The sequence below is a fragment of the Atractosteus spatula genome, chromosome 19, assembly GCF_055471065.1.
Source record: "Atractosteus spatula isolate fAtrSpa1 chromosome 19, fAtrSpa1.hap1, whole genome shotgun sequence".
NCBI classification, from domain to species: Eukaryota; Metazoa; Chordata; class Actinopteri; order Semionotiformes; family Lepisosteidae; genus Atractosteus; species Atractosteus spatula.
This window is the reverse complement of record NC_142724.1, coordinates 8,790,361-9,034,153: the sequence shown is the minus strand read 5'-3', so window position 1 is coordinate 9,034,153 and position 243,793 is coordinate 8,790,361. Positions and strand designations below refer to the sequence as shown.

At 39.1% G+C, this 243,793-nt stretch overlaps 9 protein-coding genes across 11 annotated transcripts; 4 read left to right on the top strand and 5 right to left on the bottom strand.

Moving 5' to 3' along the window:
* Positions 1–223: 223 nt before the first annotated feature.
* Positions 224–3,238, top strand: wfdc2 (WAP four-disulfide core domain 2). Its single transcript, XM_088937636.1, has 4 exons — positions 224–334; positions 2,056–2,193; positions 2,362–2,499; positions 2,949–3,238. Exons 1-4 carry the CDS (start codon positions 241–243, stop codon positions 3,080–3,082), a joined length of 504 nt encoding a protein of 167 aa, XP_088793762.1. The 5' UTR covers positions 224–240; the 3' UTR covers positions 3,083–3,238.
* A 1,490-nt stretch (positions 3,239–4,728) lies between these two features.
* Positions 4,729–14,945, bottom strand: pigt (phosphatidylinositol glycan anchor biosynthesis, class T). Its single transcript, XM_088937632.1, has 12 exons — positions 14,465–14,945; positions 13,509–13,686; positions 12,801–12,928; positions 12,368–12,468; positions 11,687–11,773; positions 10,847–10,934; positions 10,522–10,619; positions 10,188–10,347; positions 9,222–9,422; positions 7,498–7,663; positions 7,106–7,189; positions 4,729–6,267 (listed from the first exon to the last, which is right to left on the bottom strand). Exons 1-12 carry the CDS (start codon positions 14,925–14,927, stop codon positions 6,018–6,020), a joined length of 2,004 nt encoding a protein of 667 aa, XP_088793758.1. The 5' UTR covers positions 14,928–14,945; the 3' UTR covers positions 4,729–6,017.
* Positions 14,946–18,065: 3,120 nt separating this feature from the next.
* On the top strand, positions 18,066–70,733 carry LOC148818025 (phosphatase and actin regulator 3-like). The gene is made up of 13 exons (XM_088937550.1): positions 18,066–18,681; positions 45,016–45,177; positions 45,576–45,653; positions 46,166–46,321; positions 48,227–48,451; positions 49,506–49,737; positions 49,984–50,195; positions 51,803–51,956; positions 62,848–62,903; positions 65,809–65,870; positions 67,251–67,391; positions 68,684–68,760; positions 70,203–70,733. Exons 1-13 carry the CDS (start codon positions 18,576–18,578, stop codon positions 70,216–70,218), a joined length of 1,677 nt encoding a protein of 558 aa, XP_088793676.1. The 5' UTR covers positions 18,066–18,575; the 3' UTR covers positions 70,219–70,733.
* Positions 70,734–72,128: 1,395 nt separating this feature from the next.
* On the bottom strand, positions 72,129–103,208 carry sycp2 (synaptonemal complex protein 2). The gene is made up of 44 exons (XM_088937750.1): positions 103,185–103,208; positions 102,149–102,289; positions 101,434–101,580; positions 100,812–100,916; positions 100,145–100,169; positions 99,906–99,991; positions 99,707–99,795; positions 98,869–98,903; positions 97,918–98,060; positions 97,775–97,827; positions 97,257–97,302; positions 96,927–97,028; positions 96,596–96,656; positions 95,550–95,698; positions 94,553–94,621; positions 93,775–93,933; positions 93,537–93,639; positions 92,880–93,040; positions 92,726–92,797; positions 92,564–92,642; positions 92,420–92,477; positions 92,110–92,258; positions 91,386–91,810; positions 90,724–90,836; positions 90,555–90,591; positions 89,336–89,418; positions 89,071–89,116; positions 88,919–88,962; positions 88,422–88,479; positions 88,002–88,176; positions 87,303–87,361; positions 86,938–87,093; positions 86,321–86,474; positions 85,527–85,792; positions 84,587–84,772; positions 82,669–82,726; positions 82,230–82,397; positions 77,394–77,521; positions 76,719–76,813; positions 76,133–76,232; positions 75,820–75,878; positions 73,992–74,070; positions 72,540–72,596; positions 72,129–72,264 (listed from the first exon to the last, which is right to left on the bottom strand). The coding sequence occupies exons 1-44, from the start codon at positions 103,206–103,208 to the stop codon at positions 72,193–72,195; spliced, it is 4,674 nt and encodes a 1,557-aa protein (XP_088793876.1). The 3' UTR covers positions 72,129–72,192.
* Positions 103,209–105,801: 2,593 nt separating this feature from the next.
* ppp1r3da (protein phosphatase 1, regulatory subunit 3Da) lies at positions 105,802–110,339 on the bottom strand. Of its 2 annotated transcripts, none has more exons than XM_088937660.1 (2): positions 109,990–110,339; positions 105,802–109,267 (listed from the first exon to the last, which is right to left on the bottom strand). In XM_088937660.1, the coding sequence occupies exon 2, from the start codon at positions 109,239–109,241 to the stop codon at positions 108,303–108,305; it is 939 nt and encodes a 312-aa protein (XP_088793786.1). In that variant the 5' UTR covers positions 109,242–109,267; positions 109,990–110,339; the 3' UTR covers positions 105,802–108,302. The 2 variants fall into 2 exon arrangements, with proteins under 2 accessions (XP_088793786.1, XP_088793784.1); XM_088937658.1 differs by having other exon boundaries at positions 109,966–110,053.
* fam217ba (family with sequence similarity 217 member Ba) lies at positions 110,274–115,736 on the top strand. Of its 2 annotated transcripts, none has more exons than XM_088937657.1 (5): positions 110,274–110,331; positions 111,091–111,307; positions 111,493–111,604; positions 112,103–112,191; positions 112,909–115,736. In XM_088937657.1, exons 2-5 carry the CDS (start codon positions 111,201–111,203, stop codon positions 114,236–114,238), a joined length of 1,638 nt encoding a protein of 545 aa, XP_088793783.1. In that variant the 5' UTR covers positions 110,274–110,331; positions 111,091–111,200; the 3' UTR covers positions 114,239–115,736. The 2 variants fall into 2 exon arrangements, with proteins under 2 accessions (XP_088793783.1, XP_088793782.1); XM_088937656.1 differs by lacking the exon at positions 110,274–110,331 and adding an exon at positions 110,577–110,645 and having other exon boundaries at positions 111,086–111,307.
* Positions 115,737–116,873: 1,137 nt separating this feature from the next.
* On the top strand, positions 116,874–118,907 carry pdrg1 (p53 and DNA-damage regulated 1). The gene is made up of 5 exons (XM_088937422.1): positions 116,874–116,974; positions 117,329–117,404; positions 117,488–117,562; positions 117,722–117,802; positions 118,486–118,907. Exons 1-5 carry the CDS (start codon positions 116,894–116,896, stop codon positions 118,566–118,568), a joined length of 396 nt encoding a protein of 131 aa, XP_088793548.1. The 5' UTR covers positions 116,874–116,893; the 3' UTR covers positions 118,569–118,907.
* ttll9 (tubulin tyrosine ligase-like family, member 9) lies at positions 118,890–129,994 on the bottom strand. The gene is made up of 13 exons (XM_088937245.1): positions 129,897–129,994; positions 126,837–126,929; positions 126,260–126,404; positions 123,734–123,919; positions 123,210–123,278; positions 122,730–122,820; positions 122,359–122,399; positions 121,928–122,015; positions 121,630–121,688; positions 120,886–121,082; positions 120,299–120,412; positions 119,584–119,708; positions 118,890–119,295 (listed from the first exon to the last, which is right to left on the bottom strand). Exons 1-13 carry the CDS (start codon positions 129,992–129,994, stop codon positions 119,225–119,227), a joined length of 1,377 nt encoding a protein of 458 aa, XP_088793371.1. The 3' UTR covers positions 118,890–119,224.
* Positions 129,995–195,955: 65,961 nt separating this feature from the next.
* Positions 195,956–218,812, bottom strand: edn3b (endothelin 3b). The gene is made up of 4 exons (XM_088937353.1): positions 218,415–218,812; positions 216,347–216,635; positions 202,179–202,337; positions 195,956–200,531 (listed from the first exon to the last, which is right to left on the bottom strand). Exons 1-4 carry the CDS (start codon positions 218,482–218,484, stop codon positions 200,516–200,518), a joined length of 534 nt encoding a protein of 177 aa, XP_088793479.1. The 5' UTR covers positions 218,485–218,812; the 3' UTR covers positions 195,956–200,515.
* Between the last annotated feature and the right edge of the window lie 24,981 nt (positions 218,813–243,793).

The window sequence follows — 243,793 nt, the reverse complement described above, 5'->3', positions numbered from 1 at the left end:
ATAAATCGTGAATACACTGCATGCTCTCTGTCCCTTCACTTTACAAATTTGCAGGAACCCTTCAAATCCCATCGAAGCTCTCCAATCTGTGTTGTAAAGCAAGCTGCGCACAAAGAAGAGGATAGGCACCGGGACCCTGAAGGCAGACTCTCTCTATCCCTCCTTCTCGCTCTCCCTCTCCCGCTTAAGTCCTCTCTCAACTGGAGAAATCCCAGGGATTGAAGCGAAGTGGAGGAAGAAATGAAGGCTTCGGAGATGTACGTCTTCGTCATAGTTCTGCTCGCTTTTTGCGAATGGACGACGGCGACTCCCGCTGCAGGAGGGAATTCTACAGGTGAGCGTTTTTTGGTGTATTCGTTTCGTTTGGGAGATATAACATCCCAGTGAACTGGGCAAACACTTTATAACATGGTGTTCTTCACTGCTTTATGATATTGCTTTTATTTACTCGGTATTCTTAACATATTAGAACTTTTGTGTGATAGAAAGAAAGGGAAAAAAACACCGAAGTAAATATTAACATTGAAACTATGTTGTAAGTAGCGACAATATTCAATGCAAGTGTATGTCCTCTGACTTTTTCGCCGTTTCTGTTGTTGGTCTTAGTGCTTAGTTTTTGGCAACAAAGCGACTGCAGAGGGAAGCACGAAATCTGGCCCGCTGACCAAACCTCAGAAATTTGAAAGTTTAATTGAATCGCCATGTCTGAGAAATAAACAGAACTCGCTCTTCACCGAGTGCCCACAACTCGAACATGCAGTGATTAGGAACAAGTTTATGCCGTGCTGAAAAGAGAAGAAAGGAAACACAACGTTTCGGCTGTGGAGCCTTCTTCTTCACCCGATTACTTCCTCACCCGAAGAAGGCACCACAGCCGAAACGTTGTGTTTCCTTTCTTCTCTTTTCAGCATGGAATAAACCGATTACTTGTTCCTTTGCAGCCTACGCATGCCTACGCAGCTACTTACCTGAACTATGTGCAGTGATTAGATGGTCAGAACATAGGAATGATTAGAAACGAGACGAAGCCGTTCTGATCACCTACAGTAGTTCATGTGGTCGTCACTATCTTATTGGTCCGAGCATCTTAACCTGTCGTTTCTTGTGCCAGAGGCATCTGATTCAGTTGTTGGCTAAGTAGCTTGTACTGGACTCCAACAACCCTTTGCGTAAAAACTATCGGCCGGTTTTTAAATGCACGTTTCCACTTGTCCCCTCCAGTTCCCGTTTCACTACTAAATCTGAATCGTATTTGAAGTTAAGGCTAAATGTTTTAGAGAATATAACTTGATCTGTGTCCCTTGGATTTTACCTTTGACAAAAATAAGCTGTTCGGTTATTTTAGTCTGTCAGAATAGTACATTTCTTTAAGCATTGGTATGTATTTTGGTTGCTGTTCTCTAGACAGATCGCTGAGCAACAATAGATTTGTATAAAGCAGCGACCAAACCTTTACACCGTATTCTACATGAAATCTTACTGCATTGTAATATTTTAACATAAAATCAATTGATTTAAATTCTACGCCTTTAACTATACCCATATCAGAACTGCTATCGCTGTTATTGCTTGGCCACGTTATAAATAATGTCAACATAAGCTAAGTCTGTCTCTTCATAAAACGAAATCTGAAATGAGAAAGCATTAATACTGTAATAAGCATCACATGTACTCCTGTTATTAATAAAGCGTACTTTTCTGTACAGGACGCTAGTCAACACTCCTTCGTAAACATCACAGCCACTTGTGTGCTTCACAGGAATATCCTCAGAGTTGGTAAAATGACCGGTTACAAACAGCATCGGAAGTCAAATATCTTACTGCACTGATATAGATGGGTTTACAGATAACAGATGTTTAACGTGTAATTGGCTGTTGTGTAGCCTTCGTCGCAAAGTCGCAAAATCTGTTCCGTACACTATGGCAGTTTATTTGATTGTAGCTCTCCTCAGTTGCAATACTGATTTATTGTGCAGCAGAGTGAAGCCTGCGAACCGGCTGCTTTATTGTCCTGTGCGGGAGGGGCTGCTGACAGCTTTGCCTTCCTCCCTACAGTGGTCAAGCCGGGGCACTGCCCTCGCCGGCTGCAGGTCTTGCCCTCGAAGCGGGCGTGCGAGTGTGACGAGGACTGTCCCGGAGACCACAAGTGCTGCGTCTTCGACTGCGGGGCGGTGTGTGTCCCGCCCGCTTTCAGTAAGGGCTTTTCCTTCGCGCACACACGCCGGGGACACCAGGGGGACGAGTTTAATTCTTCGCGCGTGTTTTTTGTTTTCGTGTCGCTTTCCCAGCTCCGTGTCCTACCTCCAAAATACAGTGCCACCCACAAGCCCTGGCCTGATTCTTCCTTTGTTCTTTTTGAAGCCAAGCCGGGAATCTGCCCTCGGAGGAGGCGAGGCTCTGGGATGTGTGCGGAGTTCTGCGTTAACGACAGCGACTGCCCCGGCGACGAGAAATGCTGCAGTAACGGCTGTGGGCACGAATGCACAGCCCCCTACACAGGTAGCGACTTCGGGCGATGGGGATATTTCTGCTTTGTTGGTTTTATTTAGAATCCAACCACTGGGATGTTGTGGGTTACAACGAAATCTACTTTGCCCATTGCTTTACAAAGACGGCGACAGTCATTTTGCAAAAAAAACCCAACAACAAATCCTCACACCGACCCCTGTAGTAAAATGAATTGAAGCTCACCGCAGGCTGCCCGTAAGGGATGAACGCCGCCGGAGGGAGGTCACATTTTAAAGGCATGTTTTAGTATTTGCCGTTAAAACGTGTACTTCCCATCTCGGTCCAGACGCTTGCTTGACGTTCAACTAAAGCAAATATTTCTATACCGAATGACTTCAATCTGCGCGAACAGATGTTGGAAAGCGCTGGTTTCGCGATGTCGCCGCCTGGTGCCTTGCTGGCGCTGTAACTCTCCTCCCCTCCTCCCGTTGTCTCTGCAGTGAAGCCGGGCCGGTGCACACGCCCCAAGGGGACCCCCATGTGCGCCGAGTTCTGTTACCATGACGGCCAGTGTCCCGCGGAACAGAAGTGTTGCCGGACCACCTGCGGCCATGCCTGCAGTGAGCCCTGCTGACGAGGGACGGAGACAGCCTGGACACAGGCTGCTTGTTATACTTGAACCCTCGGGGTTTTTTTTTTCCCAGTACGACACAATATTCCTTCCATGTGTGCAATCTCTTTTTGTTCTTTTTGGTGCCAGAGTATGTTTTTGTTTTTGTATCAGCTCCAATAAAACGGCCTGGTTAGCCTTAAGTACCGTTCTGCTTCTGATTTTGCGTGCGTGAACACACACGCTGCCCATCGATCCCCTTTTTTAACCTCTTCATCCAATTCAGGCACACTCACACCTAAAATCCAATTAAAAGGGGAGCACCCAGAGGAAACCCAGACGAATGCAGGAAGAACATGCAAACTCCACACAGCAGGTCTGCATCCCAGGTGAACCCAGGGCCCCAGTTCTGTGAGGGAGCAATGCTCACCACTGCTCCACCATGTTGCCCACATGCTGTCTGATCACTTTCATACTCAAAATGTCACCCTTGCACACTCTGACTGGTAGGGCTTCAGGGGTATCAAATGAAGTAGATCCCCAGTTTTCTCCACCCACACAAAGCCCAAGTGTTTTCTTAAGTGTCTAGACCCCAGCTCGGCGCCCTTTTTGCAAGCATTCCCAGCCGTGAGTGGCGAAGTTGGCAGAGCTTTGCAAGTTGGAGTCTTGGAATGCAAAATGTTTTTTTTTCCCCCACACTGGGACTCCAAACGCACGTTGTAAACTCAAAACTCAAGATGAATAAAGCCTCTGTCTGCAAGAATCCCTTAGTACCTGGCAGCAGGAAAGCTCAGCTGGTTTTGGTCAAAAAGAGCTCCTTTCTACATAGAGGGTTGGCATGGAGAGAGTAAAGGCAAACAAGAACTACTGCAAACAGTATTAAAATAAATTGTGTTTAGGACATGAAGCACATGGTCTGGGACACAGAAACAGGCCCCCAGTGTGTCTAGTATTGACTGATAAAGTGCCTATAGATAGCCTGTGAATTCTTGGTCAGAATCAGAATGAATGTGCAATGAATTTAATACGTGAAAATAAAAATCACGGTTCACCATCAGCATCAGCCTTTTATTCTAGCAGGAGTCGAGCGGCACACTGCAGCCAGGAACTGAGCAGGTTGTGGTAGGGAGGGAGGAGGGGGAAGGGTTCCCTCCCAGTGTGGCTGTACTCAGTTAGGGTCACGGCATTGTCAGACAGTGCCGTCACACCGGAGGGCTCAGCCAAATACTTTCTTTCCTACGTTACACGCACCGCATTCTTCATCTCTCAGGGGTTCTAAAGCAGGCTAAATTGCTCGTTTCAGCTGCTGCACACAAGGCACACACTCTCTCTTCAGCTGGAGAGCGTCGTTCACACAGCGCACCAACTTTAAAGTGACACCTGCTAATGAGAACAGCCATCTTTCTTTTCCCCCATCTGTTCAACAAAAAAACATGCGCATCTGTCGTGCCAAAGTCCTGCTTCTAATTCCGATATGCAGAAATACGTCAGCAGCAACCAGTTCTCAATTAACAGGATCATTTAAATAAAAAAATACCTTGGCAATACATCAGCGGAGGCACTCATGCTAAAAAATGTCAACATAAAAACCACATCAGTGATACGACTAGGAAAAATGTAAGATGCCCCATATCTTTGCTTATTAAAAACAGATCATTTTCACTCAAGAATAAATAATCCAGCAGCCCTTCCCCTTTATTGTTAATTCCAGATACCTCACATGACAGTAAACAAACTATAAGCCAACAAAGTCGCAAAACAATCACAAGCAAGGAACATAGTTGGGTGGAAAAGTCCTTTTGTCCACAGTTTTAACGGACAGGGAGGCAAATGCTCTTTTAGAACTAACTGGACGAAATCACAACAGCTGTCCTTCCTAGTCCTCCTTGTTTACTAGCCTTAGTGCTATTACAGGTGCAGTTTGTGACAGCTCAGGGACAGTCAATCAGTGACTGTTCTTCTCCCATCTCACGCTCCAAGTCACGAACCAGATCATCATATCCATTATATCTGAAGAACTCCTGGGTTCTCTTCGGCATTAGTCAGCACTTCAAAATGACCTTGAAACCGATTTACAGAATGACAAGAATTACTGACGACTGCACAATATTGCCTTGTCTGTCAAATACACTCCCCGTCTCGCATTCCTCTTTCAAATGAAAATGCACAACAGCTTAGTAAATGGACGTTTTTTTTCCCCAAAGTTTCTAAAATTACAGGCTCTGTTTTCAGCCTGGTTTAAATTAGTGCCTTCTTTTCTGTTCGCTTTTCTTTCACAGCGAAAGAATGACAGCAGCTGTCGGCTCGGAGGGTTCGGCACTAATTACACAGCAGTGCTCGCAGACGTACAGGAATTTCCTTCAGCGACTATTTTTGTTTTCACAGTGCAGCAACAAAAAGGCTGCTTTCCCCCCCTCTCTGTCTCCTGTAGTTAAAATCCAGAGTAACGAGCCCAGATTTCTGGAAGAGGAGAGGAAAAAAGTCCACTTCCTCAGGGCCAAAACAGTAAACCATAAAGCTGAGCCAATTCCCAGTGACTAACACCAGTACTTTTGAAGATATTATACAGGAATTTCGACCTTTTCTTTCTCTAAAGATGTAATAAAAAAGATAAATTGGTGGGAAGGATTTCTGGCGTGTTCTTTATGCTAGTAAAAACAGCGTCTTTCAGACATCTGCTGAAATATTCTGTCATAAAAGAGGTAAATTTGTGAAACAGTCTCACTCATCCAATTTACATAGTTTTTCATAACACAAGACTTTTAGATTCAGTGCATAACATCCCGAAACCAAGTCATGTAACATTCCTCTTCTTCCAACATTCCTGACAGGGCAGTTTTTGTTTCTGAGGAATTGCTCTCCACCGGGACCGTGATTAGTTCTTCAAACCCTCACTCAGATCTCCAGAGTGGCACGCCGTCCGGACTGAATGGAACTGGCGCCCCTAGGCCACCCCCTCTTACAGCAGGGGTACCCCTCTCAGTCTGCGGATGGCGTTGGCCAGTCGCTTGGCCAGCCCCCCGCTGGGCTCCTCCACTTGGAAGCTGCGGGTCAGCAGGTTGTACAGGGAGCCGTAGCCCACGGCGACCACAGTGCAGGTCAGGCAGATGACATTGTAGGGCATGCTGAAGTCTGGGGTGGGCAGGTTCACCAGCAGGGGCTCGGTGTACACCCGTACGAAGTAGCTCGATTCCTCCATGCACGGGAAGCTGGAGAAGGGGCGAAGACAAGTGTCAGCCAGCTTGGCACGGCCCAGTGCCAAGGCAGTTGTTGCCTGGCTGCGCTCAATACGATACGCCATACTGCTAACAAAACCTCTCCCGTTTGAAACCCATTTCTGTGGGCTCAGCCAGTCAGGAGGGTGTCGATAGCAAATTACAACAAACCCTAAACTCCTCCATCATCACTCACTTCCTTTTTTACACTAAAGCAGCAGAACCGAAGTTTGGAAACTCTCCCTGCTGGGCAGAACTTATAATCCAGTTTGCAATGAAAAAATGACAGTGAGAAAGGACCCGAGTAGTTTCTTGATCAGGTCTGGTCATTTGGGTTTTGCAGAAAATAGAGAATACTACCTTTCTTGCAAAGCATAGATGTTTAAAATGTCAGCAGCCATCAGCATAAAGAATCAGTTATCCATGACTTTTACCATACCTTGTGAACTTCTTAACGTAAGAGGTTAAAATACTTTTGAATCCCCTCGGGATTTAAACCTCTAAGTACAAGATGCATACATTTTCAGTCACAAGTGTGTCAGATTGAATCTCATAACTGTATAGATCTTTAGAGAGGTCATCACATTACTGTTCATCGCAGATACCACTTTGTTATGAGGGAATGTCACTCGCTGAATGTCAGGATCTCAATATAGGTCACCCTACTGGCCATTCTGGGTGACAGGTAGAAAGCATGCCTGTTACAATCTCACAGTGTTGCTACAATGCCACTGTGAACATATCTAAAATCCGTGTTAATCGCTATGACGACGTCGCTGTAACCTCCACCGGGAGCGCACAAGCGCTGTTAGGCTTCAGCCTCTATACTCACAAGCTGGTGAAAAGGGGGCGGTCCTTCGTCCCGTTGGTGTCCATGGCAACGACACTTGGCACAAGCGCACTAAGAACAGATGAACTAGAACACAAGAGAAAGGATCTGTCAGTACAATTACTGTCCCGAGAAAGAAAATGGCGCCGACTCTGCGCAGACTTGCTTTATGACCGCCCGATGGATAAGGATTAATCCAGCTGCAGTGTAACAGCTTTAACAACCTCCTTGTGCCGCAACAGCTTTCCGCGTCCTCTCGCTACGCTGATGCAACCCCAGCGAAAACGAAGCACAAATTCGTGGGCGAAATGAAGAGCCCAGTCTCACTGCCTCTGCCTCTTCACCTGTCCAGTCCAGCTCGCCTCACGGCACCAAAACACCGCTGCAAGTCTCACCCAACATAGAAGCCGTGGTTGGGGTCGGGGGTGTACTCCGTCCACTTCAGCAGGGCCCTCTCAAACTGCACGGTAACCTTGGTGACGGAGTTGGGAGGAAGCTGCACTAACATTTCCAGCAGATGGGGGCGCTGACGATCCTTCGAGGGCTGGTAGTGGATATAGCCTGATCAAAAAGATACTCTGTTACAAACTGTTTTCCATTTTCATCTCTGATCTTTATCACCTTGCACACCTCTGCCTGTAATGTTTAGAATTTGGCACTTTTAAGACAAACGCATGGTTACGGAAAGAATAAAAAATTATAAAGGAACAAGTAATAGGTTTAATAGGTTTATTTCATGCTGAAAAGAGAAGAGAGAAAACACAACGTTTCGGCTGTGAAGTCTTCTTCAGGCGCGTGAAGTAGCTTCTTCACGCACCTGAAGAAAACTTCACAGCCGAAACATTGTGTCTCTTTTGAGCATGGAATAAACCAATTACTTGTTCCTTTGCAGACTACGCATTCTGACACAGCTACCCATCTAAAAAATTATAAAGTTTGATAAAAAAAAACAATGAAAGGACATGCGAAAAGTGAAATCAACTCCACCTAGTGGTAAATGAGTGCATGCCAATGGAAAACAAAACAATTGGATCTTGTTTAATTACTTTGAATAAGTGCACGTTATTATCGGAGAGCGATGCTTAGTTAAGGGTGGTATTTACTATAGCTGAAGGCTGCAGCCCATATTTAAAGCTTAGCCAATATTCGTTACAAAAAAAGCGCTGTTTCAATGCTACTGGTAACTCGTCTTCTATAAATATAAGAGTTAATAATATATTTTAATAGTTGATGAGAATAATCAAACTATAACAGCATCGTGTTGGCCAGTCTGTCCACCAGAAATGAAACGTAAAAAAACAGCTTTTAAGTAGCCTGTTTGCTGTTTTATGTTTTGTATAAAAGATGTGAAACACGTCATATGATATTGATAAGACTTATATAACATATCAATATAATTACTAATAACAATAAATGGGTGCAGCAGATAGCCTTGTCGTTTCACAGTGCTGGAGCCCTGGGTTTAATTCCAGACCCTGGTGGTGTCCGTGAGGAGTTCATATGTTCCACATGTGTTTGTGTGGACGTCCTCCCAGAAAGACACTGAAAATACTGCTGGGAGGTTAACGGGCTTGGGAAAATTGGCGCTGGTGTGAGTGTGTGTCTGTGTGTATGGCCTGGCGTTCGGTTCAGGGTATACCCCCGCCCTGAGCACATTGCTTGATGGGGTAGGGTCACCCGCGACCCTGTACTGGATGAAGCAGTGAGAAAACGGATGGCTGGATATTTAGAAATACTCCCAGCGGAGCCGGAGGCCCGAGACTCTTCCCTGCAGTGAGACAGCCTGTGAGCTGCGAGTCTCTGTGACACAAAGCCCTGCGTGTGTTGCTTCCTCAGTGTCTCATTGCTCTTCCAGCTAACGAGTGCCCTGCCGTTACTAAACTAACACACCCAAATGGGAATGATTATCTTGGCCACACCTTTTCCATTTATAAAAGGGTGACCCATCATTTCAAGAAGGAACGACAGCATTCAGTCAAGGGTCAACTCAAAGCAACATAGAGATTGAAAGACCCTGTTGTAATAAGGAAACGTTAAAGCCCCATTTCGGGAGCTCGATCCGGTTTCTCCTGCGTGTGGGGGGGGGTCGGGACGGTGGCGGGGGACGGGCGAGACTCACTGGGCGTGTTCTCCCGGCCCTTGCTGGTGACGGACAGGGTGTGGATGTAGAGGCGCAGGTACCAGGGCACCGTCTCCAGCAGCAGCGCGGGGAAGGCGCGGAACGGGTGGCTGTTGTAGACGAGGGTGTGAATCTCGCCCGTCTGCAGCCCGTAGCCGCCCACGTAGCGCTCCGCGTGGAGCAGGGGCCGCAGGAAGTGCCCTGGAAGAAATACCGCCCGGTGAGAAAGGCTGCATCTCTTCATCGGTAGCTTTTTTGTGTGTTGAGATCTTACCAGTGCATTGAAAAACTTTTAACATGGCATCCTCTGATTTCAGCTCTACAGCTTTGCCTGTACATCCCAATACTGTCTGCACTTTTTGATGCTTCTCTAAGTACTAACAGATTAAAACTGTATCAACATCAAAATCCTTTCCACAGCCAGATTCCGCATCTTTTAATGATAGAGTACGTTTCTGCTACCTACAAGTAACACTCTGCTAGTCTGCATTAAATCCGTCATGTTTTCTCAGTCTTGTACTCTGTCCAATTCCTTTTGAACATCCACTTTAGTTTTTTACTAATCCTCCTGCTTGGGTATCATTTGTGAATGTGTAACTTAATTGACTGACTACACCAAAATGCAGTTCACCGATTTAAATGAAGATGAATGGTGTTGTAATACTCAACCCTGTGGCATTTAACTCATGATGCCACCCTGGATAATACGAAGGGGACATTCAGAAAGCTCTTTAAAAAGGGCAGAAGCTCCACTCCGTGTGCCACCACAGCCTGAAGGACTCCCGTTTCGAAACTAATTCATCAGTCTTAACCTTAGACAAGGAAGTTTGGTCTGCCCAGAAAATCCAGTTACGAACACATTACAAAAACATTTTTCCTCACACCCACTGCGTACACAGCGATGCCAAGAACAGCTTGTCAGCATCAGGTGTTTGGCCACCCTGCTCTCTGACAGGAGGATCTCACCACTGTCCTGGGACTTCCACTTGAGGAGGATGTTGAGAGAGCGGTGGGTGCCAAAGGATTCGGGGTTCAGGAGGTCGTAGACGGTGTAGTTCCTGCGGTCCCCCAACACCGCAGCCTGCGTCAGCGAGGGGGAGGCCGGGTTGAGCTCAAAGAGCTCCCCCTGCAGGACAGGATGAAAAGAGCTCTTGAACTGAACCGTTGCGCACAGATCCCTCTGACTGACTGACTGACTGACTGACTGACTGACTGACTGACTGACTGACTGACTGACTGACTGACTGACTGACTGACGGGCCGAGGGGCCGAGGGGCCGAGGGGCCGAGGGGCCTCTCACCTGGGTGTTGTCCGTGACGTCAACATACACTTTGCTGGAGGAAGCCAGTGGACAGGGCTCGGTCAGGGTGCGAGAGAACATCTTGAACAGGGACCACTCTGCAGGGAAGAAGGAGAACGTCAACCAGCAGTGGCAACCCCCAAAGCGATCTCCCCTAACCCCTTCCAGCATGAACAAGAATAGCTCTGGTCACACTGGTGTGTACAAGAAACTAATATAAGTCCACACATATATAAACAGTTGCTTTTTTAAATTGCAAAGCGTGACACACATTTCTATGCGACTCTTCTCGAAGCCCCCCTGCCAGCTGCGCCCCGTTCCTCACCTCTCTTGCCCTGCCCAGAGGCGTGCAAGTCGAACACCACGCTCAGGGTCTGCCGCAGCTCCCACGCCGTGCTCCGGCACGCTCCGTCCTGAAACAGGCAGAGCTGAGGCCGGGGCGCAGACGCAGCACCCGCTCGGCACTCCGAGACGGAGCACGGTTACAGCCCGCTGGCACGAGGGCGGTCCCCAAGAAACAATGCTCATCGACAAGCCACCGTTTGCGAAGAGATTCAGAACTTCAAATGGCTTTCACCACAACACTCCACTCAAACGTAAAATGCATCACTGTGATTTTTTTTATTTGATCTTTTATGGCTAAGGTAACGATACTAACTGTTCCAGATTATTTGGCACTGAACTCTAACTCTCACCATAACTGCCCAAATGTAATCTTTGACACCAAGGGCGAATATTCCACCACTTGTTCTCTCTGTAACATCAGCCGGATACACACTGCCTGCCACATCTGCATAAAGCTTTATACACAGCTGGTAATCTACAGCGGTTGTGTCTGTGAAGTGTATTCTGTTCCCCTACCTATGTTTTGAATCTGAAATAATTGTAAATATATATTGGTCTATTTTGCTCTTTTGTGATAAATCATATTTTAGTTCCATTATATTGTTGTCAAACCATCTATTAAGCAGAATCCTCACACTGTGCATCAAAGGTGGATGAAATTGCCTTCCAGACTAGACGGTGATGGCATTGTATGAAGGACTGCCGAGGATGCAGAGCTGCCTGACCTTTGACCTTCTCTTCTGCGGACTGCAGCAGCGACGGGTGTCAGACGCTCGTACAATACGTGCCCCAAAATAAAATGGCTTAGATCCGACTTTACCTGGCACACTGGGCGGATGTGGAGGGCCTGCGAGTGGAAGCTGCTGTGGAAAAGCTTCTCGGACTTCAGCAGCATGGCAATGCCAGTCTGGGGGCAGAGGCAGGGGAAATCACGCTTGTGTGCAAGATCTGAGCTTTCTACAGGGCAGGGCAGGGCAGGGCATCACCCCCGTTTATAGCATCCTTATAAAACAGTAATTGAGGAAACATTTGAGACAATGCCAATTTATATGTCATCCCAGGGACGTTGTGCGCTGCTCTTCAAGGTATTATTCTTAGTCCTTAAATAAGTCTAGGACAGGGGGAGTCGATGCACATCAAATCAAGTCCCTGCACAAACAAGCCTTAACTAGCACGGTTTCCAAATGTTCATGACTTACAAAAAGAAGCTGATTTTGGAAGCTGGAGTGAATTACCATTGTGGGCATAGCTGATTAAGACTTTATTAACTGATGAGAGTAACTTACTGCGTGACTCCATATTCACACCAATATTTAAACTGGTTTATATACTAACATTTACAGAAAATCGATAGGATAAACATGCTTTTTTTTTTGCATTGATGACAAAGATGAAGAGATTTTCAACTAATTTCATTCACTTCAGAAAACAAATAAAAAAAGTCCTGCTCTGCTGTATTCATATTTCATATTTAAAGGATATTTTTTCAGTGCCTCCTTACCTTAGAACCACAAGGCAGAAGCTTTTTCCATGGGGTGAGGTTCTCCGTGCACACAATCTCCCGCGGCAACACGGCGTAGCGCAGGAACCGGTGGTCAGTCACTGAACACACAGAGCAGACCATCAGCACGAACAGCAGATACTCTACAACTTCTGTCTCTGCTGATCAGGCACTGCACACACAGAGTTGACACTCTAAAACTTCTACTCCTGCTGAAAATCTGAGGCAGATAATTTCACAAGCCTCTATTTCAGTCAAGGTATGTGCTTAATGGTAAGATGTGGAAGGCATGAGAAGCTCACTCAGTTAGGATGATGTGTCTTACCATTTTACGAGGCAAAAATATACATATAATGGTCCTCTTCTACAACAAGGGCATCTATCAAACCCAGGTGCAAAACAAATTGTGAAAACTACCCTATATATGACTCACCGTTGCCGATTCCCAGAGGTTTGAAGGAGGCGCTTGGCTGGACTGTGTTGGTGGAGTCAATGAAATTGAGGGAAGCGCAGAAGATCCCTGACAGGACATTCGTCAGCTCCTTCCAGGCCCTGTCCACACTGTAACACAGCAATCCCAAGCTCAGTTATTGAACAGCCCTGTCCAGGCAGCACATGTGCATGAATGCCTTTGTTGTTACCGATTGGACTGACCCTTTCATTCTTTTAAGGCCATCGACTCTTGACGGCAGGCGGTGTTCAATTTCTCCTATTGTACCACACCGACACCAAATCAAAAACAGTTTGATTTAGAACAGGACCTTCCCCCCAACTTAACATGCGGTTGAAAATGATCAAAATAGTTTGAAATGTATCCTGGAGCCCTTTGCAGATTTGGTCAAACTGTCCTGCGTCCAACCTGCCTGTACACCACTTTAATACTTCAGATTGTTTTTTATGTGGCACTGACGTAGACTGCCCAGTCATTATTATTTAGGTTTTGGTATTTTGGCACATTGTTCCAAGCATTAACACTTAATGAAAATGTCTATATTGTGTGTTGCCCTGGATGAGGCAGATCTATAGGCAAATGAATAACAAAACGGAATGAAGGAGTTTGTGATCGTTGTACATCCCATTCTCAGGACAGCGGGGTGTGAGGCCTGATCAAACCAAGAACACCGAGAGAGGAGGTGCTCACTCCGAAACGCTGTCCTGGAACCAGACCCAAAGCTCGGCACCAGGGGGCGCTGGCAGGAACGGCTGTCCCCACTGCAGGGTCCTCCAGTAGCCCTGGGTGAAGGAGATGTGCAGCTCGCGCACGGAGAACTTGGAGATGACCTGGCCCAGGGACTTAGGGAACAGCCTGTAGTGAGACACTGAAGTCAGAAGGAAGAGCAAATGTCAGGCTTAACTATCGACTGAAAAACAATGACTCTAGTGTAGTGCTTTTACGAGCCTAAACTGCATTATCCATTCATCCCCTTTCTTACTTCTTCATTAAGTACAAGGATGCCAGCAAGCAACAGGCACAAAGTGGGATACACCCTGGATGGGACGCCAGTCCATCACTGAGCTGACACAAACACAGACACGCACACACCCACACCAGGACAGTTTTCCCAGAAGTCAATTAACCTACCAGCTTGTCTTTGGACTATGGAAGTAAACTGGAGCCTCCAGAGAAAACCCAGGTGAACACGAGGTGAACATCCAAACTCCACACAGACAGAAACTCAGGAATTGAACCCAGGGCCCCCGCAGTGCGAGGCAGCAATGCTAATCATTGTGCCACCTTACACTGCATTTTCTAAACTGAACTCGGGGACCCGAAGGCTCAATCGTAAAATAAGTCTGACTCCCTTTAGAATGCAGAACGGGAGTCATGTTTAAAATAAGAGATGCTGATCTTTGGAACAGCACCGCTAAGCCACGTTGTGAATGCTATGTCCCCGGAAGTACTGGGATTTTTAAATTAATGTGAGGACAAGCTTTTTCTCGGCAGCAACCGTTTTATGTGCTGCAAACACTACTAAGGAATTCATGGAGTGATCTGCAATTACGAAGTGTGATATGAATAACCTATGTTTTGTTTTTAGTTAATTATAAGGAGTTAATAAATATCAGTGGCGCACTATATTGATTTGTTCCACTTACCCTTTTTCCCCTGATGGAAGAAGTCTGTATCCCACCGGGTGCGAAACTGGAAGCTGGAGTAAATATCTCCGGTTGGTAAAGGTCTGATCACCAGCTCCTCCTGAAACTCATCTCGTGTCCGTTCAGGTTCGGTCTTCGGCGGCACCGAACTGTCTGCCGTGTCAGGGGGCCCATCTTCGTTCTCTGGGGGTTCGGTTCTGTCTAATCTAACTTCAGAGGGCTCCCACTGACTCTCGGGGTCCGTCCGAACCGGCTTCTCCGATTCGGTGCGGGGGGACGTCTCCGGCTGCCTTTCTTCAACATGATCAGGCTTGTCCAGTTGCGATGCAATGGTATCAGCGGAATCCTTAAGCAACTCGGAGCTTTTTCTTGTTTGTGCACGATCCGGTTCTGCTGTAGAGACCACATAACCACCTACGATCACCACTGCCAACAATAAAGCACTACACCTGCAAGCTGCCATTTTCCCCTTCCAGACAACTTCCGTGCTTCTGACGAAGCCAGAATTAGCCAATCAGATTTCAAGTGAGTTATTCTGGTACCATAGATATAAAATGGCGAGAGAATCTCTCTTGAAGGTTCTAAAGCAGACGCCATCTTTCTGCAGTCACAGAGTGCCTATATAACATCAAGTTTCTCTGCTTAGGTATCTCATGCATAAGCAGAGCTGGCTATAGAGAGGTCAGTAGCCATGAAGTCTTGTTAAAGACATATTTCAAAATCTGAATACATGATATACATAAACTGTAGAAACCACATACTGAAATCACCCCTCACTGTAGAGGGGAATAAATAATAATAAATAATTAGAAGAAAATAAATCATGCCGCTATAATCCACAGTGTGGCATATCTTCTAATATACAGTAATAATATAATAAGGAACAAGTAAAGGTTTATTCCATGTTAAAAAGAGAAGAAAAGAAACACAACATTTCAGCTGTGGAGCCCACAACCACAGAAGGCTCCACAGCCGAAACATTGTATTTGCTCTGTTTTCGCATGGAATAAACCTTTACTTGTTCCTTTGCAGTCTACACATTTTGACGCAGCTCCCTACATGAACTATTGTAATAGTATAATAGCTAGATTCCAGGGTGGCATGTTAGTTCAATTCCTGGGGTGCTATCCGTGTGGATGTTTGTATTTTCTCCCCATATTTGCACAGGCTTTCTCTGGTTGCACCGACTTTCTCCCACAGTTCCAGACATACTATGTTCCACAGTTCCAGGTGGGGGCTGCACATTGGTGGTGGTGGAGGGGAGTCCCCATTACCTGTAAAGCACTTTGAGTGGAGTGTCCAGAAAAGCACTATATAAGTGTAAGCAATTATTATTATTACTACCAGACATACTGGTAGATTAATTGGCTTCTGGGAAAACAGGCCCTGGTGTGAGTGTGTGCACGTCTGAGTGCTGTCTGTCCAGTCCAGGGCGTACCCTGCCTTGTGCCTGTTGCTTGCTGGGATAGGCTCCAGCTCCCCTGCCACCCTGTATTTGAAAAAGTGGTTAGAAAATGAATGGATGTGCAGAATCCTGTCATAGACTTTTTGTTTCATTTTCACAGACATTTGGACAACTAATATTAAGGCAGACTCTCAGTGATGCACAATAGTGAATCTGGCCCTAAACATCCTTATTTCTACCATTTACAAGAGGCACTAATCAACAGATGAACTAGTTGTGCTACATGAAGAATTATGTTATCAAAAGTCCTAAAGAACAATTGAGGCAACAAACATGGATGGACAGCATTTTTTTTCTGTCTTTAATTTCCATGCCAATTTCAGTGCTGTTTGTCTAATGATCTTTATTCAACAAACATATGTTACCAGTCTTAATTTTTTAAAGTTTTTCTAAACTGCTGCTTTCAAATCAGTGTGACCCAGTGTGTGTGTGTGAATAGTTTTCATCCACATTCCTCTTTTATTGTTTCACTACAGAGCTCCGTGTGTGGCTGCCCACACAGTCTGAAGGGTGCCACAGGGTCAGTGATTCAGCATGGATTATTTACAGTATGTCCTGTTTGAGCGTGTACTTCAATATCCCTGGAACTTCTTTCAGAAAAAAAGGGCGGCTTCATTTTGTGGCTGCGTTAAAATACTCCCTGCTGTCCGTAGAAAGTACAGTCTAACAAATGCAATAAAAGATTCCATTACGAGATGAAGCTCTTAGGAGTTTAGCCAGAAAATCAATTTCACTGACCTGTTAGTACAATATTTAATAGGAAGCTTTTCAATGAAGTGTGTTATGCCACTGGAGAATGGTTTAAATGTCATAGGAGATGCATGTGCAAGATCTGTCTTTAATCACATTCCACAGTTCTGGCTGGAACACTGGACTATGAGAAACAGACTTCAAAGAGGTCAAACACCTTAAAGATGCATTAAGATATTGAAACTCAGAAACATAAAAGATTCAAGTAAAAATTAAGAGTGTAGTTTGTACACTAGACACAGAGATAATGAACAGCTATAGTATAGTGGATGGGGTAACCCTAAACTATGAGAATCATTAGGAAGAGCCTCTGTCTCCTTACAATTTAAACTGAGGAGGGCTGAGACAATATTTGATGGTGACTGAAAATGAGAGGATCAAGGAATTTCTAGAGCTAGAAGCAAGCACGTTAAAACTAGGGCATGGGAAATACATCCAACATGATCAACGGAACAGAGCCTTTTTTTACATATCAGTGAAAATAGCAAATCACTACTGCTGTGGAGTCCGAACCACTTGGACAGCAGACCTCCAGCCTGGAACTCTGCTCCAGCACCCTGAGTGATCCGATAAATTGATGGGATTCTGGCTGCACTCAGTGGTCCACCAGGTCCTGTGATTGAGCACAGCCAGTGTTCTCAGAACCTTTTAGAACTGCATGTTTCTGTTACAGTATGTAGACTACTAATCACATCACATCATAGAGGTTCACAGACTACTAGTCATTGGGAGGGATGTCCATTTATTTTGCTAGTTAACAGACATCTTTATAGAGGAGAACATATCCCACTCCCTGTGACATTCTCTGGTTATCGTGCTTAATATTGTGCTTCACTAACCTTACCACACAGCTGATATCTCTGAATTTTGTCATGTTAGGTATCTGACTTTTATTTCTCCTACGGAGATTCAGCACAGTTCATATAGGTTTTATTGTACCGACGTCTTCATTTTTTATTATTATTATTATTAATTGTACACGTGGGCATTAGAAGAAATGCTGAGGGGGCATCACGGGCATTCAGTTTTTTCTGCCGATCTCGTCAGTTTGCGTTGTACACGGACGGGGAAGGAGACTTCCTCCTGAACCATCCCCCGCGCCCCTTCCCAATATTTCTATCAGTCTCCGCTCGACAGTAACTCTGCACCTCCCCCGCCCCCGTTAAATGTACTTATTTTTATGTGCTTCTTTTTCATGCCCTTTGAATCCTTCAGTCGATCGATCCGTCTCCCGCTCCACGCTCTGCTTGGTACCCCCATCCCCTTCCCCTTCCCCCTGCCAAATGTCTTCATCTTCCAAGCCTCCTCTTTCCGCCGCTCGACCCCGCCCCCTCGCCCCTCGCCTCTCTCTGTTGGCTCGGCGCAGAGGATGATGGTAGAATCTTCGGGCAGATGCTGTATGATCGGCAGCACACTGAACCAATTTTAGAATTAGACGCTACACTGGAATTAAGGATCCTCACATATCAGAGACTCTATTTTCGGATCTCGGTGGTGGTGGGTTCTTTTTTTTCCCCCTTTTTTTTGTCCCCTCCTTTGCAACGTCATAATGGAACACACCTGGAGTTCCAGAAACGGATTTAGGCGTGATCTAACAGTTCATATGGGGGGCACGCACATATAGATAGTATTATACGTTTCCTTTTTTTTTTTGCACAAGGAAAAAAAAATATACAAAGGAAATAGTGTACATACTCGCAGTAATTTACAGCCATCACCCCCCTTTTTTCATCACACACACACACTCCAAGGATCTCTCTTCACCCGTGGCTTCATAGATGCTCGAAGCTGCTATTGTCACACCAAATTAAATCCGCGCTAGCGCTGCTTGGTGGTGACCTTGGCTTCCTCTGTGAGGGTTTTCAATATTTTATTCTCTATTCTTCTGCTATCTCCATGGCTACGTCCGATGGAATAGACAGTTGTGTGCTGCAGCGGGGAAGATCTCAAAGTGACCCAAACATCCTCACCGAATCCAGCATCGATCACGCGCACGGCACAGGTAAGCGGAGCTCACTGGCATGCCTTTCTGACGGAGAGAATAGCTCCGGTTAGGGGGTTGTAGGTGTCGTTTCTCGGCTGAAATCTAACGCGGTTTCCTCTTTCACTTTCTGTTTGCTTATTTTCGGGGGACATAACGTTCCTCAGTATCAGTCGTGCTCTATCCCCACCGATTACGCTGGGCTGTGGACTAACGCGAGCGACCGCATTGGCAGATTAATGCCCTTTATGGTTTATTCTTCCCATTGATCAGCTGCAGAGTGAATAGAGTGAGAGCTTGAATCCTCTTGACCATGCACAAGCCCTGTTTGTTCTTTAAATTAAATTAATTTTATATGTTAATAAAAAAAACGGAATCATTTCTTTCTTTGCAATATTTTAATGACTTCTGGCGTTGAAGGTATTCCTTAATTGACTACCCTGTAGTAAGGCGCCCTAGCTGTAAAGATACTCTACAAAGCGGTTCTTATCTGCATTAATATGCTCCATGTAGCGTGTTGATTGAAAGGCTTTTCTAACGTTCATAACCAGCGGAGCTTTCAGAAGAGTGGAATACATTTTCACGAGGGTCCGTTCAATCACAACACGATTGCCTAGAATGATCTAATTGCAAAGCTCAGCAAAATGACTCAAAACCGGCCTGCCGTTTCTCCCCTCTCCCCACGGTTTTGCAACGTTACCCTATCTAAGCAATTCGTGCGGTATACTGTATTATTAGAAAAGATTCAGTGAAATTGCACTGGAAAATCAGACAGGAAAAAATGAATATAGCGATCGCCAGCGGGCCTAACCATGACCGCCTTGTGACTTTTCCGGTGACAGGAAAGGAATTTTTCAGGTCCCTTTCATTTCTCATGCAAATCTTTAAGAAGCTTTTCTTAGCCTGTGTGTGTCTGTGCGAGAGTGTGAGAGACCGCTGTATCCCCGCACAGTATGACGGGTAGGTGACAGTTCTGTATGTGAAGAGGCAGGCCTACAATATAAAATAAACGAGCACTTTCTTTCTTATGCCTTTATTTTCCATTCCTCTGTGTGTGGGGAAAGGGCCCTTGAATTTCCATCATAACAAATCACGAATAGCTTAGTCTGGGGCAGGCAAGGTAGCAATTCCAAACTTTCTCTAGGCATTTGGAGAAGATGCCTTTTTAGCAGCTTTGACGAGGCACAATGAGATCACCAGTTTTGAGTCACATATGACCAATTTATTTATCACCCTGTGAAGGATGGGGCTTGTTGGGAACACATTCTTATCTTAATAATTTTGCTCTCAATCATCTGAATTATAAAGCGAAGCTCAATTAATTAGAATATGATTAACAAAACTGTGAACGTGGACGAATCTTTTGAATGTTTTGGAAAGGCAGGCAGGTGGCAGGGTGGCGCTGTGGTGAGCATTGCTGCTCTAGGGCTCTGACTTCGTTTCTGGGCCTGGGTTGCTGTCTGTGTGGAGCCTGTATGTTCCTCCCACAGTCCAAAGACGTACCAGTAGACTAACTATCTTCTGGGATCATTGGACCTAGGTGTGAGTGGGTGCAAGTTTGTGTTTTTTCGTCTGTGTGTCTGTCTAGCAGTGGTGTCCCATCCAGGGTGTGTTCTGCCTTGTTCCAGTTGCTTCCCGGGATAGGCTCCATCTCCCCCCCACAAGCCAGGATTGGAGAAGTGGTTAGAAAATGGAGGAATGGAAACACTGGATACGAATTTCCAAAATATTCAAGTCAAAAGATTTTAGGCTCATTAGAAAGTTCCTGCATCTCGGTGGTTGAAGTTGTGTCAGATCTGTAGATTGTACAAACGACTTGTTTTTGGAAAGCCTGCAGAGGTATCAGTAGTTAAGCAACGCATACGCATCATACCAAAGAGATCGGATTATTTACGTATCATGAGGAACCTGTCAAAGCTTTTTTCTTTCAGTCAGCACATTGTTTTGGTAACAGCCAGTGATAACGGGGGAAACGTTTTTCAAATCTGGAGCAGAACAAATTTTATGAGGGGCATTTCTGTGCAGATTGTTCACGTGGACTGTAGTATAAATAAACACATGCTTTGATGGCATAACCTATGCAGTGTACAGCTTAAAGATTGAATTCAAACGATGGTACCATAACATGCACAAAGTCACACCTTATTTTGTGTAATTCATTTGATTGACATAATAGCTTCAAGCATATGAACGCCCTCTTCACATTAATAATGACTGGATCTTGAACCAATGTGCATTGCAAGTAAAGAAGAAAAAGAATCACATCAAAGTATTTAACAGGTTTTTCACTCTTTGAAGTGACCTCTTAAACGAGTTAAAATATTGAAGAGGGTAATATTCAGGAATCTATAGCTTAAATAAAGACGATTCTATTTCCAGGTTTACTACAACAAATCCCCCTTTGTTTGATATTACCTCTATGATCAGCTGTTCTCACAGCGGATATATCCGTGCGTCTGTCAGTCTTTTGTATTACCAGTTCAAGGAAACATGTTCTGTTTAGAGTGTGTATGCAGGTGTGTTTTTAGTTTCTGTGCAAGAGCAGTACAGACGTATAGTACAAATGGGGGTAGGACTGCTGCTAAATTGTTAGATTACACGACCTGTTTGCTACAAAGCAGAACAAACTGGATCAAAAATATCTGAAACTTCATGTATTTAATGTTTAATGTACTAGTTTATACCAATTACGTAATATTATGAGCTCACGTGTAATCATTTCATACAGGAAATAACAATGAACGTTAAGCGCTTTCTCGCATTGTGCACAAAATTCCGTGTTGCGTGTACAGTATATGCATTGCTGATCTACCAAAGACTAGCAACTGCAATGGTGAGATTCTAACTTTATTTTATTGTTAAATGCAGGAACTTTAATTGATAAGACAACTGAGACGTGCGAAATGAAATGAGACATTACATCACCAATAATTTTCATGCGTGTGTATTTTACAGTGAGGAGATGAAAACAAAGCAAAGATTTCATGAGCTCCCTAAAGGTTAAATTCGTGAAATCCCTGTTTAAGTATTTTAGAAATTTTGTAAAATCCGTAGTTTCACGCTCTTATTGTAACGTATATACAGACATTTATAATCGATATCGAGTTTTACTTTCAAAGCGATAACTAATTGTAATTTAATTTGCTTTTCTGCGCAACACCGAATGTAAAATTTGCGGAAAATGTTCCTCTTGCAGCTTTAAATCCATTTTCGGAAATAAAAAAAACTGTTTTAAACGTTTTCCCTAGCAACCTGCAGCGTCAGTAGATTTGGAGATCCATCATCAGTGCTGTCTCAGGAGCAGCGCGGATACTGTTTATTTGGCACATTGACAGCTTGTCTTTATTCCAGGTGTTGTCAAACAGAAAGAAATAATCGAGAGGTTGGATAGTGTATAGTTTTATTTCAATTTAGTCGCTAGGTGGCTTTTAAAGTGCTGTGGTTACAAGCCATTAAATGAACAAGGTTTCTGTAATAATCAAATAAGGTCTAAATGTGGCTTCTGACTGTCAGATAAGTGATGCCATGTTGTTCAGTTTAAAATAGCCTCTCTTGGTTCTGCAGTGCTATGTCCCCCAATCTTTTCCAGTTTGCAGTGTGTATTGTCACAACAAGGCAACAAGACGATAACGCATAAAAGAGCCCAAGTCAACTGAGTTCCACCCAGGCCTATAGTCTCAAGCTTTGCTTTACTGTTAAAATGTTTATTTAGTGTGGTCTTATGCAGCTAGCATAATGCTTCAGAGAGGACACACATGACAGCATAATAATATAATATATAATCATTTTCTTTTTTATAACCGTTAAGTCGAGATGGACAAATGAGTGACTGAACCCTTTCATTATGGTGAGAAATTAGTTATCAAGGGAGAAGCTGATGATAGTGTTCTTCATATATTTAGTGGTTTCCATGGTGACCCACAGTTCTATGGGAATATCTCTGCACCCCCATAGTGCAGGAGAAGCTACTTCATCCTTCCCTTCTGGTAAGAGAGGACGTAAAGTATAATTACATTTTTACAATTTGGAATTGGTAATTATTTCCTTATTTTTGTCTCTCCTTCCTTCAAACACAACATACAATTTGGACCGAACAGTTGTTGCTTAATTTAGCTTTACTGCTATGACACACCTTCTTCTAAATTCTGCATTGACATAGTCTTCCATGGCACTGGCAGGAAATTTGAGCATCTATGAGGAATGCTGCTGATATAACAGGGCTCGGTGCAGGGAACATGTTACCGAACAGACGTCACCCCAGCGCATGGCCACCTCTACCCTATCACTGCTTGCACTACAGGCTCACAAACGCACAAGCACGTGACAAGAGTTGTCGTGGTGTGCAAGACTTGTTCACTCCAGCTCCTGTCAGCCAGGGCGCTGTGGGATCTGCACATTTTGTTACTGTTTACTCGAGTATGAATAAACAAAGCAACAATAAAGCACACTGCACCTGGTGGCACAGTGGTGCAGAGGTTAGCCTTGCTGTCTTGCAAGCGCTGGGTTCAATTCCAGACCCAGGGCTCTGTCTGTGTGAAGTTTGCATATTCTACACCTGTTTGTGTGGGTTTCCTCCCAGAGCTCCAGTCTAAATGTCTTTCCTCTCAGAGTCCAAAGACATACTGGTAGGATAATTGGCTTCTGTTAAAACTGGCCCTGGCTTGAGTTTGTGTTTGTTTGTGTCTGTGTGTGGCCAGCGATGAACTGGCATTCCATCCTGGGTGTATCCAGCCCTGGGTTTTTTGCTTGCCAGGTTTGGCTCCGGCTCCCCCTGTACTAGATTAAGAGGTAGAAATAATGGATGGGACAGATATACTATCCCAAAAAAGAATCTGCATGGGATGGAAAAGTGATGCGTTGCACAAGTATAAAATCTACAGTAAAACTGCAAAGTCAACATTCCAAGTGTTAACCAGCTTCCTGCACAGATCCAAAGGAACTGTGGTGGGTTTACATGGTAGACAAGATTGCCATAGCTCACACATCGGCTTATGACAAATCTGGACAATTCAGTGACCATGCAGAGTGTTTAATCTATTGCTGTTCCAAAAATGTCTGAACAGTTTGCACAGTGTGGGGTTTGGGCGTTGTTCTGATGCAGTACAAGACCTGTAGACCATGAATGTGCATGAGTGGGTTGGGTATACTCAGCTGGGTGGAGTACGTTGTTCCTGTATGTGCCAATGGTAGATTGCTATCAGTTACCAGTTGTGCTCTTTTAGTGGATATTATCTTAGCTTTAGAGAACCAACAGCAAGCCATCTTCAAGCATGACCTCATGAACATGTTCTATCATCAATGCCACAATTGGCATTGTAATGTCTCTAAAAGACATTACTTCTTCTATTATAATATACAGAACTACTGGGACTAACTGGTCTCTAAAAACAAAATGGCTAAAATTTCTGTGGCAGAACACCATTGAATTGTCTGAGCGAAAACCAAGGAATGGAGCAGAAGCAAAGTAAAAGATCTTTGACCTTTGACAGGAGTATAAATTAATTATCCCTTTATTGATCTGTTTCCTGCAATGGAATAATTGGAAGGTTGAGTTTTTGGCTACACCTCCCCCCGCAGGCTTAGACAAAATGCAACTCCTGGCAAAGCACAACCGTATTACTAAAGATAAAGATGCTACAGATGTAAGGGAAGACAGAAGAATTTTTACCTAGGTGGAAGGTACACACAATATACTACAATGAAACATCGTCCACTCTCCCAGGGTCAGTCATTTGGAAAGCGATTCTTTTCTGTCCTCTGTTCCCCAGGTTTTACGGGTTTTTCTGATACAAATTGCATAAGACTGGAAATGCATTGTTTTCGGAATTGACCTAATGGGAAAGAATTCATTTAAGCAGCAGGGAAAACAGAACAAAAAACAAAAGACAGTGTATAATTGAAGAGCTGGTGCAGTCTACCCCTGATTTGAACCACATGACAGAAGAGACAAAATGATCTATTCAATCGCCTGGGCATTTGTCTGACAGTACTGGATAAATCCCAGTGCAACACTGTGAGCATGTAAATCATATCCCAGTGACTGGAAGGAGGGTACAAGTCTATGTGTCCCTGAAACCCTACAAAGGTGAATAAGCCCTCCTTACTCCTGCAAATGTTTGGTACACCTGTGGAATTACAGAACTGATACTACAAACATGTGGGGGTAGTCTTCATGAACTGAAATACTTTTCTGACTGTTTTTGTACTCTGGAGGATAATGAAATAGCTACAGTAGAATTGTCTTTCCTAACCTTTACGGCATATAACTAATTCTGAGGAATCTATTACCAAGTCATTATTAAGTATAAAGAATTGCATTTATTGTACAGCTTACTAAAGCCTAATGAAACCCTTGTTGCCATTATGTGTTTACTGTAGATTAATTAACAGGCTGTTAAAGCTTCTTCTCCATCAATTAGTTCCCCTTAGGATTATGAGGAAATACCTAACCTATAGCTCTGTTCCCTTGCAACAGTTTAGACTTGACTGTTTTTGCGAAACAACCACGATATTAGCAAAAATTTCCTGAAAGGTAATATTGAAGAGACGGAGTATTGTGATCCAGTCATAAAATACTTCTCCATAGTCACTGTTGGTTTGTGTTCCTGTGTCTCCTGTTCCAAAGCTGTAAGCAAAACTTAATAAATATGTGATTGTATCAAACCTCAATAGTTTTTTTTATAGAATCTGGAAAGGCACAATTTGATCAGTCCCTGCAACCCATAGCTATTGCTGGTGCAACCTGGTTTAAACACTTCTATCCTGATAAATACAAAGGAGGCTTTAAATTCACAAACTTGACGTTACTTAACAATGCAGGGCTGTAGTATGGATTACGTTTCCTCTGATTAGTTAATTGAAAATTTGATTGAATAGAACTCACAGGTTCTATAATATTTCAATATTTCTGTTTTTTCAATTACCAATAAATGTCCTTATTTTTTTATTAAAAATTGAACTGGTTCAGCTATAGAGCTACATTTAGTTTAATTACCTTTCTTCCATTCGGCTTAATCTTTTTAACGCTCTGTCCCTGTTCAGTTCCATGGTGTGATAACCATGTAAATTATTGTTTGAAATATGTTGACACCATATTTGTGTAATCTGTATGACTTGCAGCTCTTTCAAGGCAATTCTGTCCTACTTTAACAAGTCTCATTATAAATTGCTTGAAGATTGTGCTTACCGTGAGTTAGCATCCTATAAAATTTAAGAGACGTGATCTGAAACAGAATGCATCCTTGCAGTTTCTTGGAAAAGAAATGAAAAGGCATGGGATGAATGGGATAAATGATAAAGTAAACATTCTCATTCCATAATAACAAGGTGATGATGCCAGAAGCTCAATGCATTCAGCAGTAGTCATCTTTAATCATGGCAAAAAGAAAGTTTCTCTTATACATAGTTTTGATGAAGCATCTTCTTAGCACACTGTCACAAAGTTTTGGAAGTAAAGTGATTTAGATATGGGTGTGTTGAGTTAATGAATGTGTACTCAATGAAGTTTTGATGTCAATGACGTTTTGATGTCGGAAAAAGACTACTTTAGTTGGCAGGCCACCTTGCCCATTGTCATTGACAATGTCATTGACATGTACAGTATCAATGTTTGTTTTCATGCACACTTTGGTTTAAGAAATGATCATCCCAAAAACTATTTGTTAAAATGTTTGAAAGGTGCAATGTGTGCTGTAGAGCATGTGTAAACAGACAGTGCTGTCATGGCAGTTAACTGCAGCTCGTCTCCAATCAATCAGTCCTCCATCACTGAGACATGTGCTCCTGATCTGGTGCTATGAACCACAACACTTCCCAGCTACAAGCCCCAGAATGATCATCATCATTTTATTTTTGTGCACAATTCAACAGAGAATGGTAAATTGAGTTTAAATTGATAAATTAAGTTTAAATCTAATTAGTAGATAATACACTGAGCATGGTAAGAAAATCAAATATTAAAAACAAAGTCATTAGAACATAAGAAAAGTTACAAATGAGAGAAGTCCATCTATCCTGTTTGGTAGTTAGCATTTAATTCATCCAGTTGAGTACAGTTCCTGTCAGTGTAGGGTTTAGTTCCTTCAGTCTGTCAGTGTAGGATTCAGTTCCTTCAGCCTGTTAGTGTAGACCATATTGAAAGTGATACTTTGTTTTTATAAGCAAATGCAAATATCTAATTCTGAACTGATGTTTTCTTTTACAGCATCCAGTGATGTTGTGTGTTCTGTAGAGACACTGTGATTTAGCTGTTAGATCCCACCAAATATCTGTTGATGAGTCACAATTGTTGCATTAACTGAGAGGGAGATGACCTCAGAGCAGGTAATCTTATTAATCTCTGTGTCCAGCACAAGACCTTATCTGGAGAAGCAGTAATAAATCAGTGAGGAAAATGATGATGCCCAACCTTTTAAATAAATTAGTGTGTGGTTGCAGATAGAATTACCACAAGGAAAACAAAATAAGTAAGATAAAATGCTCCCTAGTGTTATGACAACATCCAGTGCCGGCGAGCTTGGTATGTTCTTTACACATCAGCTATGACTTGAAGAAGACTGGCTGTAAAACTGCAGGCCTTGAGTTTTTTGTGTCAACTGTCCTGTCGCTTGTGAATTAAGGAACAGGATCAGAGGTGTCAAATGCTCTGCAATCATACCTTGCAGAAGTCAGAGAGTTTTGTTGCCCCATCCTGATTAGTTAGTAGAAGTAAGGATACATGCGACTTTTACTAGCAGATATTTTTCTTGCGTCCAAATATTCCTTTTCTGCAATTATCTCTTTTTCTGCTCTGTGCAGCTGAGGAAAAATTAGACATAACAAGTAAATGTTGAAGAGGAGACAGCAATTGTGTCAAGACTTCATAGGTCATGTCCGAAGTCACACCCCTGCTGATTGTGTTTTGTTTTTTTGTGTCTGCCTGGCTTTATGTCAACCAGATGAGCAGACGACGTGTGGCACGGGAGATGAGTGTTGCCTTTATATTATCAGCACGGCTCGGTAGTTCATCCGCACTACAAGTTGCTGTACTTGAGCCCTCCTAAGGGTTCCCCTGGAAACTCTGCCATTGCATTTGTATTTTGTTAAAGAAATAAACCCATTACATATAGGATCCCACCTGGGTTAATTCTCAGCTCAGAGCTTTTACACCAAAAGAGCAAGAGCCACAACTGACAGGTGGCATAGAGGCTCATGACTTAGAAACACTAAAGGAAGTGGCCCAGAGGGGTTATGGGGGTTGTAATTTGAGCAGGTCGTGCAATATCTCTGAGCCACCTAGACCTAGACTAGCCAGTTTTCCGAAACCCAAAACTGTGGAGCAAAATCTGTGTGGACAGGCTGGCACTGTGCTGTATGGTAAAAGCTATTGCCTGGCGTATTGTAGAGAATCTGGTGTAGACATGCCGCTATTTGGATGATTTTTCATGACATCCTTGCTTTTGCCCACATGGCTTTGACTTCATTCCCGGGGCTCCAGCTGTGTCTGCTCCTGGCCGTGGCCCTGAGCTGGTTCCCCTTCACTCGGCAGTCTTCCCTCCCCAGCAGCATGTTGCTTTTCCATCAGCATGCATTTACAACAGGAATCCACGCCATCTTATTAAGGTGGTTATCATACCGACAAAAATGGCTGGGTAAAGTAAATATTGTTTCACCCATGACAGACTGTGCAGGAGCTGTGGCTGAAACAGGGAATGCCTGGCCCTGCTTAACAATAATTTGTGCTAATCAGATGAGCGCTGAATAGCTGCATGTTCACAGTCGTACATTAAAAGTTAGAAAAGGCTAATGATTTTCTCACACTGTGCATGTGATGATTCATAAAGTCAATGAGCGAACTTGCAGGTGCACCGTACCCCTCCTTCTGCATTTGGGGGATCCTCTGCACCTGCCCCACCATTGGAAGTTCAACTTATATAACCGGGCTCAGTGTAACAGGATGTGAATCATCACTGCAAGCTATTTCTATTTTCAGAAAGAGCATGTTAAGTCATGGGCACTCTTGTGTACCAGCCACATGTTTTACAGCTCCTCTTTGTTAGCTGATATTTTCTGGGGGCTGAACAAGTCTCCTCTTTATAAGCTCAGCAACACAAACAGGGGAACGGTAGTTTATATTGTGCATGCCCGCACACCATGCTGAACCGGACACAGTCATAGCAGGACAGAAATGTCTGTTTCTGGATCTTAAAGACACATTTCAGACATATTTTCAACTAGAAAAAGGTTGGCTTTGCTGGTGTTAATAGCTGCTGCCTGTAAAGAGGTACAAGCCTGTTCTCTCAGGTGACATTTCTTTGCTGTAGCATCTTGATTTACTTCCATCAGCTACACATATGAAAATGGTTCAATCTTTTTCAGTAAGTGCCAGGCAGCCTGATATTTAAAATTAGCATGCTATATTTAAAGTGACAAATCTTATGCTGTATTAATCATTTGCTAAATATAGCTGGTTTGTCTTCTTGTGTGGTGAGTATTCATGGCTGTGATAAATTCTGTGCAATCAGAGACAACATGGCAAAAGCGAGCTTCTTTCAGAGCCTGGCAGCTCAACACCCATGGACTTTTATAGCTACAGATGAAAACTGGCACATAATTGGGTGTTTACTGTATCACTCAAGATTCACTGCAGGGTCTTCATCAGCTACAACTAATGTTTCCCAATAAACATTCACTTTCTCACAGTAATGCATAAGTAATATACTGTATGCATGTTCTTGCGTTACATACTGTACATACAAAGACCAAAGTAAAAATCCTTTTATTCATTGTTTTTACTTCTTTATGCAGAAACACAACTCCAAAAATCACCATTGAATTGTAGGAAAATCATTAAAAATCCAATTTTAACCGATTACGTAGTCACTGTTAATCATCATAGGTCTGTATTTTATAATACAAAATAACCATTTTAATGGATATGTTGAGTAGAACAAATGATGTTGATAGGGAACACCTGACAACGATCAATCAATTTGATTGGATAACTAAATGTGATGGATTAGACTTGCCACATATTGGCAGCGCATTTATAGTTTAACCTTCCTTCTGATTGCTTTGATTTCATTGAAACATTGATAAATGATGAGCTTGGTTTCTTCTCCCCCAATATGCGCTGTGCTGACCCTTAAAGTGGTAACAGTTGAAGAAAACACGAATATTGTGTGAACCTTTAGCACAGCAGTGTACAGAAAGTATGATCCATATTTATATATTAAACATTTCAGAAATAGAAGGAAAAGTTTTAAGACACAAATTGAATAAAATATATGGAACCACAGCACTTTTTATGTAGAATATATAAATGAGTGGTATTACACGGTCAGCCTAAAAAAAAACATTTCCAAAGTCTACAGATAAATTAAAACACGGTTGCTTATTTGATGAGGATGAAGTCCTGTAGGCAGATACGTTCAAGATGTCCATCAGTGACAAAAGACTACAGATCTAGCAAAAGAGTGACATACAATACCACACAGTACGTTTCCATCCAATAGTGAAACATGGTGAAGGGTCTATATATGTTTGGTGTTGCATATAATCCAATTGAGATCACAAATTACTACAGTACAAATGGAAGGTGTTCTCATCATGGAAAAATACGTGGATTTATATAACATCTGGAAAGACTGACCTTCCCTTTTCATTACAACTGTCACCCACAGCACAATGAAGAAATCGGTGATTTAAAATTATTGATCTGGTTGTGATAAGAAAAGATCTAGCTAAGCAGGAATGTTTTTCACACCAGTTTCAATAATAAGCAGTATTGAATTATTTAGAAAAATAGAAGAGCACCATTACGTACAGATTGGCACTGTCAAAAATTCAGGTGGGCATAAAAATATTAACTAAATCTCACTTCAGACTTAATAGATTGTATCTTTCTTGAACATTTTGAAACCAAAAAGAGTTTTGTATACAGGTATGTCCCTGATTGTTTTACACATTTCAGATATATAGAGATCTACAAAAAAATACATTGGATTTTGATCACCGTGATACTTAAAAAGATTTTATGGTAGAAGATCAGAATTTAACACATTAACGCATTTCAACATGTTAACACATTTTCTGTTATGTCCCTCAATATCAAAAGAAAAAAAAATCCCTGTCTTAAGTCCTTGGGGTTTGAGTGGCAGGCTTGAACAGGTCTTTAACTATGCGGTGTGAAGCCGATCTTCTGAAACATGTGTTAGCGCTGTGTTATTTCGTATCGTAACCTTTTATCTGAATTTCTATTCTTTCTGTTGGTGTCTGAAATGGAGATGTGGATTTTGGAGGTTATAAGCATAAATAAGGGTGTGAGAAGCCCTGATTGCCCAGAAACCTTGCCAGGAAAGTGTAAAGAATATTATTTAGTTTGTAAAGTCACGAGGAGGATGTCAGACCAGTTGTTCTTGAATTTATGTAATGTCCCTGTAAGTGTAAACACCGGCATGCACTATAAAATGAGAGACACAGATCTGCTTCTGTGTTTTCAGTCTGAGCTGCTGGAGATAGTGCCACTGCAGAGCAGTTCTCCTTTACATCTGAACGCCCCCCAGCCATTTCGTCTGAATGACATCACCGTGCTGCCTCACCCTGCCGGAGACGGCAGCCCCAGTGTGTGGAGCAGCTCCGGCAGCTCAGGCGAGGCACAACGAAGGACGAGCAGCAGGGGGAAAGAAGGGGGAACAGCCCGGAAATGTTGACCTGTCTTCTGAAACCCTTCCCAGCCTCTCGCTCCCCTTCCCTGCCTACCTGCTCCCAGGAACAATGAGAAGTGCCAGTCTGCGGTCTGTTCGGGAGCGCCGTGTCAGTGATGTATTGGCTGTGATTAGATGAAGTGCCTCTGAGGCTGGCTTGTGGCAGAGATGTAACAAGGAAGATGGATCGATCTCTTTTAAGACTGGCCATTCATTAATAATTAAATAAAAAGGGCCTAAGGGCTGTAAACTACTCTGGAGCTCTTCTTCTTATTATTACTATTTGGATCTGTATTGAAGCCCATTTTTTTAATACAGCATAGAATAAGGACAGTAAATACTAAAAATGAAGAAAAAAGACACAATAATCAGTGGGATGAAAGCACTATATACAAATGCAAGACATTATTAACTATCATTAATAAAGTCATGATATGATATTACATGAAAAAGATGTCTGATCAAGAAGCCATGTGCCCAGTTTGGTATAGATGACTGGAATAATATTTTAAAAGGTTATTTAATGAATATGAAAGACTACTTTGAAGCTGGCCTACTGATAGATTTAAAAGAGTCCTCCCCTCATAATATGACCTAAGGCTCTCTGCCATATACAGTCCTATTACAGTACAGAACAGCTTCCTTGATCTGCAAAGTGTGTGAGCAATGTGGAGAGAGTGAGACATGCAGGCTGAGAGAGGAGACGGGGTACTGTACCAGATGGAGAGAAGGAAAGATGGGAACTGGAAAAGAAATACAAGATCAGAGTAAAACAAGGTGAAATAAGAGCCTCCTGTATCAATGGATGACTGGCTTGTTTCTGTGCTGTACAATATTTACCAAGACTCCTAGTTGGGGACAGAATACCTTGCAGCAAATGATCAAGGTCACCTGTGCACTCATTAGTTACAAAATGAAAGATCTTGGTGCTTTGGGATGCTTTGATTTTGCTTTTGTTTCGCAATGGCTCTAAACCTGCGTCTGATACACGCATGAACAGAGAAGTGGGGCCCAGGATATACAGTAGTAAGACAGTGTAACTAGCAAGCTGAATGCTACACAAAAGCTTTGTGTAAGTGCTGGTCAATCCCAGCAGGACGAGAGAGACAGAAAAGGGTGGTGGTCTAGGATGTGGAGAGGAGGGAGGGGGAGGAGACTGGGGGAGAACAAAGGAGAGCAGGGAAGGAGAGAAGAGTTCTGGAGGACAGAAGGCACAGCTCACGTTTACTGTCTGAGAGGAAGGAAAGTGAGAAATCCTCAGCTTGTCAACAAATCAGAATGCAATATTTTTGGAATAATATTTTTGGTTTTGAATGTGAGCATTGCCGACCAGTTTTTATAGTTACCAAAAGCCACACGTGGTGAGAAGTATGCAAAAACAGTTCAGTTACTGTAGCTTCAGACCAAACATGTTAAGATGAAAATGTGTTCAGTGTTCCACAGGACAAAAATAACTTGCTTGTCTTCTTTCATGAGGCTTCTAAATGACTGGACAGATGAACAACAGATTTGCCTTGCAAGAAAGAAACTTGTCACTACTGCAGAAATATCCCCAGAAATAACGGCAATGGTTTCAGAAATATGGAGAATTTGTTTGATCAGTGGTATACAGCTGAAAATGAGGGACCCGATCTACAGTTTTAATTTTGCACAGCAAAATACTCTTCATTTCTACAAACACAAAATACAGCACCACTGAATTTTATGCGTACTGTAAATTAATTCTCTTCCAAAGCTTCTTGTCTAATTAGTGTTTCTGTTAGGAAATGTGACGTATATATGGCACCACAAAGTCAAGTGCGTTGACATGGTCTTGTAAATACACTGCAGGATTGAAAGTACACAGTGAAAAACCATGCAGAATCCCAACTCAGCAGAGCAGACTTAATATGCATATTGAATTTGTTGTGGTGAAAGTCTGGGCTAGAGTATTTTGTCAGGGCTAAATCGAATAGTGTCCTCCCAAGTATGGTACATGAGGTGATGTCTGAATTGTAGGCAGCTCATGATGTCACTTTTCCTGCAATCTGATTCCCTTGTTCAGCTTCTGGGAAGAAGGAAACGCTGTAGCATTTGTCAGTGGGATTCTAAGCCAGGGACAGAGAAGCAACAGACTGCTTCAGGGTAAAGAACAGGAGGACTACCATCTTGTCAGGATAGGCTTGAAAGAACAGTGATTTGAGAATTATACTAAGAAACAGAGAATACATTACAAGTTAGTAAATTAGGAATCGGGCACAGAACTATACAGATTTATGACACTATGGTATTGAACAACAATGCATCACTAATGGGTGACATTTGCAGTGACAAAATTTATTATTGCTATTGTATTTGCTAAAGTGATCCTGATGTGATGTGAATAATCCAGTCTCGTTCAGCACCAAGGACAGCTCCTCAGAGAACTGTATTAGCTCTGACCTGGGACATGGATTACTTTAAACTAGTCCTGCCATGCATAACAGAATGCAACATATACATTATTGCAGAGAAAAATAACATTTCAGTTTGCATTAATTAAAGAGCATTAACTTCTTCAGAAGAATGGGCAGTTTCTTGATAAGAGTCAGGATTCCCTAAGGCGACCTTCATCTCTTATTCACTTTAATGGCCATTGCTTACTACATTCAGTTGAGTTCACTGTCACCCAGTCCAGCTGCTTTTATTTTCTTAACCGTTTGTGTGTATCATCGGGTGGTTTATTAGCTGTGTCAGCCTGTGTTTGTTTCTGCTTGAGAGAAACCCTCTGTCCTTCTTATTTTGTGAGCTCAATTTGTAGTAGCCAACAGTGTGTGTACGTGCATGGTACTGTACATAGTGAGTGTTTTAATGTGTGAGAGAGTGAAATAAAGAGAAATCTGTCTGCTATCTGGCTAAACTGCCTGGCAGAGACACAAAGCTTCTCTACCTAAATGCTCAATGGGTTTTTTATGTATGTATGTCAGTACATTTGTTTTGTCTGTATTGGTTAATTTATATGTGTTAGCATGTGTCGGCCTATGTGTTGAATTAATACGGATATATGTATCAGAGTCTGAGTATGTCAGCATGTGTGTGTGGCTGTGTCAATGAGCATGTTTATGGGGCTGTGCCAGTGTGTTTGTAAGACAGTGCTAGTGTCAGTGTGGTTATGGGGTTGTGCCAGTGTGTGTGTTTGTGAGGCTGCGCCAGTGCGTGTGTGTGTTTGTGAGGCAGTGCCATTGTGTGTGTGTTTGGGTAGCAGTGCCAGTGTGTGTGTCTGTGGGCCTGTGTTAGCACTGATTTGTGGGTCTGTGTCTGTGTTAGTGTCTGTGGCTCCGTGTACTGTAAGTGTTTCTGTAGCTCTGTCAGCTCTGTGTGTGTTTGTGGGTCTGTGTCTGTGTTCAGGTCATTGCATGAGTCTTTGCTGGAGGCAGAGGAAGACTCTTGCCCTGTAACTCTGCAGTGAACTCATCTTATCCTCCAGGCCCTGGTGGGAGTGAGCCATGATAATGTATGTTTTATAAATCTTTCATGCATTGACCTAAATAAATTTAGAGTGGAATAACAGAAATTTCACATGAGAACGCACCCACCTGATCCCACTAGGTCCTATAACCGCATGCTAATAGAAGTATGATAAAAAAGCTTTTCACTAGAATCATAAAAAATATTCCTATTATTATATTAAGGCACTTAAAACATTATTCTCCCATTTTTTAAAAGTACTGCTGTGTTGGTAATAGTACATATCTAGACAGGGTATTCAACCTCTGTTTTTGTGAAACTGGATTAAATAAATTCATCCACTTGAAACTCAAGAGTATTTTTTTTCAGTGTGCTGACACAGGAAAAAAAGTAATTACAACATTTGCTTGAGTAGTATTCTACCTCTAGTTTATGCTGACCCCACCTCCACTTCTACTGTGAGGGTAATATTAGGGAACAACTGTTTTTCAAGGGATTATGAGCCTATTAATTTATGAAGTGATCATGGTAGCTGGGTTCTGAATGCTGATCAGGCTGTGATCATGGGTGCCTCGGTGACTAACCAAGGCTTGATGACTCACTAGCTTTTGATATAGAGATCATAATAAATAATCATGCTGCTGTCTGTGGCCTTGCTAAAGTGAAGGAAAGCCTCTAAAGCACAATGACCCTGTAAAACAAAATATTGCCATGTCCCATCCAGGCAGCACTGATCATTTCCCCAGCAGCTCCACTCCTGTCTCCTTGGCTCACTGTTGGCGCTGCTCAGTGGTCTCCTTGCCTCACCTCCCGACGCTAGTAGGAACTTCTGCAAGGAGCACCTGACAACCCAAGCCCGCAAATGTCTTTTTTCCCCTCTGAGCATCAACAGTGCCAGGGAGCCCTGAGGACAGATGTCCGCCTTCTGCTCATGGAAGGCGACAGGCTGCGGTGGGAGTCTTGAGGGATCACCTCCACCCTGCTGTACTGCCACCCTGCAGCGGGGAGTGAAAGCTCCACTTGCCGGCAGGGCAATCCGTTCGCACGGCAGGTCTACCCATCTTGTCAGATGGAGAGGGATCATCGAGGATCAGAGCTGCTCATTGCACCACACTGGCTGAGACAGAGCTGCTTCTCAATCTTGATATCCCTCCCGCAGGGCCCCCCTGACATTTGTCCTTATGGAGTAACCTTTTAAACCAGCAGGGGGCAGACATGGGCTCTTCAGCTATGGGCTTAGCACCAGCATGGTGGAGGCCGCATGATACAGTATTCTTTGAGGCGGTGATGTCCAGTCTTCGCGGCCTGGTGCACTGTCAGTGGTTTGCATCCAGTCTTGTGTTCTTGTGCAGGGTCAGTTTGGGGTTTTCTTACCTGGAGGAAGGGAGGACAAGATTTATTCTTAACGTGTGTCTGAGAGCTCGTTCAACCTGCTGCGACAGAATGAACAGGAAGCCCTAGAGGTCACCCTCTTTCAGTGGTGCCATGTGAACGGTCAGCTTCAAAGCACTGAAGACACTTTTTTTACATTTTACTCTGAAAACAGATCTTAAAAAAGAGTCTACAGCAACTTCATCTGGTAAGGCTGTGTGAGACATGAGTTTTGAAAGACAAACAAAAGAAAGGTTTTCCCTTGCTCTCTCTCGTTGCTATTTTATACAGTTTTATAGATCAAAATACCCTCCCTGCCGAGCCCTGATAATAGTTTTTTTCTCAAAGGCATTTATTAGAAGCTAAAAACTGCAAAGCAATCATGCCCCTTGTCTCTTGCCTCGGGTAGCAGTTACTAATCCAGGCGATTTCTTTCTCCACGGTCATGTTAGGGGCTAACACTGATAGCTCAGAACAGTGTGAGAGAAAGCAGGCTGGAAGCTGTATCTCTTAATGCTGTTACAAGGGAATCCTTAAGCTTTCCAACGCCACAGACTTTCACTAGTTATCATTCTCACACATAATCCTTCACAGATTATTCCTCAGGAGCCATCGGCCCCAGAAGCTATTTTTCTGGCACATTAATGGTTATTAGTGACTAACAGCAGCAGCAAGCAAGCTCCACACACACAAGGAATGACAGTGGTCCTTGTTCTGGATAAAAACAGACCAGCAGTTTTACTCTGAGTCATTGAAAGGGTCGATTGTCATGGGGTGAGTTGGGGGGGTGAGGTGCCATGTTGAAGATATTATTTGTGCTGTATTTGAATAGAATCTCCCTGAATGAATAACTGGTGCAAACCCATTATTATCATGGTTAATGGGGGTTGTATACTGAGGGTAGAGAATGAAGATGGTACGCCAGAGAGTTTAATGTACAGTAGCTTTCCAACATATAAAATATTTAATCAAATTCAGACAGATTCAATGTTATTGAATTGAAGTTCAATAACATGATAAAAAAGACTGAAGTGTATGCCTTCTTTTAAATAGCCCCAAGAGGCAGAGGTAATTTATTTATTTATGTATAAAAGTGACTAATGACAGATAACTAATAGCAGTACTGTATAGGTTATGTACCATTTTAATGGCCTTTTATTGCATGCAGCAAAAACAAATAATTACAATTCTACTGAGAGGTTTTTGACCCAGGTGTGTACTGAATTTTCTCTGGGCTTCAAACTGTAGATTTTAATAGTTAAACATCTGGTGTTATATGAGTCTGAGTGTGCTTTATTGCATTGAGGAGCTGATCAGGGACATGTTTATTCAGAAGTTACTGTGGTACCGTACAGTATGCAGTATATCAAAGATGAACAACTGCAACATGGTCATGTCGGCTTTGCAAGCAGAGCAACAGCATTGCAACCAAGAGCTGCTTGGTGCTTGCTTCTCACTTAGTGAGATTCAACTGAGGCAATATCAGTAACCCTGCACTGCCAAACAATAAATTTAGCCACAGTGTGTACACTCACAGTGGATATGAATACCATTACAGATCACACTGCAGATACCGCACCAGTGTCATCCTCCTAATATTCATTGATTCATTTCAAATGTTTTTGAACAGGCGAAGCTTCTAAAAGAAGGGCAATCTAATCATTTCATCACAGTTAAGCTTTCTATTATTTTTGCTTCCTGTGACACGGTGGTATTGAGATTAGTATAGACGTATAGTATTAAAAGGAACGTCAGACTTTGATAACCCTGGGTGATTAGACTTTTACTGTATGTCGCGTTCTCCCAGCCTTTACAAAGGGATCAGTACTCGCTTCCTGAATGCCACTGTGAAAACCTCATTGCATCTCTGTTGGCGCACGCATTTTCACGGCTTTTTAGTTCCGAGAAACTCACGAGAGATTGGACTGAAACTGCAAGGGAGCGGAGGAGTTACAGCAGTACTGTCTGTTGAGGTAAGAATGTACGGATCTGCTTGGGTGAGCTATTGTGGTCCTCGATCTGCTGACTGTGCTTTAAGCGGCGGTGATGGTGGGGGGGTCAGTGTCTGGGATGCAGAAAGCAATTTCATTTTCATTCAGGCTTCTCCACTGTTGTCGTCCGTAAGATTTCTCCATCTCCACGTCTCATATTGGAAACAGGAGCTTTTCATCTTTTATCGGCGTTGCACCCTGAAGGGCGTCATCTTGTTTTACTTCTGTCGGGGAGTCCGACTGACTGCGGGGCAAGGGAGTCATTAACTACAGGTTTCTGGAAGAAAAAAAGATATACTTGAGGAGGCGCCGCAAAAAGGGCAAAAAAAAAACCCAAATAAAAAGTGAGTGATTTATTGCTAGTTCTGCAGTTGAAATTCGGGATTTGTGAAAAACGGAAGACGTGTCTTTTTCATTGCTTGTGACGAGAAAGCTGTTTGTGATCTGTGGCCGGGGAGGAGAGTGACGTACTGTATTTGTTTCACCTGCCGGAATATGTGAAGGAGCCTGTTATCTGATGTCTCTCAGTGAATGCTTTCTAACCTGCCTTTTCGTTGCAGGTGCTACTCAAGCAGTATTTTCTTGTTTTTGTGTGTGTGTGTGTGGTTTACCTACAGAGACAATAACCGGGCTAGTATCTGTACCAATTGTAATGTATTAAAAATATACAGTATATGCATTACAGTGTGCTGCCCTATTCAGTGTACTAGTCTACAGTCAAGACTGTTAAGTGCGCCGCGAATAAGAAGCTAGTGGAATCACGCTGCAGAGCAGATCGCTGGTGCACTGGTGGGTTATGCTAAGACTTTAGCAAACGATTTACGTTATTAAATATTGTTGTATAGACTTGTAATTGTGAGGTGTTTGCCTTGGATTTACTGCTGCTCTTCGGGCACAAGTAATATATCTGGCAAATACGGGAGAGAGAGAGAGAGCTGAAAAAGCTTTATCACTTTGTAAATGAAGGATATCCGTCTTAGATTGCATATTATCAGCGTGAATGCAGTACTGACTGAATTTCTGCTTAAACGGTGCTGCAGCAAAGTTAAATTTCGAAGATAAAGGAAATCTAGATTATAATTGGAATGGGACATTTCTCGTTAGTCTTTTTCTTAGTCTTGTTGGCTTTGTAAAAAACAATATTAACTATATTTTTTATCAAATCAGGTAGGAAATCAGCTATTTAAAGCCATTGTAGGGTTTCAGAGGACAAAAGTGAGAGTTGAAATAATGAACACCACCTTCTTGTTAGGTACGTGAGCAAAGGTAGCAGACAGCAAAACCTCCAGAATCCATGGGCATTAGCAGCATTTCCTTTAAGAACTGCAAAATCACCCAGCAAGGAAAGAAATGACTATTGTTTTTTTGTACCTCTTTCATAAAGTTCTATTAAGCATAACCTGTTTCATATATTACTGTTCTTAATTTTTCAAGCTTTTGTTCATGCTACATTGTACACTGATGTAACAAGAGGTCTGCTTTTCCTGCTCGAACCTCTCTGTGTGGTTCCACCCTGCCCCCACCCTCATACAAACACCTTACACTCCCCTCGGTTATCCTCCAAGCCCTGTAGCAGGACCCCGTGTGACCCTTAGCATTCCGATCTTAGTTTTCAAGAGCATCCAAATAGGCAGTGAGAGCCACCACTATTCACACTTGTTGTGTGAGCTTTGCTAAGCATGGCCTGGATATCTCCTGACATTTAACAGGGCGGACAAAGCTGAGGCAGATGACCTGCTTCCATCTGTACGTCATGAAATCCAATCTCACGCTGAGAGAGAGTGAATCACTGGGGACCATCACTAGGGGTTCTGTGAGCTTTGCTCCCCACGCGTCTTTTCATAGTTATGAACCATGGGCGCAGTCAATTACATTCAGCCTACAGACTAAATTGTCAATAATCCCTCTTTAGTTAAATATTTAAAAAGCTAGTCTGACTGCTCATTGAAGCTGAGACTAGGACTCTAGCTACAGTATTATGCCTATGAATATTAATTAGGTCTTCATGAAATCACAGTGCTATAGACGATTTACATTAGTCACTTGTCAGAGTTAGCTACGTCATGCTGATGAGCCCTAATTAACTGTGAAATTGCTGTCCGGAGCTGCTAGCTTTGACTCTATAAACACAGGACGGTAGGATGAGAAGTTACAGGACTGCTATCCTATCTATCTGAGTAGAATTTAGACTGGACAAAAGCTGCGGTCCATGTGGGTCCTAATACCACAGTATAGTGATGAGGACACTATACTGTAAACATTCGGATGAGACGTAAAACTGAGGTCCTGACCCTCTGTGGTCATTAAAAATCCCAGGGCGTTTCTCTAAAAGAATAGGGGTGTAACCCTGGTGTCCTGGCCAAATTTCCCATTGGCCTTTACCAGTCATGGCCTCCTAATAATCCCCATCTATGAATTGGCTTCATTACTCTGCTCTCCTCCCCACTGATAGCTGATGTGTGGTGAGCGTTCTGGCGCACTATGGCTGCCGTCGCATCATTCAGGTGGATGCTGCACATTGGTGGTGGTGGAGGGGAGTCCCCATTACCTGTAAAGCGCTTTGAGTGGAGTGTCCAGAAAAGCACTATATAAGTGTAAGCAATTATTATTATTATTATTATTATTATTATTATTATTATATGTGTTAACTGATTGTATACTTTCTCCACTGTCTTCTCACAGAACAGGTTGAATTAGTAGAGGGGATCTCATGGTTGGCCCTGTTTGTCGATGGTGGTATGGTCATCCCCTAGACTTGAGACAATATGTGAATACTGGGATCTGGTCACTGCAGTCGTCCTGCCCATGTGTTTGGAGAGAGTTCAGTGAAATGACTCTGCAATGCTGTCAGTGCACAGTGAGGGAATATTGTGGCACGACTTCTCTGTCTGACTTTTCCTGGCACATGTAGGACTTTGCAGCAGTGTGATCCTTTGCAGTGTGGACCAAAGGTAAAGGTCAAGATAACAGCAGCTTGACCACGACTTTAGGCTTCTAGGCCTGCTTATGGCCGAAGAGGTCACTCTTATATCCACCTCTTTGTTTTTCTTCAGACATGTCTGATTTTTTCCGCTTCACCTTTGAGCTAAATGAGGTGTGCTTTTCTCATCTTCCTCTGTTTCCAGTGCTTGTTTCTCTTTCATTTGTGAATAACATTTAAAAAAATCCATCTACAGCACATTATCAACCCACGGCTCAGCTGTACTCTTCCCAGAGAGCTCAGCGCAGCCTGTCAGAGCCAGACAGTGTGGGCGCGCTGTTCCTTGTTGCGAAACACAAATCTTATTTTGGTTCTTATTTTGGTTCTTCCTCACAAGGGAGTCTGCACCTCTTTCCTGGCTTACCGTTTCCATGAAGAGTGAGAATGTCTTCAGAATTCTTACAAAAATAGTACTATTATTATTATTTTGGTAACACCTTTCTCCATTGAGATGGATTTTCAGAACAATTCTTAACTGTTAAAGTAGGCATCGTGCGCAGAATTCAGGATAAACATTTTATATTATACACACAATAACTTGTGACATGAAATGTAACGTGAAACAAGATACAGCTTCACAGGAAAGGATTACAGGATCTGAAGGTTCGAGCTTCGAGCACAGGTGGTGTGAAGGAACTGGTGAGCGAAGAGGAGGGACAACTGAGCGATCGGAACATGAGCAGAGAGCGAAAGAGGGGATCTGAGACGAGGGGTGATGTATAAGTGGGGCCAAAGTGAAAAAGAAAGCTCTACGGACAAAAAGCTGAACGTGTGGGTAGCGGGAAATGGCCTTTGAATTAAAGTAGCAATGGAGACCCGAAGAAGAGCAAAACACTGAGATAGCTGCTCAGCTTTAGATGAACTGGAGAGTGGAGGCTGCTGATATAGGGAAGACATCCAGGGACGTGGAGCTGTTGTCCAGCCCAGAGAGAACAAGAACTTGAGCCAGAGGCCTGCTGGCTGTTATACAGACAGATCTTGTTGAGGAAAGGGCGACGGGTTTGTGCTGGAGGAAAGAGAGAAGCTGACTGGAGGAAAGGAAGAGATCAAAGTTACAAACTGTTTGCAGACACAAAGAGAGCCATAGAGCCGAGAGAAACAGAGAGCCTGGGATGGGGGAGAGGGAGGAGGGGGGCGTCCAGCAGGAATAAGACTGCCCGAGGTGAGGAGTGTATCCAGGAAGAGACAGTTTGTAGCAGTTAGTTCTGCATGATCAGAATGTCATCTGCCTAGAAGCAGTAAGGGAAGCCATGTGAGGAAAAGAAAACCCAGCGAGCAGGTATAGAGAGAGGGAAAAAGAGCTCATACTACTGAGTCTTAGAGGGCAAGGAGATGAGAGAGCTGTCAGAGAGGCAGCAAGAGAACCAGTCCTGATCTGTGCCTGAAATTCCAACTACAGGGAGAGGAAGGGTGATCTGTTGTGCCAGAAGCATTTGAGATGCCAATGAGAATTATAACATAGGAGAGAAAAGCCATACAGGTAGCAAGTGCACTGCAGATGTAGAGGTTACCCTTTTTCTCAATATCATTGGTCCAAACACTGTTCTCTTTCAGTGTAGTATTTAACATCCTTCTTTCCTTATTCATAAACAATGCTCAGCTTCTCTGTTTCTGAAATGTATAAAAAATCACACCCAGGGCAATCTTCCCTCTAAGCTGTGCAGTGGTGCAGTGGTTAGCTTTGCTGTCTCGCAGCACTGGGTCCCTGGGTTCAATTCCATGGGTTCAACTGGGGTGTTGTCTGTGTGGAGTCTGCATGTTCTCTCTGTGTTTCTTCCAGGTGCTCTGGTGTCCTTCCACAGTCCAAAACAATACCGATAGGTTGAGTGGCTTCTGTAAATACCTGGTCCTGGTTTGAGTGTGTGTCTACCCTGTGATGGACTGGCGTCCCATCCAGGCTGTGTACTGCCATGCGCCCCTTGTGCTGGGATAGGCTTTGGCTCCTTCGCATCCTGCGCGCGCACACAGGTTATGAAATTAGCACACATAGGAAATTGAACTGCGCACAAAAAATGTAATTCCCCCCAAAAATATGATAATAAAACAAACATGGTCGTCAATTAAAAATTCTAAATTGACCATGAGACTGGCTGCAAGAGGCCCAGCTTGGCTGTGTGCATTATTATTGCTACTCGATAATCGACATCTCTGCTCTTGTAGTCTCGTATCTCACTGCTCATGCTCACTGGACACTCAGTCTCCATGACTGGGCTCATTAAATTGTTTTTTGTGGATCTCTATGCTTCTATGGGAAGGACTATATTAACAAAAAATAATCTCAGGTTTCCAATTTTACCTACACTCAATTTAGTGCGCTCAAGATTTTGTCACTGGGGAAAAAATTTGCAGAACTCTAAATGTTTGCGCACACAGGCCATTAAAAATTAGCGGGAACATTGAGCCAGGGTCACAGTTTTTGGATGACTCACATGTAGAGGTTCTGCAGCGACTTCAAAGAGCACTGTTTGTTCAACATTCCGCACCATTTGTGGCTTAGAAACAGTGGGAGGAGGATTGGCACGATAATAGCTTTTCCAAAACGTCTCCTCAGGGGAGTGAGGCATCATACTGAAGAGTATGTCTTCAGAATGGGTTTGTGCCATTGTATCACAGAGGGATCTGTGACATCTTTAAAAACAGGCTATGTGCTTTCTGGTACTCAGAAGAAATAAAAAGAAGGCACCTTGGTTTAGTTTGACAATTGGTGCTATCTGCAAATAAAAGTAATTCTTTTTCATCGCTGCAGAGTTGCTAGAGTCATGTGGCACAATGCAATGCAGGGTTCTGTCACCATTCAATGCTACTGGAAGTATCTAAGAAAACAGTGTCTATTTAAAGGGCTTGGTGGGTGGATGTTACGAAGCACTGTAACAGTTCACCCCTGTTGGCTTCATCTACTGTATCTGATAGAGTGTGGCTGTCATGCCAGACAGACCAACAGAGGTGAACGTATATACTTGTCAGCAAGGGATTAATTTAACACATCTTCTGGTTGTTGTGCTGAGGCTGTCAAAACTGCTGTCAGATGATATATGACTGCTGTTGGCTGTTGTGATGACAGTGCAGCTTGTGTACTTGTTCACTCCGATGAAGTTCAGCCCGAGGAAAAGAGAACGTTTGTCATGTGGGTTTGTTTTATACCCTTACATGGGTGGATGCAATATTTTTTTTCCCGCCAGAGGGAACCAAAGTCTTCAAATAAAGCCAGCAAAAAGGGATCACCAGTGCTCCATTCGTTCTACAAATGTCACAAACAGCTCTGCTTTACATTGCTGTATTCACTTAGTTATTTGCATGGATAATTGTCAAGAAATATTACAATCAAAAGAAGCTGGTTCATTTTCTGTGTAAAGAGTTAGACTCCATTTTTCTTGGAACAGCTAAAAGTTCATCCCATGCCTTCCCTGGCCAAATTTCCCATTGGCTCTTACCAATCATGGCCTCCTAATAATCCCCATCTATGAATTGGCTTCATTACTCTGCTCTTCTTCCCACTGATAGCTGATGTGTGGTGAGCGTTCTGGCGCACTATGGCTGCCGTCGCATCATCCTGGTGGGGCTGCACATTGGTGGTGGTGGAGGGGAGTCCTCATTACCTGTAAAGCTCTTTGAGTGGAGTGTCCAGAAAAGTGCTATATAAGTGTAAGCAATTATTATAATAATAATAATAATTATTATTCTTTAGGTGTAGGTTGCCAAAACATAGCGTTTCTTTTCTTTACCTTTCAGCATAGAATTTACATTTACATTTACAGCATGGAAGACAACCTGACTTGTTCTCATGGTTCTTATGCTGACAAAGTTCTCTACTCCAACGTCTTCACTCAGTTTTCTTGCTCTCCTTGACCCTCACTTTCCGTTATTAAGTGTGCTGTATTTTTCTCCCCTCCCCCGTCTGCTGAAGATGTAATGGACCAGCAGAGGGCGCTACATTCCGGCTGCCTGGTGTCGGGGGTGCGGACTCCCCCAATCCGCAGAAACAGCAAGCTGGCCACTCTGGGCCGCATCTTCAAACCCTGGAAATGGAGGAAAAAGAAAAATGAAAAACTGAAGCAGAGCTCGACAGGTAACGAAGGCTGGTGGGGATCCTAAAAAAAGACAACATGGATTCAGGACACAAGAGCTAGGAAACAAATGACAGTTATACTGCAGCAGAATAATATGACATTGTTCTGTTGCAAGAATCCAGGGCAGAGCGTTTGTCCATTGGATGGGAGAGTTTGGCTATGGGGCTGTTTATGCACGTTTGTTTAAGTGTTTAAAATACCATATAGATTTAATTTCTTATCCCAGTCAGTCCCCGCTGGCCTTTCGGAGGGCTGGCTGTTAGTTAGGCAAGTCAGAGTGCAGCACGTGTTTCCAGATGGTTTTCAGTGACCTGTGTGTAGAGGAAGCTTGCAAATGTGGTGTAAATTAATGGGGGGGGGTTTGATTTAACGGAGGCTGTTTTTGTCCTCTGCGCAGCGCTGGAGAGGAAGGCAGCTGCACGACAGAGCCGAGATGACCTGGTGAGGAAAGGGCTGGCAGACATGATGGAGACAGGTGAGCAAGAGAGGACAGCACAGCACTTTGCCTGAGAATGTTGTTCAAGCAGACCAGCAAGCACTATCTGTAAATCCATCTTTTTAAGGGACAATACAATTATTTAAGATTTTGTCCTTTTTTTAAGCTTCTGAACTGAATTAGCATAACAAAACATTTTAAAACAAGAAAATACTTCTAGGGCCACATAGATCAATTAAGCAATTTGGCTATGGTTAGATAAACAACCCTAAAAAAGTCTTTGCATGCCTTATTCCATTGCTAAACCCCGATATCTTAAGATAGCCGTTGTATAAAATAACCTGCACAGCTGACATTTGCTAAGAGACCTTACACAGAAATCTGAGGATTTTTAGATTATGTTGGGAGTATGTTTACAGGAAGAGGATCAATAGCAATATGCACCAATGACTATACTGAATGCACATGCCTGTCAAGATGTAGGAGGCTAAAAGTGATGCTGATAGATTTCACAGCGTGTCTGGACTCACAGGGAATTTCATCCTTCGCAGAGGCTGCGCTGGCCTGTGGGGGGAGCTCTGATGAGCCTGGCACCCCGACACAGGGCTCCTCAGATGGGGAGGAGAGGGAGGAGGAGTCTCTGACCCAGCTGCTCAACCTCAGCACATTGGAAGGCCTGGGCTGTGATGAGGACACCCCCTCCACAGGTAATAAACAGGCTGTTATCGGGGTAGCAATCCAGAGGGGCACTGCTGTTATCCCGTGGAATTCCAGTTCAGCCATTCTGTGCCTCATCATGATCAGCCGAAATGTTTGGCAGGTCTACGCAATGTAAAATTGTAACACTGTCCACTTGCCATGTAACTGGCCGGTTGTCTCACTGCATTGAAGCAACAAATCAACTCTACATCACAACTTGTAAGAAATACTAAAGGAAGTCTGACCATATTCTGGACAATCTTTATGCTGATAGATAATAATGTGGATGCTGCCTGTGGCCATCAAAGTTGAGTTCTCTCGGGCACCATGGAGAAGTGTTAGAATTATGTGCGTGTGGTCGCCACTAGATGGAGACAAAGTAAGATTAACGTGTTCTTGTCGGCTCGAACTACGCTGGTAAACTCAGAGAAAAGGATAAAAGGTCAAAGGTACAAAAATACTAGTGATAAACCAATAACGTACTAAATAGGGTTTTATTCATTTTTTATTTCTGCATTTCATGTTTATAAATTTGATGTCAATCAATACATATAAGGGTATTTTAACAGAAGATCCGTATACACATACACAGCAGTAAAAAAAAAGATCCCGCTTGTTTGTATATATATAACAATAGTGTATATATATCTTGGATATTGATGATGTGTTATGTGCAGTCAGGAATGTCGCATTTATGACTACAATAAACTTGAGCTTGAGGGAACTTGGCAGTTGCATAAGCACTGGTTAATTGGACACCCATCGTGAGGTGATTGAAAATGCTGAATGTCGAGTCTGAAATACAGTAAATAAGTAGAAATGAACTAATATGCCCCCCATATCAAGAGAAGAATCCTGTGTGTCATCAGCATGTTGGAGGCTGGACTAAGTCACCGTAGTCCTCTTCAGCAATGAATCAAGGTTGTGTGAAGGCCACGCTGATAGACTGGGGGTGTGGTGCAGACACACAGGACAATATGCTAACCAAGTGTGAAGGTCTGGGCAGGAGTGTCTAGTCGCTACAGAACTCCACTTGTATTGATTGATGGCAGGCTGATTGCATGGTGCTACATTGATCAAGACCCACAACCTCACTTGCTGCCATTCCTGCTGTGATGCCATTCCAGCGGGTCATCCCATGTCCATGGTGCTCATATAACAGGGGCTTTCTGTGAAGACAAGAATGTGACACTTATGTCTTGGATGCCCTGCTCGCCAAACTCAAACGCTATTGGGTTGAGCTGGGACAATGTGTGACATCTAGGGCTCAGTGAACAGGCTCATGTGTGTCCAGGCTCTTTGAAGGGAATGGGTCAGAATGCCACATGACAGCACCTGTAAACTGGTGCAACTCATATGGTTGCAAGCAGTCGCCATACGTTACTAACCTGTGAGTTTAACAGTACACTCCCTTTGATCAATGCTGCTGATGACAAATGTTAAAAAGCTGAATCTACAGCATCCACAGTACAGCTTGTCACATACTGTATGTAAAATAAGAAGCCAGCACACCTGCTACAAAAAACGATTTGGCCATTTTTCAGCTGTCTTTGTAAATTTGTTGAAGCAATAAGCAATTTCTTTCTTCTGATGCTCAGTATAGATGGGAATACGATCTATGCCGGGCTCAATTTGAGACCCTTCCAATTTGCTTCAGTATTGTGCATTAGTGCAACAAGTGCCAACAAGTGCAAATTTTTATATTGATCCTGACAAATGAGGGGTTGACTGTAACAGGTTGAGCAGGCCTGCTTCACAATATACAGTCCTTAAAATCGGAGTGGTGTGATGACTACATGGACACCACTTCTTGAATGTTTAATGGTGGACTAGAATACAGGGGCAGGCAGAGCTGGTTGCACTTGCGTAGTGGGCTCTGTTGTTCAGCTGACCTTGTCTCGTCCCTGTGTCAGTGAGGGACTCGGTGGGGGAAAGTGAAACGGCGGGGGACATCAGCCCAAATTCAGAGGAGGAGGAATACCTCCAGACAGCGCCTGCTGCCGAGACTCCTGGGGGAGAGGCAGACAGACAGGAAGGGCAAGAGGAGAGAGGGGAAAGTTCCTCCGACGGAGACACTGTTTCTCCCCGGGCTCCAGGCCTGCCTGCTAAACTCCTGTCCAAGCTGGGCAGCCTGGAAGGTGAGTGTGCAGGGACCAGGATGGGTCTAGCAGGGTCTACCTTCTAATCATATAGCCCTTGTAGCACCTAAGCTATAACTTTAAATCAAAAGGGGGAAAAAATTAGTTAAACTACACCATGTAGTACTGTAGAAGACAAATGGTTCCCAAAAGCACAGGACACTTCAAGCAGCATGGTGTTCATGACAGGAAGGAACACAGCCTTAAAACAATCAAAATCTGTTTGAAACACTGGGAACTGCTTGTAGAGGCCTCACATGCAGTGAAAACATTATCTACTCATTAAAATATGCGCTGTAGTACCAGGGGACTTAGAGGAGCACAGTTTACTAGATTTAAATAGAAGTAGTGCCAAGAATAACCACACACTGACAAAGTAGATGCAGACAGAGTAACCCAAATCTTAAAAGAAGACAGACTTACTCCTAGGGCATAAAATTGCTTTGCAGAGCGGAGAGTGTGAACAAAACAACTGTAACAGAGCAATCTAGATACACCCCACACAGCCAACCTAGGGAGCAAAAAGCGTTTTTTTTTTTCTTGGTCTCCCAGCACTACTCAACCAACATCAATTTAGTAAAAGCAGCTTGTCACAGAGGAAAATACCCTAGGTGAACAAGACGTCCTCGCTCTCCGATCGGCATAGTCTTATACAAAGAAGATCTCCCTCCCCTGTGTCTGTGTCTCTCCTCTAATGAAATTGTTATGACTGTTGGCAATCCTCAATGAGTGACTGAGTGAGCCATGACTGTGACTCTAAGTACAATTACTGTATACCCCTTACAGACCCCTTTGACAGAGGCAGTTAAAAACACATGTCTTTCTACCTTTAATGGGATACAGATAGTACAAAATACAAATTGCTATGGGTTCCTATCACAACTTACCATACAATTATTCTTTTCATACATGTATGGACAGAGGTTGGCGTATTCCAGGACACTGTCATCGGGGATTCAGAGAGTTGTTCTGGATGTTAAAGTTTGCACTGTGCAGAGAGCTCTGTCCTGGCCTGACGCACTTTACCGTGCCTTTCCTGCTGTAATGTCTCCAGGATCTCTGCCAGACCCCAGTGGAAAGGTCCCCTCCTCCCCTCTCCAGAGGAACTCCATCCTGCCCAAGGATGCTGTGAAGGCTCTGGAGACGCAGACCGCCGCGCCCCTGCGGGGCCAGCTGTCCACCCCAACTGGGTCGCCTCACCTGGGGGTCATTCACCCCCCCCTGCCCCCCAGCCGGGTCATCGAGGAGCTGCACCGCGCGTTGGCCACCAAGCACCGGCAGGACAGGTGAGCCCCCTCTCAGACTGCAGCCCAAAGACAGGTGAACCTTCTGCACTCCTTAAAAGATGCTGGCATCACGGCTTTCAATGGCTGGTGCTTTTTAGCGAAGCATGTTTCTGTTTCCTTGGGGAAGGTGACTGTTGCTGGCAGGGAGCAGCGTGTCGCTGCAGGACTCTGTGCTGACTGTCTACAGATTCACAGGGGGCTTGACATGGCTGGAGCTCAGCCTCTTCTCCCTCACTCCTCCCCCAGCTTCCACAGCAAGGAGATCCGCTCCTCCCCCAAGAGAAGGTCCGAGGGCCGGCTGTCTCGCACCTCCAGCCAGGAAAAGGAGCCAGCCGGCGAGACAGAGAGCAAAAAGGACTCGGACGAGAACAAAGAAAACGTCCGCCTGGAGGACTGCAGGACGGACGCCTCCGGGCTGCCGCACGACCAGGACAGCTGGAACGAGTCTGTGATCTCAGGTGGGTGCCAGGGCTGAGCATGAGTCCGTTTTCACGTTCCAGAAAAGCTTCACACATTTTATATGAAAAGAAGACTGTAAGAGACTAGACCACAAGCATGGACACACTCCATTGATCCTGACATCCAGCCAGTCCTTCATTTGTTTAATTCAGCGTTGGGAACTCCAATCGTAGTGGGTAAGTCCCTGGTCCCATAACTGGTGGGTTGTGGGTTCGAGTCCTCACTGCAAACATGCTGCGATACCTTGATCGAGCGATGCTGGGGTGGGTCATCCCTGTGATGAACTGGCATCCCATCGAAGAGGCTTATCGCCTCAGAAACCAGGAGGAGCTCTAGTTTTCAACCTGTTCTTGCATCCCATCCTTGATTTTAAAAATACTCTGTCCCAGGGGTGTTTTTGAAAAGGGTTTTCATAAGCAGAAATACGTTCATTCTCTCCTCCAATGCCACATTTCTGCCTTACAGCAGCTCATGATAGGTGACCAGTTCATGATAGCCGTACAGCTTAAAGAGAGTCTCAGTATTCAGCTAGAGGTCAGTTAACCTCAGAAACTGAAAGCTCAGCCAGAATGAAAATCGGAAGACACAAAGGCACACCAGGACCAGAGTTACAAACCACTTGTCTGAGAACTGTACAGTATGTACAGCTGAACTCCCAACATCTGCACAAATCTGGACCAGCACCATTGTGGTTGTAACAATATGTGTTCAACCTCCAGATCCTAACTGTATATACATGCTCCAGAAATAAAGCAAGTCCTGGAAAATTTAACACAGATGGACATGTCTGTGTCACGATCCCCCCTGCAGCCATGCTTCGTGATGAAAACTGGTTTGACTTTTGCATAAACACCAGGAGATGCTAGAAAATGTGATTTCACAGAACGAAGGCATTTGCATTTGTGTTCACGTGCCGGTTTCGCTGCTTGCTCATTCTGATCACATATTGTGCTGAGCCCTTCTATCATTAGAAATGAAATATCTCTTGCATTTCTTAAACTGCTTCTTCGTGTAGTGATTCTCCAAGAACAGTGAAAACTGTGCAGAGAGCAGTTGTCATAAACCATAGCAACCCCAGGACTGGATGGTTCCACTTGGGTATGCTGTAAACTCTACTGTATGTACAGTATATATGGTGACCGACTGGACATACTCGTTATCCTAAGAGATCTTCCATCTTCCTAGTATTTGCTGACCCCTGCTTGTACAGAAAAGGGAATCTGGTCTCTTTAGTCAGGATTTCATGACACACGTGGCTCCCAAGTGTGCAACAGAAATCGAGGTGGACGTTGGATAAATTGGGTGAGCAAAGGAAAGGGGAAGAAACCACACGGTTATGATATAAATACTGAGTAGTCAAAGAAAGCAGGGAAGACCAAGGCAGGTAGTCTGTGAGAGGCAGCGAACATGCTAACTGCGTCTCAGACAGGGGAAATCAAACGGAGGGAGGCAAGGTTTTGCATCTCCGTCTTTGCTCTTTTCTTTCAATTGTAAAATGACGTTTGAATGATGGTGCCCACTGAAAACATTGCGTCCCTGCCTGCCGGGGGGCAAGCAGGGAGGCTCCGAGAGACGTGCAAGCAGGCCTGTGTGCGCTGTGTTTCAGGCACGCTGCCGCGCAGGATGAGGAAGGAGCTGCTGGCCGTGAAGTTGCGGAACCGGCCCAGTAAACAGGAGCTGGAGGAGCGCAACATCTTCCCCGTGCGCAGCGAGGAGGAGCGGCAGGAGATCCGCCAGCAGATCGAGATGAAGCTGTCCAAGTGAGTCCCTCCTCTGCTTTCTGCGAGTGTACACGGGGACAATCCGTGCCCCTCCGTAAACCAGGACCATCCAGCCATCCGGTTTCTGACCGCTGTATCCAACTCAGGGTTGTGAGGGACGCTGGAGCCTGTCCCAGCAAGCAATGGGCACAAGGCGGTGTACAAGCTAGTCCATCGCAGAGCAGACTCACACGCATTCACACCAGGGCCAGTCTTCCCCAGAAGCCGGTGAACCCACCAGCCTGTCTTTGGAGTGTGGAAGAAAACTGGAGTACCCTGGGGAAAAGGTTCAAGGTCCAAAAAAGAGTAGAGCTATTGGAAATATGTCCACCAAATGAAACATATTGCTGAATGTTCCAGCACAAGATAGCAATTGCATAACCAGTATTCTTCCACACATGCATGGTCGTATCAATGGTACATGAATTGAAATAAAGACAATAGATTGAGTAATGACTGTAGACCTACTGTATATTGCATAGGAAAAAGAAATGCTGACCGATGAACATGACAGTGGTGGTGTATTAAAGATGCAGAATTTGCAGATAAAATATAAAGCAAAAAGGGAAAAATATACAGGTTAGTGCAAGTGCTGAACAATCCATGACTTACTTATGTGCAAGACCCTGAATAAATGCTTTGTTTTGGTTAAATGAAGGGTAGATGTTGGAAAGTTTGTAAGTTTAAACATGAAAAAGTTTAACCGCTTCAAATTTCAAAGAGTGGAGGCTCTGTGGCAAACCCAGAGGAGCTGTGATTTTGAGGAGCAGGGTTTTGAGGCTACTGAACTAACAACTCCTTCAGGCTAGAAAAAGGAGTCTGCTGATCCTAATTTTGTGACTCGCCAGCCTAACATTCAACATAAAACATACAGCAACTTCAACTAACATTTGCAAATGATTTTTGTTATAATCAGTGAGTTTTTGATTTTCACAATGACAATATTCAAACACAGCAGTGTTCAAAAGAGGTATGAAATAGCAGACCTAAGCAAATAGAGGGGTCAAAACCAGTGCTACTGTACATAATGCACAATAGTAAAACAATTGTCATGAGATAATGAAAGATTTATGTTTGTGTTTCCTAACTACATAATCTACAAAATAATCATAATTTGTTAATTTAGTTGATGTCCTTTGTCAAAATAATTTGCAGACTAGTAGCACAATTAAAACAAGTCATTTTAGCCTGTAGTAGTTTCTACAGTAGTAAAGTAGAAGACGGATAGTTTCATATTTAGTCAAATCGAATATGAAGTATTCTGAAGGAAAAAAAAGCAATGTTTCTGTGCTCCTTTCCCTTTTCTAGACAAGTCTTTCTGATCAATGTTCCAGTTGTATGTGACCGCAAATCAGGAAGTACTCAGAGTTAGTCAGAAGCATTCATTTGTCTCCCTACTATGGACAACATTTTCATCAAGCAAAGCCAATTTTCTAATCTCTATATTCGATGTGCAGCCTAATTTGGAATTTTTACATGACTAGCTCACAAGCAATTTATTTATTTTGCCGTAAATAACTCATTTTTCTCTACACATACAAACTGTAATTGACAATCTATTAGGCCAAGACTTACAGATTTGATTTCACTTGAGTTTTGCGATTCCAATGTCACCCTGTAATGGACTAGTGTCCTGTACAACGGTGTATCCTGCTTTGAGCCCATTGCTTGCTGGGATAGATTCCAGTTCCCCACAATCCTCTGCTGGATAAAGTGGTTGGGAAATGGATGGATGGATTCTGATGTCAAAAGAAAGAGAATCATGGTAGCAAAATGCCAGAAAGTCTTGTTAAAGGCAGTTCATATGTCATTCTTCATTTTTATTAGGCTATGATGCCCTAGCCCTAGGGTTTGGTTTGAAAAAATCTAGAAAATGTGTGTGAGGCTAGGCGAACACCCTCCTCTTCTTTGTCTGTGTGTGTTTGGGTTTGGCGGTACGTGTATCAGACACGATGTTGTCAGAGAAATGGGGAACCTCACTCATCTAATTTTAGCTCAGTCCACAGTGAGTAAACCTGTCTCATGGCACGAGCCACTTCTCCAACCCCCAGCCCTGACCTGCCGCAGCCCGACAGCTCTGGAAAATGTATTTTTGCAATCCGGACTAATACCGCTGAACAGATTGCTTCATTGGTGTGGCCCAGGCATCGGCTCTCTGCAGCTATTTACTTCCTCTCTTAAGAGTGACAGTTTGGCCCTTTCCCGGTCTCTGCGGTCTGACCTTGCTATCTATAGCTGCTCAGAAAAATCTATTCCTGACGCCCACACAGCAGGAGAATGCGAGCTGCTATATTTAGAATCAAGACTGGTGAATAATGCATAGATAGCACAGATGACCCCCTCCCCCCCAACTCCCCAGGTCTCTCGTGAGCGCGGAGTAACTAAGCTGTACAGCCAACCGCGCAGCGTGAGGAATCACGAAGGCTGACAGAGTCGTGGGTGTGCAGTAATTGCTTTCTAAAGCAGTAGCTGCAATACCGATTGTTCTTTAGTGCCTGTATGAGAAGAGCTGAGATAATGTAACAACGCCCACTCACGGATATTTCGTTTTTATTTGCTTGAGGCTGAGGGTCGAACTTTTTTAGGAATGAGCATAACATTGTGAGTGTATTTTTAAAACCCTTAATCAGAGATTCCAAGGTCTGCACAGTGCAGAAGAGGCGGGTGTATAATAATAGGCTTTTACCTGTCTCAGCGATGTTATTTCTTGTTATAAGACATCTGCATATATGGGCCATTGTATTCTATTCCTTCTTGTCATTATCTTTATATCCTATATCAGCTGTAAGAAAGGGGGACACGCATCAACAAAAATCGATAGTCAGCAGATTATCAGCAGGAAGTCAATATTGTATTCCTTGTATTCAACTCATATGTATAATTAAGAGAAGATAATGTATTTTCCTTCAGGTTTAGTGTAAAAATAAGCTGAACCTAACCCTCTGCATCTTCTTCAGTATGAAACTGCAAACTGTTATTTCAAGAGCTTTGCTGGAGATGTGTCTTGGACACATGCTTCTCCACAGTATGTAAAGACAACCATTAATGACGACTTTAGAAAGAAAAGGCTGCCTTTGTGTTTGCAAAAATCTATTCATATGATTGAATTTTTAACCTGAAAGTACAAAAGTCCCAATGATTTTAACTCACATTTAACTCCAGCACATCTGATCATGGGTTTATGGAGTGGAATGGATAGGTGTTACATTTTCCACCAAAAAGATACAGTACTGTACATTGCATCATCCAGAGCAATTTCAGAGGCGGGATTTCAACAGAGCAAAAGAGGCTCTTTGGATAGAACGCGATCCGCAGAATTTCATTCTCCCTAAGATTTTCAGCAGCAACAATGGTTGCTAAGCAACAAAGATAAGGTCAATAATATCCTTGGTGATTTTCCATGCCCCTATAGGAGAGCTTCTCGATTTCATCTCTTAAAATATTAATCATGGCAGCACTGCTGGGATTTCCCTTCTGTCTCCGAATGCGGTGGGAAGCACCATAAATATCACACATACAGTACGAAAATATGCAAAACACCCTCATTGGTTCAGTGAGCAGTTTTTATTCACAGTCCCCAAAACCCCCACGCTGTGTGAGGCTTGGAAAAACAGCAAAACACTGCTGCTTCTACTTGTCTGTTCCCGGAAATAACACTCCCCTCCACACTATACTGTATTATTAACATATTCTGTTGTGCAGGAGAGTACGTTAATGCTAACTGAACAGTCAGATTTAATGATCAGATGATGTGGTATGGGCTATAGTTTGTATAGTTTATCGCAAATTGGATTTGTTTGGACTCTGCGGCACTAGACCAGTTGGATCTATAGGTGGATTTGTTCGCCATTTTTCCCAAGAACAGCTGAAAAATGAACACTCCTATTGCTTTGAGGTTTTGACCATGTTTAGGAACTACAAGCTCTTGTATTGTGGCTTTAAATAATCTTAATGTCGCCTGGACAGATGTGTCACAGGAGCTACAGTAGGTGCTCTCAGGATTAGTCAATTGGCTCATGGATAGAGTTAATAGATTTTTTTCTATAATATTATGAATATTAATAACATTTTCAAACATTATACCAATGCATGACAAAAACAAAAATCAATCCAGGCAGGGATAGACCCATCTGGTGTGTTATAAATTAGAAGACAGCAATATTTGGAGCATAAGCTTTAGAAGCAGTAAAGACATTACAAAAAATGGACATTATCCAAGACTGGGCAGACACCTGCTAAATGATTTTTAATGTGCACAAGAGGAGAGTGCTATGTGCAGGTAGAGGAAATGTACAGTAAACACATAATGAATAGAGCTAAAAAATATGAGGTGTTTTTATTGACTCCTCAATAATATCTTTTAATCCTGAAAATAAGGTGAAGCAATGAATACAGCTAACCTAATGTTAAGTTTCTACTTTATAAAAATTGCAGAATTAAAGAAATGTAAAGTTAAGGAAAGCTATGTTAGAAATTACACAATGCATTGACTAGATCACTTTAAGAATGCAGTGAAAGTACTGGTCACCATGTTGCATAGGAGACATCACTGCTCTGAATTCATTCCAATGAAGTGTGACAAGGCTACTTTTTGTCCACTTTTTGGCACAGTCTTCAGTCTTAAAAAGAGGAGACATGAGGTGGAGATAAAGTATTTAATATAGTTTATTTAAATCCAGAAATGTACCAACAAAGCCAGGCCCTAGGGGACAACCTCAGGGCCAACAGCAAAACAGGGACCTGAGGACACAAGTGACAATTAAGAGGGAGAGCATTAAACCCGTCTTTAAGAAAAGGTTTGGGGTGGTGAAGACCTGCAGCAAACTGTCCAGACATGTATTTAAACCTATAAAAACTTCTAGGAAACCTATGAAACACACCAAAAATTCCATAACAGTATGTTTTGTTTCCTTTTTTGTAGTTACTGGAAGTCAGCGATCTATTACCTTCGCTGTTTGCTGTAATATACATTATATTTCAAGTTATTTCAGTTCAGCTGTTAAACGTACTATGTTCTGAACTGAGTGTGATGTTAAAAATATGTGGTCAAAGTTGTTTTCAGCTTACAATGACCAACATTAATTACTGCTAATTACTGTTAATTACTAGAGTCAATTATGTTTTATCCAAGCAAATGCAGGTAACAAGAGAAAAAAATCAGAAATATACAACCCACAAATTACATCCAATTATAAAACACTGGACTCTGTGTCGTTACCAACAATGTATGCAGCTTAAAGAGGCACGTGAGTCCAACACACGGTCTGTTTTGAAGTTCTTATCTCTGGGTGGGTGAGAGGGTTGGAGGCACAGGGTGTCCCCAGGGTGCTGGACCCACAAGTCTAGACGTGATCTCCACAAGCCATAGTCAATTGATCCTGCACAGGGCAGGCCAACATTAAATACCTGAGACTGGGAGGGATGGGGTCAAGCAGGTTTTGATGAATCATTGATGTCAAACACTTGAAAGAGAGGTTTTATTTTTGCCCTTAACTTGGAAAGAGCAGACTTTAGTGATGTATCCCAGAACACTCAGGGGACCAAAACAGAGACCTTTTGATCCTTTGATGTTGAGAGAAACATAAATATGTGTGTGCATATTGAGCATCAAAACCCCCTTATCTATTTATAGATTAATGTTTATATTTATGTGGATTTTGACTACAGATAAAATATTTTTGATTATTATTTTGATAATTATTAATATTATCATTTTGATTAATTGACCAGCCATAATTTACTCTAATAAGTTTGACTGTAGCAAAAGCACTTCTTCACCTCATTATTGAGAGAGCTGATGGGCACAGGTAATGACTTGACCTGCCATTACCTAAATCAAGAAAAAAAAAGAAACAGAAATGAGCAAATATGTGCCACAAGAAAACAACACCTTAATTCATCATTAAATTGGAGTAACACCTCAGGTATAGTCTGCAACAGTGGAGTTATGTCCTCTTCAGCAATGACTCATAGATTTGTGTAGAACACGTTGATGGAAGTCAGTGAGTGTGGCTCATACTTGCAGAAAGATATCCTAATTATAGGAGCTGGTGTTATCTTTGTGTAGGTTGTGTGTTCTCCCTATGTTTGCATGGGTTTCCCCTGGGTGTTCCGGTTTCCTCCCACAGTCCAAAGACACAGTTGTCTGTGTGTTTCCTTGTGTGCCTGGCGATGGACTGGTGTTCCTTCCAGGGTATATCCTGCCTCGCAGGCTCAGGCCCTGGCTCCCCCCTGACCCTGTACTGGACGAAGCGGTTTTAAAATGGATGGGTGTGTACAACAGACCAATCAATGTGGACGTCCACGGATAAAGACTTTTGCAGGAGTTTCTAGTTGCTGTGGAGCTCCACTGTGATTGATGGTTACCTCACTGCACAGCGCCACATCGAACAAACCCTGGTGTCTCACTTGCTGCCTCTCCTGCAGTGTCATCCTGATGTGACACTATCTGAGCAGAACAACACGCATTCTCATGCTGCCACATTTAACAGCATCTTTCTTGTTAGACCAGAACACTTCTGCCGTTGGATTCCCTACACGGCAGACTTGAGACCCACTGCATATCTGTGGGATAATATGGGGTAGCGTGTGATCAGAGACACTCAACAAGCCTGTTTGTCTAGGCTGAGAAAGAAGAATAGGGTAGAATTCATCCATCATCTAATGACACAGTAGTAGCCCTGATGCAAAACGTGTATCACAGATGCAATTGATTCCAACATTGACTACACTTCTAGTCTGTGATTTTCCTAGTAGAGTCCCCTTTGATCAAGTCTGCTGATGACAAATGTTAATCAACATAACGAATTTAACTTTGTCATGCCAGTGGAAAACAAATGCCAGTACACCTTCTATACAAAAGATCATTTTCTCGATAACTTTGTGAATTTGTTGGACTTGTAATTGATGAGTTTATTTGATGCTGAATGTATGTACAGTATATCAGGATGGTTACTAATTAGATGAGCTTGTTCAGTACCTTATTAACCCAATTATATGTGTGTAAATATATCAAAGCAAGATTATGAAAAGGGTACATCATTTGCAATTAAGTAAAGGGTCAAAATGCTTAAATAGTTTTTACATGGTGAAGTCTCAAGAACACTTCACATTATTTTGTTTTTTAAATATGTCACTTTGTAAATGGCTGTACTTTCTTATGCTATGTGACATGGGAATGTAAAGTCACAAATGAGAGGAAATCTTTCAGCTAATCTAGCACCTTTGGTTCAAAATAACTGATTGATCCAAAGGTCTCATCCTGTAGTTTCTTGAAAGAACTCAGGGTACCAGCTTAGACAACAGGCAGTGGGAAGTCTAAACTGTTATGAAGGGTTCTTGGATGAATTAATGCAAATTTGACCAGATTATTAACAACTTGGATTTTTTACCGATTATGCCAGAATCAGCCTTCTTATGCCAGAATCAACCCCACTGATAGCAGGAAATGGGAGAGAGATCTGTGGTAGAAGAAGGATGTAAAGTACAGTTGTAGGAAAAGACAAGGCTTTTGCCAAAGTCCTTATACGACAAGTCACTGCAGAAGACACAGTTGTTTTGAATGTCATCTTTATAAGCTGTTACATAAATTGTACTTCTATCATTCTAGATGAGATGTTGGCTTTTTCAATAAACTGTGACAAGTGGTTACTGAGGGTGAGCAGCGTTGCCTTCGATTCTAAGACAGCAGCACTTAGCCATCACTGAGGTGAATTCAGGTTGCATATTGCTTTGCCACACTGTGTGCATCTGTAACTTCTGGCCCCATTTCAGGTCTGACCAGGCATTACAGCACACCTCGCTGGGCACTCACACACTCTACAGCCCTGGGGCCACCTGACTCAGTCCTGTCCTCTCCACTTCACAGTCCTGTCAGCACTGCAGAATCAGGCAGCCAATTTCTCTGACGTGCTGTAGACTTGCCTCAAAAAATGGGTCCTCGCGTGTTATGTATCTAAACTGAATACATGCTCGGAATGAATCAACTTTTTAGTCTTGGGTGGCTGGAAGTATAATCCATCCTTCCATTTTCTAACCAATACAGGTCGGGGGGAGAGCTGGAACCTGTCTCGGCAGGCAACAAGCACAAGGCCGGACACACCCTGGACGGGACGCCAGTCCATCACAGGGCACACACGGACACAAACACACTCACACCAGGACTAATTCTTCCTGAAGCCAGCTAACCTACCAGCATGTCCTTGGACTGTGGGAGGATAAAAGTATAATGTTCATTTTGAATAATTTGTATGCAAAGCACAACAATGAATCCTGTCTTACGATTCAAACCTAACAGTTTTAGAGTTACTGACCGCAAACAGATGAGGTAATTTGAGAACCTGTCTTCCTTTTGGTTCTGGGTTACAGATTTATATCTGCATTCCCAAAGAAGATGGCCAGACAATCGCAGACAAAAACGCTTTGTTTTTATTTTTACCTCTGCTTTAATAAAACAGGCTTGAACAAATCGAGATCTCCTTATGAAGTCGTGCACTTGAAAAACGTGCATGCCTGCTGCTATGATTAAGCATTACCATGGCATTCTCTTCACTCATTCAGTGTCCTTCCATTAAAGTCTGCTTTAGTACAGTACATGGTGTTCTTGTGGTCGTGTGGCCTTTCAATTAGTATTTATCACGCCTGGCAGTAGAAGTGATCATGGCTTCCAGTAATCAAAAAACAACTTCTGTCCTCACTGTACACAGAATCATGTGCTCCCTGTGGCTCTGCTTTTGTTTATTCGTCAACCATGTCTGTCTCAAAACCTCTCGAGAGGCGATTTTTCATTTAATTATACAGTAGCTGAGTGTTTGTAAATTCAGTGGCAGTGTCCTCCAAAATGACAGGTTCCCAGCTTTAAATGGACTTTCTGGTTGACAAAAATAGCCTCATGAAGACATGCTTTATAGAAATCGGCGCATCTAGCTTGAATGTTCTGTTAGATAAGGAACACTGATAGAGGGACCGTGATTAGAAAAATGGGGCTCTATGAAACAGCAACACTATAAGCAGCTCAAGTGGGTTGTCTGCACAACTCAAAACTATCATAGAGACAAAACAACAATGTTATTCCCTGTTAGTTTATTGGTGGAATGAAGCACAGCTGTTCTTGGTTTCCGCCCAGTCTGCTGTGTGGCAGGCCCTCGTTCTGCCCTCTCTGTGAATGCATGACGGTCACAGCTGTGTCTCCGCCATCTGCCCCTCTCCTGAGGCGGATCCGTGAGCTGCCTGCAGCACAGCGAGAGGGGTCCCAGTGCCCCCTGTTGTGCTACCGAAGCCCTACCAGCAGCCATAAAGGTGCAGGGCGGGAGCACACGCGCCACAGCCCTGACACGCCACACGTGCTGCCCAGCTCTTTGAGCAGAGCGGCCGGTGAGGAGTGTGGCTGAGGGAGCCGTCAGCCTGGCTTGTACAGTCCTGCACGGAATCCTACAGTCCACGATCCAGGAATTCCACTCGCACCCTGGAATGTTCAAGGAATTCTACGTAGTTACGGAATCTTACAGTGTGACATTCAAAGTCTATTTCTGCCTCAAACTGAGAACTATAAGGCGGGCCTTTTTGTGTTATGAAGCACATACTCTTTTCAATTTATCCCTTATTTATCTTTTTGTTAAAATCATATTGATCCTTTTCTGTGTGTTGGTTTAAAAATTGTGTTTAAAATTGCACCATTTAGATAAAATCTCTTGGCCTTCACACTGGGAAACATCAGCTACCTCGGGAATGGGAATTTCATTTATTTTCTTGAAATGAACGGACATGTTAAGTGGCACGAAGGCGGAAAGATCAAGGCCTTCGCATTTAGTGTCCGGGAAAGAAATGTGAACGCCAGTTTGGGGGGTTTGGAAGCGTCTCTAGAACCCTGAAAAGGGGGCTTTGCCGTTTATTAATGAATTGTGAAATAAAATGAAGCCAAGATGTGAAGCAGGGCGTGCGGTAGATATGCACTCCTAACCCCTCCAAACAGCACCCGAGCGGCGGCTGTTTTATTGGGCAGGGAGAGGGAATGGAAATCGTCCAGATCACCCGATCTGACGCTGGAGATCATGCAGCAAAGCAGTATACAGTATGAACTACTGAAAGCATCCACTGTGGATTGAGGTGATTAAAAAAAACGAAACCTTTACATGTGCCGCTTCTACTGTACAGTGTATTCACCTGCCACTCGACGGTGGCTGTTCGTGGGTTTGAATGATAGAGCGAACCGAGTAGAAAATCCAACGGCAACAGTAAAAAAAAAAAAGCCTTTTGAGTAGATGCGATTGTTGTGTGGGCAGACAACGCAGTAAAAAAAAAAATGGGGGAAACCTTTGTGGTCCTTACTGCAGCACTATTTTCATCCGCCTTCTGAGTGTGCGTCGGAATTTCTCACGCAACGCCTCTATAATAAAATTATGCATGGGGAAAAAAAAGTGGGAGGGAGGCTGGGAGTATCACTCAGAACAGCCAGAGCAGGTTCAGAGGCAGATTGCAGAATCCCCAGCAACTGCCACTGCTAAGTAATTCACAGCGTCAGGGAAGCGTTGTATAGGGGATTGCTCCGTTAGCGGATGATCCATTTAATTCGTTTCTTCCATGAATACCTGAGCGCCGCGCAAAGACGAGGCGTGTTGGATTATTACAAACCTTTACAGAAGAGCCGAGGCACAGAGCGCGTTCTTTCTTATTTCTTATTTCCCCCGATGTGGTTTTCGTCCCGATCTAGACGTCGTAGTCAGTATTCAGAGTCGAGATGGGAAGAGCGGGGTTCGGTCACTAGAAGCTGCAGTTTGGGGGATTCTCCAGTCTTTCCCAGGGACTTGAGCGAGGTGTTGAGCGAGGACTCCGAAGGACGCATCTAGCCAGCCGTCAAAATGGTACAAAACGTGATCTTGGTGTTTTTCCGCAGGAGATTAAGTCAAAGACCGGCAGTGGAAGAACTGGAAAGCCGGAATATCCTAAAACGTAAGTCATCCTCCGTGTCTCCTCTTTATTGTCTTTTTCTACATTTTTCTACCTATCTACACGAATGCGTTATTAACTACGAGTAGAAAGTGATATTCCGTCTTGGGGGGAAAAAAAAGATCCCTTTCCTTCTCTGACAAAACTCATTGCATTTATAAATTGCATATCGCAGATAACGAGTTACAGATGCTATTAATTGGCATGGGTTAATCTGGGAATATTGCCAAATGAAAACGGATAATTATATTTTAATCCCTATGTAATTTGGGGATGACATATTGTATAATATTGTTATGCATATCAGTAATTAAGGTTAAACACACATATATATTTCTATTGATTTAATTACCTATATCAGCTACACTGGCTTAATTGGACCAAGTGGCCAAGCCTCTGCACAGTACTTCAGGTGCTTAGGAAATCTGTAGATTTACAGTAGCAGCCTTCCTGGACTTGAATTAAGACACCCTCAGTTACCTAACACCCTGCCAAGTAAATACATTTATCTAGTAGTAATATTTCTATGTAAAAAGTACCTCTAGGTATGGATTTAGATATGCTAAAAGCAAGGTTTGACTGATGTTCAAGTAAGTCACAGAACACCGAGGGCTGTGAATATTATTAGGGAAAGAGTAAACACTAAGTATGTTGCTTTTCCGATATGTTTGTGCTCTGTCAATTCTTATTGTTCTCTGCAAAGACGTCAAATCAGCCACAGACCTCAGTACATACTGTATCTTATCACTGAATGCTGAAAATGTACAGGTGAACTGAACACACGACAGTTTATGTAATGGCTACTGAATTTCTTACTCTACAATTTTCTCGGAAGACTTTGTTGGTTTGGTTTCAACTCCTTGGGACAAAAACAAGTTTCAAGTGTAATCTGAGGGAAAACGCAGAAGTGAACACTTTCGTTATATTGCTACTCCTGTGACAGCTCTCTGACCTGTCTCGGTGGGTTAGTAATCTTAAATACACTTAACGTACACGTTCACTACCTTCAACTTTCCTAGCTTTTGCTACAGAAACGCTATAATGCAATGATTTGTAATCTACTGCATACGGTGTTACTGAAAATGAAAGCCAGTTAGACTTGTATACAAGAGATGGGCCATCCCCTATTTGGATGGATCAGTCAGTACGGGCGTTAGTTCCTCAGCGGCATTCAGTATTCAAGGCGGGAAGTACAGAGGTCTGCAGCGAGGAGTAAGCACTTCAGTCTTCGGAGTCTGCAGTCCTGCCCGTGTTCAATCCACAATTTAAATGAAAAGCTAAATTGAACTAATTATTTTAGTAAGTAGTCAAATCACCCGTGTTTCTAAACGTAGATCAGTAGCAGGACTGGCGTTCCCTACACCTGATTTAAGACAATCTGGAATGAAGAGAAGTCGTTCTTGGGAGGAGCCGTTTTTTGAACCAGCGGGCAGGAGAACTCTTAACAATCAAAGTGCTTGGCTCGCCAACTTTCACAGTACCCGCAGATTCACTTGGGAGAAAGGGCATCCTTGCAAGAGCTGAATATGGAATTTATGTGCTATGCAAGCACATTTTGGAAAAAAAAAATCTATAAATAAAAAAATAAGCATTGGTACGATATTATCTTCAGTGGTGCTTTATGTTTTTTTAGAAATGCTAGATATTGCAAAACAAAATCAGAATTTCAGTAGGAAAAACGGGGTCTTTTAAATTTACCATGCCAGGAGATAATTTTATCAGTAGCATTTCCTTAAAGAAAAAAACTGGGCATGGGTATTGCATAAATATCTTTATGCATACACAACTACTTAATATACATTCACCTTTAAGATACTGCCGATATTCAAGATAAAGGAGAAAGCATCAAAAGAGATTGGTAAATGCTTGCTGGTGAGCAATGTTAAATGATTTGATAAACCTAATTAATAGAAATACCGTTACCTTAAATCAACATTGTTTGATGGTGTTCCTGAGTGCAGTTAGATGCAGAAGACCGTGATTCACCCTGAATTTTGGGACAGGAGCTGATTCCTGCACTGTTCTAGACACTCTGCAAGTCAGCTCATTAGAGTCTGATCCGTTAACTGGTTCAGTCAGTAACTGCTGCAAGAATATACAGTAATTTGGATGTGTAAGCAGTTATAAACTGAGAACTCAGTGCCACTGTTTTACTCTCATTCAAAACCACAATTTCCAGGCAGTAATGGATGGAAATTCATACAAAGACAGGGTGTAAACAGTACTCAATGTTCGCTTTGCACTTCTTGTTGGGTCACAGCTTGTCATAGCAGAGACACATCACGGCAATCCTGGTGAAAAGAGCAGGGTTCAATCCTTGCTGTTCAGGAAACTCCGGGAAAATATTTTTTATGAGTGTCTTTATAATGATTCGTAAATGGAATGGGTTGAGCTATAATAATTGAGTCTTATTTAGATGATATCAACTTCCCCTGGCTATTTCTGTGGTTAAACTGTAGGTTATTTAGCATTAAAGGGACTAAAAGTACAATTGGGCAAGGTGATTTAAGACACTTTTACACTATCCAATCTGATATGCAGAATTTAATAATGTGCCAAATGAACCCTTACTCCTGTGTTTATTTTTATGACCAGAATTCTAAACACAAAAATCACCAACCACTGATATTTTTTAAATGAGTTTCAATGCTCACTCCAGCTGTACATGATAATATAGTGATATCAAGGCTTGTGGCGGTGATGTAAAATATTTGTTCTTTGTTTCCTATTTAAATCTACTTCTCCTGCACACGTTTCTCCTTTGTAAAGTCATTTTGCATGAACCCTGCTCATGCAGACACTGTATTTACACCGTTCAGCTGTTAACTGCAGGTCTTCCTGCCCTTTTTCACTGTTTATTGCAAGTGTCCTTGCTAACGTCTTACTTTGTGGTTCTGTCTGCTTGCAGAGAGAAACGATCAGACGGAGCAGGAAGAGAGAAGGGAAATCAAACAGCGGCTGAACAGAAAGGTATTGTGAAGCTTCAAATTCTTGAAATCCTTAATCGTCCTCAAACAAAAGATTCTCCAAACACACAGACAGCTCTGTCTGCAACACTCCCCTGGTCTAATACTCTGCTGTTCTGTAGAATTAAAGGTCAGCTGGCGGGTTGTAGGTTTGTGTGAGAAAAGAACGTGTGATCTAAATGAACAGGTTGTCAGTATGGTAATTGATGGGGATTTAAGTACTTTCAGTATAGGCTCTGAAGACCTATTACCCCAAAGAGAGTGTCTATTTCCCTCATCAGCAACAAATTTAATGGTGCTTTTCTCATGACTTACCAAAAGAAGCTGTGGTATCCAGTGGTATCATCAATAAGCTTATTGATGTTATTTATGACAGAGACTGCTGTATTTGAGGTCTGATTTCAGGGAGTGTATTTAACATTCTAGTGTTTCATGTATCCTGCACAAATTAAATGCATTGCAATTGTCAAATCGTTAGTTAAAATACGTAAACATACAGTACGTGCATAACATAGAAGACAACAACCCTGGTAATAAAGAGACACGCTGCTTGTCGAGGTTTTCCAAGAGAACTGTTTAGATTGAAAATAAGAATTTCTTGGCTCTGACTTTCTGAAACCTTGTGCCTTCCTGTGAGTGCAGGGATTCTGATCCTGTTGTTATTGAAACATTTCACATTCTGACTTCTGGATCCATACATGAACAGTGTGGCAAAGGAATCGGAGGGCACTTACTGTATGCCACTTTCTTCAGTGTCCACATTATCTCTGGAGGAAGTGGCCGGGCTTATTTCTGAGCCCTGTTTTACTACAACCTATTAAAAATGTGCTATTAAAGTCAATGACAGGTATGAGTAGTAAGATGTCTTTGTTCTGTTTTCTGATTTTTAAATAGATATTTTTTTAATACAGTTACTATGAAAAAGGTTTCGGATGATGTGTCTTGTTTTTATTATAAGGCGCTCAAGTTCAACTCAGGCTACAGTAGGTCGGCATGCTGCAGGGAAAACACCAATTGCTTTAAGAAGGTCCAGTACTTTGGCAGATACCTTAATCAACCACAGTACATTTAATAAACCGGAGCAGTCCTCCTCAAACAGCTGCTCTTTCTGTGCACAAGCATGATCGAGTGCTGTCTCGGGTAGATATTAGACTGTTTCCATCAGACTAGCATTGATTACAAGGGCATCTGCAGGCACCTGACTGCACGAACCCAGTAGCATCACTTCCAGTTGAGTGGTTCAGTGCAGAAATGGAAAATGAAACCTGGGTGTAACAAACTGCCATCTAAGAACCAGAACTAATGTGTCATGGCACTGGCATGACACTCCTTCGGAAGAAGCTTATTGTTATGTGAACTGAGGTCCGTCTCTTCTTTTTGTCAGCTCAACCAGCGACCCACTGTCGACGAGCTGCGGGACCGGAAGATCCTCATCCGCTTTAGCGATTACGTTGAGGTGGCCAAAGCTCAGGATTATGACCGACGGGCAGACAAGCCATGGACGAGGCTCTCGGCGGCCGATAAGGTATCACAGGCCAGTCCTGTTCTCCTGTCCAGCTCTCTCATGCTCTCTCGGTTTCCACGTCGTCTCTGATGGCCACCCTTCGTGCTCTGGGTTCCTCCAGTTCGGAGCGGCCTGTTCGGAAAATGAGTGGCGTTGGTCTGCTCTGAGATAGGACCGAGCACAGGCAGAAGGCTCGGGTTACACAGAGTGGTAATCAGTGTATTGAGCTTGCTCCCCTGTTTATAGCAGACACAACCTAGGGAGCTTTGTATTCATTTGCACAAACACTTAAGAACATATTCAGGTAGAGACCCTCAAATTGTTTTGAGGCAGGTTTATTATAACCTGGGTCCACTGTGTTTTTTTTTAATTGATTTCAGTGAATACCAAAACATTTTAAATAAAAATAGCTTAATAGCTGTATAGTCAACAAATATAACACAATACAATACACCTTCATACTGTACATTTAGAAGGCCAGCAAATTCAACACAGTGTGTTATGGGGACTAATTTTCTAAGATAACAGTTAAGACTCCTATCTCTCAGCATAGATTTAGATAATTTAGTTTACTTTGTTCTCTGGATTTTTGTTTATACAGATAACCAGAAATTGGTACGTCTGTATTCTCTCACGTCTGGAATACTATAATCAGACTATTGTTTGGTCACTTTCCATTTTTATTCCATACCCACTCCTATTGTGCCTTGAGACCATAACATGCAAGAAATGTTTTCAGCTTTTTAAGATTCCAGTCTAGTGTTTTTTTGTGTCTCCCCACTAGGGCCTACAAGATTTAAAACTTTTCCTTCTCTCTAATATCCCTTTTCCTACATATTCGTCAACATTTTGACTATGTTGTCCTGGTTGTTTGTTGAAGCTAAAAATCAACAGCACTGCCCGTGCTTTCTGGGCGTTTTCACAGAGCGTTCCGCAATCCTGTAAACACCAGAAAAAACACAGGTTTCAAAATCACCTCTTCTCACTGGAAGCTGATACCAGCTTCTGGTTATTGAAACATGTTACTTTCCAGCTCCCTTCTGTAAAATGTGCTTCGTGTGCACGGGTATTGGCACTTGCTCATTGGCTGTGTGTTAACTATGTATAAGTTTCTTAGTGAATAAACGAGAAACCATCTAATTCTTGAACAGCACTGTCTACTAATGAGTGAGGCCAAAAGTTATTCTCTCCTCTACACTACTCCTTTCTTCACCTCCATTTTTCCCTTATAAGCATTTTATTCACACACACCCAGTGCTTATGGGCACCTGCATTGTGGCCTTTTGATTATCGATGCTATTTTCATTTTGCAGGCGGCGATCCGGAAAGAGCTGAACGAGTACAAAAGCAATGAGATGGAAGTCCATGCCTCGAGCAAACATTTGACAAGGTCAGTGTGCATTTTTGTGGCTCAGCTGGTAGTTGCTATTTTTAGAGGTCCAGGCACCCTATGAGATAAAGATAGAGTGCAGAGCCAAACTTAGCTAGGATCCTGCCCTCCCGGGGACTTAAAATTGCACACAGTTGCAAAGCTTGACAAAAATAACAAATGCTGTCCCCGATTTAGCCTCCTTTCTGCTTACGCTGCTTCTGGGTTGTATCTGCTCACATGACCAACTGCAAGCAAGATGCAGCATCTGCATTGATACATCTGTGTGATATGCAGTTTTACAAATGTCCTAGTGACAAAAGACATAGCCAACAACTCTAGCAGGCCAAAACGCTTTAAACCAGTTTTGGCATGAGAGACTGTAGTGTACATCTAAGAGTTCGAATAATATGCTAAATACAAGGTGCAGTGTGACATGTCTTACTGTACGTGGGTGTGGTAACCATGCAGGATCACAAAAAAACAGTGCATGGTTCACACATGTTCACTGTGTCTCCAAGCAAAATGAATGAAAGTAGTGGCTTTATGTAGTCACTCTGAGGGTCATAACACTTAGCAATCAACTTTCTTTATTTAATTGGAAACAGAGTAGTTTCCATTACATTTCATATCTTTAGTTTCTTATCCGCTATGTCTTCCTGAAACGAAGTGGTACTCAGATTTATCTTGAGATAACTGATGGTCTTATCTACTTTTCATATTTTAGTTTGTAAGAAGTTTGTGATTTCACAGTCCACCCATTTTACACTTTATCAGTTGAAAGTTGTAAAAATGTAATGACCACAATGACTCAGTTGCCAAAAACTGCATTATGTACTATTGTGAGGTGTATACAATTCTTTTTGGTTTTAAATCATCCTAGTAACTGATTCAGCCTGTTCTGCTAATAGTTCTGCACAGGCAGGTCTGGTAAGGGCCAACAGTCTCAAGAAGGATTGGATTGTGAGCATTCATTGGGCTGAATAGAGATACGTAATTATGATTCAGTGCTGCTTTTGTTCTTGTGCTCTTACTGTATATTTTCCCTGCTAAAATAAGAACATACAGCTAAATAGGACTTTCCAAATCAATATATTTCAGGCAGTTTTGAATTGATTTATGACTAAGGGAGCTGCATGTATTTTTTTATAAAAAAGGTTTTTTACTGTAGAAATGAAAAAAATTGAAAATGAGTAGCAAGTATGCTAAAGATACATACATATCTAAAGATGCTAAACTGTTTTTAAAGGTGTATAAGGTGGTAGTCGTGCAGAATCGCTTTTTAAATAATTTGCACTATAAAAAATACCTTAACATAAAATCTAGAGGCATGTTCTTTAGCAGCAGAGTAGTTTTCCTAGAGAAATAGCAGGTCAAGATGAAATTGACTATTAAAATAATATCCCATGAAATTCTCAATGCAGGATATAATTGGTTATTGTCTTACCTTCCTTATATTCCAGGTTCCACAGACCATAGCAGGGTTTCTTCTATGAAGAATTGCTGAAACCGGTTCTGTCAATGAAGACCTTGAGAGGATTCTTCAAATGCCTTTGCCCAGCACCTAGGTGTCCTGATATTTGGGCTCTGAACCCTGGAGGCCATGTCTCTACAGTGGGCACTACTGGTGGGCATGGAGTGGTGAAGCCCACGCTGGGTACTCTGAACTCTGGCCACACATCTCTGATGTTGTTGAAGAGGAGAGGAGAGAATGGAGGGCCCTTTTTCTTGTTCGTTTCTAAGACATTTTTTAAATGCTTTTGAAAGGCAGACTATCAATACCAGTGGGGAGTTGTGCATGTGACCAGCTTCATTTTTCCTACAGCATAATGCCAGTCACAACTCATGGATTGTGGGAGCTCACAAATCTACAAGTTTCATATCTCAACTGTATAAATGTCCTTCTGAGCAGGAATCCATGTCTTATCACAAAAATCCCTTTGTAAGCACTATTTATTGTCTGCACAATACAAGTTTCAAATTTTTTTTAAAAAGAAATTGCTCTTTCGTCATTTTCTTTACTTTGTGTTTTCGAACGCAAGTGTTACTCAGTCCAACTCCAAGCAGAGTGTGGTGAATTCATGTAATGCAGTGTAGCTGTTGTATTAGGGAAAAGCAAGTGTACAGTATGAACAGAGCAGCAGGGTGCACAGGGGTTAACATTGCTGCCTCGCACTGCTAGGGCTGTGGGTTTAATTCCTGGGGTGCTCTCTTTTTGGAGTTAGTATGTTCTCTACATGTTCGTGTGAGTTTCCTATGGGTGCTCTGAATTTTTCTGCACTCTAAAGACATGACATAACCAAGTAGGCTTTGTCTTCTTTGTATGTGTGTCTGTGTGTGCCCTGCGATGGATCAGCACTTGTCCAGGGTGTATGCTGCCTTGCGCGCTTTGTTTGCTGGGATAGGCTCTGGCTCTCCTAAGACACTGTACTGGACAAAGCTGTTAGAAAATAGGTGGATGGATGTGTGTGAAGTACACAGACTGGGGACTGCCTGGAGATGGAATTTTGTGTTTCTTTGCGTGTTAAGCAACCTTTGTCTCCTTTGCACAGAAAACTTTCAGTTACGGTAATCAAAACAAATTTAAGACGGATGCCAGAAGACAATACAAAAAGCAGAAGCTGGGGTGAAGGACTTAGGAACTCTTGTACTAGAACTGAAACTGTGTAGAAATGTGGCCAAGTAAATCCTTTCTGTGCAGTGCGGTATACTGTTTCATACATGGCCTTGTGGGAGGGTGATCCTGACTCGCCTCATTTGTAATGCCAGCAGCGTTACATAAGCTGTCACTGTGGCAGTGTCATTGTCCCCTCAGGACAATAAAATTAGAAAATGCAAAACCAAGTTCCTTGCACCTCAAACACAGCGTAGGTGGTAAATTGGAAGAGAACGTTTCTGTGGACCTTGAAGGCCTAAATAAAAAGGGCATTTTACCGTCAAACATTAGTTGCATCTTTCAGTCCCTTGACAGTGTGGGAGTGTAACATTTCTAGGGTAACTGTACATCCTTGCAGTGCTATCTATAGGATCAGATGCACATCTGTTTGATGTTAAGGAATTTAGAAAAAAAGAAATGTACTAGCAATTTCAAGTTTCTGTCTTTTCTAGAAAAAAATACTGTTATTATGGAAACATATTTATTAAAGGAGAAAAAACGGAAAAAACTGTAGTCAAAATTAGCTAAAAGTATAAGAACATTTGAACAAACATTTTTCATAAATGCTACAAAAATCGAATTGTTTGATTTCTGGTTCAAATAGTTAAACCTGAATTAATCAATCACCAAGGATATATTAAAAATTATGTGAAGCTGAACACTGGAATCCACATAAAATTCACCACTTAAATAATCAAAAATTGCTGTTAGCCAACAGAACATATATGTCTACTGAAGTTAAAAAATAACATGAAAACAAATAATTAAAGAGGGCTCAGAAGTATCTGACTCTGGTCTTAGAATTTACTTGTTTCTGGGAAAAACAGTGCTTGCAGTCCCCTGTGAACACTGAGGAGCTCCTCTTGGTGCTGTGAGTAAAGAAAGCAAAATACATTAACTACTGAAATCACAGCTGGAGGCAGAAAAAGCTACAAAAGTCACCAAATAGATAATAGCAGAAAACAGTCACAGTGTATAAGAACTAAGCAATTCCACAGTAAAATACACAATTATAAAGTATTAAACATCTGTGAGGACCCCTGAACATGCCATTTCATCATGGGAAAAATCCAATAATGCACCAAATAGTGTAACAGCAAATGCAGGACTAGAGAATTGCAGAACTTTACACTGTCCAACTTACCATTTCCTTGAGAAGTCGGTCCTGGATTAATTTAATGTCCTTCCTCAACAAATGCATCTGCAAAAAAACAATATTTTCTCACATTTTTACTTTTCCAACAGAAGGTTAGATCTTGTGGAAGCTAGTGAGATTTATCATACTGAACTCAACAATATCTGTTAATAACATCAGGAAGCTGAGGTGTGAATTTGGCACTAAAACTGCAGACTGAATGGAAAAATCTCTCTAAATTGAAAAAGAACGTCTTTTCTTAAGAATAAAGTAGAGGTTCCACACTCTACTTTAAGTATTGAAAAAAGTATTGCAGCTGTGTCTTCGTGTGTGCCCTATGAAGAGGATTCCACAGCTGCAATTTTTTTCGTTTCTACTTTCCTGTGTGGAATTAACCTCAGCTAGTTTTTTTGCGTCTTGCACACTGATGCAGATCTCCACTTTGTTATATTTTTAACAAGGTTTACTATCTGTAACGATGCAGTATAACATTTATTTAGCATATGGAATATGATGTCTTCAAAAAATAATTTTTGACATTAAAGTGATCTTTTCACAGCCTTTTATAGGTTTCAAAACAAGAACGTGATTATTTCTGGACATTTATCAGTAATATCAACTGCACTGTTGAAATGCCCTGTCTATAAGAGGCATCCACAGATCTTCTCTGTTAAATGGAGAAAAACAGTTACATCTGTGTTAGGTTATGTTTCTAATAGAGCCACCACCTTTATTCTCATTACACTGTATACCAAGGTTTTAATTAATGTAGGCATTGTTGCCAGAACATGTCTATATAAACACTGTCAGTAAAAACAATAGATAGGGTATTCTTCTACTCTTTTTCCCTCTTGATGTCTGTGATGGACTGCAGATGTAATTAGCTGTATATGTGATATGCATTTTCATGCCAACTAAATGATATTTGATCAAAATAATCCCCTTTAATCTTTTAATCTGGGCTCTGAAACCAGCTATGGGACTTAAGACTTTCACTGCCTAGAGCAAACTAATTAAAATTTTGCAGTTGGTGCAGTCCTTAATAATAAATTCATTTCTTGTGTTTACGGTTTCAAAGATCCCACTTGTCAGCACAATTTGGAGTTTCTTTTCTTATATGCATTTAAAGACCTGACTTTGGAAAGTGGCTAGAGAGCTAAGTATGAGTGTGACTAATAGAGGGCTGTCTGCTACAAACCTATTCCTAATACCTGACAGAAAAGCTAACAATCACACTCATGTAGTCAGCATGGAGCAGGAAAACAGAACTGTAACAAGCATCTGACAGGGTCACGAGGGAACTGGAGCCTATTAGTAATGCTCATAGAAATGTTAAAAACATGATAAGTTTCTTTCATTCTTGAGCAGTGAAATTATTTTTAACAGTTTTTTTGTCAAATGTAGATACAGACTGGGGCATTTTGTTTCTGTTTTTTGCACTGAAATAATCTTTTAACAAACCTCTGTCGTTAAAATTCTTTCCTCATACTCCTGGCTGTTAGCTACATTTGTTTTAAATGAACTCTTCAGAAGATGAATTCTGCAAAAGCAACGGAAAATACATTTAATTTTCAGTAATTTCATGTTATTTATAATTTTTATTGTCTGGTTAAAAGTAACAAGAAAGACAATGGTCTTTTTTTCTGAGGCTTAAGTGTCAGTTTTACTTTTTTCTATGAAAGCTACCCAACATCAGAACAGCAGATGATTTTAAATTTAGTTTGAAAATATATAAAATAATTTTGCTTGTTTGTCTACACATTCATTTAAATACATTATGTATATAGCTAAATCTTTGCCATGGTGCAAAGCCTATACTTAGTGACAACACCACTAAACAGAGTGATAACACCTCTACACCCTCAATTGTATAATCATAAACTATAATCATAAATCATAAAATATACAATTATTTCAATCACATTTTAGATGGAAACAAGAATTCACACAATCAAATATTAAAATCTAGCAGCTTGTTGTTTTTGTCAATGCAACTGAAATGGTCACAAAGGAAACAAGACAGCATGTGTCTGAAGATAATCCTTTCAACAGCACAATTCAAGGCACATTACTACAGCACAGAGCAAGTGAAATGCTGCAGACATGTACAGTAAATGTCAATGATGTACAATGATGTAATGATGATCACCCTGACTGCAGCAATATTTCCCCATTTTGCTACAGAGGGGTGACTAAGGATTGGTATTATATATAAACAGGGAATTTGTGTGCTGATCAGTAGGTGAATTAGACCACAGGAACAGGTGCCCTTCTGGTCTTATTTTCACGTTGTCCTCCCCCACAGATGCAGGGTGGCAGAACAGAGGGAATCCTGACCTTGAGCTAGCCTTCACAAAGCGCTGGGGCTGGCAGGAAGGCCAAGTCAAGCTGCCTCTGTGCCAAACGTGCCTCCCTCCAGCACCTCACACTTCACTGACTTGTGCAAAGGTCGGATTATTTGCATTTGAAAGGACTCTAAAAATGATTTTCAATCTCTCGTGGTAGTATGAGGTAATTCTAAGCTAACGATCAAGCATTAGAATTAAAACACCTTTAGATTACACCAATTCCTTTGCAAAAGAGTTAACTGAATATTATAAAACAAAAAGAAAATAATGCCAAAAGTGAAGTCCATGGTGAAACTGTGATCATATAGAGATTTAATTCTGCTTTTGGAGTCAGAAAAAGATGTAAGAACAGTAGGAAAATACAAGTAGATGCCAAGATGCGATGCCTTTCCATTTGGAAATGATCTCATGGAGAAAAACATTCTATCATGACAGTGATCACAAATATAATGCATATGCCATAATACTGTATACATATCTTGTCATCAAAGACCTAATAAATACATCCTAGGACTAAAAACCTGTGATATTTTGCACGACATTGCATATACTGTTGTGTACACAGGAAACAGAAAGTGGTTCGGATAGCTAAAAACAGAAATGTGCTCACTTTATATACTGTATACAGTACATCTCTGCTTCTACTATGGATATTTACAAGGTGAGTCTAGATTACCATGTTTATTACACAAATATTATTTATTTGTCTACAACATGATTGTGTTCGATGTTAATAGTACAAGATTTTGCAACATCTGTTACAAGTTTTTTTCCCTTTTAGTATTTGACAGGAATTTTACTTTAGATCACCCTGTCTGTATGTACTAATACAATGAGATGTACTGCCCAGTCTGTCTCTAAAAAACACCACCTGCTTGCTCAGTTCAAATTCAGAAGGAAGGTCTATTTTATTGTTTGTGCTTGATTCAAATAAAACATACCTTTTTTGTTCTTGTTCCTGATAGGTACATAATACCTGAGACTGTTTCTTCCAGAAATTCTGAAGAAAAGAAAAAAGCACATCTGTATCAGACTTTATACAGTATATAAACCTAAAAACACAAACAACATTTCATTATAAAATAATCTGACATCCAAAACCCCTTATACAGTAAGTGTGAGCAATTATTAATTATTATTACAATTAGTGCCCGATGAATGAATTTTAGCTTTACCTATTCCTGAAATGTTTTCCTCAAAAGGACCGTTTTAAGAGAAAAATGGAAACCATACTAATTATACTGGATTGCTTACTGTTAGGTCTTTCTCCATATTTTTTAAAGTTGAGACATCCTTTTCAAAGTCATTGAGTTCTTCTAAGATTGTGTCTCTGAATCTATCCAGATTGCGGAACCTGTGTAAAATCAAGAGATTGAGAAATGAGAATGAGACACTATGGGAATGGAATAGCGTGCTGTTAGGTCCGCAGATTATTTCCAAACCACACTTTAATGTTCCAGACCGTGTTTTCAAAGAAAAGGTCTTGAACTGTGCAAAACTTGTAAAGAACTTTAATAGATTATTGAATTCTTACACCTGGATTTATGTACAACTAAGACTTTCAGAAGACTATAATTTACACAACTGGGGAGATGTCTGTGGATTTAATATCTATATTTGGTTTAATTACAGAAACATGTTTAGATGACTGATCATCTTTGAACCTTTGAACCTGTTTCTGGTTCACATCTAAGACTGTTTCTTTATTGAACCAAATCTATTAATAATTCAGTACCTGGAAACCTGCAATTTAACATGAGAATAGAAACACAGAGAGACAAGATGTCTCCTGCCTTGATGTCCTAAATGAAAAGCAGTGATCGGAGAGAATCTCACTGACCTGTGCTGCTTAACCTGGACATGGACTGAGGAAACATGCTGCTGGACAGTTTTCAGAGACTGCCTAGCAAAATAATCCATTTTCTTGGAACGATTCTGAAAAAAGACACAGCCTCACTGAGAAAAACAATCTTATTCTAGTGTATCAGCATAGAAATTAGGCCAGGGGTTATTCCTGTCTGTGACTGATTACAGATCTGATGCTAAAAGCTGGCTTTCTCTTTGAAGTATCCATTTTGTATTTTCACACTTTATTGTGGATTCATGGATTGGATTTCAATATTTCTTTATATTCTGTAAATAATTGAATGGCTTCTGCCTTAGTGAAAAACGTTAAGAAGCCGCTATTGTCTATCTAATATTATTAAATGCATTTAATTGTATATTGTTTTTTAATGCATGCGCTAGTTAAAAGATCCTCACATACTTCCCACATCACGCTCAACTGCTTGGCTTGCTAAAGCACAGCTGAAGAACTTTACCTGGGTTGGTGGAAACTGGTTTTCAAAGTGAGTATACAAAAACACCTATAACATTTCCAGTACTGCAGGCAGGGCAGCAATGTTGAGTATGTTATTCAAGATTATTGCTATACGTCTTATATCTTTAATATCCTCTGTATATTTAAAAAAGGAGAGAATGTACTGATACATTTTGCCCCCTCTTTCAGTTCTACCTGAAGTTTTGTCTTCTGCTTTGTAGTGAACTTCTGACACATCATGTCCTGGTCCAGACTCATGCTCCAGGTGGAGAAGTCCGGAGTTGAGACTGTGTGGGAGAAGGTGGTGGACTGCAACTCTAAGTCTGCAATGCAGAAGAGGTTGCCAGTATGAAATAGAGATCTCTTCTTAGAGTCATTACATCCTCTCCCTAATGAATTATTACTAAAATTATTACTTTTTTTATTTGGATGACAGTTTTATTCAAAGAGATCTGTATTTGCTCCCACTGACACAGCTTGGGTATTTTACAGCAATCCAGCTAAATGACCTTGCTCAAGATACCACAGCAGGGTCTCTCAGTGAAGGTAGAGCACTGTGCATATGTTCAGGTTATTATGAGATCAAAATATATTTATTTGATTTTCATGTCATAATGTCAAGCATTATAAGATTTATATTTTATTATTTATTTATTATAAAAAAAGCAGTTCTAATAATATAAAAGGCATGGGCCTTGTGATGTAGAGAGATGTTTCTCTCTGAGGAACCCACCAGCTCAAACCTACACCCAATGGTAGGACCTTGAGCCAAGGTGATAACCCAGTAATTGGAAAATTAGCACAATTAGACACAGCTGCACAGAGTAAGTCTAGAGCATTCAGCAGGAATGGAATTCCACAGGAGGGAAATCGCTGTCAGGATAGGCTCTCTGTGCAATTATTCACACCTCTAAGTAATTAGAAGGCTTATAAGACCAGTTGGGTTAGAAAGAATTCAGTCAGTGTTAGGGTTCAACAGGCACAGCGTGCATTTCATAAGAGTCTAAAAGCACAGGCTGAGGTTCAGGTACACCCTATGAGCTGTAGCAGATGAGGAGGGAAAGAAGGGAAGGAGAAAGTGAAGGAAAAGGTGAACTACAGCTGCTGTGTGTCAGGGATGCCAGTTTCTGTTAAAGAGAGGCGTGCCTGGTCAAATGGGATCAGTTGGGTGAAGAGTAGCACAGGATGAGAAATAGAGAGGGACCTTGAGAGAAAATGGAAGGGCACTTAAAATGTAGAAAGAAGGGCATGCTGTCAGTGAGCACTATAAGAGAAGAAGAGCTAGTGGTGTCATAGTCCCTCTATAGTAACTTTAGAAAAAAATGTATATTCAGTAACAAGGTTTTTGTCTGTGAATGTACATCTTAAAGTGTATATTCATGGTAAAGCTTCTAGAAGATTACAATTTAATTGGTATTAAAGCCATTAAAAGTAGTTGTACAACATGAAGTCAGCAACTTGAAAATAAGGACTTAATAGACTGGTATTTTAGCAATATTTACAATAGATCAATAAACTTAATGGAGAACTCATTGTTATACTTTAAAAATGTCAGATTGAATATGAACAGGTCTCCACCCCATCTGTCCATCCATTATCTGAAATTAAGGGTAAAGTGGAAACAAGTAGAAGTGGAAGTGCATGATCAAGCACATCAAGATTAAAATCAAGAACAGGGGGCTCTTCTTTACTTAAAGGGGTGTAGAGATTTGGATTAAACTACCTTATTGTATTTTTGAAGCATATAACCTGGCTTCTTTCTAGAAGTGTCTGGATGAGATCCTTGCATCAGTTAGCTACAGACTGACAAATGGTCAAGATTGGATGGATGGCCTCCTCTTTGTAAGTAACCTTTCTTATATTATTAAAAGTATCCCCGGTAAAGTCATGGCAGCCTGGAGGTGTAGAGGTGAAGATGGGACTACAGTGTGCACGGGACACTAGTCTATCCCAGATCACATGCAAACACAATTTGGAAACATCTGTTAATCTAGCCAGGGAGGATGCCCATGCACCAGGAGAAAACACAACTTGGACACAGAACATGTAAACTCTGCATAAAAGGTGTTCCAAGTTGAAACACAACCCAGGACTAGCAAAATTGACACATCATTAATATTACTGAAGGTTTGGGTAGAATTTTGAAAAGGTCTCTAGAAAATATCATATTTTAAAGTTCCAAGTAACAAATTATTCTTTAGATGTGTTGAATAATCTGTGGCACAAAAGCAGTTTCATGTAATTCCATGACATATTAAAGTACATTTTTACAAAGCTCCTTGAAATTCATAATCCTAAATACAGTTTGTATTTGTCCCTTTGTAAAGATTGTTTAGTGACAAATTTCCCTTTAATACAGTCCCAGAATGATGTTAATATTTTGGTGTTCTTGGAGTCATATTTGCTTATGATTAAAAATATCTCCAGGGTGAAACTGTCCTGTTTTATAAGCCTTTTTGAATACACACCCACTCATGTGCCAGAATAGAAAGCTCTTTTCATACTGGTGCACAACTAACAAGCATTTCACATAAGACATACTAATAATCTTAAGATTTTCACACTGCTGATTGAAAGTCAAATATTTTCATATATATTATATTTAATGTGTGCATATTATTTGAATAGTTATACAGGAACAGCATGTTAAATGTTATGATCTTCTTATAGGATTTTGACCATGTAGAACTTTTTCTTCTTCTTTACAAACTATTACAGTGATAAACATAAATGAAGAGTATATTGATTCTTGGCAGTACATACTGCATGAGTGCAGACAAATGTAACAATAATACTAATCTGAAAACAGGAATAAAAAGGACAGCACTTTTAGAACCCAGCTTCTAGGCATTATTCAATAGAGCTGCTCTGAAAGTAATGCAAGTTTTTCTTTCATCGTTATCTCCAGAATTGTTAGATGTCTGTCTATCTTTAAAAAACATCACTATTTTGTAATGTTGTTGCAGTGGTTATTTTCTGTGCAAGCAAATGAGAGACAAGTTATATCAATTTGTTCCTATGATGTGCTGTTGTGTTATTTTTAATTTTTTAAAAACCGTTCAGGTCCAATGACTCCATCATGTCTCTTTTTACTGTGGCTAAGAAATATTAGTTAAAACACTAATATCAATTTCATCCGTCTCTTGTACATATATATTGCTGTTATATATATATATATCTTGTATATATCGTGCTGTTAGAGAGAAAAGAGATATACTGTATGTTAAACTACTGTTGTGCCAATCTCTAGCATTTCAAAGAGTGCTCTGTGCTCAGTAGTGGCTGCTCTTTGTCCTCTCCTCTTGTTCTGTCTCCACACAGCTGTGGGTCTTCCACTCTGTCTTCCACTTGACAAACCAGGCCTGCATTAAACTTTACAGGTAGATATATACAGAGTATAACTAGAATTACAATGTCATTTTATTCATATTTGGGTGTCAGTCTCCAGTTAACAATGATAATGTCACGTAAATTAAAAGTGGGACACACCCCTGATGTGTGAACATAAATGTTTTTAAGAAGGGTAGACCGAAAAGACAGGGATTGTAAGCCATCTAGTGTTGAGGACAAATGTAAAAATCTGTTAGCACGATTGTATAAACTGTGTGGCCTGACCTAATTACGAAACGAGAAGTGCGTTCTGAAGACATTGCCTCGACACATTTTTAAGCTTCCAGTTCTTTTACTTTCAGCTGGCTGAGTCCTACATCTGACCTGTGTGCAACCCCAGAACAGTAATTACAATTCACTTTGTATTCTAATGAATTTAATTCACAAATAAGTGGAGAAATAATAAAAAATGTTTAATTCATAATAGTTTTGCATTAAGTTTCCAAAACATAAACAAATGAGGCCTTAGAACTCTCTCCACTTCTTAAAAACTGATGTATTTTAGTTATATGTGATGTCATATCATTTACAGCTGTTTCATTGCTTGTTTTGTCTGGCCACACTAAATGAAGCTGAAATCTAATGTATTTTATATTTTTACCGATTACAACCATTTCCCTTCAGATGGTAATTATTTGTGGTGTTGCATTAAGGGGGGGGCAGTGTAGCATCATGGGTAAATCACTGGTGGATGAAGGTTCAAGTGTCTGCTGTAGATTCTGCTGTCGTATCTTGAGCACAGTACTTTGATTGCATAAATCCACCCAGCTGTATGGATGTAGACCAGTGCTTGCTGGGGTAGCTCTGCATTGGCCTGGTATCCCGTCCAGAGGGAGAGTAGGGTCACGTGCTCTCTGTTTGCTTAACACCATGGAAATCAGGATAAGCTCTAGACCCATGGGCCATTGTGCTATGCATACAGAGCTATGTGTCTGCCTAAGTCTTAAGACAAGTGTGCTATCACAACTAACCCTTATTCACAGACACCCTCTACTGGTGAATTTAGGTCATATAGAGAGACCACTGTTTTAAAGGAGAGAGTAACGGGGTTTTCTTTGAAGAATTACTCAAACAAGAAAAAAAATATAGCAGGGGGTCCTGCTAGTAGTCCTCAAATAAAAGTATACTGTATTTACTGTATACATCTCTCTTGTACAGTAAAACAGTACACTGTTTTAATGTTTGCAGCAATCTATATAAAAAGTGTTTCTAGCTCAGATATAAAAGCATGATTTATTTATTTTTTTACCAGGTCTCTTGTAATTAGTCTTATTGTCAGGGAATGAAGTCAGTGCTTATGATTTTTGTGAGAAAGTACTTTAAACAGGTTTGTATCAACTGAGCAGAAAGGTTTCTGACCGGAAAGCCCACAGTAATTCAGGCTCTAGAAGTTTGGCTGTCATACTGTATATACTTAATAACTGTATTTGGTTTCTGGGGAAAAAAGTCATATCTGCATTTCTATTTTTCTCCCTCTTTCCAGGGAAAAGACGCTCGTTAAAAATGGTCACTGTTCTTCAGGCCTCTTGGGAAATATTCTGTTAAATGTATAACCCTTTCCCAGCAACATGTTTCTTCAGTGATACAGGAGGGAGGGTTCTGTTTTCTTTTTCCATTTAAAAACATTTTTCTGCAACATACCATTCTGAGCCCAGTGGTCTGCATCCGCTGATTTGAAGAGCTTTGTGGGCCTTATCTTGATTTCCGGCTCCTTCCGTCTGGTTTCTTCTTCATCCTCCTCCTCAGAGCCACTTGTGCTCTGGTTTGCATGAAGTCGCTTCAGGGTAGTACAGGGGGTCACTGAAGGGCCTGCAAATAGGACAAGAAAACAAAACTGTCGGACTTGGCACCAGCCGTTTTATGTGTGTAGCCAAAGATATTAACACAACCTGGCAGGTCTGAGCACAAATTAAGGACTAATGTCCCTTTAGGAAGAAATACATTTCACATTAGGTAAGCAGTCACTGAAGAAACACTAACCACATAGAAGTGAACACTAGAGCAGACTTGAAATTCAATTAAGCTCAATTCTTGCTATACATATGTTGATTCAATCATGCAATGAACTGGATGGTTTTACCTGACATAAGAACTTTCAGTTGCGCACTGTTTTGAAGTCTTGGTGAACAAGATTTATTCTGTAACAAAACAAAAAATGTTATTTATGAGTAAATTAATCATTTTAACACCTGTATACAGTATTTGTTATGAATTTACTAAACCATATATTTTAGATGCAATATGTATTTTTGCCTATAAATCTAAGAAACATTGAGAAACTGGCTTCTTACTGTACTTAAAAAAAACAATTAAACATCATGCAGAAGGCACTATGAACAATAACCCCTGAAATAACGGATGTTCAAAAATTCTGGCTACAGTGATGGATAAGCGGGCAAGGGGTGCAAGGCAGGATCTATTAATATTTACTTTGGAAGGGACTGTTGGAGGAAACCAGGGCATCAATAAACATAAGACGTATCTGTTTAATGTAGTTTGTTTAGTTTTTTTCACCGAGCACTAAGTATCAAACATCAGATGTGTATCGGCCAGTACTGCACGTTTCTGGAGCTTGGAGCTTTTACTTTTGTAAAAAAAAAAACAAAGTGCATCCTGGGGGAGGAGGGGCTGTATCTTTATTTATTTATCAGTGGATGGGCATACCACTTATTTTTCTTATAACAAATAAAAAATGGTTTAACACCCTAGAAACACTAAATGAACTATTTTAACACTGAATTATTTTGTCTATGGCAACAGCAAAATGTTTCCCACTAAGCTCATGCATTAAATTTGTAACAAATGCAGTTCTTCCAGCTAACTGCACTTCTTCAAAAACTACTTTTTGAAGGTCTGTTTCTAGCATAAGTATATAATACTATTGTGAAATACAGTCCTTACATAAACCAGGGTGGCTATCTGATTACATATTTGTTTTCTTGGTGATACTGTATATGCTCCATGATGCCAATAGTGTAGGTATCATAGCGAAAATAAAATAAAAATATGGTGATCACCATTTATTCTAAAAATAAAAACTGTTGGGATTTGTTGTACCGACTGAATTAAACTTGGTAAAATGTATCAACACCTAAAGCTGCTTCAGACTTAAAACAAACAAGTTGCAAAAGGATGCTCTGTATGCCTACATTAGATCATCACCTGTTTCACAAAGCACAACCTGTAATGCCAACTGATGTTACATGGCAGTATGGTGAAATGGGTGATACAATACAATAACAGTATAGATTCTGTACTAACCAAGATGGCCAGTTGATAGACATTGTGTTCTTTTGTCAATACATGGCCTTTACCACAAACATCTACACTTTAAAACCCAGCTAGTTAACACAGACCTCTCAGATATTATCCTAAGGCATCATCTATGTACAGTAGGCTTTCATTTTTTTTAATCCTGTTCTTATGTAACAGATGGCTACAGTGATATTCATCAGAACATTGTGTAAACTTCTAAGAATCTTATTGCCACATTGTTTAATATGACATTACAAAAGAAACATGCCTGGAAGGCATCATTACTGCTAGCAACTCATTCTGTTTTTAATAAGAGATGAAAGGAGATTGATGTTTATCTGGGTGGAAAATATCTGAGTTCTTATAAAAATATAAAGTCCATTAAAGCTAAAATTAAACACAAAGATGAAATTATTCTTCCTCCTGTGTTACTTAAAAATGACTGGAGACAGACCTAGTAGCAAAAGTTGAAAATTACACCTTAGAAGGCAACACCATTTTCCATTAAGAGTGAGCATAAATTATTTCTGCAAACTATGACATTTTGCTAGGTTTTCTTTGGCTAAAAATGACTCCTGTTTTAGCTGTTTAGCAAGCTGAAAACAATGTTCTTTAATAACATTTCATAAGTTTAAGTTAAAACTATGGATAATACATTTGAAATCTAAATTCTAAACATTATTAAACTTTATTTTTCTTCACCAGCAATATCTGTAGGTTTTTGTATCTGTTTGAATACATACATCTATTCCACTACTCAGCGCGTCTTTGTCAGTGAGAGATTTCCCTGAGGATCTGCTATTTGTTCTGATTGAGAGGACGGACTCCTTTTCAAAAGACATAGGCAGGTCTTGACTGTCCTTGCACTCCCCAGCAGGCTGAGTGACTTCCTCTTCACTTTGTCCATCATCTTCTGCAGCTAAAACTGGCTATAGAGTTTAAGAAATGTACACAGAAAGATGTAAGTCTTCAGAGATCATTCATTAGTTAAGTAATATTAAACCTTAATGAAAGTTTATTTGAAATCACAAGTATGTCCTTTGTATTCTTGCAGTATTTTTAAAGAGTCCATATATATGGAGCTGTCATCCAATACTTACTTGGAAAAACAACTATTTTGTAATAATAATTAAACAGTAGCTCAAGCACACACTCAAAGAAGGCTCCACAGCTGAAATGCTGCGTTTCTTTTCTTTCAGCATGGAATAAACCTTTACTTGTTCCTAATTAAACAGTATATGTGAATGCATTTAAATTAACTGAATGTACCATAGGTGATTGCATGAACTAAATTAATAATGGATTATAACGACACCTGAATCTCCAGGTTTCATAGTGGTATTTTGTCTCTTATTAATTCAGTGGTTCAGTCAAATTCTAATAATGATGAAACAAGCTGACAAATATAAGGGGAAAGTGTATTTAATATTTTGGCTTTAGCTCCCCTGGCTGACGAAATGATAGCAATAGCTGGAGATCAACAGTGTCACAACCCCCCTCATTAATGAGGAATGAACCAGGGAGGCAGCTGCTATGGTGAAGTTGGGGTGTGCACAGAGTTGTGTGCAGCCAGGAAATATATCAACACATGGTAGCAGATATATTAGAATTTGAACTTTTCTTGAACTTCTATTAAAAAAAACATAATTTACCGATTTACTGCCTAATAAAGCAAAATCATACCCCTGAGATTGTGCTGAATTCCAGCCAGCCATTATCAGGTTCCTGATAAGTGTAGTTTAAAGACTTGACCACTGGTGTGTTCAATGGCTGGGGTGGTGCCTTCTCTCTGTTTTTATCTGCCCTATAAAATGGTCTGGGGTGTATTCCTTTGTGAGGCTCTGGCATCTTCTCAGGCGATGAGTATAAAGTAGTAAATGTGCATGTAGAAAGAGGGGGAATAGGGGACCCTGTAAATACCACTGACTTGTCCACTGACTTATCTACACCTGTAAAACAAATACATAATTGTAAATAATTAAAATTAAACTACAAGAAATCTCCAGCATGACAAATCATAAACGTGTGTTCCAGCTTTCCTGTTTCTGGAGAAAACTCCTATGTTCAGTATGCAGAACACACAAACACTACTACAGTCTTTACAACAGGAGTGACTTCGCAGAGCCCAGTAACCATACAGTACCTTCTAACTTCTTTCACTAGATCCAAACCTTGACCATTCTAAAACGAACATTGAATTATGTGAGGGTAAACAAGGTTTTCATAAATCCAATATTTTCAACACGTGAGCCTGCCATCAAAACCAATGTGAAATGAGAGACATTGAATTATATTTATATTACAATGTATTGCCATGTCTGTAACCATCAGGAGCAGAGTCAGTGACTTGTTGATGGTACAGTAGTAATGCGGCATGCCTGTAGATATTAACTGACTGACCCATGCTCCAGTACTGTGAAATGAGAGTAAAAGCTGTATAGGAACAGTCCTGTTGCATTGAAGGGTGTTACACTCACATCGCATCTTCTCAATGGACAGAGGTGGGGAAGACAGGGAAGAGAAGGAAGGGGCCAATGTGTCCTGGAACTCTTTCTGTTCCATGCTCTTCTCTAGTGGGGGAACAGTCTTTACTTTCTTTGTCATATTTCTGTTCACTTGCTGCTGGATGGGCTGGAACCACATTGGGGAAAATAGATTAAGCATCCCACATACTTGAATTTACAGTAAGTTTTAGAGCTGTTGGAGTGGGGGAACTTTGGCAAGTAATACTGTTTGAATTCTTAAGATCTAGAGCAAGGACTACTAAAGGATAGTGTGGAGTAGTGGGTAGGACTCTTGCCTCCTACAGCAAAGGTTGTGGGTTCAAATCCTATGTGAGATGCTGCTGTTCTATCTTTGAACAAAGCAATTAACCTGAATTGTTCTAGAAAATCACTTAGCTATATAAATGTATGCAAAAGTTGGATAAAAGCAACAGCCAAACATTTAAAGATACATGCATTTAAATTGATACCATGAGTCTCTATTCTGTTTCCATTTTTGGTAAATACTGCAACAAGCTTTGTCCTCAATGACCAGAAACATTGTCCTGTTAAAGCATTCACATCTGGATTCTATGTACTGAACAGGATACCTTTCTGACAGCCTCTTCCTCTCCTTGAGACTCACTCATGGTGTCTGATTCAGAAGGATCCTTGTAATTTTGATTCTGGGCAGCTGCTCTCTGTGGTCTTCCAGACTGCCTGTTTGGCACTATCTGTGAATTCTGCACAGTTTCCTTTCGACTTTTCTGTAGATATAAACACACTCCAGTAAACATCAGGTTACTCACACTCACAAAAAATGACCTACTAACATACTAAGAACGTAGGTCTATATGTTTGTATCAGTCTATTCCTTACTTGAGATTCACACTGTTTTCCATTTGTATGCTCAACTTGTCTTAGAAATGTGAAGAGGCCCGTTTATTCTAAGACATTTAGAAATTTATTCTCTTACCTTCCTGGGTTTATCCTTCAAGGGCTTTTTAATACATGGAGTTAAATCAGGAGATTCATCTACAAAAAACAATCATCTGTTATAAATGATCTAATTTTACTTGTAGTCTTTTTGTTTAGGAAATACAGGTATCAATAATACATTTTTATTTGAATCAAATTTAGGATAATTTTATTTCTACATTATGTTTAACTAAATTATTACATAATTACAGAATTTCTACATTGTTTTTATGATTAAAGTGAAAAACTGACACATTTCCAGATATGTCCCTGTGTTTATCTTGTAAACTTATTCTGAAAAAAATACTAAGGTCAACCCTACTGCGTTTAAAACACCAATTTCATATCCTTTTATAAGAACTGAACAGATTATGTTCATTCCATCTATGTTTATATCTTATTTCCCCTTTGGGGTTTTTCATTTCTATGATGTACAGACCAGATCGCACCACATCCTAAAGTACTACCCTACTGCCATTTCAGCAGGGTCTCCCAAGATTTAGCAAGGAACATAAAGGGTAATCAAAGACAAAAATAGCTCAGTCTGAGTGAATTTAACAAAATTTTGATATTGAATATTAACTGCATTTAAAAAAGGAAAGCGGTTTTAATGAATTGTCCTAAAACAGGAAAGGTGAGGTATTAGATCTGAGACAGTCCTAAAGTCAGTATATGATCAGTATAAGCAGAGTCGTACAGGTCTGAGGGTTTAAGAGTGGCTTGACCCAGGGATGTCTGCTGTAGTTCTTCACTTTGGGCTTGGGCCGTCTGCTGGACTCCCTCAGCCAGCTGATGTCTGTCCGGCTGTCTTCTGTCCTGCGGTCTGTGTCTGTGTCACTGAACAGGTGCTTCTTCACACGACAGCCTCTGGGCTACAAGGAAATTAAATGAAGAGAGACTTCACTTCAAGCAACACTTCAAAGTGTACATTTACTTCATTTCAGATTCCTAAATGTAGAGGTCAAAGCATGTGATGGAAAGTCTGTAGTCTATTAAAGACTTAAGTACCTGAGTCCTCTACATACAGTACATGATTCAAATAAATAGACCTTAGTATTTTAAGAACAAGAATTGAGAACATTTGGCTATGACTATCAGTTTTTGATTGTTTTTGTACCTTTTTTTCTTTACTTTTCTCCAGTGGGCAGAATTTGTTCCTAGAGTCTTCAGTTTCCCTATCAGAATAAATCTCTTATTAAAACAAGCAGGTTCAGAAGCTAATAAATAGCAGTGTATCAATTTCAATTGAAATACAATAACAAACAATGTACCTGTGAATATGTGCAATTATGTTAAAAATAGAAACCTTTCAAATTAAGAAATAAAACTATGATATTCATATTCAAAATCAAATGTAAACAATATGCATTCACACTACAGGGTGTTTTAACTATCTTCTAAGCTCTTACATACAAAGCTTTTGTTGTATGTCTCATTCAAAATCTATCATTATTTTAGCAAATTAAACTTTTCAAAACCTTGCTCCTTTACAGTGTACAGGGTGTATCTTGAGATGTATCAAAAGATCTCAATGCAGAGAAGTTTATGAAGGAGAGAAGGGCTGCTTGATACTCAGTAGTCAAACAGGACCTTCGTAATGGAGTGTGCTCATACCTTTTCTTTGTCTCTGATTTTTTTGGCAGCGTTCTCTCTCCTTCCTAAATATTAAAATAAGGTTTAATGAACAGAAATTGTCACCACTCATGACATTTAGTGATACAATAACTAGATGTAAGTAAGAAACAATAGCAATAGACGCTTCCTACCCCACGTTTTACTATTGGGTCATCCCTGAAGCTGTAAATGTCATCCCTATGAAAACATTGGAAAAAACATCATAATTGTTTAAGGAAAAACACTTACAAACATGGTCACAATAAAACACATGAAAATTAAAGCTCAATTTAAGTTTCATTTATGTGTTGTAAGATTTCTGATGTGTTTCAAAAATAAACACAGGGACAGTTAGCAATAATTTAAGAGAAGCATTCAAAACAGACATGATTGGTAGATATTTCAATGAGATATTACTCAGGGGGCACTGCAGTTTTCTTAGTTTGCTTGGAATGAGAAGATGATTTCATTAATCCTGGGCTTCCCAAAATGCCCTTTTCCTATAAGAAAAACAATTAATAAAAATACAATAAATAAGGGTCAATTCAAAGAGAGCAAAAACTACTTAAGAGATATGAATCGTTTCACAAATGTTTTAGAAACTGTGCTGTATTCAGTATAAATGGCAGGATAGGTACACTACCAGCAGTAAATCAGACATGACCTTTGGCTATTAAAGGCATATTAAATATATTAAGAGTCATGGCATATGCTGAATAAATAAACTGATGAATGGTGAATAATACATGAACTTAGATACATTAATAAGAATAGAGCATAGATAAACAATAAAAATAGTTAAAGGCTAAAAAATGTAAAAATGTAAATCTTATTGAAACACTGGATATCAAGTAAATATCCTACTCACAAAAGAATGGGAATATTGAATTATTTTGCAGTCTTTTTCCAATTCCACAAGCGTAAAACATTAACGAGTTATTTTTCAGTCTCGTTTATCATGAATTAACTACCCAACAAACACATAAACATGTAACACACTGAGAAGCAGGGTAATAGAAAACTGTTAATAATGCTAACTGGTACAGTATTAGAAAACTTAAAGACTAAGCTGAAAGGAAATGGATCTATGGAGAGCCTGCTTGAAGGTTAAATAACTCCAAGTCCCAGGGAACCCTGGCTCTCCAGAGATCAGAAAGCAATCAACGGAATGCGAAAAACTGGAAAACACCCTACTCAGATATTTAGGGGAAGGAAACGGCACTCTGGGTCTTTAAATGATCAAAGGAGCATTGAGGAAGCTGTTAGGGAGAGGAAGAAAAAAATTAAATATTTTTTGGAGAAAAATTTTGCTGGAGGAACTTGAACTTGTATCACTGAACTTGGTCTGCTGACATGACATGAGTTAAATCAATAACCTGTACTGGATGAAAATGAGGATCATCTTTTCACATGATATGATGTTGTATTCAGTTTACCAGCATACAGTGTATGCCAAGGAATGTTGTGAATTATATCTCAGTATATTCTCAATTCAGTTTTAGGATGTCAGGTGGTTGATTTAACATGATACATACAGCAAAGGCTTTAAAGCTTTTTAAGAGCTGATATGGTAAGGACCCCTATATATGCTTGAACCCCTATATACACAAATAATACCACACTTCACAATACTTACTGTGAATGAAAATGACCAAGATTTTTCCAGGTGAGATCTAAAAAATACAATAATATATTTAAAATAGGTTTGGCATATTTAAACTAAGACTTCTTTCAGAAGATGGAAAAAGATTGTTTTCTTAACATACTATGTACAGATTTAATAATGCTCATCTTATGTGCATTACCTTTTCTGAACAGAGGTATCTAACCCTTGTCCTGTCACAGTTCTGCACTTTCCTGAAATGGACGTTGTTGTTTCTGTGACATCAATGCATCTTTTCATCACTGAGATGGTTTTCTATAAGCACAAAATAGTAAGTCTGAAAAATTACCATGGAACAGATGTTTTCTAGGCTTCTTCGATGGCTAGTGTCTGAAAGAAAACTGAAATCTTAGGTTGAGTCATAAGGTTTGCTGATTTGTTAAGTGTGTTAAAAGCAATTTAACAAATACATCCCTAAAGATTAAGTTTAAATTTTAAATTTTAAATTTAAAGATTAAATGAAAACCCTTTAAAATAAACAGGCCAATATAACTGTTCCTCCATCCATTTTCTAACAGCTTCATCCAATTCAGGGCTGTGGGGTAACCAGAGTCTATCCTGGCAAGCGACTGGAGCAAGGCAGTGCACACCCTGGATGGGACACCAGTCCATCGCAAGACACAGACAGACACAAACTCACACACACACACAAACCCCAACAAGCACACATACAGCCTCCACACAAATAGCACCCCAGGTCCAGAATTAAACCCAGTGTCCAGCTAACCATGCTAACCACTGCACATCCATGCCATCCTTGATATCATTTTAGAGATTGTAAACTGAGATCGTGAAAACTCTCACTCTCTGATCTGTCTTCCTCTCAGAAACTTCAGTTTCCTTCGTCGACTGTGAACTCTCCTGTTTTCGGAATGAGGAGTCCTTGCTAAATGTGCTTGGCTTTCTGTCCAGCACAGGTGCTGCTTTCTCAGCCTGCTTCACTGGAGCTGGGAAGGAAGGTTTGGTACGTGCTTCTGCACTGCTGTGATCCTTCTCCTGTGCTTGAGCTGCCTTCACTCTGGCTCCCCTCTCTGCTGGCTGCTCTCTGTGCACCTGAGTGCCATTCACTTCCAGACATCTGTCTCCAGCTCTCTGGTTCTTCTCTTTGAGTAACCTCTCCAGCTTCTCGGTCACCTGTTTCTGTAGGTCTTTGTAGTTTGTCTCTGTCAAGCCATGCTTTGTTGAAGAAGGTGGTTTTTTCATTGAGAATTCCAGCTGTTGAGCCTGATCTAAAGGTGTTCAAGAAAAGAAGTTTCCTTTTTATGACCTGGTGCTGTGGAAAACAAGACCTGAGATAAAAGGCTTCCTTTTCAGGTTGTATCTGAACTTTGGATGTGGGTTTCAAAATATATGCTTTGGCTTTGCTAAAAAATAAACATTCATTTTAAATTTTTAAAGCTTTTTATGAATAAAAATGGCTAATTCACACTTCTAAGTATACCCTATATATACATGGAAACTAATTAATTGTATCAATAACTGTGAAACAAAATACACAAGCCTGCCTTTAAGAACAATAAAACGGTACCTTGTTTAAGGACACACAATGAGGAATCATTTTGATCCTTTATCCTAAATGATGATGATACTCTATTAAAAGCTGGTGATACACCCTCGGACATCTTTCTGGATATAATATTTCTCTCCCTTGAAACACTGAATACAGGGTCAGACAACCTTAAAAAAACAGACTATCCTCACTATCATTGTGAAAAATAAAATACTCAAGATATAATATTGCATATTAAAAACAACACAGATCAACAGTGTAGCTTTTATAAATTCAGTTTTAAGTCCTTCAATCTTTAAATTTTTTTAAACTTTTGACTATAACTTACAGAGGCTTGTCTTTTTTAATAAAAGGTTGAGTGTCAGGCACAACATTCATCATATCATCTGAAAGATAAAAAGAGAAAATCTTAATCGGATAAATACAAAAGGTGTACAACCAGACTTTTTAAGCAAGAAAAACACTTTTGTACCAATATATTCTTCCTCTGTAACCTTGACATCATCTTTGTCTTCTTGCACCATTTCAACAACTTTGGTTACAGGTATATGCTGAAAGGAAAATAGAGCAACATTAATATGAACATTAGAAGAAGATCTGAAACATATGCAGTTCACATAACTTATACTCATGCCTTGAGGAATTTCTGAGTCGAGCTTGCTCTCTCTGAGCCACGTTTGCTGTTCTCCAAAGCTGTGGTGGTGCTCTGAAGAGAAAAAGAAGCTCAGCTCTAATAATGACCTTCAAGGTGTTAAGACCGATCTGTTTGCAGAAGGACCATAACTGACCTTGCCAAGATCTTGTATATCTTTTCCGGTACTAGGTTTGCCCACTGAAGGCTGTCTGGAAGGGGTTGTGGTGATCAGCTCATTGATGCTGTATCCTTTGTTTATTTTTGATGAACCAATCAGCTGCAGTGCTGGTTTAACCTTGTCCTTCGATGCTGTAGCTGCAGGGAAATAAATAATACAATCATACTTGCTACAGAAAAATAAACTACAGAAAACTACATTAAGCACACTTTGACGAAGCTTTTATGATAAATTTATTTTTTTAATATATAATTTAGGGTTAATTTTCAAAATCAACAAAGTACAATTCTCAGAGTATCCACAATGTTCATTTACCAGAAACAGTGGAATTCCAATATGCCATTAGGAGCTCAAATTAATTGTCTGATGGACACAGTACAATACCTCAGAATAGTACCTTAAATACGTTTAATAATTTATATGCCAGGCCTTGTACATTAATAAAAATTATATAAATCCAAATAAAGAGTAAGACTAATAAATAAATGAAGAACTAATTGCTGTACTGTATAGTGCAATTTAAAATAAAGACTCTTTAAACAAGAAGCAACTGGCATTATACATTTTGGTAATGTAATGCTAATTTTTTTTAAATAGCTTTTAAAGAACAGCAAAACCTTGTGAAAAACCTACGGGTTGCCACAACTGTTGATACTGGACTTCTGGTTGCCCGGTCACCGGCATATGATATAATAGAGCTGGCCTCAGACACCTTCCACCTCATAGGAGTGCTGGACTGAAAGAAAATTCCGTCTTTTCTCTTAGACTTCAAGGCAAAGCTGCACTTTCACTGAGACTACATTGTCCTCGGTGACATGTACTTTCAATTCAAAACAGGTGAGAAATGTCTTCAGTGTTGATTAACACTCACCTGGACTGTGTGTTGTGGCGATTTAGTACTTCGGACTCTCTGAGATCTCTCTTCCGATGCTATTGAATGTGGAGGCAGCTGTGTGATTTTATTCTCATTCTCCATTGGCCTTTGCACTGTACTAAGAGTTTGTGAGACTTGGCTTTCAGGAACTAAAACCTGAAATTTAAATATAAACTGAAAGGAATCCTCTTTTAAGATGGATGCGATGAAAATGATCCATACTGTATAAAGCACAATACTGGGTACGAATTCTTATATGAATGTGTAGGCTAGTTATTTTACTGTCCCACATCTTGTAGGCTTATTCTGGGGAAGAATAAATGTAAGGTGTTGGGTTCAAAGAACTCATCACTTTCAATAATTTAAATACTATTACTTGATTACCTCATTGTTCAATAAACATCAAAGAGAACATGTACACTTCTAAATCCCTGACCAGCTGTGGTTTGAGATTGCTAGTGCTGAAGCAATTGAGTCAGGGCTGACATAAATATTTGACTAAGAACATTTACTATACTATTGAGTAACATACAGTACTAACAACCCCTTTCTACATAACTGTCTTGTATGTGACAACTTTTATAATTCAATTGTTTTCTTTACAGTGCTGTCTAGAAAACTACTAGAAAGCTGATGTAGTGCACAAATAAATGCTTATGAATCACCCACATTTTAATCCAGCCAACACATTCAAACAATTGTTATTTTTAATCATGCATGTAGAACATTATTTCTGAGGACATTTTATTTCTGAACAGGTAAAAGCTTTACAGACCTGAGAACCATCTTCAGTCTCAATGTAGTGCACAATTGTTTTCACTACAGAACATTTTCCAACACTTCTCTGCAAGATAATTTAAAGTTAAAGGAAAAGTGCATTTGATTTGGTCCACAGAAGCACAACTATAAGTTTTAACAATAGATTAATTAGAAAAATATATAATGGCTCTTAACATTTAATGATATAATTGAAAAAGGGGTACTAACCCTATCATTCAGATAACACTTATTCTTGTGGTGGAAACAAAATACTTTGCATTTATCAACACTCTCCCATATACAGGGATATGTAAAGCAGGTCTGGTGAATTGCCAAAATATTATGATGTTATTCAGGGATAATGACTATTATTAATTTATATGTGAGGAGTTAAAGCAGTATTGGCTTACTCAATTTAAGAAATAACGGATCAAAAGTGAAAAAGATCAGCTAACTCACAATCATACTATTGCCTGTGTCATAGTTATTGGACATTAAAACTACAAGGAGGTAAATTAACTCTACTTTTTCCATACTCTCCACAAATGCAACATTTGATTATGTAGAAAAAAGAGAAATAATTCACAATAACTGAGGATGTGTGGTTTGTTATATCTGTGGCATGGGCACAACAGAAGACATTACGTTTTCTGTGGGCAAAATCTAAAGTGACTGCAGTTGTGTCAAGCTGGCTTCTGTTACATATCCTGTAGTATATAAATACATGGTTAAGCTTCTGTATTTCAGTTGTGCAGGCAGGGACTTATTTAAAGGCACCTGTCCCTCAGCTCTTTGTAAACCAGTAGATGTTTATTTTATACTTGAAATATCATGTTACATTTCTTTTTAAAATAACTAAAAACCTAAAAAATATACTGAAGAACACCAAACCCTTGACAAAAAAACAAATATAAAAGTACTACATTCAGATGATTTTCTTAGTTTTCACATTTTATGGCGGATTGGAATCCAGTATACAATTGTATTGAAAGGCTCTCTGGAGTAACACTTACTTTGTTTTCTGGCTCTCCGTACACATGCCTGACTGCTTCCTCGATGTCCAATGCTGCACTGAAATACATCTGGATCTTGTTCCCCTCCCTTCCACCACTATTTAATAATTGCTTCAGCATCACTGTTAATACTTTTTGTCCTTTCTCCTCTAAATGAATTAAAAAAAACAGGTAAAAACAGCACAGTACATTCTACACACTGTTTTTTTTCTTTTCCTTTGAACAGTAATGACGTCTAATGAGATCCAGGCCCCTGCACACTGGCAGGCTCATACAGACTGTTCAATCAAACATGAAAAGTTGGCCATTGATTTAATATATAAACTAGTTCTGTAAGAGTAGTTTTAAAAATGTAACTTGTTTAATATTAATAATCAGAATTCCCTATGGAAACCCCATCCCCCTTTAAAAAAAATAGGACTGTTAAGTACCGTAATAACACAGAGACACTAACTCTTTCACAGAATGCAACATTAAGAATAAACAGCAAGTATATTTACTCTGCTGAAAAGTAACATGGAAATGATGTAAGTATTTAAAACATCATTGTGTTTTAATGTGTAACATCATTCCTATTGAAATGATCCAGTCATATACAGTGAATTTGTATTTAACATTTTTTACCACAGATATACTGGATAACCATTTTGTTGTAGGAAAGTGCTTTCCACACGCTTGACATCTGTGCTCTTGTATGCAGCCCACTTCCTCTCTGCTGAGACCCTGGCCTGACACTGTTCTAGGGCTGAGAAAGACTCCAGCCCCACACACTGACCACACAGTAATCAACCCAGATTCTTCAACAAAATGGAAACGGCTTTGAAAATAAGCAGGGCAAAATTGTTCTAGTGGAAATCAACACATTTTAATAAGCCTGAAAAATATTCATAAATCAAATTTGAAATATACCTTGAAGTTATTGCTGTTAATATTTGTTTCGGAGTTTGAACACCATCAATGTTTTTTGCATTTAATATGGGAGCACAATATTCACTGTTGTAAAATAACATCCAAAATATGTTTATGAAAGACTTTCACATTCTTACCTTTCACTGTATAATATTCAACTTCATCCTTGGGTATACACACAGTGTCCCATTGGTTCTCCTGAGAAGAGAAATCATTTTATCTGCGTAAGTCATACTCCATATGCAACAACAAGGCTTTTTTGTTTTCAGTATACACATATACACAAAATAAAAGCTAGTGAATTAAATGTCTAAAAACATATGTGCTTTATTAAAATGTTATATGATTATACAAATAATTAAATTACATGGACTCAAAACTTAGTTTAAAAAAACTAATTTAATTTTTTTTTTAATTATATGTTGTTCAATTAATAAACAATCTAAAAAATATAAAATTAAAATTCACCTCCTCCCCATCAGCAGTGGAAATATAAAATGTTATGCTCTGGCTACCCAAGTTGAAATCTATCCAGAACTCTTCAAGTTTGTCATCTGCTGGCATGAACAACTAGAAAACACAGTACAGGTACAGCACAGACTTAACATTGTACTAGTCAAGAAATACTCTTATACACACCAATGAAAAAGCACATCTAGAAAGGAACATCAAGAATAACCTCGAATTATATACTCAATAAATTCATTGATATAGGGATTAAAGGTTGCACATATTCTCTACTTTCATATTACTATAATACATTTTGTAGTGTGATACATAAACAGTAGAATAACTAACCTCATGTTTATCCAAAAATACTTCCAGGCAAGGATAAGAGTAAACTCTGTGAATAAAAAGAAATGATATCTAAATTGTCTGTTGTTGGACTCCAAACCAGGAAACGGAGAAATTGAAAGGGAGTTCAACAGAATCAGAGTGCACCATCACACCATCAATTCTCAAAAATCAAAAGCAGACGCAGCTGCTTGTGTACAACTGATTTGCATTATAAAGTTCATTTCGCAAAAGGCTGTTCATTCTGACAGATGTATTTATTATTCATTGTCACATCTAAGGAACACAGTGAAGCGCATTCTTTCCTCTCAATTACACACCCCTGTTTTTCCTTTCCTGTGCATCTCATGTGCTCCTCGTTAGTACATCTTTCTCCTGCTCGTTAGTGTGCTAAGCTTCTGCAAGATCAAGGTTAGATGTTCTATCTTTATAGCCTGAGCCTTTCAGCAGTCATACAAGTACATCTTACTAGAAATACAGATAGATATAGTGTACATAAATACATGAATAATCTTAAGTACCTCCTTCTGTCTCCCTGCATGCCATTTATCAGGTTAAGAAACTTTCTACAATCCTAGTGTAAAACAAAAAGAAGAAATAAGAAATGTCAATTATTTTTGGTGCAGAATTATGAAGTCACATATTCAGAGAAAGGAATATTTACCGTTTCAAATTCAGAATCCTTGATCCTTTTGAAGGCTTTGGCTACGAACTCCACACTAAACCACCCATCTGCTAGCTCATGCCTCTGCTTCTCTGTAGTCATCCTACACAGGGCCTCTGTAAGAGCTACCTGCAAGTCATAGTCTGAAACAGGCAGAGGACAGTAGAGCTCTTTCAAGTGCTTACATTCTAATATTTTTTGCATAAATTTTGATTAACTGTAATCTTTCAAAACAGAAGATGACAGACATAGCAATATAACAGTTCCCCCAAACAAAATCATTTCCACTACCCCACAGAACCCTAAATCTGATAGGTGGTATCCCCCTCCACATTTCCTGTCAAAAGATTCCAGAAATAAAATCACACAAATAGTAGAATTACAGTGTAATTAAGATGTGACATTCTACTTTTACTATAGTCCCCTCATCCCTGGCACAATTAATCCAAGAAGTAGAAAGGTCTATGTCAGTGGTTTCCCACACACCTGCTGGGTTTCGTTCCAGCCCTTAGTTACACAGTCAAACCCCTCATTAAGATAAGATCACTTTATTAGCCACATACAATTTCTTGCATTAGGAATTTGTCTTTTTGCTACCCCAGCTTGCTCTCCATGAGACACACAGACAGGGAGAGAAGCTTGGGGTCAGAGCACAGGGTCGGCCATTGTACAGCACCCCTGGAGCAGTTTGGGTTTAGGGTCTTGCTCAGGGGCCCAACGGAATAGGATTCCTCTGCCAGCTGCAGGATTTGAACCAGCAACCTTCCAGCCACAGGCGCAGATCCTTAGCCACAGAGCCACATACTGTATAAACAAGTGCACATAGTGCTTGTACAGAGAAGACACTAGGGACTACGGACTTTGCAAGAGATTGCACACACTCTTTGAAGGAAATTTAAGTGAATCAATTTTTTTGCAGATAGTGTAAAATAAAACTAAAAAAACACCTACCTCCACCTTCCATTATTCGTTTACCCAAAAGTTTCCTGGGGCAAAACAAATAAGGAACCAAATAATACAAGTTAATTTTGCTGTGCTTTACTGGTGAAGTGCACATTTCTGTGTGACAAACTATCAAGCCCATGTCCTCTGCTTATATTAAGTACAAAATGGAAGGAATAATAGAAGAAATCCATGAAACTCAACTTTTTTCTGCTTTAATGGAGTTTGTAATGAAAGTTCGGAAGGAATGACAACAGCCATGTTCAATCAGACCTGGCCGTCTGTAATTCGCAAACACTCCTGACGTCACTTCCTCTCCTGAACACTATAAAGACTGTGTACCGTATGTGAACCCCTTCTCTTCCTCACATACACCTTTATGCATTCCACCTCCACCCCATCTCCACCTCTGGAGCTGTCCCTTGTCACTCCTCACTCTGGATGGGGGTCCCAGCCTCCTCGTCCTGTGACCAGGAGGTTTACCCTCACCCAAGCGGGTTTATCCAAATTTTCACTAAACACTCCATATTTCTTTCAGTACACTTCATTCTTGGGTGGTGTTATTCCGAGTTAATTCTGTTAACTACAGTGTCAACTTGCCGTTTTATCTCAGAAAATAAATAAAATAAATGCACAACCAGAAAAATAATTTCTCGGTCTGCACCTGATCTACTGCAGCTACTTTTGGTACAGAACGGTTATTGTATTTTGTCCAAGTGGTTGTTGTACTTCAGTTGTGAATGAACAGGATTCTCTCCTATCTGCAAAGTGCTTTGGGTTTCTTAAGGATGAAAAACGCTATGAATATGTAAGAAATCAGTATTTTAAGTTTTCTACTTTTACTTACATGACACTTAAGATCTCTGCAGATGATAAAACTTGTCTTTTTAATTCATGTGGGCTTTCATCAAGAATTTGGTTCAGTTTTCTTACAGCCTTGAAAGAAAAGAAGGGTGTTATTTTGTTGATTTTTGAACATATAAAATAGCTTTGAACATTACTGATTGATCATAAGAGCTGTCTGAAGCCGGTCAGGGTTACAGTACCTCCTGTTGGATAGAGATATGCACACCAGCATCTGCGGTCAACTGCCCTGCACGATGCAGGAAGGTTTTGGTGACTTGGCTTTTTCCTAAGAAATGACCAATTAAGAAAGCTTTACACAATGACACTGACTGGCATAACTGTGCTGTAACACTGAAACACAAATAAATAAACTACAGAAAATACTGTGACAATAATTTCAATAATGTTGCCATAGATATATGGAAGCTATTTTACATACCTTCATTGCTGTTTTCATGCACAGCCTGTGAGAATGTAAATAAAATGTATATTATATTAAATCTTACTTTTACTAATACTACGCAGACAAATAGTTTACCTAGTAGTATCTGCATTTCTATCGCTCTGCGTGACCAAAAACTGCCATTTAACACAGGAAGAGAATTTTGATTTTAATCCTTTACTCACCCACTCAAGCCTTCAGTTTCTGAAGGGATTTTCATGGCAACCACCATAAGTCATTGCACAACATTTGTACAATAATTCTTACCAGCAAAATTATAATAAAACAAAAATGACACATAAGGTGAAGGAAAAAATATAAATAAATTACACTGAGTGCAATACAAAACTCACAGATCACAATGGGGGAATTGAAACAAAGCTATTGGTTAGTCATGCTTTTAATGTAGTCACTGGGAATTACAAAAGGCATGAGACAAGGAGTTGTGGTAGTTGGGTGCATTCACAAGAAGACTCTAACAAAAAAAAAAAGATTTTTTTTAAAAAGAAATTAAAAGGCAGAATATGTCAGACAAAATTGTCACAACAATTCCAACGTACTAATTAAAATTTTACATAGACATTATAGATATAGGTCAAATTAAAATATTTTACTAGGGTTTGTGCTATAAAAAAGATTTTTCATACAGAAAGGCAATTCTCACCATCACAAAATCAAAAAAATCTTCTGCAAAATTCAGCAAGTTTTCATTTTTTATATGTCCTCCTTCTGCCCATATCTCTCTGGCTTTATCGAACCACTTCACCATCTGAAACAATGATGCGGACTGTTGGCATTCAGCATTAGCATTCACTCCGATTAAAACAAACTATTTCAAATGGGACCCTCTTCTGTGTAAAATGAGTATCAATTTTGTGGTGATTATATGAGGACATGTACTTTAACTGGATTGATAAGATGTAGACTGCTTGTTGGATGTTGTAATTCCTGGATAGTCACACATGGAAACTGCAAAATACATCCATGATCATAAAGTAGCTTCTTCTTTTTAAGACTCACTGTAACCTGGCTATCCAAGAAGCACAGGGCACACTGCAGTACTACAATTTGGGTAGGCTGCCAGTATAGTGTAGGAACTGTAGAGATAATAAGTAATATACAATACAGTATTACCTATAATAATTTACCTATACGTAAATTGTGTGGAATGGATGAGTTATATGTTTTTGTTATTGTCCTGTGATATATGTATAGACATTAGGCATTTTTTCTTTGATTCAAATCTAAGTATGTTCTTAGTTTATGTATGTATAAATGATAAAAACTCCTATTAAAATACTTATCTTGTTCACAAGGCCTTGTTTTAACATCACAGCTATTCCTTCATTTCCCTGAATCCTTAGAGACTTTCCAAACTTCTGCAAGCAACATAGCAGCTGAGAGGCATTTTTTAGCCTTCTTTTATCAATTTCCTGCAAATACACAAAAGGAAAGCACATACTCAGAGGCTGACACCCTGGAGCATGAGACACAGCTGCTGTGAAACACAGCTTTTTTTGCTAGTTCCCTTTTTACTTAAGACCTGACTTTGTTTTGGTGTTTTGCTTGGAAGAGTGACTCTTGAGGGAAAAGACTGGTGAAATATCTGAGGAATGGTAAAGATGAAAAGGATCTAAGAAGTTCTGATTTGTAGCTATTTAATGATTGGCAAGTGGTTTTGCAACCCAACCTTTCAGATAAGTCTGAGAATTAAAATTATGCAGTGAGGATTCCAAAACGTGTGCTACATATTTTTGCCTTTTGTAGTTTTGTGACTTATGTCTTTAAGTTTGTGAAATTTTAGTTAGCATTGAATGAATGTTTGCAAATAAAGTACTACATCACTTGTGTTTCTCCATGCTTATGCTAAATTTAAAAGGGCCCAGCTAGCTGTGATCTGGCATTATTTGACAATAATATCTGTACTTTTACAATTTTTTCTTTAGAATTTCACACTATGGATACTATGCCACCAGATGATGAACATATTTCCACTCCTACCCTGTTCATGAGTTGGTCCAATTTATTTATCAGCTGCTTCGAACATTTCTGACTAGTGCCTTCATTGCTTTTGTCCTGCAGAAACTTTTCCAAACCATGGAACTCATTCTTCTTCAGTGCTTCATCTATGCATTTCTCAAACTACGGGACAAAGTGTATGTAAAAGGATAAATACAATGCACTGGTAAATTAAACAGGAGAGTTATCAGAATAAATACAACACAGATTACAAGTGCTGCCAAAAGGGTGAATACAAAAATGAAGCACAATGCAGATCAGACAATAACACAACTTCACAGATACAGTATAGGCAAGCTCTAAACAGACAAAGAGACAAAATGCAATTGAGTTAAATGGCAAGAGCATTTGTAGAAAGTATCTAAACTTGGCTTGTTTGTCTTGAGAGAAAAGAGCTCCCTGGTATTTCTAATGACCACTGACAGCCAGGACCTCAATTTTACTTCTCATCCAAAGGACGATGCCATTTTTACAGTATAGTGTCCCCGTCACTATGCTGGGGGCATTAGGGCCCACACAGACCGCAGGGTGAGTGCCCCCTACTGGTCCCTTTAACACCTCTTTCAGCAGCAACCTTAACCAGGCAACCAGGAGGTCTCCCATCCAGTACTAGCCAGGCTCGCACCTGCTGAGCTTTAGTGGCCTGCCAGTTGTGAGAGGGTGAAATAGCTACATTTAAATAAAACACTTAAGTATGTTGGATCCAAGAGCAAAAGGTTGCATTTGAAGGACAGATCAGCTTCCACCAACAATGCAATATTCTACAGTCTGCCAGACATTCACAGAAGCCAGTGATGTGCACTGATGCCACAATCACCTTCCACTTTACCCTCATCCTTACTGACATGACATGTCACCTCAATCTTGGCAGAATCTTCGGTGTGCTAGTAGACAGTTCTAGGTCATGTGAATTTCTGCTGTAACCCCACAGTAGTTTTCACTCCAGCAGGAGGATTTTATCAAAGGAAACTTAGTGAGCCTGCTTATTCCTATATTTTTATAAGTTCTGACGTTTTACCTGCTGGTCCTGATGAGGTGGCATTTTGACTAGGGAAAGAGACTTGTCTTTTTTGAGAATAGGTCAACAGCAAAAAATCCCTACAAAATTCAAAATAAAAAAAAAAGATTTTCAATTATACACCATTACTTTACACCAAAATGCCTTCAGAAACAAATGCGTTAATATGGCATGCTTGCTAGTTATAATTACAGGAATGGCAAACACTGCAGTAAGTACAATGAACAGAATAATGTGCCTATGAGTATACTGCTTTTTAATACCTAATAAAGTCCTATCATTTTCTGTTAGTCTGGTGTAGATCGGTTAGACTGAATATCTGTAATCAAAAAGTGACTAATACTGCACGCAATACAGTATTTCTTTTTTTCTATTAGATAATGTTTTACTGGATCGTATTCTCTGCACAGGATTCAGACCTTGTCCTGATGAACAAGAGCACTGAAAAGCAGTTTTAGATGCACGATCGCATTAAATTGGGTCACCCTCCTTGCATTCAAAAAGCCCTGCACTTTATAAAAGGGGGTGGCTAAACTGTTGTAAACTGTTGATTAGACTCCGGGCCAGCTTTACAGAAAAAAATAATGATCAAAGGTACATAAAACTAAGTGCAGCTCTGACATTATAACTAAATACCTAGGAATAGCCTTTATGTACTGTATACTGCTTTTTTAATACCTAATAAAGTCCTAGCATTTTCTGTCAGTCTATTGTAAATCAGTTATTATTCTAATGAAGCAGAGGATCCATGATCTGTGAGATGTGATCCAATCATCCAACAGTAGTCCTTGGCGGTAACACGTTGTAGATCCACACTCTGGACTTAAAGCCAGTCCATCGCAATAGATCTCAAGTTTTTTATAATATAATATAATAAAAGTATATGAATGAACGCTAATTAGAACTAGTACACTGAGGCTGAAAGCTGCCATATGACATGGAGCGTTTCCACCAGTGATTGTTTTTACTAACATGTTCCCTACAACAGTAGAAACTGGGAACTAAAACAAAATAAGTCATATAAAATGAATTCATTTTTGCAAGTGGCAATCAATGAAGGTAGCGACATTGTTTCTGTGATGCAAAACGCCTACAACGGTGCTAATCGAAATAACTTGGTACAAACGAAGATGCTCCTCAATTTATTGTGTTTCCTGTTAAATGTCTGTTGATGAGGGCTACAAGCGTTTTTCTCACGTCTACCGTAATTTGTACTATGCACTCTAAAATCTGTGGGCTACTTCATTCCTTTTCTCTGAACAGTAACTCATTCTCATTTTGCCATGGGCCATTCTGTGAAGCAGCTTTTAAACATTAGAGCTGGTCTAAGATCCCATCATTAATGACACGTACCACAGAAATAAATAACGTCATTAATTAACCCAAAATTGCAGAGTCCACTGAGAAAAATGCGAGGCTGTGGTATACAGTACAATAACGACAGACCGGAACAGACTTTTAAAAGACAAAAGAAATGGAAAACTTACAGTTCATTGAAGCTTCAGGCGATCGGATCTGTTTTGATTAGACGATCATCGGTATCACATTAATAACACATACAGGCCAAATTCATAATTCAACACAAAACAGTCAAATAAACCTTTAATACGCTTTAATCTCGATGGGGTGTTCTTCAAGAAATTACAACATGAATATAATTAAAACGACATGACTATATTTGACGGATTTCGACGGTAAAACTGAAACATCCATTAGTGACAGGTGCGAAAATCAATAAGTTAGACCGTGAAAGCCAACCGCTCTTCTGCGGTTTCCAGTCACCTGAGTGGCACGCGACAGGCCGGCCGGGCGCGGGAAACACTAAGAGCTGAGAGAGCGGTGAGGCTCGAGCACCGGCACCTCCCCTTAACCGGTCAAACAGTACGGCTGGTTAGATTTCTATATCCATGTACTTATTCCTTCTACCGTTTTATATAACTTTCAAAGGTCACGATAACTCCCGAAGAATGGTCTTTCCCAGGAGTTGCTATATATTTTTCTAACGTTTTCTTACCTATTTATAAAAAAAAACACCTTACCAAAGCGTAAGGCAGGGTCGACCGACGTTATCCTTGTGATTATTAAGTTCTGAAAACCAAGTAACGTTCAAACCCTATCATCATCATCGTGATTATTACAGCCACTCTAGAAGCTGAAAGATTGAACTAAAAAACACACTCGAACCTCTTCACAAAGTGTCCGTTTTTCCAGGAGTGAACAAGTAGCACACAATAAAATGCAGGTTAATAAACCCAGTAGGTGAACCTCTGCTGTTCATGTGATATACCAAGAAAGGTATGGTGTTAATTGGTCTTTTTGAGTCTAATGTTTAGATAACACCGCAAGTTTATTAGGTTGTTTCTATTTACTACTGTAGGTGATAATAATGTAGCTATAAAAGATAAACAGGAATTCTGACCAGATGCCTCTTTCCCCCATTTTCTTCAACAGGCATGCAACTGTGTTGAAGAAACCTACTTAGAAAAAAAGTGCATTACAGTTTCAAGTCGCTTGTGTAAGGGATTACTTTCATCTATGAATAAGAAAACGGGGGGAAATTGTATTTACATAATACCTGTCACACACCATGCAAAAATAACCACTCTCATCACAATAATTTTATTTCAAATACAAAATTTAATGATACATGATCTCAAAGCACCTTACACTTACGGCAAAGGCAAGTCAATGTGATGTGTACAAAAAATGAATTAAAAAGAAAGAAAGGCTGTTGTATAAAAGCTGTTGTGACTTTATAGATAAGATCTGAAAGGGTTGCCCGACGTGAGACTAGAGTCCATCTAATGTGAGCTGGGAAATCAGTCAGCAGCCTTGGAGCAACAAAAGAGCTGAAGTCCCCCAGCGGTTGGGACTTTGTCTTGGCAACTGGAAGAATGCTGAAGTCTGAGGAGTACAAACACTCCATGGGCTTCATGACGTTTTCCCAAAGATGTTTGGGAAGAAGGCAGGACTCTAATCTCATACACTTTCTCTCTCTTACATATATACTGTAGCTCTCGCATCCAGGACTTCCCTTTACATCTCTCTCGCATTCTCCCTCCTTGTCTCCCCATCTACAGCAAACCCCCTACCTCACTCCTCACAATAGGCAGGGGGATTGGGGCAACTTGTGCTTTTGGATAGGCGGCCATTCTCTCAGCTTGGAGAGCCACACCAAATACTTTTTACTGTACATTTCCAATCTTGCTTTCATTATGATCTAACCCAACTACTGAGGAGGGACTTAAGGGGGAACTGCGTCTCTATTTTTATTTTTCAGGATTAGAAAGAATCAGCATTGATGAGTGTGTTTCAAACCACAGTAAAAGTAAAATTGACACAGTCACTTGTAAAAAAACTCCAATATACAATACAAAATAGATTAAATTTCCAGGTATGCGCAGCGCCATGTTGCCGTCATTGTCTGCGATTCAGAATGAGGCAACAAAAGTTAAAAAGTTAAGTGGCTTCCGAATACATCTTTTAATCCAACAGAAATATTGCTCTCGACTTTGAGACGGTTTTGCCGATATATTAAGCTTGTTAACTCTGCATGCAGATCACGTTGGAAACTTTCTGCGATGAGATGTGTGCTGCACAACCTGTACTTGTTCGCTCATACATCACATTACATTAGTCATCATGGTGACTAGTGAGCTGGAAGGGCCGCATCACGTCACAATTGGCGCAAACGCTCGCCTGTGGCGAGACCAGGGGTTTGCGACAACAACGGCGACCATACAGTGCTTTCACAAAGTTCACGATTTTGTGCTTAATTTGAAATTTGTAAAAGTTTTCTGTACCCCCAATGAATTTATTTTGATACCAAGATTTTACAACCCATCTGAAAAATGGGGACTGCAGTTCCCCTTTTACAGTCTGCTTTACAGGGAGACACAGGTGCCCAGTGCGAAATAAGGAAACAGCACAGATGCAATTAAGTTGGGAAAGAACAAAACAAGCAGCAGAGTTCTGGATGACCTGCAGTTTGAGGAGCTGAGGCAGGAGATCTTGCAAGGACTACTTTACAGTAATCTAGCTTGGATTTTACAAGGACCACCCTACTGTATTAAGAACATAAAGATTACAGCAGGTATCATTCAGACCATCTTGTTCATGTCTTCACTAATAACGTCTTTACAAATCCCAAGAATCCTTGAAGGATTCTCTAGTGTTAGACTGAACAATATGGTAAGAAGTTTTGTTCCAGTCTCCTGTGACTTTTCTTGCGAAGAAGGCTTGGTCAATACTATGCAGAAGAACAGATTATTTAATCAAGTTCTTTCATAATCCTCCCTATTGAAGGTATAAAATGTTTCAGACAAGAGTCATTCTTATATACAGTATACTACATCAGGAGTTAAAGATGGATCCTCTAGATATCTTTTCCTTTAGCCTGTTGAGATGGGCTGCCATACTACACTCACATGATTCATGCTTTGCATTCAGTAGATGCTGGATTCCTGCCTATTTCTAAGACCTGGATGTTAACTATGGGTCTTCTCATTTCGTGTGCCAAAGTCATGGAACTCCATCGCTCAGTCCATATACTTTTTCTGAGTCTATCACTATTTTTAGAACTTGTAAAAGATTCTTTTGCCTTTTCACCTTTGTTATTACATTACTGGTAGAAAACAAACAGGCTGGGGGACCAGAGCAAACTAAAATCATGGCATGTATAATTCGACTTGATAACATTAGAACTTTATTGTCAGGACAGTCAAGATGTTTTAAGTGTACTTATTTAAAAATGTATTTTCTGTTTTCTTTACAAAAGGTTATTGTGATTTGAATAAGAACTCTATATCATTAGGTGAGAGACATAATACTCAGTGCAGGCTGCTTGACAGATACAGAAAGTGCATATTTCAATGTGCCTGCCCTTTTAATTCAATGTGAGAGACCTGGTTCGCCTAATTTGGGTCTTAGTATTTAACAATTGGTGATTTAGAGATACACGTCAAGCTTCTAGATTGTGGCTTTCCAGGAACAGCAGCACTCATCTCTTAATTGTGTTTAAAAAAAACAGTAAGAACTACAGTGTGTGTGAAGAAATCGATGTCAAACCTAACGAGCCTGATGCGTCGCTGCGCGTTACATCCATATCACCGTTTCACCTCAGATGAAGTGCACCAAGCTGTCTTCGCACTCCTTGGGCACCGTCAGCTTGTAGCTGTGGCACGTAAAGCTGTAGTTGCGCCCATCGTTGTTGTCCCAGAATTCAGCTCCAGCAACACGGTAGCAGATCGCAAACTCCAAGGTGGCCCCGGGGTGCAGGATGAAGGGCGGCACGGGCAGGTGGAACCTGAACCGGTCCGAACCCGGGCCACCAGCCGCCCTGTCCTCACGCACGCTGGACTCCCAGCATGCCTTGGTGTCGGCGCTGCTCTTCCACCCCGTGAAGGAATAGCGTAGGCCGACTTCCTTCTCAAAGGCCAGGTTGAGGACCCACACGGAGCCCGTGATCCCCAGCTCGGAGCACAGAGCCCTCTCCAGGCACACCCTCTGGTGACGGAGCCGCTGATGGAAATCCACGCGGTCCCCAGGCTGGGCGGGATAGTCCGCTTGCAGGTAGTGCAAGGGGATCTCCAACTGCCTCCCGGAGGCCAGCTCGGAGCTGAGCAGAAGCCGGGAGAGAACGTGCAGGGGCACCGAGGGGTCGTCCCCGGCTCGGAAGACCTTGACTTCTGCCAGGTCCAACCCCAGAGAGTCCACAAAGCGCACCCGCTGACTGCCACCGCCCTTTAGAGAGCCCCGGCGCCTGTGAGGAGAGCTGGGCAGCGACCGAGCTCTCCTCCGGATGATGGGTTTCGGCTTGGGCTCGCAGGGGGGGGGCGAGTCGTTCGGGGTCTTACTACACAGGGGCTCTCGGGGGGCTGGCGGGCGGATGCTCACAGGCTTCCTCTTGCCACCCGCTTCCTCCCCGAATCCGTCAGCCAGCTGAACGGAGAAGTACCGCCTGGAGACGTTGCTGAGGTTCCTGGGGAGGGCCAGCTCCGTCGGGGACCCCCCCCGCAGGGGCTGCTGCCAGCAGTACACCGGCCTGGCCATCTCCATCCCCCGGAGAGAGGGCCCGGGCGCCGCTACAAGTGAACAAAATACACAGAGCTCACCGCAAAATAAAACTTTTCCAGAGAAACTGTTTGTGGCAAGGATTTGCTGTTGCACGAGATTATTTTATTTACAACCTCACTCTTACTGGATTTACTGTAACATATTGTGCACGATGGTTTCTGGGGTGTTTGTGCTGAATATTGTATACTTTAATACCGTAGGTAATAAATGCAGTAAAGAAAAATCACGTTTTTGGAGATGTTTACATTTCTTTTTATTGTTGGGCGCGAGGTTTTAATTACACTTCCTACATCAACAGAATATTTCACAGTTTATCCGCTGCTGTTGGTCGCCGACACCCTGAGTGGAGCAACAGGATTAAAACGCACAAGATCATTTTTAACCCCTAATGCGCGAAAGCCCCGACGCCTCTAAAAACAAACTGTCCCCCTGACAACAAAATACGATTTTTAACAAAGCAGATAAAATGCTATTACTGTAGACGTTAATATTACTACAGAATTCTTGCTCTTTTAATATGCACTGTCCCTAAAAAAACGACACCGCTACGGTGCATTTAGCGTATGCCTTCGCTCACAGATCCGACGACATGGTAATTCTGATTATATCTTCCTCCACACAAACGACCGCTCTCACTTAGACTAAACAATGTTTGCATTATGGCTGTTCAGACACAGGCTCAACGTTGTTAATGTGAAATAAACACCTCATTTGATATTCCTTTACATACACTGACTCTCGAAGGCAGACTTCGGCTCCCTCTCCCATACACCAGCAGTAGGTCACGTACGCACAACACAAATTCAGAAATACTCCTCAAATTCACACGGGGGCGATCAGGATCATTTCTGAGATTGGTCTTCCTCGGTGCAGCCGTAAGGGAGACAACCCACGGATATGAAAAACTAAAATTGGAGTTCGATTTACTGGGGAGGAATTATTACTATCAAAACGAAAGCCTTATACTAGAAAGAAAAACAACAGCTTCTCCTGCGAGCATTTCTTTAAAATCGCATTTTTAAACTCGTCGTCGCAATTTCCTAGAGCCCCAGCTGTTAACCACAGGCAGAAGGTGGGTGTGATTTCTGTTAATCGTAACTGTCACCCCTGACATTCAAGATTGCGAGGTGCACGATGGGAAGTGTAGTTCTGGCCGTGGCAGGTAATGAAAGATTATTTCGGGGTTTTGTTGATGCCCAGGTACTCATTGTTGGCTGTCGTCGTTATTTTGATCCTTGGCAATGTCAATGGGCGATACCTATGCTAAGAAAGTGTTATGGATGGCCGGTCATCAAGACTCGAGTATTTCGTAAGGACATCATTTCCCAGGAAGCACGCTTGTTCCGAGAGCCCTGTATTAAACAGCTGTGTGTAGAGACAGCCGAGGTAAACAAAACCCACATCAATGGATAACAAGTGTTATGGACTAAAACTGACGAAGCACTTCTTTATCTTTATCTCGCCTGTTAATTGACGAAAAAAAAAGTAAACCATTCTTCCGAAAATACGGGATTTTTTTTCAATATCGTTAAACGCATTTTTTATTCTAGGTTAGGCTTGTTGAATAAACAGTTTTCGCGGGGTAATTATTTTGGATGTGTGCTTTGAAACAGTTGAATGTGGAGGAGCCGTTGGAAAGCTAATTTCGGAACGATTAGATCTGATTTGAAATTGGATTTAGGCTGACACTGAATTATAGCGTGGAGAAAAACAAACTGACCCAGTTGCACGCTTTATAGGGTAAACACTGCCGCAATTTATAATATATCGCGTTTTCTTACAGCGCATACCCCATCATCAAAAACCATGCTTAATTTCTTTCGTAGCATAGGGCCTGGATTATGTTTGCCTGGGACTATAAGCGAGCTTCTATGGCGAAGCCCATCACTAGTCCTCTGGTGAATTGTGACTGTATGGTACTGACGCAGTCCTGGGTCAGCGATGAGCCCCGTCTTGCAAGAACGACCAGGCACAACCGCCCTCAAGAAGGGATCTTCCAAAGACAGAATAAGGACTAAAGCGTCCGGAAATATTGGACAAGTGACCAGGTCAGTTCCGAAATGCACTGTTATTTGCAGCGGAAGGAGCTCAGTTCCCTTTTTTTTATCATCACCAATGACTAATTTCCTCACTTTCAAACTCAGGCAAGCTCACTGTTTTACCAGAGTTTTGTTGATGTAGCACTTGTGCCTTTGTACCCCAAAACCCAAATCTGGTCTTGTTTGTTTGACAGCTCCAAGAAAGGGAAGGCCATTCTGAGCCTCAGAGCCCAGAAGAAGTCCGGTGCACAGCCCAAGCACGGATCTCCACGCCAGGGCAAGGAACTTCCCCCGGCCACAGAGCGAGTAAGTCAGGGGCACATTGTATTCCTCCTGGACAGGAAACTGCCCCCAAGGTGACGTGTGGTTTTAATGTTAGAGGGCATTTTAAAGCTGCAACACTCGATATTCTTCAGACAAAGCATCTCACTTCTGTAATAAGGCAGTGGCGTATCTGTCAGGTGCTTGAACTTGTAATTCTGGGTAGTTGGTTGTTTTGGGGCAGTTCGGTCTTTTATAAGGCCGACAGGATATAAAACAAAGTATCCAAAAAAGTATCGGAGGCAAATATGGACCTGATGGCTTCTTCTCATTTGTAACCTTTCTTTTTTTTGTATGCTAATACATGCCTCCTATTTGAAACTCCTTTGTACACACATGAACATTAGTTTGGATCTAAATGTCTGAAAATTTATGTTTTTTATCTTAGATCATGGGTTGCACAATCAGGCAGCGCAGACAAAAAAAAAGCTTTTATTTGTGATCATTGTCAGAATGGAAGAAATGACTTGTTTTTTTTTCTAGGGATCTCAGCGAAAAGGGTGCAAAACCAAATCTGGAAGTCTCTCCGTAACTGAGAGTACAACTCTGTCTCCTTCTTCAGATGCAGCCCGGTGAGCGTCCGTTCTAAATCCTAAAATTCAACCTTATAACATAGCCATGACATTGTCAGTGATTCAGACCGAGGCAATAAAACGTTCGGTTAGAGTACGTGAAGCAACCATATCACATGTTAAAGAAGCAGGCTTGTGTGAATATACCTCTTTTAATCCAATAGAAATATTGCTCTCTGCCTCAAGACGGTTTTGCCGACAAATACTCTTAACTCTGAATGCAGAGCATGTTCTGAAGTGAAATGTGTGCTGCACAACCTGTACTTATTCGCTCGTACATCGTATTACATTAGTCATTACAGTGACTAGTGAGCAGGAAGGGCCGCATCACATCACAGTTCACACTGACCCTCCCTCTCGCCCATGGCAAGACTAGCATTTTGTAACAACAATGGCGACTCTACAATACTTTCACAAAGTATTCTCAATTCAAAATCTGTAAAAAAAATTCTGTACCGCCAATTAATTTATGATGTTACCGAGGTCTGAGACACTGGGACTGCTGCAGTTTCCCTGTAAGAGTCTGAAGAGCACACCAAGGCTTTGTAGGTGATAAACATTCCATGTTAATTTAAAATGAACAAAAAATATTTCGAAACCTTGTAGAGCTTAGTGATACTTTCAGAGCCTTTGGTATTTGTTACCATGTTGCCTGTCATGTGCGAATGGGGGTGCTACCTGTTAGATGGTAGGTCTGAGGACATGTTGTTTTTTCAGGATATCAGGGAAAGAAGACGGGAAGCCATCACTCTCCCCGCTGGCAGAAGGGAGCTGGAGGGAGAAGGTCCTGCCGGTGTCCCGCAGTGGGAGTGAGACCGATGGAGGCTCCTCGGGTTCGGGGAAGAGCAGGCCCCCGCTGTCTCTGCCCCTCGTGCCCCATCAGGAGAAGCGGTGTCCCGAGCTGGTCACAGGCCAGCCCCCCAGCCTGGAGACGCTAAAGCTGTACGCGGGAGAGGAAGATGACGGCGACAACGCCAGCGATCTCTCCGACTCCGAGAGGCTCCCAGTGCTTCCTTCCCCCTGCACCCCCCCGCAGCTCCACCTTCGGGCCGAGGTTGTCGATCCCAGTGACCTGCACCCCCACTTCCCCGGTGCCCGAGGAGGGGGCTCCCCTGGTTACAGCTACCCAGACTTCCTGCCTCCTCCCTTCAGTTCCTGGAGCCTGCGCCAGCTGGCGCTGTTTCTCAACACGGAGGGGAAGGGGGCCCCTCGCCCGAAGCCCGTGGGGCAGCTGGAGAGGTACCTGGAGAGGCTGCTGCAGCTGGAGTGGCTGCAGATCCAAACCGTGCAGGCGGAAGGTAGCAAGTCCCCCTCCCTCGTGTCTGCCGCCCGCCCCCGGCCTCACACAGCCCCTCCTGCGCACCTCAGCTCTCCCAAGAGCCTCCGCCAGTGCCAGCGTGCCTTCCCCTTGGCCTTCCTGTCCTGCCTGGGGAACCCCTCGGCCCCGCAGCTCTCCCGGCCGGCCTGTCCTCACTGCCGGGTCCACTACCCTTTCTGTAACGGCGCCTGCCGCGCCTACGCCTACCAGCGGCACTCCCGGCTCAGCCCCTTGCTGGAGCGGCGAGGTGGAGCCTGCGGGGCCCAGAGGAGGAGCAGCAGCGAGAGCCGGGTGGCCTCCTCAGACCCCCGACCAGGGGCTCAGGGCCAAAAGCCTGAGAGCCCCTCTCCTGGAGCCGGCCACCTGAAGCGCATGCAGGCAGCCGGTAACATCCGCAATCCGCTGCCAGCCCCGGCTTCCTGCATCAAGCCCCTGGCTGCACCCAGGGGAGGCTGCGCCCCGTCTGCAGCCCGGAGCAGCAGTCAGAAAAGCCCCGTGGGGGGTAAGAATTCGCTGGTGGAGAGGGGCGCCTCCATCCGGAGCCTGCGTGAGGTCAGCCCGCTGAGGAGGGGTGGGAATGAGAGGCAGCGGGTCCTGACAGGGGTTTTGAGTCAAGAGACGAAGCAAGATTCCGTCTTGACAGAAAAAAACCCTTCTCCTGTCTCCAAAGGCCCATCTGCTGCCAGGTCTAATGGAAGAGTAAAACATGTTCAGTTCATGACCAAGTAACTGCACCCACCTGTACAGCACACCTTCCTGTCCCTAATTTGAAGACAGTATTATTGATTTAGGTCTTATGACGTGCAATGCAGTACTGCACCTGTTTGCAATATCTTGCCATTGATAACATTAGTAAACCAGCGCAGAATGTAAGCAAAAGTGTTGTATTTTACATTTGTTAATGAGACATTTGTAGGAAGAATTACTATACACATCTTGCATGAAGTGATAAGATTCTAAAGAAGGGAAATTGTCAAAGAATAAGCTAAAAATGGAAGCTGATTTGCTTTGTTCTGAAATCTAAAAGGTTGTAAGAAAAATGTCTGCTGATCACTAGGGAAGGCAAGATTAGGTTTTTGCAGTATTTATCAATAGCAGACTTATATTGGACTAAGTCTTGCTCAGTCTTGGTGTTTGTATTATTTTTACAATTAATTCTTATTGTAGCAATGTATCCATTTACAATTTGATATTTATGTTATTTTTTTTTTAACCTAGTGACGTTATGCAGTGTTGTATTCAATTCAGTCCACTACTTCTCTTGATCATTGTATTTGCTGTCTTTTCATGAGGTCAGATCAAGTACTTTTGAAGTGAGTGTGATCTTTTTGTTGAAAGGAAATAGGCATTGATGTTTGTGGTTTGATATGCTTAAAAAAATATATATTTTTGTTTATTCATTAATCCAATCCATATATTTTTAATTGTATACTACTGAAAAGCTGACTCTTTCCTTTCTGTTGAGTGTTTACCAGATTTAGTTTTTGTAGAATTATATGAAATATATTTTTTGTTTTGTGAAAGATGTTTTGGAAGTACAGTATTTCTAGACAGTCATATTAAGCAAAATGGTATATACTCTTTTTTATTTAATGTATTAATTAAAAAATAATGATAGAATAGAAGGATACCCTATTCATGTATTAGTAACGTTGATGTTCTGTTTATAAAATACACAGGGCAGTTACTCATATCAGTTATAAAAAATGCACTTAAGCTATTATCAAATGTTTTATTGATACAAAGAAATCAGGAAGATAGTTAATACAACATTTCAATGCAATACTCGAAAATATTGTGAAAAATGTATGTACTTTGATTCATATAGGAAAGAAAGGCTGTACATTTATTTGCATTTATGGTCAACATGTCTGTTTTTATTGGAACACAGAAATTTTATTTTGCACTGAAAATGTTTTTTCGTTCATTTGAAAAGTCCACAATAAAAAGCATGGAATAGTGTACTAATTTATACAATTGTAAGGTATGCAATACATTACGATAACAGTTAATACAGTTAGTACAAGAACTTATATTTGTAGACATGCATTTGTTCAGGTACTATATGAACAGATGAATCAGGGATGAACAGAAATATCAAATCTGTGTTTTACCTCAAACGTACGTTGATTGTATTGCATAATATTTCCAAATGATGTATTTCCCTTTGGTCATATGAGATGCAGCAGTTTGAAAAGCATGAAAAATAAATATTTCTGTTTCCTAACTTGTGTTGCACTGCTTTGGAAAAGATCAGTCCTGATATTTTTAAAGATTATTATTAAAATGCAGAACATTGGAAGTGTTTCATTGTTTTTTTTATTTTGGGGGCATGGCATCAAATTGAAAACAAATGTGAGTTTGATTGTATTAAGTGCTGTGGAGTTGTGTGCCAAATATCTGGGCGAGACTGAACAGGTAGATGTTGTGTAGGAAATGCATAATTTGTACTGCTTCCTGGTTTGTTTCAACTTTGCAAAAACAAGTGGCAATACAAGGTAACTTTCAGAGATTGTTTTCACAATTTTACAACTTAAATTTCATAATTACTGTTCGGTTCTGTTCAGTGTCTAAACACATAATCCCCTGTGACAGGATAGCTATCTTCCTTGGCTTAGGGCACAGTGTTCTCAAGAAGCTGTGTGAATTATGTTGTACTAATGTTGTTTGAATGCTGTCTGTAAAGTTGTTTACCTGAGCAGACACCTCTGTAAGGGTCACAAAGACTGTCTGGTATTAGACTCTGTCATCCTACTGTAATATTGATCACTCTGGTGCCCCAGTGTGAGTTTTGGAAATTCATTTAATCTAAAATTATTGTGCTTTCTTATAAATAAGGAATTGACACTGATTAAAGAGTGCTTTCTTAAGGAATTCACTGACAATGAAACAACATAAAGATGAACAAATCGAAGTTGTGAAAAATCCAGTGTCTTTACACCCTCATCTTTGAATTATAAAATATTTTAATATATGGAATATTTAGTTAACTGTACATATAAAATCTAGGCAGATTTGATTGCTTGAAGTGCGGTCCTATTTAGAGTTTACATACTGTTGGTATCATTGTATTCCTTTACCCACGCTTGTTTAGTGTCATTTGCAGAACCAATTAACTCATTTCTCATCAGCATTTTATTCTCATTTGTGAGTTATGTAATTTTAACATTTTCCCCTCCTTCCGTTTTCTTAAGTGAAATCTTGTAGTTAGTGGAACATCGATCATCATATACAAGTCAAACTTCCCTGTGTTTAAATCGGAACAATTTGATACGAGTAGCATTAAAAAACAAGTTAAAAGCGCTACTGAAAAAAGAGCTGTGGGAAGCTAGCAACGATCAAACTTCCGGGTGACAGCAATCACTTCCGGAATATTATGGCAACATGGATGAAACTCAGAGGATTTTACAGTATTTGACTGAAGTAGAAGAGGCGGCAGAGGATGTTTTAGCTGATAAACAACAGGTGAAATAATAAGCAATGTGCATGTAGTTAATTTTTATTTAGTGATCACATGCAGTTTTAATTGTGTCGCTATGACCGCTTTGTTTTAACAAGCATGCGTTCCTTTTTTTAGAAATATTTTCGTATATAGTTAGAAATTTTTTAAAAAGTAAAAAAGAATAATTACATGATATCCGAATTACCAATTCATTACTCGTATATTTTCCTGTTCAGTGGGAACATCAAAATATATGTTATTGAAAGGAAAAGGTATCGGGAAAATACAGTAGCTATGCAGTATTTGTTACTATATAGACACCCTGTGTAATATGTAACATTACATATTAGATGTAATATTGTTCTTTTATTTGGCAGATTGTGGATCTTGACATCAAACGAAATAGGAATAGAGAGGCACTCGCTGCCCTACACAGAGACCGAGAGCAAGCAGGTACTGTACTGTACATTTGATTTCTGAAGCCGAATTCCAATTGTTTCATTAAAGTTATTCTAAAATAACTCGTGTTGTTACAGATAAAGTGAAAGTTTGTTTCGGGAACATGTTCATAAAGTTACCTAGAGCAAGGACCCAGGAGATGATTCAAAAAGGTGAGAAACAAGTGTTTTTATTTTAAATCCCAGAATCTGAAATGCCAACTCAATGCTGTAAAGCTTATTAGACCGCCTTATTTCAAAATACATTGCTTCTTTACAAACTCCTGTATCTTTTTCAGATTTCTTTGTATTTTATATTTTTCTTCTTTTTAGACCAGGAGCAGCTTGAAAAAGAAATAACTGAACTCAGAAAACGTTTGAAGGCAAGAGTAAATCGCCTCAATGAATTACAAGGTAAGATGTTCATTAATGCTATGCGTCTTTTTAATGTAATGGTTTTATTAATATTTGATCCAGTATTAAAAAAAAAGATGGATGCATTTTAATATAATGTGAAGTAGAGTTTGACTGGTTTATAAACTCATGTGGTTCTTGTGCTGAAGAGTCCGAGGTCTTCACGTCCTGGAGCAACTAGTGACATTTGAGTTTTGTTCCAACTTCGGTAGTTATACATTTGGAACTTTTCTTAGTCGTTTATAGTTGATAATTCAAACCATGCACTACATTAGAAGTACATTTAACTATGTAACACCTCAGAGCCTGGTTGGCGGTAGTATGATTATGCATCAACAGTATTTACACAAGCAATGTCAGAGCTTTCATATTGGAGGGCATTAATTCCCACATAAATTGAGTTTAAGACCCATTTTAAGCAAAGACTAATAGAAAAGATTTTTTTTCTAATGCTGTAAAAAAGTATGAAATCCCATTTGTGCTGCTTATTCTTTTAATTGCTTTGTTTCCCTTGAGTAGTGATTTTTTTTAGCTGGGCATTAGATATGAGTTGAGAGAAGATCCTATTATGTTTTAGAATAAAACACAATGATGTAGCCCATGGTGACATTATTTTATGTTTTATTTATGCAAGATTTGTGCATTTCTGACTTTCTCTTATTTTGTCCTTGCTTTTTTGTTAGGAAAGCCAGAGTTAACTGGATACAACCTCTCTCCCTTATCCAAGGAGGAGCTGAGAGCTATAGGCAGGGTCCTGGAAAAGTGAGCTTTCTGTCCAGGGTTTGCTGTCATATTAAACTATATATTTACAGAAGAAGGCTGTTGCCTGGCTTGGACTGAAAAGTAACAGTTTTGTTGCAAAGTTGACAGCACTGGGCTTTCACAGCTGGATTCACTCTGAGTGGTGGGTGAAATATCTTTCACATTTTGTAAGATGACGTGATCTAAATCCTAGGTGCCTGTGAATGTTAGTCTTAGGTCCATCCATAGCGAAAATAAAAGGAGTGTCACTTTAACTTTGATATGCTACAACATGTGACTATGGGTATTTCAAGAAGTGAGTTTACAAATAAAGTTTATTTTCATGTAAAAGAAAAATTAAAAATGTTTATTTATGAAATTACTTAACAACTGTTTACACCATTTACACTGTGGGTTGAAGTGACAAATACTAAAAATGTTTATAAATAGCTAACCACAGATCAAATAAAAGGGCAGGAACAAATAGTATTTCACTGGAGATCAATAATGTCTTAAGAAGGAAATACTGTATACTTGCTTCACACTTTACATTCCCCTACTAAAATACATGTAGATCACGGGGATGTAGACTGATTTGATTTTTTCAGCCCAGATGTTCTGTCAGGTGTGAGGAAGTTCCGGGGATCTGTGCAGGTCTGTGTGTAGCTGGTCTGTGATCTCTCATATTGTCTTCTGTCCTGGGAGAGGTTTCAGGAGCTTCCGGAGCTGCTGCTTCCTGTCATTGACACAGCCTGCTGCCCCAGAAAGATGGAGATAGAGATGCACCAGCCAGGATAAACATGAGAGGCGAGGAACAGGAACCCAAAATATGGTTAAAAAATCTTGTTCCATGACTTCGCAGTGCATAAAGGGAAGCATCATGTCCAAAACAGCTTCTGAACCGCTGTTCTAATTTTATTCGAAGTGAGAAAGAGCCCAGTTGTAGTGCTTAATACAAATATGTATTTTACCATAACCATAACAAAAATGTTACATTTTAAGCTAAGCTAAGAAGTGCAGTTCAGTTATACCGGTCGTACCTAAGTGAGTATTGGCAGAGAAGCAGGAGCTGCCCAGGGCCTCCAGGTTGACATCCTCTCTGTATACAGGACCGTCATTCCACATGAGGTCAAAGCCTCCGACCCGCTTCTCCTTCCCACTGAGCCTGAGAGCAGAGGGGCACAGGAATGGAGCACTTTTCATTTCATGTTTTTTTTTAAACTGTCCATCACAGCATAGGAAGCCTCTATAGATAAATAACAATTTAATTACCTAAATAATGTCAGGGTTACGTAAGCAGACAATCTGCCATTAACGAATGGTGCTAAGAAAAGATTCTGCAATCCTTGATGGAAGCTTGCATCTCTGGATATGCGTTTTTCAATGAACAGAACACTTCTAGCATCAAAACTGCAATATAAATACATATAAATTCTATATTCTTCTGTAGAGGGTTTTCTTTGTCTAAATGATTATATCCTTTATTGTTGAGAGGGGTATATATACAGGAACTATTTTCAGAAAACATACTGTAAATGTATTCAAGGTCCACACATTTAGCCACAAGACGTATTTACGTAAGTAAGACGTAAGTTTTCCATGATACAGTGATTCAATTCATTTTTGGTCTTGCTAAAATGTCCACTTGTTTATGGGCAGTTGTTTTTTTTCAACTTGTACAACATGTTTATGTATATCCTGGCCTCAGGCTAAAAGTGGAGTTACCAGGTTTTAAAAGAGACAGCACAGACCCACCTGCCCTCCATGTCTACAACATGCAGCGTGTCTTTCAGGAGATGACATTTCATGTCATAGTCCTCCTGACTGCTGGCTGTGAGGGATGGAGAGGCGTTCACTTCTATCAGCCACCTGGGTAGGAAACCAGTGAAGACATTATCCCAATTTAAATGGTGTTAGTGTGTTGCATGGACTTGCAACTGGATGATTGCAAGTACTGTAGGGCTTGCATTCTTAAGCAAGGTACTTTTTGCAGTTCGTTCCCATAAAATACTCAGTTTTTTTAAAGGGGAACTACTCAGTACTGAGGGGAACTACTGAGTACTCTGGATTGCATCTGTGCACTAACTCGAATTAACTCCAACTAGCTTAAGGATAGCACTGTTCAAATACGGAGCCAACCAAATCATAAAACAGACTGGACACTGCTAACTGGACCATTGGAATAAGAAAACCATCACACAAACCGGAGTGGTATTGGGCCCTAAACAAAAACTTAAACTTAAGACTTAAATCCAGCAGCTTTAAATGAGTGTCCTGCTCCCTGTCTTTATAATAAATAACAGCCACAGTACGTCTGTAGGTGATGAAGAAACTGGTCTTACGGCTTAAGATTGTGGTCCAGCAAAATGTCGTAGCCATACAGCTCGAAGCAGTGCTTGTCGTTGATGATGACCTTCTGCACGCTCTGCAGACTGCGCACGAAGATGGTGTCGATGTCCCTGAACAGCGCCTCGACTGTCTCCGAGCCGTGGCGGGCAGTCAGGTAGCGCCGCAGCTGCTGCATCTGCCACTTGCAGCCCTGCAGAGGGGGAGGAGAGGTAAAGTGTCAGCTTGGCACACAGCTGCAATTGGCAAAGCCATTAATACGCCCAAAGAAGGCTCCACAGCTGAAATGTGTTTCTTTTCTTCTCTTGTCAGTGTGGAATAAACCTTTACTTGTTCCTTTGCAGCCTTGGCATGCTGACGCAGCTACCTGCTTGAACTTCTTTTTTTCTCTCTTGAGTTTCCCCCACCCATTTCAACAACGGCATATTTTTTTTACTTTGACTGCAGTGCTTTCAGCATACAGTATGCAGTCATAGCTTGCTCTGAATCTGTGTGCACTAACTCATATTAACTCCAACCAGCTTCAGGGTAGCGCTGCTCAAACACCGAGCCAACCAAATTCTTAAAACAGACTGGACGCACCTAACTGAATCACTGGAATGAGGTATTGGCAAGAGGTGAATATTATATAATACGTACTGTAACTCAATATTTTCCATTTGGGTCTTTACATATAGAATTGCAGGTGAAAGGCTGAAGGCTGAAACTGCGTTTGCCCATAGTGGGTAATCTGTATTTACCTTTTCAGGATCATAATCCGGAGCTGTTTTCTGTACTGCAACGTTTGTGAGATGGACATCTGCATAGGGTTAAGGTGAGGAAAGGATATCATTGAGGAGTAGAGAGCAGGATATAAAAGAAAACTGGACGTCCTGTTAGAATTTAAGCAACTGAAATGCAGTATCTTTGCTGGTGTGTATGTAAATGTAAAAGCTTTGTAATCTCAACCTTGCAGTCTAGCGACAGTAGTGGATTCAATTTTTTGGCACAGATAGAATTAATTGCGTTGTCCTATGCCGTGACTAATAGAAAGGATACACTGATCATCGATACTGTTGAGAGAGAAGCGAGTGTTGGAGAAGCGAGCAAAGCCATCTCGGTAGAGCCAGGCCTTTAGAGGGACGTACTGAAAGAGAAACAGAAATACTCTTTCAGACCTTTGAAATGATTAACCCCAGTGTTCTGGTGTTTAAAAGGCCTTTTAGCAATATAGAGACACCATGGATGATCTTGCATCATACGCCAGCTTAGAAAGATAATGAAACTTTCAGGAGAGGCAAAGAACGATGATTGTTGAGTATGCACAGTGCTCCTAGAAATACAGATAAGATCCATCACTAAGGAAAGGTATTATTGCAGAACAGGGACAAACTACTGTTAAATTAATATATATCGCCAAAAGAACAGGCAGTAGGCAAGTCTTAGTTCAGCAATTGGTAGATATCGTGATTATCACAGGACATACTTACTGATGTTACCAGCACATAAACTCTTAAGTCAAACTTCCTACCTGTAAATGACAAAAATAAAGCAAACTTGAAGATTCAAGTTATAATATTCCAGATCTAGTCTCTTTATATTGAAACAGATTAAGTAAAATAATGTTTAAACCTAGGTGTGATTGCAAAATAGTAAGCTACCACACAATGCAACTGATTTGAGGTGACATTCACATAAGTATCACTTCAACAACATCCCTATAAATAAAGCTAAAATACAAAATTAATGCTAAGTCTGATTCGTTAAAGAACATATATCTACATTTTTAATTTGACACATGTATAATAAACAATCATTTATTAAATCTACACAAATGTAACCCTGACAATGCTGGCCTCACCACTGATGAGGTAGGGATTTTCGATGTACCGCTGGGCCACATAGTTCTCCACCTGTGCTTCGTCCTTCTGTTCCTCTGACCGGTTACCATCCTGCAAAAAGAGTAGCAGGCTGCAGTATTCAGTTTCAGCTGTGTTCCCTGGAGTGGAGTGTAAAAGCAATAGGCAGGTGGGTGATAATGGATGTTGTAATGTAAATGCTTCTCTTTGTCACAGCTTTCATATGAAAAGTGTTTAGGTACAGTGCATACAATTTGTACATCAATAACATTAGCTGGATGAGGTTCATCTTATCATGCTATTTTGGGGACTGTGTAGTTTAAAACATCACGTAGTGCCTAAACATGCCCTGTGTTGTAAAGGGCTTATGCTAACATCTAACTGTCCTCATTATTAGTTTATCATTTAATTATTATTGTGAGTAAAAAAAAAAACAGAAAAAAATTGATTAATTAATTCTGTATACAGCAGATTAGGAATACCTTCTTCCAGTCCATAATATCCTTGAGTTTGCGGAACAGAAAGATCCCTTTTCCCTGTGACCTGGCAACCTGCAATGTGTAGAGCACAATGATTAGACAAATTCAAGTGCATCCTTATACACTATTATCTAGTCATGGGCTCGTCCCAGCATCTATAGCACTTTGCTTTACTGCTAGTTAACATGTATAATAGCTTTTCCTCACTCCTCCATACTCTTTGTTCCCTCTTTGAGCATCATAGTGATATGCAAGGATTTTTGACTTCACAATAAAGGTACATACAGCAACGGTAAAGCCAGTATTTATGAACTAGCATCTACCCACTGCAGTACTCCAAAATTGACTACAGTATTCCCTGAAGAAATAAACCAGCTAGCCTATTTAGTCCTGACTATTAGTTCACTGTGAATTTATATCACTTGGTAACTGAATGTGACTGGTTTAACAAGCCACGTATATATATATATGGCTTGATCTGGGAAGATACTGTGAATGGCTGTCATGAGTCTCAGCCCCAGTCTCACTGGTTTCATGATCCATGTGCTGCCCGGGCTTCGCTTGAACTCCTCAACGAAGAGGTGGTACTCGCTGGGCAGCTCGAAGGTGCGAGGGAAGAAGTCACACTTGGCCGCCTCCAGCCTGCCAGCCTCTCGCTCCAGCGTCTTGCGGTACCTCTTCAGGTTCTTCACCATCAGGTTCTTACGGGTCAGCTGCCACACCGGTAAGAAGAACAGCTGGTAAAATCCCACAGCAGATACAGATCCCTCCAGAGACACGCCAGGGGTCTATTCACATTCCAGAGCTTAAAATTTAAAAGACTACCCAAAGTAGGCGGTTTTATATTTTTCAACAGTTGCAATAATTTTGTCCCCCCCCCAGCGTATTTGAAATCAAATGCTATACCACATGCAATGCCATGCACAGTTTTGTAAAACCTTGGCATTTTCTACATCAAATACAGTGGCTGGTTTGGAATATTAATGTAACAAAAGGTTATCTACAAATAATAAAATAACTTCTCTTGAACTTTAATTTTGTTGTATCATGTTGAGGTACCCTTCATAAGACCACTTCATCTCAACTTTCTTGCAGACGCTGCCACTCAGATTTAGAACTCCCAATGAAATTCACATCAAGAATTAGTCATTGCAGTTTTTAATGTATGCTTGATTTGTCTGTAATGATGGAGAACTCTGGAATAAGGACTTCAGTATTTGTAACTGAAGGAACCAGTAATGGATTATTGTTTTAGAACATTTTCTTACTTTCAGACTGTTTCTGAGGAATATATAAAAAGAGAACTCCAAGTGAATATACTCCTAACAATACAGGATATTTGTATTCAGTGAGTTACTTTTCGTGAATCGTGTATGGCATACGCATGTGTGATTTTCAGAACTTAAAACCAGCTCATTGACCTGAATTATTTGTCATCTTCTGTTACTGTAGTTTATGGTTTGACAGTGCTATATATGCAGTACGTACTATTCTGAGAAGCAGTACAATTCTGAGAATTATAGTTATAACAGTTCTACAAATCTGCAGAAAATTGGTCTTCGAAAGGTCTTCAGTTCATCACGTCCACCTATGTGATGAACTGGAGAAACCATTGCAGTGTTGAACAAAATCACAATAATCAAGCTCAGCTCAGAAAAACCGACAGGTTAAACTGCAGCAGGGCTTCAGTTTTTCAGTACAATCAAACAACTCCGAGCACATTAGTGAGACACTTTGAAGTGCGAATGAAAGGCTAAGAACAAGTTGTAGAAAAAGAGGCAACAGATATAATTTCTACTTAATGCGCTATGCACGGTACCATTATAATTCCAATGAAACACTTTTCCACACTGGTTAAGTTATAGGGAGCCACAAGAAAGCACAATTATGGAAAAGTAGACTAAAGAAGTGTGATAATAAAGCTGTTATAAAGTGGATGTTTTTTAGAAATAATATATAATTATTTGTGTCTTTAGTAGCAATCACCAATGTCCAATTAAATTGTATAAGTCATAAGTAATGAAATATCGGATGAATATTATTAGAATATTAGAATGATTTTTTTGTAAGAAATGTCTTTTTATGGCCATACAGACTGATAAGCCAGAACCAAAATGTTTCTAGTTTTGCATTAAATTTGTAAGCAGGAATACATACTGTATCTATTTAAAAAAGTTGCCCAAGAAACAAATTTTAACTATGAAAGGCTGTGTTTTTACCACTAGAGGGTAGTATTCAAGTAAATTTTTTCCTGTAACAAAATGTACAGTATAAGCAGGTGCAAAAACACTGGAGTATCTAATAAAATAGATTCACAAGAAAAAGCAAAATGACAATAGAACAAAATATTAGCTTCAACCAGCCCATTTTCTGTTCATGTACGACTTGTGTTTCTCAGGAATTTTGAGTTTGAGTCTTTAGAGCTGTATACAGTATCTGTACATATAAATGTATAAAATATACCAAAGAAATACAGTATATACTATATATATCTTCTTCAGACACCTGACGAAGGCTCCACTAGGCTCCAATAATCCCAGTATTATTACCCTAATACACAGAAGCAAATATATACGGTATTAATAAAAATGTATTTTAATAAAATAATATTTTAAATAAAATTTCATTTTCTCTATGGGATAACACTTTATACTCCAAAGTTTTATTCACTGAAGTGTTACCTTCACGTTGCTAGTGTCGTAATTAGTCATTAAAAACAAAAAAAAGTGGGAATGTGATTAGCGTTGATAATTTCTTAATATGAAAGAATTGTCTCATTCATACAGAAAATAGTAGTTTTGAAGGGAAGGGTTACCTTCTTAAATTTTCTGTACCTTTAACATGACTACTGTGCATAATCTCTACTTCAGGCAGGACACAAATGTGCATATTTTTTTTATTATAGTCTTCCTGGATTCAAATGGAAAGAAATATATATAGATAATATACAAATATTGAATATTGATAATAATTTTCATTGACCTCTGGTGACATCTGCAGTACACATGGGATAGCTATCGCTACTGTGTTAGCATTAGCTTGCCGTCACTTACCTCATAGTGGTTACGAAAGTGACATATCCGTACATGTTCTTCCATGTAGATGTGGTCAAAGTTCTCCCTGAGCCACCCGACATCACACCAGTAAAAATCCCACTCTCCATCACTGCCATCGACAACACACACATTCATCATCAGGCTTGCCGAGTATTCGCCAAGACAGAGAAGAGAAAAAAATAGTTTTGCCATGTTTTGCCAGTCAGGCCCCCTGAGAGCTCAGATGAGGCCCGGACCATTTCACATTGTGAGGCCCCCCTCATTGTTTGGGCAGGGGGGTAAAAAATATTTTAATGTACAGAATGGCATGATGGGAAGATTAAGGCAGCCATTTTTAAACTCCCAAAGAAGGGTAGATTCAGCACTGAAAGGGCAAAATTGTTTTCCACTGCCATGGACTTGAGTCGAGAATCATGGTATATGGTAAAAGTTTCAAATTCGACGCAAGTCGAGAAACACAGCCTGAGGGTTCAAGTGTGGCCCCCGTGTGATGTGAGGCCTGGGCCAAATGGTCCTGCTGGCCCGCCCTCTCGTAGGGCCTGCTGACAGTGCATCCGAATAGCATCACACTCACTCCTTCACGTCCACCCAGCCTGGCCTCTGCCGAAGAACATCGAGAATGGTGTTGGTCAGGGCACACTTGTATCGCACACAGTTTCGAGTTTCCCTGAGGACAGAGAATTCCCCTTAAGGCATTTTTACGTACTTGCATTCCGAGTACAAGAAAAGCATTTTTAATTTAATTTTAATTTTTTGAGGGATACTATTATACAATTATAATACAATTAGTGTAATCAGAACATTTTTTTGCCAACCCTTTTTTAAAAATGTTTTGATAACATTATTGATATGATCCTTTAATTCTTACATTGATTGAGCTCATATTGCTATTTGTTTTATTTAAAGTGACTTACTGTATTTAACATGTTGATATTTATTGTAATATCTTATTGTAATATCTCTGCTTCAATTTGGGTTACTTCCTTAGAAAAGGAAAAACATACAGTTTACAAAAATGGTGCTTACTCAAAGTGCTTATTCATTAACATTGACTCTTTAAACTGTTCAGATTTTTTAAATTGCTCAAAATTGTACACATTAAAATTTGGTGAAAATACAGTACCATTAGCAGCAGTTACTAATTCCCTGTAGTGTTGATTAGTGTTAGTAGTAGTGTAGTAGTAGTAGTAGTGTTAATTACTATTTTGAATCAAATAATTATTTTTAAACAAAGTATTTTTTTATTCCAAAATGCCATGGTTAATATGAGAAACAGTCATTTAAGAAAATGATAAATACTAATAAATATAAGGTTATGTTATAAATGTTTAAAATACATCCTCTGTTGTAACAGTGATTTCACTACAATTCACTAATGTAACCATGAATAGACACCTAAAATTGGGTGTGTGTTTTTTCTGAAAGATGTCTTAATTTGTACACTCTCCTACTGCTGCAAACATATCAGAGCTCAATCCTTTCCCACTCTCAGATGAGTTTGTGTTGTTGGCTGACCTGTACAGAGTTTTAAAGTTACTTACCCCTCTCTTCTCTTCTGATAGCTGTAAGGACCTTTATTTCCTGAGGTCTAGGGTAAATAATGATAAAGATTATTTGCTTCTCGGTATTCTCTTTACAATATATATACGAAGCAAATCGTACCAAGATCAATACTTCAAAAGATACAATTCTCAATTTAGTGCACAACTGAAGTACTGTAGATGCTAAGCTAACACTTCATACACTACATGTCGTTAGCCCATTGGAGAAACAATAGTGATATTTAAACTGCCCTTAACTCCGTGTATAATATACGGGAGATAAAACACACAAAGGGAAAATACTGAAAATAAATGTTCGCATACCTTACTTTTGAACATTGCACACTTATTTCTTATTTCTTTTATTGCAGTCTTTTTGTGCTTCAGTCCTCTATTCACGCCACCATGTTGTATAAATCCGTAACCATAGCGACGAAAAGGCGAAGACGAAAATGCATAACTACAGCTCCAGATAGAGTGTTTCCATTGGTTGTATCGCAGGCTTTATGTCCAACAGAGCTATCCGTACATTCATTTTCTTACATAGTTTGAGGAAAAGTCCAAGTACTTGTCTCAGGATATGTTTTAATTTACAATAAAAAGTTTAATAGAATACGTTTAGAAGTGCAATAAAGAAAGTACTCCATTGCATGATACTTATTTGTGTTATTATTATGAAAACAGTAAAGCAAACGGATTGCTGATATACTGGATCATTTCTAAGGTCCTCAATCAGAAATGTAAAGTATTCCTGTATGTCTCAATCATTATTTAAAAATCCCGTCTTGCAAACATGTTGATATGGCCAGCCTCAGGGAATGGAGCAGAGGACGAAGCAGATGTTGTGTTGATAGTGCAACGTTTTAAGTCAAAGTTAAGGTCTTGTAATGAATTAAATACCTAAAATCTGAAATTGAAATGGCCCACGTACTTGCTTCGAAGGTGGGATTTTGTACCACCCAGTTGTCAAGTTTTGCATTTGTACTTTGTCATGCATTGTATAGGATTTTCCTCATGTGAACTATGAGTAAGTCGAGGTACATTTGTCACTTCCGAGTTGTTTGTATCACTTGCAAACTGTTCTAAACCCGCCACGGATTCCGTGACTGTGTAGTATTCAGTTGTGTATCACTGTATAATTTTGTATCATCTTCAAAGCCATGCAGAAGAAACGCAATAATCGGTATCTACCGTAAAATGCCATAGATTGATGTCAATTAAATCATTATAGGTATATTAATCTAAATGTTGATCGTACTTATAGACAATAATAATAATCTTTATAATGGTTTACAACACACAACAGAAGTTGTAAAACACCGGTTTTGTGATGGTCCTACATCTGTTTTTGTAAATGTGTATTTTTTTTTAAAGTTCGTCGTAACTCCTATTTCCAGTACGGCAGTACGACCCTTTGTCACGCTGTGGTAGTTCGGGGCTGCCACAGGGCATGAGGGTGACGATTTTTCGCTGTTGATTTCGTGATTTTGCCGCTAGGTGGCATTAGTATTCCACTAAAGTTAACGTGAAGAGCTTTATATCAAGAACGAAGGAAAAAAGGTTAGTTTTATGGCACTGGTTTTTAAGTTGTTTAGAACAACATCAATATCCATCTCCTTTTATCATAGGTTTCGACATATGCCTGTAAAATGCATAGTAATAAAATACTTTAAACGGATGTATTTGGCACTTGCCTCACTACAAAAAAAACATGAACTTTGAACTTAGAGAACAGTATTTGTCAAGTCCCGTATCTTTTCACAGATGGCCAGAGGGATACTGTCAGTCATCCTGCAGCACAGTTTCCAGTTCCAGTACACAGTGCTCTGAGCAGTATCCTTCAAATCTGGGAGTCCAGTTTATTCTTTCTATGGGATTGAGATTTTTGACATCCTGCCTTGTGGTGTGTTGTAGATTAATGGGCCCTCTCCAGAACTCACCCAATGTCAGTTCACTCTTGCATTTGCGGTGCCGATGACAGAAAGCAAAGGCTGTGAGGTCCACGCTGTGAGATGTCGACTGACACCAGCTCCGCAATGAGCAGTAAAGACAGGGAAGAGCTGATCAAAGCATTCTTCAGCCTGCTACTCTACCCAGACTCTCCAGTCAAAAGCAAGCAGCTGGTAGCAGGACTCCTCATTTCTGCCCTCTGCTTTATGTCCCGTTTTTCATGGCCTTGGAACCTCCACATCTCAAGCATCACAAGGATTTTGTGCTTGTCCTGCCTGTCGTGAAATCCTTGTTTGTAGTTTCCTCTCCTTAGGGGACACATTTCAAGAAACACTGATGTCAAACATCTACTGGTTGCATGGGGTCAGACATTTGCTTTGTCTTTCTGTTGGACTCAGTTTTGAACTTTTGTGAAGCCCCTGATCTTTCATGCGGTTTTGCCTGCATTTGAATCTCTGAGCTCTGAAGTCTCTTCCATCTTACAGATCAGGGGTGGCCAGCAGGGGTTCTGGAGTACCATAATTCAGCAGGGCTGTATATGTGACTTAATCTCTTAAGACAATTTCATTTCAGCTACTTAAGCAGATGATGTGTCCAATGACATAGTTTAGAGTTAATTTTTATGTGACAATATTAACACCCAGTAACCCACAAGGACTGCAGTTTCCCATTCCTAACTAAAATGATCTAGTATACTAAATGGCTGAGAATTGTCATGGGAGCCCTTCCCAAATTGATGATTTACAATGAGAGCAGTATTCAGATTGTTGATATATTGATCACAGTGGTGCAACTGAGCAGTGCAGGTCAGGTGTGCATCTTGGAGTACATGGGAGCAGTGTTTAACTGTATTTAAATCACATTTTCCTCAGGTGGATCCCTATCATGTTTGGACTTTAAGGGCTAAATAGACTTCTAGCAGTAGAAGTCTGTGGTATATGCTATGCTTCTGCAACAGAAGAAATGGGCTTTGCTTAGAAACCCTGTTTCACCAGCCTGCGAATACCTTGTCCCTAGATGTAAAATTACTAAATTTAAATTTAAATAATTGAAGCTTTTATATAGGACCAGTTTGCTTTATAGGACATGTTTTAACAAACAGGTAACGACTTGGTGTGGGAATAAAAACTATCTCTCTATCCAGTGAGCGTTAAAATTGAACCTGCTATTAGTGCTGATGTATTAATTCAGTCAGTGAAGCAGTTCCTAGGTCACAAGTAGTTTTAATTTTGTGAATAAACTGGTGATCTCACAGGCAGTGTAGTTGTGATGAAGCCCATTTCTCCATGTGTGGTATTGGCCTTGTTCGGAAATATTAACATAATCGATAATCACACTTTTTAATCTAGAACAGTTTGTGCTATAGGCACACTTCACCAGCAGATGATGATGCATTGTGTGCATAAAAACGATTGCAGTAACTTGTGATGTGCCAATTTGTGATGCGTCAGTTTGAAGCCAATTTGTGTGTTGATGAAATCTGCTGAAATTCTTAGCAATCTTTACAGCAGTTTCCAAGAAGGAGGCAGTTTAAATCTTGAGATCAAAATGGTGATAAGGCCAACATTTGGCCTCTGGAATGTCAGCGTCCATAGATTAAATGCATGCTTCGACTGTAAATGTGCTATTTACCAAATTTGTGTTACGATACACCTATGGACAACGAACAGAAAGAACAATTCACACATTTTGGCACTTGTTCATCTTGTTGGCGACCTATCACCTTGTTTTCCAGCAGTGCGAAGGGGTTGCTGACTTAGTGTGAGTGTCAAAATTATCCTAGGGCCTGAGGTGTCATCCTTGAAAGTATAAAATCCTTTCCTGGAGCCTTCCATGTATCCAAGCCTGATATTAATAAATGTTATGTGAATGCATGGTTTTTCTTTCCTTTGTTTTTTTATATGCTGTATTGCTGTGTAACTGCTAGAAGTCGGTGAAAGACAAGTTTCACAAAGCAGTCGATATCTTTTGGTGCACAGATCCTAAGGTGTCTGGACGTGCTTAGATGGAGCACATTCCTCTTATTATTACAGTAGCCTACGGGAGGGATTTGACAAAATACAATAAGCGGAATGTTAGTATGAGTTTGAGCTGCTTTTAAAGCCAAGTTGCCAGAACACTTCTGTACACAATAAGAGATTCAAAAATAATTCAACAATACAATTTGACTTAAATGTTAAACATGTGTAGCAACCATCATCAGTGAAGTAACCTGATTTCAGATGGTTGTGTATTTGTGTCTGACTCATAGGGGCCTTTCTCAAAGCTATTCACCTTTTGTGTGCTCAAACATTGTCCCATGAGGGCTGTCACGACACAGTGGAGACACGTTTCTGGTTCATAACTTTCTGGCACATTGTGGCATTTTTAGTTGTTATTAGAGTTAAAACAGTGTTAAATGTAGTCTCTAGTTCAGTAGTCAGCACGTATTGAAACTATTTTTTTTCCTAATTCTTGGAGTAAAAATGTTTTGTGACTTTTTATGTAGCATTAGTTTGCTGAAGTTTTTGACATCCAATTTTCTGAAAATCTTATTCGGTACTTTTGTATGATAATATCCCCATGAAACAGGAGTAGTAGGCTGCTCACTGTTCTGAAGTTTTGCTGGAAATAACTGTTTTCCATGGCTTGTGTGGAATGCACAACTAGGTTGGCTACATGCAATTACTCATGTTTTAGTGCGGACAAGCAATTTTTTTGTAACTGCACAACTGCAGTTTTGTGTTTTTGATTTCACGTTGTGCACCAGAGCCAGGGATTTTTTTTTAGCTTTTCCACGGCTTAGACTGTCAGTCAGGTTTCTCAGAGTATCCCGTACTAGATCAGTATCCCTTTACAGATCAAACTGTAGCAATAGCAAAATTACCGATCAGACAATGGGTCTCAGCCACAACACAATAGCAGGGTCCTGCCATTCTCACATAAATGGTGGGGTTTGTGAATTGTTCTAAACCCCAATGAAGTTGTTCAGAAAACTCTGTAGGAAAGCAGACATTAAAGAGGGGTTGAAAGTTTTGTGAGGACTGCTCCCTGACCCCTCTCCGATGCTGAGCGGTCCACGCAGCGCGATCTGTCTACACATTTTTATTCCCTGCTGAAAAACTGGCGCACGTTTGATGGGAAGTGTTCGTGGCTTTTCTTCAGAAATAGAGGGACAGCGAGTTGACAAGGCGGGCAAGACTGGACAGGCCTCGCTTTATTTCTGCAGCCGAGGAAAGAAAAGCTTCTATTTATGTCTGACAGAGCTGCAAACTGCCACCACCTTTTTTTTCTGCCACAGGATGTGAGGGGGCCCACTTTCAAATGCGGGGGAACCACAGCTCCTGGTTTTGATGCTCCTGGTTCTGGTGCTCTTTACAGTGCATTTATTATGAAGAAAAGAGACAAATTTGGGGGTTTGAACTTTTTATAGCAGGATAAATTAATAAAAGTACATGACAGACGCCCAGAGAGGCTTTGTACATTAATCAGGTAAACTCTGCAGAGTTGTCATCCTCGGAAGATTATATTTCATATGGCCTGTCCTCCAATTAATAGTAAATCGTTTTTAATACAAAACAACTGCCAAGCTATCGCTGGAACAAATTGCTGGAATTGCTAGTGGAGAATTATTATGACAACGATTTTGAGACCTACTACTTCTGTAGTTTCAAATTATCAGTTCAAATTGTTGGTATGTGATTTTGGAAATCAGTTCCTTGGATTTACAGTATGTTGTATTAGAAAGCATGATAAAGCAATTGTATTGTGCCTTCCAACTCTTCACTGTAGTTCAAATGAATGAATATTTCCTACAGTATTTGATAGGAAAAGATATATATTCACACACAATCGAAATACTTATATGTGTTATAAGCATACATGTTATAAGCATGGATAGCATATTTCTATGTGTATATAATGAGCATCAGAAGGAATTTATTACTGATTCATCCATGTGTGTTCTTAGAATATTAAAGTATATGGATTTTGAATATTGATTAAATCATTTTAGTGACATTTTGACTGATCATTCATGAGTGACTGTGATACTCTTTAGTGTCTTTGTCCCATCAGTGCTAAATCACCTCATTAGTGTGAAAGGTGATTGGGCACATTTAACCTGTTAAATACAAAAAAGAAGCAATACACCCTGCAGCTCAAAAAAAAAAATGTGTCAATGGCATCATCACTATGTTGGATGTCGTGCTGTCTGGGGTGTTCACATCCAGCAGTTTTTAACCTGGCAAGATGTTACTGCCAAACCACAGTCTGTGAACCACAGACCGCATACTGGGAGATCACCAGTTACAACACATCTCCGAGCTCGACAAATCACCATCGAAGTGTGAAGGTCTGCGAAGAATTGTCTAGTAACTATAGGACACCACACGTGTAGCGACTGATGTCAATCTAAATGCACAGAACTTCATAGATCAGGTCCATCAGCCTTACTTGCTGGCCTTCTCTTAGGAAAATGCACTTGCTTGTGCTCTTTGTTTAACAGTGACTTTCATTTTTTTTTGTGATCAACTTTATTACAGCGACTTTCTATTGAGATGTGAACAGGAGTCATGTCATGGACACGGATGCCCCACTTGCCAGGCTGAACGTTTGAAACACTGAATGCCTGTGCACAGATCTAGGATGAGGAGCAGCGTCTAGGGCTCGGAGACCAGTGGGCCGGCGCATGATCATCAAGGCTGGGCAAGAGCAAAGGGCCATGGGACCAGACCTCTGGGGAGTCTGTCCGGGGGCAGTCACAGATGAAAATAGGCCAGACAGAAGAATAAAGTGCAAAACCAGTGCATGTTTACTCAAAGGACTGTGTTACAAGAAAAATATTTATATAAGAGAAAGACAAATATTCAAGAAATAATAATAAACTGCAGTTTCTCCAGGGAATTTCCCCCTGTTTGTATAGGTACCGGCCTGCTATAAACCAAGGTGTTTGACAGCACACAGACAAAGATCTACTCACCACAGTGACTGAGAGCCAGGTTAAATATTCAGAAGCTCCACCCCCTGTCTCCTCTTGATGGACAGGTAAGCTTCCATTTAAACCAGGGGTGAGGCAGGGCTCTGTAACCTGACACAAAATGGTGGAACAGACAGGAATTGAGGACAACACTTAGGATCAACAACAGGTAAGATCAATACAAACTGCAACCAACGTTCAAATATTGATGTCAATATTAACACTAAGAGTGGAGATACAAATATTAAATATCTTTATTTATTTCCTGCAATGATGACAAATAAGAAACAGGTAAGTGATAAATATGAAAGACCTCTTCAGAGATCATGCAGCAAAGGTGTGTAACAGCCCTTTAACACAGGACAAAACCCCAAAAGACATCTGCAATCTGGTTCAAAGCATGCATCACAGATGTATGAATTGAATTGCTCCCAATTTGTTTATGACAAATGTTCTGGGCCTGAGGATCCAGATGCCTGGTAGGTTTTGATCCACCAGAAAACTTAAAAACTAGTTAAAGGTTTAATTTGAGTTATTTAGTTGTTTTTCACTTCCTGGATGACCTTCCTTCAAAGGAGGTAGTCTTTGAGATGTGTTTCTTGAGTCACTTAATATCTCTAGCCTTTCAACTGAAAAAAAAAACTTGCAAAGCTTCTGAACAAGTAACTTGTTGGATCAATTGAGGATCTATATAAAGATCTCGGCTGCAGTGAAAATGAGAAGATACAGGGTTCCACACTGCCAGGGGTGGTGTTATGTGGTGTCATATCAGGATATATTCATTGTATTGTCTACCAGTCATTCTGTTTTGCAGCAATACTATTTGTATCTACAGTACGTACCAAAGCAAATGGAGTCTTGTTTCCATTCTTGAGATCATGGGTTAATCTTGTTCTACAACATCAGTTCCTCCCCTATTACCTTACACAATAAAATAATAAATTATAAATGTACACCTAGGAGTCAGATAAATCCTTTTGGGAAAAAAATGAAAGCCGAATGAAAAAAGCAATGCAGAATTAGTAATGTTTAGCACGTCCACCGGGATTAAACAATCATATAGAACCTCTTATAAAAATCTCTTTGATTTTGACTGCACATAGCAGCATGATCTCAATGTGGGGAAAGTAGTCAGATCTTGAAGCAACACTTCTAAGCCATTTCATTTGTGCATTTTTATTTGGTGCCATATTAATCATAGCAGAAACAAAAAGATGCAGTGGACATATCTTGGACTTAAAAATTATCTACAATGGTTTTATTTTTATGTGGATAGGCTTTATTTCTATGTGGATAATACACATTTCTACACTTTCTTAATTCATGATTAAAAATAAGGTTTTCATTTCGTATCATTTCAAAATGAGAAAAGAATATTACAGAGCCGTCCACACATGGTGTGTATTATTTCAGTATCTCTGTAAAAGATAATTTGATTATTTCAAACACAGCATTTGTTTCAAATGATTTAAAATTGCTGAGATGCTATGGTGCAGTGGTTAGCATTTCTGCCATGCAGCGCTAGGGCTCTGGATCTGTGTGAAGTTTGTATGTTCTCTCCGTGATCAAGAGGGTTTCCTCCCACAGTCCAAAACCATGCTGCTAAGTTAATTGGCTCCTGGGAAAATTGGCCCTCATATGTGTGATTGTGTCTGTGTGTCTGCCCTGCGGTGCACTGGCTTTCTGCCAAGGGTGTGCTCTGCCTTGTACCCAGTGCTTGCTAGGAGAGACTCCAGCTCTCCCATGACCCTGAATTCGAAGAAGCAATTAGAAAATGGATGGATGGCTGAATCAAAGTCAGTTTTTATTTAACAAGTCACTGTTTTGAAGTTTTATTTTCATTTATTACAGGATTTACTGCATTTGAGCAGTATGTCGGTTGTTTAGATACTGTGGTGTTTTCCAGCTTACAGTTGGGAAGGGCCTAAGGCTTACTTACTACTTTAATAAAAGTGTTCCTTGGCACACCAACCCCTCCTCATCTCCACCTCCGCCTACAAACACCTTCAAAGAAAATTGTGTGAGCATTCCTGTGGCAACACCTTTGCATACCATGCATTTCATTCATGAGGTCCAATGAACAGTGTTGCTAAATATTTTTTAAAAAGTAAAAAAAAAAAAAGGGCAAAAAAATGAAATCCAGAAAGTTCACACCCTATTCAAAAATTGAAGACAGCTGGAAAAACTAAAGTGTGGAAGCAAATATCACAATCAACCCTTGCGATTATTATTATTGTCCTACACAAACCACAACTTGTTCCTTGTTGGCAGAATCCCTGTGTTTCATCAATCATTGTAGAGCAGAGTTCAGCTAAAAGTACTTTTTCAGTAATTTCACGCAAGACTTGCGGATTAAGAACTGTATCACGCTTTGCTCTTTATTTGAGTCAAAGGGGTTTAGTTCTTGATATGAGTGTGCCAGATATGATGTGCTTATTTTACATGGTTGCTCTTCTGTTGTGCATGAAATATTAAGTCATTGCAGATGTCATGGATATGTAGATAGTGACACAATAAGCAGGAATTATGTAGTTGACTACACTACCTAGCAATGGTAAGAATGCTAGGGCCCTTTTCCCCAGTAAGAAGTTCTTTTGTCTTCCAGAACCATCAGTGCACCCACAGACTAGCTCAATACAGTAATCCTACATAAATAAAAATCCAGCAGCGTTATTCTGTGATAACAGCTCTGGTTGGTAACCTGGGGTGCCTTTTTCTGCCACAACAAAGAAACAAAATTCTGTCTAGTCCTTGGCTTCTACCATTGCGTTTTCTCCAGGCATGGCCATTCTGAACAACATGTCCCATTATGCTCCAGAGAAAGACAACGCTTACATTCCTCTCCAGGGTCGGAATTCTTTCCTGTGTCCCATAAATTCTTTCTCCTGTGGGTCCCCCTGACCAAAGCTTATAAAGCCTCTTCCTGGGCTGAGCTTATGACTCTTTAAAAGAAACATGTTTAGGTCAATCACTTACTCAAATCCAAACAAGCTAGAAGGGTCGGATTGCTTTCTCTCATTTGTGACCTTTATTGCATTCTGATGTGATTTATTGCTCTCAGTTACACTTCTTCCAATCTTCTTTTAATCTGTGATCTGGTAAGCAACCTGCAGGCATTCTGTTTGTTCACCTTTCTGCACACTGTTTCAATATGTTTCTTTTCTGCCTTTATGAAATAAGGGATATTTGGACAATATATCATGTTTGTTCAAAGCCTGCGCACTAAACCGTCTTATACTAGCTCTGAAACAAAAAAAGGTGTGGGCATTTGTTATGGAAAACTGAAGATGTGCCTGATATACAGTATAGTTTTTTATTCGCAAAATCTGACAAGGAAAACTCATGCAGTTAAAACTTGTGTTTCCTGTTATTCTGAAAGACTACACAGACTTCAAGTTCACTGCTGCAGGAAAAGGCACAGTTATGATCATATATCACACCTACTGTAGCTGAAGATATCTAAACTCCTGGCAGCACAATGCATAGATCCTGATCAGCCCCTGGACAGACCGCTGTGGGAATTTCTGCTGCTCTTTCTGTGCAGCTGCAGTCAGCTGGTGAAGGTGGGCTGGTGGCAGTTGTTTCCTGTATTCCTGAGTTAGTACCACAGATGTTCTTTATGACATCTTACCACAGTTGTGGCATTATCCTGCTTCTGGATTTTAGAAAACAAAAACAGTTGGCTCAATGCTCATGAGTTGCTGAACTGTATAGTTTCTCTAAACCTTCTCTTGATGCTAAACCTAGACTATTGCATTTTTTAAGTGCATGAATAGTCCTATGTACAGTATATGTGCAATAATAACATCTATTTATCAAAGTAGATAATTTTGACAATTTCTATTCATCCACCAATTTTCTAACCATTTCATGCAATTCAGGATTGTGGGTAAGCCAGAGCCTATCCCTGCAAGCATCAGCTGCTATGTAGGATACATCACAGGGCAGATACACAGGCAGAAAGATGCACACACTCATACCAGGGCCATTTTCCCCAGAGCCAATTAACTCACTGGTATGTTTTTGGATTATGGGAGGAAAACGGCCCCTGGAGAAAACCCATGCAAACACATGGAGAACATACAAACACCACCCCTGATCCAGGATTGAAGCCAGGGCCCCAGGGTTCCAAGGCAGCAGTTAACTAATGCACCAACATGCTCCCAATTGTGACATAATATAGATTATTTCTCTGTATTTGAATGCATCTTTAATTTGAATCTGTACTAATGTAAAGTGAAGAGCTACAGGTAGGGTGTTTTATTACTGTGAACCATGAGGTTGGGGGTTAAAACTGTTTCCTCTATAGATTTGCTTCAGTGACAACATTGTTGCAAACTTCACAGGCATTAAACAGATAGCTAAAAAGTCTTTCAATTAACATACTTGATTATGATTACATTACTTTTATGTGGGATGCAAATTTCTTCATTTAGGACAGTGACAGGCCCGACAAGTTCCTGGTCGATCTGCTATAACATCAAAGAGTCATGCTGTTGCTGGAGGCAATTACAGAAAATAGTGGACAAATCTCTATAACCTTGCAAAATAGGTTGCATTTTCATATTTTTGGCTGCTTGCCACTTAATAAACAAGACATTACTGCTGGCAAGTCAGACAACTGGCTTGCAGATATCTTTTAATTGGTTTCATGTGAGGAATAGTGTTTTGTAAAGAGATTATTGCTACAAAACAGAGCAACAAGCAATTATACTGCCTGCACAGGCAAGCTGGGCTCTAAACTAGTTTCTGGTTTGGAATGTACATCTGTGCAAAATAAAAGTGTCAAAGAAAACAAGTCTTTGAAAAAACACGGTAACACTTCAGCCTTACAGCCATTGCTTTTACTGTGACTGAAGTTCTCTGAGATTTATTTCCTCTTTCTGTAGTTTTTATAGTTTTCTCCGTGTCTGCAGGTTCAAATGAAAGTAGTGCTCTGCACATCTTATGACTTTCCTGTTTTGGATGAGGTTAACAAAACCCATCAATTTTAGCAAGCTCAACACAGTCTGGGCCACATTCGTGTGTTTGAAGTTCTGTTGCTTTATAATTACCGTAACAGATAACTAATTTCTGATTCCCTGCTTTTGCATTTATTGTCCAGGATATACCTTTGCATGCTGTTGACAGAAAAATGGAGCATTTTTTTTCTTTTCCAAAGCCGGACATTATTACAGTAGTGTGACTGGACAGCTTTATATTCAGGAACAAAACTGTTACATCAATGACACTCAGATCTCTGTGGATTGTGAGAGGGAAAAGTGTGTTTTCTTTTCCCTAAATACTCTGGACTCAGCATTTGAGGTTTGTGTAAGACTTATACAGTAGGTCAATATTTTAATGTTATTCCCCTTCACTTAATTTTTATGATTCTAAAACTTTCACAATTTCCCATACAACATAAATGATAGGTGAGCAAAGTTATTGTAGCAGTTTACTGATACTAACCGAGTTCTACAACTGTATATTTCAATTGATTGACCATCATACTAAAAATACAGAATGATGGTACTATAGTACATGTTAATTCACTAAACAGAGTGACATACTGTAGGTCAGACAGTTTAAAACAGTGCAAACTGTGACTTTGGTACACTTCCCGCTCTTATTCAAATGAGGAAATAGAGTACCATATTATAATGCATTATCACAACATTCAGGGGTTCTGTTTAATTTAATGTATTTAAAGTTTAAGTGGAGGTGTGGCTGCGAGAACTGCACATATGGGCTCCTCAAATACTTCCTCTGTGCCAGGCTCACATTGGTGACATCACAGCTGCTTTATTGCTAAATATTAGAAATCTCAATAGTGCGCATCTACATTGTCAGATTTCAAATCTGCTTTTAGAGACAGTAAATACTTGTCTAATAAACCAAGTGGTCAGGATCTTAGCATTCAAATAGACTCCCTCAGTGGCAGGGCATGGTTTGAAAAACCTTGTTTTCAAACAAGGTTTGAAAACAGAGGCGACCACAGATCACAATCTGGGAACACTGGTGGAATCAGTGGAAAGTGCATTATGGCCCCACACACTATTTCCCTCCTCACCACTTCCCCTGAAGAGGATCCTGCTGGATGAAAGGGAAGGATAGCGTTTCAGAACCTTGTGGTATACAGTACATGTCATGTCCTGTTCAAGCTAGTCTTGCTGCTTGCAAAGGCCCATCACTTTATTCTCTGGGGGTGTCTAATATTTCAGCCAGAGAGTGTATGAGATTGGGTAAAATAGCACATTAATATTAGAACCTCCTTGATTCTATACATTAAAACGAATCAGGTTGTGTGATTGAACTTACGGTAGCCAAATGATGTGTTACAAGCGTTATAAAAAATTAATGACAAATTTATGCTGGTGACGCTTCACGATAAAAGACTCCTGAGAGCTTCTTGTTGTGACTGTTTGATGATGGATTGAAGCCTTTGGACTGGCATGTCCACATCATTATAGAATGATTATTAAGATACTATTTTTTGGAACATTTTCGCTTGCAGCAAATCAGTGACGAAAAAAGAACAAGATCTTAAACCCATGTAAAACATTCTGTCATAACAACGAATGCCCCACCCGACTTTGACCTAAATCGCCTTGTTTTGTTTTTAATAATATGCACAAAATAAGACCTGCAGGGAAATAACTGCATCACAAGGGAATGGATTTAAAAGCCATTGTATTGTCCTGTGTGAAAGGATGATTCTTAAACTGCATGTTCACCTTTAAAGCTCTACATTAAATAATATCACCTGACTAATTCTTTGCACTGAACAATTACGGTCTCGTCTTTAGACAGTGGTGTATTACATGTTACAAATAATTTTTCACATCTGACACCACAGTTTGAACTTGCCTATGAACACTGCATTATTGGAAAATAATCCTTGATTCTTTACTTGAGGCTCTACTGAAAAAAAATCAAGGCATTTTGTTGTGCATTATGCAGGTCAGATGGACCTTGCATCATTAGGCTTTTACATTTAAGGGTTGTTGCAGTTACATGGTGCAGTAATCATGCCAACTTGTGATACTGATACTGATACTGAAGAATCTGCATCAAACAATTAACCTTAATTGTTTAATTTACGCAGGGACTAGGCATTCAGCAGTTCAGATCTGTCAGTTATTACATTGTGAAGACTACTGTACATACACTTTTATTCATATTGGCTCTGGCTGTGGCTCAAGCTAATCATTTAAGCTACAGTACGTGCATTTCAACAGTTTGTCTGCAGTTCATTGAAGCTTGACAGTGCTGTTGACCGTAAATACACTAGTCTAGACCTAGTTCTGCATGGGTAGCTTAATGAAGTCATTTCATGACAACTTAAATCCAATGGCTGTGCACTGCTTTGTTATAAAAGTACTAACTTAATCATTGAGAAGCAATACTGTCATGTCGTAAAACTAACACAACCAACTGTAACTGCCATAGGGTTTACAGCCTCACAGCTACATGGCTACACATTAGAGCACAACGTGCAAAGAAAAAGGACCTTTTCAATTCTAAATTAAAAGTTGATGCTATATAAAACTTTGGAACAGTGGTGATTGTAGCTTTTTTAATGTGTTTGCTTCAGTATTCTCAGGTTTTCAGTATTTAATAAACAGCAGAAATCTCTCTGTGACTGGGATGGAATGTGCAGAACTGGGCAATGGAGTGAAACGGCTCTGGCAGGTGCATAGAACAGGGCTTTTTTGAAAGAACACAGAATTGTAATGTAAGAGTTCTGCAGGCAGACCACTAAAACATTCAACTGATTTGGGTATGTCCCTCATGATGGCTGTATGGTTATATATTATAAAGTCAGGTTATTCTTTAAGTGTTGGATGTGACACTTTATTATTTGTAAATATTGTTATATTGGTCACAGGGGGCAACTGGTAGCCCTGTGTGATAAGTGGAATGTTTAGCAGGAACCGGAAGAAATGCAAACAACATAGAGTAGCAAGGATACTACTGTATAGTGCACAAAGAAATTATTTTATTTCATTCATAAAGCATGTGCTAGTTCAACTTTAGTATTTGGAATTGGTTGATTTCATTGCCAATTTTTATCTAGTTCATCCTGACTGAGATAAGATCTAGTGATTCAGTGAACCAATTCATAGTAGTCAATCTGGCTGACAGGCAGTTCTTAATCAGTGTTGATTGTCTTGCATTTTTATAATGTGATTAAACCAAAAATGATGATTTTCAACTTTGCATGGGGTATCTCATAAACGTGTTTTGTGTATGTGTCATACAGTATGTCATTTCATGATCACCAGGAGATGATGAGTAAAATATGAGCTGTAACATATTCTACAGGCATATTACGAGCTCTGAAAAGTGAATCAGTAAGTGTTGTGCAATTAGTAATCAGGGATAAAAAATGACTCAGTAGTTCAGTAACTTATGCAAGGAATAGTTAGAACCTAATTTTCTGAATTATTCCCTAGAGGTGCAAGCATGTTTGTATACTGTTTTCTTTTGATAAGGCTAAGGATTATTTATTCCTTATTTAGTCTATTTATGTGACATTATGAGTATTAAAAGTGAATTTGAAATATACCAAAGACTTGTCTGAATTTTGAATCCCTTTGCACCTTGTTTAACATGTTTTCTTAACCTTTAGCTCTGAGGGAAATGCTTGCTTAGGGGTATATAGATGTCTCTGCTGTGACTAAAGCCCTAGTGATCCCTGTGTCTGTTTATGAAAGCCCAATTGCAGACAGTTTTATTGTTTCTTTGTGTGGTCACTTTTTTATAGTTGTTTATTTCCTTGTCCTATAAAGTGCTCCTTGGAGGGTGCTGACATGCCAAGGCCCTGCAGAAATGTCTCTTTTTTCTTTTAGAGTATTTCATGACTGCCACGGGACTCTTCATTCCTGCTATGATTTAATTTCCATATACATCACAGTTCTGGATAGAGCTGAGCCCTTGCTGGGTTCTATTAAGTGATCTATTAAGACACTTAGAAAAAGAACTTTCAAAGTCTTTACTGCCTCAACTAATTCTTCAAATTGAAGGCTTTAATAAGGTCACTTCTCCCTCAATGCACCGTCATTGCATACTTTTAAATAATAAATATATATATATCAATACCCATACATATGCTTACCTACAATACTTATCCATACATATACTTATACACACCTCACAACTGTAACTTGTAAAAGGTCTGTTTACATCCATAGTTATTATTGTGTGGAACAGCAAATACATGTAGGTTTGACTACATTTAAGTCTAGACTCTATAAAAAAATTAAATTTCTAAACAAATATGTTGACTTTGTTTGCCAGTAGTTTCAAGGCTATCTTTATTTGCAAAATAAAAAAAAATTCCAATTGAATGCAGCTGGAGATGTTATATGAATTGATCCCTTTTAATTTCAAATTTAAATTATGGAGAAATAAGCTACAGGATAGTGTTAAATGTTTAGCCTTGGAATCTCTGTCTGAGCTCATTACTAAGATGTTTATTTAGGCAGTGACATGTTCTGTGTGATTTGTGTAGATTACACTCTGTCTTTTAGTGCAGACAGAACAAATAATGGCATTTGTGTAACCTGAGAGTGGGGTCTGCATGTTATGAGAGGATATAACAAAACCCGACACCACTGACACGAAAGGAAATGCTGAGGGTAAATAAGATCAATTTGCACGGGTTTGTCTGGTAGTGATTGAGATCTCCCAAGAACACCAGTTAAATGGATTTGCAGTTAAGGGTGGGTGGTTTTTCTACATTTGCTAAAATTAAAAACATGCAAGCATGATAGTTTTAAGATGTAAAACACCTATTCCCCAAATGCATAGTTCAAACACAGAAACCACTGTTGCTCAGTGGGAGATTTTGAACTTTAAGGGGGGTTGTGAGAGACATTACAATTGAGACTTGGTTTCAATTTAACACATTTAGGTTAAAAATGAAGCTTTTCCATGGTCAGTACAGTGGGTACCAGAAAGTTCCGATAGTATGAAATGAATATTATGGTATATTCCAAACACTGCTGCAAATCTTTAGCAAGTGTTTTGATCTATAAGGACTAGATTGTTCGTTCTTTGCATGGTGTATGAGACACAGAAGTTCAAAGGCAATCATCTTACTTCTCCGTTAACAGGCTTGTTTTCAACCACCTGCTGTATGCGAGATACTGACAAGTCCAAAAAGACTAAGACAGACGTAAGGAGGAATCTATGTGTAATGTAAGGATCTGTAAGATGGATGTGTTCTCTTGTATTTGTTGTATTAGTGCTTCAGAATTGCACTGGTGCAGAGCACTGTGGTATATAAACATGCACCACATCAAAGGCCTGTCTGCTGCAATGATACTTTGTTGGCACAAGATTTATGAACTTTTTAGGTGCAAATCCGAAGCAGCTTTGGTCATCATGAAATCTGCCAAGTTTCAATTTGATTGATGCAATGGTTCCTAAGGTGATTTCCATAGGGGTTTCAAAACTGGGGGTCTGGCTGCCATCTTGTTTGGCAGGACCCCAGGCCAGATTCTTTGCTTTAGACACCTTAATCCAGCCCCCTCAGTCCTCAGCATGTTATTATTTTGATTTAAGTTGATTTTTAAAATAAACAACAGGAGGAAAATCTTTAGTAAAGGACTTTGGCATTCTCCTGTGGAGAAAGGGCATTCGAGATGTACAGTAATTGTTTTCTGTAGTGTGCAAACCAACCAGTGTAGTGAGAGCAGGTTGCCAGTCTCTACAGGAGACAGAGAAGACTGCACAGCTGGAAGTGGAAACAACAGTGTTTTAGGAGTGATTAACTACTGTAGCACATTGTATCCACGGCCGAGGAGACTGGAAAAGCTCCACCTTATTCCTTTTCCATGTATGAATTAAAAGGTCCATGTCAAATATCTTTCTATAAGTTCAGTGCCAGGGTAACTGCTCTTGGTTCTATGCATTTATTGCGTTTTTAATGTTTCAACAGAGAAATTCAATGCTTTTCATAAGTCACTAATGATGTGGTAAAAAGTGAAATCTTGTAAAACAAATGCATGAATGGAGAGATCTGTGTCAAATGTTTGTTCTGTTTAAGTCATCTGTATCTCAATTAGTCTGACTTGAACCTCTGAAACTTGAATGACACTATAAAATGTGAGCTAGTGGGCTCCTCCAGGCTGGAACGTACTGAGGTGAGAATTAGCCTCATATTGACACCCTTTTGTTTTTCAACATACACACATACAGTACTCATAGAGAGTGAGAGGTTAAAGCTGCACATCGTGGCTGCAAGCCAGCAGTGAGTTATCCTTTCCATCTTTTATTTACGTAGTTCTTGGGAAAAGAGATGTGTGGAATTTTTTGCTGAAGCTGAACCCTGTAGAGCCAAGAAACTCCCAATGAGAGTCTTGTTCAGAATGAATGAGCAAAGCCAAAATGCTACACAACCCAAGGGATAACCCATTCATTTCACACTTCACATATAGTAACAGGAAGCTGGGATTCTGGTTGCCTACTGCTTTTAAGAAAAGAAAAATCACTGATTCCTGGAATCTGGTACTGGTCCATCCTTCATAATCCAATGAAATCTTTAGCCAGAGTTCTCAGGTGAAGGGGTGTCAAGCTCTGTGGCACCTCTCCTGTCACCCAGCTGGGATGGCCCCTCAGGGGCCTTGAGATTAGTGGCCCCTCGGCTCTTCTGGAACACCAGCAGCTGTGTTCTGTGACTCAGTCTTGGCTGCATAGTACACACAGACCTCTCTGAGGAAACTTGGCAGCTTGTCCTACTGAGTCTGCCTTCTCTGTTCTCCTAAAAACACTTGTTTCATTGCTCACCGCACCACAGGAGTCATTGTTAGTGTAGCTAATACAGTATATCATCTGACCACGCCTACACATCAGCTGGGAAACGTATGCTGTGATAGCAGGATGGATTTGTTTCTAAACTTCCCAGGACTTATGCGTCACCCATTCCATACCTGTGGCACTGTACATCATATCTGGGGGCGATAAGGTTATGCTGAGATGCATTCTTGGAATATTAGCTGGAAAAAAACAGATTTCTGCATTTCATTTTTGGGGGTAGTATATTAGGTTATTTCTAGCGACAGTTATGAAATCAACTTGAACAGAAAACGAGAGTGAAGCACCTTGCTTGCCTTTTGCCTTCAAAAATGCCCTGTACAAATATAGTGGATTGAGCTTTTTCAGAGAAAAATGTTAATAAAAATCAAACATTCATGAAGAAGACACTGAGAAGCTTGCTCACTTAATTATAGGGATTACAGAGTATTACGATTAAAGATCTAGTTCAATAAAATTTTAGTATTGTGGTCTAAAACTCAGACCTCAGACAGCTATTTTTCTTGTCATTTCAAACTGTTCCTTTTAATTTAATATTAGAATCTAAATTCTTTCTTTTGATTTAATGGATAAAGACATTCAATAAATTGCCGTCCAATTACACACTTTTAGCTGCTATTAGAAAAAAAAACAATTATGTTCTGGGTTCTGTGGGTCTTTTTGTCCATTGCAAATCTATAATTCCTTGCTTATAATTTTGTTAGTTTGACAATGCTTTCCTCTTGTTCCAATTAGACCTCTGGGGAAAAAATATGTTAATATTACTTACCTTTATCTAACAGGAATAGCCTATAAAACCCCTCCAACTGGAAATGAGATTTCCCAATTAAATTGGGATGAAGTTACCTCTCTTTCAAATCCACATCTCTTTAAAAAACTAATGAAAAATATTCAGACAGTTTAACATCCCTGGTTTTTCAAGTTTTGTATTTCATAACCCCAAGAGATGTAAAGAACAAATATTACTGTCAATTATCTTTTAATTATGGTGGAATGCAATGTTGTAATTAAACCATGTTTTTAATTAAGCAAGTCGCTTTATTAATTTTCTTGTTTATTATTATTGGTGCACAGCATGGTGCATGGTACAGTGCTGAGGCTCAGGGTTCAGTTCTGGAGCTGGGGTTGCTATCAGCATGGAGTTTGTATGTTCTTCTTGTGTTTGTGTGTCTTTTCTCCCACAGTCCAAAGAGATACTGGTGGGTTAATTGAGCTTCTGGGAAAACTGGCCCTGGTGTGAGTGTGTGTATCCTGTGATTGACTGGTGTCCCATCCAGGAGGTATCCTGTTTTGTGCCCATTGCATGTTAAAATAGGCTCTGGCTCCCCCATGACTGGATAAAGCAGTACAAAAATGGATTGATGGATTATTACTATTGATGTGGTGAAATAGTATCTTCCTGGGTAAATTGCTGTAGCTCAGGAAATCTCTAAGACTAACATTGAGTAGTAGTGGGAGAATATTCAATCACATCCATCCTGTTTCCATTGTGACAAAAAGTAATGCTAGGAATTATTTCCTTACACATACTGTATACTAATATCCAATACAGCAACTGTCAAACACTCCTTTGTGACTTGCACACATTTATTATATTTTTTCTTACATTCAACCTTTTATTGGCAGATGTAATCAATGTTAGAGTTCCCCATATCTTGAAATGACAAATGAACATTTTGTCTAACATCCGCAATACCCTATCTAGCTGAAGGATAAGGAGGAATGCATGTCCCCTTCATGCTAGTTGATTGCACTGCTTTGCAGGTTATGTTTGTACAGTATAAATCAAGTTGAAGCTGAACTGTACAACTTCCCACATCGAAGTGTTATGCTGTCTAGATCAAACACATTTTTGTAATAATAATGGCATAAAAAGAAAGGAAAACAACAGCTCTGGAAAAAAAATACTCAATGCCCCTTTTTCATTTTTGACATTTACAGTACATTTAACAGGCCTGCCAAAAATGTATGTTCCTTGTGAAAAGAAGACATACTGACAAAATGGTATGCAAGTTATTTTTATAGAGCACTTCACAATGATGCTCTTATGAAATATGACTTAGATAAGAGAATAGAGTTCCTGCAGGGTCTTACAAAAATATCATGTTGCAATTATCAAGAGATTTATTTTCTAATATTAGAAACCATACAACGCAAATCTATAGCAATGCATCCCAGAGTAAAGACTATTTATTCCAGAATGGTCAAGATCAGTGTGTGAATTAATGTATATTGTTCTATATCATCTTCTAGCTATCCAAATTCTGTCATTTCTAATAACTAGTTCTTGATAATATCAAGACCCTACTATTTGTTGATGGAGTTTAACACAATTTGTGAATGATGTACAAAATAAGGCTCCTGTATTTTAAATGTTTCCCAGTGTAGACATCCAATAATCCATTAAGGGGATAAAATACAAGAATGTTTAATTGTATGTACTTATATGCATGTGTACAGCGTGTGCATAATTATTACACCTAACAGAGTAAGGCTACAAGAGTAAGAAAAGACAAGCCTAACTCTTGTTTTCAGAACGCATTTTATTATGAGGCATGATTATAGTGAACATGGATGCATGATAGTTCAGCTGCCTTACAGTACATATCCATGGTCCTGGACTTGAGAACTCTAGCTTTATAGACCTTGTCTAGTTCTGTGTTTGTCTTGATTTCCTAACACCTCCCAAAGAACAGTTTTCAGAATAGCAAGTTCACGTGCAGAATAGGTTTGACTGGTTTCCTTCAATTGTTCCTCCTAGGGTTCCTCACTGCCCCGTGCTCCGAATCAAGTGTCGTTTGCATCCATGGATACCAAACATGAGTGCTCCAACAGCTACATTCATGCTCAAGTCCTCCAGCTCTGAATTGGAGAGTTCAGAATTGCAGTTAATATGATATTTCCTTCTATGCTGATAGATCAAGAAGTACGGAATGTGAACAGCCTGCAACTTCTCTTCCAGGACATGTTTGAGGCTGATTGATTGCCCCGTTGGGTATATATAAGTACCTAGAGAGCTTAATATTTACAGAGTTACTCTACCAGAAATCATGTTTCACTGATTGGCACTTGTAAAATAACAGTTGATATGCTCTTTGTTGAGTGATTCCTGTTGGAGGTTATATCCCTTAACTCCCACATCTCTATTCCTGTGAATATTTAAAAACTCAGGGAAATCTAAAGAAGTAAAACTGGCGTGTCAGCGCTGAGCCTTAAATTTCCTGCCATAGCAGCAGTGCCAAAACCTCTGACCTGTTCCTGTACCTTTTTTTCTCTATTTAACATGACTGACTGCACAACATACTTAGTAAATGGCAACAATAAAGTTGCCTTCCCGGACATTCCGGTTATATTAGGATGGAAAAAATGGGAAATAAAACTACAGTTTTTCCCAGTGAGACCTCAGGTTTCCAGATCATTAAATTATTTCTATGCCTGAGGCCAAGAAACAACAGAAGGTCTACAGGTTTGTTGGTAAATATGCTTAAAAATAAAGTTCTGTTGTTCATCAGTTAGTTTTTTCCATATTTTTAAAATTAAATATTTTTTTTAATTCGTTTAATTCCGTTGTACTCTATAATGAGTGAAACGGTAGAGATCCTGGCTGAGAGTGCCACATTTTTGTGCTTTAATTATATGTACTTGGGTGATACTAAACCATAGAGAAGAAGATGACAGCAAGAACGTTTTATCTTGAGAATGCATTTCTTAAAAAGGAGTTCATGTTCTTATAATAACCAAATACCTTTTTTTTTAGAATGGAGCATCTTAGAAAACTGACAAATATATATTAAATAGCTTTGATTTAACAGGGGATCTTCCACCTTAAAAGTCAAAATCGATGATCATTCAGGGAAAATGTCCACCTCTGAATGCAGAACATTTGTAATGTCTCACCTGAGGTCTCATCCACTTGTCAGTATAGCCTGATACACCACTGGTTACCCAGCAGAACAGATTCATCTGAACAGCATCTGTGTTGTTACATTCAGGACCCTAACACTAATTTTATACCACCTCACTATTTTATTTCACTGTTGTCCACATTGCACTCATCAAGGTGTCAGTCACACTTAAATCTTTTGTATTTATTTCTTCTAACCTGCCTAGATGTCTGTGTTTTTGTAAGCATGGAATGTTTGTTCTGTCTAATTTAATTTACCCTTGGGTTCAAAGTCTTGCCTATGGAGAGCAACTGGAACGAATCTGGAGAAACTCTCTTGCAGGTCATCACCACTGACCCTCCTGCCTTCCTCTGCTGGTAGATTAATTTACATCCTGACAGCTGTACTGACGCTTCTACCCCTTCCTTCCTTGTCCTTTTGCATTAAATGACATGATATATCTTGGGAGTGGGGAGTCTGCATAACGTAAAAAGACGTGTGTTTCTCTAGCGTGGTTTGGTACTTCCCTTGTCGAGCATTTGCTTAATTTGAGTTAGTGTCAGCTTTCCTACATTTTACTTTTGCTTGTACGTGCTGTATATTCTTAGCAATTAATAACAAATGCTCATATCAATTGTTTGTCTGGTGTTAAATCGGAAGGGATATTTTAAAGAGCACACCATTCTCCTGATAACAAATACTGTAAAACAAGGTTCAAACGAATACAATGGCAGAAAGCATGCAGAGCCATTCTTACAAGTCCACATTTTGTATGTCCATTAGCTGTAGCAGTGAAAGAACTGCAATTTGTATCTAACAGAATGATCAAAGTGGATTTCTTTTCTTTTGACGGGTAAAGCTTAGATTTTCTGCTTAAAAACTACACTTTGTTGATGTAAAGATTTAATGACCTATCAGCTGCTGTGGTGGAATTTATAGCTGTTTATCTTAAAGAGGCAACTATTTAATAAATCAGGCTTGAGTCTTAAAAGATAACTGCAAGTCATTTCAGATTACTTTGATAGATCTTTGAGGCTCCCTTGTAAAAACACATGAAAAAAAAACTGGGCAGTAGTAGCTAATATGTGACAAATAAAGATACCATGTTCATTTCACAGGAAATTTATATTTCATTGGTGCTGGATTTTACAATCATTGGTAAAGAGCCTTTATAGATATAGTGTATCACACCCTCTCAGTGGTGATGTTAGGACAGTTAAACAGCTGTTCACAATATTAATCAAAGCAGTCACAAGATTTTTAAATAATGTGAAGCATCTGATATAATAATTCATCCTTGAATGTATGATAGAGCATTCCTTTTATTTGCAATGTTAAAAAATTACAGCACTAGATAGTCTTCTATCTATTCATTTATTCATCTGTCAGCTACTCATCCATCCATTTTCTAACCACTTCATCCAAATCAGGGTCACGGGGGAGCCGGAGCAAGCAGGATCCAGCCTGGACAGCATAGGACACCAGTCCATTGCAAGGCAACACAGGCACAAACACACTCACATCTGGACCAATTTGCCCAGAAGCCAACTAAACTACCAGTATGGACTGTAGGAGGAAACAAGAGCACCCAGAGGAAACCACACAAACACTGGGAGAACATGCAAACTCCATGCAGATAGCACCCCAGGTCTCGAACTGAACCCAGAGTTGCAGTGTTGCAATTAATAACAAATGCTTATTAATTGCAGCACTGCCAACTATCAGAGCTACAGAACTATGCTTAATGAAATACTGTGAAGTATTCTTACTCCTTCTCATGGACTGTAGCAGACATTATAGCACGTTCTGTCTTTTGGGGTTTATTTAGTTCTCTTGATGGAAATTTGCAATTCATCAATATTCTTGAACAGTTCTTGATGAAAAAAACAAGATACATTCACATCTGTTAAGATCCAAAGTTACTACCAATGCCACAGTATGTATCTTTATTCGCCATCTGGGAAATAGGGGGTGAATAATTACTATGCTGCTCTTTTAATTGAAAACAGACTGAAATACCTTAGCTATGTGCTCCTGCTATTCCATCATAAAGATGGCTGATCTGTGGAAAGATATGAACTTGTAAACCTTTGCTTCCACTCCCAAAATGTGGAAGTTGTTTAAACAAGAACACACAGGCTGTCCTATGTAAAGTCTTTAGTCAACATTTGTACTGTGTACTGAAAACAGATACATATTTTTCTTTGTTTTTTTGGATAGAAGACAATGGCTAATAGCAAAGAAAAATCAGTGTTCCACCAAATTTGTCATGCTGTATAGTTTTACATTGTACATGATTAAAAAAATGAAATGCTAATCTCTTGTAAAGTGAAAACTGTAGTAATGCTGCATAGTCAGTAATCTTTCATCTCAACACCAATAAATGGCCAAACTCTAAGGAAAACAGGTTCTGCTGTTTTCATCAAGGAGGAAAAAGAATATGATATGCTGGCTATATATCCAAGACAAACGTTGGGTCCAGCAAATTAATTTATGATTGGTAGAGTTTTCTTTTCTATTTCCAAGCCTGAGAGTCTTATGTAACATCAAAACACCATCAAAAACATTATCATAAAAGATAATTGTCCTGTCTTCGCAAATCACGAGTTATCTGGCTCCAAAAGAACAAAATAAAAAACGCAAGCAGCCAGAAGATGTTTTTCAGACTTTGTATGTAGGATTTAAGAGACCAGACTGGCTGCACAGTGATATAAAAATACCTCAAGGGCATTAGGGAGAATCAGCAAATATTTTGTGGAGGTCATCACATGACCCGTATATAGGGATGCTAATTTGGGGGACGAGTTCTAGTTTTTTCCCTCCTGATTTTTTTTATTATTCCCTTTTCTGTCATTTTTTATATTTGTAGTACTGTCTGAGATGCCAGAGCCATCTGAAGGAGAAGGAGGATCCATCACCCAGTACTTCCCCAATCAATTAGAAATTAAAAATGACTCTCTTCTGGATCTTCTCAGAGCCTCTGTAAGACCTACTATGCAAATGCTGCTATGAGATGGTTTTCTAGCTTGAGAACTGCCTTCATTCCAAAACTCTCCCCTTTTCTGTTATCTTTCTCTGGGTATTTATAACACGTACTGTATATGAATACAGCTCTAGGCTTAAAGGAATGCCCCACACTAACAGGCTGAAAGAACTGAACCAAGGCTGGTCTTCAGAGACCATTGCCTCAGTGCTTGTTGGGTTGGCTGTCTTCTTGCTGCACTCAAAGGACCTTCTGCAGTGAAGGCTTCTGCAGAACATTGAGGTGTACATCTGAGCTCCAAAGAGCCCGATGAGTGTGGTGACAGAGCTTGGTGTTGGATCCGATGCTACAATCTGCAATTGCTGTTTTCCTCAGCGGGAAAAATATTTACAATCCTTTGCCATAGATTACTGTCAGTCTCTTGGCAGCACACACAAGTAATTAAAAGAGGCCCAAAGCACATAATACTTGTGAAAGCTGATGCAAAAATGTACAACACCCTACTTACAGGTAGGCCACGTGTGTGCAATTCTGTCTATAGCTCAGGGGTCCACATTATGAATAGGGTATACAAGTCAAAACAGAAAAATTCAGAGAAAAGTGAATATACTCCATTCCTAGCTTAAGGGCAGCGAGTACACATCCAGTATTTGTATATTCATAGCCTGTATAAATATTGGACACCTGTTGAGGGTGGTCGGATTACAAATTTTTGTATTTTTGCATTATAAAATCTTTGAACAAATATTAAAAAAGCATCAAAAACAAAAATTACCAATTGTTATTTTGCTAGGGACAACAACATCCAACGATTGAATGCTTTGTGAATGCTTGGAATATTTGGTGAGAAAGTCTGGCTTAACCCGCTCGGTTAAAGGTTAAGGCCATAGGACAAGGAGGCTTGAACCCCAGTCAGAAGGAGCGATAAAGGGGTCAGCTGCAAGGTCGAGATGGGGCAGAGGAAGAATACTTGAGACAAATGCGAAGGGAGGTGTTAGAGCTGAGTGTGTGTAGCTACTGTAGTACCATAATGATGGTGACTAGGTACAGCTGTGTGAGATTGGTTTGTCATTGTTGTTTGCGGAAGGCAAAAGTCTGTAATTCCTATTACAGGTATTATATCTGTAAAAGAAATGTGTGCAAATGCTATACATGCTCTTGATTCCATGCACCTCTGGAATTAACAAAATAATCCTTTTTACAAATGTACTGCATCTTATACTGTATATCTCTTATAAGTATATCTTAAATGGATTGCCTATTGATTGAATGTATACAATCATATACTGTACATTCTTATTCTAAGTATCATGTTATATTTAATTGTAGTGTTAATAATAATTTCATATGAATTACTGTCTATAAGTATAGATTTAACTGCATTTATTATGCTTCAGTAAGATGCTGACACACCATGAAAATAATACAGAATGACCATGAATGGTGAGCATTCTAACCCTAGGGTAAAGTAGTTTTTAATTCCATGATAGAAAATAAGGCTATAAATTAGCTCAGAGATCAGTCGTCCTTAGAGTCTTAACATTTGTAGTACTGTCTGAGATGCCAGAGCCATCTGAAGGTGTAGCAGAACCCATCACCCAGTACTTCTCCAATTAATTAGAAATTAAAAATGAATTTTCGTGTTCCCTGAACAATCACGTACGAAAGTATAGCCATGTGATAGTAAGAAAATAAAAATAAAATAGCAAAAAGGGACACGAGAAAACGTACGCGGAAAATTCAAATCAGTCCACGAACTTGCCGATTGCTCAAATACCCAGTAAGCCACCCCTCTTTTTTCCGTAAATATTCTAAAAACCAATTATGACCTAATAAATAACCTTAATTCAACAAATTAAAGTAGAGACATCATGTAGATCTTCACCCAAAAAATGGAACGGATTAAAAATACAGTGTCCTACTTACGGGACTGCAATTTCTGCAATTCTAGATTTTAACAGTTTCTCCTACATTACACTGAGCACATGGGCATTTTAATACTAGACAAACAGGTAATAATTGATTTTCATGTTTTACGTTGGATACATAAATAATTTTGTCTTGTAGGTATTTATATTATACACACAACGTAACAACGATAATAATCACCATGGGTAAATCAAAGAACATGTTCAAAGAAAAAAAACATCGCATGTTTAAAAAGTGTAAAGCTTTACAAAAATATTCAATTAAGAATTAAAGGAAAAAATATTTCATTTTTTTATTCAGCGAAATTTGATTAATGTGTAGACAATGTGCTGACATTGGCATTCTTTTTTGTGATTTAGAAGAGCCTAACCTTTTTTTTATTTACGTTTTTGTCAAAGAGAACAATTGCGCAATGAAAATCTATTTTTTACAGAAAGCGTAAACTTTCACGTGGAAAATCGTTTAAAAATATATTTAACCTCTGGACAAACGTATTACTAAACTGATTACCTGTTTTCTGAAAATGTAGATTCAATTGAAATTGACATCTTTAAAGATAATTCATTATTCTAGAGTTTTTAAAATAATAAACATCTCGAACAGCGGAACACGTACAGTACAATGCACACTGTAATCAGATTAAGCAGAAAAAGATCTAAAACGATTATAACTAACTTTAAGAATACCGATTAGTGACAAATTATTAACATAATGTTTGTATAGTGGGTATAAGAAAGCAGTTTATTTGTTAATGCAATGTTTTGGTAAAGGGATCTCTTTGAAAACATCCTCTTTCAATCATTCTGTAAACCTATCCCGTGAGATTTGCGTCTTAACAGGTGCGTGAATGACTCGTGTACATTTCGACAGATCTTCCCTCGTACCTGTAGAAAAAAATCGAAATTGTGCGGATGTTTTGAATTTGTTTTAAAACCTGATTTCTGAAAATAGTTTCTTTCAATTACTGTATCTCTGTAAAAAACAAAACAGTCATGGTATTGTATTGTACATTTGTTTCAATCAGCGCAACTGAATCGTAAAGACCTTTCTAAATGCCCTCCTGTTGTACTGTAGGGCATTGGTAAAAATGCACTAATCAGATTGTGAAGGAAATGAATCTCTGCATAATTGTGCTGTTGTAATTTGAATTTTATATCATTTGCATGTTCAACGAATAATTGTAAATCATCGCAGTTCTCAGCGACGTGTGTCAGAAAATCAATATAGCGTCTACACATTTTAAAAGAAGAATGTAATTGGGCGCCATTTGATAAACCGTATCTTTCCATTTTATGTGGAAGTAGTACTAGTCAAACAAATTACCGTATCCGTACAGTTGACTTAAGCAGAATTGCCTCTTTTTATATTAGGTTTCTTTTCTGTTATTTATCCTCTTATTATCCAAAGAAATAATTTTGTCTGAAATCTCTTGCAACAAAATATTTTTAATCGGTTAAACCTTTCGCATAACTATTTCCCTTTTCAAGCCGTTTATTTGAATAGTTAATCCAATTTAAATTTATATCTATTCGCCCTGGATATAATACACTGTATGAAATGTAAAGTATATATACAGAATGAATAATAAATTAGCAGGTGTTCAAAGTGGGTAAGACGACACTCTTTAAGGCACAATTCTTGATCCCGTTCAAACTGCGTGTAATCAGAATAAGCAAAATCTTGCTAATCCTAGACCCACCCATCCTAATACAATTGGAATTAGCTGAATTATATATTTCGTAATCACCTGATTTTTGTCTATGGGATGTTTCACGACTTAAGAATTTGTGAGGAGCGCAAAAACAAAACGCTCGGAGCCTAATGACCCGACAGTCAGCTACTCAGCTACTGTACACCTGTTGCTGGTCAGAGTCTGCGCCGACTGTGGCAGCAATGCAAATTCCGTCCGCCTTAAAGGCAAATGCAAATCTAAATGTTTTCCAGCTCTGTGTTGTGTACATATTTCCGAGTCTCACTTTTTAAATAATGCAATTTTTAAAAATTACACAGCCTTATCTTTATTTACTCGAAGTGACAATGTTGCAGGAACAACAGTATACTAGAACATAACACGTGTTATACTGTACGGAAGGCTATTTGGAAATATGTTTTTTTTCCGCATCTCAAAAGCACTCGAAGGTGTCTTATTAAGATTGAGTTTTGACAGGCTCGGTGGATGAGTGATCTTGGCTGAACTCTTGCACAATCCCCCTCCCGTGTTCTCCATGTGAGCACGTAAACGTCTCTGAATGACAAATAATCCGAACTGCTGCCTCTTCTTGTCTATGAAAACCCTGCAGGTGAGGTGCAGGCAGCACTGTGAGCCAAGAGGTGTCATTACCAAAAGCCCTTCCACCGCGCTATTCCGTGGCGCAATTCTATGAATGTGCTACGCGCTTGACGAGTCTGCTGTGGCCTGTGTAGACTTTGCATACCGACGTCAATGCTAGCAAAGCCTTTAACGTTTCTGTTCAATGTATGCAAAGTCAAGTAAATATTGTTACAGTACACTGTGTGATATATGCATCCATGATTACGCTGGTTTACTACTTGCTACGTTGTAAGACTGGGGACATGTAATCTTTTTTTGTAATCATGTTCGATTATTCCAGGTGTTCATTTTCTTCAACCTTCCAAAAAAAGGCTCACTGATGTTGTAAAATTGTTTCTGTGTACTGTACTGTATGTGTGCCCTGCGATGGACTGGTTTCCTGTCCAGAGTATAGTCTACTTTGGGGTAGCCTTTCTGAGAATAAGTGGCTTTTATGATAATGGATGCATTTTAAAATAATTTATTTGTGGATTTGTTCCCAGTGTTTTGAAAATATAAATATGGAATGTGATACCCATGACAAAGGAAAAAATGTGATCAGATATGTTTCTGTAAATTAAACTGAAATCTGAAGTTTGATTAGGACACAGTGGTGCTTGTAATGGATGTTTTGTAAAACACTCTTTTCTGTCACAACAACATAGCTTTCAACATGCTGATTTTCTGCTGAATCTAGATCACTTACTGTATTATTTACAGAAATAATTATTAAAGATTCAAATGTTTGAGTGGGGTGTGTTGTAGAATCAAAGATTCTGTGGTCACTCATAACTAAGCTAAGTACACTGAAATATTCTCTTTGTGTACAGGAAAACGGCAAGCAGTTATGGGCTGTATGCTTCCATTGTCCTTATTAACTTTCTCATGTTCTTAGAATTAATTATTAATACCAGAATTAAAATTAAATTCAATTAATAGAATTAAAATCAATACCACTAAACACCTCTTAGTCATCACAGGGTCTTAATCTTGACACACTCTGCATTAAAGACAGTTTTACAGATTTTGCAAATTTGATCATTTATCTTGTCTAATACAGGTGCGGTGCAAAGGTTTTAAACAGTGTAGTAATCTAGTGATATATTTTATGAATCAAAGATTTTATGTTTTTTGTTTAAATGAATGGGGTCTCCTTTCAGGCCGATAGTAAATAGGTTGGGAATACCTGTATGCTAAAAGTTAACAAAAATAGATATATCAGTTACAGAATGGTATGAAAATCAATGCAATATATTATCCCAGACAAGTCAGATCCCACAATCGTAAAACTGAAGAAAATTACACCCCCAGGACATTACTGTCTTTTCTGTCAGTTGGCGGTATGTAACTAGGAATACCTATTATCAGAATCACCTGATAAAACCCTTGGAATGTTGAATGTTGTAAATACAAATGAAGTCCAAATTCACACCTGGTGTGGTTCACTTCAGACAGTATTATAATGATCGATATTGAGGGTAACCAATTTATTTTTATTTGTAGAAGCTCTGGAGACTGGAAAAATGTGTGTAAAAGAGAATTTAAACATATTCATGTTAGTCTGTTCTAAAAGGACCCTCTAATGATCACACATACTGTATAGTAAAGTGGTGTTTTCTAAGGTGAATGTTTTTTCTTGTGCATACTGTATGTGCTAGCATTACATTTACAGCATCATCGTCTACATCATGTTTAAAGTCAGCTGTTCTTTGTTTCTGGCAATAGTTTCCTTCAGTAAGCCATCAATATCAGCTGGAAATTTAAATATCATGCACATTAAGAAATAAGAAGGCATTGTGTTGAAACTTTCCTCTCAGACTTCCTTTTTTGAAAAGATATTATGAAAACTGAAAATAAGTAGTAAGTGGAAAGTAATTTGCACAGTGCAAAGTCAATTTATACATTCTAGAAAACAGACATATTTACTGTGGGACATTTTTACTTTTCTGAGAAATCTACAGTTTTCAAGGGTTTAAAAACGTGAACATTCAGCAAGCAGTGGAGAAGAGGAATGACAAGATATAAATTTGCCACCATACAGATCTTACAAAGCTATCAGGAGCTTTATCTCCGGAAACAGAGCTGGTACTATATGTGTGACCTAAGCTGAAAGTTTCTAACAAGCAGCAAAGACTCCATTGGCTTTAACACTGGGCTTAAATCCAGGAACACAATGTGCTAATTTCAGGTTTCTTTTCCTTATCAGCTCTTTTGTGGCACATTTTTATATCTCAAACATGTGATGATGCTATGACATTCAGTAGAGAAAATAGAAAGTAATTTAAGAAATGAGAAAACAGTTCAAGATTTTTTTTTACGTGGAATTCTTGGAAGCTTTACTAAAGTTATACCAGGTCTGGTAGTACGGAGCCTTTGTGATACACTAAATAATGCTTTGTTGACATGCCTCTTTCCTTGGATCATGTTAAGATGCAACTGTCACTCATAATGATAGAACATGTGTGCTGTTTTCACCTCTGACACTATTAATAGATTTGGACAAAGGGTAGCTTTGTTGTGCCCTAATGTGATAAGAAAGTAGTTACATCATGCCTTTGCAGTCATTGTCTCATCTAGAAGGCACTGATGAGTTAAATTCTCACAGATTTTTGTTTGCGCAGCAAGAGAGATTAATTTAAGAATTCTCCACAGCTGTTTGTAATGTTTAATGAATACATGAACACAAAATTCTACATAATTTAACAAAAATTAGTCACCAATACATTATGTATTCTTCACAAATGTGGAGTACAAGCATTACATCAGCACCCACAGAGAGTTTGCTAATATCTGAACAGTGTTTTTTAGACTTAGATTATCTTTACTCTATGCACTAAAATTAAGAGCACAGTACAACATTTTTATTTTTATAATTGAACCCTTTTTTCAACCTGTATATATTTTTCTAGAATATTTTTGTTCTAAGTTCCAAGGGATATGAATATGTCTGAAGGGCTCTAGAACATTTTAATCTTAAAGTATATGGATAAAATAGGGCTTTCATCACAGAGCTACAGTACGTGTGTGTTGTCTGCAGCCCTGCAAAATACCTAAAGGACTTCTAGATTCTACAGTTTAGACATACAGATTCCTTTTCTGTAATATGTTCTTTAGCAACAACAGCATCACTGAGTCCTGTACTGCATTAAAATTGTCTTTGGGAATGTAGTGGGACCACAGGCAGACTTCTGCATGAGCCACTTGTACCTGAAACCTCATTAAATGAGCTCCATTGCTTGTCATGTTGACTTAGTTCAGTTTAATTCAAAGGAATGTTTTATAATAAACAGTTTTCTAAAGTAATCCTTGCTGTCTGAAATATTACATCATGAAATTATAAAATGTCTTAAAGATGAGTTACACAATACTGGGTTCACCAAATCCATTTTAATTCACATCAACTGCTCCTCCTTTATTTCATTGACAGCAGAAAAATACTTTATTAAAAACAAGTTGTTTGAGTTTATGGCTTGTCAAATAATATTTGTAGCTTTACCTTCCTTCTGTCTAATGAAACACTTTAAAATATCTATAGTATCTAAACTATGCAGTGAAAAGTTAATTTGAAATGCATACCAATGCAAGAAAGCACTCCTCAATCTATATCCTGTTGAAATATTCATACCGTATCTATTCTTTTGTTTATGGAACAATCAGTAGAATAAAGTACTGGTTGTACTTTACTATTTGGCTGTCCTGGCAAGTCTTGGTCATAGGCTATGCCAAATGAGTGCCATGTGACATGCAGTTGGATACTTTGCTTAGTGTTTTGAAAGGCACTAGAGGTTTCACAGAAACTGATCTGATTCTAGTGACTCACGGGATCTGGTCTGAAAATATTTTCCTAAACTCAGACATGCAAACAGCCATACTCGCACTCAGACACAGCCACCCTCACTGTGCATCTGTGGACCACAGGAGCTTCATGCTCTTTGAAGACAAAAAGTCTGCTGATTTCAGGAAAGTTTTAGGCCTCAATTTGGCCCTGACAGATTGGAATGCCACCTTTCTTGAAAAGGTTATGAAAACCAAGACCTTTCAGCCTCTTTTTAGAAGTGAAGTTAAAACAACTGATTTTTAATCTTTGACAAGTTCTTAATGACATTTTGTCAAGTCAGTCAACACATATAATGAACCCCTTACCTACTGGACAGGCTCAGTATCCACCCTGCACGTGCTAGATTTTCGTATTTCCTCAGTGTGCTGTACACGATAGAGCAGTTGAATTCCTTGAAACAACTGAAACATTATTTTAAGGTTTTCCAATAATTAATATTGCATTTTTCTAGTGAAATACAGGTGAATTATTTAAAGAGTTGTTAAAGTCGGCTGGTTGAATAATTGTGCATTCTCTGTGTTTTTGAAATGAACTTTGCACTAACAAATACAGAAGTGATTGTCAGAAAAACTCAAGACTGCAAAGTGCTGTGATGAAGAAATAAGGTGTTAAGTGAAGCAAGGCAGACTATTACTGTTAATCTCCTTATGCTGTTACCATCTAGTGATAAAGTGGTTACTGAAAATGCCACATTAATGAAAATGTCTGCTCACTAGCCAAAGGCAAAAGATAAACGTTTAACTTATAGTGGTTTTAGTTCACTTGATTCTAGCTTCTCCTTTTTGCCCAGAAGGAACTCATACAGTAGTCATGTACTGTAAGGTGGGCTGTGATGCTACATTGGGCAAGATTTGTATTTGTGTGTACATTTGTGGTGTGAAGGTCTTTTTGTTCCAACCTGGGTTACACACTGGGTCTAATTGTTTAAGTGCTTAAATTATGTTGTATAAGTAACTATAACTTTAATGAGTAGTTCAGGTGGGTAGCTGCGTCAGCATGCGTTGGCTGCAAAAGAACAAGTAATAGGTTTATTCCATGCTGAAAAAAAGAAGAAAGAGAACACAACGTTTCGGCCGTGGAGCCTTCTTCAGGTGTGAGCAGCCCTGTGGTTTTCTTTGGAATTAACAATGAAAATTGAACCAGGGAGGAAACTACATGAAAAATAGTCTGTGCAATGGTGTCCCATGTCATCTCAGCTCCCACAAATGTTCAATGGAGCTCAATTCTGGAGAGTAGTGCATCTATCACATAACTATCAGATGTCTCACCTAGTTGGAAAGCTATTATTACACAATTTTATTCAAAACCCCTTTATACTTTCTCCTAAAAAATCTGCACCTTTTAAAATTGATCTGACATATTCCAGTAGATATATCTAGTTTATGTTTGGTTAAGTAAATTGCCCTTTTCCCTCAGGTTTTGAAGTCTCCAGCCATTCATCCATTTTGTAACTGCTACATCCAATTCAGGGTTGCATTGAAGCCGGACCTGATCTCATAAGGCGGGATAGACCTTAGATGGGATGCCAGTCCATAGCAGGGCACACACTCTCACACCAGGGCCAGTTCCCAGGAGCGAATTAACCTAACAATGCTGTATGTTTTTGGACTGTCACAGGAAGCTGGAGCACCCAGAGGAAACCCATGCAAATGCAGAGAAACGTGAAACTCCATGAAGTTCCCAGGTCTGGAATATAGCCAACACTAGGGCGCTGCCATGGTAACCACTGTGTCATGTCTCACCTTGCCTTATTTAGCACCAATTTTCTATTTAGTCACACCATGTACCTTAGATCAGTCACACAGGTGCTACTTTAACATTTTGCCCAGGTAGCATTTTTGGGCAGTGCTCCTTAAAGGTTTTGCACATTGTGGGATCAAAATAGCTTGGCCGTGTATAAGTTCTTCTTACAATAAGATCATGTACAGCTATGCCTGTGTTGTATAAGGCTCTATTAACTGCTAAGGTTGACAGGCTGAAGAGAACATTCCTAATTTGTAATGGGTATCAATTCACTTTGAAGGTATTGAGGCTTTGTGTTTAGCTTATTTCTCAACATTCAGTACTTAACATCTTGTTTGTACATGATTGCACTGTAACCGAATGTACTATGTTCGGTGACTCTTGGATTGTAAAAGTGTAGGCTGCTGGCATTTCGTAAACTGATTAGATTGTACCTTTCAGCAATTTACAATGGCCTCAGGGGCTCTTGATTAAATTACTCCAAGATGTTACTGCACATTAAGAGCTTCTTCTGATCTGCACAGTTCAGCCAAGTTGTCTTTTTCTAGCTAAATGGACAGGATCTACCTCAGAGAGTTTATTAAAAATGTTAAGTCAGCATTTCCATAAGCTGTTCCTTTGCGGCCCTGATACAAGCCTTCCTTAACCACATGCGTCTGTTTACCATATTGGGTTTCTGGGAACCACATAAGCATTACAGAGTTTCTGATGAGAATAAAGATACCAAGAGATGTGTGTCCAAGGGTGCTATTGAATAGGTCATATAGTATTGTGTTGGTTAAGGCTATTCAGACTTTGACTAGCATTGCTCAGAATGACTATTAGACCTGCAGTGTCTTGTGCTGGTACTTTTGCTTTGTAATGAACTGTTGAAGATTTTGACCAGGAGCGGTTGTCTGCTAAGCCTAACCAACTGTGATTTTGTAAAAGAAAAGACAAGCACTGAAAGAGAGGTCATTGGGGCACGAGGTGGCTGGTTGTAATAAAAGATGTAATGCACTACTGATATCTATTCAATCCAATGGAAGCAGGAGCTGAGACATCATGTCTGGTGAGTAAATATGTCTTAAAGTCTCAGCAGATAACTGACTATAAGAGGAACCTTCCATCTGTTCATTGTTAGCACTTGAATCGAAAGGAAGGTTACGAGCAGGCAGTATATTTTTTTTTTCTGGAAAAAAAACAGATTTTCTCCTATTTAGTCCAAACCAGAAAACTACATGTTTTGACTTTTCCATTCCATGGAAATATTTGTGGACTTTGGGGGTATGTTATCTACTGTATATGGCTGTGGTCATTATTTCTGGTTATACGTTTTGAACAATACTGATAACTGGATTTCATTGTTGTATTATTTCAAAACTGGCTGCAGAGGTAGAAAAACTGCTTCTGCAGGATTTGGCATGATACATTTTAGCGAAAGTTTCAAAACTCCTATTTGCAGTAAAAGAAAAAACAAATCAAGGAGATAATGCCTTATCTATGAAAACTTCCCATCTCTGCCTACCAAGATTATGAGCCATATCATCTTTTTATGTTATTTATAAATCATTGCATAGCTTTCTTTTTAAAAAGTAAGGAATTGATTATAATAAGTTTTTTTGCCCAAAGGTGAAAAGCAAAGGTTTTCAGCCTTATAGTGGATTTTAGTTCCACTGATTTCAAATTAATGTTGACTAGATTGTTGCAATTATACTTATAATGATACTTTAGAACTGCAGAACATAATTAGGAGTGGAACTATTAATTGTCAAGCAGACAGTTTGAATATGAGGTTAAGAGGTTGCTACATACCTATAAAAATGTTACTTTTAAGACAAATCTTAGTACAGTTATGTAAAATAAAGCAATGAAAACATCTGGCAATTAATCTTTAGTGATCACTGCCTGATCTCTAGATATTTCTGACTTAACTTAAATATTGCTGATGTTGAAGATTGAATTACTGTACTATAACAAAAGTAGTGTCCTAAGTGTAATAAATGCTGCATTGTTAAACAATTGCTACAAGGAACAAAATGTATGAATTTGAGAATATTGTAAAAAATGGTTAAAAAAATTGAAGCAGTACTAATAACAAACATACTAAACAATCCCAAGTAATTTGAGCAGGAAAGTATTAAAAACAGGAAATGGTGTCAAAGCCACAAGAACATGAAAGGCTGACATTCCAAAGCTGATCAATCCTTTTCCATAGATAATGGCCCCACATTTTCATGTTGTAATTTTTCTCACAAATGTAATAAGCAACACAAAATAAGCACCCATATCCCAACTCCCACCACCCACAAAATATTCCATCCGTCCAGTTCACTTATTGCTGGTGAAAACTCCTCAGATTGCCGTTTTCTGGTCCAAAGTTGCTCTAATTCTGTGTAACAATGTTTCTTTTGTGACACTTTATCTGTATGAATGGCACATTGTCACGTGCACCTCATAGTTTTTGCACATCTGCAAAAAGAAAACTGAACATATGCATCTGTGTCTTGACTATTTCCTTTTAATCTGGAAAAAGTGACAGATGCTGTTTATGACATATATTAACTTTGAAAATTGGCACTTCCTCCTTAATAGAAAGAAATGATCTCTACAGTAGGGAAACTGCAGTCAAACTATATACCTCTGCTTTGATGCAGCTGTTGCAAAGAATAATAACAGGGTCCCGTGTCCTGCATATATTCCAGCATCCTGTCACGATCGTCATCCCTCCTTTAGAGGGCGCTCCCACCTTGTATTATTTGTCATTACGTGCACCTGTCCCCTCTTCCACTCTTTTTATTTAAGTCCGGCGTCTCGGCTGTTCAGGCTCAGCATTGGAAGACAGACACCCGGAAGCCCACCTACAGTACCTGCAGGTCCAGGAGAGACTCGACGGCATAGGCTTCATCACGGCGTCCTGACCAGCTGGGTCCGGGGCTCGGAGTGCCTGGTCTCGTTATGGTTTTTAACTTCTTTGTTTCTCATTCCTGGTTCCACGTCCCCGTTCCCTAGTTCCTGTTTTTAACTGTTTCTGTCTTGGATGGATCTTCCGGTTCCTGAAGCCTGGACTGCATCCTGTTTCCCTTATTGGACTTCCCTTGCTCGGACTTGTCCACCAGCCCGTCTGTTCCTCGCTGCGTCTTCCCTGATGTCCTTCTCCGGTCATGTCCGAATTATACCGTCCTGCATAGGGTCTTTAACTACACGCTCCGCAGGAGCCGGATTTGGCTTCCTTGACACGTCCTGATTTTCAGTACCCTGTGTTGTGCATAGAGCATTCCAAGCTAGTGCTGCAAAAATAAAATAACATAAAGAAAAAAGCTGTATAATAGATATTATTCATCCTTTATTGGAAATGTCAAGTAATAGGTGCCCCTGTCCAGAGTGGAGCCTAGCACCTATTAGGAAGTGTTACTAATCATCATATCCCCCATATCTTTGAGTCTCCATTTATTGTCATAGTCCGTACTTTACATTTTCATTTTACAGAAGTCTCAATATGTTTGAGAGATTAATTTAGTAAAAAACAGTTTTTTAAGAACCTAAGAAAGGCTTAGTTGTGTGCACAGTAAGCAATTTTAAAAGCTACTGTAGCGTGTTGCAATCTTTTCACTTCAGTACTTGCTGGAAAGGTTGAGTGGACTAGAGAACATATCAGTTCCCCCTGGATGGGATGCTGGTCCCAGGAATTACCCCTCAGCATTGCTAATGCCCACTTACACAGCTGGAAGGACTGGGGAAACTGGGGCAAAGTTTCTCTGTGACTCTGTAAAGGCACATCTGCAGGTCTGCAGCAAGAACTTGAACGCACAGCCTGTATCCAATGACTTACCTAATACACTACAACTAATGCTCACTTTTACTGCCACTGGCAGTAAATGGGGGGTCTTTGTGTAAAGGCAAACCGAAATGTCATAGTTGACATATAAAATACATACATAAAATCCAGCATAGGTTTCTAATTCACCGTGGAACTTTCAGATTTCAGAAACATCAGATTTTTGGCACATAACAAACTAACATGCTGATCCAACACAAAAATTAAGGAGCACTCATTTTTGTCATGCTGAGCAAAAAAAAAAAAACATTTTTCAGGTTTCATCTGGAAAATAGAAACACCAGATTGAACTAAAAAAAAACAATAAGGGAGACTGAATCCATAATGCCATTAAAGTAAAAATTGAGTTCCCTCTTAATTTTTAATGCACATGCCAGAAACGTCATTTAGAGGTTCAAAGGATTGTCTTACTCTCTGCTCTTGAGGTCTGTTGTTCTATTTTTTATGTCTTCTGTTCTACTTGGCTGTTAAAAAAAACTGAAGTGCAATTAGGTTGATATAATGACAAGAAATGAAAAATTAATTTACGGGCTCTTTCTCTAAAGATCTGAGTGAAAAGCTTTATTAAGAAAAGGTTTCATTTTCAATTATGTGGCTTTTTTCCTACAGTTAGAAATTACATTCTTCAGAAATGCAATTTAATAATTACTATGGATTTCCAGAAGCCACAGATTTTCAGACTTATAAATGACTAGACTCCCATTACAACAATAATGCAAAATGAATATTCTTGAGTGCATATTCAGCCTGATTCCTTTCATGACATAAGCTGGTGTCAAAAATAACTCAGGTGTTTGTGTATTTTCAGTGAGCAGTCAAAAGTAATAGGGACTTTACTATTTCTGTCGTTACTGTACTGTATTTTTTAGATAAAAGTAAAAAAAATTATGGAGTGGTGAAGTTACAAAGCAAATACAAAAACAGTGCTTGCAAAATGAGAGATTATGCACTATTCAGATCTGGGAGGGCACCTGGCAAATGATTTGCATTGCAGTTAAATGCCAGACATTATATGCAGGTAGCAAGAATGTACCTTTTAGTTATGACGTGGGTAGTATCTAACTGGAAAAAATGTACAGAGGCACCGATTAAGTCAATACAGATACAGGCTTTTCATTAATGATAAATCAGTAATGTTACAAGGCTCCAGCGAACACTGGAAATTTAGTCTGAGCCTTGATGAGTCGTGGAAAATTAAGATACTGGCAAACTAATGAGCAAGCTGACCTAATGATTGTAATGGAAGAGCGGTCTGTGCCATTGGCACTAGAGGGCAGCTTAGTGTCAGCTGATCTGGCCTTAGTGTCAGCTCCAAGATTCTCCACTGTTCATTCCCTGTTAGTTAATTTAATGTGGTCCTCCTACACCATACTACTGGTTGAGGAGGACCTACCACAATGGCATCATCTCATTTCTAACTCGATTTATGTCATTGTTTGTCTTGCAGGGCCCACCTTTTTGCTGGCCTGGTTTTGAATACATTTCACTCAGCAAGGGGATACAGACACTTGTGATATTGCACAGTCCTTCCACACTAATGGTGAGCGAATGGGTGAGACAGTACACTAGTCACTATTGTAATGAATACCACTAGGACAGCAAGCAGAGAACTGGGTTACTATTCATAGTAAAATTATTAATAATTAAATTCAATTAAAAGTATTGATGTAGACCTACATCATGTAAAAGTAACTACTGATGCTGTAAGCACGATTTAACCAAATGTCTTTATAGTTGCTTTTCTTGTTGCAAGATGAATTTAAATTTCATTGTGGGAGGTGGTAACAATATTTGTTATTGAAAGGGCAGAGTGCAATTTATTCTCACAACACATTAACAGTATTCTAGAACCAATAACAGCTTTTCATGCCATGGGTGGATCTCTCACTTACGCAACCAGTTGCACACACATCATGACATTGTCTCACTTAAGAAAATTCAAAGCTGGAAACAATGCTTTTTCAGTGTTGTTTGTCCATTTTTCATATTGTACTATATGTCATTAAAATAAATGCAGTTCCATTAGGTTTAATCGATAGATCATATAAAGCTATTAGGAGAAAGAATTAAGCCTTTTATATCACTTAAAATATGGTTTTATAAAGCACTGAAAACTGCCATAATTCAAGAACATTTTGTGCTCAAAAAGAAATATTTATAGGTATAAAGGTTAGCTCCAGAAAAGGAAAAAGCAATACCTCACTCAATTGTGGTCACTCTTAGTATGAGGGAGCCAATCACTTGGTCTCTGCAGAAAAGTTCTATATTTACCATTCCTGGCTAGGAGGTAGTTTAAGTACTGCTATGCAATAAGCAAGCATGTTTGTACCATACACAAATCCACTCAGCAGGGGACCAAAGTTTCCTACAACTACTGTTACATCAAGAAAAAGTTAAAAAAAATATTTTGTTATTTTCCTTGAGTCTTTATAAGCATTCATTGGAAAAATAACTGTAAACTTTATAGATGAAAATGATTTTGTTGTTTTTTTCTAGCCCTAGGGTATAATTTGCACTATTTTCCCTATTAACCTTAACTGTTTTCTTTGTATTGGCAGTGAATCTTGTTTAAAAATTTTGTGTGATCCTGTTATGCTTGTGTGTGTGAGTTAACAGAAATTGACGTATTCCAACACTGAGGGCAAGGTCATGTTATAAAGGCTTTTAAGCAAGAGTGGCAAGCACACGTTTTGTGTAAAGAAAAACTAGTTTTTAAACAATTTGTTTTCTCTACCTCTAAAGTATGGTTAAGCAGCTAAGATTCTTACTGACACAAACAAAAAAAAGTAAATTTAGTTAGTAAAGATTGAATGCTGTGGTCTTTACTGGTTTTGTGTTCCTCAGCTGATCCAAAGTCCTTTTCAATTTCCCCCGCAACCTGAAAGCTGTGGCTGGACCAATCTGTTTTTCTTTTCACTCGCTAGCTCTCTAAACCACCTGTCCTCTTGTCCTTCAGCAGTGTCATCACTCTGTAGACCAGTCTTGTCAGACCAGTCAGAATCTAGGCTGGGCCTGATCAATACTGGGATGGGAGACCACCAAGTGAAAAGCATATTGCTGGGTAACTTCAACTTTGGGCTTGTATACTGTAATCTGGACTATACCTTCATTCACATGGCGAAACAATTACTTATTTCTATATGGTCTTCTGAGGGTGGCTACTGGCACATACAGTACTGTACTCTACCAGGATTTATTGCACTTTAGTGGTCTATGGTAAAACATTTTCCTTTAAAGGCTTTGTATACTTTCTTCCAAAACATATGTGGTCCTCTGTTAAAAAAAAAGTTTCATCTTGGCTTTAATGGACCAAAGAATGTTGTTAAAAAGTTTGAGGTTTATCAAAATATTGTTTTGCAGTGTCTGAATGATGTACTGCAAGCTATATGTTTCCAACAGTGGCTTTTGGCAAGGTTTGTCAAATAATTTTTTGCATTTGTCACATTCAGTGATTCCCAGAATATTCCAGATTGTTCTTCAGATTCTTAGATATTGTTTGACAGCTTCTTTTGACTCCTTAAAAAATTCAAACTCCATCCTTTGTGGTAACATTTAGTGGTCTGTGGAGAGATTAGACTTTATTTTGTCCTGGACAAATCTGTCTCCTTATCCTTTTCAGTAACATTTCCTTCACCAAGTTTCTTTGTCATTGACTTCTCCCAATATTCTGCATTCACTAGACACAGACATTTTAGTAGTATTATGTTGGGTGCTTTTATGCATTCAATCCAGCAATCTCTCAATGTAATAAAATTCATAATTCTTAAATATTTAGTGATGTGTGTTTTAAAAATCTTACAATTCATATTGATGGAAATTGTATGAGTACTTTTCTGTGAAGTAAAATTTTAATGTACTTTTGATATCAAGGACTGAGATATGACCTACTGTACAATTAATACTTGTCAAACCTTATTAACCTTATTAAGTTCATATTTCTAGCAGCATTAATTAAAATCTTGTTTTGCCAAGTTCTATTAATTACCCTTATATTTTGTAGTGTGTATGTGAATCACAGCTATGTACTATGACTCCTTGTTGATATTTAAGAAATCAGATAGATACAGACATCAACAGATATAGTTTTTATTTAGCAGGCTCTTTTCTCATTATGATTAATTCATAGTTAATTTAAAATGGTACAATGGTCCCAAATTTCTCCTTTGATTGTTAATAGTTTAGTGGTCTAAGAATTGCATCAAGCCACTTCTTCAAGAATCGCACAATATATTTTAATAAACTAAACTAGTGACTAGGGAGTTTCTTCCAAAGCTCCATGATTTCCTATCTAAAGAACCTGTCTCCAGTTTTTTTACCTAAACCTAATTTTCACACTGGATATTTGTTGTTGCTGATCTTGAAGATGTTCCCTGGATGAGATTTGTAAGTACCTTTCAGGATTCTGACTACCTGGATTCTGAATATTCTCATATCATTGTCTCTGCTCCAGGCTAAAAAAAAAAAATCCATGAAACCGCCTGTTACATATTTATCAGTCCAGGAATTAGTCTGCCTGTTCTCTTTGGTACTGCCTTAAGAACGATAGAATCTCTCTTGTAGAGTGGTAATAAAATCTGAATGCCATATTTCAGATGAGTGCAGTTTTAACTTTATTTCTGCCATTTAACTTTTACACTGTCAATTACATATCCACACATTATTTTGGCCTTTTTTGTTGTTTCACCACACACTGTAGATGATTTAAAGGATAAGTCTGCTAAATTAATAGATGTACAGTATATTACAGTACAGTACAGTGTACTGTACTGATGTACAGTACAGACTCCACAGTCTGTTTCTTTCCCTCTTGGCTCTTTCTAATATGTCTTGACTTGTGCTCTCGGCCTATTTTACTCTCTGTGTGATTTACTACAGTATATCTGCTATTAAGTGTTTTGTCTTGCTGCATTTTGAAATGTACCTCAAAAGTAATCTTGGGTTATAATTCATCTGTGCTCTTATCTTTTATTCTACTTTTTGTGTCAGAGAAGATTGTAACAATGCAGTCACTTTTTAATGCTGGCATAATGACAGACTGAAATAAAAAGCAATCATTCACAGCTTTTTCAGTGTTTGGCCACTGATAAGCTTTTCTCAGCCTATGTGAGTAAAATTGAAGTCCTTTCAATGTCATAGTCTCCTCTTTGCAACCCGTAGATTTGATTCATATTGAAGGGAATTGTATGAGTATTTTTCTCTTAAGTAAAGTTTAAACATATTTATGATATCAAGGACTGAGATATGACCTACAATTAATTCCATGAATAAATACATCAATTGATTAGTTTATGCAGTAACACATTGTTATGGATGTTTGAATTGGGTCTGAATGGCAGCAACACGGCTATTGTTAAAAGGCTTTAATTTCGGACCTCAAATGTAATTAAAAAAGTGCACATTTTTGGTAGATTGTTTCTCCACCACCTCAATGATTGTGTCTGCTTCTGCTGAGCATTGTGTTCCACATATTATATATAATGAATCAGAAATATGGTGAAGACTCAGGTTACTGGCAGTTTCAACACGTCAAGTTACATCCATGCTACTGTATTTGTTATATATATAAAAGATATATACTATCTTTTTTCAGCAGCAGGGGAGCTATGAATTGATTTTGCCAAATTGTGTGACAGTTCTAGTGTTGGGTTCAGGATTGAGAATTTTTGTGGTTTGGCAACAGCACATTTATAGAACTGGAGGTACAGTATCATGTCAAGTTAAACACCTATATAAACCGACAAGTATGTACAGAGAAACATTAAATTATGCAGCAGGCAATTGGAACCTATAGCATGTGTTGCATTGTTAATGGCTTTCTGCATAAAATTATTTTTTTCCTGTATCTCCAAATGAGATAACCCAATTTGACTGTTTTCCAAAAATGTGCATTCCGGAGGGCAGTTTTCTCTAGTCTCCATCACCTCTTTAATGAGTAGTGGGCTGTGTCTAGTTTGTAACTAAGAGAGATGAGGTGGAATGAAAAGCCAGGCTGTTACACGAGACATGAAAAGAACTAACTGCCTTACCTAAAGCACATCCCACAGTCAGTACTGTAAACTGGTATCATATGGACATTCAAGCTTCCTGGGAAAACCCATAGCCAAGCAGTTCAAAGAGTGAACAGTAAGCTGGGGTGCTCTGTAGGTCAATGGAGCAGAGGGAAGATATTATTACAAAACTGTAACTTTGCTGTACTGTACATCTTCCAAAAAAACTAAAATCGAGTTGCACTAAAACCACGAGTTCTAAATGTTAAGTACTGTATTTACTGGCAAACATTTTGTGTAAAAAAATTGGGATTTTTAAAAGAACTACATGTGATCTGTGTTTTGGATCAGACTGTCAGGGAAAGAGTAATTGTTTCTGATGAGGACCGAACTTCTGCCCTTGAGTTATGATTTGCATTTATTACTCTAACAGGATAATAGCCCAACAAACTCATCCAGGCCTGTGGTTGTGGACTACTGCTATTATCTCAACTGTAGCAATAAACAAAATGTTGTCTTGTGCTGGAGAGTGGGAGTTAGAATAAGAAAGCTAAAAGGGTGCAATAGTTTATTCATAATGTGTTAAAGTGTGAAAACTTTCTCCAACCCTACAAACCATGGATATGACTGCAGGCAGTTCTTTTGAATCACTGAGAGTTTTTCAGGTTGTATCATGTAAGGCTGGCAGAGTTACAAGGATGTTCAAGGATGTTTATATCTGACAGGAGGTTGACTCTTGCCACAAGTATTTGGCTTAGGAAGTGAGTATCTTTATCTAGACTATAAAGTGTGTTTCAGTTCTGTAGAATGAAAGAGAATAGGTTTTAACTTGCTTTTTGTAAAACACCACATGTTCACCACTCAGAATTTCAGACAAATTAACTTATTAATTTTGACCTATCTGGGTTTTTAGAGAAGGTTGTACTGCAGTATATGGAAACAGATGTCTAAAGAACAAAAAGCAACAACAACAAAAATAAAATCAAGTTTCAATGCAAGCCTGGAAAGGAATATTACCTACTGTAACTATATTATAGTTTTTTTTTATTATAGACCACTTCTTTGGTGAAAAATCTTTTTGTCATACTGCACAAAATTAGGGACGATAAGGGTTTTTAATTTATAAAGAAAATGTAGATGTAAAGGGTATGGGATTTTTAATACTGTGGCAGATCATAACCTAACAGGATGGACTAAGGGCTGCAGCATGAAAAGATTACTTGCCTGTGTCTCTGAAATACGTTTGCTTTGTGTTTGTGCATGTTAATGATGTCCAGGTGAATACTGTAGATTGCTCTATTTTTTAATTAATTAATAAGAATAACAGTGTGTTACACAGGGGAAGGGACTTAATTCAATACTCAAGTTACCCAGGGATTCAGGCAATATTAGTAAGTAATATTAATTACAGAGAGTAGGATTTTTTTAATGAAACTCCCTCACTGTCCCTTTTTTATTCCTCTTTCATGACTAATGTGCTTAATGACGGTAATATTAGAAATCCACTTTAAATAGTTGCTTTTTTAGTCATCTAGAGACCAAAGACATGTTTCCACTAGCTCTGTAGTCTGCTAATACAGTATACAACCAATATACAGTATATGATCATAAAGTGTTAATCACTAGAACATCAAAGTAATTTTTCAGCTTTCACTAAATGCCAGTAATTCTGTTCTACTCATGGGCTTATGTGGCAAGGCAACATAACACCTGAGCAAGAATGAGAGGTCAGAGGAGAAAGTGAGAGCTACAGTCATTTAAATATCCTTCAGTCAATGCCAGAACCATCTAAAGCCTGAAGCTTTTCGTGTGTATTCTCGCTGTACAGTATGTTCTAAATACACAGTTGAAGTTAGGCTGGTAGAGTTTATCTGTACAGGGTGTGGATGTGTCTCTTTGAGAATGCACTTTAAATAATTCCAGATGTTGTTTCCACCTCCTACTGAGAATCGGTATTTCGTATTTTTTTCAATTTTATAAAGCACAGAAATTTATGCTTTATAAAAGAGGTGTGATTTCTTCACTTTTTCCTTGCATTTCCCATACTGTATATATATTTGTAGGCGTGACTTGTCATCTGTTCTCCTACTGTTCGTGTTTTCTTGTTCATCTTTTTTAACCGTGTTATTAAGATGGGACAGTGTATTGCCCCCCTGGTGACAGTGGATTCATGATTTCCAGCTTTATCTTTTTGATCAGTATCAAGAACAAAACATCCTCTTTAAAAACATTGTGCATTGTATTTTCTATATGTGGAATTTAATAGTGCAGGAACTCTGTAGTAGAGTTAGGATGCTCTGTGTTACGGTTATAACGCACTCGTTAATTTTTTCTATAATTTAGTGTTTCATAGTTTTAAACTTCCTTCTGATTTTACTCAAGCCCTTGACACCCTGGTCTGTGGGACATCCCACACTTGTCTTGACCCAGTCCCATGCTGTGCTGTAGTTGTTTTTATACACTCTGCCTCTTACACTTCCTTTGACGGACGTGCCACTGATTATTGCCAAACAGCCGATAATTGGATTCACCATAAAGAGCATTTTATGCACATTTTTTCATCACATTGTTTCATTTCTGGGAAGAGCTCTTCAAATGTATTAGTACAACCGCCACTAGAGTATAATTTATGATGCAGTGACTAAAATCATTGCTGTCATGGACTGCTGCACATAGGGAAGATAAAAGAACACAATCTCTTTGGTCTTCAACAGAGAAAATGATGAAGCTGTTTAACATAGATATCTAAAACCCTCAGATCTATTGACAAAGACAAACTAATGGACAACTTCGGGATCAACAACAAAACAAGATCTTGAGGACACAAATGTAAACTAGCGAAATAGTGGACTTTTCTTTAATGATACAATAATGGTTGTGAAGAACCAACTCCGCAGTCAGGTTTTTCAAGCCGTTTCCTTGATATCCTTCAGAGAATGGCTGGATGAAATATTTGTATGAATACGTTATCAGAAACTAAAGCAGCAAAATGTTTGTGCAGTTTTCTATCTCTACAGATAGTTCCTAAGTTAAAGTTCTTACTGGATGCTCACAATCACTGTATATACTGTATGCTTGGTGTTGCTAGCTACCTTCTCACATTGGCCTAATTGGAGAACAGTGTTTTATTTTATTAAAAGAGAACAGAAAGACACAATTCTGGTTCTGGGAAGACTTTAGTACAGCGTGTTGCATACAGAACCAAAAAATGAGCTGTAAATGTCATATGAGAAAATGTTAGCTTGAAGAAGCTACATATGAAAATGAGTTACAGTAGGTGTTTGTTGACACTTCACTCATCAGCTCTAGATGATGTGGGGATGCAAAAGTTAGGATAGCTGGAAGTAAAGAATTTAAATTGAGGGATGTTTTAACTGCACTGTTGTGTTGAACTAAATTGTACACAATATTCTAAGTTAGGCCACGTTACAAAAAAGGATATGGCTGCTCGCTGAATAGGCAAAGGGAAGAGCAACCACATACATTTTCAAGCATAAAGGAGTGTCCTATACAGACAGGCTCAAACAACTGAATCTTTTTAGATTTGAATAGAGAGACCTGTAAGAGTAAGGAGAACATAAGATTGGTGACATTGTGTTCTTTGGTTGTTTGGTGACCCTGGGTGTCCCTCCAGTTGCTTCATGAAGGAACCTCATGTTTGGGCCTGAACTTATCAACTGGGAAGTCTGTTCCAGACACCCGCTAGTCTGTGTAGAAAAGGTATTTGCTATTCTACATGCTAAATAGGTTCCAATTTGAGTCTGAAGTAATCTCCAGGACTGAACTTGACGCCATCAGGTTTTATGTGCAGTATATGTGCAAAATCTTTGTTTTTTGTTCAATCTTTGTTTATAAACTAAAGAGCTTTTGTTTTTCTAACCTGGACAGATACTGTATGACAATCTCCTGAGACTAGGAAACATGCTTGTTGCTTTTCTTTGACCTGCCCAGTCCATGATTCTATCAATGTTATTGGACATCCCTTGCAGCTGCTTTTCCAATTCTTCTCTTTTTGTGTCTTCAAACCGAAATATTTTACTAACTTTTACCACAATCTAAATTGTTGATTGGAATGTGCTTTAAAAGAATCCCTGCAGTACACTATTGCTTACATTGGCCCACTTTTCCACTCATTCCTGTTTATTAACCATGTTTCAGTCCATGTGAATGCATTACTTTGGATTCCTGTGGTTTAAAGCTTTGGAATTTCATTTTATGCGAGACTTTATCAAAAGATTTTCAAAATATATCATGTCTAGGCTTGGCATTTTTTCAACATTTATATTTTTGCTGCACACAAAATACCACAATTAAACACTCACCTTATAAACTTATTTCGTTAAACATAATATTCACACGTCTTAATTGCATTCTTGGTCGGCTCTGAGGTTGAAGAACTTTTTTCATTTAAGATAACATTTATTATGTATTGTGTTTTGTGTGTGGATTAGTTATAAAATGAAAATTGCTTCAAATCTCAAAATTGCTTAATGTACAGTATTCACAGTGGGAATATATAGGCTTTGAAAAAAAAACTGGTGGTGGTGTTTGACTATCTAAAAGAATTACATTTAAAAAAATAGTCTTCTTGGAGTTTAGCTCTGAATTTTATTTCCGTACCTTACCAGTAACAGAAGTAATACCATATAAGAAGATTTGTACACAGTTTCCTGTTTCTGTTTTGTCACATTTGTAATTCATATCTGGAGGCAACTCTCATAAGTAACTGTTGAAATACCCAGGTAAAAATTGCATTCAATATTTCAATTCTTTCAGTACCACTCTTAAATGCTGTCAGTCTCAAATGATTCATTACTTTCAACTCATCTTAATCTCCGTAGTACAACTCATCCTTTACAACTTTCAGTTGAGCTACAATTACTGGTATTAAAACTGTGTGTTATATTCAATGATGTTTAATATTTTAAATTAGGATTATAAACACTTGAATCATAACCTAAAGCAATCCAGTGGACTTCCTCAAAATCCACTGTAAAACACAAACCAGTCAACACAAATGGAAACAACACTAAGGTGCATTTAGAACTTACAGCAGGAGGACTGCATTTTACACCATTGTTTGAATGTCAAAGTGTCAATAAAGGAGCATTTATGACATTTCGTATGTTCTTTTATATCTTTACATACTGTACATTAAGAGAATAAAATACTTTAAATTTATATTTTATAATATCTTTTATTTTGTTTTTATGTGTTGCTCTGATGCTGTCTGCCATTGGCTCTACCTGTCTGAAAGCTGGTTAATAAAGACTTATAGAAATCTGTACAACAAGCTGAGGTTTGCAACAGCCTCTCTCATTGGCTGTGCTGGAGTGGTGTGGTATGCAGCAGTGGTTTCTGAGTGTGTGTGTGTGCAGTTCTCCAGATCCCTGCGTTCAATAAAAGTCACCCCTGCTGTTATAATAAATCTCCCTGTCATGGTTATTGTAACAGCTATAGCTTTGGACAGGAAGGACTGCTGTTCTGGTTGTGCTCCGGACCACAATGGCTGGGTCTTGCACGTTCCAGTCCAGTCCTAGATGGGTTGTGGTACCTCCTGGCTGCGTCCTGCCTCTTCTCCTGTCTCACAGCCGCCTCAGCCCCAGCCACAGGCGTGGCTGCAGGCTGACAGCATTACCACGCCAGCGCTTAGTCTGAGGGGGCCTCATGCCTCGCTGGCAGTATCTCAGATCTGAGAGAGCTGTGACTGCTTGGCTTAAAATAGTTTTCAACGTTTCCCCAAGCTATTGCAGATGCAGCTACCAGTTCTGTCAGAAACACAGAGGGAAGGATTTAAACCTACATAGAGATTGAAATGCTATAAATAAAGATAGGACAAAAATGCACTCACTGTTAATTGATGTGTTAATAAGAGCAAAAGTGGATCCGTTTTTAACTCGTGATACAAACATCTTCCTTACACAGCTAATGTATTGAGCTAATTTGTACAGTAAACATCCTAAGACATTTCATTTGATTAAATCCTATTAACATCCTAATTTTACATTTCTCCCACATTTGGATATTGTATAATAACACTTACAGCTCTGAGCTTTGTTGTCTTTGTTCTGCAATATGTTATTTAGCTGTTTCTTTTCAGGCTTTTCAAGAAGAACAGTGATAATGCCTCTGTCACCTAGTGAAACACCTGCTATTGTTGCTTCACCAGTTCTCCAAGATATAAGGCTATTTACTCCGAGCGCAGGGACAAACCTAAAGGCAGCATTACCTTCAGTAGCACGTTGTTGATCGCTTTGAGTCATACCTGTATAACCAGGGGTGGCTGTGAAAGAGAGAGTGAGAGTGGCTGTGAAAGAGAGAGTGACATTTGTTGACAGGCCTGGAGGTACCCTTGCTTCCCTATAGTACAATCTGTGCTCTTCTTTCAGATTGGGAAATGTTCGGAATGCCTGGTTTGGCACTCTTTGCTGTGGGATAAATAGTTCTACTAAATGGCTCAGCACGGGCTCTCTGAAAATAGGCCGGAAAACCACAGACAGATGGTTCTGTTTAAGCTTCTCTTCTTTTGTAACCAAACCAGAATCTTTAAGACCCTCTAGAAAGGGGTGTCTTTCTTTCCTTATGTGCCAGAACAAAGGTGAGTCTGTCTACAAGGCTCATCTTTCCCATTATGTTCCACAATTAGAAGGGTGTTGCAGCCAATTTGTTCTGTCTTTAAACAGAGAATGTGTTGGGAATGCTGTTGTGAAGCCCATGAAGAGTATGGTCAGACCAGATGGATGTGAGTAGTGGTTTACTGACACTAGCATCAAAGACTCTTTTCCTGTATTGTATGACTAAGTTGAATGAGTAAATGATGTTGAAACAATCTTATAGTGATTGATGGATGGATGGAAATGAAAGTAATCAAAGAAAATAAAAAATTACCATTTACGTCCCACCGGTTTTAAGCAAAATATCAAATATATGCAAGAGAAAAACCTATTGGCAAAAAAGAACAACAGCATTGAAGACTATAGATTGACAAAGCAAAATGCAGAACCAGTTTTGACTGGAGATCAATGTAGATTTGTATTTTTTTACTTTGACTCTTTGATTTCCTGCTGAATACTATTGCTAAACGTGCACAAAATTAGTTAAAAATCATGCTGATGTATTTTTAAAGGTGTGTTAATTGGATCACAGGTTAATGTAATTTCTTAGTATCATGTTTTTAGACGGTCACTACAGGCTGACTGAACTCTCTGTATATTTTAAGACAGAGCTGTTTGATTCAAAGAATGTGAACACCTATTCAGCAGGGGAAATCCTGACAAACTCAAGCACTTCTTATCAGTTGATTTGGCCTTGTGGGTTAAGCCCAAAAATTGAACCCAGATACAGCATCCAAAGACAAAACGTTTCAATGAAGTCTGTACTGATCAAGAACAGGAGCTGTCTACTGTGTTGGCTTTGCCAAAGCCAACTAAACTTTGCCGGTAGCCATTGAAAACAAGCCAGTCCCATTTTGTGTCACCAGTCACTCAAGTGATGAGCAGGTATCAATGGCTGTCACAGCTGTCCTTCCTAGTCCCTTCACAAATAAAGGGCTGAATCAGGTGAACATATTTTGCCCTGTCTCACCAAAACAGGAGAGACCCCTTCAGCATGAGCAGATCTTGTTCAGGTGAGCCTTGTTGACCCAGAGCGCCCCCTAGCTACTTAACCAGCAAACTATACAGAAACATTCTTCATCACACCCCTGCAGTATGTCTGCATTTCCAGCCTGCTACAGCAAGGCAATTATCGCCCGCAGTATTTAGACTATACACGGGCACAATTCATGGATCACTTCTTGTTTTTGTAAATACTGTTTACTTTTATTTTTAATGGATTGCAGTACTAGACACTAGCACTCCCAAAGCATCTATTAAATAGATGACAACTTTTGTTCAGCCAGCTTGCTTTTGGTAAGACTGTTTTATTTGCCACTAATGGATAATAAAACTAGAGCATATGTAGCAGAAATTAAGGAGACATTGCACAGTGACATCTGGTTGGGACCATGGAATGGTGCTCAAGAAGATTATTTTTTTCAAATGGAAACATTGCAGATAAAACTTTCAACCACCCATTTTCTCACCAACATATCTGATACAGGGTTGCAGGGGATTCAGAGCCTATCCCAGCAAGCAGTGGGCAGAAGGCAGGATTACACCCTGGATGGGACAGTAGTCCATTGCAGGGCACACACAGACACACCAGGGTCAATTTTCACAGAAGCCAAATGACCTACCAGTATGTCACCAGATAAACCCCACACAAACACAGGGAGAACTTACAAGCTTCAAGCAGACAGTATCCCAAGAATTGAATCTAGGCCCCAGTGCTGCAAGGCAATAATGCTTGCCACTGCACCACCATGCCACTCCAGATAAAACTATTAATTGACAAATAACCTCCGAAGCCACTATTATTTCTGCAAGAGCCCCAACTGTACTAATGGAAAAAAGAAACGCAACATTTTCTGGAATGAGAATACTATAGTTATAGCTTATATACTTTCACAAAAAAGTTGTCAATTTGTTTTTAGCCTTCTGACCAACAATACAACTTGTGCAGTGAGGCATTACAACATTCCAATCACATGAAAGCTTGTTAGGTGCACTTTTACCCAACGAGGTCCAGGTGGAACAACGCCTTTTCGGGTCAACTTTAAAAAGGCCTTAATTCAAAGCTTAGGTCCCTGCAAGAAAAAGGCCACACTTAGTCAGTTTTCTGTGCATTCCATAATGCCTCGAATCTCACCAGAAGCAAGGGAGAGGGCCATTGGCATGCTGCAGGCAGGCATGTCATGTGCCAGTGTTGCCAGACACTATGGAGTAAGCCGCTCCACTGTGTCCCAACTGCAGAGAAGGTTTCAGCAGACCAGCAGGATAGATGACCGTCCAAGATCCGGTCGCCCTCGAGTGACCACACCAGAGCAGGACCAACACATCAGACTGGTCCATCTGAGAGATCGTTTTAGATCTGCCACCGTACTGCTGCTGAAACTGCCGGCAGACACAACGCCCGCATCAGTGACAGGACAGGCCTTACAGCCAGGTCACCTGTCAGAGGCCCTCTGCTTAGACCTCCTAGACGTCACACCAGACAGGCCATACAGAGGCTGTGATGGACTCGTCAGCAGTGGCATCAGGTTCTCTTCACAGATGAGTCACTCTTCAGCCTGTTCCACGCAGACGGGAGGTGTTGCTTTTCTTATTTCCATCAGTATATATTCATAGAACAACAAGATAGAAACAACTGTACAAGCTTTTCACTACAGATTGAAGGAGCACTAGTTGAAGACCAAGGAACTAAAGAAAAGGATAAAACAGACAGATCAGTCTGAAGGTGCCACAGTAGTAATATTTATAACGAACAAACAGTAGCAGCACCTTGATGGTTCAGCAGAGCACTGCATTTGTATACAAATTAACAGACCACACTGCTGTGCACTAAGTAAGAGCTAATCTAAAACATACCCTGATCGGCAGAGGTGGTGACAATACTGTTAGTGCTTAAAAATATTAAGTTGCATGTGGGTTTCTCTGTGGTTTCTGCACAGTCCACTAGTGTAAGTCAAAACAATCATTTCTAGCTGTATAGTCTTTGAATGGTGCAATGAATTAACTAAAATGTAAAACACTTATCATGTTAATTTGTAAATGCTGAAACTTTTTAATTTTATAGCAGCTGGGAAGCAAATTATAGATCATTTATAATAACAAAACATAATAATAAAAGCTATCCGACATCAAATTAATAACACTTTATATGTAGCGTCTTTCATAATATGGAAAATACGATGCAGTATATTTAATATCAAACATGAATGGGCAGAAAAAAATAATTTCTGAATAAAGAATACTGAAAAATCAGTATACAATATATTAAAAAATAAATTTATAAGAAAGAAGGCAACAAACCCATATTCCATAATTAAGTCTTCACACCAGATAATAAAGCCTAGAGTGAAGGAGAGTTTCTAATATAAACAGTTAGACATTATCCTGGAGCATGGGAGCAGAATGCAGTTTCTTTTTTCCTTAAGGTTAAGGTTAACTCTGGGAATTCAATAAAGACCAGATGACTGCAATGTTCATATAATGTTCATACAGGCTTATAAGGATTTAAAATCTCCATAAATACCTAGGTTCCAATGTATTTAATGAGTTATTTTAAACACAAGATGTTCTTATCAAAACCTGAAGGAACCTTTCTGATACCTATATACAGTACATGGTTACAGATTAAAAACAGCCCTTTCTTACATAAGGTAAAAATCTTGGGACTGGAGCATGTGTTCTTGGTACAACGGAAAAAACTTTGTTAGAAATTACATTCTGGACTAATTAATTAAACTGAAGCCCTGTGAACATAGTTTCTCACTGAATTTTTCTATTTTAAAGAAACTCTAGTTTGTCTCTGTGATATATTTGCATCATTATAATCTACATTAACTCTAATAAAAATTCAATGGAAAGAATGTGTTAATGTATGGCAAAAGAAAGCACCTTCTTTTTTTATTCTGGGTAGTTATCGCATTATTGCAATATTTTGTAATGTTGTAATTAGGAAACTTAAAAATACATCTTTTTTGTCTTTAGTTTATAGTCTCTTCATTACTGTATGTCATAAGAAAATAATATCAGTTCTTAAAGAGAGGAGGCCATTCCAGTCTCTTTAGTAGTTAGAAGCTTATTAATTTAAGAATCCCATACAATTGTTTCTTGTAGCCCACCAACAATGTGTATTCTAAAGTTGTTTGTGATTCATACAAGTATTCAGAATACTGGAATACAGTTACTGGTTTAAAAAGCAATGTTTTTGTGTTTTCCTTTCAAACATGTTTCCATTACTGCTGGGTTGTTCTAACTTTAACTGCTGTATTGTACAAAACAACAAACTAGATTTTGTCTTATTTTTATTACCATTAGTGGTGTAGTCTACTTCATGCTGTTCTGTTTTTAGATGGAGACTCAGAATTACCTCTTGAAACAATATTTGTGCTAGGGAGTGTCCTTTTAACATACTGAATAACATCAGTAGTGCTGGTTTCAGTATCAATGTTTATAATAAAGTCTCTAAGAACTAAAATCCAACAAAAAACTTAGATAATACATACAAGAATTAGAATGTCAGAAACTAATCTAATGACGTTATAGTGACTGATAGTTACAAAACGTACAGGCCACCACCAACAGATCATGACTGTTTAATACAAAGTATTAAATAAACCTCATCACTTGGATAACAAGAATATGATATATAATAAAAAAATTACAAATGTAGAAAAATTGAAGATGGAGCAAGGCTAGATTAAGTTACATTCCATCTATCGACCTTCAAACTTTTTCATCCAATTCAGGGTCGTGGGGGAGCTGGAGCCTATCCCAGCAAGCAACCGGTGTAGGCTGGCTACACCCTGGACAGGACGCCAGTCCATAGCAGGACACTCACCACAGACAATTTTCTGAATAGCCAGTTAACCCACCAGTATGTTTTTGAACAGTGGGTGGAAACAAGAGCACCCTAAGGAAACCCCATGTGAACATGTGGAAAACGTGCAAACTCCACACAGATAGTTCCAGACACTCCAGGTCTGGAATTTAACCCAGGGCACCAGAGCTGTGAGGCAGCGGTGCTAACCACCATAGTGCTGCCCTAAGTTACATTCAATTTCACGAATGCTGATGAAGACTTTTAAAGGAGTATTGTGATTTTATCCAAGATGTTTACTACCAAAAACACCTTGGCTTTAACTAAATAATTTTTGACACTTCAGACTCGTCATCAATCGGAAAAATGTTTACACAGTAAGATTAATTTAAAAATGGGGAAGATTTTCAGTACATGAAAAGTAGTCAACTCTCGATAACAGTATAGAGTTTAAATTTACCACTTTTCTTTCTTTTATGAAGAAATCTAGGTTTTTGCTGAAAACTCGCCCAGGTGCAGTGAAAACCCAAATTGTTTGATGTATATCAGACTTTCAACTAGGTATTTAAAAAAGAAAGTCTGCAACATGCTTCTGTTAAATGCTTGAAAAATGTTAAACAGGGGGCTAAAATAATTGTTTGCCTTATTCTGTTAGTTTTTAATAAAACGATTTAATACATTTTTAGATATCAGGCTGTCTTAATTTAAGGTACTTTTAATGCCATCATGCATAGCCCCCTTCGCTATTTATAACACTATCCAGATCAAAGTAAAGACTGAATAAGTCTCTACACAGTTGTCCACAATGAAAGTACTGCATGAAGTGCAAAGCACAGTTTGTAAGAAGAGAAATTCCTGCCTTAAAGAAGGCAAACATCATGCTCCAATTTGCAGGCAAAGGTAAAAATATGGAGTCCTTCGAGCGCTTCTAATGATAAAAATGCATAAAGAAAATACAAGGCCTGTGGGTCTCATATTCACACGGTCAATGAATACAGGAGTGCAGGACCAACCTCTCATTGCTGCTACAGTAATCAGTTGTCCAGTGTTTGTAAGCCCAGCAATAGTCAATTTTATTTTTATATCAAGCATGACAAACATGCATTGGGAAAAGACACTTATAAATATTTCTTAAACCCATAACATAGCTGAAAAAGAAGAAGTTATACAACTGCTGACATGAGACAAATCGTTCTCAAATCTGTCAAGCATTTTTCCAGTCAAGCATTTTTGTTGATGGAAAAGCTGGTATAAAGAAGTATTTATTTTATTTGCTAATATGATTTGTAACATTTTTTTTTATCTTGATCAATTTGATAACTTCCACCATCTTAATGTAATGTAATACCTCTATCTCCTAGTCAAAAGTATCCAAATGCTTGAGAATATGTGTTGAATGAAAATACAGCCAGATAGCTAAAAGCAGGCAGTCAACTGGTGCTGACTGAGAACTGGGAATAAACTGTTGCCAACGTATTCACTGCATTCAATTATTGGATCAAAAATGTGGATGCTCTTCAAAGAGGTAAAATATGGATACAATAATTAATGTTCCTGTTGTTTTCAGTAAAGCTAAATTTGTTTTGGGGATTAACTCCTTAAATCCCAAGACAGGCAAACTTCACTATACGTGAATCCCTACTTCAAAAGTGGAATTCATGAACTGAAATCATTAAGGAGGGTGAAATCTATTGCCATGAATTAGTATTTATTTTATGTATCCACATGTGCTGTACAGCATGTATATGCATTAACAGTATGTCATAGTGTTACACGCACAGTCCCAAAATTAAACAGGTATGTAGCAATTTGCAATGTAGCAAAGTTGTCTCATGTTAGACCACTTTTTCTAGTCTAAACAGATTTTAATGATGAGATTACCATGGCTGGGAAATGTGATGATTACTATGGCAGTGTGGTGAAAACAAAAATGCTCAGGTCTTGAACTTGAGGGCTGTTGTATCTTGATACTGCCTGCTCACAAGCTGTTATGTTCAATGTGTTTGCCAGATGTTTATCCAGGACCCATCTGAGATCAGTTATGCCCAGCAATGCTTTGGCATCCCTAGGGCAATGCATGCCTCTAACACAGCCCCAGCTCGGGAAATACTGACAGCTGCACTTGTACATGTTTGCAGATAACTCTTAGAGGGAAAGGTTGGATATTTGGTATGATATGTTCTGAAGGAATTATCAGCAGAGTTTGTACTTTTTTGCGTGTTTCTTTTATTTTACTCTCTTTGAATGTGTTCAAGAAATACACAGAAGAAAAATGAGTCTGATGGTGCCTCACTAGTCAGATAAAATAGCGATATCTCCTTTCAGATTAAAAATGGATAATAAGCAGTAAAAGCAGGATTTGTATCTTTGAATCTTTGAAAACAGTGTCTGTACACTCATGTACATACTGTATAGCCACTGGCTAGATTGAACTGTATGTACTTGTAATCCTTCTTTTTAAATCAGTGTGTTCAAGAAAGGAAAACTATACAACACATACTGTAACAGTGTTTCTCAAAGCTTTTACAGGAAAGTGATTGGCAATTTCTTCCAAAATGTAAACTTTTTTTAACATTACACCACTGGTTTTGAAGCTCTGCCTTGTTGTGACCAACACGTCACCAGCATTCTCGCTGGAAACAGTGACACACAAATAAATCTCCTTTAAATAACTGTACTTAAAGGGGAAAATGTGGAGGGAGAAGAACCAAACTAGGTGAAGGTTCTACTTTGGCCACAAATTGTGTTCCAGATAGCAGTTATTGGAATTAGGAATTGCGCCTTTGTTTACCCTTGGAACAAAAGTAGATTAACTTTTGTTTGACGACTGTTAGCATCGTTTGCAAATGAGGAGGAGGAGCTGAAAAGTTGTGAATTGCAGGCAGGAAAATGATCAAGTATTTAAGCCACTGTAGAGAAACAGCACAGCCAGTACTTAGTGGAAGAATTTGGAAGGGGAAGCAGCAAGCCAAGTGAAGTCAATTTCTTGTGGTCTTGCTATTGTGCCAAGGCTCTGTGGGCCCAGTTTCAGGATCTGACTTTAGATTTCATGTTGATAAGCGGGATCACACATTTAGTAATGTTGGTGATAAAAAGTGATAGTTGATTCACTCAGAGAAACACCCTCACCTGTTTCTTCATGGCCTTAACGACAACTGGCTTATTCAACTGGAGTCCGCCTCCCAGGGTGTAACATAAAAATCGGTCTGAATGGTAGTACACTACCCTACTTTTATTGTCTAGCACAGCCTGACAATGTTGGAAATACCCATCCTTGTCTTAATCCTGGGCCAGTACTTGTAGTTTGGATGAAACAGCCTTACCTTTCTCAGACTTGTAGGATATTACTCATTAATTAATCAACTGACTGGTCTCTTTTTAAATGGATACAATTATTAGCTTATCATTTAATAACCTTAGCCTTACATAGAGCTGTTATGCATGTCCACTTTTGACACCTCCTAAATAACCACACCCCATTGTCTGCTAATTAGAACTAAGTTAATCTACAACTATACAGTATATATTATATTTGTTGTTATTTAGTGTGAACTATTTTTGTTGGACTTTTCTTCACAAGACACTAATATCTGAGGTACATTGTTGCTCCAGCATGACAGCCTTATAGCTGGATCTCTAAAGCTAAACAAGGCTGGTTCTGGACAGTACTGGCATGGGAGAAAATCAAGAGAATCAGGTTGCTGGTACGAATGGTGCTTGTGGATTGGTAGACAGCACTGTTCTCTCTGCACCAGAATTTCCCAACCAAGGAATTAGAAAAATTATTGCTTAAAATAGCAGTTGATATTTTTGCTTATTATAATTTTAAATGCATTTAGGATTCTAAATTAATTTTACTCATAATTAAGACATAAAGCACCACAGCTCCTAATGTCCTTCTCATTGTTGTAAAATAGTAGTGAAAATATCACACTAAAATGTAAGATGAATGGGGAAAAAGTATCTAACTAACACAGTTTAACATTCCCAGATTTTATGAGTCATTAAAGAGTTGTTTTAGTTTATTTATTTAACATATAAAACAGTTATTTTAATCATTACATGCATTTCATCCTTTTACATTTTTAAAAATAAATAATAGGTGTCGTCAAAGCTCATAAGGCACTTGAAGAACAAACGTACAAAAAGAGTTATGCAGGTAAATGTATTTCTCCTAAAGCAACATACATGTATCAAGCAGGAACATGCTGTATAAATATTTCTTTCTGCTGATCATATCTTGACACCTGAGTGTTTCAAAAAATAACAAACTTTGTCTTAAAGGAATTCACACTGAAAAGGTGATAAGGAATATGGAGTGGAATGTGCAGTCCAGTTTAGCCTTTGTGATTAATGTGCACTGGAGATAAGGAGGATAATATTGGGACCACCTTTACAGTATTTTCACATTAAACATTGATCACAGTGACAGATTCAAACTTTTATATAGCCTATGGCACAGATGATAAAGACATCAAAAATACAATTTGAAATATGTGAGATGTGGCAGCAGATGCTGTAATACGCTTACATTTTAATGTCAGAATACTTAAAGTATCTCTAAGTGTGTAGGATGGCTCTTTGAACAGGCAAGCTCATATCCACTAAATGCTTGCCTTGGGGCCAGCAGTTCAGTGTTGTGATCTTTTAATGTATCTGAATTTATTATGTTCTGTAAAATGATGTTGGATAAATGGGCTCTCATTTTTAGAAAGTTACCAGAAAGTGCATATACCAGGTCAGGATTTACACACATCTTAGAAAACCTACCAAGCATCATTGTGAGAATGCAATGTGGCATGTAGCGTTCAGGTGCATTGATCACATTATAGGAAATATTGTCACCATAATGTGGTAGTCATCCTAAAAAGACATACCTTCCTGCATGATCCCAGCTCTTAAATGCAAAGTTGTTCTACTTGCACAAGAGAACGTGAACAGGAACACACTCACATTATTTGTGCAAAGGTTCCATCCTTGCTTAGGTAGAATATGGTATTGGCCTGTGTGGACATATGGAGAACAGTATATTTAAAAGTGATATGACCCCAAGGTGTTTGCAGAGAGATTTATTCTGTTGAGTATTTTTGGCAGATAATTAGTCTCCAAGAAGGATCTTGCTTCACATCAAGGAATGGGACTACAGAGGTTGTGGTGTCGTAGCTGGGATCTATATCTGGTCAATCAACTCCCAGTACTATCTGGAGACTCAACAATAACAAGTGGTCACAATGCTTCTTGGAACATGGATAGCATTGCAGCAAATTACACTATTATTTTTTTACGTTTATTTTATTACATGTGGAAATGCTCTTATTAGTCCTGATGAGCTTTGTGAAAGCACCCTTAGGTGTATAGTAGTCTTCAGGAATCCAGGACATTTTTTCAAAAGCCAGAATCAAAATGATGATGATTTGAGTCTCTTACGTTTAACAGCCCATTGGTATGGAGTGCAAATTGTTCTATAATTAAAGAAACACTCAAACAAAATCATGTGAAGATTATGTGCTGCAGACACTTTTGCAGCAGCAGTTTTTACAGAAAACAGCTGCCTCAAGCCTGGGGATGCCATGTACAGTAGGTCAAACACTGTTACTGTAAAAAAAAAAAACATTGAGTGATTTTAAACCTCTGTTTCTAATAACATCATGAAAAGTTCTTGTGTTTTTGTAAAAACGTGTTTTATCTTCTCCATTGCTACAGTATGCTACTAATGCTTTTTGTACTGAGGCTATGTGCTCATGTATTGAGTAAGGATATAAGAATGCAGAGACATGAGAAGCCAGTTTTCTGTTTTAAATCCACTTCCTTTCTGATTGTGACCCTTCGTTTGTGTCTCACTCTTGATTCGGAAGCCTGACTTTGTCAAATCTCTTGAGAATTGTGAATGCTTGAATTAGCTTCCCTCGCACTCTTCTCTGCACAAGACTAAAAAATCTTTATTGCTTTTAGCCTGTTAGATTTGGACATTCTTGTGAGTCTGGGAATGCATCTGATTAGTCTTCTGTGGATTCCTGGGCTCCAGTATCTTTTTTGTATCATGTTGACCACATTGGAAAGTACTCTAAATGAGGTTCTACCAGTGCATTGTGAAATCTTATCATAACATTGCTGTATTTAAATTCAATTATTTTAACTACATATTCTAGTGTTCTATTTATATTTTGCATTGCTTCCCAGCATTGACTAGAAGATGAATATAGGTCTACATAAACACTGGTTTGAAAATCTATAGCAAGTTTATTCAACAAAACCATCTATTCAACTAAATCCATGTTGATTAGCCTCTTGCATCCTATTTCCTTATAGTTTATTTCTAATTAGTGTTTCATATATTTATATGTAGTAGTAGTAAGTCTTATTGGTCTATAATTACTTGGTTTGTCTGCTCTTTTTATGGATGGGTGCAACGTTTGCTATTTCCCAGAAAATGGACATTGCTCCTGTCTTGAATGATTGTTGGAAGAATTTTGCTAGCAACCTAAGAATAATATGCCGTGTTCCCTTAAATGTAATTGGTCGAACACTATCACCCTTGTTTATGTTAAGGGCCCTTCATACCTGTAACACTTCTGCCTCTATGCTAATATTATTTAATATACACAGAGTCTTTCATGCCTGAGGCATGTTGTTAATTTCTTCCTTGGTGAACACTTAAGTCAAGTATTTATTTAATACACCAGTCATAACCTAGGGGTTCGTCCTTTTTACTGCTAAAACAATTTACTTGTCATTTACTGTTAATAACTGAAAAAAAAAATCTTTGTTTTAGCCCGTAACCCCCCCCCCCCAAGTCAAAATATTGCCAATTTCAAAACTTATTTCTTCAGATGACTGTATTCTAATGGAGTGTGTTTTAAGTTACAAAAATAGGTAAAAAAAGTTTTTATATCGAAAAATGTTTGCTGGAACTGGAACGTTTAATGTTAGGCTGAGACCTTTAAGAGGAAACCACTTGAGAATAAGCTCACACTCAGCATTGTAAGGATTCAAGACAGGTGAAAAAAATGAAACTGCGCTTTTGCTCCGTGATGGCACTTAAGTATTTGTTAAGTGCAGCAGCATCTAAGACATCAGTAAAAAAAAAAAGTCTTTAAGAACCTGATCCCAGCGGGCAGTTAGTATGCATAAGGGGGTAGTAGCTGCATTTCGCAGAGTCTAATTGATACTTTGGTGTCATGCAGAACACACACAGACCTCAGACCCATCCATCTTCCTGTTCTTGAGGGGTCAGTGACTGGACCACAAAGCATCCTGAGTAGCAGGAAGCCTTCAATCATGTGCCTGCAGATATTTAAAATGTTTTTCTTTTTTTTTAATCTTTTCCCTGCAGTTGTTACAGGTGACTGATCTTTTTCATTTCTTTTGGTTTTTTAAACAGGTGTTGGAGCTCAACACTTTGTTCCCAATGAGCTGTGGCCAGTTGTGTCGATGACTTAGCAATATTTGCCCTTAATTTTTCCCATGTGTGTTCCTTGAGTTTGTGAAGGAGCCAGTAAATGTCATGTTAAGGGGCAAAATGCATATTTAATAATAAAAAACCTTTCTAGTGCAGTGTAAACACTACTACTGTGGAATCACAGTAGAAATTCACATGTCCTAGAACTTTCTGCTACTACTCCAAATGTTCTGCCAAGATTGAGTTGACATGTCATGTCAGTAAGGATGAGGGTAAAGTGGAAGGTGATTGTGGCATCAGTGCACATCACTGGCTTCTGTGAATGTCTGGCAGACTGTAGGATATTGCATTGTTGGTGGAAGCTGATCAGCCTTTCAAATGCAACCTATTGTTCTTGGACATTTTATTTTAAAATATTAATTTTAGCCAAATGCGATATAGTGATGCAGTTGCAATGCAGCATTGCAACACTGGGGTCCTGGATTCAATTCCAGACCCAGGATCTGAAAGGAGTTTGCATGGGTTTGCGCTGAGTGTTGTGGTTTCCTCCCATGGTCCAATGACATACAGGTAGGGTTAACTGGGTTCTGGGAAGATTGACCCAGGTGTGAGTGTCAATGTTTGTCTGGTTCTGTGTGACTGATGTCCCATCCAGGGTGTAGCCTGCCTCACGCACATTGCTTGCTGAGGCTGGCTTTGGCTCCCCTGTGACCCTGTATTGGATAAAGCAGAAAATGAATGAATGGATGTGTGTTTCTATTATTAAGGACTAGTAAAGGTATGGGTTTTAGACATGAAGCCTGCCCACAAATAAATGTTAATTCTGCTAATTCCGTTAATGGTAATTCATATGAATTAATTCATCAAACTTCCAACAACCACTCCTAGAGGCCCTCTAAAACTACTTATGATGGATCATTCCAGTTCTAAGCTACAAGCCTAAGACAGCCATAGTGTGGATTTCATACAGCCATAATCAATAACGGATTTTTGATTCCATTTTTTATTTGTTTTAATATAACAAAAGCAAAACACAGTAATTATATTCTTCCTGGATTGGTCCAAGTATGATGAATTCCAGGACAAAGCAATAGCTGATCTTTGTGCTTAAAAGGAAAGTTTCGTGAAATTTTGCTGCATGCTGCTTTGACATACCAACCTTAATTAAAGCATATAGAGCAGGAAAGCCTCTGGAAATTAAATCATGGCCAGAAGGTAAAGCTGTCTTCTAAAGGTTCCCAGGTGCGTGACAGCATACAGAAAACTATTTGCATGGTTATCAGAATACAGCTTCTCAGAGCCCAGCAAAACACCTACTTTGCTTCTTCTGTTTGCATATGCAGCTCTATATTTGAGAATGTCTGCATCACATTTCCAGTCCTTCTCATGGCAGGACAGAACAGAACATCGTTAATACGTTCAAGAAATCAGTTGAGTTCAGTGCCAGAACAGGACCACAGAGAATCGGCTTTTTTCCCTTTTAATTTAAGTATCAAGTTAGTGTAAACAGTGAGGTCAGAAAGCTGGGCAGCTGTTCAGAAAGTTGTGGACTGAAATGAGTGGGTTACCCACATTGTAATTACTTATAGTGCCTCAAAACCAGTTCTTAATGTACTTGGATAAAACCAGACGGCTTAAAGGAGGTGAAAGTATGCTGTTTTGGTTGGGTATTTACTCCTTGTAAGATTAAAACACTCATAGCTGCTTCACCAGGAGGACTGCGAAGGCTTTGAGAGCTGAAAGTGTTCTCCTCCACTTCTTTTTCAGTTGTTGTCAAGTTGATGCTGTTGTAAAGTGATTGGGTGAAAGGAGTTTCTTCAGCACTACGTGGTGTCTGTATAATGTGTGTTGCTATGTGATTGTTTGTCAAACTAAGGCCTTCCTGTTCTGGGCAGCATGGCTGCAGTTGTCTGCCCATTGCTTGTGTCTACAGTGACTGTGATTCAGCCAGTCAAACATGGTGCAGCCACAGGAGTTCAGGAAAACAGTACAGGATCCCCATCTTCCTCCTGTTATCTGCGTTTCTCTTTGGGAACCTATGAATTCTCACAGTGAGCTCCTCTTTTGTCAGACCTGCTGTCCAGTACAGCTAACACTGCCCTCTTCAAGGGCACAGCTACAGTAGTAGAGATGTCTCATCAAGGACCTCAGCTCTTACTCCTTTTCAACTTTTAAAATCTGCAAATTCAGAAAGTAATTTTATCCTGAAATCCTGAAATTCTCAGATCAGTATGACTTATCATATGTGGTCCTGCAGCTTGTAGAAAGAAATAGGGAACCATTTAATATAGTTCCTTGGCAAATAAAAACAAAGCATAAGAGTACTGATTTCCCAGTTCTCCTGACAACATTTACATGTGTGTATTCCCTAGAAACCGCATTCAACTAAGATTACATTAGATTACATCATTTAATTAGAAACTGTGAATACTGTGAACCATCATGGAAAATATAGAAAGAGTTGTTTGTTTAACCTTGTCGTGCTTACACATGTACGAGAGGACAGGCAGATCTAAAATCTCTCAATGCAGAAATGCCAGGCAGAGAAGAGGCTTATATAATATAAACCCAGACTAATTACTGTAGATTTGTCAAATTTTGCTTACATCTCAATACATAACCTTCTCCAGGTAAGATTCTTTAGCTGACAACTGACTTGTATTTTTAGAGGCCAAATTTACACCACCAGTTAATAACTAAAGCATAAAATTCATTTATATCTGTTCATTGAACATACTGAAGAAGCAGAGAATTTCTCTCACAGTACTGTGATGCTTTTTAAATCTGGAATCTTATAGTAAGGTGTACTGTAAATGCCTACATGGAAAGGAAACTGTGAAAAACATTTTGTTGTGGCAAACTGCGACACAGGAAAAAGTCTGGATAGTGTAGTTTTTAGCATTTTGCTTCCTGCTGTGAGAATAACTTGTAAAACCTTTTACCGATTTTAATTGGCTTTGTAAACATCTAATTATCACAATGCCACAGGGAGAAATCAAACATTAACAGGTGTAAGACATTTTTCAAAGAATACATTTGACAAAAGTATGCATGCTGTCAGACAAAGGGATAAAAGAATTATTGGTAGGTTTATAATTTTTGTGAGCTTTTCTAAAACTTTCGCTTTAAACATTTTACAGCTCAGCTTTGTTCATCCAACAATTTTGCTTTATTATGCTGATAGAGAATTATAGGCAGCAGCAAACGTAGTGGAGTGGAGAGACACAAACTAAGATGGTTACAAGATGAATCAGTAACCCTCTCAGTATGTTTTTAGTTTTGGATACAAGACTTGAATTAATGTATTAGCATTTTCCAGTGACAAACTCTAAAATGATCATTTTTATTTGATAAATACAAAACAATGTATGTTGTCCTGCAGGATTATAAACCTGTAACACAGTGATATAAGTAGAAATAAAAACTCCTCCGTGATTTGTTTTTCCTAAATGTAATCTCCAAGTTAATTGCTGTGATGCACCCCCAAAGTTATTTTCCGCTGACTTTAGAGGTGCAGACAACCCCAAAATTGGTGTCTGGGATGATCAGAGGTGATTCTGTGGGAACTGGGTGTTCTATAATATCATACAATGACATGTTGTAAATTGTTTTGAATGATTTATAACATATTTACAACATACAAGTATAAGGTGAAGAAAATACTTATAACTGTTTACATTGAGTTTTTAAAACTTTTTTTTTTAATTTTAGAATTTTAATTTTTTTTTTTAAAATTTAAAAAAATTCTAATTTAATTCTTATTTCGGTATTTAGAGTTCTTGAGTTTTTATGTAATAATACATCTTTGGTATTTTTACCCAGGATTAAACCCTACTGTATGCTAAAATTAGTCATATTATATTATGTAAAGAGGACTTTAAACTGTTGGTGGACCATCATTTCGAGGTTCTGGTACAGTATATAATAAATTCCATGGTTCTAGGATAGGGAGTGCAGTTCATCATGATTTGATTTTGTAATAGGTTCTCTTAGGCAACCCAGTCCTTCCCTGTAAAAAGACATGTGAAAAAAGCATGACATAAGAATAGTGCCAATGCAAAATATTTATTTCATAATTTCATACCTCTGCTATGATAAACACTTTTAAAAGGAAGCAGGACATCAGTGTCTGCAAAAGCATAAATGTTTTATTTAGAGTTTTTTTTAAATACAAAACATTTTTTATAAAAAGTACAGGATTTTATATACTGCTTAATCTTTATTCTGTATGAAGACAGTTAACACTGTGCACATAACCACTGTAGAAACCTGAGGTAGTTTTATACTGAGTTCCTTGACTGAGGCTTGTCATCTGTTTCCCTACAGGGGAGATTGTAAGTAAAGGTAAGAAGAAATCCCATTAATCTTGCTTTGTTGTGCAGTTTTAAAACAACAAACAAATAAACAAAACATCCCAGCAGGAGCCATACCGTCCACTTTGAATCATTTCCCCCAGTCTGTATCTAAAAGACTGTATTCTAAAATGGAGTCCTGTTGCTTTTCATCTAACCCTAATGCACCTGTCTCAGGTTTAGGTTTCTGTTCTTATCAGACCTTGTGTGATGCTTAGTCATACACACCTCTGAATGTTTCTGTGACTAATGTTTAGCACGCTATATTTGCATGATAGTTTTTCATGGTATTTACTATCCTTGTAAATGAGTTTGCTTTAGCATTGTTTCTTTTAATTGTGCCTTGCACACCTTTCTGTACTTCTCTGCCTTGCCTCTAATGCTTTACAGTACCTTGTCATTTTTAATGCAGTGTCTTTTCAATAATATTTGTGCTTTACTGAAATGCACCACCCGTGTCAAGCTCTAATCTTCATACCCTGTAGTATGTTGTTTAATTCCCTTTGCAAGAAGGAGTAACAACAAAGGTTCTTTGTGCTTTTGTTAGATGTAGACAAAATCAGATGCTTTAAAAAATGTGAACATGCATTGCAATGCACTGCATTAAAGCCAGTCCCCAGCTATCCTTCTGGAGACTTCTGTAGTCTTATTTTTCAGCATCTGTCAATTTCGGTTTTTCCTGCAGCATCTTGGAAGAAGGGATGCAATTTATGATGTTTAAAATAAACCCTCTTCAGTGCGGCACATATTTGTGTTTAGTGTGGCATAGTTTTTTATGCTTAACTTTACCTACCTGAAGTATATATATGTAAGAGTCATAACTTTTACAAGGTATGCTAAGAGACTTATTTTATTAATATATACGTTATTTGTTTTCGGATATAAACATCTAATTCGATCAGTGAAAACAAAGCTTATCAATTCTTTCCTTGTGTGTATGTCTCCACATGAAGTCTATCCCAATATGTTTAAAAAGAGCCACTTTAATTTTTAAACCTCCCAGATGTTTCTGCTTATGAGGGGATGTGGCTCAATAGTGCACATTAGGAGGTCATTATAAAATTCTTATATAGTTCCCATTGCAGTAACACAGGTTCACAAAATATAATTTCTTATATATCTGGCAATCTCAAATTGAATATATGACAAAACTATTAGTGGTAAAATATCAGTTTCTTACACATATAATTTACGGTTGTGTATGTAAGTTGCAGTAAATATCCACTCTATTTTGCTGTTACATTAACATTGTGGAACTACAGCACTGCATTTTTGCCTGTCCATGTCTCAGGGACTCAGTCCAGCAGAGTAGATGTCTTTAGATCACCACCAGCTACAAATCTGGGTAAAAGTTGAAATGGGTTCAACTAGATAATTAAAGGGTTAAGTGGAGTGAAAACCGTAAGACCCTGCTACTCTTGAGGATTGGTGACCTTCAGGTTTTTATAAAATGTTTCTGTACAGCTAATAAAGGAATGTTAATATACTTACATATGCACAGAGACAATAGTGCTCTTGTGCCATGCAGTATGCACGTGTGTACTGTTCATTTCTATAGTTTTATTTACAAAATACTTTTCAAATGAAGAATCTACTGTATGTACAGTGTTATGAAATCCATGTACTGAAGGCTCTACTGTGAGATACAGTATATGAGCAGGAACAGTGGAGAATGTTTTTTTTTTAGCAGCCTGAACTTTCACAGATGAGCCAATACTCTTCTGAGTGTTAGGTGTTTGGTATTATTTGAATTAACAGAAGGTGGAAAGCTTTGTAAAACACCTTTCAGAAGAAACTGCTGCAGTGGCTGCAGTTTACAAGTGGTCCATTGCTTCTTGATTGTTAGAAGACCAGCAGCTTTTCATATCCAGTGTCATTTGGGTTTCATGCTGTGCTTCACTGCATTAACAGAGATGTTTGAGAAGTAGTTTCTGTAGTTTAATTTTCTAGTCTCTAGATGTCATTTGCACATTTTCAACTTTAACCTAGCTTTGTCCTTCTTCTGTGTCTAATATTTCAATGTTTTGGAAATGATAAAGTAACAAGCTCACAGGACTCCGATACATTACCTCCAAAGGCTACTGGCTTTTGTTTTCTGAGAAATAAAGTTTTAAAAACCAGCAGATGTTTTCTGTCTTGTGTAGAGTGCAAAGTTTAACGATTCATGTTGAGTGCACAGCCCAGGAAATTGTCTTAATGCTTTTTCACAACTTTACATTACGATCCGTTTCGAATTCCTTTGATGTACGCCAGCATATCCTGTCTCAAACACCTTTTACAGCAAAGGAATAAATCTTCCATTATCCGCTGAAGGTGTAATACACTAAATTTGGTTCCTTTCTGCTATCTACTTTCTGTTAAAAGCATACCTGTAATTATCAGGCTTAAACATCTTACTGGCTAGTATCATGGGTCTCCACATAATGAGTCAATGCAAAGCAGATAAGAAAAATAATTTAATCAGTATTTTAGCTTTCTTTTCTGATAGAGAATTCTGTAAAATGTGTTTAGAACATAAAAGCAAAATATTTCACACAGAAAGTTCAAGGTCTTAAATAGTTAGCCTGTATACCATATTTGGCATCCAGAGAGCCACATTTATAAAAAACTGCTCACTTCATTCACATGGCACTTCGGAGAGTTACCAGATTCCCTTTGGAACACCGTTTGATAGACTTCTCAGTGATGTGTGAATTAAGGAAGACTGGGATTCTGATCCTGTGGTTGGTCTGTGTTCAACCCTTTTAAATTTCAGAAATCAGCTATGAATCATCAGAATCCAGCTTAGGTGAGTATATTTTATTTTTAATAATGATCATGACACCTGAAGAAGGCTCCACGGCCGAAACGTTGTGTTTTCTTTCTTCTCTTTTCAGCATGGCATAAACCGATTACTTGTTCATTTTACTGTAACTATTTCCCACTCATACTGCATTAAAACTTTTGAAGAATATGATTTTGAACAAGCCCTTAAGATGATAAAAAAACTCTGTAAGAATTAACAGTTATATGCTATAACAGTTATGGTACATGCTAAGCATACTTTCTTATATTAGGAATAATACATTTCATATATATATATGTGCCAAATGTAAAATTATTGCAAAAAAATCCAAAGTAAATGCACATTTATTATTGGGTATTATTTATATGTAATTTTAAGGGACCTTTATTTTGTACAAAACAATACAATTTTTCATTCTCTAAATTATTACTAGGCTGTTTCTAGAATCAAATATTCAACTAGTTTTAATACTTTCATTTATATACAGTTAAATATGTACTTATATGTGACATGAGGAAATGAGGCTTTCAGGCAAATAGTTCTATCATACATTCCAAGTTCCTCTTGGTCTTTGTCTTAACAAAAGTCCTTGACTCGGGTGTGTTTTGCATTTGTGTTTGGAACTCTTTCCCATAGTTAAATCCAATGCACTTTAAATATGATCAAAAATCCAACTCATCAATTATTGTGAATGAATAAGGCTATTTGTGTGGACCATATTTCCAGACAATATAGACAGTCTGATGACGACCGCAAGTTGGTGTTGAAACAAAGGTTTATGGCATCGTTTTCACGTTGTAATGAAAGAAAATTGGAAACAACCTCAACACAGTGTGAGCTTTGATATCTTTTGCTTCAATGAAAAGTTAATCAACTTTGGGTCGATTGCAATCTAAAGTGTTGAGACTTTCCACAGTAGAAAAATCCACAAAGAAAATATGAATAGTACTGTTAAAAACTGGTACAGTATATTGCTCATTTCCTTTGCAAGTTCTTTCAAAGATTTATGAATAATCCACTGAGGTTTATAGTTTCATTGTTGCTGAATGTGTCATAATGACATTTTGTGCCCCTTCATAGGATCTTCTCTTGATACTGTACATCCAAAAATCTCATGCTGGTGTGACCACACATGTGCCACTTCTGCTATCTGTGTGGAGAGACAATGGAAAAATCCTCTTTTCTCTTTGGTCTGCTGATTAATCCACAGGTCTCTGCATCAACAGAACTGATGTTAAAACAATAGTGTCTTTCTCAACCAGTCTTTGCTATGCTTGCAATATTTGAATTTCTTTTTTTAAATAAACTTTCCAGAGTTCCTTACCTCTTTCTTATTTCATTATGTCTTTGGTAATCCAGGAGATTTGCAGCATTACAAATCCAAAGTCAGGGAGTTCAACAGTGATCCCTTTTGTCTTCTTTTCAACCAGTCTGTGCCATCTAGACTGTTAGACTGTTTTAATTTTGTAAAGATATATTATGAAGGAAAATGTGTGAGGTGTCACCCAGGTCTAGTGGAGTCCATGTATGCAGTGGCCTTCACATTGTCTTCTGTCAGGGAGACCTCTGTCTGGTAGAAAAAAAAAGGCTCACATTAGTCTTTTCAAAGGCTGGGAGCGTTTTTAAAAACAAGAACACGTCTTCCGTTTCCTTCGCATTTATGAAATACTCTTTCAACAAATTCTTCTGTAGAGTGATCAAAACCTCTTAGAATGTGCTATAAATCGATTTCAACTTTCTGTTGAAAGTTCCCATAATCCTGAAAGAGACTGAAAACATTTGTAATAACTGTAAGAATGTAGGTATTTATTATTAAAACATACAGACTGCTAGTTCAGCTGCAACCTTTTAATCTCCACAACTTTTTCTTTAACACTGACAGGAAGAACAAATATGCATAAAAACACATGACATCCACATTTCCTCCTTATTGTAAATTATGTATATCTATCATGTTTATTTTGGAAAATGTAACCTACAGTATAAGGAACTGTTCTTATCAGTCATAGCTCTACAACGCTATGAAGAATCTATCAAAGTCATGCTAGGGAAAACTGCAAATACTGTACAAAAACTACTGTATTTTCATGGCCAGTTTTTAATATCAGAAGCTCACTACAGATTATGTGACTGGGTGACATGATTTATTCCTTAGTAATAAGATCACTAATTTATCACTGAAGCATTAATGCTCTGGTGAACAGATGAGCTGTGACTCTACAGCAGAGAAGCGTGGGAAGGAGATGAAAACTTCAGATAAATTCATAGTTTTCCTCTCCTCAGCTCCCTAGTTAGTGTAAAACCCTTATTCCTTCACAACAATATGATCTCCATTAACATTAAAAAGACAGGTTCTTAATTCAAATGTATTTTTCTTTTTTAGCTTAGACATTTTATGGAAGCTTTTATGGAAGCATAGACCAAGTGAAACACCAAAGAAAACTTGGAGCTTCATAAATCATTAAACTATAAAACCAGTTTCAGATGTTTAAAACACTGCTACATTTGGCATCTGCTGTAAAATGCAATACTGCTTAGACATGGACGTTTTTTATTTTACATTGAAAAGACAGTAACCCAGAACAACAAGTGTAAGCATCTCTATCAGATTCACAATACAGCACCACCAAAAATGTAAAAAATGTGAAATCTGATTAAGATACTGTAAATGCGCTAAATACATGATCACAATGGAGCAGTAGTTAAGAGTGTTGCTGCTGGTTTTCTCATAACAATGTCTTGCATAATATAAGTCTTGTTGACCTACGGTACTGTACATGGTGACACCAATGGCCAGTGTTGTAGGAAAAATATAAGAAAAAAGTGGATTAACACTCATTATCTGTTCCATATTGGATGAGAATAATGTAAAAGATAATTGGCAATTTCAAGTTTAAATGCATCAATCGATCGATCTAACATCAATCTCGGTGCCCAACTCCCATTCTTTCAGGCCTCCTGTAGGATTTGATTGGTCATTGGCCCTCAGGTCATGATTACCAGTTTGAGTAAGTTACCTGCTGTACGTCATTGACTGAAATTACCACTGTTTCTCAGTTGTAATTCCACTGAAAATTTAAAGACTCCTTTAAAATCCCCAAACACACCTCTAAGCACAGACTCCTTACTATTATGATGCCCCGAAACCAACACCTCCCCAAGTGTTTGCTTTCACTCTTGGTTCACATCCTCGCCAGTGACAAGAGGTGCGCCTTACCTCCTGCTGCAGAAGACGGCACATTCCGGGTCGCTCTGGTCCACGCAGTAGCAGCGGAGGGAGCCCGCCGGGCCCTGGGCAGTGTCGTGTGCAAGCTCGGCCGCGCGCCTCGCTCGCCGTGAACCTCGGTAGCTCGACAGTCCGTAGGGAACTGTGCGCCTGGGGAGAGCAATGAGAGTGAGTCAAAGGGGGGGGGGGGGACAGCATTTGGAAAACAACAGTGAAGAGACATAATGTGGACACTGTAACATCATCATTCCTCACATCACAGAAGAAAGCTCCGCAGCTGAAACGTTGGGTCTCTTCTCTTTTCCTTTCAGCATGGAATTGACCTTTACCTGTTGCTTTGCAACCTACTGTATGTACGCTGACACAGCTCCCTACTCGAACTTCTATTATCATTTTTGTCCAGTAACAGTCTATTCTGAGAATTGTTCATGGCCTGTTCTTGCCTTTAACATACTGTATATCATTTCTCTTTTGACTGGAGTTTTTATATTTGTGCACTTGTACCTCCATGTGTGAGTACAGGCAGCCAGCATTCATCAAAGGCTTTTCTCTTAAGGCAAAAGAAAATCCTTTAAAATTATGCTTCCCCTTTAAAGTTTTCCAAAAGTATTTCTACCCGTTAAGAATATTCTATTCACCAAGTTTTAAAATGACCCTGTTAATCAACCAAAATATATTTTTCATTACAAGGACAGATGTCTGTAGTTTTATTTCATACAACAAAAATGCCAGGAAGAAAAAGATATGCTCATTTTCATTTTCCTTTCAATGCCATGGCTCTTAGCAGAAATGTGTGATTTGCACACTTCTACTATAATGACACTAAAACAGGTTTTAAAACCACAGGAAGACCAACCGCTGAGGAGAGTGAAGGATTTAAATCCAGCAGGGGAGCTAAGAATAAGGAACATATCTGAGCCCTGCTTAAGTAACACTGAGACATACAGCATAAATAAAATGTGACAACAATCTTCAAGGTTTTTTTTTCAACTGGTAAAAACATAACAAAAAATTATTGTTTTTAAAAAGCAATGTTAATGAAAATGGGTTTTTAGTCATTCAGTTGGAGAACTTCCAAATAACATTTTTAAAAATCAACATTATAGTCAAATAAGCTGTAAAGGAACACAACAAACATATAGAGTAGATACACACCTTCCAGACCAGACTTTCCAAGATCTTGTAACAGCTGCATCAGTGCTAGGTGAAAAGGGCAGTTGTCTTCTACCATGGACTTTCAGCCCCTGACTAAGCAACTCTAATTGTTTCACAGTCCAGGCCTGAAATAATCTTTTAATAAAATTTAGGTTGTCATGTGATCTTAACTAGCATAGGTAAATTTGGCAAGAAATTGGATATATCAGTAAAACATACAGTAATCAAAATGAAATTCAAGCTTAATAAATACAAATGGTGTAGAATCAAATTCTGCTCTGCTTCGCCATCATAATACAGATATTATCATCTTTTAGTATGGATCTTGGATTTTGACTTAGTATTCCAAGATTCAAAAGAAAGTTTCTGATGTTTGTTTTTTAATTTATCAGGGAAATGACTAAAACAGTTTTTAACAAGAGACCTGCCATGTTATCGAACAGACATGAAATAAGTAAATTCGTTTTTCCGATACGCTTGTTGACAGCAGGTTTGATCAACAGGGGCTCTACAGTGAAAATCACAGCTGTCACTAAAGCGAATTATGTGCGGGAGCAATACAAGTACATTTTTAACGCATGCTCTGAATCAGGTTACAGATGCTATCCTGTTCATGAGTCTCTGGCCCCTAAATCCCACATATAGTCCCAGTTTATCACTCAAATGTTTAATAGGGCTCATTGGCCTATTCTTGTGCAAGGAGCATGAGGACTAGAATTAACCTCCTGGAATTCTGTCACTGCAGGATGGAACAGCAAGCAGGGCAATGGGGGAGTCTTCAGGACTGTCAGAGTAGTGTTGAGCAGTCAGGCCACCAACAGTCACTACAAATGGAGTTCTGTAGTGACACCTACTCTGACTCTAATTACACTTGAACCTCCCCATCAATCTGTCTGTTGTACACAACAATTAGTATAATGCCCTGCATATCTGCACCACACTGGCTGACATTCCTATACAAAGCCTTGCCAAAGAGTACTCGGCTTGCTCTGCTGACGAGTTCACCTAGCTGACTTAGTCCAGTCTTCAAGACACAGATGGTATGAAGGCATTGTTCTGTTTTTCTTTCTTGGTTTTCAGGCACCCTCTCGCTATGCCTAATTAACTCTGTTTAGTAAGAGATGATTTAATGCTTACAATTTGCCACAACCAAAGCCTCTCACATAAAAGTCAATCAATAATCAAACTCCTTATACTTTTTATAAAAACATACATGCCCAGTGATAAGTACAGTATTTCCTGATGCTCAGTGTATAATGCAATTATCCAAACGATTCTGATATCAGCACATTTTAGACCCTGAATGAGCGCAGAGAAGATCTGTGCAGTTTAAGAATATTCTGTTGCTCATTATACACCGTTTTGTCATGATTGGCCAGTTTATAAATCTTAGGGAAGTGAGTGGAGAAGCTGGGTTACAAAGAAGCGTTCTGCTTTCCATCATATATTTAAACATCAAATACCAGATCTGGCATGGGGCCAAAGCATATTTAGTTTGTTTCATATCCGGTATGAATTTACCCAAAAGTGATTTTATAATCTGTTCACAGAGAGTACAGTCTTTCACAGCATGAGGGTGAAACTGTGGAACTCCGTTTTCAAAGAGCTTCACTCACTGCATTGCACAGCCTGACTTGTGATTGTTGACAGCAATGTTAATTAAGCTGCCAGATCCCTCTCAGCTGCTGCCAGTACTTGGCTGCAGTATTTATTCACCTGCAATGACATGTTGCAGTTCATTGCTGAGCAGTTGAAACACCACCTATAAATCAACCACACAAAACTAAAATTCCTCAGAACACACAAGAATCAGTGCCAAGAATAAAAATGGAGCCTGGTAAGCTTCACAGTTTGATAGTAAAACAAAATACATTGAAGTATGGCTCACTTTGATGTCTGTTCAGCTCAGATGCCCACACAGCTTTCATCACTTCACAGAGGAAGGTGTTCTGCCGTTTTAAAATATGAATGTTTACATTTTTATTGTGAAATTTAAATCACCTTCTGCAACCTAAAAATAGGGATCTCTCTTTAAACATACCATCTGCTCCTCCTTTGTACTCACTCTGACCTCAATGGTTAGGTTTAATTATTTTAAATTGTCCGTGTCAATGTTTTCCCATTATAAAACAGTGTGGAGCAAGATACACAGGGCTTGAAAGGAGGCATTTCCATTACTGAAACCCGCTCTGTGATTGTGGGTTACCTTACATATTGTTTTGTAATCAGTCTCGACTACATTATTCTGAGTCAGTTTTTCTTGTACATTGAAGGACTTTAGAAAAGCAGCAAGTATTTGTTATGCAAAGCACATGAAGATGACGGCATGACGAGAGACGAGGGTATGAAAGCTGCACATCACCATGTCTTCTAGTAGCAGATATACAAAATGACAGAAATGGTGACAGCATGTGTGCATTAAAAAAGTGCCTGTGAGCGTGAGCAAAGATTTGGATTTTTGCATGCATACAAGGCACGGAGGCTTGCAGGTTTCAGTGACCCTACATTTTCACGGATCAGTGGTTCGGAGGCCCAGAGAGAATGTGCATAATAATGCTGCTCAGGTATTCAGGGTGGTCCACACTCCCTCCCTCATTTCTAGCAGTGCCACCGACTAACAGGAACCACCCATGATCAACCAGGGTCCAGACAATCCCAGCTTGTGCACACTCTGCTGATATAATAGGGCACTATGGAAGATCCCTGAACTTGGGCTCAGAAACTTTATACAGGGGCAACTGCAAACATCTAGGTAAGGGAATGACTTCATTTTGGTGCTTGTAGTAGCATACCAGTTTGGAGGCCAGCGATGCCAAGATTAGGAGTTGGCTTGTTGTCAATGGCAATCTTGCGGCACTAAGTCATTTTGGTCACATTTTGAGACTAGTTCAAAGAGCAAAAGCCTCAGTCTGGTATCAATTCCGCGCACACCCGACTGGGTCACTGGACTAAACTAAACTAAGTACCTGTGAGACAAACAGGATAGACGCTCATGTCAAAAAACCTTTCCTGAGTATCGTCGGTCTGGAAGTTGTTTTACAGACTGAATGGGATCAGGTTACTTGGGAGAATCTAAGGAGAAACAAATGCTTAAGTGATACCACAGCCAAATATTACTGAACATAATTAACTTAAATTTATCATGAATCTGGGCTCATGTTTTTAAGTTTCATTATATACATATATCACATGTCTCAACAGCACAACAAGACTCAAAGAGTGCTTCAAAACCCACAGGTTCTGAGATTACCCTCAGTGCACGGTAATAACACTTACAGGGTCAGAGGTATTGAATGTGGACTTGAGCTTTGCCCTCTTTCACAAGCTACAGGTTAAATACAATTCTTAACAGAGCACAGGAGAGCTCAGAAGCTTCCAGTAGTGTGTTCTGTTATCCATTACAGAATGGGAGAGCCAGAAAACCTTTTTCCAACACCCAGTCCTTGTCACATACTGCCTACAGACTTGTAAAACAGTTGAGTGTATTCTTGAGTCCTACCTTGTTTCCTCATAAGCAATATTTTGTATTTAAAATAATTTAAATTTGAACCAAAAGATTTCCTTGCAATAGGGCAAGATAAGATGCCAAGAAAAACAATTCAGTATCAGTTTTAAAAGTAGTATCTGGAAGGCTTTTATATCTTTGAATGCAATTAAAATTCACCTCTTAAGAAGCCACTGCATGGTTTATATTTCTGAACAGCACAGTTTGGTTTTAAAATATTCAAATTAAAACTTCAGTGCAATACATAAGAAAAGACTTTCAGTACAAGGATACACGATACTGTATTAAGTACATTTATTAAAATAATGTAGCTGTTCAGCTTTCTGCAGATTATTCCCACATAATGGAGGGAAAACAAATTATAGCAGAGGAAATCGTGTTTTAGCAGGACTATTAATGGATGGAATACATTTCTTGGACTTGTAGTGGAGGCAAAGGCACTGACAACTTTGAAGCCTAGGCTGAGTGTTGTGACACACATTCAGAAAGATGACAAACATTGAAGGTCGAATGGCTTGGTGTCATCAGAGTATTCTGAATAATAAATAAAAGAGGGTAACTAGATATTTTATAAAGCTGCATTATAGTGGTATTGGCATATTAGTGGCTGGATTTCAGCCCAACACTTTAATCCTTATTTTCTCTAAAGAGAGCTGATATGCCATTAAGCATGTCAAAGTTAAACAGTTTCCACTTTGGGTATACTTGTGCATTCATTTTCTCAGAACAACGCAAATATCTTATACAGTACATAAAGACAATGCCAATTAATTAACAGACACTGATCTGGATCTGGAACCTTCTGAAATAATTTTATAATTAGTAATGCTATTTTCACCTTTAAGGCTCAAAAATTATTAGCGGATTTCAGTCTTTCCAAAGTTTAATGGAAAAGAAGGGCTGATTCACTAAATGGCAGGTCTGGACTTGCTGCTTGTAGAAGGCAAGTACCACTCATTATTCTTTACTGTCCTATTTACTGTTCCATTACCCTGTGAAAAAAACTGGATTTACCTGGGGGCTAAATACCACCGTCACCCAATCCGCATTGAACTATGCAAAACACAGCATAAGTCTCTAAAATATCATATTTAGCTATTCACTAAAGTCTGACAAGTTCTTACACTACTTATATCTACTATAATCACACAAAAATGTCTGACTATTAAATACCGGCAGTATGGGTCTGAAGTAACCATTTCAGGAGACAACCAACAGTACAGTACTGCATATTGTGAAACACAGCTGTCACTAATGTCTTACTGAGGGACCTGTAAGGATATTGTAAGAAATGCCTCATTGTAAGAAAAGGTACCAATGAGAGGAAGTCATATCCATGCGCTATATATTCATCATCACCTTAACATTACACACTACATCAGTGACCAGCAGTGTAGCTTGGCAGAGTGTCAAAAATGTTTCAAGCCTTTGAAGACCTCTGTGTTTCAGGAAATGGGAAATTAACCAGGCATAATACAACTGCTGTATTCTTTTTAGTATTTTGTGAAGGTTCTTGAATCGCTTTTCTTGTTTTAACACTCACACAGATTTTGAAGAATGTGATTTAAAGTCTGTATTCGCAGCCAAGAAAAATCAAGTGGGCAGTTTTGTTACATAATATTACACAGACAATAAATAACAGTTATTTGAAATAATTACTTAAAGCTTTGCACGGTATGTAAAAGCATAATACAATTATTATTTGGCTGTACATTTCAAATTATTGAAATTATATCAGAATTATACCTTGAAACTGTGAAAATAGCAGATTTCTCCTAAGTAATGGTTCCTTCTGTTTCTAAGCAGTGATCTAGCCTCTGCAGCTAGTCTAAAGGAGATCTAAAGGTGACACAAGTGTGTTACATGCAGATTTTATGAAAGTTATAAAGAAACATGTTTGGACATTTTAACTTGAAGCACATCTAGCAGTTGGTTCATTGCTGGACAAACATAGCATCACTGCCCACAGGATGGAGACATTATTGTTATGAATCCATGGTTGTTCAAGAGGTCTTAAATACTGAACAGTTTTGAGGACTTTCACATTTTTGGGGTTTCACATTTATTTTTTAGATTTGAAATAATGAATAATATGAAGTAAAAAAATGAATATTATGAATAATATGAAGTAAAAAACTAATAATTTGAATAGAATACAAGTGTCTGTCAAATTAATAATATAAATTAGGTGTGACTGCTTAGATTTCTTCAGAATTCTTATACAAGGTTTATTTTTGGAAACAGTTTTTCAGCATGCAGTACAAGTATGTCAAGCTGGTACCTTAACCCTGAAATAAACTGCTGCGGTCTTTACAAAGCTTTTAAAACCAAATGTGCTTTACAAGATTAATGTGCATTTTACTTCAGAGCAGAAGTATTTAATGACGTTTTTTTTAGGCATGTTTTAGCAACACCCTGAGGAAAGCCCTGTGCTAGAGAGACTTGGAGCAAAAACATAACATTCATAAAAGATGTAGTCTGGAAAGCGCTGAAAAAAACTCACTTTTATTATGAAAATAAAAGGTGGGAAAAAAAGCAAGCAAACCTAAACTTTCTTTCTCTCTTACAAGTCTCAGAAGGGGTTAGGATGAAATAATAATCACACTAATGAGATGATGGAGAAGCAGATTTTTCCCTTAATCATCTTTGTGAAAGAAAAGCAAACAGTTTTGATGCCCTTTAACAGTGAAGTAACCCTGTCTCAGTGAGGCTGTCCATGTAATGCAGACTCAACATGAAGTCAATCCAAGCACTGAAAGTTTCAGATTTGTACATCCAGAATTTAGGAGTGAACACCCAAGGCATTGGGAAGGTAATGAATACTGTAGTATTTTGTGTTTTCTTTTCCGTTTCTTTTTTTTTTTACTCAAGAAAAACCTGGGGCTGCCCACAGTTAACACGGATGGTAGATACAGTCCTGACATTAAAGGTTAATAGCAAGCCAAGATGTGCACAAGCAGAATGTTCTGAACCTGTAAGGGGCATACAGAACATGACGAGGGAGTGTGAAGGTGCAGAGGTAAAAGACATTTACCCTTCAACACAGAAAATTTGAAACCGTCACTCAACATAGTTCTGTGTGACAAACATCTTAAACATCAGTCATCAGCTGATAATCTAATGCATACAATTGCTGAGACAATGGGAGAGAAACCAGTCATGTCACGCCAAGAATTTATTTTGCTATGTTAAGAACAGAATGCATCTAACATAAAAGGAGCTGAAAATTGTTTTCTGGAAAATGATGATTTCATTAATTTAAGGTATGAAGAGAGTGGCGCTGCAAAGGAAGAAGCTGGAGTTAATTCACACTGATTGTATATGACTGCATCTGTCTACCAAAGAGGTCATAATACACGTACCATTATAATGATGATTTCAAGTTTGGAAGCCCATGTGTGATCTGTATGTCACAATTTTGAGTACAGCAATTTATCTATATCAAAACAAAAATAACTTTTTTTTATCTTTCTTCTTTTTTTATGCAAAATATTTGGATTCATTCTAACTGCCATCTCAATTTGTAATGTAAGACTGTTTTGTACATGGTAAAGAATTATGTGAGGGAGTAGAATAGTCCCCATTCTTTGAAAACTAGACAGTATGGAATGTGCAAGAAAGATCTTGTGATCTTCATTGACAAAACCAGCAGACCATGCAATGCAACCTCTTGATCCGACATGGCAATATTTATTTTTCCTTTTTGTTAATGGAGCATCAGAAATATAGCTGCTCCTCACAGAAACATTTACATATAAAAATTTGGCCTGATTTCTGTAAAGCTGCCTCTCTGAGAAAAATGTAGTTTTTTTTCCACTTTTGCCATTTTTTTTCCTATCAGACAGACTAGATTTGTAAGGCAATAAAAGTAAAAGTAAAACTTTTGAGTTTTACACTCTTTGTAAAGGAGTTAATTAAACCCTGAACTTGTCCTTATTGTGATGTATCCAATTAAATTGCTACTATTGTGCAAATGCTCTTTGCACAGACAGAGGTTTTGACCGGACTAATCCTCAATAATTAATTTGTTGATGAACCAGCCAGTTATAGAGTAAGGTGTCAAGTGAGATGATAACAGTTTTCTGTGTCATGTTATTCTGTATTACTCTGTAAACAAAACTGCTAAAATTGATGAGCTTGAGAAGCAGCACATGGCTAACACTGAAAATATTTACACTCAGAAACAAATACTAAATGATGTCTACAGTATTTCTTGTTAATTTGTGTCTGTCTGGCCATGTTGTGCAGTGTTTTACACAGCTCAGACACAGTTCAAAATGAAATGCATCAGCACCATGGACAGAACCACAGAAGTAACTGCAAGGCACCAAACAAATTTCTAGTCAAAGCAATTATTACAGATGATTAACTCTCCCACAATATTTCATTTTTCAAAATTCTGGTATACAGTAACCTAGGGTTTTTTAACCACTTTAGTCTCAAGAAAATTCCCCTCATTCATCCAATATTTGAAGAGTGTAATTTAAAGATAAATGTTATATGCTGCCCCTACTTTTTAGCCAAAACACTTACTTATTCAACATTTCTTTTGGCATTGTTTTATGGCATTTTTATGCTTGGCAGGTAGTGGTCAAATACATTATAATGTTTATAAAGACACAACATTTCTACATCTGTGTTGACACAGTCATGAACAGTAGCAAAGTAATAAGTGGAACAATCCTGTAAGATCTAAAATACATTTTTAAGAGTTCGATTTACTGCAAGCAAGTCTAAAAATTCACCTCCAATTTACAGATAGTTTAGATTTTCACCATAAGTCACTTCAGTCTTACCTCCACAATGTCTTACACATTTCAACATGGAAACTAAAATCATATGTGATCATGGTACCAGCAACTTCAAACGTTTCTTGAAAAGAAATAAAACCTTTCATGGAGCAGATGCTCACATGTTATGCATTTAATTCAGCACTACAGAATAATCCCAGATTATCAGCAGTTAATGCTATCATGTGTTTTTCATTTTAGACCTGCTTGGCATTTCCTAAAATAAGTGTTTATTTAAATATTATAATTCATCATTAAATATCATTATTTAAAAAATTAGATTTGATTTATTTAGGTTATGATAAAAACTATAACAAAATTGTTTAAACGTTTTCAAATTGCACTTCAACTGTTATTTTTCCAACCAAAACATAATATTTTCTTTCACAGTAGATCATCGTTTTAACTTTCATGTGTCATGTCTTTTTTTACTGGTAGGATGGCAAAGGATAGAGAGATAAGACTTTATTGATCCCGAAGGGAAATTGATGTGTTACAGCAGTCCATCCCAAGACAAGGAAAAAAAACAGACATCAGAATAGACGAAAAATTAGAATACGTACAGTAATACAAAATAAATATAAAATAAAACAAATAAAAATAAATACATAGGTGTGTGCAAAGTATGATCATAGTCAGTGTAAAAACAAAATATGTGCAAAATGTGCACATATACAGATTGAGTGTCCAAAAAGTACAATGGAGCAACATGCTGTCCATAGACGAGCAAATGAAGGGCTAACAGTCCTAGCCTACGGCAGCGTTATACACCCTGACAGCCGCCGGGAGGAAAGACCTGCGGAAACGTTCCCTTGAACACCATAAATGGTGTGTTTCACAGACAGAAAATGAAAAACTTAAATCCAACCCTACTACATTCAGACATGATGCCTGTAAAGTTGAATTAACTATTGAATTAAGCTTCCTGGATCTCATTAGCACATTATTGTCTTAAGTCTTTCATTTTAGAGGAATACTGAAAAAATGTTGTAGTCCAATCACTAAAAAAAGGATTTAGGGACATTTTTCTCTTCAACCGTGCATTAAGGAAACATGTGAATAAAGGAAGACCACACCATACATAATTTTAGTAATTCAGAATAACCACCTCTGCAATTAATACATCACAAAACAGGCATGTCATAGTTGTAAAGGACTGGGGAAACATCCCCTTCTTCAAAACCATAGAACTCTGAATATACCAGTTCATATTATAAGTTACCACAGCAGTCTGGCAACATCATATGATTATAAGCCACCATACTCTATACAATGTTGGTTCATACTGTGTCTTATGACAGAAAACCACTGCACTCAGATCAGGTTGTGGGTTGGCACACTGGGCCAAATGTATCCTAATCTAACCCCAATGGAGCTGGAACATTTGTAGGACTGAGAGATCATATTCTTCCTTTGTCCATCAGACAGAGAGGAAAAATGGTGTCTAAGGAATCCCGATACGTGCATTCAAATGTGGAACTTAATTTAAACCTGTGTGACTTGCAGCCTTACAGTGTCATCAATGGGAAGGGGTGCAGTCATCACTGACTCGCCTGCAAAGCACCGAAGAGCCCGCGGCAGGCCAAGGATGAATGATTCCAAGGAAATCCTATCAAACAGCACGTCTGCGAGACCTGATTTTGAACATGAAGTGCAGGAGTTGTCACCTTGAGCAAAGCCTTACAGCACTGGCGACATCAATTGAGGAGGTAATAAAAAGTAACTGCTGATTCCAATTTGTTTTTTTAATCCCAATTCTAGTTAAAAAGTGCAATATAGCTTGACTACCAGATTGATGGTAGGCTCTGCACACTCTGGACTACAAGGCATGATAACTCAAATATATCCCTCACGCTAATCCATCCTTAAGATGCTTGTTATATGCTCTGTGATTCTTGGAGAAGTAAAAACAGATGGCTGGAGGAGCCAGGCACAGAGCAGCAGCCTCAGATATTAATATCTGATACTTGACACTTCTAATGCAATAGTTGGTAAATTATGACCATCCACAGCAATTGATTCACTCGCTTGCAGTTCACAGTCTCATCTTGTGTTTTTCAGCAGAAGTGGGGCTTCAAATCTTAGCCCTTTCTAAGTAAAATACCTGTGATCTCAGGCAACGTAAATTAAAGACAGAAATGTGAAGTAGGCCTCTGGGAACATAAGAGAAAATTCCACAGCAGAGGTATGTACTAGAATCCGAGTGTAAAAGTTTTGCCAAAGTTTTGCCAAAACCTATTTGGAAAGTTGGAGTTACTTGTGCCTAGTGCAAAAACATGCTGTATTACTTCATTATATTCATTACACTTCATAACTTATATTCATATATTAAAATTATAAAGATGACACTGTACACTGTGTAGTAATACTTAATGTATCTATCAGTAACTGTCTATAAACAGTAGACACTAGTAAAGATGTTAAAAATAGTTCTAAAAAGGTTTGCTAACTCTAACTAACCCTAGACTTAGAGATAGGGATAAGATTAGAAGTATGGTTTATGCTAACTTTAGAGATTAGTTACTAACACCCAATTGGTGTCAGAAGAAGTTATCGTAATTTTTCTTGCTCTATAATTAAGTGTATTTATAAATGTAGTTTGCAAGACCCCAAGGGTAACTTGGTACACAGGTATGCACTTGGTCTGCTTTCACTTAAATGTTAACATATTCCATACTGCAATTTCATTCTTAATATATTCTAAGAAACATTTCTTCTTGTTCAGTGCCTTTTGTTTAGTCTTTCTTGTCAGCCATAGTGATTAGAACTATCTAAAGCCAAGGGTTTTTTGTACCAACACACTGTGAGATTTATTCAGCTCACTATTCACCACAGGTGCACCACCTTCTCAGCTAGGATCCTTCAGAGGACTATAATTCAGAGCGGGGCTATGCCTGAGACAGACATTGCTGTGGGTTTTCTTGTGCTGTCATTTCGTGTTTCGTCTCACTAGCTTATTCATTTAAAAACACAAGCTTACAGATTTCACTAATCCCACTGGATAAAGGACAAGAAACTTCATCGCAAAAAGCCTGCTGATGGAAAATAGTTTGTCAAGAAAAATAAAAGGATAAATACATCACTAAGGACATGCTTTAAATATCTGTACAACTATCCTTTGCAGTAAATTAAAGGCATCACCCATGACCTGAAAGGTCAACCCTGCAGGAATTCTCTGAATCCTGTTTTGCAATCGAAGCTTGGAGCCAAAATGTTATTAAAAATTAGCACTGCCTAAGAAAAAAAAATATTCACACCTGTGTGTCCATGTGTGAGGCGTGTTAAATGGTAGAAAAGATTTTCTGCTTACTCCACATGGACTATTTTTGATGTCTGTGAAGCTAATCAAAAGAAACGCCTTCTACGCCTCTTTGAACTGGGATTGTGAAACCCAGAAATTGCACTGCTGAAGGGGACAGCTAGGGTATGCGATAAATTGTCACCTCTTTTTATTAGGGGATAAATGTGCTTGTCTGTTCACAGTGTTTTTGACCCCGCAGTTACACTTACGCAATGCCACCACCTAAATGTGTTACAAATTTAACATGCGGACTCCTTGCTCTGCTGTTCTCCACTTACAAGGAGGATGAACAACAAATTAGAATCTGCCCAGAGGCACCAGCTTGCATCTCAAGCACACAGACCTTTGAGCTAGCCAAGTCCATTCACAGAACGAATGAAAAAATATGAAAAATTACTGCTGAGGATTTCATTATCATTTAAAGACCCACTGATGAATCAATTAGTCCTGCACACATACAGGCTCAGACGCATCCGAGAATTGGCATGAAACATCGAATGAAGGCACACACCTAATGAACAAAAAAATCGGCAGGACACAGAAAATCACGATAAACCGGCCAAACCGGCAGCAATTGAGGAAGAAACGACATAATAGGATAAACTACCATACCATACATACCACAAAGAACTAGTATGTCAATGTTTTTGATTGGAGAGCTTTGAAACGGAACAATGTTTTCATCTTTTTAAAGACCTCCGCAGAGGCGCTTGAAACAAGATATGATTTTGCTTCATTAGTCTTCACCTAGGACTTCTGATAGCCGGCTTTGGGAGGTGTCGACATCATCATTTATAATCTTCATTTACTGTTAACTGCTGCACGTTCAGACTAGCTCAGGGAGAGTTAGACGGCAGCACATGAAATTGCTGCATTTCAAAAGCATGAAAATCACATAAATGATTCACATTTATGTAAAATAAACTAATCCCGTTTTGTATCTAATCCGTGTCGCTATTATTTTGTTGTTTGGCGCTGCTTGTGCTCATTATCTAAAGTATGTTCAAAATTGACGCTATATATTTTTCAGGCATTAATTAATTATCATATTCTAATATATATATATAAAGTGATGTCAATACAAACGTAGGGTTAATGGTTAGCTCAGAGGCCGGACTTTTGAATGGATTCAAACAAAAGAGGTACAGGATTTTACCACTGTAATAGTCACAATCAGACAAGATGTAACTACAAACCATAAGGAGAGAATACACTCTAAAACAATAAAACAGCAGAGAATACAAATTATTTAAGAAAAAGGCAATACATGTTTTACCAAGTAACCAAGGAGTGGATGACGTTAAAATGAAGGTTTAGTTTTTGTTTTTTTTAGTTCAGTTTCAGTTAACTTTGGTGCACTACTAACACAGTTAAAATCGGGAAGCAACTGAACATGCTTTCAACTCACTCTGGGGTGTTGATCCAGATGATGTCCAGATGACAGTAATAGACGCATTCCTTGTCTTTGTAAGTGTAACATGTGCAGCGCTTGGACCTTCTTCGTGGTTTTGACTTCTCACAGATCGCGCACTCGGCTTCCCCGCTACCTTGGCCAGGTGCGCTCCTGACCGAGACCGTCGAGCTCCAGCTAGGTCCCACGGTGTAACCTGTAGCCCCTACATCCAGGCGTGCCGCCTCAGGGTCAGTCCGTAGTGACAAATTCACTTCGCTGGGTTCGCTTTTGAGAGGCGCAGAACCTTCAATTGCACCAGTAAAAAAAGGATTAGACAAATACATTTCAAACGAATTAGTCTGTCAAATATGTACTGTAGGTATCTCATTTTATACCATTTGCCATTTAAAATGTCGCTAATATATTCATATACTCAGCGCTGCGCTCATACTTAAGAACGAAATCATATAATCTAGGATTGTATTTTTTCAGCTTCATGAAATGATGATACTGGATTCTCATTCGGCTAAACGGAAAACCCAAGTTTCTTTTCCCAATATTTACTTTACAAGGGGCATTCTTCGATGTCTGATTAACTGGTTACCATATGTAAAACATATGCTGTAATTGACAACATTAAAACGTTTTTACGCGTTAAGGGTGGACTTTTTGGTTTAGCTAATTTTTCAACAGTACAAAGATGTAAACTTGCATATGTATTGCGTTATGCATTTCCAATTCACATTCTGTGTTTTATTCTATTATAGCCTTGGCAGCGAATTTTTACCGCCTCTTCAGCTTGAATGCAAGGGGCCCTTTCTGGTAAAGAATCCTTATATCTGTTTATTGACGGTCGTTCTGCAGTTTCAGATAAAACGTTTTTCTCTGTCTTCACGTGTAGCAGCACCTATGCGTAAAAACCCACACCAAGAGCTCAATGGAACGACACCACGCCTGTGATTTAAATTGATAAATTAAGCATTCAAATGAACAATTTAAAAATGACCACGTGGTGAAACAAATTCTTATTAAATTTATTGACATGATTTCCTTGCCTTAGTGCAATTCGTCGTTAATCGTAATGATCTTGTCCGACACCTTTACGTGATAAATCATTTTCAATCTGCTATCTCCCTTTCTGTTTTAAATTTTTAAATAATTCGTGTTGGTGACAGTAGCCCTCTTATTTTTTATGTATCAGACGCAATAGGCATAACTAGGAATAAAGCCATATTACACTGACGCGGTCAAACTAAGATCTAAATTAAATGTTTACAGTATGAATATCCAGTACCTGGTCTAAGTGCAAATAGGTCAAACCGGTGAATTTTAAAAGTCCCGTCTTCGATTTATAGCTGTCTTCTTAAATAATATCAACATTTAATAAGTTAAGAAAACCCCTGTTAAGAATATTAGAGATAACTACCCTACGTAGCCCAGTTCCTGCAAAGGTGTACGCGCAACCTGTTATCTGCCGTCAACCGATGACACACTAAACTACAAGGCTCGAAGTGTGGACGAAATTAACTACCTACCTAAAATACATAATTAATAAGTCATTCGTCACTTTAGCTACTAACATGTTCCCTGTGACGGTGCGGCATATTGGTAAAGCGAAAGAGCGCAAACTTTATTAAGCTTGAAATAAACTACACACAGCGGTTGCACAGTTTCATGTGTAGCCAATCTTAAATATAGAGCGTTCCATATGATTATCATCATAGCAATTACAATGAAGCACTGCAACTATAATTCGTTTTAAACAAATGGCAGAAAACCTCTGAACACCACTAACGTTGTAGCGTAACCGCATTTCAAAAGACCCATTTAACAAGGTGTACGCAAGTGTGTAGGTACACTCATAAGAGTTATTTCAAGTTAATGATTGAACAAGTTTTGGAATAAATTGCTTAGACTTAACAAGGTTAGGGATGGGGACAGAGTTAATGTCATTGTGTTTTAGTTACATATTTTAAGAGTCAATTCTGAACATTGTTTTATACAGTATGTGCCATAGAGGCACGTAACATTAACACCCTTCTGTCCTTCCTTGAATTCTAGTAAGAACATGCAATCAACTCACCTTGTGCAAAAGCAGCTGTTACACAAATTAACAACCATACCCCCAGATCCATGAATGACGCATTAGCCATAACCCAATAATTCCAAATGAGAAAATGGTTATGAAATAAAACTATTATAATAATACCAGATGGTTATATCCAATGCAAGAAGTACACAACAATTCGTGCTTGTATTTATTAAAAAAGGGGGAAAAAATCCAAACGCAGGAGAGGTCTCGGTATTAGCTGGTATCAGTCGAGTGTTAAGTTCCGAGAAAGACGCACATTTTTGTTAATTCGTTTAGATCCAGTTCGGGAGGTCAAGTATCCAGCATAACTGCGAATTGAATTTCTTTTCCCCTAGTCGCCTTGCAATGCATTGGAAGTAACTGGGAGCCAACATTCCTTTCTCTGTGTTAAGAAAGATAAGAACGTGACGCTTTATATACTGCTAAGTTGATAAATAAACTAAGCACCACCCGCTGGACAGCTGCAGTACCGCATGCATACGCACGTGCCCTTTTCGCTACGAGAAGGACACAAGATGACAGTTCTGTTTAATTTTGTTATAGCGTTTTCATGCTTGTAATTAAGATTCACAAGATTCATTAAGGGCGAGAGAGGGGATCAATGATTTTTATTCGAGGAGTTCTGAGTAACGAGAGAACAACAAAAAAGTATTCTGTTTAAGCGCAACGCTGTGAGCCGTAACAAAGAAGGGGAGTGCACTCAGAGTAGAGTGAAGTTTCAGAAAAGTTGTAACACAGTCATTCAGAAAGGTTACCGATAGTTTGACGGTTGTTAGAGCAGGATCTTTTCTGTCTGATACATTGAATCATTCATTCTGCGTGTCGACCCGAGGATAGCCCCTATTTAAAAAATATTTTTTTAATATTGGGAAGCTGGAGACGTCCCTTTATAAACGCGTTTAACAAATGTACTCGGGGACGCAGTACTGTATGTTAAGTTTCAATCCTCACGGAAAGCAAGAGGAGTTCAGGAGCGAGAAGACGATCTGGTGCAAGTAAAATATCGAGGTGTTGAAAATGGAATGTCTTTGATATTCAATATGGAAGCATGCGGGTTTTTTGTTGTTGAAGAAGTGTCATTAATAAATACTGTACGACAAGCCGTTGTGAAAAAGAAAAATGTGAGATTCACCTTCGTTTTATATTTAAATAAACTTTCCATCATTACAACTATCGATAAACCTTATAAAGATTAACAAAACTTGTCTGTAAGTATTCTTCATTGACTCAAGTCAATTGTAACTATGTAGTACTTACACCTTGCTAGGGACCCAAGTAGATTGTGGGCTTTGTTTGAAAGACATATTGCTGTCTTTCTAGCTAACAGGAAGACCAGGAGCATGAGTAATAGATAGAATGCCTGCATTATGAGTGGACATATGCATGTGTTTTGCAGCAAGGTTTGTTAAGATACTTCAAGAATGGCATATGTAGAAAAGTCTGGCCTTTACTGTCAAGCTTCTGTCTTCCAACATGACATAACACCTTGTGAAATATGTGTAAGAAACATACTTCAAATTAAATTAAAATTCATTAGCAGCCCTTTTATTGTTAGAAAGAAGATCCACCTGAAATCAGAGATACTGTCCATGTCAGGTAGCAATTTCAAGAGAGTCAGAGATATTCATTTTTGCACTGAAGCTGCCTCATAATAGTTTTTTACACATAGTGCTGAGATTTTCATTGTATAGTATTTTTTATTAATGTTTTTTGTGAAATCTTGAGGTCTAAGCTAGAGCTATTGGGATGTAGGTAGTGAAATGTAAAGCTGATAACAGTTTAGTTTAAGTGCTGCAAATTCATATGTGCTTTATAACCTGTAACAGATTAACAGAGCATTAATACAGACTTAATATCCTGCAAGGAAATAATCTCTACAAGAGATTAATTGCATGGTTATTAACAAAAGTCAGTTCTTTCTCAGATTTAAATACACTTATTTCTGGTTACTTGTGAGCCAATAACTTCATTAAGTCAAAAATGAAATATGTACCTCATAAACTAAAATCCACAATAAAGTCCAGTTTATCAGGCAGGAGATTACTCTGGACTCCACAGAGGTAAGCAGATTGAAAGTTTGCCTCTCCCTTTGGACAAGATTGTGCTGTGCTCATTTGTGTTACTAGCTGGAGTGGAGAGTGAGTTACTACTAGAGTGGAGAAAAATTATTTGCTAGGAGGAGACACAACAAATATCCAAGCTGGGGATCAGAACCCGCAATACCCCAGTCAGGAATTACAATCTGTAAAGAGTCAATGTCTTATTATAATTGCATTTTTTCAACAGACCTGTCTGTGTCTCGCTTGAAAGGACATATCTTACGTATATCCAAATGAGTATTGAGACCTCATTCTTATACACCATTAAATACAGTATTTTAGACAAATGTTGCTTTGTCCTAACTAAATAACACCTCCTAAAAGTAAACAGATACCATAAAACGTTTGCAAAATCCTTGAATCTCAGACTTGTCTGTATACAAATTAAGATATACAGTGCGTGTATTTCAAATTTGTTTACATGTGTCCACGTTTCCATTTTTGTAGATATGGAACGAAACATAAAAAACACAAAATAGTATTTGAATCACTAGCATTTATTGCATTTTTATATACAAGTTTGTATGTTTTACACACGTATTATATGCATATTTTATGCGTATTTGTGCATATTATATATGTATATTTTTGTCATTTATATACTTCTTATAATGATTTTAATGTTTGATTTTTGCATTCATGTTATATATTCTGTTCATATTTCACGTAGAATGATACATTTAATATACTGTCCCAATTCATTACATAAGTGCACAACCCACTTCCACTGGGACTAACATAACATCAGGTTAAAGCCAACACACAGCAGGTATGCCTCGGGTGTAATACGGCAGCTTCATTGTTCATTTTCCTAAAATACTCCTGTAGGAGCTAATGTACATCACAGTACATGGGTTAGCTTTCTGCTTTAACAGGCCTCAGATGTTTCTTCCAGAATGAAGTGGTAGACACGGTGTTAGGTTCATTTGATACTGACTTCAGCATCAGGTCTTGTTTACTTTGCAGTGACAAAGATTAAATGGAATCTGGAGCTCCTAATTGGCCAGAAAACATTAAACTGGATAATCTATAAGCGCAAACCGAAATTTGAAGTCTCCATCTCTGGGGATTAGCTCTGTGTTGACAGAGACAGCCGTAAAAAAAATGAGTTCCCAGGATTTTGTCAAACCTCTGGAGTTTGGGTAGATCACCTTTGTTTTTGTTTCTTGTTTAAATTAAGTGCTACATTTGATTTTGTCTCTCCCACTTGTTTGTTTGCCCTAAAGCCAAACAAAACATGTATGGCACTCTCTGAAACTAGATACTTTTGTTGTGTTTTAATGAATACATAAACAAATATCCAGCAAAATTACTTCTCAGGTCTCTAATCCCTCCTGAACACCAAGTGCCTCCCTTATATGCCATTTTACGCCCTCTGACAGGAAAATTAATTTGAAACGCAAGTGCTGGTGCGTTTTCATTTGAGTCATGCCAGCTGCTTAATGCATCATTTAGACTGTGAAATTTTGAACGTCCTGCATTTCTGTCGAGAAATAGAAATATGCTGGAGTGTGCTCTTTGTTATTAATCACATGTAAAAACAGGCCGCTGAACTGAACTAAATTCAACTTGAGAATGGTTTGCCACAGAAAGCAAAGCCCCTTGAATTTTTTGGTTCAGAAGTCAAATATTTTGTTATCCCCACATCAGAAACATTAAATCAAATCACTCAAAATAACTCCATGCAGTACAGTACAGTCTTCCCAACAGAGGTGAGTGTGTAGTTATGTGACTGGAATCTGTGGCAAGCTCCACCAGATGCAAAAGAAAAAAGTAGTTTCTTTTTCCATTCAGTCATATTAATTAATCCACTATATTTGTGTCTAGGAAATGATCATAATCTCAAATCAGAAGAAAAAAGATGTTTTGATGGTGTTGTAAGGAATAGATGGGGGTAGAATCATGTTGCTTATTCTGCCTCTAGTTGGTGTACAGAGAAATGCTTGTTCATTTTTTTTCAAAAGGCCTTTTTATCTGAGAGAAAGTTTAATCTAGGATATTCTGCTAATCAGTCTGTCTGACTCTCCGAGGAGGAATTCGTGTTCTTCCAGATGTTTTTTTTTCTGTTCCAAAGTCAGAATTCCAGTGTGAAAGTCTGCTGTCTAAGTGAACATTTCCTGAAAAATTTTAAATTTCCTGTGTTGCCTACCTTAAACTTGATATGTTCCAGTGGTATTGAAATTGCCAGGTGAGAGGAGGGCAGTTGTAGGAAAATGCATAAGCACCAGAAACAAGTATAAAATGGATAAAAAGACCAGGAGTCCCCTCACATGGCAGAGATATGAAGGGCATTTAAATTTGCACGAAAAAGAATAACCATTTTACCAATCAGAAAATATTTTTTACAGCTTGTTACAGTTTTAAGAAACAGAATCTGTGTGGACCGCTGTGTTCATTTAATTTGGTTTCTTACTGATTAGTGAAGGAATAAACCCAGAGAGTCTTAGATCACTAGAAAGTGTCCCATGTTTGTCTAATCATGCAGACTTCTAATATCCATTTCCAGAGAGAAAGGTACTGTATCTGTCAGACAACATATAGAGTACATATCAAGAGCTATACAGCATAGGATCCCTGGTAGTGTAAATAACTCAGAAAACATACACATTATACTGTAATTTAACATTATTTATAATTATGTTGAAGATTTTAGATCAAAGATCAGTTATGAGAAAACATTACATTACATACGAAGGCATTTTAAAAATCAATGAAAATAAAAATGTTCAGTAAGGAAACTGGATGAATTATACCCGGTAGAAAGCTTTTGTGGTAAACAAAATCTCAATAATGTATCATCATTGAGGTGTCACCAGCTAATTAAAAACAGCATTTTGCAGCTCATTAGGGCCAAAGTTTCAGTGTTTCAGCTGTAGTAAAGTCTACATCTTGTTAACGCCATATTCACTTGTGATTGAATCTCCCAAACCTTTTCAGGTTTTATAAACTAGTTCATAAATGCACACATTCAGTCTTCCAGGGTGAATATGCAGCAGGATTTCTAGGTTTCTATAAATCATTAACAGCTGAAGACTGTTGAAGTCTTATGTTTGCCTAAGGGCTACATGGTGGTTAGCATCGCTGCCTTTCAGCACTGGGGTCCTGGGTTTAATTCTTAGGGTGCTATCTGTGTGGAGTTTGTATGTTCACCCTGTATTCACATGTATTTCCTCCGAGCACACTGGGTCCTTCTGCCGTCCAAAGAGATACACTGGTAGGTCCATTGGCTTCTTGGGAAAATTGGTTCTGGCGTGAGTGTGTACCAGTTTGTGTCTGTGTGTGCCCTGCAATGGACTGGTGTCCTGTCCAGGGTGTATGCTGACTTTTGCCCGTTGCTTGCTGGGATAGACTCTGGTGTCCCCCTGTGCCCTGTATCGGATAAAAAGTGAGAACGTGGATGGATGAAAGTTGGTCTCGTTACTCTGTAGTGTGGTGTAGTGGTTAGGTTTCTGGTCTCATTACTGGAAGGGTGTAGGATCAAATATCAGGTGGGATACTGTTGTATTCTTGAGCAGGGTGCTTCACTCAAATACAGTAGCTGTAGTAAAATACCCACATGTGTATAAGTGTGAGTGTAACTTCATTTGACTAGAATTGTTAGACAAATTATTAATAATAGTAAATAGAATATCTAATTACGAGAAAAAGAGGAATGGGACCCCATAGATACTGTTGATCTATAGAAATTGAGTTATTTCCTGATATATTAATATTAACTTTCAGTTAACTAATTGTCCTTAAGGCAGTCATTGCTAATGTCATTCAAACCAAGATTTAACCTTGTTGTACTTTCTCAATACATTGCCAAGGGCATTAATGTCTGTGTGAATTACATAAAGATAGTCAGAATGGCATTCATGCTTTTTACTGTTTTTTTGTTGTGCTTTTTACTGTAACATTTCTCATGACTTATTAGGAAGTACTTTACTGCAATAGAACAAGATATGATATCCACTAAGAAAAAATAAAAAAATAGTATACTGTAACATGCAATCTAATAAACATTTATGAATTGTGTTCCTATGTCTTTACTATTTTATTATTTAAAAACTGTATGATATTGTAGTATGTTAGCAAATACAATCCCTGTAAACATTTTAATAACATAGATCCTGAAACACATTCAGAGCCTTTTGTTTTAACAAAAAAAATTGTTCACAGTCTCTCAACAGAGCCAATAATTGGACCTTCACTTTTAATCTCATAAAGCATGCCATCCTCTGATTATTCAAAATTAACTATTATACTTTTAACTGCATGCATGTTACAGCAACAAAAACTAAAGTCCACACTTAAATATGTTATTAAATCACATTTAATTTTTTCCTGAGGCAAACATTCTGTTCTGTATCTTATTTGTATCCTGCATGACTGCAGAATACAAGGGGACCTGCAGTTACCTTTTGTCCATTTGCATCAATAGTAGAAAAATGACAGATGCATGTTATAGAATGCAAGTAAAAACTTGCCATTTTTGTGCAATTTATAGTACATTTCAGATTGAAATTTATCCGAGCATTGGGGGAATTTTCATTTATATATAAACTAAACGGCATATACAGTGCATGCAGTGTAGAATTACATGTAATTGTATAGGTAAACAACAATGATCATGTACTTATGAAATGTATTTTCTGTATTCTACCTTCTATCTACCTTAAAATTCAGCTGGAACTGTGTCATAAACAGTGAACCAAGCTTCATGGTACCAGTGTATAAAAGAAATTTCACTGAATGGGTAATAAAAAAGACAAAATGGTCACAAAGTGGGTTAGCTTCATGCAAAACAGATCTTAGAGTTTGCCTTTTTGCCCTTTTGATCCCTTTGCATGACTGCATGAAATATAAAAAAATACAAACCAACAAATTAAAAAAAAAAGATGATATTTTGGATGGAATTTCATAAGAACCGCACTTGGGATAAGTACTGCGGACTGGTGTGTAAAAGCGATAGGAATAGTCCAAGGGAGTTCAGGGGGTGCCGGTGTTCAGTGTTCAGCCTGAGACGGGGTGCGAGTCTCCCTGTGTGCCTCCTCACAGAAAAGAGCTGGAGGTTAATGAGTCCCGCAATAAGACAGGAATCTCAGCCCCACTGTCTTCTGGGCTGCCAGGCCTGGAATGAAGACCATGGAATCCGAAAGGTGAAGAAGTTAATTAACTCAAACAGAGAACACGACTCCGAGGCTGGTAGTGACTTCTGCCGCGTTCTGCTACTCGGTGTGACACGCGAGAGTGATTGCCCCGGCTGCTGCTCTCTTGCCCGAAATTCCTCAGCGTCCTGTGAAAGAGCAGGGGAGAACTCCCTTCTGTGGTGTGGTCAGATGTGAAGGCCGAGGTCTTCAGTCCTGTCTTACCTCTCACCACAAAAGGCAGAACAACAACAAAAACAAACGTTCAAAAATCATTTCTCTTGTCAGGATCCGTCTCTGCCCCTGGTTCCCATTGGTGGTATAGCCAATAGTCCCTTCTTTTATTTAGTCTTATACCATTATAAAACATAGTTAGGACATTACTAATGAATTACTGGGGAGCGATATGTTAAAACCAGTTCTCTAGAAAATAGTTACTTCTGGATGAAAAACACATTTAAGTTGTTGCCACAGTAGTGGATTTTTTTCTTTACATTAAATTATGCTCCTTTTTTATATAGGACTTTTCAGCCATAGTTATTCTGTTTTTCCTAAAGTTATACCAAAATATTTTGCTTCCACAGTGCAGCATAAGATCATTGTTTTTGTCTGTTCTAACAGTAAACATTCAAATACTCCCATCTCTTCTCCTTGTGAGTGTCATTTCCCCATCTGTTGAATACCAGAAATATTTGAAGAGAATAATGTGCCAGGAGTATGCTGCATTAACCCCACTGAATGATGTACCAAAGGAGCAATTTCCCCCAATTAAGTTTCATTAAAGACTAAAATTGCTGTTGTCATGGTATGTGGCAGCTCTGTTGCGTACAAATTTTCCTCAGATCCTCAGTGTCTCAGCAGAACTGCTGGCTCACCCCCCTTGACCCAGGATTTTAGATCAAAGGTGATTGATTCTCAGTTGTGTCTTTGCTGGACTGGGGCAATCAAGCTTCCCAAAACACATTTGTTCCCTTTCCAGAGAGAGGATAAACATTGCCGGTATTTGGAGCGTGGTTAACCATAATAGTGATATAACACTCTGAACTTTACTTCCCTTCATTGCAGGACCTAAGAGCAGGGCCACAGTTCGCTTGGGCTGACAAGACTTCACACATGTACCATTTTGTCCTTGCCTTCTCTATATTCCCAGTAGTTGCTCTTACTGCCTTTTGGACAGTATAGGTCCTTCCCCTGGGTGCTGATGGATCAGTACAAGAACAAATCAAATGATCTGAGGGGGACTGTACAGTCTTTCCTCGCTCCGGGCAATTCAGGTTTTGTCACAAAACAGCAAGAATGGGGGAACTTGACAATATATCTAAAATTTCTGAGGAAAAGTCATATTTGACTTCCCAAAACATTTAACTCTGGAATGAAAACAGGCAAAAAAGAAACCTAGCCTGCTAATTTTGCCACCTGCCTTGCCCGTCTCTTAAGTAGTAATGTTCATAGGTTTAATTGGAAATGAAAGCGGTCTCTGGTGCTTGTGAATTGACTTCAGCTATGAAGAGGGACCCTGAATTGTCATGAAAGGAAGTGGCTTTTAGACTCAGTAAATTTAGCTTTAGCTTTTTCCAACCTACCTACCAAACTTACTGTAATGTCTTTGGCATTTTCCTTGTTAAGCAATACCTGAATGTTGTCTTTAACAATAGCTGTTCACATTAACGTGATCACATTACTCCTATCCTGACGTACTTGCACTGGCTTCCTGTCAGATTTTTGTGTCAACTTCAAAATCCTAATGCTCATCTACTGTATAAGGCTCTACATGGCTTAGCACATCAGTAGCTATCTGACTTACTATTGTCCTTCTCCCCTCTTTGCAACCTTCACTCATCTAATTCTAGTCTCCAGTCTGTCCCACAACATCATCTACATTCTATAGCAGGCAGGGCCTTCTCCTGCTGTGCCCCAAAGCCTTGGAATTCTATTACAAAGAGATATCAGATAGTCACCTTCCCTGACCACTTTCAAATCAAGACTCAAACACTTGTTCCCCAGAAGGGCTTTAATTTAGCTGGTTTCTTTGTTTGCCCACTTGCTTTCCTAGTGTATTCCATAGCCTTATTTTAATTGTATAATTCTGCTGTTTCCTCTCATTGTGCTCTTTTTTTATCTTACTGTAAAGCACTTTGAGAAGCCACTTTAAAGGCACTATATTAAAAAAATAAAGTAAAAAATAACTGCTTTAAACTCTGTTAAAGAAGCCACACATACAAATGCAGAATCAAGTACTGCTAAAGCTATTCAGTGGAATGTCTTGCTTTTAGTGATGCACTTTCTCCACTTACTCTAATACTAGTAAGCTTGTGATTAATCTTCTGTGTATCGATGTATTAGTGTGTGTGTATTTGTTTTCAAAGGTATAGGAAGCATTTGTCTGTCTAATTAACAACCCTACACACAGAAAAAGACAACAGAACATGTCTTGTCAGCAGTACTGTTAGAGTGTGCTAGAAGTATTGCCAAACTGTTATGTTTTTGAAGAAGTATTTTAGAGAGATTGAACACAGACAGAGAGTTTTTCTTCATTATTAAAACAGAATGAAAGCATGCAATCTAAAGTATGTCTCAGATCATCTAAATGCCGAGAATTTGCATTCCTGGTGTGCATGCAAGACACTTGACTAAGAACAATGCAAAAGGTTGAAGTTTTTGGCCACAGATATTTATTAGCTTTTGGCAATTAGAATAATTAGAATGGTTTTCACTGATTTCCTTGTTGAGGCGTGACTCTGATTCAGTAATAAGTTCTGCTGCTTCTGTCAATGTTAAAGTGCAACAGGTTCTCTGTTTTCAGTTTAGTTTATTGCAAGGGCACTCTATTAAAAATATTCGGGATTCTTGTGTTGCATGTATTTTGATCCCTGAAACAGCAGGGAATTATGAAAACAGTTAAGTGGAGAAGAGACCTGAAGGGAGTCAGAGGTAGAAAGGTCACAGATGCCGAGTTGATCATATGAAAATTTGAAACTGTATAACTCTGGGACGTTCCGGTACAGATGATTTGGCTGTCGGCTTTCTTGAGTAATCCAGCACAGTGAAAGTTAAACGCAACACAAATTGCATTGATATATTACTGCATGTGACCAAGCTGAAGAAATAGAAAGCCAACAAAACTGCAACAGTCGCCTGGGCTTCATCAAACTCACACAGAGGAAACAGAAAGGAAAAAAAAAATCCTACTTGATTTAATTTATTCGTTCAGCCCTAGTCCTCCATACACAGAATTACAACCTTATGTATAGAGATGCTATCAGTTTACTGGCCATGGAGAAAAGCACATATTTGTGAAATCAAGATGTGCTTTTCTGGACAGAAATTGTTTGTGATTTCACGTCTCCTTTGAAATAAAATTTGTCATTTTCATCCACAGATGTCAGATATTGTTTTCCTCCCAAGTAATTGAAGAAGAAATAAACCAGTGTACGTGAATTGAACAATGTAGTTTTACCGTTCTGGAAATGTAACTTTTTACATTTTAGAGTCTTACGGTACCATGTTGTTTTAACTTTCTTACACATTACTGATAAAGCAGTCCATATTTCCTCATATTTATTAATTACAAGGGTCGTGTTGGGGAATTCATTGATATGGACAAATATGATGTTGCTCTGTTCAAATGAAATCATGATTACTGTTCAACATTTTTTAAGCAAGGCACATGATCTAATCCATAACCCCTCTTTAAGTGATGTTTTTGTCCGTTTCCATCGGGAGTGTGAATTAAACTCGAGGACAGTTTGGGAAAAATAGCTGATCTTCAAAGATCCCATTGATTATGTATTGTAGCAGTGATCCTGTTTTACCTAACACTGGTATTGCTGGCACTTCCTTTATTTTAAAAGAAAACAGTTCAGGAAAACAAACAGTGGCCTTTGCACGCACCACCCTGGTTTCACATTGAGGGAACAGCTTCAGGAGTCACCTTGTATAGCATGGGAACAGGAGGCTTGGATTTAAAATCCCATTCAATGTTGATCCAGAGAAGAAATTAATCCAAACTAAACAATGTTTGTGGGGTCATGGTCTCACTGAGCACTAGTCAGAATCGCTCCAAAAAACAGATATACTGTATGTATGGCCACATCTCAGTCGTAACCTTTTTATGCTCTTGTGAAATATCATACACTACACAGTATATTACCCTTTGAGAGTATTATATAGACCAGTAATTTTCCTGTGGGCAGATCACGTACTCATTTATGATGCCTCACATTTTTATTTTGGATTTTTCATGTTTTACAACAGCTTTTCATGTACTACATTTGGTATAAAAGAAATTCAAAACCTCATTTATTTGAACTAAATATCTCTCACTGTTTTTAGACCCTACAGAATCTTTCCTTTTCCAAATAATTTTGGTGGTACTCTACAGCATGGGAGAAGAGACTTTGTTTTGACATAATACTACATTTAAATGTCAGAACATAAGTCTATTACTTTACAGAGATGATACTTTGTGAAATGCTTCCACTGTTTCTCTGCCTTCCCCGGGTGCAATTTTCAAAGAGACATTATTTCAATAGACTGATAAAATCAGGTCCATTGTGCCACATCTGTGTGAAGAAAAACTGGCTTTTCTGATCTTGTTATCAGAGGATTATGGGTCAGTTTTTAAGTTGTGTTTAAAAGATGAGGGCACAGGCCATGTTTATTTTGAATAGCACCGAAGTATGACAACAGTATCAAAAGGCCATTGTACTTCTCCCTTAATAATTTAGCAGCAGCACTTCATAAATTATTAATCTCATCTATTTTCTGAACGAAAAGACATGATTACAGAAGAAGAGTCTAGGAAATGCCAATCTGAGGCAATGAAACTGCTAAGACAGCTCTTGGTTTTGTCTTCAGACTTTTTGTGCAAGTGTATTAGTCAACCACCTGCCAAAAACCTGCTGCTGGAGCTCAGTTAGCAATCAAGACAGTAAATGCTTTTTTTTTGTTTGGCAGTCTTTATCCGTGGGAATGTGCACTTGTAATAGAATCTTGAGTATTTGTTTTGCAGTGTAAATTCATCTTGTGATTTTCCTTCTGTTTATATATACAGTAATGAAAGAAAATTAAAACAGCAGGCAGTTTTGAGTGCCTGCATAAAGTAGAATAGGTGTGACGAATATTTACTTAATAATGTATATATTTTATTATTATGAAAACCATGCAGTACAAACAAATTCTTCTATTATGAAATAATTTATTAAAAGAAGGTGGCAAAGGTAGTAGGGTATGGAATAGAATTAATGTTATGCTGAACTATCGCTGTGAGTTTTTAATCTGGAAATTGAATTTGAGGTTAATTAGGTAAATGATTTTCCAGCTACTGCAGCTTAATATTGATGCTTCATTTTAAGTTTCAGCTCAACCATCTGTTACACAGGAACACAGGTGCTGAATATTTGAATCTTGCTGTGCATGGATGATAACTGCTAAATTAGGAGTTTACTTTAGTTTACTTTTTGTTTATCAAAAAGATCTTATCTAAAATTGTTTTTTAATGCTAAAATATGCCTTCTATAAGGTACATTTGTGGATATGGTTTTAAGTTTCCTGTTTATAAAGATGACAACCAAAAACTCACCAAACAGATTCTGTTTGATTTCATATTTCACAAATAAGACTTATTGCAGATTTAATACATGCAGTAGGCTGGAGACTATATTCCTCCAATTTTTAAACTTCTGCCATTTTGGTTTATTTCATTAATATACAAAATATTAGTTATCTTAGCTCTGACTTTTTTAGTTGATTTGCTAACACCATATACACTTATCTGATCTTGCATTCTGCCGATTCAGTTTTACTGGTTCAACTGGAAACAGTGAGTGTCAGATCATTAGTATTCAAAATTGCTTCTTTTTCATCTCCAAAATCAGAACATCTGTGTCTTTTAAATTCCAACTTAAGCCATTCTTTGAGATGTTTTTTTTTACATTTCTTAGTGTCTTGAGGACCATATCCCTCTCAAGATGCTTTAAAAATATTGTCAAGTGACACAAAGAAGAGCACAAAATATAATTCCAGACTAAAATCATTTTCAACAGTGATAGCAAGCAGTCCAGGCTAAAATCCCAAACAAATATTTTTTATTTAAGATATGATCACTTTATTGGCCATATAACAATTTATTGTATTGGGAATTTATCTTTCCACATATCCCAACTTGCTCTCCACGAGTCACAAAGACAGGGAGAGAAGCTTGGGGTGAGAGCACAGGGTCAGCCAGTTATACAGCACCCCTGGAGCAGTTGGGGTTAAGGGCCTTGCTCAGGGGAGTCCTCTGCCAGCCACAGGATATGAACCAGCAACCTTCCAGCCACAGGCGCAGATCCTTAGCCACAGAGCCACACCTTATGTTTCCAATCTATATTTTTATATAAATATAAGTTCAACATTCCTGTCAGTAATAGAACTGCTGGGAACAACTGCTGGAAGTGTAAATTATGTATCAGAATAAATCAGAGGTGGAACAATGCAGGATTATTGAGTAATTGCTCAACTTGAAGAAGACCACATTTTGTTGCTAAGCATTTATCCACCAGAAGATGAAATCTTGAAATGGAGTTTATAGTTTCAAATGAAGAATTTGAATCACATATTCCAATCTCTGAGATATTTCTTTTTAAAGTTATTTAGATATTTCATATGGTTATGAAGCTCGGTAGCTGCTTTGGGAACTATTGATCAAGCATTTTCAAGAAATGTGCTCATATCCTTTTTCAGGCAGGTTGAGACTAGTTTCAGCCAGAGCTGAAAAGAAAGGTGCCTTAGAAAAAAAAGGAGAGAAAGGATAATGACATTCATTGGCTAAAAATGGGAAATGTTATCGGAGCTAGTAGTGTAACTTCCAAAAAGCTAAGCCTTTTCCTCTGGGTGTTTTTCTTGTGAAGGAGTGAAAGATTTTTGCCTGTATTATCCAGGTAGAACATTCCGATCCTCCCCAAGTCGTAAAGATAACGAAGTAAAGGAAAAGATCAGACATATTTACATCAAGACATGGTCATGTTGCATGGCTGCCTCAAGCTCGATCTTGTCTTGTTACACTTTTCACTGTGAAATAGAAATAAAATAGAAATAAATGTTTTATTGTTACAGTTTGATCAGGATAGTAGTATGGTGTTTAACACTGCTGTTTCAAAGTTCTTGGCATCTGGGTTCAGTTCCAAGCAGTTAAACCTTCTGTGCAGGGTTTGCATGTTGTCTGAATGGGTGTTCTCAGGTGCATTGCTGGTGTTCGTTAATTGACAACTCTCAATTGGCATTGTATGTGCCCTGTGATACTTTGCGCCCTGTGTTGGTTAGGTTAGCCTCCAATTCATTGTGACCATCTATGGACAGATGACTTTGGATAACAGATGGGTGGATTGTTCCAATAAGACATTCATGAAGTATTGACTCAGCTGACACACATAAGATCAATCGTAAAGCTAAACATTATACAATGTAGGCAGGGAAATGCATTATTCCCAGATTTGCTTTGTTTCCTGTCTGAATTGTTAAAAGAGGAGAAAAGCTGCTTTAAATTTCTGTGCCATTGCCTTTGTGACTCTGTGACCCAGCAAATATTCTCAGTGGAGTTAGAATAATCAAAATCCATTTTTTATGGCTCTTTTAAGCATATTCCCACATAATAAGAAATGAAGAATTAAAACATACAGTATTCCTAGCACAGACGATTTGCGAACTACTTTGACAAAGAACAGAACATGGCATACACCATGTCAATTCAGATCACAAGATCATATGAAAGCAATTTGCCAAACTTAGATGCTGGAAAGCAACAACTTTCTCATGTTCCAGAAGATTGACACTGTCTGCAGTTTTAATTTTTATACTTATTTGAATCATTTGCTGGATTATAGTTCCCTTTTGATGAATCATATGTGACAGGCCCCAAAGGAATGTGACTCATTTTTTTGCCAGCAGTTTCAAGGACTGTAACTTTAATGTGTGCAGTTCTTGACGAGAATCACATTTCAGGCCCTCTCGTAAAAGAATCCCAAAATGTTTAGATATTTCTCACAATCTGCAAACATTTCTAACTTGAGTTGAGTACTGTGACCAAGGTATTGTGAATCCTGGGGGATGTAGATGACTCTAACCAGGATTTATCAATCAGCAGGTTGGTTAGGGTTTGGATACTCCAAGTAATGTTTACATGCCTTTCTGCAAAACACTCCTGTGACTTACTAGGAGTCTTAAGGTTTGTATTGACGCTAGTGAGAGATGTGCCACTCACTATCTCTCTCATCAGAACCTTGCAATGTGTCAGATGATGAATGGTTGTGCAGGTGTGTGTGTTGGAGGAACATGTGCTTGTATCTTATTTTCTCCCGAGCAATCACAGAAACCAAACTGGGTGGGGTACATTTAAAAAAATGCAGCTTTGGCCAACATACATGTTGAAATTCATTTAAAGGATCTGTGGATGTGGATGTGTTTTGAAGATAAATTATCCTTTTTCTTACTTTCTACACACTAATCAATGGTCAAATAGTTGTAGGACAAATGGTCTTCCTAACATTGGATTTTAGTACTGAAATGATACCCAGAACACTAATAAATAATCTACAAATCATCTACATGTGTTATAGCTTCTAGACACACCACTCTGAGTGTGCTTTCAATTAAGCAACATTATACATTCTTGACAGGTCCTGAAATAATAGCTGTTTAAGTATTTCAAGCATTCATTTTTAAATGCATATTCGAACATTCTCCTGTGTACAGTTTGCAATATTTCTAGAACTGTGGGGAGAATGTGATGTATTTTCAGGTCTACGTTTTCTAGTGGGCTGTAGATCGCATGCCAGAGCTCCACTTAGAGTTACAGGATTTGATTTGATTTGTGGCAAGTGGAAGAAAGACCTTTTTCTGTTTTTCCATTTGAGCAGTTGGGAATGGAAGTGCCCGAATGGCACACTTGTGCTAGTATGTCAGGGCTGCAGTTCGTCCGATGTTTGGAGCTGATCGTTCATGGTGGAGAACCTGGGTCTCATATTTTCATTTTGAAATTTTCTGTAGTCTTCCACAAGAGTTGTTAAAATCATGAAGTGTGATTTCATCGCCCCTCTTTCCTGTTCCCTGTTTAAATAAAACTAATTACTGGCAGCAGTCAAGTCGTCGTAAACTTTGTAATTATTTGCAGATGATGGCAAACTGCCTATTAACTTTTTGTCTCCAGTTTACTGTATAGCACATTGCGCTCTCTGATCTATATGTTCTTGAGATGAAGTGCATTTTTTACAGCAATGAAAACATAGAGCTAAAGTTCGACTGTAAAGAGAAAAATTCCAGAATGCTCTGGAAAGATTAATGCAATCCACTTAGGGACACTAGTTCTCAAGAGGTTCACCCTGTCTAAAGCTACACATCTTGAGCTCTTTAAAACTGAAGTATGCCATCTTCATTTTAATTTAGGTAAATTAAAAGTTATTGCATGAGGTGGATCAAACCTCGAATAATATGATTATAAATATTAGATAACATAAGGTTCTGTCAGAAAAATAGATTTCATCACTAAATGTAAAAGGTTAAGTAGATATGTACAGTAAATTTAAGAGCCACTTTCATAATCACAAAAATAGTGCAGAGCAGTTGCTACACAGATCTTGAGGCTACAATAGCAGAACAGCCAGGTTCCTTTGTAACAGATTGCTTTATTGCTTGAAGAAGCTCGAGTGCCATTTTAAATATCGTGTCACAGATATTTGAGAACATGTTATGAGCAGCTTTCACTGATCTGAGTGCTTAACATCCAGAGCAACTAAAAACATCATTCAACTTTTATTGTATGTCAGGGTTTTTTATTTAGTCTTATTATAGGTTCACTAATTTTGCAATGTCCACTTTTTTTCTTTTAGAGTATGTTAAAAAAATAACATTGTGTACCTGAAAAATTGCCATGTTCCGCTTCTGTAGTCCAGCTCTGTAGGCACTCCATTCAAGAGACCACTACTTTGAACTACTCAAAGCGGTCCAGACAGTCTTCTTTGGGAATGTAAATCGGAGGTACTTGTTTAGAGCCATGGTATTTTTAGTATAATCGAAAACATAGATTAAAGTATACAGTATCTCAATTGCCAGACAACATATGGGATACAAGCCAGAAAGAGAGATTTAATACATGTTGCACCCTCTGGTGCTGGATTGGTCAGGTAGAGAATTACGTGTTAATGGAAAGCTAGAAGTGGTATTTTGGTTTCATACCTGGGGTGCTATACTCTATTACTCTTGCACATTTTCTGCACTTCACGCTAATGCTGATGTGAGATGCGAGAGGTAATAGTATTCAAATACAAAAGTCAAAGACATTTCTTCCTCCACCCTGTTCGGGCTGAGGAAAAAGCAAAGCACTTTTTCAATGCATTACAGTTTTGGTAACAAATGGCTTCGCAGGGAAATGACATGGTTTGAGCCTGAAGAACTTGAGGTCGTGCGTGACACTAAAACTGCAGTATTGAATCTATGCCTACTGGACAATGACTGATGTCCTGGGGAATGACAATGAGTGAGTGATGTTATGGAGAAAGTTACTCATAAAATAAATAATTTTTTGTGTGATTTGTTTTCTTTTTGGGATCATCACTTGTTTCTAAATAATTGTAATTGAGTATTTCACAAAGATCGGCGTTAATATTTGGATGCATTGATTCTTTTTTACTGGACATTATTTTAGCTCAAAATACTCTCGGATGAGCTGCCAGGATTTGAACTTGTGTCCCCTTTGCTATGCCCATTGCTGTGCCAAAAGAGCAGGCCTCCAGGCTGGGGAAATAGATATGGACTTTTAGCTGAAGTTCTTCATCAGAGGCAAATCTTTAATTGTTTCATTAGATAAAAGAATATTCATTCCAATGGGACCAGAAATTAAAGAATAAACCCTTCTTATCCATTATTCTAATTCATTTTTATACCAAGTCTTGCATGCGCCATTGAAGAGAATGTTTATACAGTATGTGAACAAATGCTTCAAAATACCAGCTAAGCTCTTTTCCTTTCCTAAAAGATAGTTTTGTTCCATGTCTGTAATAACCCTTATGGGATGTCTTATATCATTACAACTACTTCTGTCTTCTGACAAGAGGTGAATGCATCATGTTTCCTATTATCATGGAGATTAGACCAATAGTCAACTAGGAACCATACATAAAGGATACAGACTTAGATTATTCTAACTTTTTACTAACACCTTTTTAATTAAGAATGATTGTCAGTTCAAGCGAGTCACTGTAAATACAGCAAGTCTTTACTTTTAAGCAGAACAGATTAAAAGAATAAGAGACACGGACACACAATAGACAAAAAGGTTCAGAGTCTGTCCTGGTATAATTAGGCTTCATCATTCCATTGTGAAGTCTGACATATATAATGAATGAATCCCCTTTACTGCTTGTCTGTGTGCTAGGGAAGCAGCCTTTTGCAAGGTGCACGATGGCAACGAAGAACACAGACACCTGCAATAACAAGGCTGTCCCCTGAGGGTCATCTCAGGAAGGCAGCTTGTCTAATTAATTCAAGAAGGTATTGTTTGGAAGAGTTCCACACTGTTGCCTTTGAGAATGAACAGAGGAATGCAGCTCCTGGCGAAGGCCCAGTCTGACACTCCACAGCTCACAGAAAGGCTGACTGCCTGACCCTTCGCAACAATGTGGATGCACACTGAGATGGGGGTGTCTGGTTTGTTCCCAGTGCCTTTCATTGTGGAAACAGCTCTTGTGATATAGGTTGTGTAAAGTTCATCAAGTCCCATCAGTCTGCACACACTATAGAGGAAAAGATTGCAGGGATTTGTAAAAGTGATGGAAGATTGGACCCGAGTCAATCTTCACCCCAATATGCACTTCATATGTCAAAAATATGTACACTCAAAAGCATATATAACCAATAGCATGCTTTCAATCTATCATCTGCTATATTTCTTTATTTTTTTATTGTGGATATTTATTCTCAGCTGGACCTATGTAGGGAGGCACAGTGGTACATTGGGCGTGGTTAGTATTGCTGCCTCTTAGCACTGGGGTCCTGGGTTCAATTCATTGGCTGTTATCTGTGTAGAGTTGTGTATGTTCTTATCACTCTCGTATAGGTTTCCTTCAGGTGCTCTGGTTTTCTCCCACAGTCAAGACACATACTGGCAGGTTAATTGGCTTCTTGGAAGATTAGCCCTGATGTCAGTGTCTAAGTGTCTGTGTGTGTGCCCTGTGATGGACTGGCGTCCCTGCAGGGTGTGTCCACCTGCTTGCCAGGATAGGACCCTGGTCCCCTGTGATCCTGAGTGGATAAAGTGGTTTAAAATGGATGGATGAACTTATGAAAGGAATAGGCAACTTCTCCTAGACAGGCATAATAAGAAATAGACGGTGCTAATGAAATAGACAAAAAACAACTGATTGCTTTATGTAGTCTGTGTTGTGGAAATAATATAAATCAATCCATATTGGTCTTACACAGCTGGTGGAAGAGGTGTGTAAGACAATGAATATGCAAGCAGACTTCATCAGTCTGAAATCATTAATGTGAATGCAGCAAAACTAAATGTAAGTGACATATGTCTGCAGTATTGCAAGAAAACAATAGCACCCCAATTGTGGGATTATGTGTAAATCTGACACGGCCAGACTACTGTGTTTCATAGGTGTTACCTGCATTTATTGATTACTGGATGGTGAAAAGCAGAGATTTAGACACCCAACAAAAATTGAAGCCCCTAATCCTGTATTCATGAGGTAAACTAGGATGGCAGGTTATATTGGATCACAGTATTCTAACCTCGTACATTGAAGATTGCAATTTGTTTCAGCTTTAGGAAAATGGGATAAATAGGAGCTATTCATAGTGTCAAGTTACTGTGAGGGAATGGGTGAGATTAGAGTGTTTTCTTTCTGTGCTGTGACATTCCCTTCATTGTCTGTTCTCAGGTTAACAAAGTGACACACACTGTGCCCTATTGTAGTCAGATCTGTGTACAGTAAACTGCTTGAAACCTATGGGATTTGTCATTGTATCATGACATACTACAGAAAAGTGTCAAATCATTCCCAGTCTTCCTCAGGACCAAACAGGATGGAAATCCTAATGTGACAGGCATTTACTGCCATATATCCCATATATTCTTCTGGACTACAAGGCTTCCTGTGGATATCCTCCTATGGGAGACACAAAAGATTGGCAACGCAGAACCGGTCTGCTTTTACCATTATTGAAAGGTAAAAGTGTGCTTTGTGAGAAGGGACACATCTCCAGGGAAGTGCTGAGATGCATGATAAATTCAGTATAACAGACACACTTACATGCTCCACTTCAGATGGGAGAATTGGCACTGAGTAACAGGAAAAAAATAAAACTCAAGATTTCTTAGAGGACATTCCTTTGGAAGTGTGTACAGTACCTTGATGTCTCTGCAGTCTGATAGTCGAGATGGGATTCAGCTGAGTATGCATCTGGCTGAGATCCAAAAGTACCAATATGGCCCTGTGACCTTGAGAACAAACAAGTGCCAGAATTCTCTCTCCAATACCAGTGACAGCCAGGCCTCAGCTTATCTTCTGATAACTCTGGGGGGTAGATCTCAGGAGGACAGGGCAACACTGGTCCGTTCATGGGTCACAGAAATGTTGAAAATGACAACCTGGTAACAAGTCTTAAAAGAATATATTCAAGACATATTTTGGATAGAGGGTTGGTTGTCTTCTGTTTTCACTGTGAACAGGATCTCTCCTAAGGGCAGAAGTGCCTTATTCACTCTGATCTCAAAGGAGCAGAGCAGACAAATATAGTAACCCTTCATCCTTATCTTAGTCAGCACCACATAAAGTAAATGGTGAAGACCAGCAGAAATATCACCCTGCAACTCACACCTAGCAACCCACTGAAGCTCCGCAGGTGGGAGCCTGGCCAGTACCTGGGTGGGAGACCTCCTTGCGATAAACTGAGGTTGCTGCTCACCTGTGGTCTGTGGGGGTCCTAATGCCCCAGTATAGTGATGGGGACACTATACTGTAAAAAGTCACCATTCTTAAGATGAGACATAAAACTGAGGTCCTGACTCTCTGTGGTCATTAATAATCCCAGGGCATTTCTCAGAAAAGAGTAGGGGTGTTACCCCGGCGTCCTGGTCAAATTTCCCATTGGCCTTTTCCAATCATGACCTCCTAATGATCCCCATCTATGAACTGGCTTCATCACTCTGTTAGGTGTACTTTGGCAGCTGTTATTGGCCCCATAATCCAAGTGGCGACTCCACATTACCTGTAAAATGTTTTAAATTGTGTACCTAGCAAAGTGTTACATGAGGTTACGGAAATGTTTATTTTTATTACTATTAATTATTATTATAATTATCGAGAGAGGAAAGAGTAAAACTCCACACGAGACACTATCAGAATTTTTCTATGCATGATCATCTACAGTTGAAGATCCAGTGAAGAGCTTTGTGGTTGAAAGCTATGAAAAGCTTTCATTTTAACATCTCCTCAGCAAAGGATAAAAAAAAAATCTTCTTCCTTTCCAACTGTCCGACTTGGACTGGGTTACCGTGATAAGCTGATGCTGTCACTGAAATTGGTCAATTTAAACATTCCTTTGAAAAAAAATCAAATTCCATATTGCAGAAGTCTGGAGAATTCACCATAAGCCAATACCTTGTTGATACAAGAACATGAGACAGGATACAAAAGAGAGGAGGCCATCTGGCCCATTTGTAGGTAACTGACTCAAGAATCTCATCCAGCCATTGAGTAGGTAGTTTGTTCAGTACTCCCACAGCCCTTTAAAGAACTGTTGTTAGTTTAGAATAGAAGTAGGAAAAGTTCATTGATGAAAGATCTAGCTTCCTACATTTAGTATTACAATTACAAGTTTAGGGTACAGGATATTGGTATACAAAGAGCACATCCTCACTCTGTGCATTCTTGGTTTCAATGTTTTCTGTCTTTCTTTACGTTCTTTCTTGTGTATCAGAGTGGCACAAACATAAAATGAGCTGCAGCTGTTCCTTCTCTCTCCGTTAGATCTGCAGTCTTGGCAATCAGCACTGGGTTGGAAACAAAAGGTAAAAAAAAACAGATGGAAAATAATGCTAAGCATGTTTACCATTGTTGGCGTAATGCACTATTTTGAATAATAGTGTTTGACTTACTAAGGGATTTATAGACTAATTTGGCGTTTGTTTATCTGTCATCTTAGACTATTAAGGTTTTAACCACCACTGTTAGAACATCATGCCTTGGCCATGTTTGCTGTAATACTGTACATATGCAGTCTCGTAATTTAATTTCTCATAATACTCACCTTTAAAAATGTATAATAGATGGCATAAATCACAACAAATGTGATCATGTTGAACGTTGTAGGAGATGGAATCCAGGAGAATATTTGTTCTGTTAAAATAACTATACCAAACTTCATCTATCCAGTGCACACATCATGTGTTAAATTATTTGTATGTTAAGCAGCCGAGAACATGAACACTATGTTTATGACATAACCCTATCCTTGCAGAAGCACCGAAACTGAACTTTTTTGGTTTGGATACTGTATCTAACACGAATATATACAGATTCCTCAGAATGGAAATGCTCCTGTTTCCATTTAGCCATATATCTTCTCTCATCTCTGAAGGTCTCTAGCTGAGGCATCCTGGATTTTACTGCAGGAATCCTCATTTGGCTTTGACGTTTATGGTATGTTTTCTCTCACTCTTTTGATTAAGTCTGCAGCTTTTTCAGTCTTCTGTTCTTGAATGTTCCACGGCTCTCTGTTTAGATGTCTGAGGCCCATATATCAGGCAAAATGATAGTTTGGACAGGGAGCTCTTTTACACCTAGGTATGAAATACAACAGAGAACATTCAAACACTTTCATGCTGGATTGAAATTGGACTTAGATCCTGCATCACCACTCCTCAAGTGATAACCTGCACTCTTGTGGCAAGGAAAGGATGTCCGAAAGTAACTGTTGCGATCAGTCTTGCTATATTTTTAAATTTGCCTCCTCCTCTCCAGTGTCTAATTCCCTTTCTGTGTTCAGTGGGAGGGAAGGATGTCAGCCCAGTGACCACTGGTCAAGCAAAGTACTGGGCTATTTAGAGGATAGGTGTAAGGGAAAGGATGGGATCAAAGGTTAATGATGCAATAATAACAAATCGTTCATACCACGTAATATATATATATAAATATGCAACTAATTTTTTGTTTGGATAGGTATATGCAGGGATTAGAAGGCAATGAGAGCACACATGATTCCTAAGTACTGGCTTTGGATCCAGGTATGTATTTATTATGTGTGTTAGTGTGTGCCCTGTGATGGACTATATAGGGTATATCCTGCCTGTTCTTGCTGGAATAGGCTCTATCTGCCCCCCACCCAGAGCAACTCTGAATTGGATGAAGCTGTTAGAAAATTGGTGGATGGATAATTCTGTTCATAGCTATGAGACTGTGTATGCTTGAGCACCTGAATCATTAGGCTCCTTTACACTTGTTTATTAGTGCAGAAGTTACTCAGTTAATATGACTGAAAGCAAACAAGAACCGTTGCTTGCTGAGAAGAAGTACACCTTTATTTAGATTCAATTAAAATGTTTAGTCTTGCAGAAAGGTGATTAATGTTTTTAACGATAGTGGGTGATTGTATTTAAGGGATTTAAGAATGAAAGAATAAGAATGTATATTATTACCTTTGTTTATTTTTTTCTCTTGGCTAATGTAGGTCATGAGTTGTGGGTTTAAAAGTTGGGAAAAGCCACATTCATGTGAAGAGAGGTTTGTGTTGAATGTTAAAAATGCAGGTTCCCCCCAATCCAAGCTCCTGCTTTTCATTTCTCTCACCCAGTCATCTGTCAGCATGAAATTTCAACACTTTGTTGAATCTTTGTGTTTTGACCATCTTTGTGTCAATCACATAGAGTATATCAGCATCTGTCCATAAACTGGTGTTTTGTGCTGTAAATTATAGCTTATTATTCATGGGAAGTGACCTCCCTGTCTTGCTTACATAGAGAAAAAAGTGTAGTTTTAAATACAGCTGAACTGACATAACATACATTAGGTTGACTTAATTCTTATTCCTGTTCTGAATCTGTGTTTCAGTGGGATTATTTTGTTAAGCACATAAGAACGGCTGAATAGACCCCTCTTGTTCATAACCTATCTTGCTTGTTAAATATTTAAATAAAATAGATCTAATGTTTTGCCTAGCTACCTGGCAATACAATACTTTTCCACTTTATTTAGGTGAAGATGATTTCAATAGCATACAGTAGAAAAGCTTAAATATTGATGTGTGTTTAAGATAAAATAGCACAAGATTTCAGGTTTGTTTTGGTTCAGATTAAAAAGGGTAGGATAAGATTACACATGATATAGAGATGTACAGTATGTATGAGAACTGGTGACTGATCTTCTCGCAGAAAACACACTTGTTTTGTGTTGCATTTGAATGTGAGCCCAGATAATCTGTCTAATAAAAAAAAGATATAGATGTTATATTAAAATATCTGCCTCTTCCAATGAGAGTTTCCTTGAGCACACTTTCAAGACAAGCAAGAACGCAGACCCTCTGGCCTGGAGTGGCACCAGGCACATTCCTGCTCTGCTTTCCTTGGCTCCTTTATGTGTATATTGGCTACTTTCACCACATCTGTTAGGGGGGACATGATCAAGAGATGAGGGCTTAACCAGACCAGGCAAGGTACTGTACAGGCAACAGGTCTATCATTCAGAAAGACCCACACAGTCCCAGAAGCTGCAGTTTCACTTTAGCTTAAATTCTCTCTTGAAGAGAATATCATATGGTAGAACAGCTTAAATACTGACATGTATTAACCATAATACCATAATAATTATATATTAATACATAATATATAACACTATGGCCTGTGCTCCCAGTGGCAAGCAGTTTCAACCACTAAAGTCCATTCTTAGACTGTTTTGTTTGTTCCAAAAGTGTTCTGGGGCATTCAGACAGTTGTAAATAAATGCCATGATCACGTGCGTCGACACTGGATACTTTAAACACAATTTACATATAATAGATTCGCTGGCCAACCTGGAACTGGTAATTGTGAATTTTACCAGCATGCACTGGTAACTGTGTTTTCATTGAATGGGATTTGTGTGTCAGTTTGCTGAAAATGGGATCT

What these genes read in the sequence shown, in the direction of transcription:
- wfdc2 (XM_088937636.1), top strand. Translation starts at nt 241, where the DNA reads ATGAAGGCTTCGGAGATGTACGTCTTCGTCATAGTTCTGCTCGCTTTT. An exon ending in TGCAGGAGGGAATTCTACAG is followed by an intron (nt 335 to 2,055) that starts GTGAGCGTTTTT and finishes TCCTCCCTACAG; the next exon opens with TGGTCAAGCCGGGGCACTGC. An exon ending in ATGCACAGCCCCCTACACAG is followed by an intron (nt 2,500 to 2,948) that starts GTAGCGACTTCG and finishes TTGTCTCTGCAG; the next exon opens with TGAAGCCGGGCCGGTGCACA.
- pigt (XM_088937632.1), bottom strand. Translation starts at nt 14,927, where the DNA reads ATGGCAGCTTGCAGGTGTAGTGCTTTATTGTTGGCAGTGGTGATCGTA. An exon ending in TTCTGCCTTGTGGTTCTAAG is followed by an intron (nt 11,774 to 12,367) that starts GTAAGGAGGCAC and finishes CTCTGCCCCCAG; the next exon opens with ACTGGCATTGCCATGCTGCT. An exon ending in ACATCCGCCCAGTGTGCCAG is followed by an intron (nt 10,935 to 11,686) that starts GTAAAGTCGGAT and finishes TGCCTGTTTCAG; the next exon opens with GACGGAGCGTGCCGGAGCAC.
- LOC148818025 (XM_088937550.1), top strand. Translation starts at nt 18,576, where the DNA reads ATGGCTACGTCCGATGGAATAGACAGTTGTGTGCTGCAGCGGGGAAGA. An exon ending in TGAGGACACCCCCTCCACAG is followed by an intron (nt 46,322 to 48,226) that starts GTAATAAACAGG and finishes TCCCTGTGTCAG; the next exon opens with TGAGGGACTCGGTGGGGGAA. An exon ending in ACCAAGCACCGGCAGGACAG is followed by an intron (nt 49,738 to 49,983) that starts GTGAGCCCCCTC and finishes CTCCTCCCCCAG; the next exon opens with CTTCCACAGCAAGGAGATCC.
- sycp2 (XM_088937750.1), bottom strand. Translation starts at nt 103,208, where the DNA reads ATGCCACCTCATCAGGACCAGCAG. An exon ending in TATTTTTGGATAAACATGAG is followed by an intron (nt 97,029 to 97,256) that starts GTTAGTTATTCT and finishes TGTGTTTTCTAG; the next exon opens with TTGTTCATGCCAGCAGATGA. An exon ending in AAAACTGCAGTGCCCCCTGA is followed by an intron (nt 89,117 to 89,335) that starts GTAATATCTCAT and finishes ATGTTTTCATAG; the next exon opens with GGATGACATTTACAGCTTCA.
- ppp1r3da (XM_088937660.1), bottom strand. Translation starts at nt 109,241, where the DNA reads ATGGAGATGGCCAGGCCGGTGTACTGCTGGCAGCAGCCCCTGCGGGGG.
- fam217ba (XM_088937657.1), top strand. Translation starts at nt 111,201, where the DNA reads ATGAGCCCCGTCTTGCAAGAACGACCAGGCACAACCGCCCTCAAGAAG. An exon ending in AATATTGGACAAGTGACCAG is followed by an intron (nt 111,308 to 111,492) that starts GTCAGTTCCGAA and finishes TTTGTTTGACAG; the next exon opens with CTCCAAGAAAGGGAAGGCCA. An exon ending in TTCCCCCGGCCACAGAGCGA is followed by an intron (nt 111,605 to 112,102) that starts GTAAGTCAGGGG and finishes TTTTTTTTCTAG; the next exon opens with GGATCTCAGCGAAAAGGGTG.
- pdrg1 (XM_088937422.1), top strand. Translation starts at nt 116,894, where the DNA reads ATGGATGAAACTCAGAGGATTTTACAGTATTTGACTGAAGTAGAAGAG. An exon ending in CCAGGAGATGATTCAAAAAG is followed by an intron (nt 117,563 to 117,721) that starts GTGAGAAACAAG and finishes TCTTCTTTTTAG; the next exon opens with ACCAGGAGCAGCTTGAAAAA. An exon ending in TCGCCTCAATGAATTACAAG is followed by an intron (nt 117,803 to 118,485) that starts GTAAGATGTTCA and finishes CTTTTTTGTTAG; the next exon opens with GAAAGCCAGAGTTAACTGGA.
- ttll9 (XM_088937245.1), bottom strand. Translation starts at nt 129,994, where the DNA reads ATGTGGAGGTTCCAAGGCCATGAAAAACGGGACATAAAGCAGAGGGCA. An exon ending in AAATCCCTACCTCATCAGTG is followed by an intron (nt 122,400 to 122,729) that starts GTGAGGCCAGCA and finishes TGTCATTTACAG; the next exon opens with GTAGGAAGTTTGACTTAAGA. An exon ending in CTGGACCACAATCTTAAGCC is followed by an intron (nt 120,413 to 120,885) that starts GTAAGACCAGTT and finishes TTTCCTACCCAG; the next exon opens with GTGGCTGATAGAAGTGAACG.
- edn3b (XM_088937353.1), bottom strand. Translation starts at nt 218,484, where the DNA reads ATGGCTAATGCGTCATTCATGGATCTGGGGGTATGGTTGTTAATTTGT. An exon ending in AACAGCTGCTTTTGCACAAG is followed by an intron (nt 216,636 to 218,414) that starts GTGAGTTGATTG and finishes GTGCAATTGAAG; the next exon opens with GTTCTGCGCCTCTCAAAAGC. An exon ending in ATCTGGATCAACACCCCAGA is followed by an intron (nt 202,338 to 216,346) that starts GTGAGTTGAAAG and finishes TGCTCTCCCCAG; the next exon opens with GCGCACAGTTCCCTACGGAC.